The 288,358-nt window shown below is 43.9% G+C and overlaps 6 protein-coding genes across 15 annotated transcripts in view; 3 read left to right on the plus strand and 3 right to left on the minus strand.

Moving 5' to 3' along the window:
- Positions 1 to 18,055, plus strand: part of LOC146616747 (toll-like receptor 5) — a 19,401-nt gene extending 1,346 nt beyond the window's left edge. Inside the window, exons 2-5 of the mRNA XM_085372763.1 lie at positions 368 to 427; positions 10,286 to 12,560; positions 14,055 to 14,143; positions 14,819 to 18,055. Of these exons, the coding sequence (XP_085228889.1) occupies positions 380 to 427; positions 10,286 to 12,560; positions 14,055 to 14,143; positions 14,819 to 15,064 (2,658 nt within the window). The 5' untranslated portion in view covers positions 368 to 379 and the 3' untranslated portion in view covers positions 15,065 to 18,055. The remainder of the gene's footprint in view (positions 1 to 367; positions 428 to 10,285; positions 12,561 to 14,054; positions 14,144 to 14,818) is intronic.
- A 6,443-nt stretch (positions 18,056 to 24,498) lies between these two features.
- disp1 (dispatched homolog 1 (Drosophila)) lies at positions 24,499 to 144,752 on the minus strand. 5 transcript variants are annotated; one of them, XM_085373173.1, is made up of 12 exons: positions 144,617 to 144,752; positions 139,109 to 139,176; positions 99,861 to 99,938; positions 51,195 to 51,828; positions 36,347 to 36,376; positions 35,884 to 36,007; positions 34,272 to 34,399; positions 30,357 to 30,451; positions 30,035 to 30,132; positions 28,355 to 29,944; positions 26,834 to 27,097; positions 24,499 to 26,748 (listed from the first exon to the last, which is right to left on the minus strand). In XM_085373173.1, the coding sequence occupies exons 4-12, from the start codon at positions 51,785 to 51,787 to the stop codon at positions 24,955 to 24,957; spliced, it is 4,716 nt and encodes a 1,571-aa protein (XP_085229299.1). In that variant the 5' UTR covers positions 51,788 to 51,828; positions 99,861 to 99,938; positions 139,109 to 139,176; positions 144,617 to 144,752; the 3' UTR covers positions 24,499 to 24,954. The 5 variants fall into 5 exon arrangements, with proteins under 5 accessions (XP_085229299.1, XP_085229300.1, XP_085229303.1 ...); XM_085373174.1 differs by having other exon boundaries at positions 142,340 to 144,752; XM_085373177.1 differs by lacking the exon at positions 51,195 to 51,828.
- A 13,127-nt stretch (positions 144,753 to 157,879) lies between these two features.
- Positions 157,880 to 185,282, plus strand: hmbox1b (homeobox containing 1 b). 5 transcript variants are annotated; one of them, XM_085371951.1, is made up of 10 exons: positions 157,880 to 158,045; positions 159,896 to 160,588; positions 168,317 to 168,402; positions 172,210 to 172,320; positions 174,986 to 175,139; positions 175,351 to 175,433; positions 175,808 to 175,903; positions 177,190 to 177,284; positions 180,755 to 180,838; positions 182,603 to 185,282. In XM_085371951.1, the coding sequence occupies exons 2-10, from the start codon at positions 159,909 to 159,911 to the stop codon at positions 182,744 to 182,746; spliced, it is 1,533 nt and encodes a 510-aa protein (XP_085228077.1). In that variant the 5' UTR covers positions 157,880 to 158,045; positions 159,896 to 159,908; the 3' UTR covers positions 182,747 to 185,282. The 5 variants fall into 5 exon arrangements, with proteins under 5 accessions (XP_085228077.1, XP_085228076.1, XP_085228078.1 ...); XM_085371950.1 differs by having other exon boundaries at positions 159,899 to 160,588; XM_085371952.1 differs by having other exon boundaries at positions 159,899 to 160,588; positions 177,193 to 177,284.
- Positions 185,283 to 192,125: 6,843 nt separating this feature from the next.
- LOC146616750 (kinesin-like protein KIF13B) lies at positions 192,126 to 223,489 on the minus strand. The gene is made up of 43 exons (XM_085373341.1): positions 223,333 to 223,489; positions 223,123 to 223,218; positions 222,797 to 222,879; positions 221,875 to 221,968; positions 217,508 to 217,520; positions 217,374 to 217,434; positions 217,014 to 217,106; positions 216,006 to 216,186; positions 215,791 to 215,878; positions 215,556 to 215,690; positions 214,831 to 214,943; positions 214,146 to 214,257; positions 213,617 to 213,829; positions 213,413 to 213,523; positions 212,524 to 212,658; positions 212,236 to 212,366; positions 211,565 to 211,651; positions 211,235 to 211,416; positions 210,522 to 210,735; positions 210,264 to 210,426; positions 209,901 to 210,047; positions 208,981 to 209,130; positions 208,687 to 208,815; positions 207,315 to 207,488; positions 207,073 to 207,230; positions 206,445 to 206,577; positions 206,230 to 206,373; positions 206,119 to 206,148; positions 205,898 to 205,997; positions 204,726 to 204,852; positions 204,177 to 204,232; positions 203,977 to 204,095; positions 203,676 to 203,852; positions 203,501 to 203,593; positions 201,875 to 202,027; positions 201,085 to 201,162; positions 200,849 to 200,905; positions 199,853 to 199,949; positions 199,583 to 199,698; positions 196,599 to 196,673; positions 195,785 to 195,850; positions 193,797 to 195,111; positions 192,126 to 193,664 (listed from the first exon to the last, which is right to left on the minus strand). The coding sequence occupies exons 3-43, from the start codon at positions 222,864 to 222,866 to the stop codon at positions 193,411 to 193,413; spliced, it is 6,144 nt and encodes a 2,047-aa protein (XP_085229467.1). The 5' UTR covers positions 222,867 to 222,879; positions 223,123 to 223,218; positions 223,333 to 223,489; the 3' UTR covers positions 192,126 to 193,410.
- Positions 223,490 to 223,755: 266 nt separating this feature from the next.
- Positions 223,756 to 250,298, plus strand: elp3 (elongator acetyltransferase complex subunit 3). The gene is made up of 15 exons (XM_085372764.1): positions 223,756 to 223,897; positions 224,211 to 224,310; positions 225,301 to 225,439; positions 225,766 to 225,836; positions 226,060 to 226,123; positions 226,988 to 227,056; positions 227,578 to 227,732; positions 233,037 to 233,198; positions 233,516 to 233,642; positions 244,397 to 244,590; positions 245,511 to 245,601; positions 248,412 to 248,477; positions 248,566 to 248,793; positions 248,944 to 249,025; positions 249,500 to 250,298. The coding sequence occupies exons 1-15, from the start codon at positions 223,876 to 223,878 to the stop codon at positions 249,589 to 249,591; spliced, it is 1,662 nt and encodes a 553-aa protein (XP_085228890.1). The 5' UTR covers positions 223,756 to 223,875; the 3' UTR covers positions 249,592 to 250,298.
- Positions 250,299 to 258,253: 7,955 nt separating this feature from the next.
- Positions 258,254 to 265,986, minus strand: LOC146616752 (serine/threonine-protein kinase pdik1l-B). 2 transcript variants are annotated; one of them, XM_085372291.1, is made up of 4 exons: positions 265,863 to 265,986; positions 264,766 to 265,527; positions 263,063 to 263,288; positions 258,254 to 258,602 (listed from the first exon to the last, which is right to left on the minus strand). In XM_085372291.1, the coding sequence occupies exons 2-4, from the start codon at positions 265,501 to 265,503 to the stop codon at positions 258,358 to 258,360; spliced, it is 1,209 nt and encodes a 402-aa protein (XP_085228417.1). In that variant the 5' UTR covers positions 265,504 to 265,527; positions 265,863 to 265,986; the 3' UTR covers positions 258,254 to 258,357. The 2 variants fall into 2 exon arrangements, with proteins under 2 accessions (XP_085228417.1, XP_085228416.1); XM_085372290.1 differs by lacking the exon at positions 265,863 to 265,986 and adding an exon at positions 265,650 to 265,796.
- Between the last annotated feature and the right edge of the window lie 22,372 nt (positions 265,987 to 288,358).

Raw genomic sequence — 288,358 nt, forward strand, 5'->3', positions numbered from 1 at the left:
GGCAACTTTTGGACTGAATTGAGACAGAAAAAAACTAAAACTAAAGGTTTAAACATTTGACAGGCACAAACGTTAATATAATGAACTTATATCGGGAGTGGCAGGTGTAGCACCAGGATCAATCACTGCAATATGACACATTCTGCTGTCCGGTCCATATTAGCTCAGGCAAACACGCCAGCTAGTCAAAGGAGCTTTGTAGTCCGAGTTGACATCAGATATGAATTGCTGTGTTAAACACTTGTGCGAGTGAACCATCAACCTGCGTGTTTATGTTCTCACTTTATTGAATATTTCACATATTTGTTCAGCTACAACAATGAAACACGATTACCTAATCAAAGCTTTGCTGTTTGTGTCTGTACAGATTGAGGACAGAATGTGGATGTTGGTCCTTCAGTTGATTTGCACTGGTTTGTGCCTAAAGGTACGTTTATAATACTGACTTCATTCAGCTGATTGGTTTCAAACATAACAGGACCACAGAATATAATGACTAATCTCAAATCCATTCATCTATTAAGTTAGTCGTTTTGGATTTTTTAAGCAGTCTTCAGGAACAGTTCTCCAGGCTTCTTGAATGACATTCAAAACTTTTCTTTGGATGTTTCTTCTTTTGTTCTCTTCTCTGACAAGATCATCCCACATTGCTTCAACAATGTTGAGGTCTGAGCTCTGGGGAGGTCAACCATGACTGATGGTGTTCTGCTGTGTTTTTCTATCCATGTATGCTTTTCTGCATTGGCACTAGCAGTGTGTTTGGGATAACTGTCATGCAGAAAATGGACACCGTTCACTATCCAAATTCATGGTGGGTCTAAAATCTGACCTTTCCACTGAGACCATTTCTGATGAGGCTTCAGTGAACAGTAGATGGGTCAACTGAAGGCTCAGATGCATGTCTCAGGTTCTGTCAGGTCATTGTGGGAATTTTGAAGTGGGATTTCTTCTTTTCCCCTTCATTTGTCAAGTTTGTGCAGGACACACTGTCAACCATGATGGGAAAATAATATTTTTTTGCTAGTCAAACCTGTTACTTTGGCATTTTTGGTGCATTTAACTTCAGAAATTGGAACAAATGATGTGTTTGCTACAGGTTGCTGGTATAAAAGTGCCTAAAATACAATTTCAAATGGGTTCTTTGCTAAATAGAGAAGACACATGTTCAGCCCTTGGGTTAGGCACCTTTTTGTCTTTAGGCCAGTGTTAAGTGGCGTTACAAATGACAAAAACAAACATGTAAAGGTGTAAGTATCATACTGAAAATGAGTGAAACAGTAGCCAGAGAAACACTATCAGACTTTCAGAGGGCCTGGATAACTGTTGCTGAAGACCAGGTAAGTCTGCTTCCATGGAAGTAGGGCTGCCACGATTAGTTGACTATCAAAATCGTCGACGACTAATTTAATAGTCGATGCGTCGTTTGAAGCTTTGTAAGATCCCAAAAGACGCAGGAATAAGTAGCAGGATTTAAGAGTGTAATAACGGACTGAAACGGAAGATGGCAGCACTGCATGTACAAGGATGCCAGCTGCCGTTAAACCCCGAAGAAGAAGTAGCTCTGTCCCAGAATAGACCCTGTCACTACCCGATCCGTATCGGAAACCCGATCGGTACCCCGCATGCGCGAAAGGTTTCTACTTCCGGTCGTAGCGTTTTACGATAGTTACAGGTCAGAGTATCTGTTAAGATGTTAAGAATAACAAGTATATCTTAAAATGTTTGCAATAATGAAGCATTTCAGTACAATGTAGACAAAAACGAAAAACAAAAAGATAATTACGGATCAGGACTCTCCGATCCTTACTGCGCATGTGTAAAGTCTGACCGTACAAATCGGGTCTACCCGATCCGTACCGCGCATGTGTAGATGTTTTCTTCTTCTTCTGTTCGTTTAATGGCAGTTTACTCCCCAGTGTACGAGGATACCGCCACCTGTTGACCGACCGAATAAACCCTATTATAAACTGAATTAGCGTCATTACAAACGTGTGTTAAATTTGATTTAGCGATAGTCGAGTGTGTTTATGCTTGTCTGTGAGGAGAGGATTGTTGGAATAGTGATGATGATGTGCGCTATCACTGTCAATTGTCAGTAAACACTTAATCTGGCTGATGAATCTACACGTGAGATATTACAAAGTCTGTATTATTAACTCTGTAATTAGGCGCCATTCTTCTTATTTTACGGCGCTGTTGCTCAATCGGGGGACGCTCTCTGTTGAGGAGAAAAGCATGAATTTCTTTGTAAACGGATTATCCATTGTTTAAATGTCCCGGGCAGTCGAAAAGGAGGCAGAGCTGTTGAGAAATGCTAGGAGCTAACTGGGCGCTAACTGTATCATTCAAATATATTGAATGTCGCAATGTTGGCAAAGAGAGGAAGTGACGTAAGATTTGCACATGCGGGGTACCGATCGGGTTTCCGGTACGGATCGGGTAGTGACAGACCCTGTGCACGAGAAAATGCTAACTTCCTGGTTTGAGACCGGATGTGGGGTAGTACATTTCCAGTAGCTTTACTTTGTGGTCAATCGCTACTGTGAAGATATACTCCATGTGCCAAAACTCGAAAACGGAAAGATCGCGTTAAGTTACAAAGAGCAGAAGGTGGGAACGCTCACCGCTGCTGTGTCATAAAAAATCTAATGATCAATTTTGACGTTTAAAGCGTTTAGCTCGATCAGTTGTTTACATCACTCAACACAAGCAGAACTGCATCACTGCAGCAGAAGACACATCGTCCACATTCAGAAGCACATCTCTGTGTAGTGACTGGTCTTATGATTTAAACAGGCAAATGTTCAGCATTCAAACTACAGGTGACGAATAGTCAAACCAGATGTTTCCCCGTTATGTCGATATCAGCTTGTCAAGTACACACCTACACAGCATGTTAACAAACCGTGAAAAAAGCCACACAAAAAATGAATGATTGCTGGTAACGGTTTCTATACATTAGTATGTACAAAGGGTATGTTGTGACTTACCTTCAAAATTACAGCGGTCCCTCGCTATAACGCGGTTCACCTTTCACCTCGCTGTTTCGCAGATTTTTTAGTGCAAGTTTGCATGCTTATTTTTACGTCACATTGTGTCCTGCGTCCTGATCGCTGCAGACGATCTCCTCCGTGACGTCTCTCCTGTACAGTACAGAATCGCTGCATCGATCGCTAGCAGTGTGACTGCAGTACTGTATGTCCACGAAACGTTTTGCATCGTCAAAAAATAAAATTGGCTACTTGATTTCACCTCTCGCTGGTTGTTTTTAGAACATAACACCCGCGATAAACGAGGGACAGCTGAGAAATATAACATTTGAATCCCTTTTCTCTTTTGCTCTGAGGCACGTGGAAAAAATATCGACAAGTCGATGAACATCATTTACAGATACAGTGGGGCAAAAAAGTATTTAGTCAGCCACCGATTGTGCAAGTTCCCCCACTTAAAATGATGACAGAGGTCAGTAATTTGCACCAGAGGTACACTTCAACTGTGAGAGACAGAATGTGGAAAAAAAATCCATGAATCCACATGGTAGGATTTGTAAAGAATTTATTCCTAAATCAGGGTGGAAAATAAGTATTTGGTTACCTCAAACATGGAAAATCTCTGGCTCTCACAGACCTGTAACGTCTTCTGTAAGAAGCTTTTCTGTCCCCCACTCGTTACCTGTATGAATGGCACCTGTTTGAACTCATCATCTGTATAAAAGACACCTGTCCACAGCCTCAAACAGTCAGACTCCAAACTCCGCCATGACCAAGACCAAAGAGCTTTCGAAGGACACCAGGAAAAGTATTGTAGACCTGCACCAGACTGGGAAGAGTGAATCTACAATAGGCAAGCAGCTTGGTGTGAAAAAATCAACTGTGGGAGCAATCATCAGAAAATGGAAGACATACAAGACCACTGATAATCTCCCTCGATCTGGGGCTCCACGCAAGATCTCATCCCGTGGGGTCAAAATGATCATGAGAACGGTGAGCAAAGATCCCAGAACCACACGGGGGGACCTGGTGAATGACCTGCAGAGAGCTGGGACCAAAGTAACAAAGGTCACCATCAGTAACACACTACAACGGCAGGGGATCAAATCCCGCAGTGCCAGACGTGTTCCGCTGCTGAAGCCAGTGCATGTCCAGGCCCGTCTGAAGTTTGCCAGAGAGCACATGGATGATACAGCAGAGGATTGGGAGAATGTCATGTGGTCAGATGAAACCAAAGTAGAACTTTTTGGTATAAACTCAACTCGTCGTGTTTGGAGGAAGAAGAATACTGAGTTGCATCCCAAGAACACCATACCTACTGTGAAGCATGGGGGTGGAAACATCATGCTATGGGGCTGTTTTTCTGCCAAGGGGACAGGACGACTGATCCGTGTTAAGGACAGAATGAATGGGGCCATGTATCGTGAGATTTTGAGCCAAAACCTCCTTCCATCAGTGAGAACTTTGAAGATGAAACGAGGCTGGGTCTTCCAACATGACAATGATCCAAAACACACCGCCCGGGCAACAAAGGAGTGGCTCCGTAAGAAGCATTTGAAAGTCCTGGAGTGGCCTAGCCAGTCTCCAGACCTCAACCCCATAGAAAATCTGTGGCGGGAGTTGAAAGTCCGTGTTGCTCGGCGACAGCCCCAAAACATCACTGCTCTCGAGAAGATCTGCATGGAGGAATGGGCCAAAATACCAGCTACTGTGTGTGCAAACCTGGTAAAGACCTATAGTAAACGTTTGACCTCTGTTATTGCCAACAAAGGTTATGTTACAAAGTATTGAGTTGTATTTTTGTTATTGACCAAATACTTATTTTCCACCCTGATTTACCAATAAATTCTTTACAAATCCTACCATGTGGATTCATGGATTTTTTTTTTCACATTCTGTCTCTCACAGTTGAAGTGTACCTCTGGTGCAAATTACTGACCTCTGTCATCATTTTAGGTGGGGGAACTTGCACAATCGGTGGCTGACTAAATACTTTTTTGCCCCACTGTATATTGGATAAATGCCCAAGACATCTATAGAAATGTAAATCGCCGCTTGATTCAATCATTTGCTTAACTTGGGGGAGCAGCACAGCAAAGAAGGACTCATCCAGGCTGGAGAAACTGATCAGGAGGGCTAGCTCTGTGGTCGGCATGAAGCTGGACACTCTGGTGACAGTGGCAGAGAAAAGGACATTAAAGAAACTGATGGACATTATGAACAATGCTGGGCATCCTCTGCACACGGCCATTAACAACCAGAAGAGTCTGTTCAGTGACAGGTTGCTTCTCCCAAAGACAAGAACTAACAGACTTAAAAACTCCTTTGTCCCACACGCCATCAGACTGTTTAACTCCTCTCTGGAGGGGAGAGGGAGGGGAAACAGGAGGACAAAGGAGGGAACAACTAAGCTGTAGTGCCTCTTCACCTCACTGTGCAATACCTTTTGTGCAATACTTTTGTAAATAGTCAACGGTGCAATAGACTCAATACTTGAAATGTGCAATTCACTTGTATTTTTATTTTTATTCCTATTTATTCTATTTATCCCCTTCGTATATTTTATTTATATTGTCTCTGTATTTATATATATGTGTGTGTGTGTATAACTCTGTAACTTCTGTCGGTGCTGTGCTTTTTTGGAAATCGAATTTCCCAGAGGAACCCACCCGAGGGATTAATAAAGTTCTATCTAATCTAATCTAATCTAATCTAACTTGGACCGTAAACCAGGCGCGAATAGGACACCGGAAACAAAGCTCCCCACAGGAGTTTCCGCACCGGAAGCAGCATATGCTAACGTGCTCATATCTATTCATAGCATTCATTCATAAAAATGCTGATAAACTCAATTTATTTGAGTTGTCTTAACTTAGAAAAACTAAGTCAGCTGGAAGTTTTGCTTCTCAGTGCGGAAGGATGAAAGATGTGGTTTGAAAATGCCACATCGCTACCGTCCTCCTCCCTAGCACGGATCAGTCCGCATGTTCATGGTGCATTTGTTATGGAATATGTTGAGCAAACCTGGAGAAGCTTCAGCTCAAGATATTATTGTTGTCATTGCTGTGGATCTTTGCCTGATACACTGACTTGGTGAGTAAATGTTTACTCTTATTCAGCTGTTAGTGTGGGGGGTATTTTCAATCCATACCCATAACTAACTAACTAACTAACTAATTATATATATATCATGTTTAACATGACTAGCAAAAGACTGCAAGGTTGAAAACGATATGCCGGCAGTTAGCTGTGCTCGTGGACTCTATCGAGCCTTGACCTCCCGGTCAGCTATCGCGCTTGGTGGATAACAGAGCTCTCCGAAAACGTGGAAGCACTTTTGCAAATATGTGATATTTTTATAAATTAAGTAGATATTTGAGCTTTACACAGCTACATTCTCGCCTGAAAATATCTTAAAAGGTTATTTTGTGACCCAGAAAGGGTAATCTGGGGAAAAGGAGGATCGCATTTGTCGGCCACAGTTGTCGGAGTCTGTGCGTACTTGTAAGCGCTGCAATGGCGGAGGAGCACGGCTAAAAAACAACTTTTTCTGGGTCACAAAATAGACTTTTAAGATATTTTCAGGCGAGAATGTAGCTGTGTAAAGTTCAAGTATCTGCTCGATTTATCAAGACATCACATATTTGCAAAAATGCTCAGACGTTTTCGGAGACGTCCATTTGTTTTTTTTTTCATACTTTGTGGCAGCTTTTGAACATCTGTGGCATCTATTAATGTCAAATCTAGCCTTTGTTTAACAACATAAGCAAACTGCTACTGGAACTTTAACATTATGCACTCCATACTGTACAGTAATGCCACTGTTTTGCACATGTCTCACTCTGTATATTTTATTTTATATATTTTATATATTTTATTTATTGTTTACTCTATTTAATTTGTAAAACATGTGTACACACACACACACACACACACACACACACACACACACACACACACACACGTAGAAAAATATTTAGTATACACATCCAGAAATGCATATACTATTATATATTGTACATATATTTATTAGTTTCAGATGTAGCCATTCTTGTATTTTGCTTGTTTACATTATTGTATTTTGCACAACTCTGTTGCTTGTGAAGCTCGCACACAAGAATTTCACTCACATGTGCTGTACCAATGTACCTGCACATGTGATGTGACAATAAAAAGTGATTTGATTTGCTTTTATATTTAACCACTTTTCTGTTTTATTACATTTTAAATAATAATAATAACAATAGTATTTGTTTTGTTAAAAATGTGTTTAAAAACAAGTTTTGTTGTGAAAGCTATAATCCAGATTAGTGGCCTGTTAAATGGTTAACATCTAGGTTGGCTTTATACTTGAGAATAAAGTAATACAGCTTTTCCTTCTAAAGAATTAAGTTAAATTCCACAGTTGAATCATAAGAAACATTATGTTACCGGTACATATAAACAGTGTTGGGTAAGTTACTTTAAATTAGTAACTTAGTTACATTACTAGTTACTTCTATCAAAAGTAACTCAGTTACTTCAAGTTACTCGTTACTTTCAAAGTAACTAGTTACTAGGGAAAGTAACTTTGGTTTTACTCAGAATTCTCTTGTTAATGTGTTGCTTCCATAACTTTGCCAGTCTTCTAGCTTGCTTACTTGCCACAGTGCACTGTGCCACCTACCAAAGGAAAAGATAATGTGCATATTTCCACGAGAGAAATCCCACGCCTGGGCCGTCGTTGACCGCCGCCATGATTCTAGCCTACGTCACAGCATCATGTGCGCCTTTTACATCCAACACAAAAACTGCAGTCGTGGTGCTTTCGATTGTACTCAGAACTCGGAAATTCTGCCTTCTGAATAGGAAGATGTAGGTAACACCAGACTGCAGATGAGCTGCATACAGGGCTGGACAGGGACAGAAAATCGTCCCGGGCATTTTGACTACAGACCGGCCGCCATTATAGGAAAAATCATAAAGCCTTTGAATGAAAACAAACACTGTTGTGACAGTGATGTACGCTGTTCTGATGGTATATATGCATCAATCTATCAATCGTTTGTTGTAAGATTCAGATAATTATTTATTAAAAGTGAGACATTTTAAATGATAATAAGAAAGAAAAGTATTTCTTTGTGCCCCCCTCTCCCTGTTAATGCCCTACCTGCCCCCCTGGCAACACTTTGCTAGACCCGCCCCTGCACAGTTACCAGCTGTCAGCTGCTTAGAAAAGGATCCTGGTGTTATTTGTCTCTCAGAAACAGTTCATAACTTCAGCTCATCCATGTCACCTAAAAGGTAAACCTGTTTCTCCATCACCTGTTCAGCTCTGATGATTCAGTAAGGACATCTCCTGGTTTCATCTTCATGTTTCCCTCTCACCAGATATACAAACCATATCATGACCAGCAGCTTTACAGCTGTGGCTCCAGCAAACATCAGCTGATACTAGAAATTAATATGAAATAAATTATAACAACAGCTGATCAAGCTTAAACGTGCTGCTGTTGTTTAGCGCGACATCCGCTGGTTTCCTCTTTCTGGCGCAAAGTGGGCGATAAACAAACAAGAGAGACGATCAGCTGATCATTGATCAGTTTCATGATTGAAGTAGAAACAGGAGAGAGAGGGGAGAGAATGAGAGAAGAAGAGGCAGCTGTGCAGCAAAGACACAGAATAACTCCAGCTTTGTGTCTTTTTCATTGTAGCTGAATTACGGGACAAACTGTTCCTTTTCACCTCAATAATAAGAAACGCGTAATATTTTCTCTGAATACCAGACGGGACGGTTGGCAACTCTAATAACTTATGAACAAAATAAAGTTCAACATCAGTAACATCATAGCACCACCCAGCTGTATAGAAACTCCGTCATGCTAGCTAGCACGGTGTACGGAAAAAGTCAGAATAACGAAAATAAACTCCACCTAAACTTGGTTTATATCTGACCCAGAGAGACTGCAGGTCATAACTTCTTACCTGGAGTTCAGTTCACACTTGGACCGGTGGTCGCCTCGGGTCTCTCTTCCTTCTGCGTCCCCTTTCCTTCCTCCACCTGCTGCCTCCACCACTTGCTAATGTTACTGAATCTGTGGAAGCTCCGCGATAGCCACCACACACGAAGTAACAAGTAACGAGCCTATCTAAATCCCAGTAACGACTAATGCGTTCCTGGTTTTGGCATAATAACTAGTTACCGTGCTCATTACCACAGTAATAACGTAGTTACTGTAACGCGTTACTTAAATCAGAGACGGCACTTGTGACAGAACAACAAATATTTTATTTTGATTATATAAGTAAGTACAAAACAAAGTTGTGGTAGGCCTAAACTTATTTTCAGAATAATTACATCTGAGACTTTGTTTCATTGTAAGATTATAACAGTGATGGCAATATAATTGTTTGTTGTTCAGCAGAACAGTGTCCAGTATGTTGGCTGTTATACTTTGTTGTGTTTGAAAATAAAAGTTGGGCTGATTTTAACATCATTACAAAAAGTGTTGCCAATTATTTTTAGTCATATTCAGGTTACCACACAGTTTTTTCATTTAGTTGAACTTGAAATGTTTGTCAGTAGGTAAACAATTAGTATTGTACAGTCAGAAATATCAAGTTATTCTTAATACTGCAGACTTGCGATGAATAAGTTGTCCTAACAGTCATCTTAAGTAAGCTTTACTTAGTTTTTTTGAGGCAACGAGTTTGCATATTTTTTTGAGTTCTGGAAACTACATAGGTATTTACTCTGTACTCTAAGTGAATAAGTTGCCTTAACTTAGTCATCTTAAGTAAAACTTTACTCTATTTTTTTGAGGCAACGAATTTACTTATTTTGAGTTCTGTGAACTAATTACATTTTACAGTGTGTTATATTTTAGGTAGCAAAGAGCAGACGGCTGAGTTTATTAAACTTCACCTAAACAATCTGTAGATTTCATTAAAATTTAATAAACTATCATCTTATCTTTATTTTTAGCTTTAAACACTTGAAGCTGCAAGCTAATGATAGTTATATAAGAGCAGATGCTGATGGTGCAATAAGCTGTACGTTTTACGTCCAATGGATGATGATCTGATTAGTCGATTAATCGCAAAAATAATCGGTGACTAGTCGACAATCCAAATAATCGGTTGTGGCAGCCCTACATGGAAGTTATACATAAAGACATTTGGGGGGGCTTTTGGGGGGGCTACTAATCATGAAAATGAAGCTTTGACTTTGATTTTTTTTTCTTACTAAATAATTTCACATGTAATTTTGCTGACTTCATCGCTTGATTTTTGTTATGTAACCCTCCCATCTGCAGGTAACAGTATCCTACCAAACATGCCGTTTGAGGGGACAAAGAGCCTGGTGTGGCTTTCAGAACCACTACTGGGTTCCTGCTCTGCCCCACAACATCACCCACCTCTATCTGCAGAGTAACCACATCAGTGAGATTAACAGCACCTCGCTCAGAGACTTTAAGGAGTTGCAAGTATTAAATCTTGAAAGTCAGGATCAAACACTCGTCATATGGAACAACGCTTTCCTCGGGCAGAGAAAGTTAACAGAATTGATGCTCGGCTCTAATCTGGGCCTCAAACTGCAGCCGAGGGCATTTGCAGGACTGTTCAATTTACAAAACCTGTCTTTGTATTATTGTAGTCTGACAGACTCCATACTATCAGAAAGCTATCTGGAACCACTTTTGTCCTTGGAAGTCCTTGATCTCTCGTTCAACAACATAACGAGACTGCGGCCAGGTCCATTCTTTTCAAGATTCAGAAAGTTCACGCAGCTGAAACTCAAACTAAATAAGATCGAAAACATATGTGAAGAAGATCTTGTAAGTTTCAGGGGTAAAAGGTTTGAGCTCCTGAACTTGGACTCCAACAAGTTATTCCACAATGATGAATGGGGAAACTGTGGGAACCCTTTCAAAGAGCTAGCCTTCGATGTTCTCGATTTAACCTCCAGTGGACTAAATGTGAACGAAACAAGGCAGTTTTTCAAAGCATTAGAAGGGACTCCGATTTCTCATCTTAAATACTCTGGAATCTTGGGCAAAGGGTTTTCACATGAGAACTTCCCAGATCCAGATAAAAACACATTTGAAGGCCTGAAAAACAGTGCAGTGAAAAGTTTGGATGTCTCTAACAACCGCATATTTGCTTTGCAGAGTGCCGTGTTCAGTCATCTAAGAGATGCAAAGAAGATCGATATTTCACTAAACAGAATCAATCAGATTAACAGAAATGCTTTTGATGGTCTTCAGGATCATTTACTAATACTCAACTTGTCATCCAACCTTTTAGGACAAATACATTCTCACACATTCACCAATCTGAGAGAACTTAGGATATTGGACTTGTCCCAAAACCACATTGGTGTTTTGGGATACAAAGCATTCAGCGGTCTCCCTAACTTACAGTATTTAGATCTGGCATCAAACTCACTGCGAGAACTGGGTTTTCCTACATCACTACCAAATTTAGAATATCTGTTTTTGAGAGATAATAAGTTGAAATCTCGCAATGGAATTGATGACTTGGCCATGAACAGTATCCATGTCGATATTTCAGAAAATAGATTAACAAATATGGAGGATGTATTTTTCATTTTAACTTATTTCCCGAGACTTCGGGTTTTATTCTATGGTGACAACATCATCAAGTGGTGCAAACGAAACTATGTGTTTGAACCTCTTAATAACAGTTTGAAAGTGCTAGATCTTCATGATAGTTCCCTGCAGATAATTTGGGCACAGGGGCAGTGCCTCGACTTGTTTGACCATCTTGAAAATCTGATCGGTTTAAATATAAGCCTTAATTCACTCACGACCCTCCCAAATGGGATCTTCAGGGGTCTCAGCTCAATCATAGAGATGGACCTTTCGTACAATGCCTTGACCTTTTTGCAGCCAGATGTTTTTCCCATCAGCCTGAAATGGCTCCATATTTCAAACAACTTCCTAGCCTCCCCCGACCCTATGACATTTCAGTCTCTCAGCATTCTCAGTCTGTCAGCAACTCGCTTTCACTGTGACTGCAATCTGGGGAACTTCCTGGAGTGGCTGAACACGACTAATGTCACGTTTTTGAGCCCAATTGAAGACTTAAGATGCGAGTTTCCAGCTGCTTTCCAGGGCCTTCCTCTGCTGAATTACTCCACAATCATCGAACCATGTGAGACGGATCCCGAACAGGCAGTCCAAGGTCTAAAGTTTGCTGTCTTCCTTTTCTCTGCCTCACTCATCATTATTGTCCTTCTTACTGGAATCATTTACGCTCGTCTCCGAGGACAAATATTCATCATCTACAAAAAGATCATCAGCAGGGTTCTCAAGGGCCCCAAACTGATGCCTCTTGTGGATGAGATGAGGTATGATGCGTTTATCTGTTTTAGCAACAGGGACTACCGGTGGGTGGAGGCTGCTTTACTAAAGAAGCTGGATAACCAGTTTTCAGAAGAGAATCTTTTTCACTGTTGTTTCGAGGCCCGAGACTTCCTGCCAGGTGAGGATCACCTTTCAAACATCAGAGATGCCATCTGGAGCAGCAGGAAGACTTTGTGCATTGTCTCTAAGGATTTCCTTAAAGGTACTGGACTCTGATTAAGATGCTTTGCTATGCCCTTAAATAGGCCGTTACAGCAGGAAAACCCTGCAACGGGGTAGGGAACGTTGGTCCTCGAGGGCCGGTGTCCTGCAGGATTTAGAGCTCACCCTGGGTCTCCACACCTGAATCAAATGATTAGTTCATTACCAGGCCTCTGGAGAACTTCAAGACATGTTGAGGAGATAGTTTAACATTTAAATCAGCTGTGTTGGATCAAGGACACATCTAAAACCTGCAGGAAGCCTGGAGTTCCCTACCCCTACCCCCCAACAATGTAGCTGAATTAAAACAGTTCTAGAAAAAAAGAGTGGGACAAAATTCCCCCACAGCCGTGTAAAAAATAGTCTCATTGCTAATTATCACAAATGCTTGACTGCAGCCAAAGGTGGTACAACCAATTATTAGATTTAGGGGCAGACACTTTTTCTGCATAGAGCCAGGCAGGTTTGGATAGGTTTTTAAAAGATTTTAGCTTTAACAAATGAAATTATTTAAAAACTGCATTTCTGTATTTGCTCGGTTAACCTTTCTCTTATATAAAAATATGTGTCACCTAAAACATAAGTGTAATAATTAAATGGACTTCCCGATTCAAATCGAATTTCGTTTGACTAAAGCGATATCGACTCATTAAATCCTGAATCAATTTTTAAATATAAATGCATTTTGCCAGAAACGCCAGAAGCTCAAGTTAAAGCTTCTCAAAACAATTTAAACATCTGCCAAACAGTTAAAAATGCAAATGATTAAAGAGCAGGTAAACGGGAAAAGGTGTAAAGCACAAAGCGCAGATTTCCCCCGTTCACCCGCCATCCACCCACCCATATGTGGACACGCCGCCAAAAGGCGGTGTCTCACAGATTCTGAAGCTGCAGGTTTCGTCATGAAGTCCCTCTTATTCTGCAGTTTTGCTTCCAGTGTATTGATAAATGATCATAATTATAGTATTTCTGACTGTCTGAGTCAAAAAATGAGTGAAATAATGAATGAAACAGAATCTGGGATTGAATCGAATCAGTTATAGAAATCAGTGACGATGCCCAGCCATACTGGTTTAACATGAAGGATGCTCGGGAAAGATGGAGGTAGGCAATCTGCTACGGCGAGCCCTGAGAGGATCAGCAGAAAGAATGATTATTAATGCTAAGCTAACCATCTATTGTAATGTATACATGGCTGACGTTGTACTGATGGTAAGCTAACCACCTAGTCATTGTAACTCATGTTGTAAACAAATAGAAATGGAATCAGCACTGCTGTCTCTTCTTCCTGTATATAAAACAACAGACGTGTTGCATTTAATTTAAACTGCTAGCATGCTTAGTAGTGCCATAGCTAATAAGGCTTTTATTTTCACTTTCTTCATTACAGTAAAATAATTGCATGTGGGTTAAATACTTCCTTATTTTAAAAAAATGTAAGTTCATTAGATCATTTAAACATGAGCAAAATTACCACAGTAGTTTCTCTTTGCAGATGGCTGGTGCTTGGAAGCGTTTACTTTAGCCCAAGGCCGGATGCTGGAGGAACTGACGAATGTCTTAATTATGTTGGTGGTAGGGAAGGTGAGTATGAGCTGTTAACATAACAACAGCAATAATATATTATCCACTAAGTGTTTGTATGTTTTTATCGTGTAAAAAAGCGTTATTGTAATAGCTGAGTTAGTTTTGGTCACCTGTAAAATCTATTCAGTGTTCACTAAGCTGTAGCTCTAATTTCCAACGTGTTGAAATACAATATATTTTTTGCAACTAAATGATGATTTATATCACTGAGTGTGTAAATCAGTGCGAGCTGCCACGCTCACATATAAAGGTTATGTGACCAGTTTTCAATGTAAAATATAAATTACAGCAGATTTAAATAGTAACCAAAGTCATGCTTTAGGTCTGAGAACTGTGTGTGGCAACAGGTTAGCAGATAACTGAAAGTCCTGTACAAACCTGGTAGGTGTCGGACTGCATGCAGATTTCAATTAACCTCGCCTCTGCCAGTGCGCCCCATGGCGGCTTTGGCTACAGTGTAGCATCACCAGTGTGTGAATGGGTGGATGACTGAACGTGTAAAGCGCTTTGGAGTCCTCAGGGACCAAGTAAAGCGCTATACAAATACAGGCCATTTACCACTTTTTTTTTTTTGCTTTCCACAAAGCAGAAAACTGGTGATGTTGATTCTTACTGAATTCATCCCAAACATGTTTCAGTTTTTGACTTAAAACTCCTACATTGCATCCAAAGGTGGCTCACTACCAGCTGATGAAGTGCAATGCAGTCAGAGCTTTTGTCCAGAGGAAAGAGTACCTCACTTGGCCAGAGGACCCTCAGGATATGGAGTGGTTTTATGAACGTCTCATCTCAGATATACTCAAAGACAGTAAGGTGAAAAAGCTCAAAGAGGACAAGCCTGAGCCCGGGGGGCCTGAAGTTCAGCCGGAGAGCCACGACGGGATTAATGCCGAGAACATAAAAGAAACTTCCATGTGAACTTTGTTTCTGCTGCTGTTTAGGAAGCCTACTGTCCTGTGAAAATGAAAACTGGTGGCTTTGTAAAACGCAGCAACAGATTCAGCAGACCTTGTGATGCAAAGAGAAGTCCAAGAATGCCTAAACAATGGTACAGTTCTTGGATTTAGAGCAGGTGCATCCATACCAAACATAAAGCCCATGGCTGGAATCAGCCCGGCAAAGACTCCAAGCTGACCCACTTGATTGCTTTGCAATTTATTAAGGAAGGCATAGACTTTGGACCTTTAACTTTTTCTCTACGTTTTACAACTTTTCCTGCTAATAAAAGGCCTAAAAGACTCAAAGTAATGGAAAAACTTTTACAGCTTGTACAAATAAATTTGTATTTCAGTGATTCCTGAGATTAGGGACAAAACGGGTTTTAATTTTCTAAAATATATTTTTTGATTTTTCAAAAACATATTTACATACAATTGTTACACAAAGTTTTGGCTGTCTAGCTGATATATATATATATTTCCAGTCCTGTGGTCTCAGCCTCAGATACTCAACTAATCAAAGTGATGTCATGACAAAAATGAATGACCAACAAGACATTTTTTTTCTCCTTCATTTCTGTCACACAAAGCTGTATGAAACGTTTCTCGCGGTTAGTATCATGGTTGCTAGGCAACCTGAACAGCGCGACGCAGGCTAGACCGTCCCATTTCACAAGCCTCTCACTTCCGCACTTCTCGTACTTATAGTACGCACCGTACGTAGGACGCGTAGTGTGCGTACTTCAAGCGTGCAGACCCTGAATTGGGACACAGCCAGCCTGTTTGGTTTGATTCGTGGTCCAAGATGGCGCCGCGCTCCCACAATGCATTGCGGTGTGACGTCAACTCCAAAGCCCTATAGAATATGCTTACTTATTTAACCACTAGATGGCGAGCCATCTCTTCTTTTGCCTTTCTCATGCCTTCATTGAGTGACCAGCAGTTATTAGCACCGTGGGTGTTGAGATGTCACCACATCAACCCATCTTTCAATGGATGTGTCCTGTAGAAAGGCTGTTTAGGTTCAGCGGTGACTACAGATCATCTCTAAGCACTCGGGGTTTGTTGGACCGCAAGTTCGGAGCTGATCTTAAGAGGTCAGCCAGTTTCCTTTCATTTAGGCCATGTGCCTGAAAACAGGAAGCTACTGAGCAGAGGAAAGCTTCCGCCCCGGCTGCCTGCATCCTCCCAGCTTTTATGAGCCAGCTGTTCTGGACATTAGGGCCAGTCTGCTGGCTCCTGCTGCTTATTCACTGTGAACAGTCCATTAATCTGAACACAGTGCAGCATTAACATCTATTCATCACGGAGCTCTTTTTATTTCCTGATATTCTTTGTAAATGTTTTTTGGGGGGTACCAATGATGTTTCTGTTTTGTGCCCCCAAAAGAAGTTAATTTGAAAGACGAGGGAACCAAAGACTGTTTATTTTATTTCGTTTAAGAAAAATCATTTTGAACATTTTGACATGGAGTCAAAGTTCATGCAAACGGACACACTGCATGTCAGCACAAAGCCTTTGGGCACCACTGGTTGTTAAAATGACTCTTGAGCTTCAGTGAGAACAGCTGATTTTTCATCTGTTCAACATATAATACAACATAACATATAATAAGATATGTAGCCACCCGCTAATGCTCACTTGGCTTTTTTTTTTTGCCTGTCCTGTTTAATAATATTATTATTAATAATAATAATAATGCAGTTTATTTGAAAGCGCCTTTCAGAACACTCAAGGACACTGTACACAGTGGAATAATAAAAGCAACATAAAAGGAAGCATTTTACACAATCATAAAAGCATAAGACATGAAACAAATTTAAAATAGCAGAGTGGAGAGGTTATGTGGGATAAGCTATTTTGAACAAGTGAGTTTTGAGTTGGGACTTAAAGAGAGAGAAGGAAGAGATATTTCTCTTCCATGGGGAGTTTGGATCTTTAGCCATCAGAATTGTTGTCTGAAGGCTAAGAACGATGCCTAGCAGATTACTTTAACAAGTGGATCATCATGGCCTTGCCATATTAGTCCAGTTGATTGACCTTTATTATAATTATGTATTTATTTCATTTTATTTTCAGTTGTTACAGACGGGACAGACATGATGTGGGACAGGACAGGGAGACAGAAAGAATGAATGAAAGAGGGAGAGAAAGAAAAACAGAGGGGAAAAGAGATGGTGAGAAGGGGGGGAGAAAAACAAAACACCTGGATCACCTGTCGAGAGAAGAAAGAAAACAAATTAAAACAAACAAAAAAGAGCAACATAATAAATACAACACCATCACAATAAACTAGCTAACAGTAAATAACAGTATTTACTAAATATTAAATGTTATTGTGCAGCACGCAAGATCGACAGCACACAATGTGCTTTGAGGTAGCAGCCAAGAAAGGTGAAGTTTGTGTCAGTGAGCACCCGTGTGCACACCTGTGTGGATCGGCACACTTTTATTCAAAAGGTTTCTCCATGTAACGATGTGCTAGCGAGTGTGGGGAGCCATAGCTCCGTCCCCCAGGGTATGAAGCAGGTATGGACTTGACATCATTTTTAGGTACACTTTATTAGGTGCAGTTGTTTAGCTACTCATGAAAAACAAATCTAATTAGTAAATCACATCGTTTAGACATGGTCTAAGCAACCAGTTGAAGTTCAAAACTGAGCACATGGGGATGAAAGGTGATTTAAATGACTCAGATGGGCCGCATCAGAACTCTTGGTGTTACTGTAACTGTGCTAAGAAGGATTAAGATCATTCTGAAAGGGTCCAACCTGATACTAGCAGGGTGTAACTAATTAAGGCTCACTGTCAGTCTGGACAGCGCTCAGCCACAAAGCACTTCAGTGTTTGTTGACACCAAAGTTGTTATAGTTTTGTATTTTTTAATTATTCATTATTTTGATTTCATTTTTGTTTGGTTTGGTTTTTATTTTTCTTTAAATTCAGTTTAGTTTCAATCTCCAGAGTGACTTTGTTATTTTCAGTTAAGAAATGATTATTGGAAATGTCTTTATTAATTATTATTGTATGAAGGACATATATAGAAGGCAAGATTGAGAAAAATCAGTGCATGCTTTTGTAATAAAACACAGAACCCTTTAAAAGCCGGTGATTCAGTCTCAAATACATCCATCGTAGCCTCACAAGGCAAGTTCTGATAGATTTTTACCATTTTCAGCTCTTTTTTTTCCACAGGTCTAGTTTTTATTTTTTATTGATTAATCAAATTAAAATGCTTTTTCACATTTAGTTTTAGTCGATTGTAAGCCTGTCACTTTGTTTCAGCCTCATGGTGGCACTGTGGAAAGCTAGGTAATCCACAAAGGCATTAACTCTTTACTCACTAATTTTTATTCGCTGATAATTGTGTGAGACTTTGACATATCGCAAAAGTCTGAAAAGATTCTACAAGGTGACCGTTACAGGGATGTTCAGTACTATTTACAGCCACTTCAGTCCACTGACTCTGTGAATGCTGGGATGGGCATACTTCCCTCAGAAGTGCTGATGTTTTTCCTTTTGTGTGAGGATGACTCGCATAGATGTCAGCAGTGATACTGATTGCAGAGGTCTGGACAGAAATATGTCAGTCAGAGGTGAAATATCATCCTGAGCTAATGAAGATGCTGTGTACTCTCACAGGAAATTCATGGATCACATGTGAGAAAAGAGCAGTTATGTAATGTAGTAATAAGAAGCCAAACCTGGAGGAGAGGAGGACGGCAGCAAAGAGGAAGAAGCTGGATATAAGAAAGTGTTTTTCAAAGAAACCTGCAAGCCAAGTTCACTCATATAATGCGTCATAATAACGTTACAGGCTATGCTAGGCTTTGGCCCACATCAGTCTAAAACTGTATGTAACTATGAATAACGTGTTTGGGAAACTACCTGCACAGCAGGCAGCACTGTTAGTTCTCTCAGTCTCAGAGCAGCGTTTCTAATTTTGATTGAAGCTGTCAGAGAAAACTGCAGCTTTGAGCAGCCATGATATTAGTTTACAGAGGCTGTTAGAATTATATGTCTAACATTAAAATGTTGGTGACACAATAATTTCATCCTAACGGCACTGACGTATTCATAGGGTTAATCTTTGAGACAAAATATCACGAGGTCGTCATGATTTTGCAAATATTCCACCTGGTAGTGCAGTTTGCACAAATTGTTTTAAAAATGCATTCACACTACAAACATTACTGACGAGTCAAGATCTGCACAAAGTGACAGAAACACTGAAGCAGCTGCACATTTTATTCTTATTGTCATGTTTGTCCTGTTTGTCAGGTGAAGAACCAACACAAAGCTCAGAGAGCAATGGTGACTCAAGATCACAGGTGAAACTGGATGATGACCTGGTGGTTTGTGACTGTATTTGAAGCACATGTGTGACTGCATGTATGTGGAGTGTCTCACTGTTATTCATCAGGTGACAGAGGCAGCTCTGCCATGTTGTAGCTCAGAGGTGAAGAGGCGAGCTCACAGGTGACTGACTGATGGTTTGGTGCTATAGATTAACTAGTATTTATTATCATGACAATTGTCAGGCTGCTTTTAGTCATCCCAGTATCCTCAGTTGAGGCTGAAAGTAGCTTCAGTGCTCTCAGAAAACATGGCTAAGGTAGACAATGACTCAAATGAGATTAAACAATGCTGCTGTATGTCCACCAGGACAGACTGGACAGTATAGATGTAAAACCAATATGCCAGCAGTTTATCTCAGTTAACGAGAGGAGAAGGCATGTGTTTGGCTGCTTCACATAGTGGACATTGAGTTGTTGTGTGAGACACCAGTAGTATTAATGTCTGTTGCTGTAACAGTAGCTCATGCTTAGAATAGAAAATCCCAGCTCACTGATCTGATCGGGGCGATAGTGTGGCTAAAATGTTGCATAACGTTGCTGAGAGATCTTTTACTTTGTGGTAATCTTAGATGGACATAAAGCACCAGGTCATTCAGTGTTCCCTTAGTGCTAATGTATCAGAGATGTTGTTGTAACTGAAGTAATGTTGTTAAGTCCTTGAACTCATATTCGTTTACTGTCATGACTGTATTTCAGGGCTGGACTGGCCATCGGGCATACCGGGCATTTGCCCGGTGGGCCGCTCATGATATTTCGTTTTTATGGGCCAATGAGGTTTTCTTCCTTTTCTTTTTTTAACGGTATAAATGAACAGTGGTGGATTGGCCAGTTGGTCATGATCAACTCTGGGCTGGACCAATTACAGCCGAGGAGGTCAAACTTTAAAGTTAAGGTGAAAAGGAACGCGATTTGTCCCGTACTACTTCAGCTAGAAAGTTGCTAATTCTATCATGAAACTGATCAATGATCAGCTGATCGGCTTTTCTCTCTGCGCCAGAAAGAGGAAACCAGCGGAGGTCACATTAAACAACAGCAGCACGTTTAAGCTTGATCAGCTGTTGTTAGCATTTATTTAATATTAATTTCTAGTATCAGCTGATGTTTGCTGGAGCCACAGCTGTAAAGCTGCTGGTCATGATATCGGTTTGGATATGTGGTGAGAGGGACACATGAAGATGAAACCAGGAGATGTCCTTATGTAACCAGTGTGATTCTGCGTTGTGTCTCTCCCACAGGGGAATTGTAGAAAAGGGGAGAGGCAAAAGGGGTACTTTGTATTTATAGGGTTGCACCAAAGAAGAAGAAGAAAAGAATGAGGAGGGGCTCTAACTGATAATGAACATAACTACAGGCTTGGAGGTCCTAAAAGTCAGGTATAAAAGGAACAGTTTGGGGGTTTAGAACACATTTTGTGTAATTATAACAATGTGATTTATGACCCTGTTACATTCACCCTCCCAAGAATTACACAAAATCCTAAAGAGTACACAAAAAAAATAAAATAAAATGTATAAATACACCCACAACAACAGATACAGTGGCCTCAAACATATTCACATCACATATACAATGAATTAGATCAGCAACATAGCTTCTCCAAGGAGGATAAGAGACCTGAGACCCGCTCGGCGCCTAGCAAGATCCCAGGACACACTATAGACAAAATGAGGTGCCATTTACACCACACAAAACAGGCCATAATATCTATGGGCGTCACCATCAGATAATTATTTTTTAAAAGTGAGACATTTTAAATGAGAATAAGAAAGAAAAGTATTTCTTTGTGCCCCCTCCCCCTGTTAATGCCCTACCTGCCCCCCTGGCAAAACTTTGCTAGAGCCGTCCCTGCACAGTTACCAGCTGTCAGCTGCTTAGAAAAGGATCCTGGTGTTATTTGTCTCTCAGAAACAGTTCATAACTTCAACTCATTCATGTCACCTAAAAGGTAAACCTGTTTCTCCATCACAGCTCTGATGATCCAGTAAGGACATCTCCTGGTTTCATCTTCATGTTTCCCTCTCACCACATATCCAAACCGACATCATGACCAGCAGCTTTACAGCTGTGGCTCCAGCAAACATCAGCTGATACTAGAAACTAATATTAAATAAATTATAACAACAGCTGATCAAGCTTAAACGTGCTGCTGTTGTTTAGCGCGACATCTGCTGGTTTCCTCTTTCTGGCACAAAGTGGGCGATAAACAAGAGAGACGATCAGCTGATCATTGATCAGTTTCATGATTGAAGTAGAAACAGGAGAGGGAGGGGAGAGAATGAGAGAAGAAGAGGCAGCTGTGCAGCGTAACGACAGAATAACTCCAGCTTTGTGTCTTTTTCATTGTAGCTGAAGTCCGGGACAAACTGTTCCTTTTCACCTCAACACGAAACGCGTAATATTTTCTCTGAATACCAGACGATTAAGTTTTTTACGGGATGGTTGGCAGCTACTAACTAACCTTATGATTAAAATAAAGTTCACTATCAGTAACATCATACCACTCACCCAGATGTATAGAAACTCCGTCATGCTAGCTAGTACCCAGTACGAGTTATTGTAACTGACTGTAAAACGTCAGCACAACGAAAATAAACTCCACCTAAACTTGGTTTATATCTGACCCAGATAGACTGCAGCTCATAACTTCTTACCTGAAGTTCAGTTCACCTGACACTCGCACCAGCGGCTGCCTCGGGGCTCTCCTACTGCCTCCCCTTTCTCTCATCCACCTGCTGGAGGCTCCACCATAGCCACCAACAAACAACTGAGTTATTTTTACACATTGGCCAGCATCTGGCCAATCCACCACCTTTCATTGTTTATACCTGTTAAGAAATAGAGAGATATTTTTAATGTGTATCTGCTCATTAGATTGTTTTATGTACTTTAATCATTTAAAAAAAACAAACCCATCGTCCCATAAAAATGAAAAATCACCATCGGCCAGCTATGCCTGCAGATTACACTTAGAAGATTCTGCCTAGAAGGGGGGATGTAATAAACCCCTCTACACAGCCTTAGCTAATATTTGACCTGCATTTAAACAAACAGAATTACAGGGATGCTCACACAAGCCTGAGGAGCGAGCCTCAGAGGGATGTGGGCTCACTGCAGGGACTGAGCTGTGGAGGAGAGAAACCACAGCCGTGGGGATCAGACACCTGAAGGAACACGAGCTGAGCTGTACGTGCCAAAATAGGATCTTTCCAGCAACACAGAACCATCACACAAAAGCTGTGGGTGGTTTTACTTGTGTAATGCACTTTAGAGCGCTTGTTTGTATGTGCGAGCTTGTTTCAGGGATGAGAGGAAAAAAGAAGCGAAAGCACGGCGGTATTTTTCCTGCCCGCCATGACGCTGCTGAGTGTGGCTGGTGGAGGGACGTGTTTTTGAATTAGGAGGATTTGGACATCAGCGTTTTGATATGAAGCTTTGTCAATGAGCCAAGACTGTGGTGGAAACACCACATGATGAGTTTATCATAATTCCACAGAAGCGCCACTTTTTTAATCACAAGGTGGCGGAAACACGTGTCTGACACTCAAAATAAAGCCTTTTAGGCTCTTTTGAAGAATAACGGCAGTCATAACAAATATTGACTTTCAAGCCCAGTAGAATTGTTCAAACTCTTTTCGCACCATATAGCTGGTTTCAGTAAATCGCTGCACCCATTTGTCATTTTCCTATCAAGACACAAAGACACGAGGGGTGGCTTGAGACTTTTGCACAGTACTGTATATAAAAGTCATGTATGGAAGTTTTTTCTACTATTGCCGAAGTATCATATCAGTGAATTTGCAAAGTGTTTAACTATCCTTCCCCCTTCAGCTTACTCGCCACGATTCATTTATTCTTTGGTAATACAAAAGCTACTGGTTGGCTAATGCGTGCTCTATATTAGATGAGTGAAACCACTGCTGATGGCAGCAGGGCTCCTTTTTGGTGTTTGTGTGCCAAAGTGATCTCTCCTGTAATTACAAGCCCTGAGGTGTAGCCCACCGCCTTCTTCTTCATCGGGTTCAATGATGTCATGTAATGAATTTTCCCAAGATGAAAGATTTCTTTAAAAAAATGAAATAAAAATAAATAAATCTATATTTTTTACCAGTGCATGTTATTCTGAATCTTAGAAAAGCTGTAAGTGGACCCGTGTGAGAAAGCACACACCTACAAGCAATAAAATCAGATGGTTATTCTTGTGTAAATCACGTGTACATGTGCAGTTTAAATCCTGTGACCTCGAGCCGTGTAACAGAGCGCACCGAAGGCGCCAGCAGTCGAGACGATGAAACAGGTGCACACGTCACGACTCCTGATTGTGTGTCTGTCTGTCTCTGTGTGTTAATGTGTCTGTGTGCGTGCGTCTGTCTGTGTGTGTGTCTGTTAATGTGTGTCTCTGTCTGTGTGTGTTAATGTGTGTCTCTGTCTGTGTGTCCGTGTGTGTCTGTGTTAATGTGTGTCTCTGTCTGTGTGTCTTAATGTGTGCGTCTGTCTGTGTGTGTGTCTGTTAATGTGTGTCTGTGTCTGTCTGTGTGTTAATGTGTGTGTCTGTTAATGTCTGTAAATGTGTGTCTCTGTTAATGTGTCTGTCTGTGTGTGTTAATGTGTGTCTCTGTGTCTGTCTGTGTGTGCGTCTCTGTGTGTGTGTGTGTCCGTGTGTGTCTGTTAATGTGTGTCTCTGTCTGTGTGTGTTAATGTGTGTCTCTGTCTGTGTGTCTGTGTCTTAATGTGTGTGTCTGTCTGTGTGTGTGTCTGTTAATGTGTGTCTGTGTCTGTGTGTGTCTGTGTGTTAATGTGTGTGTGTCTGTTAATGTCTGTAAATGTGTGTCTCTGTCTGTGTGTGTTAATGTGTGTCTCTGTCTGTGTGTCTGTGTCTTAATGTGTGTGTCTGTCTGTGTGTGTGTCTGTTAATGTGTGTCTGTGTGTGTCTGTGTGTTAATGTGTGTGTGTCTGTTAATGTCTGTAAATGTGTGTCTCTGTCTGTGTGTGTGTGTGTGTGTGTCTGTTAATGTCTGTAAATACACACAACAGCAGGACAATGTTTTTGTTTCTTAAAAACGACACTTTAATCACACAGTACAGCTTTTATCTGAGGCATGTGGCAACAAGAGTACACTGGGAAGTTAACACGGACTCCAGCACATACAAAGAAGTGATAGACATAAAGCAACAGAGGCGGCGCGATTTCATGCCGGTGCGACTGGCTGCTACGTATTTAACACACGACTTAAAAACATTTGTTGGCGACGCCAGTTTGAAAAGTAAAAAAAACGACCATTCGCGTCCCACAGTGATGATGCAGCTTCATCAGTAGTGTTTGTTTCACTGTTAAAAAAACAACAATCACATCTGAAACGCTGGTGAGTACAAAAAGAAAACTGTAAACTGAATACATGTAGTGAGTCCGTGCTTCATGAAACACACCGAGGCACTTGGTCAACACATCCCACACCTTGTACGATTGCACAACATTTCTTGGACTTTTGGTTTGTGATACTGACTTCACTTATTGTCAGCATGAGCTTTCAGAAGAGGGATTAGTGGTGCTTATTGCAATAGGAGGCACGCTGGCTTCGCTTTTTGGCACGTCTGACGCTGAATTGCATTTCACTTTCAACGTCCTGTTAAAACAGTTGAGTTTCTTTGGAGAGGCAGAGGCCGCCCGCTCTCTTTTTGAGTTCCGCTTGCATGTCTTAACGATCTCTTCCCGTGTGACGGGAATACTGTCAGGTTTGTCCTGGTTGCCAGGGACTTCACAAACATCCATGTGCATTGCTGTTTCAGTTCTTGTGGTGGGTGTGTGGTTATCACCACGATAACGGCTGGTGTCCGTTGCACATTCATGGCAGCTTTTGTGTAAGGAGCCTGCAGAGGGGGAGGGGCTTTGAGGCTGTGCTGTGGTGCTGATATTTTGGCTACTGTCAGGTAATGACATTTCATGCCTATGAACTACGACTTCTCCAGCAGTCTCAGAATCAGAGCCAGGTCCTGGTCCTGGATCCGGGCCAGCGTCCTGCTTTGGGCTTGTGAATCTCTGGTCTCCTACTGAGGCCGCCTGCAGGGCCGCAGTATGAACACAGTGCTTCCTGAAGTGACAGGTGTGGGGAGCTCCTTGCCTGGGGGTCACCAATCTCCCCTGTGAGCAGTGGTGGAAATGAGTGAGTGGACAGTGGAAGTAGTGCATACAGCACTCCACGTGTGTGTAGACTGGGTCCAGGTTTGTTGGTAAAAGGGTCGCGTTTTGTTTGCTGAGGGGGCTTCCTGAGAGGGGGAAGAGCTGAGAGGTTGGAGGGCAGGAGCGAGAATCCGGCGCACAGGAATGTGGGTTCCACTGCTGAAGCAGATGAGGATCCCCACATGTGCAGTTGGTGTTTTGCGAGTACTGGCACCTGCACGGTGTGCTCAGCGTGGCTACGTGCCCATTCTCAGATCCTCTTTCACCGGCTTCTGTGTTCGAGTAATGAATGTTTGAAAAAGGAGCAGCGTGGTGGTGAGGAGGAATTCTGTTATAAAGCTGAGTGCTGGAATCATGCCCTTCGTGCAGTTTATCCTCAGTTTTTTGACTGGATGCTAAAGGCTCCAGCTCATAATGTTCCACCTCACCGCCCTTGCAGTCCAGCTGGTATTTCGCCAGACCAGAACTCTTCCCCTGGGGCGAGGGGCTGCTGGATGTGGTTTCGGTGAAGGACTGACACTGCAGTTTTTTGGGCAGCGGTATCTGGCCACAGGTGCCCTGGGGCCCCAGGCAGCGGCACATGCACTGAAAAAAGAAGGTGGCAAAGGCCCAGCTGATGCACATGATCAGCATCATGAACATGCCCAGCTGCGTGTAGGCCAGGACAGTTGACGGCATCATCATTGCGCCGGCAACAAAGGTGGTTAGTGCTGCCATTGCAATAGCAGAACCCATCCGACTGAGGGAAAATATCACCTTTCCCTCACGGTCCGGCTCTGGGGCAAGTCGGTAGGCCACGCCGTAGTGGACAGCAAAGTCCACGGACAGTCCGACCGCCACTGAAATGGTCACAGACTCCAAGACATTGAGCTCCCAGCCCAGAAGCACCAGAGAGCCCACTGTGACAAATATGGTCCCTGCAATGGACAGGATGGCATACAGGCTGATGATGAAATTCCAGGTGGTCAGGAGCATGACGCTGAAAGCAACAGCCACTGACAGCGCCATAGCAATCAGAGTCCCATCTGACAGGCTGTCCTGGAGGTCATAAAACTCCAGGTTGCTCACAAACCAGCCATAGCTGAGGCCTGCTGGGGCATAGCGAAGCTCCTCCTCGATCCAGGCATCCACCTAAAACAGAAAGACATTGCTAACATTATAAAATATCTTGTTTCACCAGTGGAGATGTGTCCAGGTGATGCTGGGCTGTGCATACCTCACGGTAGAACTGGTACATCTTCTCATAGGCCAATGTGAAGAGGAAGGTGCTCTGGAACTCTAAAACAATGGCTCTGATGGTGTCGTTGATGTCAAATCGAGGTCCAGGGGTCTTGCTGTCAAGGTGGTAGTTAGTACTTCGATCCAGCTCCATGATGGCTCTTTTGATACACAACTCAAAGACATCCTGTTTGTATGGGAAGATGGACTGACTGCAGCAAGGGTAGACAGAGGCCTCGTCGCAGTCCTGGTTCTCCATCCACTGTTAAAAACAGAAGAGGTAAACCAGAATCGGTCGGGTTGCTTTCTGAAACTTTATGGCTTAATTCATTTATGGCCAATGTCTAAAAGGACTGCAACTGAAAAATGAAAAACTTCCATCCACACGGATGTCTTGAAATAGCCTGTGTAACGAATTCTAAGAGAAGGACTGAAGAATGTGACCTGTATGCTCACTCCTCACCAGCACTCTTCTCTGTGCTCATCATAAACAGTGCTAACAGTTCTCTGTGAAGGTTCTCAGTCATCCAGGTCATCGTAGTCTAAGGAGCTTGGAAAGAAAAACGTCTGGACTTGTTTAAGTTGTTTGAAGACGTTTTGCTTCTCATCCGAGAAGCTTCTTCAGTTCTAAGGGTGAAATGGTGGAGAGTCCCAGATTTAAACCCAGTGGAAGTATCTCCCCAAAGAGGGACAAAGGGACCCCCTGATGATCCTCTACGTTTTGTCCTTTTGTCCCTCTTTGGGGGGGATACTCCCACTAGGTTTAAATCTGGGACTTAAACAAGTCCAGATGCTTTTCTTTCCAAGCTCCTTTTCAAAGTGATCGCTAGCGATACAGCTTTGTTAGCATAGCATAAACACAGTGAAGCTGGAGGATGAACGCTAACTTTTTTCCACTTGATAAAAGTTAACATGAGGGTTCCCGATGGTTAGAGACAAATACAGTCGCATGGCAGGATGCTGTAAACGGACCAAACTTCAGTCAGGAGAACAACTGAGATAATCCATCCACAATATGAGGTTAGTCATTCATATACTGCTGCATTGGCTGTAGTTACACCGTAAGGTTTAAAAACTGAGCTTTGAAATGAACAGTGGTAATAAAAACCGAGCGAGGCCAACAGTGATCACTGACTGTTTTTAGGGGCTCGTTCAGGATACAAAGCATTAAAGCATGTTAAAAACACAACAGCCTTAATAAACGCAGAGTAGTTTGGACCTGGAAGCAGCGTTCACGCGTCATCACTTAAAGACCAGATAACAAGTCATTTTTCTATATAGCAGATAAGCTAATGCTAGCCGACTGTAAGAAAGTTTAATCTGATGAAGTCAATCAGTTCAAGTGAGAATTTAACAAACGGCAGGAGAACACCAACATCAGAAATGTGTTCAACTCTTAGAGTAATCGTTTTGGTTTTGGAGATCAATTGTGGTTTAATAACTTTATTTTTTTATTGATAAAAAGGTTCTTGAGTTTTGAGTTTGCTCCCTATATCACTATTACACATGCAGTACTGACCTGTTTGAACGTCTCGATGAAGCAGCTGGTGAAGTCCTGCTCTTCGGACTGAAAGACGAAGCTCTGGTTTCTCATTTTCTGGCAGAAGTTGAGGATCCAGACCTGAGATGCTGGACTGGCAATGTTGAAACTGCTATCCAGCATCAGCTTTCCTTTGTTTTTGGGGTTCAGGGGATCACCATTATCCACAGGGGTCACCCCCCAGATGATGGTAATGGGCATGTGGAGGTCCTCGCCATGATGGACTCTCTCAAACATGAAAAGCTTTTTGTACTCTGCATCATAGCGCTCAAATGGGTGAGAAGATCTGAAGACCTGAAACTCTGCCAGCTCCAAGGAGGGGAGCTTCATCTTTGGGTTTACACAAACCACATAGGCCCCACCCACGGTCATGGCAAGAAACCAGAAGAGCCAGAGGTAGCGGAGCTTGATGACGATACAGGGCAGCACCTTCTCAAAGAATATCCTCGACACCTCCGAAAATGTGAAGAGGCATTTGTTGGCCTTTTGGCAAAGACCGGCCCAGAACATCTGCGTGCAACAACCTGTCTGCTGGTGCTGAGGCTTAGTGCAGAGGAACATGTTCGGCAGGTAGCGTTCATGTAGCACCACCACGGCGGGCAGCCATGTCACCATTAAAATATAGTTGACCAATATGGCAGTGCCAGCGTAGACTCCAAAGCAGCGAATGGCAGTGATGTTGCTGACATAGTTGGCATAAAAAGCAGCAGCAGTGGTGAAGCTGGTGACAAACATAGAGAGGGCCGCGTGTTGAAGGGTCACGCCGACCGTCTCTGCCAGCTCAGCGTGAGGCTTATCGAACTTAGTGTAGTTCCACACGTCACAAAGCACAAAGGCGTCATCTGCACCGATACCTACCAGGATGATGAGGGCTGTGAGGTTCATGAAGGGGAAGAACTCAAAGTCGAAAACCATTCGGTAGAGAAAGTATGACACAATCAGCGAGCTGATGATGGCTATTATTGTCATGAGTGTGATGAAAACTGACCGCGTGTACACACACATGACCAGCAGGACTATCACTATGGCTATGGCAGGATACACCGTGTCTGTGAGGAGGTAGTCCTGAAAGAGGTCGTGTTTAATGCCAAACTCGATCCCTGTGACCGTGGTGATGCCGTCGGAGGCGTTCCAGTTCTCGAAATTGTCCAGGTAAATGTTCATCATAGACTCGCCTTTCTCCGTGGGGGAAAAGAGCATGCTGTACTTGAGCACAGGCGGAGGATACTCCAGGCTCTTGGGACTCAGGAAGTCTTTGTCTACCAGAAAGTGAAAGATCTGGTAGATGGCGTTGTATTTTGTACACTTGCGGGGCACACTGGCACACTTTAGCTGGTCTTTCCGCCGCAGGGTCATGTCCCAGCAGTCGGGTCCCAGAGTGCCGTTATGATAGTATTTGGCACACGAGCGCAGGATCTTGAGTGTGTGCGATACGTCTCGTTCTGTAATCTTCTGGCAGGATGACCTGTTGTTGAGGACAGCGATGTAGTTACCTAGCGTCCAGCTGGGGCAGCAGGAGTCAGCATTGGTGCGCTGACAAAGATTCCAGTAGTCCCGGTGGGAACGCACCTAAGGACGGAAAGAATGAATAAATAAGCGAAAACAAGCAGAAGTGTAACAGAAAAACATATTCACACGACTTGAATGATGCCAGCATACTCTTGCGTTGTCCAGATTGCACATGGATTTGATGGCCTGAATACTCCACAGGTTCTTCCCTTCAGCTGACGAGAACACCACTCTAGAATAACTGTCACCTGCAGAAAGGATGGCATAGCCAAGTAGGAGAGCAAGTTTCCCCATTTTATACAAGACAAAAAATTATTTGACCATCTGGCAAAGATCCTGTTCACGTCCATCAGCCACAGTAAAAAGCACAACTATCCTGCTCATCCTTATATAAAGCCATAAATCTGTCTGGGAGCTGTGTGGAATGTGGACTAGTATAATTCTTCCTGTTCTCCATTGTCCTGAATCTTACCTGGCACATCACAGAAGAACTCTTTACTGAAGTCCCACTCAGCTTGCCGTTTGTCTCTGTCAAAGTGGTCTTTGGGCCGCCTGGGCTCTTGGTGACTGGAAAACAGTAGAAGGAGAATAAGCAAACATCTGAAGCACTGAACTAAGGTGCTGAACAGGATGTGAATTTTACACAAAATACCTTGATTTCACTGGGAAGTGCTAGACCATTCTGTGTAATCTATAAAGCTTTGCGTGATTCATAGCTCATAGTATTATAAAATCATCAGCCCTTGGTTAAGTTTCCTTCCCCACCCCTTTGAACCAGATATGTGATTGGCTACTCTTCACAAACAGAAGCTTTGCACAGCGGGAGGGCAGCGTTTCTGCACTTTCAGCCAGAGTTGGGCATGAAATCACCTTTGTCATCAGAAAGAATCAAGAGTAGGAAAAAACAGACCCCCCCCCAAAACAAACTATCTGACTGTGTTTAGACCAGTCCGAGTTGTATGATCATCCACCACTGTAACAGTATACACTCAGTGGCCACCTTATTTGACACACCTTTGTGACTGGAAATTTGTATTAACAAGCAATCAATCACATGGCTGCAGCTCAGTGCATTAAGGCTTGTAGACTTGGAGAAGATGGTGATCATGGGATGAAACCAGATTTTGCAGAAGGCCATATGCAAATGATTTCATTTTGTTTCTTGAAAGAAACACTTCAAATTTAGCAAAATGCCTAAAAAACAAAAACAAACAAACAAAACAAATGATTCATTCAAGAAATTTCAGTTTCAGATCACAATAACAACATCTAAAGTATCCTGTCCTTCTTATGTTATCCTGAAACACACATTGACATTTTGTTTGAGGCTGCTGTTGTTGTAAAACTAACTGTATTTCATAGAGTTAATTCCTAACATTCCTATTATTGTTTTACATTGTTTTGTTTTTTTTAAATGGCATTTTTATATTGTTAAGTTTCCTCGGCACACTTTGGGCCACTTAGTGAGCAACAGCCAGAAGAAATATAGTATTTCTGAAGCTAAACGTGGCCCCAACCTGATACTAGCTAAATGTAACTAACAAAATGACCAGTGAGTCTATAATAACATAGCTAGCTAACATTACAGTTGAACTATTGGGAATACCATTTCTGTTAAGTTCTGTCAGAGCAGATAGCTCCTTCTGAACAATGAGAGCAAAAATGTGTCATTTGGTACTTAAATGTGTTCAATGACTGACAGAAAATGAGGAAAAGCTCTAAAAATATTTGTAGCACAAATGTGCTGCAAATATAATAATCAGTCAGTACCAAGTTGAAAACGATCCAGAAAGAATTCTTATTCATGACTTCATGAATCAAACAGATGCTGCTGTGTCAGAAAAGGCAGCAGTCATCGCAGCTCCCTACAAGAAATCAGATAAATGACTTTCTGCAGTACAGCGAGGTACTGCTGTCATTATTCTAATAATCATAATGGTAACTCTGACTGAGCAGGGCACCCGGGGGGAGACGTGCAGATCAGTTTTTTAAATGAGCCACATTTTTAGGAGGAAAAGAGGAAGGCAGGGTAATCAGGCGGCTGTCAGAGAGAGAGAGTGACAGACGGAGGGGATGAGCCAGGGGAGCTCGCTGACAGAAGCAGGAGCCACTTTCTGATAAGCACACAATTACATGAAGACAGACACGCGGCGCAAGACAGACAAAGGCGTCCACAGAGGGAGACGGAGAGAACAGACTTTATCTAATCAGCAGAACAGAGCTGTTTTAGAGGCTCTAATCTTAGCTACATGTTTCTACACAGCATCTGCTCATAAAAAATTTAAAATTAAATCTGAATCAAAGACGGTCTACTGATTTTTAATCACGCTAAAGTGACATGCCTGTGAATATGGTGATATGCATCAAATAAGCAAAACTGAGCAACAGTAAAATTTAAGAAAGCAGATATCTGCAGTCTGATGTGTGCACGAAGACCTGAAAGAGAGAGACATGCAAAGACTTGTTCTTGATTAGTGAGCAGACTCTGGCTGACGGGAGGCAGAGGCTGACCTCGTGGATGGACAAACCTCGACTATTCCCTCTCTTCTTTCAGGAGGAGATTCAGACAGGTCTGTCAACAGTATCCTTCAACTCTACCTCTGACCCCCACGCCTTTAACTCTCGCTCCCCTGTGACCTCTCTTCTTGGCTGATAGCGGAAGCCAACGACATGAGTGCCAAACAAAGACACTATATAATGTCTTTGTTCAACCAGTAACAGTTTAATAATGTTCTCTACACTGTCACTTCAGTTTTACAGGCTCAAAAGTAATTAAACGTTTAATAATGTCTAAGAAAATTATGTAAATTTATTTGATTTAAAGATTTTTATTTTGGACCACTTGCTTTAAATGTTTCATATTTATAGTGTCCACCAGGTGGCACTAATTTTTACCACTGAAAGCAACATTTTACACTTTTTACCTTTTCCTGCAAGTTTGCCTAGTTACTCACACAATAAGTGGGTCTCACTATTGATGATTGATATTGGACAATGGTGTGTGTGTGTGTGTGTGCGTGTGTTTGTTTTTTCTGGGATTTGATACCCTGTCTATAAATATAGAGCTGTGTATAAAAATCTTTCTACATCGTAATTCTTGTTCCCGTTCAGCATGCTGTCCTGCAGTGGTATATGATGTTAAAAGAAAGAAAGCGCGTGTGTGTTTGTGTGTCTGTGTCTGTGTGTGCGTTTGTGTGTGTGTTTCACTTTCAAGTCTTCTCTCTTAGAAAGCCACACTCTGTGTTTAAACTAAGGCCGTGATAATAAACACTGATAGCTTTTCAGTGCTTCAAAGACACTGAAAACAAAATAGGGCTCTTTGGTTGTGGCTCAGGTAGTTTATGGTGGAGCAGTTACTTTGAAGAGGGCAACACTTTACAGCACACAGGAGGCTCTGGGAATGATCTTTTAGGGGGAACGAGGAGGTAGAAACAGAGCGGTCTCCAACTCTGACCCATCTGAAGATGAGAGTGGAGGGGAGATGGATGAAGAAGCAGCAGGATAGACTTTTCCATTTCCATATTCTGGTCTCCCACAAAGACCAGAATATGGTCTGCAATGCTCTGCTATGTTCCAGCAGCCAGAGGTCTGATCCCTTGATCTACACACTATGGAGGAAATCCTGCAGCTAATTGTGGCCGTGGCAAACATGACAAAGAGACCCTCAATGGCAAAATGTGGACACAGAAAACTCAGATGTGCAGGGCAGTGCTGCTGCAGTTTACCTGGAGGTGACGTGGACAGAATCCTGCACTGCTGAGGCAAAAAGAAGTAAAAGGTCTGACTGGAAAACTATAACTAATGTCTGAGGAGGAAGCCAGAAAAGCTCGTATGATGCAGCAGGGACCTGCTGTCAAAGTTTACTGAGGTAGGCTGCTGCTCGTCCATGCAGGGCTCGAAAAGTCAAAACCATAATCTTAAAGTGAACACTGAAGTCGATGGGACACAACGATGTGACAATGAGAGTACTAAAGACTCAATGAGAAGACTCGCAGGTGCATTAAACTTGTAGGTGTTCGAAGGAGATTTTACACAGACAAGTGAACAAAAAACTGTTGTGTGTATTTCAGAGTTTGCTGCCCATGTAATCAATCGACAGACTGCACATTTTAGCGTGGACTAAGGGTTACGACAAATATTTAACATGTGAATGTGAGATTTGTCCTCCTGCAGCGACACTTGTGCAACAAATCTTTGTTTTCTTCTGCTAAAGCAAACATCTGCAGATGAACCCACCGATGAGAGGTTTAATGTCAATCGCCTTTCAGACGGCTTGATGAGCAGACAGAGAAACTCTACAGCCTTTGGGAAAAAAAAGCTGCTAAACCGGCTCTCGCATGTTCCTGCACGGAGCTTCAGAAAGCATCTCAGATGAGTGTAAACTCACATTTTGGCCTGCTCATCTGCATATTTGAATGGATAATTGGCCAGTGTGGCTTTATAGCCCGTGTTCTTCACCATATTGTTCCATGTGACTAGTCGCTGGCCAATGGCTGTTCCCCGTGGCTCGAAGCCCTTGTAGGAAAAAAAGATACCAGAAATAAAACAGCAGAAATTGACATGATTATGCTTGTAGAAATGTATTGTATTAAGGCAAACTGATCATTTTATTATCACACAGTTCTCATCACGCTCAGCCAATACAGGACGTTTAAGCCCGACACACATTTTTAGCGATTTAAAAATCAAATATATTCACTGATATTCCCCCAAAATCAAACCCTCAACTATTTAATCAAAATATGTATGGAAATTTAGAAATTATTAGAAATAACATGAATAACAGTCAAATTCATGTTTGCTTTCTTGGTACTCCTGTTATGTTTGAGTTTAGTTTGCTTTGGCAAACTAAACTCAAACATAACAGGACAACATAGAACCGATCAGCCTGCATGAGTGCGTCTCTATGTACAACATGAGTACCGCATTTTTCAGACCATAAGGCGCACAGGATTATAAGGCGCATTAAGCGAAACAAAACAGTCAGATAAGTCAAACTTTCCTCAACTCATTCTTCTTGCTTCCTCCACTTCCCTACCATTGATTCATTAATGTTGAATTCTCTATCAGCTGCTCTATTCCCATGTTGTTGCAGTATATGAATCACTAACCTCGTATTGTGGATGGATTATCTCAGTTGTTCTCCTGACTGAAGTTTGGTCCGTTTACAGCATCCTGCCATGCGATTGCATTTGTCTCTAACCATCAGGAACCCTCACGTTAACTTTTATCGAGTGGGAAAAAAAGTTGGCGTTCATCCTCCAGCTTCACTGTGTTTATGCTAAAATAGCTGTATTGCTAGCGGTCACGTAGCACATCATTATATACCAGCTAGTCCAACTTCAGTAACCCTACAAACGTCACTGCTGTTTAGTTTCCTGTCTTCAGTTATGTTGGAAGTGGTGGCAGAGCTGTATGTTTGAATGCTTCAGAAATCTCTCAGTCAGAACATGCAATATCGTGTTTAGGTGGAAACTAGCGAGCTAACTTCCTGCTAACTTCTAACTCTGTTAAATGTAATAAATCCTGTTTTCATGGATGCCTGGATGTTAAACTTAATTGTTACACCTGGTAAAGCAGCAACGCTGATCACTTTAGTAAAGATGAAAGAATTTTGACAGTTTTTAACTCTCGGTGATGCCGCAGTGATCGTTTGACTTTGGGACCTGAAGCGGACGGAGTTTAGGACCCAGATTACTCCGCAAGGCTCCTGACTACGGCATCCGTAATGCTCCAACAATCCATCAAGCGGTGCGGCTTCGTAGCTTACCAAAGTTATACTGAAGCATTTATGACAGATTTTTGAGCGCCGTGCACCACATAAAATTGGTTTGAGGTCAATAAGCACAACCAGAATTCATACATAAGGGGCACTGTCAATTGCTGAGAAAATTAAAGGATTTTAAGTGTGCCTTATAGTGCGGAAAATACAGTACTACACACTGAAAAGAGGACGGCTACCGTCATCTACAAAGGCGACCAATGAGTAGTGTACTCACGAGCAGTGGGTCAGAGAAATCCGGCAGGTCAGGCACAAGTATGCCCACCAGGGCACAGATCACAATAAGCACCGTGCACACACCCAGCACCACCACTGGCCAATCAGCTATTAGCTCAGCATAGCTGTGAAAAAGACACATAAAAGTTGATGACAAGACGTCCTTTGACAGTTGATTTCAAACAGCATGTGCCTCTGATTACATACAGAGTAGGAGAAACAAGAAAAAGCACTCACTGAGGGAACAAACGGAGAAAACGAAAACATGTCTTGTCTTTAAGAGTTAGATTTTACTGTAGGTTAATGGATAAATGAGGACATCCAAGTTGCTAGTTACTGCAGGATAAGTGAATCAATAAGTCGTGACTCACTACTGAGGAATGATGGCTCCAGTAGAGCTCTGATGGATGGATGACAGAAATAAAGAAAGGAGGAGAAGTTTGAGCGTTTCTGGCAGGTCTTACCTTCTGGGAAATCGAAAAGGCATCGAAGGGCTGAAAACCAAAGAGAGGGAGATAAATCAGGTTTATATTTTGAAGTCAAAGCAACAACCAATCAAAAACATATTGGAGGAGACTTGAGAAAGAGTGGACATCTTTTCTCCATCATGTGCTGCTTATCTTTTTCCAGCAGGAGCGCGCAGCGTGGATATTGGACCGCTGAAGACATTAAAGCTGACATGGCTGTCAAAACCACTTTGTGCTGAACGTCTCATAATTCTCTGCTCCTTTTTCAAACTTTGTTCTGATTTGACAGACAAGCTTACAGGGATTTTCTTTCTAATATACACGAGCCACACGCCGAAATCTAACGACTCAAGCGAGGTACCAGCATCTAAACTGCAGGCCGACGCCGACCTGAGAACTTGTGCTGGGCTCAAAATGATCCTGAATTTCTGGCTGATCCTGACACAAACGGATGTCAGCGTGAAGCTAAATAAAGCCTCAAATGTTCCTGATAACTGCTAAACAGCATTTTTTAAATTTCATTGAAGCCAAGTGAAGCCTAGTGTGCCATGTGCTCGATAAATCAGCACTCCAACACACACCAGGCCCTCGCCGATAATCCGGAAGTCTCGGATTACAACTTGCACTTCCACACAAAGACATGTTATCACATTGTGAAATCAGGCTTCCTGTTGGTGGCTGACCCAAACACGCCCACAGACACATACTTCAGCTGCTCGGGATCTATCTGGAATTCTCGTCAGCTCCTTTTGGGAGCAGTGGGGGGAGCGTCCGGTATGCCGGAGAAGCAACAAACGCGCTGGGTGGAAGGGAAGAGGAAGTGGCAGAATCAGATACGACCACCTGATCACAGTGGGGCTACAGGAGATTAATGATCAAGGCTAAAGGGGTTCACGGGAGACAGACACATGTCTGTGTGGAGAAAACACACGGAACAGCCAGAGTTGGAGATTTTAGCTTCCCAAAAAACCTAAACTGAAGCTTCGCAGTTAAAAAAGATGCAGGGTTGGGTTTGTTTTTTTTTGGGATGAACATACACAGCTGAGTGAATAAAAACGGGCAAACAGAACAAAGTCTGAACACTCAATAAATAAATGAATCACATGACATAAACAAGTAAACTGATACAGGTAAACGTCACGTTATCAGAGCTGGTTTCAGCTGATATTTACCATGGCTGACACTTGCAGATGTCGATATTCAATAAGAAGAAGAAACCGATATTACCCAAAGACACTAGGGGTGCAACGATACTCGTATCGATATTGAACCGTTCGATACAGTGCTTTCGGTTCGGTACGCATATGTATCGAACAATACAATATTTTTAATTTATTTGATCAACTTTCCTTCTGACGATGCTGTCTGTGTTGAGCGCTCAGTGGATCTGCGCTCGACAGTGCAGCCTAGGCTGCACTGTCGAGCGCAGATCCACTGAGCCCAGCGCAAGCTAGCGAGACAGAAGTTAAGCTCATTGCAACATGGCAAATTGAACCTCCCCCACCCTCATTCAGATCTGGCGTTTGGAACTATTTTGGTTTTCATGTGACGTATGACCCTGAAGGTAAGCGCGTCATGGACTAAAGTAAAACAGTATGTTGGATGTGCCACGCAATGCTCAATTACATGGTGGGAGCTAGTGTGTTAGCGCAGTTAGCTCGTTAACGTGTTGGCCGTCCAGCCCCATGCACGGGGAGATCCGCGGTAGCTCGTTAACGGAGATTTGCCGTGTTGTGGCGTTAACGTCATTTCAGATTAACGCTGACAGCACTAGTGGGAACACAACGAATATGACTGCACATTTACTCCGACATCATCCTAGTGCAAAGACAAGTGGAAGCAGACAAAACAACAAGCACGCATGCTACAAACTTTAGCCGAGTCATTTAGACAGCCGTTAGCACAGGATTCTCCTTATGGGGACCTGATATGTTTAATATGCTGCTGAGAGTATAGCCCAGAAGAAGCGTATAGTATAGCTTTTATTTTGAAAGAGCCATTTCTCTGTAATAAACTCTTTTCCAAAGATGAGAGATTTCTCCATCAGATGGTTATTTTTTTATTACTTTGTTTCAGCAACATTCAATTTAAAAACTGTACTTTTGAGTTAAAATATATATTTAGAATTTTAATAAATGACAAATTAAAAAAGCATGAACATTTTTTTGTATCGAAAAAATATCGAACTGTGACACCAAAGTATCGAACCGAACCGTGAATTTTGTGTATCGTTGCACCCCTAAAAGACATGAAAATCAGTCGTTTTAAAAGAGCTGTTTATTGCACACTGATGCCAAATGAAGGCACATTCAGGCACAAGTTAAAATGATGACAAGTCGAGAGGAGATCAGGACCGTGACTACATCAATGAGCAGAGTCCTTATTGGAGGCCAGAGGGACTGGATTACCCATTCTGCCAGAAAAGTCTCTGGAAAGATCAATGCACGGCTTTAACCTGAAGCTTAAAGGATTGTAAATACATTTTTAGTGCATCATAGATTCACATCTTTACTGGAAGTTAAGTGGCCCTACTTTACTTCTCTAATGGTACAAAGAAACAGGAAGTGAGTTCTGAGGTAACCTTCTTGTGCAGCTAATCAAGTTGACAACACTCTGATTTTAGCGACATGGCCCCATGATCCAAGCAGGGTGTCTGTCCCCCCATCAAAGTCAGATAAGTCATAATGGGAACCACAAATGAACTCGCGGGACAGGTGAGGAATTTTACTCCACAGGGTTGTAAGGAGGTTGTAAATCCCCTTTAAAGCCCCACTGGGCCTTTTTATATGGCAGCCAAATGTCAAGTGGCACAAGCTGAGAGCACAGTTTGCCAACACAGGTATGCACAGACACAAACAGGCCATCACTCACGCTCGTCTGGGGAAAGAAATGTTACAATGCAGTGTTGTGCTCCAATGCTCCGGGCTCCCTGCAAACAGCACCACACAGAGCCCACAGCATCGAGCCGGCCTCTACACTCCTCAAATCCCAAACGGATCGAGCACGGATGAGTTGGAAGAGGTCCAATCCAGCAAGGCCTCACCGGATCTACTGCCTGTGTCACAATAGTGTTAACCAGGAAAAGTCCACTCACAGATGGACCTGAGTGTTTTCATAGCATTAAGCCATTTGAAGCAATGGCTTTAAATTAGCTCCTTTTAATTGATCAAATTAAAATGTGTTTTCCTCCCTTTGCTCTTCGCTCTCGTATATTAGACTTTTTCCCCTTCAGCTTTCAAAGTGACCTCTAACCCGGTTTAAACCAGCAGTACCTAATGAAAGACACGTTTCCCCAGCCCTTCTTTGAACACGCAGCCGAGGGAAAACTCTGTATTGCTAATGTAATTCATTTCACTGGGCGCCGTCTCTTGGCTTTCCATGTATGGACTTGAACTGGAGACCCCAGGACACAGATATGGCCCAAGATGGAGGAGTCGAGCTATCGGAAACACTTGGAGCAGATTCATAAAAGCGCTGTCAGGCTGTCTGTTTGTCTACTTAATGGACTATTTTGAATTTTGGCCTGCAACGCTCCAATCTGAATTCATTTCAGCCAATTGGAAAGCTGCACAGCATACTTGGATGCTTTTAAAGAAGACAAGAGATGATGGATTCTTGATCTATGCAGTTCACAGCAATAATTTATGCCATTGTTATAAAACTGAAACTGGCAAGCTGGGGTCAACATGATCTCAAGAACTGCAATCTGTAAAATGAACAAAAACCACCTAAATCCTTGACCTGCCACATCAGGCTTCCTCCACGACTCTCTGGTCCCTCCTGACCATGCCGCCTTCCCTTTCTTCCTTTGCTTGCTGCCTGCTCTCTTATTTTCCTTTTCCCTCTCCTCCGCCCGTGTAACCTTTCACTGTTATTCTATTTACCAGAGGGAGAGTGTTTCTGGATCACTGGGCTAATTAATAAGGTAAACACAGACGGCCCGCCGCTCACTCAGCACGGCGCTGACAGAGAAGCAGCTGGGGACCGAGAGACGGCTTTCTACACACCACGGCTCTGGCTCATCCCAGACGGAAGCAGACAATCGCGCGAGGAGGAGCATGGCGAAATCTTTTGGGGTTCGTCCAAAACGGAGATCTTGGAGCGCACTGTAACAGATGTGAGGCGATTGCTGGTTTTAAGCTCTAAGGGCCACGTTGTGCACTGCTGTTGTTGACATTTGTGCTCAAACTCGCTGCACTTCACAACTGGACAGGAACTAGCAAAATAATAAGTAAAGGGGTTAAGAGTTCAGAGGCAGAGGACGGAGTTAACTGTCAACAGACGGGTAGCTAAATATTTCACAAACATGGCCTTTAAGTCGGCGCAGGAACAATTAGTGTCAGCCATCAGGCTGCTGGGCCCGCCCTGCCCTGATTAGTGCCTCGCTGGAACGCTGCACTCAATTAGAGGCTCGATCTAGCCGTGAAATAGGCCCCGGCTACCAGTGCTCCTACTCAAATGACATCATGAGACTAGCTGGGCAGAAAAATACCACACTGTGCCCGATAACTCAGCCTAAAGAAGAATACTGTGTCAAGCCTTGGATTACATTAACACAACTGTAAACAGATACGAGGCTCAGAGGGCGTAAGGAATGGAAACTTTGTGACAGATAAATAATTGTAATGAGTGGAAATCAGTGCTTTAAGTCAGCCTGTATTTATATGCAAACACTAAAGTTCAGCTTTTAGAAAGCTCGGAAATGAGCGCGTGTGGAAATTAGCCCAGCAGTGTTGCAGTAAACAGATAATAAAATCCAAGACTGTAAACACTTGTAAAGCCATTACTCACATACATCAGAGAAATACCAAACAAGAGCAGCCAACTGTGTGCTATAAAGTGGACACATTGCTTTTACGTCTGCAAAGACAGACCGATAAGAAAGCAAGGAGAAAAAAAGGCATCAGTTAGCATCAGTGGTAACAAAGTGATTCATTGGGCATCATGTTTCTAACAGGCCTCCAATAAACACAGAAACAGGCCTGGGCTGTTTAAACTAAGTTTAGACTGAGGTCAGTCGGGGACACCTCGTCTCATCATCGCATGGTGGAAACGCAACCAGGCATGATGGGAGGAAAAAGTGCAGCAACCACAGGACAAGTGCCGTTATGGACTCACTTGGATGTAACAATAATAATAATAATAATAATAATAATAATAAATACTTTATTGATCCCCGTGGGGAAATTGCTCTCTGCATCTAACCCATTCACTGAGTGAAGCAGTAATAAGAGTGTCAGTAAAAAAAATAAATAAATAAAAAAAATTAAAAAAAGATGGAAGAAACATCCTTCAACCATGTCGAAGGGTTTTATCCACCAGAGGGCGCTCTATGATACCTGTGGCCCGTTGGCAGCACACGTCTGGAAGCATTGCTGTGGATTTGGCACATCCACAACAGCCAGCTGAGCATAACAGAGTTAGACAAAGCATCAACGAGTAGGTAAATATGTAAACAAATGTTTTGGAAAATCTGTTTATGATTTGAGTCACTGAAACAATAACAGAGCAAAAAAGATGTATGAGCCAATGAGGGTGGGCGATACAGCCTAAAGACCACACTGCGATATTCCAAGAAATTTGAAATAATATTTGTGATGATACAGTTGAAAATATAACAATTTATTGATGCGTTTGGTTTGCAGGCAGCAGGATTTTGCGGCACATTTTCCATTCTTCATTTTCCAGGCAATCATTTCAACACTGACACATCAGACTGTAATTCACTCTTTCCCCAACGCAGTGTGTATTCCTGCACGGAATAAAATAGTCCCAGTAAGAGGTTTTGCGTATAAGCCAACTAATAATCACACTGGGAATTTGAGCAAAAATTATTTAGTCAAGTAAATAAATGAAAAAAAAAGCATTTTAATCCTAACTGATTGATCCTTTTGTGTCAGGGAACCGTTCAAATGTTCTTGACATAAAGTTGTTTTAGCACAGAGGCTCTGAATATTTATCCAGAGAAAAACCTGATGTGACACATAACAGGTGGCGTGGCTAACACGCTGAAATCGCTTGATGGAACCAGTTTGCACTGTCATTTTAAAAAGCCAAATATGCAGTATTCACTCGGTATTCAAAATATGAACAGACTGGGCGCTGCTGTAGTTCACCTGGTTGAGCAGGTGAGCTTTTTACCAACAGCTACTGCAGGTGCCTGGGCTGCAGCAGCATAACGGTGTTAGCGGTGAGTAGATGCCAGTGGTCATGGTGGAGTAGTTAGTGCCAGACATTTCTGAAAGCTGCACTTTAAAAACACCTACATAACTTTTCATGTTTTTTTCAGTGGTTTCTGGTCGTGTGGGTAATGGGTTTAACTGTTGCCCTCTTACTGATTCTGATCCTGAGGACTTGAAGCAGACGTCCGTGTTCACATCTGCATGTGTGGATGCAGGATGACTGCTTCCACTGGTGAGCGTGGCCTTTTCTGGCTGCACCTGCCATTCCCTTGAATTCCTGGAGGTGAAATACTGGCGCACAAAAATTCCAAGCATACATGTGGGATTTAAGCACCGTGGCTGTAGTTAAGCTGTCAGTCAGTGCGACGTCTTTACTGTGGCTGCTCCTCGCCTCATTCTTATCACTTTAACCTCACACCCGGAGATGCACGCAGGCCTGTCTGTTGCACAGAGCTTCATATCCTACATCATTACTGTCATTCGTATTCTTTCTAATAAAAAGCAGAACCTGTCAATAGCTGGAGGGCAGTGCCAGGAGGAATCTGACAGTTTGAATCCACAAGTCCTTCCCAACCTGCCAACTTTACACCGCTCAGTTGTCTGCAGCTGAGAGGGTCTGTGTGGTCAGTGAGACCAGCAGGCTTTCCTATTAGTCCTCCAGAGGTGGAACCAATGCTTCCCACCAGCAACTGCTGATCCTCCAGCTTCTTACCACAGGCATCTGTTGAGTATGGCTTCCTGAATGAGTAGGCTGTGGGGGGGTGCAAACATGAGGAATGAAAATTATAATGAATCTTTATCAAAACACTTTGTCGCTGTGCAGCTAGATGAACTACAGATCTAGTCCTTTCAAAGAAAATCCTGAAGCCTCTCATTCACAGTGAGGAGAAGCTTTTTAAGGCAAACACGAGTCATTAATCTGCTGTCGTTTAATAGAAAGGCTGGTACAAACCAAGAACCTTAACAGGAAAGAGAGGACAGGCAAAGGCAATACAGTTCAGCATCTTATTTTACTATGGCTGCTGATGTAAAGACTCAAATCTGACTGCAGCATCGATACCTGGCAGCACGGCTAGTTTACTACACTGGTTTTCCAAGTAATTAAAGACACATTACAAGGGACAGATTATGGTTTTCCTTATTTTATGTGCACACTTTTTAAGATGCAAACATTTAAAATGAGATAAATGTAAAAGTAATCAAAGAATGGCTCATGCTCTACATTTGGATCCATCAGCTGCAGCCAGTAAGAACAAAACAAACTGAAAACAAAGTGAAGTGAGGAGGAGGAGGAGGAGGGGGACCACGGCTCAGAGGAAGACGATTCAGAATGATGCAGACCTGGAGGTTGGAGAAACAGGCCCACCTTAATGACCCATGTGAATCACTCTGACATTGAATCTTACCTATGCCGATTCCTCCACTGCCCCTGAGATGTGATCTTATGCTGCCTCAGACACCGCCTGGAGCTTTGCTTTGACCTTCTTTGATCTCATTCATTAACAGACAAGGTAGTGAAAGAAAAAAGGGCGATGTCGAGATTTTTTTTTTGTGGAGGTTCATTTTTCACTCTACACTGCTCTCCCTCTTCCATCATTACCTCACCGCAACATCAGTCTAGTTTCCCCTGTGCTTTTGTCGCCATCCTTTTGTGTCCCGGGCCGTCTGAGGACGCGGTAGCTCCAGGGTCGCCATTTGTTTGAGTGCCTCCTCTCAAGCATTCCTGTCTCCATCAATCACTCTTCTCGCTTCATCATTTCCTAACCGTTGTCTGGTAGGGTTTTTTTTTTTTGTTTTGTTTTTTTGGGGGGGGGGGGGTTTGCTCTTCTGGAGCTTTGCTGCGATATCTCGTGTTGCTGGGAAGTGCAACGTGGCAAACAAGTGCTCTAGTTGTGTTCATTAGCTCTGTTTTACATTGGTCAAAGATGACACTTGGAAACGTAATAAGTCAAATTCTGTTCCTTGAGCTCCTTCACACAGAGACACTGTGCTTTTGCGAGTGTGCATTCACATTAGGAGAGTGTTGCGACGCGGGGAGGGAGTCTGGAAAATTCCAAGCAAAAGTTCAAAAATGCAGGAGAGGAAACATGTGCAAGAAACGGGCTGTTCATCTCCACATGGGTGTTGCCTGTTTCAAACACACTTTATTATGAAGGAAAAACAAGAGTAAATCAACACATCTGGTATGTATATTTGCACACGGTATACTCTCCTTTTGGTGTAAATGTAAAATGGCCTGCATTTGTATAGCGCTTTACTTAGCCCCTATGGACCCCAAAGTGCTTTACACTACATTCAGACACACACACACACACACACACACACTAGCCACAGCTGCCCTGGGGCGCACTGGCAGAGGCGAGGGGTATACATGTATAATGTATACCGAGGTATAAATGTATACATAGATATTTGTGTGGGTGTGAGAGCGACAACAACATCAGGAAGAAGGAACACGAGAAGCTTAAGAAATATCAAGAGCTGAGAGAGGATATGGTGAAGGTAACAGTGGTTGCCGTGGTAACAGCAACACCAGAGCTTATGACCCCCGAGCTGGAGACAGGCTCTGGAATGACATCCTAGATGTCTGTCCTGCTCCCAGAGCCTGAAGACAAAGACCTAAATACAAGGTTTTGAATGATAATGGATTTGCTTTTTCTAATGTCACACGTGCGTCTGTCCGGTATATGATGTCCAATTTGTCTTTGATTTTATTGATTAGCATTCAAATATCTCAATGAATACAGAACAAAGATCTACCACAAAGCAAGAAAGCAGGAGACAAGGCTAATCAAAAGGTATTGGCTGAAGCCTTTGCTTATTATGCCAACTCTTCATTTGTCAGTCTTTGTTCGTTCAAATCTTCAAAGCAGTCCCATATTTAATCAAACCTGTATCTTCCCATTTCTCAAATCGACTATCAGTTTTATTTGGGATGAATTCAGGGTTGTAGGATCTCCACCTTATCAGTCTTTCCCTGGTTTGGTTTTCTCCAAGATGTTTGTAGCGGTCCAGTCCAGGGCTTGGATCATGAAGCTGTGTGGTTCTGACGCTTATATTCACCTACTGTAGGTGAATATGAGCTGATATTTGGCATTCCAGCTCCTTCCATTGTGCTGTGCAGGCCCAGTTACATATAGGTCTACCAAGGTTTTGATTTGTGCTGCCCTAAAGTAGTCTAATGTTTGGCAGGGGAAGACCTCACAATGTCACACATCCACGTTACATGCAGTGAAATTGGACCCCTGTGTGATTAGCTACGTGATAGCTCTAGGCCGCGTTGATATTGTTTGAAATAATATAAATTATTCATATATAATTTGTAACCTGACACATTGTCAGACATGAAGTGCTAGAAAAGATCATTCAGGCTGTTGCAAATATGTTTAATATTTCACCTGCAAATATGGCCTCTACCTTCGAGTGGGAAGGTCTGCTATGCTTTCCTTTAGGCGAGCTAAGACTGTCCATGACGTTCAGCAGTTCGTTAAAATAGGTTTGCATTTATGACCCCCTCCTGCTATTGGATGAAGAGCTAGAACCTTATGGTCCTACCATAACAGCATCTTGGTTTGTTGTGTGTGTGTGTGTGTGTGTGTGTGTGTGTGTGTGTGTGTGTGTGTGTGTGTGTGTGTGTGTGTGTGTGTGTGTGTGTGTGTGTGTGTGTGTGTGGTCGTCATTATACTAACATCTGCAGTAGGGCTGGGCCATATCATACCAGTATAATGTTGGGCATCGATAGGAAAATGAAATATTGCGATAGAATATGGGTAAAACGCGCGTGCACAGCACCTTTGTTTTCATACGCACATGGCAGAAAAAGCATGGCGGCGACGGAGAATGAGAAGGGCGACAACAGATCGTTGAATGAAACAGATGAACCTGAACTGGTTTGTAAAAATGCTGCAGCTTCACTGGTGTGGAACTGGTTTAGCTTTCGCCCGTCAGATACACAACAAAGCACTATTTTTGGTAGCGCATGCTAGCGGGCCGTCGTTATTACCGTGTTGTTTGGAAAATACGGCGCACTTAAAATCAGACAGTGTCCCTTATAATCCCGTGTGCCTTATGTATGAACTCTGGTTGTGTTTACTGACCTCGAGACGATTTTATGTACACGGTGCTCGAAAATCTGTCAGATGTTTCAGTACGACTTTGCTAAGCTACGAAGCCGCACCTCCGCTTGATGGATTGTCGGAGCATTACGGCTATCGTAGGCGGAGCCTCGCAGAGTGATACATGCTGTGCAAGGTAACTTTGTGTAACTTTAATGCACATAAAAAACAGCTGCTTGTTTAAGTGAAAATACATAGATGGTTTTTTTGCACTAATAAAATTGTGGAGTTGTAAAGTATTTTGTCTTGTGTCAATTATATCGTCAGTTATATCGTTATCGCAAGTTTTCAAATGTATATCGTGATAAATATTTTTGGTCATATCGGCCTGCTCTGCACTGAGGTTTACTGTGTACAGTCCTGATATGTCACACATGTATCCTGGGATAAGCTTGTAGCTCCGCTGCAGTACAGAGAGGATTAGACACACAGGATGCCCGGAAATCTCCCCCATCCATCACAGAGCTTTCAGAAACGCCCCAGGAGCCACAAAATGTACACACATGCCAAGCAATCGTCTCATTTGAAATGGGTGTATCATGTACCATGGGCTAATAACTTAATATTGAGTGAATAAAACAAAGCCAAAAACAGCCAAAATAGTTACAACTGCACGATCCAGCTTCTTAGTTCTTGCACATTAAGGTTGAGGGTAAAAGGCTTATGTGAAGACTGAATAAAAAGGCTGACACACAGTGTTCAAACACAAAAACAGGATACATTCCCACAAACGCGCCTTATTTGGTGAGGCAGCTGACAAAGCTCGGGAACAGGCACCACAAAGGCCTTACAAACACTTGTTCTTCTTGATAATGTGCTAATCCTCATCAAGCTGACACCCTGAAATACCAAGAAAATGGATCACTTTCAAACAGACCTTTGCTGGTTGAGGCTTGCAGCTGTCTGACAGAAAAACACAGGAAGAGGGAAAAATGTGGAGAGTGATAAATTGCCAATACTGCAAAGAAATAAAAGCTGGACAGAGACGTTTGTTCCACTGAAGATAACTGATTGATAAATCAGCTGATAAAGCTCCAAAATGACACCCGATGAACTGGTCTGCACTTCACGGTCATGTTTTCATGGCGTTTTCCCAGGTGTCATAGCAACCAAACCACCTGCAGTATACAAATACCACAAAATTCAAACTCGCTCCAGATTATAAAAGCTGACCTTTTCCGAGGCGGCGTCAGAGGGAGAGCGAGAGAGACAGACGCGGGAATTTTTGCAGTCCTACCAGGCACGGAGCTCAGCCAAACCTGCGGTTGCCGTAAACAACAGGAGCGGTTGAGAAAGGAGTCGGTAAAGAAGGGAGCGGCACTTGGAGCACAAGAGGAGAGAGGTGAAATATTCAGAGTGACCCTGGATGCTTGAGCTGTTTCGGCTGCTGTTGTTGGGTCATGGATGCAGAAGCAGCTTAGCTGGACCTCAGGTGCCCTGAAGCTACACGACCATTCTCCCTCATGATGACGGTTTCACTGCAGAGCGAGAACAGCACTGCACTGTAGTGTTGGCCCAAGTGTCCCAGCTTTGATTGGCAGCAATTATAACCTCAAAGATGATTGGTAGCTGCTCTGAAGGACCAGCAGAACGTGCTGCAGGTGCAGCGCTGGTGTGACTGTGCCGAGCTCAGAGAAGCTCCACCAGCTGCAGCCTCCTCCTACACATACCTATGGAGACTTTTAGAAAACTGGAGCAGCTGGTTGGATTCTGGTCACTAAGGCTACATTCACACTGCAGGCGAAAGCTCATCCAATCCGACTTTTCTGACCCTATGCGACCCATATCCGATCATGGTGTGACAGTGTGAACGGCACAAATCCGATCGGGGTCACTTTCGTATGTGGTGCTGAATCCGATACATATCTGTAGAGCTACTACTCTGGTGTTACTTCGTCATCTATTGGCCGACTGGTTCAAAATGCTGCAGCACACATCCCCTATACTCGCCTCAGTTTTCAAATTGATTTTAAGATCTTGACACTTGTTTGTAAAACATTGCATGGACTAGCTCCTATATATACATCTTTCTGATCTTTTAAATTTGTATACTCCGGCGAGATGTTTGAGGTCTGCGGACCAAATGCTTCTAGTTGTCCCCAGGTCCAGATTAAAACAGAGGAGATCGGGCTTTTGCTGCAAACTGTGGAATAAACTGCCTTTACATATCAGGACCTCTCCAACACTGGATACTTTTAAAACTCATTTAAAGACCCATTTTTACTCTTTGCCTTTTAATTCTGTATGAGTCTGTCATTATTTTATTCTTATTATTTTCTTATCTTTTATTTTACTTTTAAATTTTATCAGATTCTTTTATCGTACAGTACTTTTAAAAACAACAACTGTTGACCAAAGTGCTATATAAATACAACTGACTTCTCGACTGCTGTATCTTACAGAAAGTCCCTTAAACCTGTCAGCAGGCCTGGTCCTGACTGGGAAAGCCATTCCCAAGGACGCCGTGCTACTGCTCGATCTTAATTAAACCACACAAAGTGGCTACATAGCTAATCTTACAGCGCAGACACAAACATGCTCCTAATGCTTCTAACGGACCCAAACTGCTGCTGAGCTGTGCTTGGACCTCTCCAAAGATTTGGTTGAATCCATGCACGAACAAAAAAAAAACAAAGGCTTTTGATCGTTTTCAAAATAGAAACATTAGAAAAGAAAGCACGGGCTAATCTCACAACATGGATTCATGTTTTGTGAAGCCGTGAACAGGGGCAGAAAAATCCCCTGTTTTGAAACAGACGTAAAAAGATTCCCCGAAGCGCTGACGTTACAACTCTGTGTGAGACGCGAGTGTGCTGTGACCTCAGAGGCTAATCTGGCAGATCAAAACGATATCTGACACCATCTTGTCTGACTGCGTGCCTCCAAATGATCAAACGTATTGGGAGAAGACTTCTACACAACTACAACTGAACTCCAGCAGTACCAGAGAAAGAGGAGACAAATGCTTAAGGTTGTTGTTAGCGTCTGGGTTCAGGACAAAACGGCACAACTGAGACAGGTATATCATTTCCTGTGTGTAATCACACACACACACACACACACACCCACCCCCAGGGTCTGTAATTCAAAGATTTGGGGGGGGGGGGGGGGGGGGGGGGGCAAGAAAGAAGACATAGTGAGAGAAACAGTAACAGAAAGCACAGAGGACAGAACCACAGAGGCCAGCAGATGCATCTAAACGCCTGCAACACAATCAGTGTTTTGCTTTCCTGTGCCCACCCAGGGTCTAGTGTGTGTACCCACTGAGGCTACACAAACCTCATCTTTCAACGCCACCCACAACGTCTCTCTTTTTGTAATGAAACTTATGAGCGGGGGATGTGACTTTATTTGAGTGAGGAAAATTCCACGTTGAGAAGTAAAGAGAAGTAAAGAGAATCCCCACAGCGACCTGCAACCGTGGAAAGGGAGCCGACATGAGTAAATAATTCAGCAAAAATTCACCTCTTGCCCGCCCTGGTCTGCTGGGTTGGTAAATATAGGATTATGCAAATGAGCACACGGGGCATTGAATGGTTCCAGTTTCACATGTGGGATAGGCCTGCAGTGTAGGAGTAAAAGGGAAAGAGCCAACTCGCTAAATATGGATCAGCTGAGGAAGGAGCTGCCAACAAATGTAAAAATCCTGCTTCAAATGGAGAAGGCACACTCCCGGCACAGGGAGTCCACATGTCCATGGCGGGTTAAGGAAAAACCTGAGAACTTCCCGTCTTATCTTTGCTTGAAACATTTTGATACGACAAATCTGAAGAGTCCAGCAAACCAAAAAACACACGTAAACCAACTTTGCAACCCAAAAACGTCAAATATGAACCCTAATCTGAGCGACTGGTCGTCATCCATCGGCTGTAAAGGGACGTACGCCAAAGAGGAAAACTCAAGCACAGACTGAGCCCTCAGGAGAACACTTAAAATTATAGTCCATTTATATTAATGATGGACATGACGAGTCCCCAACATCCATAACCACTTTGTGTTGCATTCCAGTCTGAGAGATCTGGCATGTAGCACAGGGGCACAGGCGGGGGGGGGGGCTCAAAAACTGTGAGACCTTCAGACTAACAGTGTGTTTGGAGTCAACAAACAAGGACGAGGGCAGGAAACAGCAACGTGTGCGTGGCCAGCACAGGCAACACACAAAGCGGCACTAGTTGATCATTTAAGCCTCTTTTCCATTAGGATCGACTCAGCACAGTTTCTTTTACACTCGATGAGTCACGGGAGCGTCTTGTTCACAAAAATTAAAGCTGCCAGCTTTGAAACCCGGCAACAAAAACACTGCCGTGGTCCCGAGTGTGACGGAGAGACACAGACCGAGCAGCAGATATATTCCCGCCTCGGCGTCCACATTTTTTGTAGCGTTCGTGTCGCATATTAACTATGTCGCGGGATGCTCGGACATGTTGCTATGACGATAAGCACCCACACTGGATTGTAACGGAAAGCCGGTCGATCCGAGTAGGTATTCGTGGAAAAGGGGCCGGACTAAGGTTTTGGAAAAATGAGGGGGGAAAGAAGAAAAACTACCTGATCCCTGGTGCTTGTGTCTGGCTCTGAAGGTGTTCCTGCCAGCGCTGCTGATGGTGGTGGTGAAGAGAATGAGGGTGAGGGTACGTGCAGGCAGAGAGGCAGCACGGGCAGGATGAACCGGTCCCTGGGTGGGGAACAGAGCCGGGACCTGGACTCTGGAAGAGCGGGCACTCCTGCCGGCCACAAGGGCAGCACACAGCGGAGGGGAAGTGACAGTGCTGGCAGCAGAGCGCAGCAGAGGAAGAGGACGGGGGCACAGCGGAGGGAAGGTGGCTTCTGACGGCGACGGCAGGAGAAGAAGAGGCGGCCGATGCTGGGGGAAGACTCCTCAGGGAACCATTCTGTTTGGGCACGCCACCGTTCTGGCTCGCTCTGTTCACTCGCTGAATAGTGTGTGGCTGCTGCTGCAGCTTTGATGCTGCGTCTTCATCTCCTCCTGCTGTCAGACAGTCACTAGCAGGGTCGCATGTGAGAGGGTCCTGGCCATTGCTGACTGCTGTCCTGATGTTTGAAGGTGCGTGTCCGCTGAGAGGATGCTGCCCACCGTTGCTGAGGGCCAGAGGGTCGCCAATTCCATCGCTCAGGGCCATCGTCCTCTCCCAGCGGGCCGGTCACGGACACCGTCACTCCTCTGCAGAGGGAGATGGTACATTTTAGTGGTCATTCTCTCACTTACCACAATTTACTATTAGTTTTTCTCATTTCGATTCTAGCATTGCAACGTGCATTCAGAATGTGATGCAGTTGTTACAACTGTCGGTGTCACTGCAGCAGCATACACACTGATGAGCCTTTAAAGGAGTCCTTTAATGTTTCTCTTTATCGTTGTCTTATCAGTCTACTAAATATGGAGATACAAGGGACAGTCTCTTTCCCACGAAGAGCTGGGGTGGGGCAAAAGGCTGATAAGGTATCGTGATAAGTTACTAATACACTCAGGCCAAACAGCAATATTGTTGTGAAGTGGTGGAGAGCTTTTTCACAAACTCAGATTTGTCTGAGCATTTCATTTTTTCAAACACATTTTCCCTGATTGAGGTGGGAATGCACTCACCAGCTGTTTGCCAGCAAATACTGACTGACCCTTCAGCTGCCCTCACCTTTAATCCAACGGCTGCCCTTCCCCGAACCCTGGTCCTACTGGAGGTTTCTTCCTGTTACAAGGGAGCTCATCCCATATGGGCCAGCTGGGATCATCTTTGCATCGCCTCCGTCAGTGCGGCCCAGGGCGGGCGTGGCTACAATGTAGCTGCCGTCACCAGTGTGTGAATGGGTGGATGACTGAACGTGCAAAGCGCTTTGGGGTCCTTAGGGACTAAGTCAAAGCGCTATACAAATACAGGCCATTTACCATTTTGCTAAATAAATCAGCTTAAATTAGAGCAAACTGCCGCTACATAAACAAATGGAAGCAAACAGCTGCGCACCAACTAAAACTGCACCTACACCACACAACTGTCCCAATTTTGACTTGACCGTGCTCCGTTAATCCCCCGACAGCTCTGACTGCAATCAGGCTTTCAACGATATAACTGAAGTTATATTTTAACATCTGCATGTCCGTGTCATGCTGCTGCTTCCACCCGCTATTAGAAACTTGAGGCAGGTCCGTCCCAAAGTTGGGGAGAGCGGGGAAAAACAAAAACGCTGCTTCTTCTGTGTAATCCAGAGAAAACCGAAGTGTAAACAAGACAAGTTGGAGTTATGTGACTGATTATTTCTTGGCGAGCGACAGTGAGTTTTTGGAGTCTTGTCCTCACAGTGAGTCCAAGCAGAGACGAGCGGCTCCACAAAGTCACGGATCCTCGTCTGTAAATAATCCACAACACAAAGCACGGACTCATTCTTACACTTGGATGTTTGGACAGAAAATAAATGAGAATAAACACGTAAATGAGCTGCTGGAGGCACCGTCTGCTAATTTTTTCAGTCTTTGGATGGAACCAGGATCTTCTCCCATTTCTGATTTCGTCCGTCTGCAGTTTGACAGACATGTTTATCCTGATCTTTTCATTTCAAAGTCAAATTCTGTTAGGGTCATCTGTTTATCTAGTCTAAAACAAAAGCCTTGTTTGTTTATTTATTTATTCATCAGAGTCTCCTAAAAACTCCAAACTACCAGTCCTGAGAAAGTAAGGAGAAAATCCTTTTCCATTCACAGCGAGGGGCCCCAGAGAGGGCCGAAGAAAAACGGCACATTCAGCAAAAATAACACACTAATGACATTACACATGCAAAAACATTTAGATTTAAAACATGCAGACTTTTCAACTTTACTGAATTAGCCATTTCAACTGTGATTGGTCAACACGTACAACATTTGTTGTGCGGTGTCCACTTTGGCACACTTAAGGAAAAGCGTGATTTTGCTGGAATGTGAACCGACCGAGCTCCCTGAAAGCACGTCACGCACTCTGGATAAGACCGAAGCAAGAAAAAACAGACGCCGTTCTGCCCTTATACAGCTCTACAAGTTCAGTTTTACATGTTTGGGTACTTCATGGCACAACTCACTCTTTCTTTCATTAAAGGGATCATTTTTCAAAGCCTTTACGTCATAAACTGCATCGGTTTTTACTGAGGTTTACTTCCCCAGGAGATCATGTGAGATTAACTCGTCTCTTCTCCTCTTTCCCCAGGCTCTGGCATGTAGCACCTTGCCCCTCTCTCCTTCAGTATATATGACTAACCCCACTGTTACTGGTACTTTGATGATACAGGCACAAATAAGCGACATTTCAAGTCTTTTTAACCACTCCTTACAGGTGGTGAGATATCCGCGGAGCTCCTCGGGATAACCATAATATCTTCGCAGCCAGAGTGGGCTTATATTTGATTGAAGCCAGTGCAGATGTTTTCCAATGATGCAGCTATGCAAAGACCTCACCCTTTAGCACTGCCTTAAAGTTCACCTACCAGTGGCACAAGCTGGTACCTTGACTAAAGGTCAGTACTTTTTACAGAGTCTGCAATCACTGATCAGTCTAACTCTTCTTAGTCTGCTCTCATAGGCAACAATCATAAGGTAGCAGAACGGCGTCATTCTGCAGTGAACAAATTCAAATCAAATCAAATTCAAATTTTATTTGTCACGTACACAGTCATACACAGTACGATATGTAGTGAAATGCTTGGACAACTGCTCGTGACCTAAAGAAAAAAAGGAAAAGGCTATGAATAAGATAGGAAATAAATATGAAAAATTAAAAAGGGTAAATTTAACTAGGAAGGAATAAAATATAAATTAAGGTTAAAAATGAAATAACTGTACAACACAAATTAGAATGAAGGGTAAATTTAACTGGGAAGAATAAGATAAAGATAAATAACTATGAGTAACTATAGTAATATGTAACTATGAGTGATATGTAACTAGCATGTAAAGGATCTGAAGGGTCATTTTACTCATAACCAGCGACACAAGTCGCTCCCCGATGGCCTCGGCGTTCAGTCAGAAGCTATATGCAACTATTTAAGACGGTTGATGGAAATATTACAAATTCAAGTCCCACCATGACGACACACAGAGCACGCTCACCAGTGCAGTGTTTGACAAGCTCAGGGTGGAAGGAGGATCACTGCACATGGGTGTCATATGTTACAGAGTGAGCATAATGTTGCCTTCAGTAAATCTTTCAGCTTGTCATTGTGAGATTGTAGGAACGACTGTGGCTGTGAACTCATCAGGAAAGTGTCCGAGTCATAAATCAGGCAACAAAGATGTTTGACGGTTTTTGTCCCACATACTTCCATTTTTGGACCATAATCACTTTTTTTAAAAATTATTTTTCACTTTGCCAGTAAAGATGCTCATAGCTCAATTACTCGCTCCAGGTTCTACACAGTGCTCCAAATTAATGTGCAAATTGTGTTTAAGTGTCATAAAGATTAAATAAGTTGTTTTTCAATTAAACCCTTGGATGGAATTGTGTCTCACGACTCTTTGTATCACTGAAATCAGTCTCGGATACCTGTGTTCATTAGTTTGCCAGGTGAGCCCAATTAAAGGAAAAACTACTAAAGGAGGATGTTCCACATTATTAAGCAAACCACCATTTTCAAGCAACATAGGAATGAGAAATGATCTCTGCTGCTGAAAAGCGTGAAATAGTTGAATGTCTTGGACACGTAATGAAAACCTTAGATATTTCATGAAAACTTAAGTGTGATCACCATAATGTTAAGAGATTTGTGGCTGAGTCACAGCACACACAGGTTCGTGCAGATAAAGGCACAATGATGAAGGTTTCTGCCAGAGAAACCTGAGAGCAGCTGCTAAAAGACCATCATAAAGCAGCAAACACATATTTGAAGCTGCTGGTGACTCCGGAGCCCTGCGAACATCAAAGTGTAGGATCCTCCAGAGACTTGTGTGGTCCCCACTTTTCCCTGACCTCAATCCTACTGAGAACCTTTGGAGGATCCTCAAGCAAAAAAAAAAAAAAAAAAAAAAAAAAAAAAAACTGAGGGTGGGAGGCAGTTCACATCCAAACAGCAGCTCTGGGAGGCTATTCTGACATCCTGCAAACACATTTCCAAAAACCTACAAGTTCCATGGATGCAAGAATTGTAAAACTGCTATCAAATAAGGGTCCTGTGTTAATGTGTAACTTGACCTGTTAAGATGTTTTTGATTGAAATAGCTTGATTTCAGTGAAATTGATCTACTAATGCTGCAAATTCAACAAATGACCATTTTCAATTCTCTACGACCTATAAAATGTTTTGAAACTCTGTGTGCGTAATAATTAGGAACAAAGCATGTTAAGTTTTTTTATTTTTGAAAACCGCTGATTTCACTGGGAGTTTTGTTCAGTAACAGTGGGATTGTACTCTAATGGTTGATGACTCAAATTATGCCGACTGTCATTTGAATCGACTATTTAGGAAAAACAGAGAAAAATATCATTTGCATAATAATTTTGAACGAGGTGTAGTTTTAGAACACTTTTCACCAAGGACGACCGCTGTGGGAGTATGTTCTGTATTTAATACAGTTAAATCCACAAATCATGAGAAAGTATACTCTTTCATTTTGTTTCATAAATAAAAAGAGCTCCCGTGGAGGTAGTCGTGCAGATCTAAGAGAACTAGTACACACCTGTGCGGTAAACCTGAAGACAGATGGGTTTTCTCTGAAAACTTCACCTGTGAAATATTTGGCAGACTAAACTAATTTTCTAATTGTGCGCCTTGAGTTTTACCTCAACCTGAACCTTTCATGGAAGGTTCAGGATTTCATTTCACTCCAACGGTGATTTCCCCCCCACCCCCCAAAAAAGGATGTCCTCACATCTGAGCAACAAGTCATCCATCACAGTAGCCTGTTTTTCCCATCCGACACGCACGCTCTGTGTGTGTGTGTGTCTGTGTGTGTCATCTCGACATGAGCAAGTGGCGAAACATGAGCACGGCAGCCCCCCCCGAGGTCAGGGGTGGCTGAGGAAGGATGAGGTTAGAAAAGGAGAGAAGAGAGCTGGGGGATGGCCAGATGAAGTCATTAGTCTGAGGCTACGTCCACACTGGCCCGGATAGATTTGAAAACGGCGTTTACGTCTGAAAACGCTCCGCGTCCCCACTAGCGTTTTCAGTTGTTTTCACAGAGTTGTGCGTTCACATTGAAACGGCCCAAAACGCTAACGTACCAGTCCTGCGCATGCGCAAAATCGAGTGAGAATTAAAGAATTTGAAGAAAAGCTATCTGGAGCACGTACAGACTGATATGAATCTTTTTTTTTAGGGCTGTCAAAATTGAGAGCAATCAAAACAAACAAACAAACTGCTGTATAATGCACTCCGCTCTTTGTTTAATTGGTCACATGACTGCATCACGTGACTAACATGCGTCATCGTTTTAGAAACTGTGCGTTTTCGCTGTCCACACTGCGACGTGGCCGGTTCCGTTTTGAAATGTATTCGTTTTTCCTTGGGGAAAGCGCCGTCTCAGGCTACGTCCACATGTACACGGGCATTTTTGAAAACGGAGATTTTCCGTTTTCGTTTAAAAAAAAAAAATAAAAAAATCCCGTCCACACGTAAAAGTCAGAAACGATGGAAAACACTGCTATAGAACATGCCAAAGCAGCAGGTGGCGCTATATTCCTATCCGTGTAGAAATGTTGGCCAATCAGAAGTCTACAGGGAGTGCAGAATTATTAGGCAAGTTGTATTTTTGAGGAATAATGTTATTATTGAACAACAACCATGTTCTCAATGAACCCAAAAAACTCATTAATATCAAAGCTGAATGTTGTTGGAAGTAGTTTTTAGTTTGAGCTATTTTAGGGGGATATCTGTGTGTGCAGGTGACTATTACTGTGCATAATTATTAGGCAACTTAACAAAAAAACAAATATATACCCATTTCAATTATTTATTTTTACCAGTGACACCAATATAACATCTCCACATTCACAAATATACATTTCTGACATTCAAAAACAAAACAAAAACAAATCAGCGACCAATATAGCCACCTTTCTTTGCAAGGACCCTCAAAAGCCTGCCATCCATGGATTCTGTCAGTGTTTTGATCTGTTCACCATCAACATTGCGTGCAGCAGCAACCACAGCCTCCCAGACACTGTTCAGAGAGGTGTACTGTTTTCCCTCCTTGTAAATCTCACATTTGATGATGGACCACAGGTTCTCAATGGGGTTCAGATCAGGTGAACAAGGAGGCCATGTCATTAGTTTTTCTTCTTTTATACCCTTTCTTGCCAGCCACGCTGTGGAGTACTTGGACGCGTGTGATGGAGCATTGTCCTGCATGAAAATCATGTTTTTCTTGAAGGATGCAGACTTCTTCCTGTACCACTGCTTGAAGAAGGTGTCTTCCAGAAACTGGCAGTAGGACTGGGAGTTGAGCTTGACTCCATCCTCAACCCGAAAAGGCCCCACAAGCTCATCTTTGATGATACCAGCCCAAACCAGTACTCCACCTCCACCTTGCTGGCGTCTGAGTGGGACTGGAGCTCTCTGCCCTTTACCAATCCAGCCACGGGCCCATCCATCTGGCCCATCAAGACTCACTCTCATTTCATCAGTCCATAAAACCTTAGAAAAACCAGTCTTGAGATATTTCTTGGCCCAGTCTTGACGTTTCAGCTTGTGTGTCTTGTTCAGTGGTGGTCGTCTTTCAGCCTTTCTTACCTTGGCCATGTCTCTGAGTATTGCACACCTTGTGCTTTTGGGCACTCCAGTGATGTTGCAGCTCTGAAATATGGCCAAACTGGTGGCAAGTGGCATCTTGGCAGCTGCACGCTTGACTTTTCTCAGTTCATGGGCAGTTATTTTGCGCCTTGGTTTTTCCACACGCTTCTTGCGACCCTGTTGACTATTTTGAATGAAACGCTTGATTGTTCGATGATCACGCTTCAGAAGCTTTGCAATTTTGAGACTGCTGCATCCCTCTGCAAGATATCTCACTATTTTTGACTTTTCTGAGCCTGTCAAGTCCTTCTTTTGACCCATTTTGCCAAAGGAAAGGACGTTGCCTAATAATTATGCACACCTGATATAGGGTGTTGATGTCATTAGACCACACCCCTTCTCATTACAGAGATGCACATCACCTAATATGCTTAATTGGTAGTAGGCTTTCCAGCCTATACAGCTTGGAGTAAGACAACATGTATGAAGAGGATGATGTGGACAAAATGCTCATTTGCCTAATAATTCTGCACTCCCTGTAGAAGCCTCGGTGGGAAATAGTAAACAAAGCTGGGGCATAGAAGCAGAACCAAGTGATATGTGTGGAGGGACAGTAACTGTGTGTGTATGTAAGCATTTAAACACTGCAGAGAGTACAAGTAACAGTATTGTAGAAATTCATTTCACCGAAACAATAACCTGGCGCACAGTGTGACGTCAAAAAAGGCGCACAACTTTGACGCTGCGTTTTCTCCGTTTTTCACATCCACGCGTAAACGCAAAAACAGTTTTCGAAAATATCCACCCTGGCAGGCATTTTTATAAATCTCTGTATTCAGTGACCGAAAACGCCGTTTACGTGTGGACAGAAGGTGCAAACGCATAGAAAAATTTGCGTTTTCAAAAATACCCGGGTATGTGTGGACGTAGCCTCAGTGTGGACGAGAGGCCAAAACGGAGAGAAAATGATGAGTGGACGTGGCCTGGGACTCCCACAGCTGTCAAAGAGCCTGGAACGGCTGAGGAAGGGCCGGTGTTCTGAGAAACCACCCTACTCTGACAAAACGTCCTACCCGTATTATAATTTGACAGTGACTTGCGACTAAACGTAACCCTACCCCTACCCATAACCTTAAGAAGTATTACAGATGGGTGAGAGAAAAAGAAGTTAATTCGGCGTTGGTTTTGTGCGCATGCGGCGCAGAAACATTGGGTAGGATGTTTTTCATGTAGGATGGATTCCCAGAACTGGACTGGGAGCAGCAGGGTTTGAAGGACGTTGCCTGAAAGCAGTGGCGTGTCCAGCGGGGTGGCCTGGGGGGGCACAGGCCACCCCCCTAACCAGACTGGCCACCCCAGGTGCCACCCCGAAGCTAAAACAATAAAATTTAATGAAATATCAAATGTACGATTATGGTTTCACAGTGAAGCTCAGATGTCCGAGGGTAAGTGAATGCAGCACCGGCTTCTGCACTATGCGCATCATGTTAGCAAAGGTAGAAGAGCCACGCAGGAAAGACGGCACCACAGAAAACATTTTTTCAGCCAAAGATTAACAAGTTAACATAGCTGGACTAGCCATCGGACATTTGCACAGTGGGCTGATGACTTATTAATTTATTTATTTTTTTGTAACGGCATGAACAATGAGAGGTGGTGGATTGGCCAGATGCTGGAAGATTTGTAAAAATAACTCAGTTGTTTGGTGGTGGCTATGGAGGAGCTTCCACAGAGGCAACAGGTGGATGAGGGAAGGGGAGGCAGTAGGAGAGCCCCGAGGCAGCCACCAGTCCGAGTGTCAGGTGAACTGAACTTCAGGTAAGAAGTTATGAGCTGCAGTCTATCTGGGTCAGATATAAACCACGTTTAGGTGGAGTTTATTTTCGTTGTGCTGACTTTTTACCCTCAGTTGCAATAACTCATACTGCGTTCTAGCCAGTTTGACGGAGTTTTTATACAGCTGGGTGGGTGCTATGATGTTACTGATAGTGAACTTTATTTTATTCATAAGGTTAGTTAGTAGAGTTGCCAACGGCTCCTTAAAAAAATGGAATGGTCCGTCATTCAGAGAAAATATTACACGTTTCGTATTGAGCTGAGAAGAGACGCAGTTTGTCCCGGACTTTCGCTATAATGAAAAAAAGACACAAAGCTGGAGTTATTCTGTCGTAACGCTGCACAGCTGCCTCTTCTTCTCTCATTCTCTCCCCCTCCCTCTCCTGTTGCTACTTCAATCATGAAACTGATCAATGATCAGCTGATTGTCTCTCTTGTTTATCGCCCACTTTGCGCCAGAAAGAGGAAACCAGCGGATGTCGTGCTAAACAACAGCAGCACGTTTAAGCTTGATCAGCTGTTGTTAGAATTTATTTAATATTAATTTCTAGTATCAGCTGATGTTTGCTGGAGCCACAGCTGTAAAGCTGCTGGTCATGATGTCGGTTTGGATATTAAGATGGCGCCGGTGAGGTCGGCTGCCGTCACGACTGCTCCGACCACTTTTTCTTTGTCTTTGTTTTTTAAGTTAGTTTTCAGCGTTTCTAAATCGGCAAAATCATCACCATTGGGTACATTAGGTATGACAGTGACACTCTTGTTTCTATTGGTATACAGTGTACTCACAATTCGAAGTTTTTAACTCCGGATCCGAGCTGGCCGAGTGAGATCTCGAGGGAGAACAAAGGGAAGCGGCGGCGGCCTAGAGGGAAGCGAGCCGGCGTCAGGAACAGGCTGAGAGCTCGTGCACACCGCACACCTCTGCCTAGCATCCTGCTCGCCAACGTCCAGTCACTGGAGAACAAGCTTGACGACCTCAGGGCCAGGATAAAGTTCCAGAGAGACATTCGGGACTGCAATCTCCTCTGCTTCACCGAGACATGGCTGAACCCAGCGGTGCCGGACCACGCCATCCAGCCGGCCGAGTTCTTCTCGGTTCACCGCATGGACAGGACACGGGACTCGGGGAAGTCAAGGGGAGGCGGCGTGTGTTTAATGGTGAACAACAACTGGTGCAACAGTGCGAACGTTGTTCCTCTCACACGCTCCTGCACACCAAATCTGGAACTACTGTCCATCATGTGTCGTCCTTTTTATCTACCTCGGGAATTTACATCGGTCATTGTAAGTGCCGTTTATATTCCACCACAAGCGGACACGGTCACCGCCTTATGCGAGCTGCATGAGGCACTCACACAGCACCAGACACAACACCGGGACGCTGCGCTTATTGTGACGGGGGACTTTAATAGCGCCAACCTCAAACGCGCAGCGCCGAACTTTTATCAACACATCACCTGCCCCACCAGGGGTGAAAGGACACTGGACCACTGCTACACTACGGTCAAGGACGGCTACAAGGCACAATCCCGCCCCCCGTTTGGCAAATCTGATCACGCCGCCATCTTCCTCATGCCAAAATACAAACAAAGGCTGAAACAGGAAGTTCCGGTTCAGAGGAAGGTCGCGCGCTGGACGGATCAATCGGTGGCCGCGTTACAGGACGCACTCGATGACGCAGACTGGGGCATGTTCAGAAACAGCTCCGACGATGACGTCAACGTGTTTACGGAAGCGGTTGTGGGATTCATCGGGAAACTAGCGGATGATACCGTGGAGACAAAGACTATCACAACGTTTCCCAACCAGAAGCCGTGGGTGGATAAAACCATCCGCCACGCTCTGAGATCCCGCACCGCTGCCTACAACACGGGACTCACGACGGGGGACATGGACCCGTACAAAGCCGCGTCATATAACGTGCGGAGGGCGGTGAAAGAGGCGAAGCAGCGCTACGGGAGGAAACTAGAGTCACAACTCCAACAGAGTGACTCTAGGAGCCTGTGGCGGGGACTAAGGACAATAACGGACTATAAAGCACCAACAACCGGTATGACGAACGCGGCCGTGACTCTGGCAGACGAGCTGAACACTTTCTATGCTCGCTTCGAGGCTGCAGCTAAGGTCTCCAACAATGCTAGTGTTAGCGGCGCTAACGGCTGCAGACAGGAAGATACTGCCAGCACCGGAAACGTGCTCGTCATCTCCGAGCATGAAGTAAGGAGAGCCTTCAAGAGAGTGAACACCAGGAAAGCAGCAGGACCAGACGGCATCCCAGGTCGTATCCTCAGAGACTGCGCATACCAGCTAGCTCCTGTGTTCACTGAGATATTCAACATCTCTTTATCTCAGTCGGTGATCCCCACATGCTTCAAAGAGTCCATCATTGTTCCTGTCCCGAAGAAACCCCACCCTGCTTCTCTCAATGACTATCGCCCTGTAGCCCTCACCTCAGTAGTGATGAAGTGCTTTGAACGCCTGGTCAGAGACTTCATCATTTCTTCACTACCAGACACACTGGACCCACTACAGTTTGCTTACCGTCCAAATCGTTCCACAGACGATGCCATCTCTCATCTCCTCCACACATCACTCACTCACTTGGACACTAGAAGGGGGAATTATGTTAAAATGCTCTTCATAGACTACAGCTCTGCATTTAACACCATAATTCCCTCCACACTCACCACCAAGCTGGAGCATCTGGGACTCAGCTCATCTATGTGTCAGTGGATCTCCAACTTCCTAACTGGCAGACCACAGGCAGTAAGGATGGGCGGACATGTCTCAGCCTCCACCACTCTCAGCACTGGAGCCCCCCAGGGGTGTGTTCTGAGCCCCCTGCTGTACTCTTTGTACACATATGACTGTGTGGCCACTACCAGCTCCACCACCATCATCAAGTTTGCTGACGACACCGTCGTGGTGGGCCTGATCTCTGATAACAACGAGACGGCCTACCTGAAGGAGATTAGGAATCTGGAGAACTGGTGCCAGAGGAACAACCTCCTTCTAAACGTCAGTAAGACAAAGGAGCTGATAGTGGACTTCAGCACTAAGCAGGAGAGGAACTACCAGACCCCCGTCATCAACGAGTGCCCAGTGGAGAGAGTGGACAGCTTCAAATACCTCGGAGTTCACATCACGCAGGACCTGTCATGGTCCTGTCACATCAACACCGTGGTGAAAAAGGCCCGACAGCGTCTCTACCACCTCAGACGCTTGAGAGACTTCCAACTGCCCTCCAAGGTGCTCAGGAACTTTTACTCGTGCACCATAGAGAGCATCCTGGCGGGAAACATCTTAACCTGGTTCGGGAACAGCACCATGCAGGACAGACGAGCTCTACAGAGGGTTGTGCGGTCAGCTGAGCGCACCATCCGCTCCGAGCTCCCTGACCTGCACTCAATCTACAGCAGGCGGTGCTGGACCAAGGCCAGGAAGATCGTGAAGGACCTCAGCCATCCCAACAACAGACTGTTCTCTCTGTTGAGGTCAGGAAAGCGATTCCGCTCCCTGAAGACCAACACAGAGAGACTGAGGAGGAGCTTCTTCCCGCAGGCGATACGGTCTCTCAATCACACCACCACACAGTACTGACCCACACATACAGTTCTTACACACACACTGGACTTTCTGGACTTTGGTTTTGCACAACACTGGTCACTATATTCTTCATTTCCGGTTAATACTTGTACAGCTGCTGTTATTGTGTATATATTTATTTAGATTTAGATTTCTTCATACATTCTTATATAGTTCTATATTGTGTATTGTGTATTTTGTTGTACAGTTATTTTATTTTCAACTTTAATTTATATATTTATCTTTATCTTATTCTTCCCAGTTAAATTTACCCTTCATTCTAATTTGTGTTGTACAGTTATTTCATTTTTAACCTTAATTTATATTCTATTCCTTCCTAGTTAAATTTACCCTTTTTAATTTTTCATATTTATTTCCTATCTTATTCATAGCCTTTTCCTTTTTTGTTTTCTTTAGGTCACGAGCAGTTGTCCAAGCATTTCACTACATATCGTACTGTGTATGACTGTGTACGTGACAAATAAAATTTGAACTTTTGAATTTGAGAGGGAAACATGAGGATGAAACCAGGAGATGTCCTTACTGAATCATCAGAGCTGAACAGGTGATGGAGAAACAGGTTTACCTTTTAGGTGACATGAATGAGTTGAAGTTATGACCTGTTTCTGAGAGACAAATAACACCAGGATCCTTTTTTATGTAGCTGACAGCTGGTAACTGTGCAGGGGCGGATCTAGCAAAGTGTTGCCAGGGGGCCAGGTAGGGCATTAACAGGGAGAGGGGGGCACAAAGACATACTTTTCTTTCTTATTATCATTTCAAATATTTAGCTTTTATTAAATAATTATCTGAATCTTGCGAACAAAGTTTTTATCTGATGTAAAATGTATAGAAATCATACATATACCAACAAGACTTCTCACAGTTTGTGAGAAGATTATCTTTTTTTAATAGGCATTGGTTTTGCATTGGCTAATTTGCCAATTGTATGTTAAAATGTTCGTATTTTAATATTAAAAAATGTTTTTGCCCAAAACATATGTGCACTACATGTCAGTAAAAATACTATGCAGATATTGCTGTCCTTGACTGCTGAATAAACACTAACTGATTGTATCTCTTGTACTTTATCAACGCAGTATCTAAAAACTTTGCACCGTAGTGGTTAAAATCTCATTCTAATAAGAGTTAAAAGCGCATTCGGTTATTAGGTTTATAGGATTATTGAATTATAGTTAACGGTTGGTAGAATTGTTTTTAACATTATCTGACAATTACATCTGCCACCCTTCTCCAAATCTGTGCCCCTACCTGCCCCCCCCAACAAAAATTTTCTAGACACGCCACTGCCTGAAAGTCGATGAGCTTTTGCTCAAACTGCAGACACAAGCTGGGCCTCGCATCTCTCTTCAAAATAAAAGCTGACGGCTTGAACAACTACAACTCTTCTCACTCCACCTATTTCATGAAGGAACGTCTGCTGCTATTTATCAAGTGTACCGAGAAGGATTTCAGCAGATTTGATTTCATGGAAAAAATAAAATAAATAAATAAAAATAAATAAAATGCTGATAATATTGATTACATGGTTACAGTCGGTTTCTCATTACGTAAAGTTTTTGTTTTTACAGAAACAGAAACTTCTTCTATATGGCTGAAAGCACACGACAGTACGTGGCTCCAATTTCCCAGATTTCTTGCACGATCGTCCGGCTCAGGTGGAAATAATCTGACAGGCTCTGAATGTCTATGAGAAGGAAGTGTGAAATACAGTGACCCCGAATCCTAAACCATCACTCCTACTTAATCCGACATGTCAAACTCCGTCTAGACTCTGAACGATGAAGTGCCATTTCCCTTCATTCTCCTATAAAAAGCGGCAGCTTTACTTGTGCCAGCAGGGATAAAGCTACGCTGTTCTCCTCAAAGCCCGAAAGGCTTCAGTAAGAAAAATATGTCCCCTAAAAAAAGATTCACTGCGCAAGCAGCTTGGAGTAACGCAAGCGATGACGAGGTGCCTCGTCTTCTTCTGCTGCCGTCTTTCATGTCAGCTTTATGATTACGGGGTGTGAGAGAAGGAGAACCTAAGGCGACAGGCATCTAACGGCACCACTAGGCAAGGCATCCTGCATCCCTTTAATTAAAGCTAATAGGCAGCAATTACCAGGAATCAGTCAAGAGACGGTTAATACCAACACTGCCTCTAATAATAATTAGAACATCAACAGCAGGCATTCAGTTCGTGCTGGTGCACACATGCCTCGCACCGCTCCAGGATTAGCCGGGCTTTAAAAGAAAACACAACTAGATGGGAGTAGCTCGCCATGTCATGTCTGTGTCATGTTTATGCCCTCATTACAATTTATATGCTCACTAGAAATATGGCATCATGTTACCCTCTAAAAAATGTGACTGCATCAAAAGGTTAAAATTGAGTGTTTACATGAAACGCTCCAAATCTGCCCCAGATTGTTATGAGTCTGTACACGGTTACTGATACAGTTTAAATGTGCATGTTTACGGTGCTCACATGAGTGTAATCCAGCCTAAATCAGATACGGAGTAATGAATGGAGTCTCCGTCCAAATGTGAGTGAACGGTGAACGCGCTTATATTCAGTGCGGCTGCTCTTTATGGGTAAATCATGACGATATTAACCTTATACGCGGTAAGTAGATCAAACTGCAGTTACATGAGTGGGACAACAATGAGAAAGCTCGCGCCAGAGCTGTTAATCACCTTTTGAGGGCTAAAGCTTAAATGCACGCTGCTGGCCAGAGGAGACGGATCAGTCTACTTACAAACAACACGGCAGATCGATTCCCCCAAACTGGAGCGCCGTGAGCTGTCCACTGGAGGAAGGGGGAAGTGATTTTGGGCTTCGTCTAACTGCGCTTCCAGCCAAACCACTTGGATAGACACACTGACGCTCGTGGACCCAAACAGCACACAGCTCTCTTACACGCACCGCGGCTCACACTCGCACACTTTCTCCTCAGAAAGGTCTCGGAAGTCCGGTGAAACTGTGAGCACTGTGAGCAGTGCTGCAGTCAACAACTGTGTGCAGGCCCCGTGGTACCTACCGTGCTCGGTGTCTCCCGGTGCTTTCGCTTATTATCGCCGGTGGAATCCACAGCACGCGACGCAGCGTAACCCCAAACAGAGGCAAAAATAATAATGGCAACAAAACACAAACGAACCAGCTCCGGTAAAGTTAGAACATCCACAAGAGCCCGGAAACAAACCGTACAACCGGGGAGGGAAAAAATAAAGCAGCAACAAGTCTAGAGGACAGCGGAGTGTTTATCGTGGGAGTGTGTCCTGAGAAACACCCACCCACACGAGCTCCAGCTATCTGCTCTCCAGAGGCAGGAGGCGGTGGGCTGGGACTAAACCGGGCAGCACTGATAGGACGGTCACACCGTCCGCTTTAACCCGCTCACTGCCACACGCCACAGCGGTGGCACGCGCATATATAATAAGAATAACAATAACTTTATCCTATGCTACATCCTGAGGGAAATTCTTTTGTCATGCACATGCTCAAAGCAGCAGGAGAGCCAGAGGAACAGATGAATATTAGTGTACAGTAATATACAGTAAGATAGTTATTTGATACTATGCCTTGCACTAACGAAGTAATATTTATAACTATATCCTGGAGAATAAATAACTTAACTATCAGTGCAGGCGATTCTAGGAAGTGACATAGTATTGTGCAATAGAATAAAGGGAGTAGCAGCGTATAATGGGGGGATGAAACAAATATTCAATAAGGTACTGTTGGGTAATATTGCACGGTCTGAAAGGGAACAGAATAACATTGGTAATAGTCTCAGGAAAATCACCTACAGAGTGAGGAGTGTATATAAATCCCCCTCTCGCCCCTGCGAGCGGTTCATCCTTCAAGCTCGGGTCCTCTACCAGAGGCCTGGGAGCTTGAGGGTCCTGCGCAGTATCTTAGCTGTTCCCAGGACTGCGCTCTTCTGGACAGAGATCTCCGATGTTATTCCCGGGATCTGCTGGAGCCACTCGCCTAGCTTGGGAGTCACCGCACCTAGTGCTCCGATTACCACGGGGACCACCGTTACCTTCACCTCCACATCCTCTCGAGCTCTTCTCTGAGCCCTTGGTATTTCTCCAGCTTCTCGTGTTCCTTCTTCCTGATATTGCTGTCATTCGGAACCGCTACATCGATCACTACGGCCGCCTTCTTCTGTTTGTCTACCACCACTATGTCCGGTTGGTTAGCCACCACCATTTGTCCGTCTGTATCTGGAAGTCCCACAGGATCTTAGCTCGGTCATTCTCCACCACCCTTGGGGGCGTGTCCCATTTTGACCTCGGGACTTCCAGGTTATACTCGGCACAGATGTTCCTGTACACTATGCCGGCCACTTGGTTATGGCGTTCCATGTATGCCTTGCCTGCTAGCATCTTGCACCCTGCTGTTATGTGCTGGATTGTCTCTGGGGCATCTTTACACAGCCTGCACCTGGGGTCTTGCCTGGTGTGATAGACCCCAGCCTCTATGGATCTTGTGCTCAGAGCTTGTTCTTGTGCTGCCATGATTAGTGCCTCTGTGCCGTCTTTCAGTCCAGCTTTGTCCAGCCACTGGTAGGATTTCTGGATATCAGCCACCTCCCCCATCTCCCGGTGGTACATACCGTGCAGGGGCCTGTGCTTCCATAATGGTTCCTCCTCTTTCTTGGGTTTTCGTATTTGTGAATGTTCGTTGTCTCATCCTGGATCGTGGTGCTCACACTCACCAGTCCCCGGCCTCCTTCCTTCACTTAGCGTACAGCCTCAGTGTGCTGGACTTGGGGTGAAACCCTCCGTGCATGGTCAGGAGCTTCTATCGCCTCCTTTGGCCAGCTTATTATCCCAGCAGGGTACCTGATCACGGCCAGGGCGTAGGTGTTGATGGCCCGGATCTTGTTCTTCCCATTCAGCTGACTCCTCAGGACTTGCCTGACCCTCTGCAGGTACTTGGTGGTTGCAGCTTTTCTAGTGACTACACTTCTCCAGTCCGAACAACATCCCGATGTCATCGCTGTATATCCTGGTGGTGTGGATCAGTGAATCGATGTCTCGTTCAGTCTTGGCATACAGCTTGATGTCATCCATGTACAGGAGGTGGCTGACAGCTGCTCCGTTCTGTAGTCTGTATCTGTAGCCAGTCTGGTCACTGACCTCACTGAGGGGTTCAGGCCTATGCAGAGCAGCAGTGGGCACAGAGCATCTCCTCGGTAGATCCCGCACTTGATGGTGACTTGTGCTATGGGCTTGAATGTGGCCCAGTGTTGTCTGCAACATCCCCATTGAGTTCCTGATGAAGGCTCTTAGGGTCCTGTTGATCTTGTATAGCTCCAGGATCAAGGTGTGGGGCATTGAGTCATAGGCCTTCTTGTAATCAATCCAGGCAGTGCACAGGTTGGTCAGTCAGTCTGGTCTTGCAGTCTCGGCTGACTGTTTGGTCAACCAGAGGCTGGTGTTTTGCGCCTCTGGTATTCTTACACACACACACACACACACACGTATATTATATATACACATAATACATTTAACACAACTTGGTGGGCTATTCACAAAACTTAAGAGAATAGAAACATCCTAATATTGATACCAATACTATCAGTAGTAGGGATGGGTATCGTTTAGGTTTAATCCGATACCGGTGCCAAACCGGTACTTTTGAAACTGTGCCGGTGCTTAAAGAATGGAGAACACAAAATTGGTCCAAAAACCTCTCATGTTCAGCTGTTTTTTTTGTAAAAAGATAACAATGTTAGCCTTTTCTGCAGCTATGGGGCATATATGGTATCACTCTTGGCTGGAAGCAGTGCTTAAACAATGGAAAAAACACAAACTTTGTCCAAAAACCTCTCATGTTTAACTGTTTTCCACTTTTTCTTTGGTCATTTTAGCCTTTTTGGCCAGGGTGAAGGGAGTATCTACCATCAAACAAGAAGACAGCCGCATGTAGCTACGATGGTGTTTGCTAGTTCACCTTACATGCATTAATGTAATAACGTGGTTAGCCTACTCAACGTAAATTATAATGGCACCTGGATACCGGTACCCATCCCTGATCAGTAGTATTTGGATCAATCCGCTGCCCACGTGTTCTCCCTGTGTGTGTGTGTGTGTGTGTGTGTGTGTGTGTGTGTGTGTCAGTGCCAGTTCATTGTCTGGCTTCCTCCCACAGTCCAAAGACAGGCATGCTAAGAGGACTGTTTGCTCCTAAACTGGCCACAGGAGTGAACGCTCGTCTGTCAGTACACCTTAGCCCTGCAGTAGACTGCCAACCTGTGCGGGGGTGTACCCAACCTTTCCGTCCATGACAGCCTGAGAGACTGTATACGTGGACAAAATTGGTTAACCTACCTGTAAGTCATTAAGTCAGCTCCCAAATCACCCCCAGCACACACCGCTGTTCATTACCAAAACAGACTGCACCAAGCGTACTCGGCACTTTAAGCGTCTTCTGCCTACAAACAGCTATGTGGCCATTTTTTAAAAAAAGTCAGAATTTACCTTGAACTCCTTGAACCAGAGTCCTCATTAGGATGGTCATACTCTCAGTGCTTGATTCAAATGAAGAGGTTATTTATCCAGCTGAGTCAAGATCTGTGTGAAAGTGTGATATCAAGTGGCCAAAGGAGGCTGTCAGCAGCCGCCCTTACACAGACCGTAAACGGCCTATAATTATCTGAAATTCTACCACATAATTCCTTAATAAGGCTGCACCCATTCTTAATGCATCAGATTACGTAAATTACACATTACTGTTCTGATGTGCTAGCAGCTCTTCTGGCTTTACTAAAGTATCTACTTTAAAGATCTCTCCCTCCTCCACATCCACGCTACCAAACCTCTGGGCTCACCAAATCAATACACTACTTCATGACAGTTTGAGAATATATACAACAGCTACCCCGTGCACACGAAGGATCTTGTGAGTCACTCTGAAAAAGAATTAGTTGCAAAAAGCATGATTTTACATGTTACAGAACTCATTTCTGTCCATACAGGTCATAACATTGTTGTACATTCTGTTCCTCTTGCTGGCACGTTGAAATAAAACGTGTAGTTTACTCTTATACAGCAAAAAAAGAATGAAACGATCAATGAAACATGCTCCGTACGAGGCCGCTTTTTATTTAAAACCCAGGTTTTTTCGGAGATTAATCACGATGGTCAGCGCCATCTTTCACCTTCTATTTGTGGTCTCCAGTTTGAGAAATGCTTTGTGCTCATGATCTGGAGAAAGTTCTGGAAATGCTTTCATGTTTGCTCGCAGGAAGCTGATTCTTCTCAGCGGGGGAGATGGTTTATCGCAGGGGATGCTGGGAAGCCAGAGGGTCGTACCTGGCTTTAATTTCAGCTGTCCGACAGGATTAGGCCACAGTTCATATACTGAGCTGTAATTATGTGCAGTAGTGATGTGCTGGTTCACAGCTGGCCCCGGGGCCAGACAGGACCTAAGCCTTCAAGGCTTTGGAGTCATCATCTAATAACAACTGTGCACTAACTCATTGTTCATTGTCATGCACTGCACCCTTTCTTTTGTGAAAAGGAGCCTCGCTGTTGCCTGATCAAGTCCAAAATGATTGAAGCAGAAGACTTCCTCTAACAGCACGATCGGTTCAGATTCTACTAAGACCAACATTAATAAAAATGTGGAGTAGAAACATGGTAAAGTCCCAGTTTGGGTTTTCTTTCCCAGCCGACATCAAAGGCTGCTTTGGGGACGGAGGCCCCGGTGTGGCCCCTGAGCACACTGCACACAACTCACTGATTTCAACAGGTTTAGAGGACGGGAGGGGAAAAGGGGGTGGGAGAGAAAGAGAAGGACGCGATGTTTCCAAACCATTTAAGGCTGTGACGTGACAATATTTAAATTCACTGTTTCCCAAGCACTAATTACAAACGTGGGGGTCAGAATGACTATCATTTCCCTCCCGTTGTGGATCTGAAAGCAAGTACGACAACGAGCAGCCCACACGGCAAACTCGTCGTCTCTGCCCGGAAACCTCAAACAGCTGCAATAAAGAAAAAACACGGGAGAAGAAGAAAGCCTCTGTGCCAGGCCCATAAATTAAAACATGATCCAACTCGTGACAAAAAAAACAAAACATTAAGAGTAGAGCAGGGCGATATAACCGAAAATATTTATCACGATATACGTTTGAAAACTTGTGATAACGATATAACTGACGATATAATTGACACGAGACAAAATACTTTACAACTCCACAATTTTTTTAGTGAAAAAAACCCATCACTGTATTTTCACTTAAACAAGCAGCTGTTTTTTGCATTAAAGTTATATAAAATGTAACAGTGCAAACTCCTCGCTGACAGTTTAACCAAAAGGCATTTCCAGTGGAAACTGGCCGACACATCCTCAGCATAACCATGTATAACATCCACAAAACTTAAAAAGAGGTTATACACACACAATACGGTAACATTATGTTGAAGCACAGTACGTATCACTCCGCGAGGCTCCGCCTACGATAGCCGTAACGCTCCCACAATCCATCAAGCGGTGCAACTTCGTAGCTTAGCAAAGTCGTACTGAAACATTTGACAGATTTTCGAGCGCCGTGCACATAAAATCGTTTCGAGGTCAGTAAACACAACCAGAGTTCATACATAAGGCACACGGGATTATAAGGGGCTCTGCCTGATTTTAAGTGTGCCGTACTTTCCAAACAATACGGTAATAACGACGGCCCACTAGCATGCGCTACCAAAAATAGTGCTTTGTTGTGTATCTGACGGACGAAAGCTAAACCAGTTCCACACCAGTGAAGCTGCAGCATTTTTACAAACCAGTTCAGATTCATCTGTTTCATTCAACGATCCGCTTTCGCTCTTCCCCTTCTCCGTCGCCGCCATGCTTTTTTCGCCACGTGCGTATGAAAACAAAGGCGCTGCGCATGCGCGTTTTACCCATATTCTATCGCCATATTTCATTTTCTTGTCGTTGCCCAACATTACACCGGTATTACCGTGAACAGTATGATATGGCCCAGCCCTAATTAAGAGCGATCTAACAGCAGAGCATGCTGGTCATTATGAGGTTTGTCATACACGCAGGAGGGGGCAGGTAATCCTAGAAGTTCACTGCAGCTACCTACGGTGGCGACAATGTCTGGCTGACGGGGGAGAGGATGAGAGAAAGGCAAAGAAATATTGAGAAGCGCTGGAGTGACGATAACAGCATGAAGAAAAACAAACTAAAAAAGAGTGACTGACTGGACAACTAAAATTGGGGGGGCATAAAGTCTGAAGGACCCGGAAACACAATCCCTCCAACACCCCGGCTGTGTGGATCTCCCACCCGATGGACAGCGAGGGTCCAGTGAGCCCTGATTGGCTGTAGTCCAGCTGACACCTTCACATTTAGAGACAAGAGCCTTTCTTCTCCGCTATCCACGGCTCAACATTTTACAAAACAAACCTCAATTGTGCGCTCGTGACGAGCCACATGTCGCACATATGTGCACTGGGCTTGTTGCAAGGACACAGCCTCTGGCAAATTGCTGTACTCATCCTTTGTAACGCTTCCAAATAAAGGCGCCACTGCAGCTTTATGTGTATATGCAAAGTTAGCTGCCTGATGGCTCAGTCACACTACGGTTAAAATGGGATGAAACTGGAAAAATTGGTGGTTTAATGGTGACTGATTGCAAATAGGCGACCACCTTCAATCTCAAGGAGATGTGGGGTGGGACAAGAAGCTACTTAGCTAGCAGTGCTAGTTATAACACATTTATCATTTTCTTTGATATACAGCGCACGGTTAAAAGAAAATAAAACACACAAGAGTAAAAAACTGAAGGAAGAGTTTGGCAGAGCACTAATGTCCACATTACTCCCAGAGGTGCCAACCGGTAACTCTGGTGTGAATGACATCACGTCCATGTTTGAGCTGTACTGATTGGCTGGTGTGAAACTGAAAGGCAGGAAAAGCTGCTGATTGTGGTATAATTTTTTTTAAAACTATTTGAGAAAATAAATCATCCCTTCGATCAGTTCAGCATTTAAAGACCGCTTGGCACGGACACAGCCTCAGGGCTGGACCAAAAACCAAACCCAGCCTTTGGGAGGTATCGCCCAGCAGTAAAGAAAAGATCTGATTAAAAAAGGACAAAAACTTTATTAAACAGATTTAGTTAGAAACAGGCCAATTATTTCTCTTTAATGCAGGAAAATATGCACCACTTAATCCGAGCTTTCTCGATACAGCTGATTTTCCTGAGGAGCTCTGGAGCAGCCTTTGTCCTTCCCTGGCTTTTTTCTTTTGATGCTCCTTTCCACCTCTCTGTCAATAAACTGTCAATAAACTACAAAGTCCCTGAGAAATGTCCCAGTCTGGGAAAAGAGACACTTTAGTCCAAACTCCTCTCTGTTGTTGATCAGAGAGCGAGCAGCCGGGATGGCTGGGACAGAGAAAAGAAGGGAAAGCATGCAAACGGCAGGTTCTTATAAAAGGAGAGAGAAGAAGCAGCAGAGAAACAAGAACCCGGCAAATTAGGAGCGTCTGCGAAACACAACAGAGGAAGCAAAGAGGGCTTCGTTTAGGAGGACAGAACCATCGTCTGATCTCAGAAACAAATACAGAAATAAAGAAAAAGGGAAAGTCGGAGCACGGCTAGAGGCAGAAAGGGCAGCTAGCAGAAAAGAGATGCACAGACACACACAGACAGACACGCACGCACGGTAACACACATATATGCATGTACGCACACACGCATGCATGCACACACACACACACAAAGGGCTGTGTAGGAGGAATTTGGTGGACAGATGTTTGTGTCTGAATTAATGGAGGACAGTTCCCCTTTGAGTAGAACAAAGTTTGTGTTTGCTCATCAGGAGGACAACAGCCTTTGAAAGACTGCCCAAACACACGCACACACGCAGCTTCTATCTGTGTGTGTGTGTGTGTGTGTGTGTGTGTGTCTGTGCGTGTGTGTCTGTGTGTCTGTGTGTGTGTGTGTGTGTCTGTGTCTCTGTGTCTGTGTCTGTGTGTCTGTGTCTGTGTGTCTGTGTGTGTGTGTGTCTGTGTGTGTGTCTGTGTGTGTCTGTGTGTGTGTCTCTGTGTGTGTCTGTGTCTGTGTGTGTCTGTGTGTGTGTGTGTGTCTGTGTGTCTGTGTGTGTGTCTGTGTCTGTGTGTGTCTGTGTGTCTGTGTGTGTGTGTGTGTGTGTCTGTCTGTGTGTGTGTGTGTGTCTGTGTCTGTGTGTGTCTGTGTGTGTGTGTGTGTCTGTGTGTGTGTCTGTGTGTGTGAGAGAGAGTCTCTCCATTTGAAAACTTCCAGTAATATTAGAGAGTTCATAGAAAAATACAGCAGAGCCGACCAATCACAGCTCTGAAGTCTCAGGGTGATGTTTGTGTAGCAGCAGTTTGTGACGGGCCTTCATGCCAGCTTCTTTCCAGCATCTTAATCCAAGACTGTAACAGAGACATATACTCTCCATAGAACAACACTGTTCAAACAAACAGTGACAGAAACTAAAGAATAAAAACTACAGTGACAGAAGAGAATCAATTGTAAAGACTAAACAGAAAATAGACGACTACAGTAACTCCATCATCATTTCATCTTCATTCCTTATGCTTAAAAGCTCACGTGACTGATGTTAATGTGCTGATCTATTGACTGTAAACGTGTAGTTTAAAACACTGCTCAAAATCATATCTAGTAATAATTCAGCTTTTAGCGTATGATTTATAGGCAGGTCATTGTTTACCAGCATAGATGGATGTAAATAACAATCACAAACAAAGCTCATAATGACATGAACCCTACCAACCATCAGATCCTAACGTACACGTCCCTATTGCATTTCTGATGGTTCCAAATTGCTGAGACATTTTTAATTCATAACATAAGTTACATGGTTTGTAAAATACAGTAAAATAACAGTGCTTTTAAAAGAACGGCGAGGACGACGTCGGAGCATTTTAACACGGACAGGCCTAAAGACAGAAACAGCGATCAAACTGTGATCACATCCATGTGTCACATTTCTTCAGGGGCCTCTGAGGGCGGGACATTGGACGGCCTTGCAGAGGAAAAAGAGGACAAAAAAAAAAAAGCCCTGACAATTTTTTTGCACTGTTGCAAAAGCAGGAGGTGGTGTGAGATCACATCCTGCTGTTATAAACCTTTTGGCAGAGGTGAAGGTGTGGGGACGTGAAAAATGAAACAAGCTGTGAGAAAGGAGGGTGGAAATGCTTCAGTGGGAGAGAAGTGGAAGAAAGAGGTGTCACCGAGGTGTCACCGCTGGTCGCGGCTGAAAGGCAGAGACAACCTGGAAACCTGTTGATGACATCAACAGCTGTGCTGTGCTCTGAGAAGCTTCATGCCGCCCTCCTTATCTCAAACAGCTGAGCTGAATAAACGAGCTACACTCCACAGAACATCTATAACACGCCCGTGTTTCTCCCACACTGGTTTCCATCAAGTGTTCACATCTGCCCCGCTGTAGTTTTGTTTGCGTCTGACTGGGAGCTTATCCAGCAAGGACTGCCACAGAACATATTTCTGGTAGCAACAGTCTGTTTTCCTGTTATTTGTCCCAGATGCAACCACCGCAAATATGCAGACTTCTGAATGTGTCATTGCAAGAGCTCACTCTGCTCACCCTGCCTGAAAAGGGGCATCGGTCTTTGCACACAGCAATTATTAACATGTTTTTGAAAAATGTTCATTATTAATTCTTTCGATTTTCGTAAACATGTTTATTTTCATCCTTCTGTCACTGCTATGTTACCTTCTCCATCCTCTTCAGCTTGTTTAATGTGCATCGCCTTCAAACCCCAAGCAGAGGAGTCAGAACCCCAAATACATTTTTAAAAGTATTTAATAAATGTGATGCTAATAAATATTTATAAGATTAAGGCAGCACGGTGGCACGGTGGTGAGCACTGTTGCCGCACAGCAAGAAGGTCCTGAGTTCAATTCCACCATCAGGCTGGGGTCTTTCTGTGTGGAGTTTGCATGTTCTCCCCGTGTTTGCGTGGGTTCTCTCCGGGTACTCCGGCTTCCTCCCACCGTCCAAAGACATGCAGCTTGTGGGGATAAGTTAATTGGATAATCCAAATTGTCACTAGCTGTGAATGTGCGAATGAATGTGAGTGCGAATGGTTGTCTGTCCCTGTGTGTTGGCCCTGCGACAGACTGGCGACCTGTCCAGGGTGTACCCCGCCTCTCGCCCTATGACAGCTGGGATAGGCTCCAGCGCCCCCCGCGACCCCGAAAAGGCTAAGCGGAAGCGGATGGATCTCTTTATAGTTGTTACGGAATATATATTCTTAGTGCTTATTTTTTTAATATATTGTTTTATGTATTTTAATAATAAAGGCCTCTATGAAGCAAAGCCAGCTGTGAGAGAGAACGAGGTCAGAGGGTGATAGGTCGCCTTAGCAACAGCTTAAGTTAGGGGACGTTTAAGAAAAAGGAAGTTTAGTGCAGAGCTGCAGAGGCAATATTAAGAACAGGAAACCAGAACTAGGTCTCTCACACACACACACACACACACACACACACACACACACACACACGAGGAGTTGTTTTGATCGAAGCTGTGTGTGACGTATAAGAGAACTATATACACGCGTTTAGCTTGTAATGCTTTTAGACCGGTGGGTGCTTGCTAGTGTCCGCAGCTCTGCTTTTCCGGAAATGAAGAATAAAGATGATTTTGAGCTTTGACCACACCGAGTTGGGTTTTCTCTGTTCAATACTGGGATAAAAGAATCGGGTGTAATATAGTCCTGCTAATCGTGGTAAGCTATTTTTGTGTAAAAGCATGTTGAGGCAACGTTAGCTTGGCTTTGGAAGTGAATCAGAAAAAAGTCGTCTTCATAAAGTCGGAGTTCAGATTTTCTTATAAACTATAAAATGAAAAAGTGAGGGAACATTTAAAACAACCAACTGTTCAAACACAGTCGGCTAGTAAGAAAGCAACACAGCTATACTGTGCAACATGCTGTGAGCAACAAACAAAAACCGCTTCCTGCCGTGCTCGGCTTTGGCACAGTGTGTCCCACACTGCAATTTGTTGAGCTACACAGAGGACACTTTAGTTTTTATGGCCTTGTCCCTTTCATACAGCAGCGGGAGGAACGCTCTGCTGTGAGAACACGCCCCTGGCACGTCACCGCGGTGCCTGAAACAAAGATCCTGGTGCCAAAGCAAACGAAGTGACTTCATCCTGTGTCATCCAACTGAAGGACAAGGGAGCGCTTGGAGGGCCCTCTGAGGTTTGAGGGCTGTGCAGAGCTGGGTAGGAGAGAGCCGAAGTGGACACAGTTCTGGCTCAGATAGTGCTGTGTGCAGAATCACAATCAGAGGACTTTGCATGCATGCTCACACACGTTGTCCTCTTCACATCCTTCTCATTACCTGTCTCCTCATTTGTCTCGCAGCTTCTTTTTCCATGACCTGAGTCAACAGGACCAAACAAAGACGCCGTGTGTGAAGCAGCTGTAAGACAGCTGATTGATGATTTGATGTATTTTACGTTTCTCTTTCTCAAATGACATTTCAGTAAATCTTGATTTAGCTGATCTAACTTAATATTTAAAGGTATTTAATGGTGTGAGTGTATTTTTTAAGCACTCTAGGCTGATTGTTTTCAGTTCACTGGACTGTACCACTGAGGGCGGGAAGCGGGGGGTAATTTTGTCATAGTTTTTTTTAAATCTCAACAAATCGTAACCGTTTAAATTGATGTTACTGATTCTTGTCTTTAATATGAATTTGACAAACTCAACACTCCAGGAGCCATTGATGTAAGAACCTGTACAGATACACTGCACACAACACAAATGTCCAAAGTAAAGTGCTTTAAAAAAGACGCTCACACACTAAAGACAAAGAAAGATTTTTAGTTGTGCTCGCACAGCTGCTGCCAGATACGTTTAAAGACAAGCACCCAGGGCAAAGGTGGGTCTAATTTACAGCTGCAGTGTTTAAATGCTGACTAAAGAATTCGATGAACGCACTACATGGACCACACGCCTACAAAGCTGCAAGGTTTGTGAATGCATGTGTCATCTTAGATTTCTGTTAAATAAACAAAGAACACCTCTGATCTGCTCATCTGTACAAGAGTCACTACAGCAGATAGCTTCTAGTGCTGGGCCATATCATACAGTAATACCGGTGTAATGTTGGGCAACGATAAGAAAATGAAATATGGCGATAGAATATGGGTAAAACGCACATGCGCAGTGCCTTTATTTTCATACGCACACGGCAGAAAAAGCATGGCGGCGACGGAGAAGGGGAAGAGCGAAAGCAGATCGTTGACTGAAATGGATGAAGTAAGTGAAAATAAAATAAACAATAAAAGGTGAATCAAATGGACCATTGAGGCAAGGCTGGGATGGTCAGTTTGGTAAAGTAAATCTGTTGGGCATCTTTCTTTGTCTTTAGACAACAATTCTGATGCAAAAGAGCCAAACGGGACAGGCAACAAAAAAAATAAATTTAACTGTGAGTAATACGTTATGAAGCTTTAATCGCACTCAGGAACAAATAAAACACTGAAACAAACCAAACATTAACATTTAGAAGTGATCTAAGTGACTTATATATCATGTTTAACCTCAGTAGTGAAATCTCTATTAATAAAAATAGTGTACATGTACATACGTGTACATACCTTAATAAAAACAAGCAGGTGAGATGTTAGAACGCTTTTATTTTTATTGTAGTGGACACTCAATACAATAGACAGCTGCTGGGGTTTGTTTAACCTGAGTAGCAAAAAGACCGCGGGGGGGTTGGAAACGATGTGCCGGGAGTCCGCTGTTCTCGCCGGCTCTAATGATCCTCGACCTCGCTGTCTGCTATGGCAGCGGTCCCCAATTTTGTTATCGTTTTTATCGTTTACTCGGTTTTCCTGGGTCTTTTCACGTGTGTTATGAATAAATCTTCTTTTTTTCGGTACCGGTACTAGTTTTATTTTGTTGTATTTATCCGCGACACCTTAAAGGCCGGTCCGTGAAAATATTGTCGGGCATAAACCGGTCCGTGGCGCAAAAAAGGTTGGAGACCGCTGTGGTATGGAGCTGGCGGGTCACAGACGTCTCCGAAAACGTCGGAGCGCGTTTGGAAATATATGACATCTTGATAAATCGAGCAGATATTTGAAGTTCACACAGCTACATTCTCGCTTGAAAATAACTTAAAAGTTTATTTTGTGACCCAGAAAGAGTAATATTTAAAAGTTTTTAGCCCCACTCGTCCGCCATTGCCGCATTTGAGTTTTGGACGAAATGCATTCTGGGATATTTAGCTGTACTAAGTCCACACAAGTCACCACCGATGCATGCTTGGTAAAACGGGCGGAGCGAGAACACATCCGGGACTTTTTCGCGTTCTCGGCTTGATGCGTACTTCGAATTGGAACAGTACTTGGTCTCCGACTGATGACGTGTCACGAGTACACGAGAACGCAAGTACGCACAAGTACGCATATTGAGAAAGGGCCTTTGTTGCCCGAGAGCACTTCAGCAGAGTAGATCTGCAGTCAGGACTGCTGTCGTGGCTGGGAAGTGGCTGCAGGTTGCTGCCCAAGTTCCTGGTTCTTGGCCACGACACACACCCTGGGTTGCAGGGTGTTCTCCAACAGTCACTTAAGGCTGACACTAAAAGTGACACCCATGTTAAAGTTTCCAAAGGCAAAGCCTGGTGGGAAAAAAGAAAAACTAATTGTGCCTTAATTTTGCCTAATAGCTCACAAAAATGGATTAAAGCTTAGAGAAAGGGGCGTGGCCACACTGTTGTCAGTTTCACCTCCCAACCTGGCCCGTGCCGTCACTCCCTCAATATCTGATAACCTGCTGACCAGAACATCCAAACGTCAGAGCAGGCTCAGTCTGCTACTGATGAACTTTACACTCATTACTCTGGTTCACCTGTGGCTCCAAAAATGTCCAAAAAGCCACAGTGGAGTCCAAAAACATGAATCTGTGATTTTGTAGTTGCTACATCTATCTTTTAAGGCCATTCCCAGTGGGTGGGGTGTCACCCCCATCAAGGCTGACTGCACTCTCCAAAAGAAAGGCAGGAATTCTTTCATGGTTGGACTGTGAACCGTCTCTCTCAGGGCCATTCATTTATCCTGTCTGTGAGCCTCTCACATACGGGAGTGTGTGCACGTGTGTGTGTATGTGTGCACGCGTGTGTGTGTGTGTGTGTGTGCGCGTGTGTGTGTGTGCGCACGTGTGTGTGTGTGTGTCAGGTCAGGTGTTGAGTGTCCAAGTGAGTACCAGCAGAGCGTAATAGAGACGGGCTGGGAAAGCAGCAGGTCTGACACCAGTGGGCTCCATGATAAATGAGAGCTTTGACAAATGGACCTTAATCCCATACATGCACTACTGCTTCTTTCGTGTGCAGTGTAACACAGTGACTGCAGTGCTGCAAGAGTGCATGATTTAAAAAAAGAAAAGCGCCCATGCCTTACTGTTCGAGACGCTTGTGATCAGAGATTGATGTTAAAAGACAAGCGTGCACTGAAACAATAACGGTGCCCTGTTTCTGCTCTCGACAGCCGCTCTGCAGCCGCTCACCTCGACGGGCACAAACAAGCTCTGATACAGCACCAAATGGTGAAGAAAGCCTACAGGTGTGTGTGTACCTGTCCCTCAGCCCCGTGCTGCTCCCACAGCAGACGCGAGCCGTGGGACACATGAGGGTATGTTTATCTTTGCTGGACATGTAGGCGCATACTCATTGGACCGAGGGCCTGTTTGCAATTTTTACACCCCCCACCCCCTTCTTTCCTATGTGAGAAAACAAGTTGTTATTATTATGACTCAAATGGTGGATACACCTTTTTGGCACAGGGAAGCGGGGCAGCACGGAGGAACAGTAATGCTCAAAAAATGAAAATAAGTGGAAAGTTGTCCAGTTTCTTTTTGCCAACGCTGACTTTATTAGCTGTCTGTATGTGTCCATAAATATTTATAAACAGTGTAAAACTGCAGGCAAGGCGGGGCCCTGAAAATGGGGGCCCAGTTTTGCCCTGGCATTAATCTTTGAGTCATTAACATTGAGGGGGAAATTATTAGTGACAGGCTTAAGGAAATACATCATGCTTCAGGGTCAGTGGGGCTCCCCAAAGGCATAATAAAGGGAGGAGAGGTACACCAGTGATACCTGGAGCCTCTAGCTCTGCAAGCGCTCGAGTTGAGTGTATAGTTAAACTGAAATGAGCCTTTTGTTTGGTTAAAAAAAGCAGACAGGCAATATAACAAGTTTCTAACAGGGAAAGGTCCTGTATTAGGACGCAGCTGTGACAGTGTGGTATAATATACCCAGTGGACTGTGTCTGCACTTTGGGAAAAACAAATAATACTGTAGTTCCAAACTTGTTTCATTTTTTCCTAATTTTGTGCCAGTTCACAACACAAAGGCACAATAATAGAAAGAAACAACATGTACAACCCTACAGTACTACAGACAAAGCATCAATGCTGGACTAGGACCCCATACTGGGACTAACATGCATCTTCATCGTGGTCGTATTTAGTCTTCTTTCCATTGCAGACAATAAAGTGTTTTCTTACTGAGTCTGAGGATAATTGTTAAAGGCACTGAACTTAAAGTCGGGTCCTTATTCTATACTACCCTCTCCAGCAGAAGCATTGATTTTATTTCAGTTTATCGGAAGCTTCACTTGTGTTTACAGTGTTGACTGAAGCGAACGAGTCTCTTACTGTAAAAATATAAAACTGCTGTATGACGTTACAGTACAATACTGTCAGCTGTTGGGTTGTCATGCTGTGATCTCCAACAGCTGATTACCATGAAAATCCATTGCAAATTAATGATTTGAATATTTATATTCAATCAAGTCTTTGTGCTGCAGAAACACAATCACTGAAGTAACGACGACTGTTGAAAATGAAACAGTGTTGTTGAACCTAATATCCTGCGTCTTTACAGCTAATTGGTCCAATGTAGAATAAACTGGAGTCCAACAATCCACAGATTTATAAAACATAAAATATCAAGTCAAGATTAGCACCAAGAAAAGCCTTAAAAACAAAGTGTCTCATAAACTTGCAGCTCTCTGGCAGGCAGCAGCCTGGTCTTTGCCAACCATTCATACTCGACCATTTCACACCATATCTGACATGTTAGTGTTTCATTATGGACATCTGCCAAGAACAATTTTACTGGGCCAATTAACAAGCCTACAGAGAGCCGCGGCGTGCAGGCAGGCGAGCGGAGTTGATGATTTGATTTACTCGTTGCCTTTGTGAAATGTGCCGATTCACCGCTTTGATGAGTTTTCTGTCACGCAGCATCACATCGGCACATGCCAGAAATGCCAGAAAGCATCACTCAGCGAAACTCTTCAGCAAGCTTCCACATGTGGAGGAGCATTTTGTCCTCCCCCTATATACTCAAACGCCACCATTAAGCACTCAAAAGTCCAACGTGGCCAACGTGTCCTCCTGCACCATCCGAGGTTTTTTCCTTTTTTTACATTAGCAAAACACAATGTAGCAACCAAGCACACCCAGCACCCCTATACAGAGCTGCGAGGAAAGCTTAACTGCTCATATTGAACATGTGGGGAAGCACCTGCTCGCAATCCACTCTGTTACTCACTCAAGCAGGTGTTTCCTTAATCATATATTACGTGACACGGCTGTGCAGAATATTTCAGCGCAGCTGCACGCATGCTCCTGAACACCGCTTTGTAAATGCACATCAAGTTCTACCTGCAACATGACGTGTCCCTGCAGCCGTCTGTTCTTTTCTTACTGCTCTTTTACCCCCTCCTCTACACCGCACAGCCAAACTATTGGCTATCTGTGTCACCGGCTTCAGGCCGTTTACGTCGCTTGGAGCCTGATGGTGCACGGGAACAGAGACCGCCTTCAGCACCGTTTTGTTTTCTCACACCTCCCACCAACATGTAGCTATTAATTGTGATGTAGTGCCCTGGAGTTTAATCTTAATGAGCAGAGATGGAAACAACACGAGGCTCAGGAGAAAAAGACAATGACTTCAAATCGTTTTTAACAACACATTAAATAACCGTTTGCGTACAGTGGCACCATCAGCGGAACAAGTTGGCATTTAGCCTAAAACATGGCGGTGCGGCCTCAGCTGCAGGCTTTCAGTCTTGGTAAGAAACTCATTAAGAAGAAGTAAAAACACCCTCCCACATATATGATGCTGTGCATCACTTTCCAGCCAATGGTTGGAAATCTCCTCACATAGAGCAGGTAACCCTCTGGTATATTTACTGCATTGTTGGCAATTAACAGTTGTCTTTATTCCCACTGCTTCAGTTTCTCCTGTCAAAGTTGAGGTAAATTTAACTCAGACCTGCACAATAAGCAGTTAACTTTAGCTGCATGAATTATGGCAGTGAGTGGGTGTTTTTGACCATGTTGCAGGAGCAACAGCCCATCGTCAGCACCCACTTACAGCCACCCACAGCTCAGAACAGGGCGGACGCTTCTTTGTGATGAGAGAAATTACATTTTTTACAACGACAAGCTGGTCACCAAATAGCTGAGTGTGCAACAAACAGATAGCACACAAGAGCAAAGTGCACCAAAGTTGATTTGAAAATGACAGCCAGCTGCGGGGTTGCAGACCTGGTCCCAATATTTGAAATCAACCATTTCGAATGGCAACAGCATCACAAGCTCGATGCACAGTCGCAATAATCTGGTCTCTAACCACAGCTTGACAGAGTAATGGAGCCACACTGGTGATCCAGAGACACTCGCAGCTGTAACAGTTACAGATTTATGCACTGAAACCTTTTACAGCTTTTGCTGACTTTATCTGGGCTTCAGCTGAAAAACACTGAGCATATCTGAGCTTTTAGGGAAGAACACGGCTGTGTTTGATGCGAGTGTTTGGCCCATGACGAATATTATTTGCTTCCTTTTGTCTTTGGTTCGACACTTCTTGGTAACAAAATTGAGAAACAGAGAGGAGCTCTATACCAACCTCTGTTATTAACTAATGGTTAGTACAGAAAGACAAAACAGAACAAGAGTAGTTTGAGTGAGGCCTTCACTAAAACATCCTTCATGTAAAAACTGAACATAAGTCGAGTTTAGTTGGAGTTCTTAGACAAACTCCACAGTTTTCAAAGATTTGAGTCTGACAGTTGGTCCAGAATAGCCGGACGTTCCTGCGACAGAACAACGTGCAGAGTGTTTATTGGCAAACCAGAGTCTTGTGCTTCCTGAAGCCCATCTTTAAGCCTCGACTGACATCAGGTGATCCGTCAGCCTTGCGTGAGCTCTGCTCAGAGCGTCTTTCTCCTCTGAGCTGGCCATTGTTGTGGGGGCTGATAAATATTTACTCTTCCCAGCTTGGCAGGGAAAGGGGGTGGGGGTGGTGTGTGTGTGTGGGGGGGGGTCCCATTGTGGCAGAGGGGTCAGAAGCTGACACGACAGTGGGATCCTTCCTTCCCTACTGGCACCTACACTCTCAATACACTGAGCTGTGAGCTGGGACAGATCCACTGCCACTAATCGATTGTGCTGGGGACGTCAGGACAATACAGCAAAGAGGATCCACAACAGGACACAACGCAGAGTGAAAGGAAAGAAGCATCAGTAACTAATTACTGATTACTTCCCCAAAAAAGTAATCCTGTTACTTTACTGATTACTTATTTTCAAAAGTAATTAATTACCTAGTTACTTTTTAAAAACACGATTTACAACCTGAAGAGGTGATAAAGTGATAGATCTTTCAGCCAATTCTACTTTTTCTGCATAATCCATCATACAAAATGTAATCAAATAGAAAAGTCTCTTTTTAAAACTTGTTTTATTAGTTTTAATCTTTTAACTTTATGCATCAAGCAAAAATTTAATTATCTGCAACATTCTCTGACTGAAAGAAATTAGTTTAACATTTAAAGCTATTTTCTGCACATTCCAGCTCATAAAATAAAATATTTTTGTGTTTACACTCAGTCTTTCAAATAGATGCAAGTAAAACACAGCAGAAAATAAATAAAGTCAAAGACTCAGCGGTCCTGTTGCTCTGTTTTCACCTGTAAAGCAGGAGTGGGGCAGGCGGAGGTTTACCCTGGTGCAGGTGTGCCGCGGTCAGTGGAAGAATCCGCGAGTTTCTCTGTGAGTTTCCCATTACGTCGTAGCTACTCGGTGCTTGCTCTGAAGTTTAGGGGTTTTTTTCACTGTAAAAAGAAGTTTTCTTCCCACGCACAGCGGACACTAATGTTTTTGTCACTTTTTATGGAATCAAACTCAAAGTAAGGTCAGTACTTCCACGCTTTAAACGCTGCACGCTCATACTCTCTCTGCACTCGATATATGATCCACTGTTGATCTGCACACAGCTGTTGTCTCTAACGTCGCACTCGCTTACGTCACTGTCATGAGACATTCTCGCAAAAAATCACGGTTTTAGTAACGCAGTAACGCAGCGTTCCTACGGGAAAGTAACGGTAATCTAATTACCGTTTTTGCAATAGTAATCCCTTACTTTACTCGTTACTTGAAAAAAGTAATCAGATTACAGTAACGCGTTACAAGTAACACGTTACTGCCCATCTCTGAACTCGAGGCTTCAAAACATGATGTCACAGTGGCTACATCCATCTTTTACACCAGGGGCAGCACAACTAAAATGCCTATACATCCGTCCTGAACCTGAAGCATTTGGGATTTTTGGGAACACAAATATCAAGAAACATCCATCAATATACAGATATTGATACAGATACAGTCTACGTTCTTCAGTATGTTTCGTCTCTGAAGCTGGACACTAGATGGAGAGCTTGACGATCCTGTCACACCGCACTGGGACAAGTACATATGTAAGCATGTATTAAATGTGTGCTACACAACCATTACTCTCTATGCAGACATTTGGCAGGATCCAACATCTGGTACAACTCCACCTGCATTGGTGATTTCATCCGCATCATTAAATTCCCATCTAGTAAGTATATTGTATGTTTTTCCTTTAACAACCTCATGAGATGAGGCCAGATAGGTTATGCCTCACATTTTTCATATTATTGCAGGAAATGCTCAGATATGCGAGTAATACAGTAACATGATTTCATCAGGATCCTTTTCAGAAGTGAATGTACATGTAACATCTGATGCTTTAAACACGGATCCAGCAGAAACAATAAATGCACATATTCTAAGGATTTATTTGTCTGATCGTAACAGGAATAAAAGACACTCTTGACGGCTTCCTTGTTTACAAGGGGTCACTACAGTAGCTCGCATTCTGGCAGATGTTGTAAGTCGGATGCTTATCCTGACACAAGCCCAAAGGAAATCTGCGTCTCGTCTCAGGATCGAACCGGGGGATCTTGTTAGCCAACTGTGTAAATCACAAGCCCACTAGGACTATTGAGCTTAAACGGTTCCAAATATCTGGAAAAACTGAACTGAGAACTTTCAAAGCATCTACTATTGATCACCAACCAAGACTCTATCAGAACCATCCAACATGTTTCAATATTAGCAGTTTCTCACACACATCTCTTTTCCTCTCAGATGTGGCTTCATTACACAGAGAAAGGTTAATCGTAAATCAAACTCAGCATATTTCAGGAAAAATCATATTCTGGCTGGAGAGCTGCCTCCAGCTGAGCTTGTGCACTGATGTCATTTTACTACACCTGCATCTTGTTATTGCAACAAGTGCTGTTTTTCTAACGTGTCCCTAACAATCACATCAAGAAACACAACAGATTATTAAAATCAACAAATCATAAAGTGTAACGAAGACATCATCCCGAGCCATCGCAGCTGAAGCCTCTAATGAAGCCGACAGCGAGCGACTGGCTGCCAACGTGAGGCCGTCAGGCATGAACTGGCTGCCAGCGGCAGGCACACTGTAGCCCAGACAAACATCCCCAAACCATTCATTAGGCTAATGAAGCCCGGTGGATCACCCGAGGCCTCGGATGACGAAGCAGCAGTCGTTTACAACTCTCCACGATCAAAGTTAAGAAAGCTCTGTTTTGTGTGTTGGCTGAGGGAGGCACAATGAGTTGGCTGCCAGGCTCAGCCCAAACGTACAGTCAGCCTAGTAATCAAGGGTTCCCATGCACGAGACAGTCAACACAGCTGCTCGTGCAGAGCGGGGAGGGTGGATCTGTCGTTGGTTACTGGAAGACTGAGTGAGCAAGCTAAGAAACATTAGTCCAAAGCACGAAAGGATTTTAACGTCATCTCTAGACACCTTTCTTTGGGTTGTACGTGTCTAGTGTTTGGCATTCAGACAAAACCAATGGAAAGTGGTGATGAATGGAATCATTGTTTTGGTGAACTTTGCATGAGCGTTAAAGGTCCAGGTTTTCTTGCTAGCTTTTAAGGATGGATGGCAACAGTCCCCAAAACATCGCTCACATTAAAAATAAAAATAGCAGTAACCAAATGAACCATCAGAGACACGCATGCCATGTTGAGACCATTCGGTTGGGTTACAGACTAAACTAAAGGATCATCAGTTATTACCCACACGTCACAGTGTAACATACAAAACAATGAAAACACGGCTAACTGACTTACATTATTGGGCCAGCTTTAACACACTGCTTTCAGCGGTGCAACAGTATTTCATTTAAGAAAGCGAGATGGAGATAATGGTAAATGGCCTGTATTTATATAGCGCTTTACTAGTCCCTAAGGACCCCAAAGCGCTTAACATATCCAGTCATCCACACATTCACACACTGGTGATGGCAGCTACGTTGTAGCCACAGCCACCCTGGGGCGCACTGACAGAGGCGAGGCTGCCGGACACTGGCGCCACCGGGCCCTCTGACCACCACCAGTAGGCAACGGGTGAAGCGTCTTGCCCAAGGACACGACGACCGAGACTGTCCGAGCCGGGGCTCGAACCGGCAACCTTCCAATTACAAGGCAAACTCCCAACTCTTGAGCCACGATCGCCCATAATGGTGTTAAATATACTTCACTAAAATTACAATCAATTTCTTTCCACAAGTCAAAATTTAAACAGTACAGGCTCTAAAATGTACTCCAAGTAAGAGAGGAAAAAGTTGCTCCTTGAAGGACGACAATAAAATAATATCAGGATACAAGAATACAATGTTTGTTTTCACTTTAAGTGATAACGCTGAATCAAAAGTAACAAGCCTGTATTAAAAACAGCAGAAAGTACAGAAGTTTGTGTAAATAAGAAGTTGTCAGAAAAATAAATAATAAAGTACAGATTATAGTGTGAGGTGTGAAACTGGGTGTGGGTCACAATCAGCCAGAGTTTCGGGTGAGTTCATTGTGAAACCTGGCCCCACCTTATCATGTGAATTCCTGAGGTCAGATGGCCCAGGATGTGAGTGGGCATTAAGGCGTCTGGGAAGGATCTCAAAACTGGATTATAGATGGCAGAGAGTTGGTGTCGTAAACCCCGCCTCTGTTCAAAGATGGTCGCTCACAGTGGACATAGATGCTTCTTTCACTCCTCTTTCAAACCATCTGTCCTCTCTGTCCAAAATGTGAACGTTGGCATCCTCGAAAGAGTGACCTTTGACCTTTAGATGCAGATGGACTGCTGAGTCTTGTCCTGTGGAGGTGGCTCTTCTGTGTTGTGCCATGCGCTTGTGAAGTGGCTGTTTGGTCTCTCCGATGTAGAGGTCTGAGCATTCCTCGCTGCACTGTACAGCATACACCACATTGTTAAGTTTGTGTTTTGGCGTTTTGTCTTTCGGGTGAACCAGTTTCTGTCTGAGCGTGTTGCTGGGTCTGAAATACACTGGGATGTCGTGCTTGGAGAAAACTCTCCTGAGTTTCTCTGATACACCGGCTACATAGGGGATGACAATGTTGTTGCGTCTGTCCTTCTTATCCTCCCTCGCTGGTGTCTGGTCTTCTTTTCTCTGCCTCTTTGCTGACTTTAAGAACGCCCATTTAGGATAGCCGCAGGTTTTGAGTGTTTCCTTTACATGTGTGTGTTCCTTCTTTTTCCCTTCATGCTTAGAGGGAACATGTTCTGCCCGGTGGTGTAGGGTCCTGATTACTCCAAGTTTGTGTTCCAGAGGGTGATGGGAGTCAAAGAGGAGGTACTGGTCCGTGTGTGTGGGCTTCCGGTAAACTTCAATGTTGAGGTTGCCGTTCTCTTCAATGTGCACAGCGCAGTCCAGGAAAGGCAAACAGTTGTCCTTTGTGTCTTCCCTGGTGAACTTGATGTTTTTATCCACAGCGTTAATGTGCGCAGTGAAGGATTCCACTTCTTGTGTCTTGATTTTGACCCAGGTGTCGTCCACATATCTGTACCAGTGGCTGGGTACTCTTCCTTTGAAAGACCCAAGAGCCTTCCTTTCCACTTCCTCCATGTAAAGGTTGCTACAATAGGTGACACGGGGGAGCCCATGGCACAGCCATGTTTTTGTCTGTAAAAGCCTTCGTTGTACTTGAAATATTTAGTGGTGAGGCAGAGGTCTAACAGTGTGCAGATCTGATCGGGTGTGAAGTTGGTCCTGTCCTCCAAGGAGCTGTCTTCTTGTAGTCGTTTTCTGACAGTAATCTTGGTAATAAATCTTGAATAATAGCTCATTAACCTTTAGCTTAAACTTTAAGTTAAAAGAAATAACAGAAATGAGAGTGCACATGCACATAGCTCTACAAAGGCAGAATATCATCTGTTGCATTAGCAAAATAACTGAGCTACAATGGCAGTCTATTTTTGTTTCGAAGACATTTTTTCTTGTGCTAAGCACGATCTTTTGTTACGACCGTGTATTACTACCAAAGCTGGCCACATATGTTTCTGCACGCTGTAGCTCATGCAGTAGATTTAATACTATATTAACAAGAGAGGATATCTGTAAATTGCTTTGGTGTGGAAACTCTGACATTAGCTCCGGTTCTCAGTCTGATGAAGCTGTAGCCTCCCACAGATATGACCGGGTTGGCGGGTGGATGATTTCCGGGCTTGGCGCAGGGTTGGTGGTGGAGGATTAAGTGGGTGTCATGATTCGGCTGTGTGGCAGGCAGGAGAGGACCCAAACGCAAACTCACGGAGACAAAACATAAGCTAAAAGCTAAACATAAAGTATACCAGGAACCACGGGGAGAATCACACACAGCATGAGGGAGACTACGACACTGACAAAGAGAAACACAGAGCTTAAATACACAGAGGGATAACGAGGGAATGAGACACAGAAGGAGAGCACAGCTGGGAGTAATCAGGCTGGACGAGACAGACGCAAAACTAGAAACACTCACATGAGACACGGACCTTCAAAGTAAAACAGGAAACACAATGACTGAATTCTAAAACACGCAAACTTAACAGCAACTGGAGAGACAGAACATAGGAACCTGAAACATGGTACAACACATCACAGTGGACATAACATGGAACACAGGGAAGCCATATAACAAAGCCAAAGAGCTAAACCTAAGATAACCATAACAGACCTAGGGAAACAAGAAACAGTACATCAAAGGACTCAAAACATAAACCATAATATAAAAGCACAGGATCTCTTCCAAATAAATAGGAAACATAATGAGACGCAGACATGACAACCAGAACTTGACAAGGTAAGACACAGACATGAAACACACGAAGAGCAGGGGAGACTTAACATGGGTTGGAAACACGAGGGGGAACTAATAAGCAAATGAACAGGAGGCCTAATGAGCTTAACATACTATAAACATCAAGATGAACTAAAACTCAAAACACTGGGTCCTAAGACCCAGGATCGTGACAGAGGGATTTATACTTTTGCATTAAATGTGCACCATAGGTATGCTGTAATAGCAAACCTTTCAGAAATCCCACTCTTTAACCTCCTAAGACCTGAACTCTTCCACAGCAGCATTTTTAATTTCTCTTTGATTTTTGGGCTGATTGGGACCTGATGAATGTAAAAACAAAGAACTACCAGATTTATTTTTTTTTACCTGATTTATTATTTTTTTTGCCTGTCCCATTTGGTTCTTTAGCCGTCAGAATTGTTGTCTGAAGACCAACAAGGAGACCCGATGGATTTATTTTGCCAAATGGATCATCGTGGCATTGCCGTATTGGTCCATTTGATCGACCTTTGTTTTTATTATTTATTTTATTTTATTTTCAGTTGTTACAGATGGGACAGACATGAGTGAGGGATAGGAAAGGGAGAGAGAAAGAGGAAGGAAAATTTAAACAGAAGGGGAGAGGGACAGTGAGAGAGGGAAAAAAAATCTCCTGGATCACCTGTGGAGAGAGAAATAGAAAACAAGCAAAAAAAAAAAAAACCAAAGCAACATACTAAACACAACAGCATCGCATTAATCTAGCTGAGTGTAAACAGCAGTAAATACTAAATATTGAATGTTGTTGTGCAGCACGCAGGACAGACAGCGCACAATGTGCTTTGAAGTAGCAGCCAAGAAAGGTGTAGTTTAAGTCTACGAACAGTGAACACCCGTGTGCACACCTGTGTGGATCAGCGCGCTTGTATTCAAAAGGTTTCCCCATGTAATGGTCTGCAAGAGGATGTAGAGAGCCATAGCCCCGCCCCCCAGGGCATGAAGCAGGCATGGAGGAGATCCAGGCTCCAGACATCCAGAGGCCCCAGAGTGCGAGAGCCCAAGGAGGACCGCCGGAGGGGCATCCGTGCCACCCTCCTGGGAAGGGCTAAGGATCCCCAGACGAGGCGTCACCCAGTAGCCACCGAGCAGAAGCTAGAGGGGGCTGCACCGGCATGCCCGCCGACTCTGCCGGCAGCCAGCTGTGCCAGAGTGAACCGAGCCGCAGGCCCAGAGGCCGGAGGCCTGAGGGTCCCCCGCACCCCGGAGGAGGCCTGACCGAGCAACAGGCGCCAGGCCCGCCAAGTAGCCACCGGGAGTGAGCTGATTTTTGTTTCTAACAAAATGAGAGCCACATATGAGGACATTCGTTTAAAATTTCAATAGAACAGTAGCAGCATAATGTCCTCGTAAGTAGACATCAGGCCCTTGTAGAGCAAAAGTGAGTATTTCAGAATCAGAATCGTGTTTATTGGCCAGGTATATGCACAGACACATACAAGGAAGTTGGTTCCGGTAGATGGTGACTCTCAAGCACAGCAATGTAAATCACACACACGTGTCTATATATACACACACATTACACATGCATACACATACATACACAAAGCTGTGTAAACCAACTATATATAACCAATCTAAACTTATATACATAGAATACAGGATGACAGAAATGAAATGAGGTGGAATGAATACTACAGGATGTACATAAGGTGCAGTTGCAGTCGGGCAGTGGAAGCAGTGTGACAATTTGGTCTAAATAACCCCAAATGTGATGTCCACATATGTGGACGCCAGGGGCCCGTTCTTCATACGTCGCTTACTACATCCAAGATCAAATGACACATCCGAGACCAAATCATCGCGCTAACCGTGAGCTCGCTAATCCGGTTCTCCGAACACACCTGTTGTTGACGATTAGTACAGCTGGATGAAGTAATGTGAGATCACTGGGTGGCTTAACAGGGGCTACGCATCGATAGTAGAAACATTGATCGGCAACCCTCTGATTGGTCGGCGAAAATGTCGAAGGAGAGCGCTCGGTATTTTTCGGCAGCAGAGCAAGAACTCTTGAGTGAGGGATTTCAGGAGTTTCAGAGTTTAATTAAAACGCAAGGGAACACTGCAAAGGCTGCAAAAGCAAGGAGAGAGGGCTGGCAGAAAGTTGCTGACAAATTAAACTCGTAAGTAATTTAATAATAACAATAATAATGGAGTGGATTTATATAGCGCTTTTCAAGGCACCCAAAGCGCTTTACAATGCCACTATTCATTCACTCTCACATTCACACACTGGTGGAGGCAGCTACGGTTGTAGCCACAGCTGCCCTGGGGCAGACTGACAGAAGCCAGGCTGCCATATCGCGCCATCGGCCCCTCTGGCCAACACCAGTAGGCGGTAGGGTAGATTTATCATATCACACCATATTATCCAATATTATATTACATTATATTATATTATAATATGTTATATTATATCCCCTTTCACATTAGAGCCACAACAGGACCCACTAGAACATGGGAACAAGTAAAAGTGAAATATAAGAATATCCTACAGAATGGTAATATTTATCACTTATATTGCTTTTAGTCTCTTGGAAAGAGACCCTGGAATACTCTGTTAGTTTGTTCATAACAGCAACCAAGAAAAGGGCAGAGCAAAAAAAGACAGGTGGTGGTCCTGCACCCCCTCGTCAACAAGTTGGTTAAGTAAATAATATCCTCACGGGAAAATCGATATCTCTCAATGAGCACACTGTCGCGCTGAGCTAAAGGATCCTGTCTGTCCCGCAATATACGCTGAATCCTGAAAACTCTCCTTATCAATCTTGCACCTTCCGCAATGGGCTGCTCGCGTAAACGGACAGGACATGGCTGCAACAGGCTTCCCAAATCCACCTTCGCTTTTATAGCCGTGGTCTCTCATCCTGATTACACGAAGTAATTTACTATTACTACTCTGAAATATGAATTACATCTGTAATAATCACATACATGTAATAGAATGATTAATAGTACATTTCCCTTTTTTAGGGAATGACCTGTATGTATCTGTGTGAAACCAATAAAAGGATCAAGTGCTGCATTATCTTTAGTTACATTGATGTTATTTATTTATGGTGAAACAGTGGTGGAATATCGCTGTTGCTTTCGTATAAATGAAGCGGACATACCTGCGTGGCCGCGATCTAATCCTGTTTACATAAAGTAAACCTGCTCCCCAGCAGGTTTACGCTTACGGCTCTGTTGCTATGACAGCAAGTCCCGGATGAGCTTCGGGGAACCGAACGATCCAGGATCACGCGAAATCGTCAACAATCAAATCCAGCTAACTTACTTAGCGAGGTACAAAGAACGGGCCCCAGGTCCTGGGAGGTTAAGTTGACATGCACCTCCCTAAAAAAAACAAAAAAAACCCAAACTAACTACATGTTTCAGCACTGCAGCCAAAAGCTGATTGATCAATTCATTATTTCCTGTTCTGCATTTCTGGCTGTTGCTTCTATTACAATTTTCAGAAGCGAATAGAAGACAAAAGACCAACTTGAAGACAGGAAGTCCACTGCCGAAGGTGTAGAGCAACACAAGTCCACCATGCACAGGTACAATTACTAGCAATGGGGTCAGCCACTTGCACAGGCTCTACGTAATTCAAACTGAATCAAAGCTTTACTGATGGCATCAGAACCAATGATGGCTTTTTAATCTGCTGTCAGGGCTACGTCATGCTGGTGATGGACATTTTGCACTTTGCTGAATGAGCACCAGTTCATTAGGCGGTCTCTTATAAACAGCACCATCAGCCACACTAGCCGTGTGTCTCGGTTTGCACAGCTCTTCCAATCTGTGTGTACGCCTAGTGTGTTCACAGCAATGTACAAAGCAGCTCAACACGGCAGCACAGCTAGCATTTTGGAGGTGTGACTACAGATCCATGTGGACAGGTAACACTGGTTAATATACTGGTAGAAGTACAAATGCTGTGTTTTACTGTGTTTGCAACACAGACTGAGTGTAAAAGAAAAATGTGCAAACTCAGAGATGCGTGCGTGCGAGAGATTTCCTGCGTATAAAAGGCTGCACTGCTCCCTGAGCTTAGACTTACATGTCAACATGAAGTCATACATTGGACAGTGAGTAAACAGATACAGTTGATCCTGTCTATACCGTTTTTCTCGGTGGGACTGGTCATACCCCACCACACAGAGATATGACCACAAATCATTGCAAATGTTTTGAAATAAAAATTAAGCTTCATTTGCACATCAGCGCAGCCAGAAAGACATTTAAAAAATATCAAAAAATGAGAGACATGTTTTTTCCATGAATCCATCATAGGGGTGTATGGGGGCACTGTGAGCCACGGATAAACAGCTTGTACCTCACTCACTGACCCAGTTGTAGCGCGGTGAAGAACAAACATCCTCCCCTTCAACTAGAAGCTTGTCTGAACTCGCCATACAGAGGCGGGGGGAAATGAAGAGGTCCAGCAATAGCTGCGTCACAGAGCAGTTCTTCCCTCCGTGCACGTTTTCCTTATTAGACTGCTCGTGATTACAGGACACTGATGAAAGGCTCCCGACTTTTCCCATTCTGATTGTTGGTTAGTTAGAGGCTTTTAAATGGTTGCTGACATGACGTCATGCAGTAAAGCTGAAATTAGGACCTCATGAACAAAAAACACTGCACTTGAATTGGAAAAAAGCCCTGATTAAACACCAGCTTACAGTTTTGTTGTGGACGTTGTTATCATTACCTTCCAAAAAGCAGTTACAGACAGAAGAGCAGTTACTGATCCAACAGCACCCTTAGACAAGTCGAAGTGCCAAAAACAACCGCCCCCGGTGGCCACATGAGGCCGACTGCAAACACCGGTCAATCCTCCAACTCCCGTGTTAAACACTAAACATGTTTATAGGCAGCTACAAATAACAGTGTGGTTTATATCACTAACTTCCCTCTTCATCAGCTTCTTCATCAGCTGTACACGGCTGATAAAACAACAGGAAAACAACTTGTAATATACAGAGACACATAAAGTCTGTAGAACTGTATCCATGGTTTAATATTAACACCTGTGAGAACAATCGTGTGGTTGTAATGTAATTAAATATATTGTTATAATATCCGTGTGTGCGTGTTATTCATTAATAATAAAGTTCTATTAACCATTCAAGAGTATATTTATCATAATAAAGTTATCGTGATGACATTTTTCCATCATTACCCAGCCTCAGTCTACCAGCGTGACTCCCTATCTCATTATTTCAATTCTGATTCACTCGGAAGCATTTTAATGGAACTACAGAACAAATATTACTAATTACTAATGTGCTTATTTGAACTGTTTTATTTTCAGTGTGAGGAAGTCTTGAGACAGCCCTTACTGCTCTACATTTTGGGTGCCATACCCTTTTCTCATTTTTAAAGTGATCCCGAGCAACAGTTCTGCAGGATTTTCTCTGGAAACCGGCAGCTTTTTCACTCACCCATGGTCCAGTCCAGACCGTTTTCAGAGGAATGTGGGGTTTTCTTTTTGTTGGTTTAGCCATTTAACACAGACCTATGAATCACCCAGACATAAAAACTACATCTAACTCATGTCTAAACACAACACTGTAGATTCTTCAGTTTAATCTACGAAAGGTGGAAGGGAGGCTGCAACACACAGGTTTGTTGGAGCGATTAAAAGGAGGAAAGTCAGCACAGACTGAGAGCTCTACAGCCCTCTGTAAAACATGGTGGGGGCGTTTCGGTCAGAGGTGTTGGCAAGTTCAAAAACACTAATGTCATTATGAATGCATAAAAGTACCATCAGATTTTAACACTACAAATCATCTAGAAAGTATCTGATTGACCCATGGCTTCATTTTTTGATATACTGTAACAATGACCCCAAACACACTGCGTGCAGTAAGAGCACGCCTGGACAGAAAACAAGCACACAGTGCAGACCTCGACATTACTGAAGCAGAGCAGGATCGTCCTGACAGAGAACCGAACAAAAGCAGCCGAACAAAGACGAGCGTTGAATGTCCTGAAGAGGAGAAGACAGCTATTCCTGAAGATAACTTCCCACGTGAGAAGCAGAGTTCAGGCTGTGTTAAAGATGATTGTACCTAGGGGTGGGGGGGTGGGGGAAAAATCGATACTGTGTAGTATCGTGATATTTTGTATCGATGCAGGGACAGCAGAAATCGATATTTTGTTACAAAAAGGTTTTTGTGCTCTGACTTCAGAGCATGTTGATCCTTTTTCTGAGCAAGAATCCTGACATCCCTTCACTGTCCAAATGTGTTTAACTGTTTTTGGCAGCAATAAACATGACAGTTTACTTATTTTAATTTAAGACATGTTTTATTTTAATTACGTTTAAAACTTTTTTATTTAATGTAAAATTATATTTTGTTTTAATTTACTTTCAAATTCTTCAGTTGCTGAAGGGGCTGCATAGTTTTCATAAATAGCTATAATTGTACCAGATGGTTGCATTCAGTTAAGCTGGACTAGACTGTAATACAAACCGTTCAGTTTGTCAACAATAAAACTGAAATGAGAGAAAGACTGAGTGCGAGACTTTGATTTTAGATAAAATGAATATTGATAAAGTTTACCTTTATGGACAGAATCTGAATATCGCAAAATATTAAAAAAAAATTGCAATAATATCGTATCGTGCGTTAAGTATTGTGATAACATCGTATCGTGGGATGTATGGTGATTCCCACCTCTAATTGTACCAAATATTGACTTCCGAGCTCAGGTTTTTGCCTTACATGTATCTACATTCAATATAGTGCCACACCCGTTCCTGTCTTCTTAAGCTATAGTTTTGCACACATCTCTGTTTCACACCTCCATATTTTGTCTCCTTTTATATCTTCAGTTCTATTCCTGTTGTATATATTAATCAGCATCTGTGGGTGGACAGCAAAGAAAGGATTTCATTGCACAGAGAAATGCCCTTTTTCTCTTGTGACACATGACACTTTGGATCTTTGAATCTTAGTAAAACATGTTGAAGAAAAAACACAAACTGATGGATAAAACATATTACAGGTCATATACAAAGAGTTAGTGTATTACAAAAAGGGAAACAACTGTTAGTGCAATGGGTGAACGCAATATCACGATGGTCAGGGCATGTACAATACTGGGGTTTGTGCAATATAATTGATGTGTTTCTGTTATTGTTATCTATACTGTCCTCTGTGTCCACTCTCCTTGTCATTGTTTGTTATAGTATAATGTGATCACTGTTTTTGTCCTTGTCACATGACCTGTAAAGAGTGTCTCTGTATGTTTTTACTAACTTGTGTTTAACACCAACCTGCCAGAGGGTCTGCAGATGGAAATTAGCCCAAGGCTATAATCTGGCATATTTACATTTGTTAAAATGTTCATTAATATGTATTGCCCCTCTTTCTAAAAAATAAATAAATAAATAAATATGTGTGATGCACCCACACAGCTCAGTTCAGCCTGCCAGCCTTAGCTAATAGCTCTGCCTCTTGGCAGGAAATATCAAAATACAGACGATAATGAACATCACATTAGCCGAGTTAATAAAGCAACACGTGGCAAAGGGAGCACTGTGCAGACTGATCATCACATTCATTTTGGGTTTAAACTAGGGCTGCACGATTAATCGTTAGAAAATCGCGATCTCGATTCATACTTATGTGCGATCTCATTTCCAAATGACAACGATTCAAAAAAAAAAAAAAAAAAAAAAAAAGACGACGACGTCCCGGCATTTTGATCCGGGACGTAATCTGCATGACAACAAGCGCTCACTCTTCCTGCTCAACGAATGACGAGGACGGAGCCTTATACCACGTGATACAGAAGCTGTGCCGTGTGATGCTAAAATTAGCAGGAAAAAACAACGGAGAGCACGTCAGGGATGACGAGAAAGTGACAGGAGAAAATCCGTCCGGGTCAACCACCCAAACACCAATAACGGGAACCTTATTCAGCGCTTCCCTGTACACGTCGAACTCCCGCAGGCACAAAGAAATTACGGAGGCTATCACTTATCACCTGACCAAAGATATGGCTCCCATCAACACTGTGCAAAACGAGGGATTTAGGAAAATGATCAACACCCTAGACAAACGCTACACAGTGCCGTCCCGCAACTATTTTTCTATTGTTGCACTACCTGCTCTGTACACGCAGCGTCGAGCAACGGTGGAGACGGAATTTCAAGCAGTACAACATTTTGCGGCAACAACAAAACGTGAGACATTTGTTGTTTTATGTTTATTTATTGTTTTTATGTTCAGTCTCAACTGTTACGAAGTTGATGTGCAGTTAATAAGTGCAATAAATATTTATACTGGAAAAGAGAATCGTGAGAGAATCGTGATCTCAATTCTAAGCCAAAAAATCTTGATTCTCATTTTATGCAAAATCGTGCAGCCCTAGTTTAAACCACACTCAGTTACTGAATGAAGGAAATGTACAACAGGACGTCCCTCAGAACTAGTTTGATGTTAACTTTATGGTGTGCAGCTTTGCACAGTAAATACACAATCTACAGTTAAACGCAGAGCTACATGCCTTACCTGCAAGATGACAATGCACCGTGCTCTGCATTTGTTTATGCGGTCACACTCTCAAAGCCCCCAGAGACACCGGTCAATCTGTGGACACACAGACAAGATTGCTCTGAAACACAGTACAAAACAAAATGAAAAGAATCGGCTCCTTTGGAAAGAAACGACTCCACTGAGTTAAAGATCAGCAGCAAGTGCTATCCATCTATGCCTTAAATAGGAAAGACTGCTGGTGCCAATTTTCCTTGAAAATCACTGCTGGAAATAAGCTTGTAAAGGAATCCACGGAAGAATTTTTTTTTTTTTTTAAGTGTAAGACAATAAAAGAGAGTCTGGTAAAAAAAATAAATTAAAACACAGAGACCGAAATAGGCAAAATCTACAAGTCTGTTCCTTCCCCTCGACCTCGAAGCTGAGAGGTCACACCACTCGCGGGTCTGTTAATAAGGTCTGCAAAGGTCACTTTATTGTGAAGATTAGGCCCACTGACAGAAAAATGCAGCTTCATACTGCAGAGATTTTAGGTGATGATTTAACAGGTACAGAGAAGATTAGACAAGAAGGCCGGCTAGCAGGAAGCAGGACAGGAAGGCATTATCCTGCCCCGTGACGCCGGTCCTGGGAGGTTAGCAGGTAGCCTAGAAACAAGGTCATGATATGACCTTGAGTATGTGCAAGGGCTCAGCAGAACAGAAGGCCATTCAAAGGCAGCATATGGTTCACATCAGCAGTTCCTAAGGTGTGTGTCGATAGAGAGAAGATGAAGACAGTGGTCGCCACAGAAGGGGTTAAATATGGACGGACGAGCTGACAGGGTTTGTTGCAGGTAGACAACTCTCCAGCAATCTCCGCCGTCTGTTCAATGTAGTATATACTGCTGAAGATAACATTATGCCAGAGATTGTGATATCCTTAGATGCCCACAAAGCCTTTGATCGAATAGAGTATTACTATCTATTTACGGCCCTCGAAAGATTCGGCTTTGGTCCAACATTTTGCTCATGGATTAAAATAATTTATTCGAGCCCCCAGGCTATGGTGAGAACGAATAATATCGTATCTGAACCCTTCTCTCTATTCCGGGGAACAAGACAGGGGTGCCCTTTGTCACCCCTGCTCTTTGATGTGGCAATTGAACCCCTTGCGATGATGCTGAGACAGGTTGCTGAATTGGTAGGGATACAAAGGGGGACACAAAACCATAGGCTGTCCTTGTATGCTGACGATCTCCTCCTTTTTCTGTCAAACCCTGCCACTAGTATCCCGGTGGCCCTTGGTATTATCAAAGATTTTGGGAGGGTGTCGGGCTATAAAATTAATTTAGACAAAAGTGTTCTTTTCCCCATTAATAAACAGGCGAGGAAACTTTCTTTCCGGGCCTATCCCTTTGCAATACATAAGGATAGATTCGCATATTTAGGTGTTAATGTAACTAGTAAGTATAAAGATTTACTGGACTATAACTTTAAAGTTGCACTGGACAAAGCGAAATTAGATATGGAAAGGTGGGCGTCGCTCCCCTTATCATTAGCAGGGAAGGTAAATTCTGTTAAAATGATTATACTGCCGCGGCTCCTCTATTTATTTCAGACGATACCGATTTTCATTCCTAAATCATTTTTTAAGGAATTGAACAAATGTACGTCTGCCTTTATTTGGAAAAAAACTGTCCCCAGGATAAGACGGGAGTTTCTTGAGAGACAGAAAGAAGAGGGAGGTCTGGCTCTGCCGAACTATATGCACTACTATTTTGCTGCTAATATACATAAGTTGTTATTTTGGGTCAAAGAGTTGGATGAGGATGAAACCCCAATATGGGTTCATATGGAAAGGTATGTCTCTAGTCCAGTGTCCCTGCGCTCCCTGGTCTGCGCTCCTCTACCCTTGAGCAAACATCTTTACACAAACAACCCGGTGGTATCTCATTCTCTGAAAATTTGGACTCAATTCAGATCACATTTTAAAAACAGAACCGCCCTCCTGTCTGCTCCCATCTATGGAAATCACTTGTTTCCCCCAGCCCTCGGGGGAACAGCCTTTAGGGAATGGCATAGAGCTGGGGTGGAATGTGTCAAACATCTTTTTAAAAATGGTACTTTTATGTCTGCTGCTCAACTGGAAAAGGACTATGGAATCTCCTCCAAGACTAATTACTTTAGATATTTCCAGGTTCGGGACTTTGTGAAAAAGTCATTCAGCCCCTCCCTCGAGCTTCCACAAAGCGGATGGATAGACGAGTTGATGGACACAGATCCGACTGCTAAGGGGACAATCTCCACGCTATATACACATATTCAGAATGTGGCTTCCCCCTCCCTGGACAATGTAAGACGGAAATGGGAGGAAGAATTGGGGCTGGACATTTCAGAGGTTGACTGGGGGGGGGCTGTAGATCTAGTACACTCTGCTTCTATATGTGTGAGACACGGATTGATACAGTTCAAGGTGTTGCACAGACTGCATTTGTCAAGGGAGAAACTGGCAAGAATGTACCAGGGGGCCGATCCGACCTGCCCCAGATGTAAACAGGTACCAGCCAACTTATGCCACATGTTCTGGTCTTGTTCCAGGCTGAAAGACTTTTGGGCTAACATCTTTAGAACATTCTCATTCATTTCTAATAAGGATATGGAACCAATGCCTCTGACAGCCATCTTTGGTGTGGCACCGAGGGAAACTCAACTAACAGCCTCTCAGAGGAAGGCAATAGCATTCGCCTCATTGCTGGCTAGGAGATTGATTCTACTTAACTGGATAAAGGCAACACCGCCATCCCATAAACGCTGGGTGGAGGAGGTGATGGCACACCTCAAATTAGAACATCTCAGATTTACTATACAGGGCAACACCAAGAAATTCTTTAAGGTCTGGCAGCCTTTCATTTCCTATTTTGAAGATGAGTTTCCTTCCACTCCATAACTGGCAACCCCCCCCCCCCCCCTTTTTTTTTTTTTTTCCCTTTTCTTTTCTTCCTCTGTCTGGGTATAGTTTTGTCTTACACTGTGCGGTAGGACTTGAGTTCGAGCTTTTCTGTATGAATGATATGCTTTCTGAAAACTCAATAAAAACACTTTGATTATTAAATATGGACGGACGAGGAAGCTTTTAGTCCGTTTTGAGCAACGGGCTCGGGTTAGACGGACCCATTTATCCCAACATAACAGCTCAAAGTTTCTCCCCACACTCCAACACTGGAGGGGTAGCATTTACCCCCTCACACTGAGAGCAGTCTTTAAAAGAAAACTCTTTTCTACCTCAAAGCTTCGGAAAGGCCCAAAGACAATCAAAGCATCGATTCTTCTCAATAAAGAACATCCTTCCTGTTTTTGTCATTTAAATACAGATATGAAGACGCTTCACTGCAAATGTTAAAAATCAAAATCACGAGGTTCAGTTTGTAAAAATTCTGCCCTTTGTCATCACGCTGTTGCCTTTTCCCCTGTTGCTTACTGTGATCATGTGACAGCCTGTTGGTGTGGAAAGAGCTCAGACATGCAAGTATCTCACAGGCAATTCCCATCAACCCCAGGTCGCCGCTAGGCCTTCGCCAAGCATGCATACACCAATTAATCCGATGGCTCGAGTCACAGTCAACTTTCATTTCCAAAGAAGTCGCTCGAATCCAAGGGAGGGATCTCCCTCCCAGTACCTCGCAGTTTCTCCAAAATATCAAGTGTAACGCGGTTAAAGGACCAGGGCGCCTGACTGCAGCTTCATAGACAATGAGCTATCAGAATTAGTTTAGACTATGGAGCCTGAGTGTGTGAATAAAACACAGGAAACCAAAGTAGAGCTCAAAAATATATATATTATGTTTGTTTTGAGAAATGTATAGACAGATGTACAAAAAATAAAAAATATGCATATATATCACAAACAAAAATAATGTTGACAATACAAAACAGCTTATTAGGTTCCAAAAGGAGGTGGGATGAGGTGTGGTCCAGTATGAGATTTAGTTTAGTTCCATGGACCTGTGATAGGTCATGTGTCAACAGTTTAATTCAGTCCATAGGTTTACGATTCCTACCGCAACGTAGCGGTGGTCGGGTGGCTCGCCATCCCGCGCTGATCAGGGCTGATCGCGGGAGAAAAGAAAAAAAAAAAAAAAACCTGACCTAGACAAGGTCAAAAACATAAATTATCATTCACAGAAGAAAATGAAACAGCATTCTACTGCTGTGACAAAATACATAAATCCATAAATAACCAAGACAAGTAATTAATGCCATGTTGCATACAACAATTAATAAACCATCATCTCTTATAATGAATGAATTTCATTCAAAATACTACTATAGAAAAACATTCTCATGGGTCCCATCAAAGTATATCAGCAATAAAGCTAATAAACATTATCCAAAGTTAATCACATATATTTACAAAACTCATTTAATCACAGGTGTTGCGCAACAGATTCAATAATCTCAGTGGAATTTAACTCAATGCAAAATCAGAGTCAGAGGGCGCTGCTCTTGCAGCGACCAGCAGGTTGTCTCTGTCTGTCAGTGTTTTAACTTATTTTATTTCATTTTTTTATTCCTTTATCTTATTTTTTTGCCTGAGGAAATCCTATAGCATCGGCTTGTGCTTTGTGGAACTTCTTTTAATGAAGATGGGTTTTTTATTTCGCATGGTTTTATTAGCGTCTTCAAGCAACTTAAAGAAGTCCAGATGCTTTTCTTTGCAAGCTCCTTTGACTACGATGACCTGGATGACTGAGAACCTTCACAGACATTTTGTACCTAGTGCTATTATCATGGTTAATAACACTAAACCATAAGGGTTGTTGCCATTGCACATTGCACTTTTTGATGAAAAATCTAGGTTGTTCTATCAGGCTTTTATTATATTATCTTGGTGAGTGTATGTGATGTGTTGGTTGTCTGTTTGCTTGTTTGTACGGACACACTGCAAATCAATTTCCCGTTAGGGACAATAAAGTTACCATTGACCAATCTCATAGGCCGTTTTGGCATTTCATCAGAAAAGTAACAAAAAACATCCAAAATGGACAAAACTACGAAAATCAAATCACTCGTTCAACTCTAGGTACGTTAAGTCAACATTCGGCCATAATGGAATAAACAAAAACAACAATATTCAATAAATAAAACTAGTAATTGCACTTACTGTCGCTAGCCTAGCATTAGCTTACCGGTGTTTTAGGATTTGCGATGGCGGCTCCGCATTTTCATTAATTGTGACAAAACAAAACAAACAAACAGCTCACCGTTGAGTCGATTGTGAGGTGGTGTAAAGATGAATGAATCGGCCGGGTTATTGCACGCTGTCAACTGGTCTGTAGTGTAAAATTTGTCGATATTTGACAAGTACGCCAACCACAGGGACAACAGCAGCCAGAGGAGCAGGGACATGCAGCTGATTGACCCGGAACTTATACAGGGTTCAGTCCCGCCACAATAAAGGGACTGGCGGAAGTGGGGTCAGAAGTTACCGTGGTTACACAAGGCAGAGGCACCCTTCCAATGCAGGGGTTCGTCAAAAAAACTGAGTCACAGCTTCACAGGAACTAAATGGGACAACTCCCAAAATTCCTACCTTTTCGCAATTGTGAAAATGTTCCCTTTGAACTGCTGAAGACACTGTGTTGATTCAGTGGCAGGATCCTTCCCCCTAAGTCGCTATTTGCTTTAGCGGCGATGACACAAGGGGAGGAATTTGAGCAATGTGTGAGCATCGTAGACTCCTTTCCTCTGAGTGAAAACCATCTCCAGACAGACAAGTCGGCACTCAAGACGTGCTCAAACTAGGACTGCTCACTAATTCTGGTCACCACCTAAAACTGAACTCAAAGCCCTTTATACATGCCTCATTCACACATTCATACAAGCACTTTGCTTCCTATCCAACATTCACACACCAATGAAGGCATCAGGAGCAATTCAGGATTCGATATCTCGCTAAATGTTACCCAAGGATGCTTTGGCAGGTACACTGCCCTCTCCCCTCCACTTTATTTAGAATATAAGACAAAAATAATCAGGCCCCATCTTATCTCAATGACCTTGTAGTACCATATCACCCTATTAGAGCACTTCGCTCTCGCTCTGCAGGCCTACTTGTTGTTCCTAGAGTATTTAAAAGTAGAATGGGAGGCAGAGCCTTCAGTTTTCAGGCCCCTCTTCTGTGGAACCAGCTTCCAGTTTGGATTCAGGAGACAGACACTATCTCTACTTTCAAGATTAGGCTTCAAACTTTCCTTTTTGCTAAAGCATATAGTTAGTGCTGGACCAGGTGACCCTGGATCCTCCCTTAGTTATGCTGCAATAGACGTAGGCTGCCGGGGATTCCCATGATGCATTGAGTTTTTCCTTTCCAGTCACCTTTCTCACTCACTATGTATTAACAGACCTCTCTGCATTGAATCATATCTGTTATTAACCTCTGTCTCTCTTCCACAGCATGTCTTTATCCTGTCTTCCTTCTCTCACCCCAACCAATCACAGCAGGTCTGGCAACAGGGATTACTACACCATAGCCCGATCCAACCTGAAGAGAGGCATCAGAGAGGCAAAGGGGGACTATAGGAGGAGGATTGAGGACCATCTGAAGAGTAATACCAGCCGGCAGGTGTGGCAAGGCATCCAGCACCTAACCAACTATAAGATCAATCTCGGAGCTACGGACGGTGACCTGGAGCTGGCAGAGGAGCTGAATATCTTCTTCGCCCGCTTTGAGACCAGGGTACCGGAGGTATTGGAGCCACAGCAGCAACACGCCACCCATAGCAGCACCACCCTCACCCTGGAAGAGCACGAGGTGAGGCGCATGCTGCAGGCTGTTAACCCGAGGAAGGCGGCGGGTCCTGATGGTGTGCCAGGTCGAATATTGTGCAGAACAGCTGGCTGGGATCTTCACCAGGATCTTCAACAAATCCCTCGCACAGGCGACTGTCCCACTCTGCCTGAAGTCCTCCACCATAGTCCCCTTGCCTAAGAAGCCCCACATCACCGGCCTGAATGACTACAGACCGGTGGCACTCACCCCAGTGGTAATGAAATGCTTTGAGAAGCTGGTCCGCAGACACATCACAGCAGCCCTGCCCCGCAGCCTGGATCCACACCAGTTTGCCTACAGAGCAAACCGATCCACGGAAGACGCTGTAGCCACAGCACTCCATGCTGCATTAACTCACCTGGAAGAGCATGGTAGCTATGTGCGGATGCTCTTCGTGGATTACTGCTCAGCTTTTAACACCATCCTTCCACACAAACTGGTGGCCAAGCTACAAGACCTGGGGCTTCCATACAGCACCTGCATGTGGATCAATAGCTTCCTCTCGGGCCGTAGACAGAGAGTCAGAGTTGGCCATCACACATCCTCAGCCCTGAGTCTCAGCACTGGCTCACCCCAGGGCTGTGTGCTCAGTCCACTGCTCTACTCTCTCTACACACACGACTGCACTCCTCGCCACCACAGCAACATCTTTGTGAAATTTGCAGATGACACCACAGTGGTGGGGCTCATTTCCAAGGGAGACGAGTCTACGTACAGAGACGAGGTGGAGCAGCTGACGTCATGGTGTAAGGCCAATAACCTCCTCCTCAACACTTCAAAAACCAAAGAACTCATAATAGACTTCAGAAGGAAAAAGGCAGAGATCCAACCACTATTCATAAATGGGGACTGTGTAGAAAGGGTGGCAAGCTTCCGCTTCCTGGGAGTCAATATAGAGGAGAACCTTTCCTGGAGTGTGAACACCTCCGAGCTGCTGAAAAAGGCCCAACAGAGACTGTACTTCCTGAGAATTCTCAGGAGGAATAACATCACACAGAGACTGCTGGTGTCCTTCTACAGAGCCACCATTGAGAGTGTTCTAACTTACTGCATATGCATCTGGTACACTAGCTGCACAGGGGCTCAGAGGAAAGCACTCCAAGGGATCATTAACACCGCCCAAAAGATCACTGGCTGCCCTCTCCCCACACTGGAAGTTCTACACAATGCCCACTGTTTTAAAAAGGCCCAAAACATCATAAAAGACACCTCACATCCTGGCCACTCCCTGTTCGAACTGTTGCCCTCAGGCAGACGGTACAGGGCAATCAGAGCAAGGACTAATAGACTCAAACACAGCTGTTATCCAACTGCAATAACACATCTGAATACTACAAAAAAATGTCCATCACGCCACTCTTGTGTTAATCTATGCACGGTCTGAAGCATGTGTGTGGGAATGTATGTGAATGTTTTACTGTTATATCTTATTAGTATTTTAAGTATTCTATCTATTTTATTTATTGAATTTTATTGTTTTATTTATATTTTGATATTGCTAGGGATGATGCAATGATCGGGGACCATTCTTCATTTCGTTGTTCTCGTGACAATGACAATAAAGTTTCTGATAAAGTCTGATAAAGATGGCCCCGCCCCTCCCTGAGCCTGGTTCTGTTGGAGGTTTCTTCCTGTTAAAAGGGAGTTTTTCCTTCCCACTGTCGCCAAAGTGCTTGCTCATAGGGGTCGTATGGTTGCTGGGTTTTTCCTCTGTATCTATTATTGTAAGGTCTACTGTACAATATAAAGCGCCTTGAGGCGGCTGTTGTTGTGATTTGGTGCTATATAAATAAAATTTAATTGAAAATTAATTATTTCACATTGATCAGCTTTAAAGAAAGGGATAGATCCACACTCACAGGCTGCTTTCTAACCATTTAGTCATAATTTTTATTCACAATCACTTTGGGCCCAAAAAGGATGAATGCTGATCTTCGTGAGCGGTGCTTAACCACAGGCTACAAGTTGGACTGAACTTGTTCTGGAGGAACTCGTCTAGAGTACACCTGGCTCTTTCTTTACACAGATGATGTAAATGAGTAAGAGGATTCCAGCAAGCTTACTGGGTTATTTGGCACAAATGAAGGTTTTAAGTTTTAAGTTGTCCCGTCAGTGTGCTGCTTTCAAGCATAAAATGAAGAGCATGAAATGCTCGAGTACACTCTCTTCTCTGTGCGATGGGACAGACTCAAACCCGAGCAGCCTTTCTGAAAATGTCGCCTTCTCACAATAAGGATCAATGCAACAATTGGCACTTTGCAATTTTCACTCAGTCTCTCTTTCTCTTTGGCTGATGTTTTCCACGGGCAGGTCAATAAGTAGACTTTGCAGGGACACTCTGTTTCACAACTACTCCAAAGTCAAGGAAGAGAGAAGCGCGGCAGGCTGTGCAAGCAGATTAGTAATTTCTGCAGCTTATGGATGCCAGCCAAGAAGCATCTAGCCTCTCTCCACTTGTGCCTTTTTTCAGCTGTTCGATCCATGCTTCATATGGAAATTACTTCTGAAAGTCACACAGGGCACCACACGGGACCAGGAATCTTTTAAATGGCAACAACATTAAAAGAAGAAGAAATGATTAAGTCTGAATCAAATGACATGCGGATATCAACATGGGAGATCTCCAGCGATGAAAGCAGCGGTGGAGAGCGAGACAGGAAAGGGAAGAGCGAGACCAAAACAGGCTATGGTGATGAAACACGTTCAGTGAACACATGATGGGGGGGGGGGGTTAGTCTGAACCAACGAGTTCTGGAACAAATTCAGCCTTTAGTTTTAATCCCATCACCAAGTTTAAAAGCCAACCTTTACACGCTCTGAATACTTTGACCAGCGTGCTAGGGGTAAGAGCCACAGATGAATACCCACCTGTATTGTATTGCAAAGTACAACAACAATAAAGCCCTTCTGATTCCGATTCTGACATGTACAGGCAAGCACGTACTCACCCACAGACACACCTGCCACCACACTGTGGGTGGAACATTTATTCTAACACAGATAAACAGCAAGCTGGGATTCAGAGATCACAAAAGTGCCATTTCTATCAAAAGCGTGTGCTCGAGGAGAGACAAAGAAACAGATTCCTTTTAACTGGGTAAAAGTTACCCAGTTCATACCTTTGTTTTCATACTGCACAACTTTCATGACATTTTCTGAACTTTTCATTTATGCATAAGGTGCCAGATTACGGTATCAGTGAGAGGGAACGGTCACGCTCAGCTCGCCGTATACACTGATCAGGTATAACATTTTGAGCACTGATAGGTCACATAAATAACACTAGTTATCTCTTCATCATGGCACCTGTTAGTGGGTGGGATATATTTGAGACCAAGTCAATATTTTTGTCCTCAAAGTTGACGTGTTGGGTTAGGTTTAGGTGTTGGAAGCAGGAAAAATGGGGAAACATGAGGGTTTAAGTGACTTTGACAGGCAGACGAGCTTTAAATGGGTAACATGCGGTATGTTTTTTAAGGGTAACCTTATCTTTTAACCTCTGGCAGTTCACCACTTTTACCTTTGTACCCTTTTAAGCTATTCATTCGTCTGAATGACTTGAATTGCAATAAATAACTGGAAAAATTGGGGTGTGGTAAATCTTTTGACCACTAGTGTGTATTATTATACGGACTTTGCCTCTTTGGATTTTTAGTTCTTTCAAATGTGACAGAACGAGACTGCAGATAAAAGTGGCAGAAATGAGTTTTCTCTGAATGGCGGATGGGCTCTCCAGCACAGGGCGAGGAGTTCAGCCATTCAACAGAGGCTTCACATTGAACGGAGCCAGCTGAGGCAGTAGCCTCCTGGGTAAAGGTGTTCAGGAAGAGGCCTGCGAGTAGACCCAGGACCCACTGGAGACATCATCTCTCTCGACTGTCCTTTTAACGCCTCAGTGTTTCCTGGATAAGCTGAAACTTTCAAACAATGTGCATCATGTGCGAGGGGCCGATGGCGCGATATGGCAGCCTCGCTTCTGTCAGTCTGCCCCAGGGCAGCTGTGGCTACAACCGTAGCTGCCTCCACCAGTGTATGAATGTGAGAGTGAATGAATAGTGGCATTGTAAAGCGCTTTGGGTGCCTTGAAAAGCGCTGTATAAATCCAATCCATTATTATTATTATTATCATTCATAATGCACCACACTTTTCAGCTGCAATCTATTTGTTTTTCAAATGTTAATTTGTGATATTTTAATAATACATGAACATATTTTTGATATTTCCTGCCATGTTTCCATATTTTTAACATCAGTTTTCTTCGTGAATATAGTGGAGTCCATGCCTCGACGTGAGGAGACCAACATAACATGACACAGGTGGCCATAATGTTATGACTGATTGGTGTATCAATGCCCACAGACTCCTGTGTTAAGATGGATAACTTCTGACACGATACAAAAAAAATAGCTTTGCCTCTATGTAGAGCTGGGCGATAGAACGATAACGATATGTATCGCGATATAACTTTTACTCGATAGAAAAATTTAACTATCGCGATAGACCTCGCCGCTCTTGTCCTCTTGAAAAAAAGAAAAAAAAAAAAAAAAAAAGGTCAGCCAATCCAAATTAAGTAGCGCAGAGCCGAACCAATCACAGCCGCAGCGTCACGTCGCGTGACTTGTTACGTACAGCACAAGTGCCAAGCTGCACGTGTGTTTGTTTGGGAAGCAGCCAGCGGGTAATGGAGGAAATGAGTGTGCCGACTAGAAAAATCAACCGAGCGTGACCGAAGAGAAAACAGATGATGGTTCCAATGCCGGAGAGATTGTCGAACGGAAGAGCCATAGAAGTTCCGTAGTGTGAAGGTATTTCGGTTATTTCAAGTCTGACAAATAACAGAGTAGCGTGCACTGTAAATTGTGCCAAAAGCAAGTCTGGAAATACAATAAACTGGTGCATGCGCTACGTACACACGTACCCGGGTATTTTTGAAAACGCAGATTTTTCTATGCGTTTGCACCTTTCGTCCACACGTAAACGGCGTTTTTGGTCACTGAAAACGAAGATTTTTGAAAACTCCGTTTTTGCATTTACGTGTGGACCAGAAAAACTGAGAAAACGCAGCGTCAAAGGTGTGCGCATTTTTTGACGTCACACTGTGCGCCACGTTATTGTTTCGGTGAAATGAATTTCTACAATACTGTTACTGTTAATTCTACTCTGCAGTGTTTAAATGCTTACATATACACACAGTTACTGTCCCTCCACACATACGACTCGGTTCTGCTTCTATGCCCCAGCTTTGTTTACTTTTTCCCACCGAGGCTTCTAGACTTCTGATTGGCCAACATTTCTGCACGGTTAGGAATCTAGCGCCACCTGCTGCTTTGGCATGTTCATAGCAGCGTTTTCCTTCATTTCTGCCTTTATGTGTGGACGGGATTATTTTTTAAAACGAAAACGGAAAATCTCCGTTTTCAAAAATACCCGTGTACGTGTGGACGTAGCCTCAGTCTCTGACTGGAAGCGCTAATTCGTCATTCGGCTTTTGTCAGACTAAAGTAACTGTTACAACTGTTTGAAAAGCTCAGCTATACAACAAGGAGAGATTGAGAATTTCCTTTTAGTTCTCAGTTTATTTGATATTGACAAAAGTTAGTCAGTTTTGTCTGTTCTTCTGTAAAACAAACTAAGATTTATTTTTAGAATTAATATTTTGGTTCTAAGTGGAATTGACAATTTAGTCTGTTTCGTTTGTTCTATTTTGAAACTTAAACGCTTTAGCGGCTGCCTTTTGTGTAGTTTGCAATATTTGCCTTTATTTATCTGAAAAAGTCTCATGTTCCTTAAGTACATCTACCCTGTTGAACTTATGGGAAATAAATATTTAAATAAAAACAAGCTGCTGATTATTTCACATTTTACTTGTGAGCAACGGCACATTTAAATCTTACAAATATAGTTATTTGGCTTATATCGTGATAGATATCGTTATCGCCTGAAATGAAAAAAACATATCGTGATATGAAAAAATCTTATATCGCCCAGCTCTACCTCTATGGATGGTTTACGGTCCATCACAGATGAGAGGGGTAAATTCTTATAGCTGGATGCTGTACTGAGGGATTCTGTGAGACCTCGTCCACTTCTCTGAGTCATTACAATGAACATCTTCTCCGATGTTTGTGCTCTCCGTGCCTTTTAGAATTAGAAGTAATGAGTTGATATGTCTCCGCCACAGAAAGTAGAGCTGCTGTCAGCTGTCAGGGTTAAAGCCCGTATCAAACTACGCTAACGGTTTCTGCATAAACACAGCTTTTACTTTATCTCCATCACGTGACACAAACCACCAAGGACGAGTGCAGCTGAAGACTTTCCTTCATGCTTAAACTTGTCGAACAGGTGCTCCAATAAAAGGACCCTTGTTGGCTTTACATCAGTTTTGCATCACGATTACAGTAACAAGCGCCGATGCCGTGAACGCCAGGAAAACATCTGAGTTCACCATCTCTGTATCAGCCCCGTCTCGCAGCTGCTCGCTGTGTGTAAGAACGGTTCGAGCTTCATGTTAGACTGGCCTGTAGCATCTTCATGTTTACAGGAAAAAACCCATAAAAACAGAGCTGGCTCATGAAAACAGGAAGAACAAGTATATTTTAGCATTTCTGATGTACTGTATAGGTGCAGTCCTTACTGGGTTAACTGGGACATCGTCACTGACTTGAAAGCCCCAGCAACTCACCAAATAACTGTCCTGACATACTTCTTATTGGCCCCACGAAACCCAGCTTATCTTATGGTTTATTGTTATCATATTGGTGCCGGCTGAAATGGCTTTGGTTGGTCAGAACACTTTTTCTATGAGGATAATGAAGCCAACAGTGTTGTGCCTGAAAGTGCTGATATACCCGCGGGCAGCAGCATGCTCTCAACAGTCAGGCAGACAGAAACAGCCCTCTGATGTCACATGAGTAAAGGAGATGTGCTTCTTGTTTATATGTTTCTGCAGTGAAATGATGGATGGGTGAAAGAACAGGCCGGAGAATGCGACGTTGCAGCCGTGCAGCTGTTCCTGTGTGCCTTCGCACTATTACTGTTTGTGTTCCCAGGATGGATGAACAATGCGCTTCCAGGTCAGTCTCTAACTTGCCCTCTCATTACCGAAGGTCATCCTGTTGGAAACACAGCTCTGACCTGTCATGGCAAAGGTTACTCTCGGAAAATGGGGACTGGGGGAAAAATGGGGGGAGGGTAAAAGTGAAGGCAGGAGAAGGGAAGCGGAGAAAGAATTTGCTCACCTTGACTTCTTGGGAGCGGTTCATCCAAGTTTTATCTGGATTTATTTGGCATTTCTTGAGGCCAACAACAACAATGTGATTTCAATTCTCCCAAAAAGCCCCTTTTAAGATCTTCTTCTGTTACAGCCCCCCCCCCCCCCGTATCAAGGCTTCTCAGTGCTCGGCATTTGGCACAGGCTGGGGGTGAATGCCTATAGATGGCATTGCTCTTAGATCCCAGCGAGCTCATTAGCTCTGACCCGCTGTTGTGCTCACTCAAACCAGACCGACGACGTGATCGGGGGGAAATTCAAGGGGGGGGGGGGCATTGGAGCCTAAAAACACTTCCTGTAGTTAAGCCTGGAAGCAAAACAGAGCAGCTCCACAGATGATGTTGAGAAAACAAGTGATACCAAAGAGTGCTGAGATGCTGTCAGTGCAATGTAATCGAGACTTACGATTATGTACAGGAGACATGAACACGGTGGGGCGGGCTGTTTGCTGGAGGGTTTCAACATCTGGATCTTGTATTACACGCCTCTGCAGTTTTGTTTTTTTGACAGCCTTCCTCTCAGCTAAGCAACGACCCTGCTCCCCGTCCATCCACAGGGCTCATCCTCTAATTTTTATCCTTCTCCTTCAGGCCCATGTGAAAAATCCCAATTATCAGAAACATGAGAAGTACAAACGGTTGGACGTGAACTTGGAATATGCTTTAAAAAGAAGGGGAAAAAGCCGCCCTTAACAAGGGCCTTGCCGAAATGTGATTGAATGCGTCAGCAGGTCGTAAAAGGCCCCCTCAAGATCGATGTAATTATGAAAGCTTTATGTGGAGGACTTTCCAGACACGGGAATGACCAGCAACAGGATGAGGAGGAGGGTGCTGCCAGCATTATGTTCCACCAACAGAGCCCCAGTAAGTGAAGAACAAGCAGCTGCCTACCATCAGCAGCTGGAATAGAAGGGGAGGGGGAGGAAAGACGGCATGAAGAAAAGAGGCTTGTAACACCTGCAGCAGGGTGCCACCAAATTTCCCTAGGTTTGTCCGGCCTCTCCGCAATGCACTCTATAAATCCCTGTGATTAGCTACTGTAGCCGGGCTAAGGGCCACTTAAATCAACCCCACAGGGGAAGTTGTAGTGACCTCCCACCTTTGTGATTTAGGCCTAAGTGATTATTAGAAAAACAAAGCCAGCACTGATTCTGTAACCGGAGAGGATGGGAGGAGGAAGGGTGTGATGGAGGTGTATGGGAAGAAGAAGTGCGCGTGATAGTGCGCTACAATAATAAGCAATTATTTGACAGATTCAGGAGAATCGGGAGAAATAACTGCTTGTTATTAAGCTATTAAGCAATGCTGAACCTACAGTCGATTATGCTCCAGCTTTCTGGGAAGGCCAAACAGCAAAACACGACACAGATGTGAATACAGGAGCTAAGCCAGCCAGTTTATGTAGGTAGTGTGGAAAGTGATATAGTTTGTGGAGTCCAAATACTAAATCAGCACATTATCAAGTTTTAAATTGGGTGTAAATCACACTCAACACGTTGGTGTCACAGAATTCCACAACATTAACCTGAAGCGGTTAACAAACGAGAACGTGCTCGACCCAAACGGCATCGAGTCCAGAAATCACAGTTAGGCCACCGAGTGAAGCAGCAAGTCTGCAGAGGTCTGTAAACCTGCTGGGATGGCACAGGTCAGGCAGGATCACTGCTGCTGACAGCTGACAGAGGCCAGACACAAGTGCACCCAAATGGGACAGAGAGTAAACTGCATTTCTGCACAGTAAAAACAAAACAACATGACCAACAGACGCCTGTGAAGAATATTTTGCAATAATTCCTAGATCTGGTGATACCGGTGTAATGTTGGGCAACGATAAGAAAATGAAATATGGCGATAGAATATGGGTAAAATGCGCATGCACAGTGCCTTTGTTTTTGTACGCACATGGCATTTTTCGGAGAACGAGAAGAGCGAAAGCAGATCGTTGAATGAAACAGATGAACCTGAACTGGTTTGTAAAAATGCTGCAGCTTCACTGGTGTGGAACTGGTTTAGCTTTCGTCCGTCAGATACACAACAAAGCACTATTTTTGGTAGCGCATGCTAGCGGGCCGTCGTTATTACCGTGTTGTTTGGAAAATACGGCACACTTAAAATCAATCCTTTGATTTTCCTGAAAGTCGACAGAGCCCCTTATAATCCCGTGCGCCTTATGTATGAACTCTGGTTGTGTTTACTGACCTCGAAACAATTTTATGTACACGGCGCTCGAAAATCTGTCAAATGTTTCAGTACGACTTTGCTAAGCTACGAAGCCGCACTGCTTGATGGATTGTCGGAGCATTACGGCTATTGTAGGCGGAGCCTCGCGGAGTGATACGTACTGTGCTTCAACATAATGTTACCGTATTGTGTGTGTATGACCTCTTTTTAAGTTTTGTGGATGTTATACATGGTTATGCTGAGGATGTGTCGGCCAGTTTCCACTGGAAATGCCTTTTGGTTAAACTGTCAGCGAGGAATTTGCACTGTTACATTTTATATAACTTTAATGCAAAAAACAGCTGCTTGTTTAAGTGAAAATACATTGTTGGGTTTTTTTCCACGAATAAAGTTGAGGAGTTGTAAAGTATTTTGTCTCGTGTCAATTATATCGTCAGTTATATCGTTATCGCAAATTTTCGAATTTATATCGTGATAAATATTTTTGGTCATATCGCCCTGCTCTAGATCTGTGTATATATGAGGAGACAGAGATATGGCAGAACAGTCTGTGCAACACGTCACTGTGTCTTCATCACAGTTTTTTAAAGTGGGAGTTTTAGTGCATCCAGGCAACACGGAAAGCAAAGCAGATCACTTTTTGGCCATTTGGGTGCATGGCTCCTATAAGGGTCTTTTACAAAATGCATTTAAGGTCTCGAGTAATAGCACATCTATCATATTTATTGTCAATCAGTGGCAATATGACAGCAAATGCAGGCGTAACTAGAAGGAAACTCAAAGTGCCGACACTGCCAAGGCCGATGCGTACTCAGCAGTTTTAGAGAAAGTAATCCAGATGCATCCAAATTTGATGGGCCCTTCCTGTCCACGTGCTGCACCACTTCACGATTAATAAAATTCTGAGTGGTAGTTTTCCAAAAACACACAAAACAGCACTAACTAAGCAGAAAAAGGACAACACCAGATATTGCTCACAGAATATGAAGCGGTTCAGTAACAAGTGGAAAAGATGCTTCTGTGAAAATTCAACTCCAGAGCAGTACAGCAGCAGAGCAAGATTCAAGGTTAACAATATACACAGTATACAGCGTACCGAAATGTGTTGTTTTTGAGTCCTTCGGTGAGTAAATTAAAGCTAGTCAAACTAAAGCTGAGACAATAGAGTAACAGAGTGATAAAATGGTCAGATTTAATACTGAAAAGAATATCATTCATTATATTTTTGGACTATCTAAAGTTGCAATCTTTTTGCTTTTATTACATTAGAAACAAAGTATCTTTAGGTTTCAGATTCTGAAACATTACACCAGTTTTCTGACATTCAGCAAAAATGAATGAGCCTATAGATGAACTGATAAAAAGGGAATAATCGTAGTATAAACTGGCTAAACCACATTACGGTGCTAATGTTAGCCACACTGAGCATTTTCTTCAACATTTAGGACATTAAGGGCTAGGGATACCGCTGTCTTCTTCCACACAAAATTGCTGGATGACCTGTAAACAATAGCTGCTGTAACAGCCGTTGACATGTCAGTGAGCTGAACTGAATCCTAGTTAATAATGTTACCCTCTTTCAAAACTTAAAACGTAGTTTCTTACTCGCAGTAGCTTTTTTCACAAGGAGCTCAGCTCCTTGTTGAAGACTCAATACTGCCCACTGGTGGCATGTGTGTGCACTGCGCTACATTAGGCAAGGCAAGGCAAATTTATTTGTATAGCACAATTCAACAACAAGGTGATTCAAAGTGCTTCACAGAGACATTAGAAACAAAAACAAATAAAAAGCATGATTTAAAATTGAATAAAACAAGCAAACAAACAAACTAACTAAACACACACATTTCACACCTGTTCGCGCGATCTGAACCCTTATCGTAAGGGGAGCTACCAGTCCTTCTGTGGACGAGCTACTTTCTATTTTAAATTCCCTGAATTTAAAATACTCTCTAGACCCAGTCTAGACCCAGCTGGGGAGCTACCCAGAGCTCTAAACCCACTTAACAAACAAACAAAACAAACAAACCAGTATATAAAATCAAAACAGATAAAATCAGAAATAGATAAGATCAGTAGTTAGTGTAAGTTTTGAAATTTAAGCTTAAAAGTGTGGATTTGGTGCTTTATTCAAATGCAGCTGAGAACAGGTGAGTCTTCAACCTGGATTTAAATAAACTGAGTGTTTCAGCTGATCTGAGGCTTTCTGGGAGTTTGTTCCAGATATAAGGAGCATAAAAGCTGAATGCAGCTTCTCCGTGTCTGGTTCTGACTCTGGGAACTGATAAAAGACCGGATCCAGATGACCTGAGGGATCTGGAAGGTTCATACTGGGTCAGGAGGTCATTGATGTATTTTGGTCCTAAACCATTCAGAGCTTTATAGGCCAGCATCAGAACTTTAAAGTCTATCCTCTGACGGACAGGCAGCCAGTGTAAAGACCTCAGAGCTGGACTGATGTGGTCCACTTTTTTGGTCTTAGTGAGGACTCGAGCAGCAGAGTTCTGAATGAGCTGTAGTTGTCTGACTGATTTTTTAGGTAGACCTGTAAAGATGCTGTTACAGTAATCAAGCCTACTAAAGATGAATGCATGGACTAGTTTTTCCAGGTCCTGTTGAGACATCAGATCTTTTATCCTTGATATATTCTTGAGGTGATAGTAAGCTGACTTTGTTATTGTCTTAATGTGTTTTTCTAAGTTTAGGTCTGCATCCATCACTACACCCAAATTTCTCGCCTGGTTTGTGGTTTTTAGGTGTATAGATTGAAGTTCTCTGGTGACCTGTAATCGTTTTTCTTTGGCGCCAAAGACTATTACTTCAGTTTTGTTTTTGTTTAGCTGGAGAAAATTGTGGCACAACCAGTCATTAATTTCCTCAATGCATTTACCAAGAGCCTGTACAGGGCCTCGGGCTCCTGGTGACATTGTGATATATATTTGTGTGTCATCTGCATAGCTGTGATAGTTTATTTTGTTGTTGTTTATAATCTGTGCCAGTGGGAGCATGTAGATGTTAAACAGAAGGGGTCCCAAGATGGAACCTTGGGGAACTCCACATGTGATACTTGTCTGCTCAGATGTGAAGTTACCTATTGATACAAAGTATTTCCTGTTTTCTACGTATGTTTTGAACCAGTTTAGTACAGTTCCTGAAAGACCTGCCCAGTTCTCCAGTCGTTTGAGTAATATGTTGTGGTCAACTGTATCAAATGCTGCACTGAGATCCAGTAAAACTAGGACTGACATTTTTCCACTGTCTGTATTCAGACATATGTCATTAAACACTTTGGTCAGAGCGGTTTCAGTGCTGTGGTTCTGTCTAAAACCTGACTGGAAGGCATCGTAGCAATTATTCTGTTTAAGAAGTAACTGAGCTGTTGAGAAACTGCTTTTTCAATGATCTTACTTAAAAATGGGAGATTTGAGATCGGCCTGTAGTTTTTCATTTGTGTCTTGTCAAGATTGTCCTTTTTCAGTATAGGTTTGATTACAGCAGTTTTTAGTGATTCTGGAAACACACCTGATAATAAAGAAAAGTTGGCGATCTGTAACAGGTCTGACTCTAAAGTCTTTGAGACCTTTTTGAAAAAACTTGTTGGCAGGACATCTAAACAGCAAGAGGAGGAGTTCAGTTGACCTAAGATGTCCTCCAGGTCTTTGCTGTTAATAGGGTCAAACTGTTTCATGGTGTTTAAACAGTTTTTTGGTGGACACAGTACATATCCTGGATCTGCTGTTGATGTACCAACTGCTTGTCTAATTTTTTGGATTTTTTCTGTGAAGAATTTGGCAAAGTCATTGCAGGCCATGGTCGAATGAAGTTCAGCTGCCACTGACACAGGAGGGTTTGTTAGCCTGTCAACTGTAGAAAATAAGACCCGAGCATTATGGCTGTTTTTAGTGATGATGTCAGAGAAGTAGGACCTCCTTGCATTCCTCAGTTGTAAATTATAATTGTGAAGTTTCTCTTTATAGATGTCATAATGAACCTGGAGGTTTGTTTTTCTCCATCTGCGCTCAGCTTTCCTACACTCTCTTTTTTCATTTTTCACCAGTGTGGAGTTTCTCCATGAAGACTTTTTCCTTCCAGAGATAACCTTCACCTTAATGGGAGCAATAGTGTCCATTACATTTAACATGTTAGCATTGAAGCTATTGACGAGCTCATTGACTGACCCTCTGGGCAGGTCAGGTGTTAATGGGAAGACCTGGTTAAAGATCTCACTACTGTGTTCAGTTATACACCGTTTTGTGATCACTGCTGTTGATATATTTGTGTGGGCTGAGATTTTACTTTCAAAGAAAACACAGTAATGATCAGATAAGCCCACATCAGACACAGTAATGTTTGAAATGCTCAGGCTCTTGGAGATCAGTAGGTCGAGAGTGTGTCCTCTATTATGTGTGGCCTCTGTTACATGCTGAGTCAGCCCAAAGTTGCCCAGAGTGTTACTCAGGTCTTTAGTCCCTTTGTCCTGAGGGTTGTCCACATGGATGTTAAAATCCCCAGCAATAATTACACAGTCAAAATCAACACAGATCACAGACAGCAGTTCACTGAGGTCATTAAAAAAGTCTGTGCAGTATTTGGGAGGCCTGTAAACATTAAGAAACACAACTTTGGATGGGGCCTTCAGCTGTAAAGCCACATATTCAAAAGACTGAAAACTTCCAGGAGATAGCTGCTTACATTGAAATGATTCATTAAATAAGACAGCGACCCCTCCTCCTCTCCTGCTCACCCTGGCCTCACTGATAAAACTGTAGTTAGGAGGGGTCGTCTCGATGAGAACAGCTCCACTGTTACTTTGGTCCAACCAAGTTTCAGTTAAAAACATAAAATCAAGGCTGTGCTCAGTGATTAAATCATTAATTAAAAATGTTTTCCCAGCTAAAGATCTAACGTTTAATAAAGCCAACTTAAGTGTTTTAGAGGCATTACATGTCTGTCGAAACATAAACAATCCTCAAAGGTTCAGAATCCAAGTCACTGCTAATTACTGGCAGTCCTCAGCATCATTCAGCTGTATCCATGGTGACAGTGGGGAGGAAAAACTCCCTCCTAACAAAAAGTAACCAAAAGTGCCTTACTCTAAAAGGACAGAAGAAGAAGTGGAAACTATGAGAAAAAGATACAAGGCTCTTACATCCTACAGCCACCCAATACAAATCATGCAGTGCAAACCACAGAGTCCAAGTCGTGGGGGCTTAAGAGCTGCCAACACTCGAGTGAGCGGCATTAGTAAACCTTCAGCTTCCACAGCTGCCAGCCTGAAGCTGACCAGGAGAACGCTGAACCACTCAGAGCTTCACTGCATCCACAGGACGATGAGCCTTAGTGAAACACTAGTTAACACTTAGTGAAACACAGAAGCTGCCAATAGGTTGCCAAGGAACGAGGAAATGCAAGCGAAATGTTCCTGCAGTTCAGTTAAGCTGACATGTATGGTGTGCATACTGTATGTACATCCATGCCTGTGTGTATGCATATACCGTATGCACAATATGTGATTGTTTGCATGCAGGTGTGTCTATATAACAGCTCGGCATGCAGCGCAATAAACATGCTTTTCGTCAGCTTTCATCCACATGGAAGACGGGAAACTCTCTGGCTGAGAAAGACAAATATCTGAGTCTTCAGTAGTGGGCTGCATAAGCAAAACATAATGTTTTACGCCTGTGTTTGCTTTAAGTTCAACACAATTCAACTCTGATTTTTGGTTTTAAACAATGAAAATCTGCAATGACTGTCGCTATCTAAAGCTAGCCCTAACAGCTAACAAAGAGCAGAAAACGGGAGTGCGTTCAGAAACAAGCAAGAAAGAGCGTGGGTGAGAAGGAAATGCACAGATGGATATATGAAGGAGAGAGGCACTGAGATACAAAGAGAAGGAGGGCGTCAGGTTAACCCAGCCTGCTGGGCGGGAGCTCTGCACACAGCCTTTTATTCAAGTTTATGGATGAAGCGAAGCTAAGCTAATGTCTTTGTCATGTCAAACAAAAGTAATGGATGGAGCTCACCCTCTGCTGTAGCCTTCCTCCATCAATTTCTCCACCCTTCCACCCGTTTCTGTGATCTGATCCCTACAACAGACCCTCCAGGGCTAGAAGCTCGGGCCCAGGCCTTTCTCGCTGCCTGGGAGCACCTTCCCACCATCAGAAACCCTCTCTGGTCTGTGTCACTAATGAAGTCTCTCTCAGTTGTTCTGTGGCAAGAAAGCAGATGGAACTCTGGGACGATATAAAACACGACAAAGAGAAAATAAAAGGGACCGATATCTGATCGGTGCACCCTTTCTACACCACCACCTCATCGTTGCATGTTTATGATACATTTCAGCTTTACCACAAACTGAGGTCAGCTGTTGGGAATTTATGGTGACATAATGTCCTGTCATAGACTCAGACTGAGATTAGCTAAAGAAGAAGCTCGCACTACCGTAAATTGAAAGCATAATCACTGTCAAACTGAGCTGATGTGAGACCAGTGAAATTAAATTAGACCTCAGTCTCACAGGCCTAGAGACCGGTCAGTGACCTGCTCTAGGACTGAGCAGCTCCCTCTGCAGCTGGATCCTTAGCTTCCTGTCTGACAGACGCCAAGTGGTCAGACTGGGCAGCATCACCTCATCCCCCATCACACTGAACACTGGTGCTCCACAGGGGTGTGTACTGAGCCCTCTCCTGTACTCACTCTACACCTACGACTGCACAGCCACTAACAGCTCCAACATCATTGTGAAGTTTGCGGACGACACTACAGTGGTGGGTCTTATCACCAACGGTGATGAGACGGCTTACAGGGAGGAGGTCAGCGCCCTGACCCACTGGTGTCAAGACAACCATCTCACCCTCAACGTCGCAAAGACAAAGGAGTTGATAGTGGACTTCCGGAGGTGCAGAGAAGTACACACCCCCATCACCATCAACGGCGCTGCTGTGGAGAGAGTGAGCAGCTTCCGGTTCCTTGGTGTACATCTGGCTGAGGATCTTACGTGGTCAGTACACACAAACAAAACAGTGAAGAAGGCCCAGCAGCGCCTCTTCTTTCTCAGGAGACTGAAAAGATTCGGCATGAGCCCCCGCATCCTCAGGACCTTCTATCACTGTGCCATTGAGAGCATCCTCACTGGATGCATCACCACCTGGTATGGCAACAGCACCGCCTACAACTGCAAAGCTCTCCAGCGAGTAGTGCGGTGCTCTGAACGGATAATTGGAGGTGAGCTTCCCTCCCTCCAAGACATCTACAGGAAGCGGTGCCTGAGGAAAGCGGGGAGGATCATCAAGGACTCCAGTCACCCCAGCCATAAACTGTTCAGACTGCTTCCATCAGGAAGGAGGTTCTGCAGCATCCGGTCCCGTACCAGCAGACTGAGAGACAGCTTCTTCCATCAGGCCATCAGACTGCTGAACACGTCATAGACACCTCAGCTTCACTACTGGAACTTCAACATTATGCACTCCATACTGTATATAAATGCCACTTGTTTTGCACATATTCAACTCTGTATATTTTATATATTTTATTATTATTATTTTTTTTTTTTTTTTTTTACTATTTAATTTGTAAAAATGTATATACACACACACACACACACACACACACACACACACAGGAAAATATTTAGTATACACATCCAGAAATGCATACACTATTATATATTGTACATATATTTATTAGTTTCAGGTTGGCCATTCTTGTATTTTGCTCGTTTGTGTTGTTGTGTTTGCACATCTCTGTTGCTTGTGGGGCTCGCACACAAGAATTTCACTCGCATGTGCTGTGCCAGTGTGCCTGCACATGTGATGTGACAATAAAAGTGATTTGATTTGATTTGATTGCTTGTAATCAGCGGTCACTAAAGACAAATGGCTGATGATTGGTCAGCATCCATTTATTTGGATCCGAAAAAAAAAAAACCCAAACAGAAAAATCAAACTTGGTGTGCAAAAAAGTAAATTGTGCAAGTTCCTCCAGCACAATCAGTGCGAGTCCGAAAAATATTTTTAACAAGCAAAGTAACTGTACAGACTCTGTATGTCTGCTGTATAAAGACCTGAAGACACAACTTTTACTTTGAAGATCTTGGCATCTTCTCTGCAACTGCGAGTGAACAAAGTAATCACAACAGGATTCAGTCAGTGACAACCAGCAACCACTTTCCAACTAGTTAGGGCAAAAAATGTCTCCCTGAAGTCCCCGACTGGTCTTTAGCATCACAGATGGACGGCCTGGCTGCACTTCCTCCCACGGTACAACAATGAAGCCAAAATTTCCCATTTGTGGGAGTTGCTGTGTTGCACTTTTGCAGCCAGAGTCTGCGGGACTTGAGTGGGGACGTCACAGTCCCGCCCACACACCCGTTGGTCGTGTGACCCCAGTCCCATCTGGGTTTATGGCATGTACTGCAGGCAGACACCAGGGGGCGATAGAGACTTTTTGCAGCGCTGTTAGGCTGTCTATGTTTTCTACAGTCATTGGTGTTTAGGTTTGTTTGTCTGAGGCCTTGGGTGAACAGCTTCATTTTCTCTTTGAATAATTAGTGTCCACTGACCAAAACACGTCCAAGTGGTACACAGAGTATAAGTCAGTCTCTCTGGAGCAAACTACACAGTAGGTTTAAAATTTATTTATTTATTTATTTGTTTTAAATTGGAGTAGCACCTGTAGGGCGCGGGCTACCAAAAATGGTAGGCTAGTTAGCATGAGGTTTTTTTTCTTTATTTATTTTTTAAATATAAAACCAGCCTGAAATGGGAACTGCTAAGCTAAGCAGTTGTGCTATTCTGAACATCTTGGGGGCATTAATGGTAAAGTTCACCCCTGAGAATGATCATTTCTGGAGAAGTGGTGCAGGAAGCTTGTGGTGCCAGTTTCTTTATAGCACATCATGACGGCCAACAGTTTTCCAGCTAAAGCAGTGCCGTGAAACAGCCATCAGGGCAACAGCACAATCCACAATGTAAGCCAGTGACAAAAAAGCCAGATGAGGAAAGTGTTTGTCCGTCAGGATTAGGGCTGAACGATATATCGCATTTGCGATAATATCGCGACATGATCAAGTGCAATTTTCTAACCGCAAAGGCTGCGATTATACTCTGGACATGTCCAAATTCATGGGCTGCATCCTCCTGAGGCCGCATTTGTAGACCGATTACGTCACAGCGACGCGCCGAAGGCTGTCCAAATTACTACCATATCCCAGAATTCATAGCGCGGCCCAGCCAAACTCCAGTTTCCAACAATGGCGGCCGCTACTAAGTTTTAAAATTACTCATACTAATCTTTCTGGGTCACAAAATAAACTTTTAACATATTTTCAGGCGAGAAAGTAGTTGTGTAAACATCAAATATCTGCTCGGTTTATCAAGATATCCCATATTTGCAAAAGTGCTTCGACGTTTTCAGAGGCGTCTGCTACCCACCAGCTCGACAGCTAGCCGGGAGCTCGAGGGTTACTGATGCGGCCGAGAACGGCACAACTCCCGGCACATCATTTTCAGATCACCGCGGAGTTTCGCTGCTCGGGTTAAACGTAATATATAAGTCACTTAGACAACCTAAAAATGTTATTGTTGGGCTTTTTTCAGTGTTTTGTTTGTTCGTGAGTAAATCGGTTTGGCTGAGATTAAAGTTATTAGATTAGATAAAATAAAACTTTATTAATCCCCCGGGTGGGTTCCTCCTTGGTTTTCACACAGCTGACTAAACGTCAAACAGAAAACTTATTAAACAGAAGTATGAGACAGTCGAGAATTTACACCAGTGTCTGGTTATATTTTAGATAGCAAGAAGCAGACGGCCGAGTTTATTAAACTCCACCGAGACAGCGGTGACGCTAATCAGAACTAGACCGTCCAATTTCACGCCTTTAAATTTTAAAGGCGTGTTTGTGTGTGCGTTTATACAATTGCTATTATGTTTGCACTTTATGTGTAATGTTACTGACTGCAGAGATCAGTAAGATGTGTGTATTTTTTATTTATTAGTTTTATTTATTTAATATTATTTTTTAATTGAATGACTGTCTAGTAGTTCACAGATGTCGAAAAACTGAGTGTGGTAAAGCCACTGATTTTGTTTATGTATATTTCTGCAATCTGCACATTGTACTGACTTTCATTTTAATGTTTACACCAGGGTTCCTTGTCAGCACTTTATGCTCAGATGTTTGTAAGCTAAAAATAAACTATTGTGTATGTTCAAATATACTGTTGTGATTGAAGAAGTTAAATAAAAATGTCAGTCATCAATTCATGCATCACCTCATGTCATCATAACAGAGGTCTGTCTTCCAGGAAAGAACAGTTTAAAATTAATGTAATATAGTATTGGCCATACTATATGATGTATTGCTTGTCTTTGTTTAATAATACAGAAGACAAAGACCTTAAAAAATAATCGCATATCGCATCGCAATCGCAATATTGGGGCAAAAAATCGCAATTAGATTATTTTCCATAATCGTTCAGCCCTAGTCAGGATCTGAATAAGTTCTCCGTCTGTGATCATTAAGTCCAGTTTTCCACTTGCGCTGCTTCTCAGCTTGGCCTCAGGGCACAACAAGTCTCCATTATGGGTCTCTATAGGGTCCAGCCAAAGATTCAGTCAAATAAAGTCGATACTGTGTGACGAGGTTGAGTAATGACAAAGGTTTCATAAAGGTGGTCAGCTGGGAACTGACAAAAATGACAATTTGAGTTTTGCAGTTTGGGAAAACATCGAAGTGCGAGTTGTAATGGTACAAGCCACACCCCTCACATCCCGATTTTTTAAACAAGTCCTTCTTTGCATATCGGGAAACAAAGCTGTTCACACAGAACGGCTGATGGATTAGTCGCACACTGTTTTCCACCTGCAGTGGCTATCTCTGCGGTTAGTTGGGAGGTGAACTGTATCTACTGATCATGGCACAGTCACCTGTTAGTAATGATTAAGTTGAGCATTGGAGGAATGTGGCCTTGTGCTGTCCTTGGGCTTACAGGGAGTTCATAAGGTGGCATAATGTGTGAGGGGCAACTGTGTGCTAACCTTTTATCAGCTTAACTCTGGAGTTAAGTTCTTATCGACTGTGAGACATATCCCTAACCGCAAAACCCACAGCAACAAAATTCAAGGCTTTTAGAGTCTTGGCAGTGGGACACAAAGAAAGGTTTGCATGTCACCATCTCATTATGGAGGACGTCTGGGGAGGTCAATCCTGGTTCTTAGTATTCAGATAGGAGTGATTTAAATAAACATTTCATTCATGTTAATCGCCAAACATGAATGATGTGGAGACGGCTGAGTAAAGAAACGTCTATTATAAGGACTGCAGTGGATCGGCCGAGTAATGGAATTACTTTAGCCCTTTTGAGACATTTGGACATTGGCTGGCTTCTGTAATCAGACACCATTCTGTCATCGGGACGTAGGTCACCTTCAATCTAAAACACTGGCAGCCGATGGCAGCTATTAGTAATCAAGGAAATATGTCAGGTAATAATGACTGAATGGACAAAGAATGGTTAGGATGTCAGAGCATGGAGCTGAAGCACTGGAAAGGATGAAAGATGCAGTGACCCAATATCAGGTGTGGGGGAAATACATAAATAATCGATACAGCATAGCGATATTTAATTATCATTTGTAGAAACAAAAAACATATACACATACCTGAAGTGAGAGAGACTTTTGCATCATCTATTTTAATGTAAAAAGTTTATTACTCAGCATAAATATGAAACATCGAAACCGAATAAATAAAAAGTATTCCAATTGGAATCCTGACCTTGACCTCAATGAAAAGCTCCAGTGTGATATGGACATGGCTGTTCCATCGAAACAGAAGATGGGGTAAGGTCTGAAACCAGGTAAAAAGTCTGAACGCGATCAGAAGACAAAGACGAAGCACGTAAAGCTTCTGAGGCCCGTTCTTGGAATCTGCAACAGGCAGGAAAGACCTCCCCTCTTCAAACACCATGATCCTCTCCTCAACATGTTCTGATGTTAGCCTAGCACAGACCACCTGACTCCTGATGAGTAAGAGCACAGGCTGCGAGATACGCAACAAAAGGCCTCATGAGAGAAACATGAGCGTGACGCTGTGTTTTCTCTACAACCTGTCCATTTAGTACCACTTTCAACTCAGTTTACCATTCAGGCCCCAGTGAAACCAGTTCAGAGGTAACTAAGCCCAACACTGGGAGGCATATGAGCCAAATATGATTCGACAAGGCCCAGAACTCCAGGGTCAGGCCACGGCAAGGAACACGGGAGAGGAGGCCTGGTTGCTCCCTCAGCCGTCAACGTTCTCCAGTTTGTGCAACAAATCCTAATGAGGCCTCTCTCTGTGGGGGAACCGAGGTCCTGTCTGTGGGGATTTGTCTGATGAGCTACGCAACCAAGGAAAGATGTAGTGAAGAAACATCTCTCTCTTACATGCACACTCACAAAATGAAAGACTGATGAGGTGAGGTAAGAGAAATGACTTTGTGCAGGCCAAAGAATGGCAACAGATTAAGAATGGGTCCAGTAAAAGAATGAAAATACTCACAAACAACATATGTGGTTTAACGTCATCAGGAAAACACGAGATGACTCAGTACCCCCTGTAAGGTATTAATTGAATTCTATTCTCTTCATACAGCACCAAATCACAACAACAGTCGCCTCAAGGCGCTTTATATTGCAAGGTAAAGACCCAACAATCGGATGACTCTGTATAAGCAAGCGCTTAGGGACAGTGGGAAGGAAAAACTCCCTTTTAACAGGAAGAAACCTCCAGCAGAACCAGGCTCAGGGCGAGGCGGGGCCATCTGCCACGACCGGTTAGACAAGAATGTGTAACCTGCGAAAGATTTTTTGAAAGAGTTTTGATAAACTCAAATAAAAAGTGTCTGTTTAAAGTCCCAGTGAGGGATCCACCTGATTCTGATTTAGAAAGCTGGACCGGGTATCAGTGCCAACCTGCTCATTTCAGTTTGTGTTTACTGAGCATCAGTAGCACCAGACTAGCTGCTAGCTGCAAAGCTAACAGCAGAAGCTCAGAGGTTGGAATTTCTCACCTGCAGCTTTTCAAACAGCTTCTCGCTTAACTGCAAACTTAAACAAACAGGGATGACCCAGTCCAGCTTTTTCCATTTCTGATCCAATACAGTGTCTGTAGGTATCGGGCAGTGCGGATCTCACACCAGTTTCAGATTAATTATCCCTGACTGTGGGGAAGTGACTGGGAATCATTCCTTCATGTGTAAAGACACAATAACTGTTGGTATTTATTAGTGATACGATACATTAAACAGGCCCAGGATAAACAAAGAGAAAAAATAAATGCTGCTTTTATTTGCACTGGTCTTGTTTTGCTTCCAAGTAAGGGGCTGCAGTAGCTTCTTTCTTCCTCCTCTCACAGCCTGAAATACATGTTTATCGTGGTCCTCCTGACATTTAACACCTTGTTAAGGAGATGGACAGTAAAGTCGTTGTTGAATGCACTTTGTTCCACTTTATTTCATATTCATGAGGTTTTGGTAAAACCTGACTTTGCCTTATAAATAAAAGAATGATTCCCGGTGTGCGTTCCTAATTCTGGGAACACTGGCCTTGTATCAGAAAATAAAATGCCAACCTGGCCTTTCTGGTTCAAATCATCACATTTTTACAATATTTTGTGTTTGAGGGTTTTTTTTAATGCATCTGTCCCAAATTACAGCTGCTGATTCATAACGATGATGAGCAATGTTCTTTCTAATGTTTCATGTGTCTGAGCGAACACACAAACTCCCTGAGCGTCCCTTGGACCACTGTGAGCAACATCAGACGTGTGCACTGTGGTCACGCCAGCATTGAATCCATCCAAGTTACATGTTTATTAAAATAATCAAATCACAGCATTTATGTTAGACGACTTTTAATTAACTGATTTAGCCCACTTACAATGAAAATCAAACAAAATCTTGTCCATGACCTGTAGCATGTTAACACTATTGGAAGGAAAAATAACTTCAACTCCAATTTTGAAAACACAACTTCATTTTTTTTATAAAAGCTCTGACTTGTATTCTGAGTCTGAGTCTGTGATCTGGGAGAGAGTCTGTAACTCTGTCTGCAAAATACAGCATATAATGACCAATGCTGGGCAGTTAATTATATAGTTACTTCTTCAAAAAAGTAACTATATAATTAAAATAAAGTAACGAGTTTTGCAAACAACAAAGTTTTTTGCAGCTGTTTACCTAAAAATGCAGCCACGGTGTTTTTTAAATAAACATTTCAAACTATTTACAGAACAATCAGCTGTTCTGCATCAAATCTGATGCCACACAGATTATTTGTGTCACTCCAAAAATAATTTCTGTCCACTATGAGATGAAGGAGAACAACAGCCTGATACCTGCAGGCCTGACAGCAGCAGATGTATCACTGCTGTAACACCTGTGACATTCAGCAGTCGCCTCATTGTTCTCACTACACTACACACTAACTACACAATATTTGTGCTAAACGTAGAAAATCTCTCACACCTCAAAACACGCCATCACAACTTCCCCCTCCCTAAACAACTAAATGCCATGTTGCCTTTATCATTTTTTGATTGGTCCACATGGTACATTTTTCCACCAATAGGAAAGGCTGGGGGGGGTTTGGTGTTGTTTTTGCTCACAGGCGGAGAGTGCTTTTCTTATAAAACGCCGTTTTTACCGTTTCTTCCCGCAATAAATATAAACAACGACAGTATTCAGGAAGAAAACCAAACATTGCAGATATTTTTATCATAACTCTGGTTTTACGTGGCCGATCAACACAATTTACAAACTGGTATAAAGTCCACACTTTGTCCGTCAGTTGTTCCGTCTGTCCTGCTCACATCTCCAATGGTTGTGCACGTTGTCATTAACGTGGCTTCACTCCACATCAGCCGCTTTGCTCGCTAAAACACCGGTGTCGGCACATAAGGACGCTGTCATAGCCTGTCAACGACATTGATTAGCTGCATATATACGAATGTGAATCGCATATTGGCTGGACTGTGGGATAAGGTGGCATCGTTCTAATCCCACACAATCCCAGCAGCCAGTCACTCACTGACTAACACTGCAAAACAGAATTGTTAAAGTTTTAATTTTAAATTCAATTCAGGTTAGATTTTTTTTGTGCACAAAGCAGATTTTCTGTGCGCAGAGACGTGCCAGCAGTGCGCAATTGCGCACGCGCGCAGCTTAGAGGGAACATTGATGATAAGACTCAGGCTTTTATCTACAGGGTGGGCCATTTATATGGATACACCGTAATAAAATGGGAATGGTTGTAGGGGTGGGCGATATAAAGAATATACGATAGAAGCGATATAAATTTGGCCAACGATAGAGATTTTGACTATACTGCTCTATCGCGATAGCGCATGTTAGTGATGGGCAGATGAAGCCTCATGAAGCACTGAAGCTTTTCATCCAATTGGTTCACCCCAACGCGAAGCTTCTTGAAGCTTCATTTGCTCTAGCAGGACACCTACTGGACGTAAAAATATTAGTTGGCATGAATTTGAAGAGTGTGGCATTTTGCACACAGCCTGTAAATGTCAACAACAAAAGGAGTGTGTAAAACATCTATATTGTAGTGATGGCAGTATACTGTGTATAGTTATGCTGGCAGTATGGAAAATGATTATTTGCGGCAAAGTTCGAACCGCTTCCTGAACCAGTCACGTGGTACAGCCGGGCAGCGAGGCTTCGGACATCATCATTTTCAGCTCCTCCCATAAATGAAGCAAGCCTCAATACGCGCTTCGCGGAAACGCCCTCTCCATTACTCGACACACGCTTCGAAGCCTCGATACAGAACGTCACATCACTAGCGCATGTTGATGATGTCATCAAGCTGCGCCTGTTTTGGTCGAAAGCATCGCAGCGGCTAAAACCATTATCATCTGCAAAATATGCCGACAGTCATAGCAAAGAGATGAAGCACTGTTGAAATATGGGGAAAGCCAAAAACTGCGCTTCCTCCACTTCCCTAACAATGTTGAATTAATGTTGTAACTTAATGTTGAATTCTCTGGCAGCTGCTCTGTTCCCATGTTGTTGCAGTATATTAATGACTAACCTCGTATTGTGGATGAATAATCTCAGTTGTTCTCCTGACTGAGGTTTGGCCCGTGTACAGCATCCTGCTATGCGATTGCATTTGTCCCTGACCACCAGAATCCCTCACGTTAACTTTTATCAAGTGGAAAAAAAAGTTGACGTTCATCCTCCAGCTTCACTGTGCTAATGTTATGCTAACATAGCTGTGTTGCTAGCAATCACGTAGCACATCATTATATACCAGGTAGTCCAACTTCAGTAACCCTGCAAACGCCACTGCTGTTTAGTTTTCTGTCTTTATTTATGTCGGAAGTGACAGCAGAGCTGTACGTTTGAATTAGTTTCAGAAATCTCTCAGTCAGAACATGGTATGAAATGTTTAGGTGGAAACTAGCGAGCTAACTTCTTGCTAACTTCTAACTCTGTTAAATTTAATAACTTCTGTTTTCATGGATGCCTGGATGTTAAACTTAATTGTTACACAAGATAAAGCAGCAACGCTGATTATTTAATTAAAGATTAAAGAATTTAGACCGTTTTTAACTCTCAGTGTTCGTTTGACTTTGGGACCTGAAGGGGACGGAGTTTTGGACCCAGATTACTCCGCGAAGCTCCTCCCTACGGCAGCCGTAATGCTCTGACAATCCATCAAACAGTGCCGCTTACAAAGCTGTACTAAAACATTTTTAACAGATTTCTGCCCAAATTGGTTCGAGGTCAGTAAGCACGACCAGAATTCATACATAAGGCCCACTCTCGATTTTTGAGAATATTAAAGGATTTTAAGTGTGGAAAATACGTTATACAGAAGAAAAGAATATATCGTGATATATATCGTTACCGCACATGCTTCAAATTATATCGCGATATGAATTTTAGGCCATATCGCCCAGCCCTAAATGGTTGGTGACATTAAAGTCCTGTTTGTGGCACATTAGTAATATGTGAGGGGGCAAACTCCTCAAGATGGGTGGTGACCATGGTGGCCATTTAGAAGTCGGCCATCTTGGATACAACTTTTGTTTTTCAATAGGAAGAGGGCCATGTGACACATCAAACTTATTGGTAATGTCACAAGAACAACAATGGTGTGCTTGGTTTCAACGTAACTTTATCCTTGTTGAGATGCTGCAGTAGCTGGAGTTTGTAAGGGTGCCATTTGTGAGTAGCTAATATCCGCCGAAGGGATGTTGAACTAATGCCACTCTCCAGTGACATGCGGCGAGTGCTACGCTGTGGGCTCTTGCTGAATGAAGCTAGGACAGCCACTGATGTTTCTTCATTACTGACAGTTTTCTTGCGTCCACATTTTGGCAAATCCAACACTGAACCAGTTTCACCAAACTTAGCAAGCAGTTTGCTAACTGTAGCATGGGAGATGGGTGGTCTCGTAGGGTGTCTTGCATTGAAATCTGCTGCAATGACCCGGTTACTGCGTTCACCAGATATCAACACAATTTCGCTCCTCACATGTTAACCTCTTCGACATGTCAATGGCTGTGAACAAAGAGAAACTTGTAAATAACTCGTGACAGAATAAATTTACGTTGAAACCAAGCACACCATTGTTTTTCTTGTGACATTACCAATAAGTTTGATGTGTCACATGGCCCTCTTCCTATTGAAAAACAAAAGTTGTATCCAAGATGGCCGAATTCTAAATGGCCACCATGGTCACCGCCCATCTGGAGGAGTTTGCCCCCTCACATATACTAATGTGCCACAAACAGGACTTTAATATCACCAACCATTCCCATGTTATTACGGGGTATCCATATAAATGGCCGACCTTGCATAATGAGACACTCAGATTTCAACGTGCAAAAACAAAAAAGTTCTAAACTGGATAAAACTTAAAAAAAAAAAAAAACAAAAAAAACACTAAAACATCTTAAAAATATTTGACATAAAAGCTAAAATTATGACAACAATCTCTGGACCATGTCAGAGAACCTCTCTGAGTTATCACCACTTGAAAACACTAGAATTTTGTTCTATGTGGATGAGTGAATACTAATGTTTCTGTTTTTGCACTACACTTTTTGTGAGCACAAATTTCATGTTACAAAGAATCCAACATGCTTTATTTCACAGGATTGTTAAATATAAGTACACAACATTGAGAAATGACCACAAGCTGTCTTTTGAAAAAAAAAATTCTTTTATTAATGTGTGCTCAAATATGGGGCTTTTTTTCCTCTATATTTTAACTGGCCAATTATCAGACATTTTTAATGCATCTGTCCCAAATCCCAGATCCTAATCCATGATGATAGTAAGAACGGCCAGTGAGAACCTCAGGCTTTTATCTTTAATGGGCTTTGAGCTAGTCATGTTCAAACATGGCCTCAGATTTCACCAGTTTAAACGTGATATACATCTTGGAAGAGAACTCTCTCTTCTCTGCCAGCTAACTGCTTAAAACGACATGACGAAGAGCTGAAAGAGCTCAGGGAAAAGTGACCCATTTTCAAGAAGATACTTTTGTTCTTGAACAAATGTTGTAATCTTTTCTCTGTATGTAATATTGTAGGGTCTACCTTACCTTATTGTGATTTGGCGCTGTATAAATAAAACTTTATTGAATTATTTAGAGGTACTTGCCCATGTGAGCCCATGTGACTATGGAGTAGTGCTACAATATACTGTACAAATGTCCATGTGGGGTTGATATTCCTGAAAACTCAACACAGACCTTACTGACGAATGTGAGCAGGATGGAAAAGGCTGATGCTCAAAGACATTCCCATGTGATCTGTGTATGGGGAGGGGGCTCACTCCACGTGAACCACATGACTTCATCCGTCTTGTCGGTGCCCCTTCCTGTTTGTAGCAAACCTCAGTTTAAAAAGAAGAAGACAGACTGCCGTCCACTGCAGTGATGCACTCTGTCCACTGCAGTCAGACTTTTTTTCCTGCACTTAAACGGGTCAAATAAAGTAGTGGCGCAAATGTGCAGCACCTGTTCCTGTCGCCATCCGTCAGTATGTCAAATATAAAAACAGTGACAGCTGTGCTGCTGGCAGTGATACGGCGATGCTCTGGGCTGATGCACAAGACTGAGACAAGACTCTTTTCTCTTTTTGAAGAGCGCTTCTTTCCACACAGGGCTTTCTCCGGGTCAAATAGCTTAAAGCTGAGTGCAGTGGCCAGAGCCTGTAATATTTCACATATGCTTTTCGAGGCGCACTAGGCGCTATCGATCGCTTTAATCTAAAGCCCGGGAACGAGAAAGAAAAGGGACCATCAGGCAGCCTGCTTTCAATTACGAGCTCCATAAAGACACGCAGACAGGAGCTGATGTGATGGATGGTGGGAGAGGCAGTGATAGCATCTGCTGAGGCGCGAGTAACCCTAACAGGAAAAAGAAAACTTTCATTCACTGCTGCTAAATGAATATTAACTAACTTCTAAAAGTGGGCTGTCATTCACTCAAGCATTAAAATACACGTTATCAAATGAGCAGAAACAACAGGAAACTGCGCAGACTTTAACCTTAACTTCATGTGGACCAATAGAATTACAAAGGCCCGTTCTGAGGCAGGAAAAACGGCGCTATGTTACAGCTGTAGCAATGTGCCATCTTATCCAGCCCAGCCAACCAGAGAGGGGGAAGAAATAGACCTACACCAATCCTTCTGGATTTCCACTTTTTTATGATGTGCAAATTAAAATATCCCGTACAAGTAGATTCCAACCCTAACCCGAGTCATTCATGTCCTGAGGAGATGAAAGCGGATGGTTAGGCAGCTGCAGCCTGCACGCTGAATTACTGAATAACAAAGAATGCGTGAGCGAGCATGGAGGAAGCGGGCAGATCATTGCAGCAGCAGCCATCAGACGGGTGCTGTTTAAAGAAAAAGTCATTTATCCAGACAGTACGAGACAAAACAAAATCACCCGATCAGACGCCACACAGACGTTTTCCTACAGCACTCTCCATCTTCTGCGTCTCAAGACAAACGACACAAGGTGACGAACCCTTTGAAAACACGGACGTCGCAACAGCTTTCATCATTCACTGCTTTTGGCATCTCCATTAAAAGCTCGGGCACGTCCGTCCTCGGTTTAACCAGAGGACAGAATTTAAACAGAACAGATGCAGTCTGTTTAAATTTCATGCCGACATCTCATGTCTTGTGAAATCCAATTTTACTGCAGCAGACATTATAAGATCGATGTAAACGATAAATCGTTTGCAGGTTTCAGATTTCGTAAAATTGTGTTGACATAAAAATTCAAAGGTAATAAAGTATTACAGCGTGTCAGCATTAGCGTGTACGAAGGTGACTTTAGTGTTTAACCTAAGAAGAATTTGTAGCTGAACCTTTACAGCACTATAATGTGTGCATCGTACACACTCACAGGCCATTTTGTTAGGTACACCTGTTCACATGCAAGATGTGGCTGCTTAGCACCAAGCAGACCAAACCAACCTCCTGAACACAGTTTAGATATTTCACTGTTGTTAGAGACCAAAACAGCGTGAATATTGGACCAACGATGTAATGCCTACTAACATGACACAGAATCAAGGGTGTCAAACATAAGGCCCAGGGACCAAAGACAATGCCGCCCACTGGATGGCTTTGGGAAACGTGAAAGCGTGCATCAGAGGTTAAACAATTAAATGACAGAAACGTTCCCGTTTCCAGTAATGCAGAACTTTGCAGTGGGGGGTGTTGGAGGTTATTTTTTGGGTGGGTGGGGTTTAGAATGGGTCCACAGTTTAAGTATTTAAGGCTTTGTTGCTGGTTTTCCAGGAACGTCCTCAAATATAGTTCATGCTGCCCCTGTGTAGCCAAAACAAAGCCCACTAGTGAATCGTGCAGAACCGTCCGTCTGATCTTTGGCTTGGATTTCATCCTCAGTGAAAGCAAAATACTGATCTGAGATAAATCCAGATCCATGTCTTTGACAGCCAAGATAGCAGAAGGCTTTTCCTCCTGAGAAACAGAACAACCACTCTGTCTGTTGGACATCTTCAGTGGATCAAACCAGCCTGCCTGTCAGCACCAGGACACACAAATCCACACTGTGCAGTAATCTGAAGTCTCTACAAGGCCAGATGAGAGATCAGGCGCGCTGGTGCCACATGGTTCCTTGAGATCCACTAGCGTCTCCATCATTCAGCTCAACATCAAAGAAGCCAGCGCCTTGCTTTTGAATTATTGGCAGCAAGTGTGCAGTCATGCCTTCGGTGGCATCCGGCTCCCAGCCCGATTAACCCCTGTGCCACGCCAAGGAGGAAAAGCAGAGGATACGGCCCACAGCAAGGCAAGATAAATTACAATGCCAACAACTGCACATCAGCAACGACGCTAAAGGTCACGCGTTTGTCATCAGCACATTTGACGGCTCAATCAGCTGCAGCTTCAGTCCAAGGCAAGTAAAAGGCAAGGCCGAGCAGGTTTAACCTCGGCCACATTATCTGTATAATGTCATGATACAGAGATGAACCCACCTCCAACCACCTGTCTTCCCTTATCCATCTCGTATCCATGTTTCCCTCTACACAGACATGCACAGGGTTAGCTATAGCGGTGGCCGTCCGTGCACGCCGTCCTTTTTCTGCTTATAACATTCGGGGGTCGTGTTGTGCTGAAGCCTGTTCCTGCTGCCACAGGCTGACAGGACAGCCAGTTTACACAAATGTAATTTAGCAGCTGATTAAAATGTGTCTCATTTCAGGGGTTTTTGTCCAAGATCAGATTATCGGAGCGTCCCTCTACATCAGTCCTAGTTTCTCGTGCGGCCCTTGGGGAAATGAATTGCCCACGCCTGCTCTAAAGGAAATAAAGCAGTTTACAAGGAACACAAAGGCTTCAGTGCTCTTTGTAAAGACAGTCTTCTTACTTGGGATTACATTTTTTCCCCCCCATCTATGGATTAATGCAGCTCTACCATTTATTCTTTCGCCTGTTTGTGCATTACCTCTCTTTCCCATTTCTCCCCTTAACTAAATGCCTGGAAAAATTCCAGCACATCATCAGCAGACGGACAAAAGATAATTCAGTCCAGCCTGTGAGATGACACATGGGATTCATTCTGAGGCAATGAAGATGAACGCCGGCGTTGTGTGCAGAAGGTAAGGGCAGTGAACAGAGAAAAGGAAAACAAAGGAACACTGATAACATTACATATGCTGACGCAGAACACGGCTATTCTGTTAACTGATACTGGCAAAAGACAAAAGAGGAAGTAGTCTATTGATTGCCACATAAAGATCAAGACCACACGAGACAACAGAGGCAAATGTTTCCAACATGGACAAAAAATAATATGCTGATACGGTGACACAAAGATAGCACAAAGACATAAAGGTTGGCACAGAAAAGCTACGGGGAAAAAGTGAGATAGCGAGCAGCTGTTACAGCCAGCTGTCCTGACCAGTTGCTCTTAAGGGTGGGAGGCCAGGATGGAGGGATTCAGAGACATTAAGGAAAGACGGGGGGATATAAGAAGCAGACGGAGATGCTGATGGCTGACAGGGAAGGAGGAAAGTGGAAAACGCTCAGAAAGAAAGGATAAGAGTGTTCACCTAGAAGCAAGATTTTGGAGCAGGAAAAACTTGGAAAACTCTTCTGTGACTTTTTAAATGGCAAAAAGAAGAGAAAGCTGTAAAATCCAACAGAATTGATCCATAAGCTCCGCCCACTTCAAATTCAGATATCTTCTGTAAGCGTCACAGAAACACAACAAACACAAAACCAAAGAAAGTGTTGTTTACAGCCTTCAATCTCAGCAGGACATCACACACAAACCTTACAGAGGAATAACAAGCTGAAGAGTGACCCCTAGTGGCATTTTCTCCACCGTGCAAGACGACAATTCAAATACAGGCAAGTTAGTCACGTGATGTGTGAATCCTTAAAATTAGAGCCCGTGTGTGTGTTCTTTGAATATTAGACTGTTCAGTGGTATGTGTAGGTACTTACTGTAACCTCTCAGGATGAGCACTCTGTGTGTTTCCTTTGCTTTCCTGATCACAAAGAGACGAGCTCACCTAACGGAGAGAAACAATGACAACCTGATTAAAAGAAGAGTACAGAGCATCCACAACTCTTTACTTCAAAGAAACCACATTCCCGTAGAGTAACTTTGCACGACTCACAGTTCAAATAAGTTATTGTAGATTAATAATAATCTACAAGCTGGGCCTCGGTAATAGCCAATTAGTTCATCCACTGTCTGCAAAAATGCTGCAAAACTGACTGAACAGGGCTGTAAAGAGCAAATGGGCCAAAGCATCCTGCAAAGGCAAGCCAAGCGTTTCTCAAGGCAAACATGCATTATACAAGGCTGCAACTGCTAAACTCTTAATGCATTACTTAAACCCACTGAATCACATATGACTGCTGTGTTGGTGCACAAACATCACAAAATAAATGAAATATTCCACTTGTCTGATCTGAGATAACAAGAGTCCACATCACTAGTGTCCATTTTCAAAGACAGCTCTCATAACCTTCATACTAGCTGTGCACATGACTGCCAATCCAATTATCCACCAGCGAGGACATTTGTCATAATGTTGGCTGACATGAGCTCTTTCAGTGGGTGGAACAGTGGTTAACACGGCTGCCTCACAGCAAGAAGGTCCTGGAGATCTGGCTTCCTGCCACAGTCCAAAGATTCATCCTCAGCCTATGACAGCTGGGATATCATCCAGACCCCGGCCACCCTGAATCGGATAAGAGGATGGATGAACTCTTTTACTTTTTGTGCCCTCGTCAGACAATCCGTGCAGACGTCGGCATACCTGCTGATTTTTCCTTCGATTGTTCCTGTCTGTGGATGTGGACTGTGCCACGGGCAATGGAATTCAAGCAGACTTCACAGGAGTTTAACAGGAGTGACTATTCAGCCATTGTTCCTGTGTAACCAGGGCTTTGAGCTTCTCTCTGACCCGTCTACCCCCATGTTACACTGTCAGCTGCTGTCTCTGTACGCCTATTTAGATCGAGCAATGGTTCCTAACCGAACACAAAAGATCTTTGACTCACTTCCCTCTTGTGTTTGTAAAAAGTATTTGGCTCAAGAGCTCTTGGTCACGTTCATATGACGTTGAGAAGCTATAAAACAAGGATTAGCTCACTAATGCTCGTACGAAAAACACTTTCACTGCAAACTGTTGATAGAGAGCTGGCCAACCAGTGCATTTACACACACGGCATTGAAAACCTGCTTTCATAAATAAAAAAGGGGAAAGGGGGGATAGCTTATCATCTCAAATATTTCTGTTTTCTGCCACTAAGCCTAGACGAACGAGGACTTACTGGGTAAGCCGCACATTAAAACTCAACGTACACATCATATTTATCTACATAACACTGACACACTGTCATTGTTATGTAGATGCTCTTTCCTACTTGAAATTAACATTCATGACAGGCTCATCTCAAAATTCAGGCATTTTCAAAGCCCCATAGCTATGTGCCAGGTTGGTTTAGAAAGGTGAGGGGGAGCTTTTCAAGGTGGCACAAAATGTACTGTTTTCATTCAGGTTCAAGGAGTTTATACATTTCTTCCTTTTAAATGAGTGTATTTGATTAATTGATAAATTAGCCACAATCTCTGAGACTTTACAAACTTAATCTTTAAGTTGTACATTTTCTCATTAATATTTCCCTATTTTTCATATTTGCAGCATTATACAGATAAAGGAAAATAACAAGCTGAGGTAGACAGTAACATGGATTTCACTCAAAAGTCTACTTATTACTAGAGATGGCACGATACCACTTTTTTATGTCCAATACCGATATCATAAATTTGGATATCTGCCGATACCGATATGAATCCGATATAGTGTTTTTTAATCAACAAAACTGTTTTTTAAATATCTTGCTGCATTTTGTATAAGTTCATACTCAAGTTTAAAACAACAACTACACTAAAGCTATTCTGTTATACCTGTATGTAAAAAAAAATATTTCATAGTTCAGCAATACTGATCAATCTAATAAACTCAAACCTGCACCATCCTCCCTATTCTGGTATTTTAAAGAGTACTTAGCGTAAATATTAAGCAACCTAACTAATAGGGTTCCAACTCCCAGCAACAACAAAAATAAATAAATAAAAAATAGGGAACCACCCCTCACGCTCCACCTCATGATGCTTAATCGACGTAATCAACCTTAATTTGATGCAGTGTGGAAAAAAAAAATGCACAGAAATCAATTATTTTTCAATATATTAAAATATTAAATAGATTCAACATCTTTCTTCAACAAAATTGCAGACTGCACAGATGGTACCTTCCCAAAGTAAAAAGTACTATAGCTTACTAGGGTATATATATTAGACTTAATAGTTACTATATACTATATCCCACCCACTCCATGACATGTTGGTCAGTCACAGGAGCACGTTCAGTGAGAGACTGAGATTACCGAAAAGCACCACTGAACGACACAGGAAATCATTCCTGCCTGTGGCCATCTCCCTGTACAACGCATCCACTTAACACACTGTTTGCTGCTACAGCTACACATGTTTCTTTTCCAACTATTTATTTATAAGTGACTTATGTATGTATGTATGTATATATATGTATATATTGTACTATTCTTAGTTAGCGTATTGTGTGTCTTGTCTTAATGTTGGTTTAAAATGGAGCACTGTAACAAAAAATAATTTCCCCCAGGGATCAATAAAGTATTCTGATTCTGATTCTGATATACAGTAATGGACTTCTATTCATTTTACATCAAATTAAAACTTTGGGTGTCAGATAATTATTTATTAAAAGCTCAACATTTTAAATGAGAATAAGAAAGAAAAGTATGTCTTTGTGCCCCCTTTTCCCTGTTCATGCCCTATCGGCCCCCCTGGCTAAACTTTGCTAGATCCGCCCCTGCACAGTTACGTCAGCTACGTAGAAAAAGATCCTCGAGTAGAAAGTAATATTAAATAAATTCTAACAACAGCTTATCAAGCTTAAACGTGCTGCTGTTGTTCAGCCGCTGGTTTCCTCTTTCTGGTGCAAAGTGGGCCAAAAACAAACAAGAGAGACGGACTCCCGACAGAAAAGCCGATCAGCTGATCATTAAGCAGTTTCATGATTGAAGTAGCAGCAGGAGAGGGAGAGAGGCAGTCGCTCCATATATCGTTTGGTAAGCTTAACATGCGAATGCTTTACAAACATTCAGAGATGAACTTACACACTTGCTTTCTTCTCTCTGGGATAACTTCCTCGGAGATGAAATGCCGGTTTGGTAGCGAAGCTCCAAATGCTCAACCAGACCACCGACAGGTCTCGCACGCCACAGCCGCTCTATCACGTGAGCACACTGCTGCGACGTGCTACGGTTATGAGGCGAGTTACGCCATGTCGCAAGTTTTGTGAGGTGCTTGTTTGATATTTAATGGATCGAATTACATTTTTTATTTTTCTCCGATATCCGATCCAGTAATTTAGGTCAGTATCGGCCCGATACCGATGCGTAATATCGGATCGGTCCATCTCTACTTATTACATTTTTCCATATTTTTCTTTCATGTTTCTCGTGGTTGGTCAAATTAAGAATCTTCAAAATTTCAAATGATGCGCTCAGATTTTGTGCTAAATTTATGCTCACTTTCAGACTGTTGTTTCTACTCTTATCTCTGTGTGATGTCAGTGGGAGCAGATATCCCTACTATGGTCACTCACACAGGCATAAGGCAGCTGCTGTTCAAACCTTTTGTTTGCAGCCCAGCATCATAAAGCTGGCTCCAATCAAAAGGAGCTAAAATTACTTTTTTCAGATGGCTCAGGCAGAGCTGCGCCACGTATTTGATTTGAAGACTTTTTTACACCACATGGCTGTACTGACGTAACCTCCCAAAGGATCTGTGTCTCCATCTTTCATCAAATGTTTAAACCAGAGGAGCTTAAAGCAGGTGCAATGACAGAAAATGCACTTCATTTCCCAGCCATACACTGCATACTTAGTGGCCACTTCATGAATTACACACCGCTAGTACCAAGTTGGACTGCCTTTAAGCTTAATTCATTGCAGCAAAGAGTCAGCATCACAGGTTCTGGTCCACACTGACACAACAGCATCATACGGATTGCAGCAGATCTGTCAGCTGCACATATGTGACGAGAATCTCCTTTTCCACCAAAGTTCTAAAGGTGCTCTATTGGATTGAGATCTGGTGACTGTGGAATTGGAGTACAGTGAAGTGTGAGATGGTTTGTGACATGAAACATTATCGTGCTGCAGGCAGCTACTGAAAGATGGGCATATTGTGCTCATAAAGGGATGGAGGTGTGACTGATATCCCCATGCTGGGATTGCTCCAGGAGCAACATAGTCAGGGCTGGCCCAGGTTCAGAGTTGCAAGTGATCAGTCACGTTGTTATGTCACAGGGGCTAAGGTTAGGTTTTGGTGTGATGGTGTTTCCACCTAGCCTAGCAAAACTATGACATCACTATGTCTGTGAAGGTTCTCAGTCATCCAGGTCATGACATCACTATAATGTGATTGGTCACTTGCAATGTTGAATCTGGACCAACAATAATTATGATGTTCCGGAAACAACGTCAGGTCTCACTTGATGGACAAACTCGGGCAGGCTGTGGTTTCAAAACGATGCTGGACTGGTCCAAACTGTTCCCAGCAGCCCACGTGACACAAACAAACAAAGCCACTTAAATCACTCTTCCTCCACACTTTGATAATCAGTCTGAACTTCAGCAGGTCGTGTTGATCATGCCTACATCCCTAAATGCAATGACCTGGTCTCATGTGATTGGATGACATATTTGCCTTAATGTGCTTTTGAACAGATGTACCTAATGAAGTGGCAGGTAGGCATAAACAGTCTATAAATGCAGGAAAAGCACAGTTCCTACTCTGTTGAGGAGGTGTTCAAATAAATAAAGCATCATCAGTTTCAGTCTGCCAGCACAGCTCCTGGAACAACACAGCAAACACGGTGACCGTGTCCACGGTCCTCCGTGAAATGGAAAATACACCTGTGCTTGTACAGCTCGGCTTTGCAGACCAGCACACTAATAACAACCAGGTACACAAACACCTTGAACACGTTTCACTCCTGCTTCTTCCCCAACAGCTGAAACTAACACCCCGTTTCAAATTTAAAGGGGCGGGCGGACCTGTCCGCGTGCACATTAACAGCCAAATGTGACGTTATCAGCCTCGGCCTCGGCCAAATCACAGCTGACCCCGCGAGCTAGCGTTAACCACAATGAAGCCCAAAGCGTGAACAGCTCGCTTGGAGACCGGCTCTGTCGTCACCCGAGAGCTACGAACCCCACACAGCCTCCCCCGAAACAAACACAGCGCAGCGCGGGTGCTTGCCCCTCGGCAGGCGAGTTAAGTTCGCGTTAGCTGACTGACGCTGCTAGCCAGCTAACCTCGCTGACCAAAACAGCTGGCTAAACAACAGCGGCTGCTCTGTGTTTCTCTCCCAGCCCCATACTCACTCGAGCACCCGCACGGTGTGAAGGCAAGACACGGGGCTAGTGCTAACGGCCGACCGGAGAAGTATTCCCGGGTTTCTACTTTAGTTCCTGCGGATGCTGATGTATCCGATCTCCATGCATCAAACCATGTTGGGTGGGCAGCTGCGCACTGAGTTCTTGTTTGTACTATCAGGAGGTTTCTGGGAGGAAATGTAGGAAACTTCGAAGGGCACTAGGAGGCGACTATGTACCTCAGCCTCCTATCTCCTCGAAGTATTTTATTTGAGCAAAAGTAGTTTTTCAGATATCAGTGTTTGTCCTTCTGTTGGGAGCTCAAACAAAACCGTTCAGAAGCAGTGAACTGAAAATGTCTCGAATAAAAGCGATCAGACAGAAGCGTTCACTTCACTCTGGACTCAAGCAAAGAAGCATGCTGACTCAGCAGGGACAGCGTTTAATGACAAAAGTAACAGAAAGCAAGAACGCGTCATTCCATCACATTCTAGTTTTTGCTAAGCCTGGTGGCTGATTTTGTTCTACATGTACAAACACATGCTTTGACAACAACAGATGCACACATGGTACCAACTGGTGGCATAAATATTCATCAGGACGTGCAGTTTTTTCAACACATTTAAAGCTATCTCCAAAAGTTGATTCTGTTCATCTGGACCTAGCGTTGAACAGAATCAACTTTTGGAGATTTACTTAGCTGGATGATTGAGCATGCATCAAAACATTTAAAGCTAAATTACAGAAGCATCAGCAGGCTGGAAGATGCCATCGTTATAGGTCATTTATAGGTTAGAAAAGATGAAGTCTTACCTTTTTGAAGCCAAGAGCACTGAGCTCTTCACTGCTGGACACTGTATGCTGTTGCCTAGTAAATTGTTGTTCCTATAGTAAAACATATGTTCCTTTCTGTCTTTTGGTAAATTAGTGGGAACCCTGATTTACCAAATGAGCTTCATGTTGCATCCGGTTCCTAGTTTCAAGGCTTGAAAAGAGCAATGGGAAAGTGTTTCCTGATATCAGCAAAATGCAAATATCACGCTTAGTCTACTGCACTGTAAAGATAGATAGATAGATAGACAGACAGACAGACAGATAGATAGATAGATAGATAGATAGATAGATTAGGGGTGCAACGATACACAAAATTCACGGTTCGGTTTGATACTTTGGTGTCACGGTTCGATATTTTTTTCGATACAAAAAATGTTCATGCTTTTTTAATTTGTTGTTTATTAAGATTATAAATATATATTTTAACTCAAACGTACAGCTTTTAAATTTAATGTTGCTGAAACAACAAAGGGATAAAATAATAAATCTATCTGACTGAGAAATCACTCATCTTTAGAAAAGAGAGTTTATTACAGAGAAATGGCTCTTTCCAAAATAAAAGGTATACTATACGCTTCTTCTGGGCTATATTCTCAGCAGCATATTAAACATATCAGCAATAAAGCTGCCATTTTCAGTTAACCTCCCATGTTGTGTTTCCTGCGTTTGGGTCCTACATCTTGCCTGCCACAGAGCCAAACTGTGACACTAACAACAAATTGGGGAACAAATACCAAAAGAACTGTCTCAGTTAATGAGGACATCAGTAACGATACACTTGTAAGCTTTCAGCCCATACCCACATGTTTTACCATCTGTACTGAATCAGGTGGAAGCCAAGAATCATTACCGGTGGAGGAAACTGGCGAAAATCAAAGTACCGTTAATAAACACAAGCTTTCCTCTGCTGTACATCAGGGTCACCTTGTAATATAATTTGGATGCTTCGACTTGAGTACAGTTAGAATTGCTTGATCAGCTGACACCTGTTCGCACCGTGCTTCAGAGTAGTGTCGTCCTCATAACAATGTCATGTTAGGTCAGATCATTAGGTTGGACTTTTTATTTTACCACACAGTGAGATAGAGGGACTCTCACGCAGCTGCAGCAGTCACTAAAGAACTTGTATTACATAAGTACATACTGTATGTAGTATAGATAAGCCTTTTCACTCAGAGAAACAGACTGCATTCCTGCAAGAATCCTGAGCTTTCAGGGTGGCATGGTGGTGCAGTGGCTAGCACTGTAACCGTCACAGCAAGACTGTTGGTGGGTCAAGCCCGCTGGCTGTACTGTGTGGCGTTTTCATGTTGTCCCCGTTCTGTGTGCTCCTGCCTCTTCCCACAGTCCAAAAATCATACATATGTGTGATTCTTACTCTGAATCTGAATAAGTACGCGGGACCACTGTGTGCGGTAAGACCATCTCTTTTACTTCCTGTATTACCATCTCCCGGCATGCATTGCCAGTGTGTAACACGTAATTACACCAAACAATGAACACATACTGCCCATACAACAAATGTACCAGAGACAATTATGAATACACCACACATATTAGGCTAATTTGTGACAATATGTGTGACTGTTGGAGGGAATGGTTGTCTGGCTCTGTTTAGCCCTGCGATAGACTGCCGACCTGCCCAGGATGTACTCTGCCTATTGTTCAATCACATCAGGTAAGGGCTCCAGCTACTACATAACGCTGAATTGGATAAGCAGTAATGAAAATGGATGATGACTTTAGATATGCAGTTTTTATGTCCCAGTAACTATTAAAATTGGATTTCAATATACTTCAAAACCCATCTCCATAGAGACTGTGTCAGCTTCCAAAAAGACAAAAAACAAACTAAAAACCAGCAACAAACGACTTAAACATAAACAATTACAAAGAAAGAACAATACAGTATCCACATCTGAACCAAAGAGTAAAACAGTGAAATCTGGATTATTAAATATTAGGTCTCTCTCCTCCAAGTCTCTGTTAGTACATGACTTAATAATTGATCAACAAATTGATTTACTCTGCCTTACAGAAACCTGGTTGCAACAGGATGATTATGTTAGTTTAAATGAATCAACACCCCCGAGTCATTCTAACTACCAGAAATCTCGAAGCACAGGCCGAGGGGGAGGTGTGGCAGCAATTTTTCACACCAGCCTATTAATTAATGAAAGACCCAGACAGACTTTTAATTCATTTGAAAGCCTGATGCTTAACATTGTCCACCCCAGCTGTAAAACTCAGAAACCAGTCTTACTTGTTATCATCTATCGTCCACCTGGGCCTTACACAGAGTTTCTGTCTGATTTCTCAGACTTTATATCTAATTTAGTTCTGAGCTCAGATAAAATAATTATTGTGGGTGATTTTAACATCCATGTAGATGCTAAAAATGACAGCCTCAACATGGCATTTAATCTGTTATTAGACTCAATTGGCTTCTCTCAAAATGTAAAAGAACCCACCCACCACTTTAATCACACTCTAGATCTTGTTTTAACATATGGCATAGAAACTGAACATTTAACAGTGTTTCCTGAAAACCCTCTCCTGTCTGATCATTTCCTGATAACATTTACATTTACAATAATTGATTACACAGCGGTGGAGAGTAGACTTTATCAAAGTAGATGTCTTTCTGAAAGCGCTGTAACTAAGTTTAAGAATATAATCCACCCACTGTTATCATCTTCAATGCCCTGTACCAACACAGAGCAGAGCAGCTATCTGAACGCTACCCCAACAGAGGTCGATCATCTTGTTAATAATTTCACCTCCTCACTACGTACGACTCTGGATACTGTAGCTCCAGTGAAAACTAAGGTCTCTAATCAGAAGTACCTGACTCCGTGGTATAATTCTCAAACACGTACCCTAAAGCAGATGACTCGTAATCTGGAGAGGAAATGGCGTGTCACAAATTTAGAGGATCATCATTTAGCCTGGAGAAATAGTTTGCTGCTTTATAAGAAAGCCCTTTGCAAAGCCAGAACATCTTACTATTCATCACTGATTGAAGAAAATAAGAACAACCCCAGGTTTCTCTTCAGCTCTGTAGCCAGGCTGACAAACAGTCAGAGCTCTGTTGAGCCAACCATCCCTTTAACGTTAACTAGTAATGACTTCATGAACTTCTTCACAAATAAAATTTTTATCATTAGAGAAAAAATTACCAGTAATCATCCCATAGATGTAATATTATCTACAGCTACTCTTAGTACCATCGATGTTAAGTTAGACTCTTTTTCTCCAATTGATCTTTCTGAGTTAACTTCAATAATTACTTCCTCCAAACCATCAACGTGTCTTTTAGACCCCATTCCTACAAAACTGCTCAAAGAAGTCCTCCCATTAATTAATTCTTCGATCTTAAATATGATCAACCTATCTCTAATGATCGGCTATGTACCACAGGCCTTCAAGCTGGCTGTAGTTAAACCTTTACTCAAAAAGCATCTCTAGACCCAGCAGTCTTAGCTAATTATAGGCCAATCTCCAACCTTCCTTTCAGATCAAAAATCCTTGAAAGAGTAGTTGTCAAACAGCTAACAGATCATCTGCAGAGGTTTATTTGAAGAGTTTCAGTCAGGTTTCAGAGCTCATCACAGCACAGAAACAGCTTTAGTGAAGGTTACAAATGATCTTCTTATGGCCTCTGACAGTGGACTCATCTCTGTGCTTGTCCTGCTAGACCTCAGTGCAGCGTTCGATACTGTCGACCATAATATCCTATTAGAGCGATTAGAACATGCTGTAGGTATTACAGGTACTGTGCTGCAGTGGTTTGTATCATATCTATCTAATAGACTCCAGTTTGTGCATGTAAATGGAGAGTCCTCTTCACACACTGAGGTTAATTATGGAGTTCCACAGGGTTCAGTGCTAGGACCAATTCTGTTTACATTATACATGCTTCCCTTAGGCAGCATCATTAGAAGACATAGCATACATTTACACTGCTATGCTGATGACACCCAGCTCTATCTGTCCATGAAGCCAGATAACACACACCAATGAGTTAAACTGCAGGAATGTCTTAAAGACATAAAGACCTGGATGGCCGCTAACTTTCTGCTTCTTAATTCAGATAAAACTGAGGTTATTGTACTCGGCCCTGAAAATCTTAGAAATATGGTATCTAACCAGATTCTTACTCTGGATGGCATTACCTTGGCCTCCAGTAACGCTGTGAGGAACCTTGGAGTCATTTTTGACCAGGACATGTCCTTCAACGCACATATTAAACAAATATGTAAGACTGCTTTCTTCCATTTGTGCAACATCTCTAAAGTTAGAAATATCCTGTCTCAGAGTGATGCTGAAAAACTAGTTCATGCATTTATTACTTCCAGGCTGGACTACTGTAATTCATTATTATCAGGAAGTCCTAAAAACTCCCTGAAAAGCCTTCAGCTGATCCAAAATGCTGCAGCAAGAGTCCTGACAGGGACTAGAAAGAGAGAGCAGATTTCTCCTGTTTTGGCTTCCTGTTAAATCCAGAATTCAAAATCCTGCTCCTCACATACAAGGTCTTAAATAATCAGGCCCCATCTTATCTCAATGACCTTGTAGTACCATATCACCCTATTAGAGCACTTCGCTCTCGCTCTGCAGGCCTACTTGTTGTTCCTAGAGTATTTAAAAGTAGAATGGGAGGCAGAGCCTTCAGTTTTCAGGCCCCTCTTCTGTGGAACCAGCTTCCAGTTTGGATTCAGGAGACAGACACTATCTCTACTTTCAAGATTAGGCTTCAAACTTTCCTTTTTGCTAAAGCATATAGTTAGGGGTGGAGCAGGTGACCCTGAATCCTCCCTTAGTTATGCTGCAACAGCACCGCCTACAACTGCAAAGCTCTCCAGCGAGTAGTGCGGTGCTCTGAACGGATAATTGGAGGTGAGCTTCCCTCCCTCCAAGACATCTACAGGAAGCGGTGCCTGAGGAAAGCGGGGAGGATCATCAAGGACTCCAGTCACCCCAGCCATAAACTGTTCAGACTACTTCCATCAGGAAGGAGGTTCTGCAGCATCCGGTCCCGAACCAGCAGACTGAGAGACAGCTTTTTCCATCAGGCCATCAGACTGCTGAACACTTCATAGACACCTCAGCTTCACTACTGGAACTTTAACATTATGCACTCCATACTGTACAGTAACGCCACTGTTTTGCACATGTCTCACTCTGTATATTTTATTTTATATATTTTATTTATTGTTTACTCTATTTAATTTGTAAAATATGTGTACACACACACACACACACGTAGAAAAATATTTAGTATACACATCCAGAAATGCATATACTATTATATATTGTACATATATTTATTAGTTTCAGATGTAGCCATTCTTGTATTTTGCTTGTTTACATTATTGTATTTTGCACAACTCTGTTGCTTGTGAAGCTCGCACACAAGAATTTCACTCACATGTGCTGTACCAATGTACCTGCACATGTGATGTGACAATAAAAGTGATTTGATTTGATTTGATTTGCAATAGACGTAGGCTGCCGGGTGGATTCCCATGATGCATTGAGTTTTTCCTTTCCAGTCACCTTTCTCGCTCACTATGTATTAACAGACCTCTCTGCATTGAATCATATCTGTTATTAATCTCTGTCTCTCTTCCACAGCATGTCTTTATCCTGTCTTCCTTCTCTCACCCCAACCAATCACAGCAGATGGCCCCGCCCCTCCCTGAGCCTGGTTCTGCCGGAGGTTTCTTCCTGTTAAAAGGGAGTTTTTCCTTCCCACTGTCGCCAAAGTGCTTGCTCATAGGGGGTCATATGATTGTTGGGTTTTTCTCTGTATCTATGAAGCGCCTTGAGGCGACTTTTGTTGTGATTTGGCGCTATATAAATAAAATTGAATTGAATTGAATTCAAAATAAGATACTCAAATACGCTCCCTGACACCTTTAAAACGGTGAGAACTAAACAGCTTGTGTCAGACAGCCGGGGGACTCCATCAAGCCCCAGTATGATATAAATAAGGATTATTTTGAACTTTTGAATCATGCAAAGCTACTCTAGAGTTCAAAACTTAAAAAAAAAAGGAGCATCATAGATCTCACTTAAAGCAGTATTTCAACTTTTTGTTACAGCTCACATCAGTGGACTCATTATCATAAGACACGTTTAATACATTTAAAAATAAAATACACAATGACAACTACAAACTGACTCCTTCCTCAAGCTATTTTTGGACAGTACACTGAAAAAAATATGTTGTTGGATTTACTTAATTCAATGGTGGACATTTGTTGCACACAGATGTTTTGCTTTGGCAGCAACTTAAACAATTGAGTTAAATTAACACAATTTATTCATGTTCAATAAACCTGTGCAATTTGTGTTGATAAAATGTGACTTAAACATGTTTTGATGAAGTAATTTGAGCTCTTGAAATATTTTAATCCTTCACAATTTTCTCACTTTATCCCAACACCATTCAATAACTTTTACCCAATACTACTTGGTCACTTAAATACTACATGTTATCTTAAAATTACATTTTGCTATTATATTCTAGTATCAAATACACAATTTTCAAATGGAGGCCTTATAACAGATTGTATTGTTCTCTTCCAAGATGGTTGCTGGCATCCACCAGTAACCTTTCAAAACAAAATGTCTAATTTCACTGCATTGACAGTAGGTAAAGAATTAAACTGACATTACTCCACTACTGAATCTACATAAATCAACAGTTAAATAATGTCAGTTCTTCCGTGTTCTCTGGAATCAATCACAGCAAAGAAATTAGACTCTTTCTTTTGAAAAATGTTGGGAAAGAACAATACAAAACATTCTATTTAAGGCCTCTGACGTCAAGATTCAGTTAAACAACAATTATAACTAAACAATTTGAGGTAATGTTAGTTTCCATTAACATTAAATTAGGTTACTGAATTGGCAAACACCTTCCTATTAACACTACCCATTTTACCCCAATAACTAAAGAAATTAGCACTTGCAGGTCAAAACCTTTATTCAAGAGATGCAAAAATAACATTGATACAGTGACTGTCAAAAATTACGGCACTGATCATACTGTGACATCTTGGTTCAAAACAGCAAGCTTAGAAATATTCAACGTTCCTTACTTCAACTGAATGAAACTGAAAATACCATTTCACACGGCCCATATGGGATATTTAGACTGCATAACTGTTCATGCTACATCTCTTCACTAGTAAAAGAAAGAAAAAATACAAAGAGAAATTTAAAAATGCTGCCAAACAGACAGAGAACTTGTACAGAGCAAAAGGAAAAACAAACAACAACAACAACAAAAAAACGGCTCGTCCTCATGGCAGTTGCAGTGTATATAAAAATGAACCCTGCGATCTGTTCCTGGAATTGAGCTTCAAAAATGCAGCAGAACAAGTGTGAGATTTAAATGTCTTCTCACCTAGAGCTGGTCACCTCACATGCATAACAGTGAGCTTCGTTGCAGGAGCAGTTTTGTCTTAGTTGTGAGCTTTTCTTGAGAGCTGAGTTGCTTCCAACTCCATTACCACCCTTTGAATCACCTCAAAAGTGTAGCAGAGTTGTGATGGGTAACTCATATTGAAGGAATAAAAAAGGTCCAAACAGCATGGCTACTGCAAAGGTCACGTTATCCAGATCTTGAAGAACTACTATACCCTCGATGATGATGCCAACGTCAGAAAAGTCATTGCCTGGTGCATCCTCTGGAGACAGATGTTCATTGTGGTTTTCTCAATCTGTGCAGTGGCCTCAGTCAAGTCCTGGTTAAACACAAAACATTTCTTTAAGATTCCTTTTTAAACTCATCTCTTTTGAATCTACCAGTTCTAATGTTAGAGTAATTTAAACCAATGCAAGCAACATAGTAAATAGCTATAGCCAAAGAGTGGCCTGCCATGCTGCCATTCATGGTCTAACAGAGTTTCTAAGAGAGGGTGAAAAACATAATTTCAAATGCTTTACATTAGTTTTTGTTAGAAAGACACCGGCCCATCAGAAATCCAGGTTTTGTCACTCAGAAGATGTTAGAATTTAGACTTTCAGCCCCACAATTTGGTTAGCTGTTGGTCTTTTTTTTTTTCAAACAAAAGCTAATGTAAATATTGGTGGGATTTTCCTTTGTTCATTAGAATGACAAATTTAAAGTTTTTTCACACTGATGTGACCCCTAATACAGGGGTGGGGCCTCAAGGGCCGGCGGCTGAGTTCACTACCAGGCCTCATGTGAACTTCAAATTATTAAAGAGGACTACTGGTCCTAACTGGTCCAATGAGGATCAAGTGGATAACTAAATGCATTTTAAAATGTTGCAAAGCCACAATCTACTCATAAAACACTCACCATGAACTCCTGCACCAAGATGTTGCAATTGTCTTTCACACAGATGCGGAGCACTTTGATGAGACTCCCTTTGAGCATTAATGTCATCCTAAAGTATTATAACAAAGAAAACAGAGATTTGTGAACTTTTCAGTAGCACAGAAGAAAATGATCCCAGACCAAAACTTAAACCAGTCAACATGCAACACCAGCATCTACAAAGCAATATCAAAAGTTCCTGTTTGACATCAACTTTATGGATATATAGTTTCCAGAACATTTATTTTTTTAAAAAGATCAATTTTTCTCAGTGGGCCAGTAAATGCATGACGAAAATTATGGCATCCTTTCGGTGGAATCAGTACTCACAGGTAATAGTTGACTGTTTCAATGGATGCAGCATAAAAATCTTTTACTGACCTAATGCAATACATATACACTTTGTAGTTAAAGAATTTTAAAGTTCTTACTGTCATCATGGCAGCTACATCCTTTAGCTTTGTGCCCTGTTCCCCCGATCACTTTGCAAACACTTTCAGCAGACTGTCAGAGAGAAACTCAGCTCCGTCAGAAACCTTGACTGTAAAGGCATGGTTGGGATGCACTGGAATGCTGCATTTCATCTGAAATGACATAAAATTATTTTGAAATAACAGCAGGCACTGTGCTTGGTTAATAATCAGTAATGTTTTGTTGAATAAAAACTGTGTTTCCAGATCTTATGGGATTAAAAAAATCCAAAGATGTTTATTTCTGATTTGCAACCCAAGAACCCACAAGTTACAACCTCATTTTAGTTCAAGTGTGCATTAATGTGAGTCCAGTAATCACCTTTCTGACAATACATACAGGTATAAGTTAAACCTATGGCAGATTTTGGATTTCTCAGTTGTATTAATAGGGTGGTCTATTTGAGTATGCATGCACCTAATAATTATAAAAAACCTATTATAATTAAGTTACAGAAACCTTAAGCGAAAATAGAATATACTTTCTTACCATAACACCTTGAACCCACAATCCATCAGCTGACTCCTGGTGAAATGCAGAATAGATGTGGTCTCTCAATGTGCATCAACAAAAACAAAAACAAAAACAAAAGGACAGCAGGTGAGGGCAGGAGGGGTAGGGATGTAAGCTAGCATAATGCCGCTGATGATATTAGCTAAAGCTGTTCAATGTCCAAAATCTCACTAACACCACGGTGCAGTAAATACACAATGTAACTGAAGAGTCAGTTGACAAATCTATTCACACAGAAAACCAAATTATGTTATGAGTGCCTCGTAATTAGGTTTAATGTGATATTACGGCTCTTGTGCCAAAGACAAATTCAAATGAAAAAGCGCCAATTCTTTGATAACAGATAAAACAGCAAATAAGCTAACGGCTCTTTTTTAGCATGTTACATGGCGGCACTTTAGACGTTTAACTACATTTGGCTGAAATATGGTAAATATTAATTCAAAAAATCAAGACATACCAAAAAACGTAGAGTTGGCTGCTCGACTTGACTGAGATGGATGCATTTTTTAAACCACGATCCAAAGCCCGCGAGATGAAATCACGCGTGGTTTCACGAGATTTAACGTTGCTATCTTATTGACTTACTTCACCTGAACATGATATAAACAATTTAATACACCCTTTCTGCATATCATGTAGTTTTTACACTATATAGTTACATTTATCTTTAAAACATGAGGCAATTGTGTTAAATACATGCAAGATGCTTACATAAATCCAAGAGATGGCCAGTCCCTTTTTTTCAGTGTAGTTGTCACATGGGGGCAGTGTGACTACCAGACTGTACAGGAAATTGCACAGATTCTGCAAAGCAGCATTTTCACTGCCATCTCTGCGGTTCTCCGTCTGTAGTGAAGCAGTAGTGCTCCCATATAGCTTGCTGTAAATATGCCAAGCACCTTACATGAGTCTGTTATGCATTATTCATGAACGGTAGGTCATAGACAACCGCTTTAACTGCATTAGTATTCATCCTGTTCTATTGTGCAGCACAAAGGCTTCAAACAGCACAGACTATACTTAACGCCTCCACTGTGGCAGATCAAGTTTGACTGTCTTGCTCAGAAGCACTCGTTTGTCTCGTTCCCAGCGTGACCACTTGGATCAAACTGTGCGTGAGCAGATTATCATATATGGACCTTTAGCTGATACAAATGGTGCTCTTCTGCATCTTTGTTTGACGCAGTCTAATGAATTTCTCTGATTAAAACTCAGAGAATGAAAAATGTAAGTGCATCTACTCTGCTGAGGCAAAGCAGGTGCACGCTGAGAAGAAGAAACCCCCCCAAACTATATTAATGGTTAACTTAAATGAGTTGTATTTTTCAGACAAAGTGTCTAAGTGATGCACATGTCAGGTTAAACACCTGGATCCAATCCCCCTCCAGAATTAAGCAGCTTTAAATGTCCCTTTATTGCTAATCTTTAACCATGAACAGCTCGTTAGCATTCAGTTTGAATAAATTCTGTAATTTATCAATTTTGGATCAATTCTGTTGAGGAAAATTATTCAAAAGCACCTCTAAACTATATACTTAATGCAGTTTTGAGATTACACTCACCAGCCACTTTATTAGGCACATCTTTTCAACTCCTCATCCATGCAAATATTGAATCAGCCAATCAGATTGCATCAGCTCAAAGCATTTAGGGGCTGTAGACATGATCAAGACGACCTGCTGAAGTTCAGACCAAGTATCAGAATTAGGAACAAAGGTGACTTTAAGGGACTTTAAACACGGTGTAGTAGATGATCCTAGATGGGCTGTGGGGTTTACAGAGAATGACTGCAGCTCTCTGGGTGAGAATGTTTTGTTGATGTCCAAGGTCATAGAAGAATGGACAGCCTGCCTTGAGCCAGTAGAAAAGCAACAGTAACTGAAATAATCAGTTGTTACAGCAAAGACATGCAGAAGAGCATCTCTGAACATGCAACACATGTTGAACCTTGGAGCTGATGGGCTACAGCAGCAGAAGACCCCACCGAGTGCCACTCCTGTCAGGAACAGGAAACTGAGGTCCACACCGCTTCTCCGATATTGGACAACACAAGATTGTCCAATTGATGAAACTCTACTGCGACCTTCAGATGGTATTTTCAGAAAATGATATAAACAACATGAAAGGATGGAAGCATTCAGCTTTGTATCAACGGCTCAGGATGGTGTGGGGATGTTTTCACTTTGGACCCCTCAGTACCAGTTGAGCATCAACTGCCACCTGGTATTGCTGCGGACCATCCCTCTATGACCACAGTGTACCCATCTGCATTTCTTACAGTTTAAGTCCAAAGCAGCATTTCTTTATCATCTAAAAAACAAACTGAGGTGTACTGCTTTAATCTTTTTCTTATATTCAAACATCCCAGAGTTTACATGCGTGGTTGGCCAACTTCGCACTCACAGAAAGAGTCTCACTGGTCCACCTCACTTCAGATCGACGCTGGCTGTTATGTGTCCTACAATGTAAAATCAGTTTGACATCCTTGAAGCAGATTCCTGTTTTGCGCCGCTCTGCGTTGTTCCTGTTCTTTTCTATTCTGTATTCCACATTTCATATAATCTTGATTATTGAGCCTGTGCTCCAACCAAAGCTGTTTAATTGGCTGCTCTTCTAATCCGTCTCCTTGGGTCTGATTACTGGCACCAACTTAATTAGGGGGTTTTCCACTTCATTTAAAGACTAAGTGGCCTTTACCTTTTCTTTAATAGAGTAACAAGTAGGGGCCCCTGTATGGTCACACTGCAACTGAATTCGTGTGAGGTGTACAGAAACGTGTCGCAGCGGTAATGCGGTTAGATGTGCAGCCGGCTGGTGGCTGCCCGGTTGGCCGGTGAGGTGGCACGGGTCGCCTGGTGCAGCTGCTGCGGGGTTAGGGAGAGCAGCCGCTGTGGCCACATTAAAAACTGCATCACTGTTTTTTGTGACAACTGTAGATCAGCGAGCCATCAGCTCCCCCTCTCCCTCGTTTCAGGGATTTGTAGTCCTTAGCGTAGGGAACGCCGCCGCGTGTTGGAGGCCTTTGCGGGAGTGAAACTACAGTTCCCTCAGAGCTGCTCGGAGGTGTTAGTTGTCAATATGGCTGTTGTCAGACAGACAAAGCAGAGAGGCAAATAATTCGCCTCTGATTAGAAATCCTTGGAAAAGGGTCGGACAGGGCACTGTTCCCAGCTGCTTCATTGCTCGGCTGCAGTAAACGACACCGCGCCGCTTTGCTTCCGTTACAAAGTTAAATGGTTAAGTGGACGATTTGAACCCGAGGTAAGTCCTGTTACTCGGCTCTCTCGACACAGAAAGTGATGTTATTAATATCAAACGCTCGCTAGCCAGCGACGGCGGCTAACGTCAGCTAGTATCGGCGTTGGCACGGCTAGCGTTGTATGCTAATCATCGCACGAGCCCACGGCGACCCGCGTAGCCCACCTCAGGTGGCTAATCGCCCTCCGCGATGCCAGGGGGCTGTTGTCAGTGTGGATTCAGCCTCGGGGGGCAGTGAAGAAAACGAGAGCAATCCTCGAGTGTTACGGAGGGCTCGCCGTGCTGGGTAATTTTGACGTTTAGTCAGGGCGGTTTGTCCGTGTGCCGCACGGAGCGCTCGCTAACGTTAGCTTTCGGGCAAAGGGCGTGAAAGCTGGCATCAGCAGCGCTTCGCCTGCAGCGGTGAAAGGCGCGACGGATCTGTGCTCTCACTGCGGGCCAGCAAAACAAAAACACATGGAGGGGGAAGAGATGCCGCCAACTGCGGGGCGAAGCGCTTTAAGACTGGAAGCGTTTAGAAAGCTGCGCTGTCAGACAATCTAGAGTTTGTGTTTAACGACACCGTGGCTGTGTTTTTATTTTGTTGTAGTTTTGCTGTTGGCATGACAAACACTCTCCGAGTTCGTGAACTTAGCTGCGCTGTTATCAGGGGACATCCAAGCCCGATAGGAATGCAGACAGCTCCATCTTTAGCTGCTTTAGTTACGTGCAGGGTGAACTTGCCTTCTGGGTGAATGGGTAACTTACCCACTTGATCACAGTGGGCATGAATTCAAATGTTCTTGTTTGTTTGCAGCACACATTTTTCTTTCACTTGCATGTTTAAGCTCACTAATCCAAATCCAGCGGTCTTCTGTTGTGTGCAGCCCGTCTTTCTGGGGTGTGACAGATTTTGACTCTGCTTGGTAATGATTTACAGCATTAGCAGCTCACCTTCTAAACACCAAGGACTAGTTAATGTTCACCTGTCAGCGCTGCAGAAATAATGTGCTCAGACCCAAAATGACCCTTTACTGCACGTGTCTGAAGGCCTGGTAATGGTTTATGTGCCAGTGTCCCCCCATTATTTATGATAACTTCAAATGCACTCAGAAGTCATTTATGTTTCCTCCCCCCTCCGCTCTGTCCTCCGCACAGTTTGGAGAAAGACAGATGTAGAAAAATGCCAGTGACCCCTTTTAAACCGTTTATCATATCGGCACAGGTCGGGCTGGCACAGAAGATGGAAAATCTGCCGCAGTCTGATTCCAGTTGCATTGATTTTGAGCACAGCAAATTGCTCGTGAAAAACATACAGCGTGGGTGGTGCGCAGAGCCGAGGATGTATTGTGGCTCTTAAAGAACGACAGACAGAATGTTAAGATAGCATCAGCTGTCAAGGTGACTCTGGCACTCTGTGCGTGTTGCCTGCTGCTTCCCAAAAATAGCTGATTTTTATGCCCTGCCCCTCCCCTCGCCTTTTTTTCTTTCACACTTCTGTCTCTCGCTCTTGTCTTCCTTTTCTTCTCCGCTGCCTCTTTATATTTTCTTCCTGCAGTTTTTTATTCCCCTCCCTTCCCACCCGTTTTATGCCTACTTTATCCCTCTAACTCTCCTCCGCTACCTTTATCCTCCTTCCCCATCTGTGACTGCGTTCCTTTTCACTCTTTGCTACTTAATCCTCTCATTTCCTCTGTCATCCACCATCCCCTCCACTGCCTGACTTGCTCCTCCTTTCCTTTCCTTCTCCACTTACTTTTCTAAGGATTCCTTCCTACTTTCCTCAACTTGCCCCGTCTGCATTTCCTGTTTCCTTTCCTCGGCTTGTGTTCCTCTTGTGTTTCTCAGCTTGTCTGTATTGTGTCTCATCTCAGCAGCAGCAGCAGGATGTCTGAGTTCAGCGAGGAGCCGCGCTTCACTATTGAGCAGATAGATCTGCTGCAGCGGCTGCGTCGCACCGGCATGACCAAGCAGGAGATCCTGCATGCGCTCGACACTCTGGACCGGCTGGACCGGGAGCACGGCGACAAGTTTGGCCGCCGCACCTCTTCCTCCTCCTCCTCCTCGTCCTCCTACGGCGTAGGCGGGGCCAACAGCTGCACCAACAACTCTGCCTCTAATACTACTACTACCACGTCATTCAACAATAACAACACTGCCTCGGCAACCACCACCTCTTCAGCGTCATGCAATGGCGGCGGCATCAACAGTGGCGGTGAGGGTGGAGCCGCCGATCACGCCGCCGCTGCTGCCTCTTCAACGACCTCCAAAATCTCCACAGCCACGCAGACGCAGTTCAACAGCGCCGGGGGGCTCTCGCTGTCTCCCAGCAACAGCTACGACACGTCCCCGCCTCCAGGGCCGCCGCCGCCCTCTGCCATCCTGCCGTCCCCGGTCTCGCTGGTGGCCCTGACACAGAACGGCCGCGACAGTCTAGCTGCCACCCCCAACGGAAAACTGTCTCCGCCACGATATCCGGTGAACAGCGCTGCAGCGACGCGAGCGTTCGGGTTTGAATCTACAGAGGAAGATCTGGATATCGATGATAAGGTGGAGGAGCTGATGAGGTGAGAATGACCAGAGAAACTTTGTCGAGTCTGTTTGTAGAACTGGGAAGAATAATGCACTGCACAAAAACGTCACCAGAGGGCAGTATGTAGTAGTACCAGGCTGCTGAGCTCAGTAAGCTGTGAAAGATGGTGACGGGGAATAATACTGCGGGGTGTAAATGGTTCTTATATAGCGCTCGTCCGAGCACTCAAAGCGCTTTATACAGCTAATTCATTCACCTGTTCACCCAATCACACGCTTAAGTATCTAACATTCATACACATTCACACTCCGATGGACGCATCGGAGAGCAACATGGGGTTAGTATCTTGCCCAAGGATATTTGGCATGCAGCAGCCTGGGATCGAACCACCGACCTTCTTAGTGGCTGATCCGCTCTGCCACCTGAGCTACAGCCACCCCACACTTACTGCTAGTGAGTCACTGCTAGGATGGTGAAACTTCAAGCGGCTAGTCTGAAATAATCATCGACACGCCTCAGTCTAGTGTGGCGCTGTCCACAGTCACAGTACTTTCACAGAAAACACACGGACGACACTGAAACTGTTTCTACAACTCGATGCCTGTTTTCCTGTTGTTTTGTTCTTAAAGGTTGCAGCCGTCACTAGGTTGGGGGATTGCTTTTTATCACCAGTAAAGCTGGTAAGGTGAGGGCTAATTAGCAGGAACTTCAGTTGAAGCTTCATTGTGTGCAGCTGCTGCTAGAACTATACATGAAGCTGTAGATATCTCATGTTCATTTGTGTTCATGACCTGGGGGCTCTAAATGTAATATCCATGCTGTTGCATTTAGCTTCATGTTGCATAAAATGTCTTTGGGAAGCCTGTCTGTAGGTGATGTTACTGAACAGTGATGAAATGATTCTTGCTTCACAGCAAGAAGGCACTAGCAAAAAGTTACGGGCAGATTTAGATAAAAACCTTTGGAGGTGATTGTGATTTGGATCCAAATTTGTGTGAGAGGAACAAGATTGGACACTGAAGAAAGTATTGCAAACGTATCTGGATGCAAGTGCCCAGCTCGATGCACGTGGAGGGAATTTTCTGGCTTGGCTGATCGATACACCTCGAAGTCTGAAACAGCAGCAAGTGCAAGGTTGGTTCATCTTCTCAGGGAGTCATTTGTGATCTTCATTCTGAGGTTTATCCCACTTTGTCACTTGACTTTTACCAGTGGGACGTCGGGATGTGCGCACCGATGAGCTCATTAGTGAGCTCGTAGTGTTACTGATTGATCAAAGCTTTAGGAATCTATTTAGCTTGTTTATTTGTACAAAGCTCATTTGAGTGAACACACAGCAATTCAGCAGTGGGTTTAAAGCTGCCTGGGTCCTTCCTGTGGAGAGTCTGCATGTGTGGCTGCTCTGGTTTCCTCCTGCAGCCCAGAGTTAATTGGTAATTCTAAAATTGGCCGTAGGTGTGGACTTGCGATGGAGAGAGCGTGTAAGTGTATAGATTGGAGCCCTGTGCGAGTGTGGCTTGTTTGAATGGTCAGGACGACAACAAAAGCACTGTGGAGACGACTGTCCATAAAGCTTGAGGGCTTTTCCCCTTTAACTTTCTTTACCTCTTATATCATATTGTGATGATGATGCCCACTTGAGGGGAAATCAGGGGCTCTACAGTATGGATGTAACATGCAGCTAACAAAAAGTTGAATTTCACTCTCAAAAGCTTATTTTAGCAACATGTGGTAGCAAGGTGCTGTCGATTCCTGAGACACCCAAACATAACAGTTACTCTGAGGTGTCAGAGTTGTCCACACTCCACTATAACACGTGTTATACACAATTTAAAAAAACCTTGGTTTCTCTTAGAAGGATGTTTTCTGCTGATAGATGGAGGTAACTTCCCACAGTGGGGAGCTGTGCCTCGTTTGGCCCACAGGTGTGGGAGGGTTGTCTGTAATGGCACAAATAAGAGGGTAAAACAGGGTTAAGGGCACGGTTTCACAGTAATGGGCTCATCCAGTGACGTGTGTAAGGAGTTTCATTCATATAGACAAACGCGTCATTTTCTCCAGTTTGTGTTGTAGACTTTTGCAGTCACAGCGTCCTCAATCTGACTGTGCGGCTGCACCCGTTCCTGCGTGGTGGCCTTTCTGCCAGCGGCGCTTTAAGGCGGCATTAGAGCAGGGCGATATGACCGAAAATATTTATCACGATATACATTCGAAAATTTGTGATAACGATAAAACTGACGATATAATTGACACGAGGCAAAATACTTTACAACTCCTCAACTTTATTAGTGCAAAAGACCCAACAAAGTATTTTCACTTAAACAAGCAGCTGTTTTTTGCATTAAAGTTATATAAAATGTAACAGTGCAAATTCCTCGCTGACAGTTTAACCAAAAGGCATTTCCAGTGGAAACTGGCCGACACATCCTCAGCATAACCATGTATAACATCCACAAAACTTAAAAAGAGGTCATACACACACAATACGGTAACATTATGTTGAAGCACAGCACGTATCACTCCGCGAGGCTCCGCCTACGATAGCCGTAATGCTCCGACAATCCATCAAGCGGTGCGGCTTCGTAGCTTAGCAAAGTCGTACTGAAACATTTGACAGATTTTCGAGCACCGTGTACATAAAATCGTTTCCTGAAACACAACCAGAGTTCATACATAAGGCGCACGGGATTATAAGGGGCTCTGTCAACTTTCAGAAAAATCAAAGGATGATTTTAAGTGCGCCATATTTTCCAAACAACACGGTAATAACGACGGCCCGCTAGCATGCGCTACCAAAAATAGTGCTTTGTTGTGTATCTGACGGACGAAAGCTAAACCAGTTCCACACCAGTGAAGCTGCAGCATTTTTACAAACCAGTTCAGGTTCATCTGTTTCATTCAACGATCTGCTTTCGCTCTTCTCGTTCTGCGTCGCCGCCATGTGCGTATGTAAACCTAGGCGCTGCGCACGCGCGTTTTACCCATATTTCATTTTCTTATCGTTGCCCAACATTACATTACCGTGAACGGTATGATATAGCCCCGCCCTAGGCGGCATTCATCTAAAGCCACGAGTTTGTCTGGGATGATGGCCAGGTGCTAAACGGCCGTAAGCGTGGACTCCTAAAGCTCTTTGGCAGCCTCGTGCCAGTAAGCAGTCTGAGAGTTGAGTTTGTGGTCTTGGCAGTCATTTTCACACATCTCCACACCTGATTGTGCACACTAGTGTGTTTCCTAGTTTGTCTTCAGCTCTATTTTTGTATTGAGCTCTATATTTGTCAGTGACCAAGTCAGTTCATCGTCTGTTTATCTTCTTTACTAAAGTAATAACTGACCTGGAGGGGTTGAAGATGGCGTTCTTTTTTTTAAGGTCGTATGTGTGTGAAAGCGTCTCTTTTACACTGTGTCGACTGTTTGCACGTCGCTGCTCGCTTCACTGAAAAGATGAAATGACAGGGAGAAACAGGTTGCTTTGAGCGGATCTCACAGTGAAGGAAAGTAGAAGTATATGGAGACGAGGCATTCACTGCCAGGACTGGTGCTTCCTGTGTCCTTGCATCGTTCCCTCCTCGGTGTGCGCTCCTCACCGCGGTCGACACATAAACAGACTTTTATTCTGCGCTGATGTTAGCCGGGAAATAAATCAAATGATTTTTTTATTGATAAGGATAGAAGGCCAGTGAGGTGCAGAGCCTTTTCTCCTTTAAGGTTAAAAATAAAAACCCAGGCTGTAGGTTACATATATTCAAACACAAACCCTTTAGAGCCCACCATAGACCCAAGTCTGCCAGAGCTTATCTTTATATTTTTACATGCTGTAGTGCAGGGCTCGCAAAATCGCTAGCCCGACGTCCCGGGGCTAGCGATTTTTCCAGTCGGGCTACCAAGATCTATCTCTGCCCTGCCCGTCGGGCTATCGTAGGAAGGAAAAATATATGTCAATGCTTTTGCATTCTTTCAGAAATGTAGCTGGGTAATTATGTCATTGGCATCGGTGAGCCACTGTCAATATGTGACATATTGAGGTCGCGTTTGAATTTGCGCTTGTTTTTTGCTTTCACTTTGCAATCGCGCGAACTGTGTATAGAGAGCGACAGCACTGATCTGTGAGTGATGATAATTTGTGCACCAATTCCTCTGACATCGTCTTATCAATCGTTAGCTTACTATGCAAACATGACAAGTGAAATCTCCCGCAGCTTAAACATAGCCATAAAAACTGCGGCCTGGGACAGGCTGAATGCATATAACTCCTCATATTTCAAATGCAAAAGAAATATTGTGCTAGCTTATGTGGTTGCAATTCTACCGGCATTTAAAAATAGTTGTGCAAAACGGAGCGTGCACGCTTCGATAGGCCTTGAAGGGTTAAAGCTATCTGGATGTGTCTATGCACTGGAAACTCTGCACACACAAAAAGCCTTGTACACGTGGGTTTCCATGTGCTTCTTGCTTTCTAGGAAAAGAATTCATGTTGAAAGATTTCAAATATCCGTTACCAGAATTAAAAATGTTCTTAAAAAAAAATCTCTTGTTACACAAATTTACCTTCACTTGGAGATTTTAGAAAAATGGAGGTGGAGAGGGCAGAGGCAGCAGTTCATGTGTCTCATCTACTACATCTACTCTTATTTTACAGTTTGTTCATACAAAATGTTTTCATGGTGAAGTCTGAAGTATTTGCGAGCAGCATTATCTAGAAATGTTTTTGAGCCAAATGTCTGATATGATTTCAGGAACCTGGAATTTCAAAAGTGAAGCTAAAGTTTGACACAATCGTCTGAAAAATGGACGGCACAGACAGCAGCTCCTCGTTCTCTCGCATTTGATGCAAAACCGTTTCTGTTTGCATCCGTAACACTAATGATTCTTCATGCTGCACGATCTGTCTCGTGCACCGGAGCTGTTGTATCTGATCTCACTGAGTCAAAGGTGGTTTAGTCTGAAGGCTGAGCGTTTTGCTTACACAGATTACGTTTTCATACCACGTTCAGTATGAGCATGCACCACTGTAACAGCACAGCTACAGACCAGTAGTCCTTGGACGAATCCTGGACGTTATACGCTTGTCTCACAGAGATGCAGCATATAGACCGTTACACATGTACTAAGAAGCGTGTTGGACGGGGCTGTGACGTGTGGATGGGCCCAGGCACCGTGGGCCCTTCTATTTCTGGGGTTTTTCACGTGACGTCACCCTGTTGACAAAGTCTGTCGCTCACAGACTGACAGACACACCTGCCGACGTACTCCAGATCTGTTCGGGGACCCATTTTGTGATCATCTCACACACACAGTGAAAGCAGCAGCAGCAGCGTCATCACGACTGCTGCATGTGCCCTACATTATCTGGCAGTGCTGTTCGTTCCAGCACAGAGGAAGTGGAAATGTTTTAGCTGCATCACATACACCAAAGTTGTTGTCCTCCTCGTTAATCCCCAGCATTTCAAAGGCTGCCCTGGGAAACAGGAGCCAGTCATATTTGGACTTTTTACTTTTTCTGAGCCAAGCCATCTCTGCATCTTTCCCCAGCTTGAATATGAGAGTGCTGCGCTTGTCTTCATGCAGCCTAGCCTGCCGGGGTTAACGCAGACCGTGAAACTTTGCAGTTTAGTCCCATCTAAATGACCTCCCTGACTCGGGCATTTGCTCTGCTGTCGTGAAACTTGCCTTTCCAGCTCCCGTCACTTTGACATCTGACTTGAGGAAATGTTTTGCTGTAGCAGCGCGCCCGTCTGCAGTTCAGCTGCGACACAAATGCAGATCTGTTGCCAGATTCTTACTATGAAGATGGGGACTAAAGAGATCCGGTTTTAAGATAAGATAACCTTTATTAGTCCCACACGTTTAATACCGGATAAAGAGACGGCAGCGTTCTGGTCTCTCCTTAGGAGCAGAGCACGTGATGGATGAGAGTTTTGGCTCGTCCCCTGCGTCGCCCACAAAGACGTGCATCCTGTGAGGCTTCAGAGCAACCCGAGCCAGCACAGAGGCACTTTTGTCGGGACGATGCACATCGTCAGAAAAGGGAACCGCTCGAGTTCAAGCTGATCTCCTGTAAGAGGGAAGAGAGAACAAGCTTTGTGTTGTGCACCTCTGGAAACATTACATGAAACTGCATTTAGTAACATTCAGCTTGGTTAGGTTTTGAGAGCAGAGGCTCAGAAGTTTTTCAGGCCCATTGACAGGTAAAGTGTTCATAATCTATTAAAGTGTGCGTGTTAGCGCCTCGTCTCTTCCTCCTCTAAGCACTTCACACATGCGCTGTCTCCTCCTACTGCTGTGCTGTCCCGCTGCCTTCAGCTGCCCTGTGTGAACTGTACGAGTAAGAATAGGCTCCGTCGTCAGCGACCGGCCCGCTGCTCACTCGCGCTGCCTCTGCATTAGATTACGCGTCCTTTTTAGAACGACCGAGAAGTTAAGTAGCGTTCAAAAGCCCTCGTCTGCTGCAGGGCTCTCCAGCTTCTCGCTCGGCAGGGCTGCGGGGGCGTGACACGAGGTCTCAGCCTGTCCGCGGTCCACGGTGCCCTTTCCCTTTTTTCTCACTTTCAAAGTGCACACTTGCTTCTCTGCAGGAGTTTGGCCTTTGAGTTGGCACCCAAAACATCCCCCCCTCTCCTCCCCAGTCTCGTAGCTTGTACAGCAGCTCGTGCTACATTGATTCACTGGTGTCGATACAAGCAGCGTTTTTTTCTTCAGGCTCTAATTTTAGCCCGCGCCGTGAGAGGCTGGCGTGGATGATATTGATGCTGGATGTCAAAGAGTCGTGACGCATTTTCATTTCACAAATATGCCAAACAGAGTGCTTAGGACTTTGATGCGATTTCCATTTTGACTGTGTGAGCCTGGGATAGCGGCTGGTTCAAAGGCTGCTGTGATTGGGGGGCGGGGGGCAGGGAGGGCGCCTGCTGGAAACGCTGTCGTGTAAAAAACCTGAATGCACTGTCAGATTCAGACACGTGTTCAGTCTGTGCTAGACGGGAATGAAGCTGAGACAGAGTGTGCGTGCGTGCGTGCGTGCATGTGCGTGCGTGCGCATGTGCGCGCGTGTGCATGCGCGTGCATGTGCGTGCGTGCGTGCGTGTGTGTGTGTGTGTGTGTGGGAGGGGAATGGGCTTGATGCCAGAAAGCAGGGTGGGTACACTGTGACTGCACATCCTGCGTTCCTGCGAGTCTCTGCATGCTTTATATATATTTATTTTCCTGCTGCTGTGAAGTCAGATAGCGGACACATGCCCTTTTTAAATGCATTTTGAAAATATAGATTACTGGATTGCGGCTCGGCTCTCAGAGCCGCTGCCTTCATGTTCGTCTGAAATGCAATGCTGATTACGTGGGAGCTATAAAAGAGGGGGAAGCCACGGTACATGCTGTCGACGTGCAGGCCAGAGCAAAGAGGAGCTGCGGTTTCGTAGGTTGGCCTTGAATAGGTGCAATAAAGAAACGCATCGAATCATCATGAACGTGTTATTGTGCAGAAAACCAGACGAATGGCTTTTTCCAAATGAGAATGAATTGGTGACAAAAGCATTAAACATGTATGCATTTGCCCTTTTAAGCTGGGTAATTATGCAGCAGGTTGCCTGTGTAATGGCACAACAATGAAAGCTGTAATTCACTTCATATATTTTTTACAGCTGTCTAGCAGCCAGACGTTGCCCCAGCTTCCCAAATGTGTAATAATGAAGCTGTTTTCTTTGCATTTCTGCCACCTGTGTCGAGCTGCAGGTTATGAAGATCTCTGTGTGCTCTGTGTTTGCAGGAGGGACAGCAGTCTGGTGAAAGAGGAGATCAAAGCCTTCCTGGGGAACAGGAGGATCTCTCAGGCAGTGGTGGCACAAGTTACCGGTTAGTAGCTGACACGCTCAGCCACGTCACTCGCATCAGCCGTTTCCTGTTGCCATGCCACGTTCGCTCCTCCTCACTTTTGACATTGGCGTTTGAGGAACTTTGTGTTATTGTGAAAAACTTGTGTCCTGACCCCGAAGACATCGTAGACTTGGGCTGCCCCCTAAACACTGACAAAGCGCCTGATTTCACGCATCTGTCAGTGGACCTTTTTTGTGTGTCTGCATCATCTCACACATAACAACACAAGATCATTTTTGCACGTCGAGCTGTTTCTCACAGATTGGCGGGGTGTTCTTGAATTCATTATGAAGCGAGTCTGTTCGTCGGTTTCTTCTTTGAAAGTTGATACGCTTCCTCTCATCCTCCACATGAACTGAACGTCTTGTTCAGCAGTCGTTGTCCTGAGTTCAGTGCATGAACCAGATTTGCACCTGCTGCAGGATCTCAGTGGTGACCCTGCAGTGCTGCTGCTGCTGTGCAGTGGAGCTGGAGTCTGAGCGCAGCATCAGAAGCTTGTGGATCCTGAGCCTGCACACAGCTGTTTAGCTGCAGCTGGAAGGAGAGCGAGGGCCTTTTCACACCCATGGTTTGGTTTCTCCTTACACAGGAAAATGTTTGTGAACTCATCAACACGTGAGAATATTTAGTCCTCTTATTGGCCAGATGTGCCTGAGAAACAAAGTGAATATAGGAGGAAGGTGTTCTGGGTTGGTGGAGAACATGGAGAATTTTACATTAATTTCATGGCTGCGAGCCAGAACTTTGCACGCCCACCCTTTGGCATCCCAAAATGCAAAGGATACAAGACTACGGGAAGGAACTTAAATTTCCACCTCAGATCGAGGTCGCATCACGTTCACACTACAAATAAAAAGTTCATTCTGCGGTTCCGGTCGTGGTTCCTACCACACGACCGGAACCGCAGCTGGATCGTGGGTTTGCCAAAACACTCGGCCGACACTGAAGCGCAGCACAGGAGTGTGTAAACTGACCGGGGCAGTGTTTGCATGCCCACGGACCAAATTACTAAAGGCCCAGTGTCACAGGCCTAGTTTGTTTTAAATATTTTTATTACTTTTTCAACAACATTCAAAGGTAGTTTCCCATAATATGCTGTTGTAATAGAAACCCTTTTCCCCCACCCTCACCTCCCGCTCTGCTCTCTTCCGACCAAAGAAAAAAAAAAAAACAAAAAAACAAGCTCAAATGAAATATATATACAATTGTACCATATGTGGCATTTATACATAATTCAAGAGAAAAAGAAAAAAAAAGGGAAAGAAGAAAATATAATCAATAGGAACAAACAAAAATAGCATGCACAATGCTAACAATTTCCTCCTACTCCACTCTCCTACATAAGTTGTTCTATATTTACTACTTTTAAAAAATGTTTAAATGGCTTCCAAATTTCATCAAAATATATTAACTTATTTTTCAGAAAGTACGTAATCCTTTCCATTTCCATACACTGTGTCAAGGAGTTTATCCAAGCGCCAATAGCAGGAGGAACTGATGTTTTCCAATTTATTGCAATCATACGTTTTGCCTGTAATGTACAGTAATCCATAAACTTAATTTGATAGGTTGTTAATTTAATATTTTTAGGATACACTTGTAGTAGCATCATTTCTACGTCTAAAGTGATCTTTTTATTTAAAATTTGGTTTATTTTGTTCATCACCTCCTGCCAAAAGGCACAAACAATTCTACATTCCCATATACAATGAAAAAATGTTCCACGGGCTTCTCCACATTTAAAACATGTATCTGGTATTCTATTATTATATTTATTCAGTTTCACCGGTGTTACATATGTTTGCATAATCCAATTGTATTGTAATAATTTTAAATTACTATTAATCGATTGTTTTTGTGCTTTTAAGCAAATTAACTTCCATGTCTCCTCAGAAATATTGATATTTAGGTCCTTTCTCCAAGCTTCCAACTTAGAAACTGATGTTTCTGAAGAGGCAGAAACAATCCAATTATAAAATGTTGAAATTAAGCCTTTATTACCACCTTTTTTCACCATAAACTCCTCTAGCTTACTTAATTGGGGAAAATTAAGGGATTTATTTTGCATAGATGAAATAAAACTTCTAATTTGTAAATACTTAAAAAAGTGTTTTTGGGGGATTTGAAATTTTGAGACTAAATCCTCAAATGAGACCATTACTCCATCACAAAACAGATCACCCACTTTCTTAACACCTTTTACTGCCCAATCCTGAAACCCTGCATCCAACTTTCCTGGTACAAATAAGGCATTTCCCCAGATGGGGCTAAACTGAGAGAGATTGTTCTTAATATTCATCATTTCTTTTATTGTAAACCAGACTTCAATCATGTTTTGAACTATAGGATTATTTGTTTCTTTCTTTAACTGTTTGGATTTCGCAGAATATAAGTACAAATTTAATGGCATTTTAAGAGCATTTGCTTCCATCCCCACCCATGACGGGGTATTTTGGGATGAAAAATAAAATCTTATTGTCCTTAATTGAATAGCCAAATAGTACCAGTAAAAGTTGGGGCATTTCAACCCCCCTGTATCAAAGGGAAGGTACAACAAAGACAAACGAATACGTGGCTGCTTCTTGTTCCAGATAAACTCTCTGATTAGTGATGTTAATTTAGTAAATAATCCAGCAGGAGGAGCCAGTGGGACATTTTGAAACATATACAACAGTCTAGGTAATACATTCATTTTAAGAACACTTATCCTTCCAATAATAGATAGTGGTAGACTTATCCAACGCTCCAAATCTTTGGAAATTTTCTGTAGTATTATATTATAGTTAAGTACCACCACATCTTTTAATGAAGGAACTATTTTAATACCTAGATAGATGAATTCAGAGTTAACAGTAAAGCCAGATATATTCTGACTTACATTTTGAATGTACCCTTGATTAAGTAACATTAATGACGATTTTGTTACATTAACTTTATACCCTGAGAAAACCCCAAACTGATCTAATAAATCCTTTACAGCGGGCACAGAATTTTTTAATTGCTTTAAAAATATTATGATATCATCAGCAAATAAAGCAATTCTATCACAGGCCTAGTTTGAGATCAGTTTGCATTGAAGACACGCGGGTGCCTGTGTTCACTAACTAAAAGCTGAGCAGTAGTAAAACTTGCAAACGGGAAACAGAACTTTTGCACCACATGTTTCACAACACGTGGTGCAAAAGGCGCCGCACAAAGGGTTTTAAAATCACGTTTGTCCCCAAAAACAGCATGACGCTTCATATTGAGCAGAGGCAGCTGAAGGCCAGTCGGTGCTCTGACATGAGGCGAGCTGAGGCTGTACGGGCGAAGCTTGGGCCAGTTGTTCTCAGGTCAGGTTTAAGGTGGAGTGCAAAGAAAGGCTGCTTTGTTACCAACAAGTCACCTGTATAATTCTGAACTCTGTATTACAGTTGACCCGTAGAAGAACACCCCTGTGCTGTTGCACACATTGTGGGTTTGTTGTTTTTGTTTTTCTGCAGGTATTAAAGTCACACAAAGGAATGTAACTAACATTACTCAATAACCAAACAGGTGCTGCAAAATAAGGCCAGAAACCGTGGCATTTAAAAAGTCGTACAGCTCAAACTCAGACCCAGCTTCCAGCAGCGTTTGACTGATAAGTGATGGAGGAAGACAGAAAGTCTGAACTTATGTGAGAGGAAACGCCGTGTGGTCCTTTTCCTATTCTGCTCTGTGTCTGTTGAACTCTTCCAGTGCTTGTCTACACTTTGTGCTCTGTGCAAAAACCACTGTGATGTAATTTGATGTGTGGCTGCTTTCCAGGCATCAGTCAGAGCAGGATCTCCCATTGGCTGCTGCAGCACGGCTCCGACCTGAGCGAGCAGAAGAAGAGGGCTTTCTACCGCTGGTACACGCTGGAGAAAACCACACCAGGTACATCTGGCTTGATTAACTGGCACAATATGTTTTGGCGCTTTGCCCTCATTCGACAGTTGGCAGTTGAGAGTACGTGATAGTGGGGGAAGGCGTGACCCTGCAGTTTGTGTGTGTCGCTCAGTGGAAGCAAATCGGAGACGATCTCCCCTCCGTATAAGATCTGCTAGTCACATGCTTTGAATCTTTTGCGCCAACCGAATCTCGAAAACGTCCGTCTTAGCGATGCACACGTACACGAATAGCACATTTGACTGCGGCTGTTGCTTAGCAGCACACTGTCTTGTTAATTTGTCATTTCTGCAGCAGTTATGAAGGATCAAAGCAAACGGAAAGGCTGTTTCACCTCCACCGAGGTAAGAAACGAGGAGAGCAGAGTAGAGTCAGCACAAACACAGCCTAAGTTGATGAGAGTCGGGGAGGAGCAGCCGACTAGGAAATGAATAAATAATTGTTTTGTCCTGAGCATCCTTCACTCAGAAGGCAGCAGAGCGGCAAAGCAGAATGAAGATGGAAGAAGAAACCTCGCAGTGAGCTCCGCACCAGTGTGGATGCCCCGTCGTCGCCTTCCACGTGACATCGCTGCATTGTTACAAGCCGTTCGGTCATTGCACTGGAGATCGGTTCACCGCCACCACTCTAGTCTGAGGTCTCCATTTGGCTTTGATTGGTGGGACAAGGTGGGAGGGGCCAAAGTTTTCTGTTGCTGATGAAGCCATAGTGTCAATCTTGGTGAGAAGTCTCGAGGTGCACCTTTCCTGTTTAAAACTTAAAGACCATTGAACAAGAACAAATCTCTTTACTGAAAACAGGGGTCTCAAACTCGCGGCCTGGGGGCCACTTGTGGCCCACGTCACCCCTACTTGCTCACTGTGTACACTTCTGTCTGCGTATACGAACACGGTGGGAGCAGAAGTGCTGCTACGTGGGTTACTTTGGTCGTTCGATGAAAGGCTTCACTTAGTTCAAATCTGCGCTCACGTTTGTTTGTTTTACAATATTTGAAGTTTAAAAACACAAACACTGCTTTCTGTTTGTTTTGCAGTAGAACAGCAGAGTGGCCCTCAGCTTGTTTACGTTTGACAACCTCGTTTAAAGTGTTGAAAAAACAGTTTCGTGTTTGGCCTCGTGGCTTTAAGCAGAGCTACAAATTAGCTTGGGTTCCCACAGTTGTTGCCAGTGCTAATGGGAACAAAAGGTATGTGTATTTATGTGGACAAATGTCTCCCAGCATATGTCCCAGTTAATTGTTTTCTTCAAAGCTTGTTTCATGAGTCGGTCCCAACAGCAAAGACGTAAAGATAGCAGCAGAGTTTGCCTCTCTGAGCTCAGCATGGAGGCAAAGAAAACTCGCTGCCTCCACTGTTAAATGTTGCTGTGATAATAAAGTAGTGAACATCTTCTGGTATTTGCAGAAATGTTAAATGTTAACAAAAACAGTTTGAAAACTCGGAGGTGCTCTAAGAAAAGTGGAAGAAGAGCTCCAACAAGAAGGGACTACAGGAAGTGACCCGGTGATCAACTAGGAAAGTAAGAATCTGCATCCAACTCGAGTAACTTGTAGCTGTGTAGCATCAGATTCAAGGTAGGACTGCAGTACGAGAGGCATGAAGGTTTCCTGTGTCGTCCTAACTGATGACTCTGTCACTTCTTCCATATTACAGTGTTTTGATCACTATATTATGGAATCTACTCACTTAGAGCTCAGCGGCAGTTAAAGATGTGACTTTATTGTGTTAGATAAAGAAATGTTGGAACCAATGACGTTTGTTTTAGAGAAATGTGGCTGTCAGCAGAACGACAACGGTAGAAATCTAGAAATCACTACTACACCAAAAATGTTTCCAAATTATGTAAAGATTTAGGATTTACCTCTTAGCTCTTGACCTTCAGTGAGGTCATCTTAAATTATCCAGGTGTTTGACTGTCACGATGTCTTGGATTGGAAGCCTGTTGTAACGGCGACTAACTGTCCCAAACTGAAGAGAAAAAAACTATTTGTTGTTATCAAGTAACTTTGGGTTTGCTGCTGTGTGCACGGTCATCCTGACTCCACACTGTAAAGGGTTAACAGGCGAAACGAGAGGCCGGCGCGTCCTTCAGATCCGGCGTGTGTTTTCTGTACCGCCCTATAGCCAGGCAGCAGACGTCCCACGCCCTGTTCTCTGCAGCATGTTCCTCGGTGGAGCCCCGCCAACACCATCAGCTCTGGAAACTGCTCCAAGCTATTTATGGCCAGACTGAGCCCGACCGAGCCCAGCACCCCCCCACGCACGCACCTGCGTCGCTGCTGCAGAGAAAACTGACTCCTCGTTCACGGCTTTCTGATAAACCGGCACCGGCCAGGTGATCCGGTTCGGCCTTGTTAAATGTCCGAGCTTTCAGTGTAACGTGGCGAGGTTTACAAGAGAGCTCGCTCGGTTTCTTTTCTGCTGCGATCGTTACCTGAGCTGACGCGAGTTTGGTGTCAGCATAACTCGTGAGATTACCAAAAGACGATGTCGCTTGGTTTTTCACGAAGGACTCGGGGCTCTGGCTGCCAGAGCGACCACGGTCCTCGCGCCATCACATCTCTGCGCTGCTGTTCTGTCCTTCTGTCACTTGTGCTTCCAAACCACAGCGACACCTGCAGACTTGTTGACTCTGAGTAATCCTCCTGCTGCAGGTGCCACTCTGAACATGCGACCAGCTCCGTTACCTCTGGAGGAAATGGAGTGGAGGCAAACCCCGCCCCCCCTCACCACCGCCCCCGGCACCTTCCGCCTGCGTCGGGGAAGCCGCTTCACTTGGAGAAAAGAGTGCCTGGCTGTGATGGAGAGGTGAGGTCCAGAGGAAGTGTGCAGAGATGATAGATGGTAGGAGCGCTTCATAACGTCGCTCTTATTTCCTCCAGGAGTCAAACGGTGCAGCCAGCAAAGCCTCGCACGCACTCAGCTGCACCGCGTGCACGACAAACAGCAGCCGCTCCAGTTTGTTGACATCGTCCTTGTGAAATTAATTTAATCACTGTGGCTCTTGTGCTATTTATAGCTACTTCAACGACAACCAGTATCCAGATGAGGCCAAAAGGGAGGAGATAGCAAACGCCTGCAATGCTGTTATCCAGAAACCAGGTAAACCAGCAGGTGCACGAAGCTGCACACGTGTTGTTAACTGTAATGAGTGATGGCTTTGTTTGCTGGCTACAGAACTGCGTCTGCGTGGTGCAGATATTGAAGCAGCTGTGAAACGCATCGTGTGAAATCTGTGCTCAGATTGACACAAACAGTCACTTGGACTTGAGGACGGCGTGACGTTATGAATGTGCTCGTTTTGAGCCGTAATTCATAATTATGACAACATTTGACACAAATGTCTTAAAGCATAAAATGACAACATCAAGACAAGTCGTATCCAAACGTGGCCACACTCGGAGTATTCTTCTTCTTCCTCATCCCAAATAAAAGGTTTCAAATATGGTGATGCTGTGTTTGTATGTTTCCTCCAGGGAAGAAGCTGTCTGATCTGGAGAGGGTCACTTCTCTGAAAGTTTACAACTGGTTTGCCAATCGTCGCAAAGAGATCAAGAGACGTGCCAACATTGGTAATGTAGCTCTGTTTAAATTACAAACTGTTAATGAAATGTGTGTTACTGTGTCCCTGCCATGACCTCTGCAGGGGGCTGGCAGTGAGGAGGACGGCTGTAGCTCGGAGGACTTTCAAACTGCTCCAGCCAAACTCGGGTTCTTTAGATATGCCGGCAGTAGAAACATTTTTTTATCAGTGCGTTTATTTATTCTTTCAGATGTTTGAGCTTTTTCACATTTTGTCAGAAGCATTTTAATCAGTGATGCGAGATTTTAGTAGTATGGTTTCTTTAGTGAAGCTTTGGATGAGCCTCCTGCTCATTGGGGTTTCCGCTCTAATCCGGTCTGGACTTTGGTCACTGCAGCTTGACTTTATTTCCTCACTCTTCTGTCATTGGCTAGGTTCGCTGACGTCCCTGGGGTCGCCGTGTGACCCAGCGTGGGTCGAGCTTTGGCTGTCGGACTGATGATGGGCAGCAGCAGTTGCTTCTTTCCTGATTGGCATTGTGTCGCCTGAATGCTCCAGACTTGCAAACTGACAACACTTGTGCTTTTATAGATGTGCTCACACTGCTGTTGATCAGCACCTGGCTGCTGCTTACCGTCCTCGTTACGATGGAGGCAGTAAGGCTGCACTCGCACGCTGCTTCTGCTTTGGGGCTTAGTGTGCAGTTCTGTGGTTGATTTCCATTATGACCTTATATGTAAAACCTTGGAATTAGAAGACGGCGTGTTTCCTTCTTAGCGTGACGGCAGATGTTCAACAGTGTAACGGTGAATTCGATCTGTCACATATTTGTCAGCCACTTGTAATCTGTTAAAACTTTGTGTCTGGGCCTTCGCTTGCTGTTGCAACTATAATAAATACAGGTTAAAGAGGTAGGGATGTTGGTTGCATTAAAGTATACGTAGAAATACAGTTTATAAGTAAGGTGTAATGTCCATGGGTGTTGGCAGTGCAGTTATCCTCCAATCAGGGTGGAGGTAGGGCATGTCTGACAGCCTGTGGGTAAAAAGTCTGTTCGTCCTCGTCTTGATCTTAAGACTCTTCGTCTTAAGTTGTCTCAGCCAAATATTTGCAGTATTACTTCACTGCTTTCAGCTGTTTACTTCATCCTTACAGCAGCCTTTTACTGACTACTTTCAGACAGGTTCTTTTACTTTGGAGCATCGTTTCTTTCAGATGTATCGGGGCTTCTGTACAACCTCTCGTTGTGTCGCTGGCTTACAGTCACTGCTCTCATGTTTTGTAGTATTGTCAGTGATGCATCATAAGTCTAACGAGCCATCCTCTTTCTCCAAGAAGCCACAATCCTGGAGAGCCACGGGATAGACGTCCAGAGTCCAGGGGGACACTCCAACAGCGACGACATCGACGGGAACGACTTCTCGGAGCAGGTAGTGCAGAATGAACATGTGATCGTACTGAGAAAAGACGGAGCAGCTTTCTGTCTTCCAGCTTTGTTTTCATAATTGATCAACAACAAGCACGAAGCTGCGAGCTTCTCTTGTTAGTGAGCTGTGATCTTTTCTTTTACATGCTGCTCATTTCAGATTTGTTGACTGTTCTGTCTAATTGGTCTCTGTCTCGTTAGTGTTAATAATCCCAACACGCAGCTTGCAGTGCACCCTGAATATACAAAGCACTTCAAGTTCTGTGCATGATTGAAACTTGAAAGGCGTCAGTGAGCAAATGTTTGTGCCCTCGTTTTGTCCTGTTACCAATGGAAACATGTCTGCTTTACCTGAACACACCAGCTTACTTATGATTGCTCAACATGCAAATCTCAAGCAACAAGGTTACATTTCAAAATATACGCTGCGGCTCCAGCGTTTTAGAACAGCCCGATTTGTTCAGTAATTTATTGCAGTTGAAGTCATTCGGTCCAGTGAACAGCTTGAACTGGTACAAAGGTAAGTGGTGAAACACCACAGGTTTAAAACAAATGATCCCAAAACTGAAACACAATGTCCGTTTCAGAACGATACAAAAAGACCTTTTTCAGGGAACAACATGGGTTAACTGTTTGAAGCTGCAGTAAAGGAGGTTGATACGGCCTTGAAAGCTGCTGCTCCAACTTTCCTGGATCACTTCAGCCCCTCTGCCTGTAGTGTTGGAGCACACTGTGGTACCAGACCCTGGACAGCATCAGCTGAGCAGTATTGTACTGCAGAAAGTGTTGGCACAGAAATGGTGAGAAAAAGGGAATTAACCGTGGAAGAGACACAGACCGCCACAGAAAAGTAGGAACGTCACAGTGTGAGCGAGTCCAGTTTCCTTCAGCACTCAGTCACTCAGAAACAAAGTGTGACAGGAAGATGTCTGCAGAGCCAAAGACACGCCTGAGTCAGAGGACAGCAGCCGGTGTGATGGGCGGCTCACTGCATCCTTGAGCAGAACCGTTTTTATCATTTAAGGAATGTTTCTAAACTCGGACTAATGGTGTCCAAAGCTGAACTTGAGATGATTATCCATGCTTTTATTTCTTGACGTTTAGACTCTGTAATGGTCTTTTTACTTGTTTTAATCAGCTTTAAATCATCTTCAGACTGTGCAGAAATATGCAGCACGACTTTTAACAGGCACCAAGCGAAGATCTCATATCACTCCAGTTTTGGCCTCCCTTCACTGGTTGACTGTAAGTTTTAGGTTTTAGTTTTAACCTTTAGGGTCCTACATGGTCAGGCTCCCCAGTACATATCTGCCCTGCTGAAACGCCATTCTGCTTCCTGAGCTCTGAGGTCATCAGATCAGAGACTGTTGGTGGCCCCACGCACTCGATTTAAAACTCGTGGTGATCGGCCTTTCAGCCAGTGCAGCACTCCCACTGGTTTTATTATTTATGTTTTTGATTCTGTTAAAAAGCAGCTGAAGACATTTTTATATCGGCAAGCTTCTAATTAATTGGTTGTATTTTACTGTTTCACATTGTTATTTGTCGTATTTCCATTCTTTTCATCTTCTTTGTTGTAAAGCACTTTGTGATTTTTATCTGCGAGAAGCGCTATATAAATACATTTTACTTACTCACAGCACAGCAGCTTCAGGCACAGAGTCATCGTGGTCATAGTAAGTCTCAGTTTCAGCTGTGAGGAGAGGACGGGCTGCAGCAAGAAAGCCATCAGCAGGACGTCAGAATAAGACAGAGGCTTGGTTCCACAGTGAGTGCCATCACCCGGCTGTTTGCTGATCCAGGGTCGGTGACTCGCACAGAGTGAGAGGCACCCTGAGCAAAACGGCTACCGCAGCATCCTGCAGCACCGTGCAGGACCCTCTGGTGTGGACCCAGTCTGTCAGGAGTTCATCCTACAGCAGGATAATGACCCAAACATCAGTCCAAGAACTACCTCAGGAAAACAGAACAAGATGGTGAGCTTGAAAACATGGAGTGTGCAGCACAGTCTCCAGACTGAAACCCCACCGAGCTGGTTTGAACTGGACAGAAGAGCGAAAGCAACGCAGCCTACAGGGTCCACATTCACGGGAACTTCTGCTACAGATATGGGAGAAGATTTGATTTCTGTTGTAGCCAGAATGCGACGGCTGTTCAGCTGTTATATCTGCCAAAGGAGACACTTTGGTCTATAAACTGATTCCATGATTTCTTTAACTCCAATCGTTTCTGTCAGAGTGCAATGAGACATTCAACTGCAGGATTTTCACAATAAAAGGCTGGAAAAGTCGGAGTTCTAAAACGTTTGACCGGTAGTGTGAATGTGTTTCTCCTGTGAGTAGGGATGGGTATCGATAAGATTTTCACGATTCCGATTCCATTTTCGATTCTGTTTAACGATTCGATTCTTTATCGATTCTTTTTACAAAGGAGAACACTAAGGTTGATTAGCTCAGAACTTTGTTTTATATCTTCTCTTTGAACAAGACAGACATTTAGGAGTAACATGGCCTTACAAACCCAACAGTGAGATCTTAAGAGATCCAGCCTACGGCTCTTCAATGGGGTGTCACAGGGTCCCCAGGAAAAACATTGTTATTGCTACAGAAGAATATTTATTATTATTTTACATTTACAAAGTATAACATAAATTATTCTGTAGCAATTACACAACAGTAATGTCCCTGCCTACAATTACACACATTCACTTACTGAAAATCATCTGCTGTGGCAAACGGCTGCAAGCCTTTGACCACAAACTGAGTCTCTGCTCGGTGACGTTCGTCTATCCTGGCTGAAAGGAGACGCTGCCGGCAGACTGCAGCGAGAGCTGCCAGCATCTGAGCCAGACTCTGTCTCATCATGGTCACTAAATGCACAGTAATGGCAGGTTTGTAATAAGGCAGATCGCGCTAACATAATATGCACTGTTGTTGATTATTTACCTGCCGCATTAACGGGAGAGGACGTGCAAACGTTACCGCTGCTGCTGGGTTGAGATTCACGAGTCGAGCGGAATTAAAAACACGACATTCATTTAAGGTCATCGCGTGTTTGTGAGCAAATGCTTTTGCATATTCGTAGTGTTTCCTCCCTTAAATGAAATATCTACTTTGCAAGTATTGCAAGTTGCCCTGTTGTCATCCGTTCTTGTAAAGTATAACCAAAGTTTTGAGCGTTTGAGCCGCCGTGTTTCCTGCCAGGTAAATGACGCTCCGCAACGTGGCGACGTCATTCGGGGCGACTGGAATCGATAAGGGAATCGTTTGCAAACATGGCAAACGATCCCAAGGAATTGAAACAGTGGGAACCGGTTCTCAACAAGAACCGGGTTTCGATACCCATCCCTACCTGTGAAGCACCGCTTGCTGTAACAGTGAAAGAGAAGAAGTCATTGTGCAGATTTTACAGTGCTTCTCGCTCTTCAGATGACCTGCTAGCTAACGCAGTAACTCTTTGTTGGAATACCTCCAGGCCTGTGACCTCCCCTATTTTGACAAAAGACCTCTCAGCCGACCTTTTGGCCTTTATCGCCTGGAGCCCACCTCGCCCACACAGGTATCCCACACACAGCAACACGCTGAGACGCTGATGTTTGTTACCATAGATTAGTGGATTGGATTTGGATTGAGTGAATCATCAGCCTTTGTCACGAGTTTCCCTTTTGTGTACCTTTGTGTGTGCGTGTGCAGCACAGCTGTAAATGAGGCCAAAGCAGAGCCACATTTGCATCAGACTGAGGTTAAAGAGGTCCCTCCATGTCCACAGTGCTCTCTCACATTTCTGATGAATATAGTAATCAGATTTCATGTCACTGAAAAGTTGATGACTTGCTCGATGTCACTGATTTTCAGGCTCTTGTCACGCCAGCGTGTTCTTAACATCCAAACGAAGCTTTTGCAGTAGACGTGGTTCATCGTCTGACTGCAGCTGCGCTGTTTTACACTCTTCAAACGTCCGTGTATCAGCCCTGCATTAACCTGACGTGAAAACATGAACATTTATTGTTGAAGCTTTGAAATAAAAATTTTTTTACAGTTAAACCTTTAATGGTCAACAGCAGCAGTCTAAATCACAGACCCCTCTGAAATCACAGTGACTGGTTTGACCGAGAAACACAAACTACAATCGATTAGTATTGATTGATTATTGTATTGAGCCGAATTGTTTTCACGTAATACACACAGCAGAATCCTTGAATGAAGCTGACGGTGATATTAATGTGGGGATCTTCTCTGGATCAGCACGTTGCTGAGTGACAGAAGGATGAGGTGTTGTAGACGATCCCTGCGTGTGATCAACCACATTAAACAAACCGTGAATTTGAATCCAGCTCTCAGCGTAGTTCACTGCACTGGCTTCGTGTCCATTTACACGGGCATCTGCCTTCAGAGAGTGAAGGATCGTGGGTCCCAGCACAGACATGATTGCATGAAGTCCTTCCAAACAAAAGCAAACATTTAGCCCGACAGGGGCGACGCTGTGCATCAGTAGCTGAGTGGTTGAACAGTGGGCTTGGACGAGTTCACCACAAAGGGGAAAGGTTAAAACAGCAGCATGAGAAGCACAGACAGCAGCTGCAGCGTTGCCCTGTTTCACTTTGCTCATGCACAAACTCTTCGTCTTGGATCCTCAGCAGGGGCCGAGCTGAAGAGGCAACAACAGCCCTAACACGAAAGAGGAGCCCACAGAGCAGGTGTGGTCTAACAGTGCACAGCTGCAGCTGCACGTGATGATGACGTGCAAAGGGTAGCACAGGACCTGGGTGGTCCCTGGTATGGGTGGGGGTGTGGCTGACAAAGCTAAAGTGTCACAGTTACCAGGAAATGAAGGGTTTCTGTCCACTAAAATGAAAGCTGGGGCTTAGTGAGCTGTGGATCAGTGCTGTAGTGTGCTGAGGGGGGGACACGTGGGGTCAAATGCATGCAGTTTCTGTCATAGTTCAGTTTTGTGCACACTAACTCAAATTGGCAAAGCTGTGAGTGCAGTGTGTTGCTGTTAGCGTGACCGTGTGGAGACTCTAGACTCTCTGTAGTCAGTGTCAGGCTGCAGACATGAACGTTACCTCCTAACTGGGGATGGGCACCTCAAGCAAAAACACCAGGCTTTCCTCAGAGAGCCACTACTGTCACCTTGTGGTAGAAGTATCCCATTACATGCTTTACTTACTTACATACTTTTTTTTTTTTTTTGTCTTTTTAAATGATTTCCTTTAACATGTCAAAAGCACGTGTTCTTTCCTTACCTCTGATGTAGAGACATTCTGTTTCCTGTCATGACCTTTGTCCTTGATGTTCCTCCCAATGCTCCTCCCTCTCCCAGGACGACAGCGCAGCGCACAGCGAGCACCAGGACCCCATCTCTCTGGCTGTGGAGATGGCTGCCGTCAACCACACCATCCTGGCCCTGTCCAGAACCGGAGGGGGGCCCAACGACATCAAGACGGAGTCCCTGGAGGACGAATGAACTGCACAGGACCTGGGATGGAGGAAGGGGACGAGAGAAGGGAGTGTAATAGATGGAGTTGGGGGACTGAAAAGAGACCAAAGTAATGCTACTTAGTAAAGCTTCATCATCTGCTCCTCAGCCAGCCCCTTACCAACTCTCCCTTCTCTCCTGGCCTCCCCCTTCCTCTTCCCTCCTCAGAGTAATCCTTGTCAACAGTAATTACCCCCAACCCCGCTCCACCTTACTCCATATATTGACACAGCTGGCAGAAATGGGTGACTGTAGGCCCTGTGATCTCTGTGGAAATGAGCCACAGAAGAAAAGGCGGCTCCCGCAAACCCCTCTAAACGGCGGCTCTTGTCCGGGAGTGTGAACTCTCTCTTCCCCTCAGTACAGGATACCTCTTCTTTCCTTACCTCGTCCTTGCTCCCCTTCTACTTCCCTCTCCAGCCTGGTCGTCTGAGCCGATCCTCAGTCTATCTCACCTCAACGTCAACCTCAGAAAAGTAATGTGTACTGTATATATATTATATACATGTTTTATACATATATATGTATATACATATATATGTATATGGTTCTCAGTCTCACTCACCTCATGGTGTGCTACCTATCTACCTACTTACCTGACCCTCAGATTCACCTTATCATTGTGCAATTCATCAGAAGAGCAACCTCTAGCCTAACATCTCGGGAAAAACGGAAGTCAGTCAGCAAAAATGATATCAGAGCTGCGCTGACACTCTTCTCCTCTGTCCATTCCTCAGTAGAATAAATGGCTTTCGGTTTCCTTGCAGTAGAGCTGCTAGGTTGGATAGAAACGTATCTGAACTTTCTGTAGTAGCCTTACGTTCACGCAGACAGACGTTGTTTTTTGCAAGCAGGTTTTCATACAACAGGGATGGGGACTGTGAATCACTGCACTACGAAACATGTTCAGCACACACTGACGATGGCAAACGGTATCAAGGTTTCTATCCAACAGCAGCAGCAGTGATTCGAGGTTCCTTACTTGCTCTTCCTCTGGTTCTAGGCCAAACAGCAACTGGACGTAGTCATTTCTGCTCCCTGTGACACTATTGTTAAGTACTAAAGACTATGAGGATCAAGCTGCGGTCAATGTGATAATCGAGCAAACTTTGTAAGCTATCTAATAAGACGAGTTATGCTTTGTTTGAAACATCATCCATGCCAAAGGAAAAGAGAGACGCTAAGCTAATACTGATCTGAAAACAGTGTTAAAGTCCATCCAAAGTTATTTATACCAACTCCTTTGGCCTACGCAGGTTTATTTCTTGACTCAGTATAGGCATGACACTACAGCAGGTCTGTGTCAGTAAAGGTAAGTTTTAGCAACCAGGCATACAATGATAAAATACCCTGAAGCTTTTTACTACTTCTGTGACGCTGCCTCGTTATAATAGTAATGTGCTTTTTCTAATATCAGAGAGGTCAAATTAGATCAAGTCCACAGTGAAAATGGTTACAAATATCAGAAACATGTTCGAGGCTTCTTTCATCTCTGTAGCCTCAGACAAAAACTTGCCATTTCAAAGGGAATCAGAGTCACCGACTACTAAAGAGGTGATTTTTCCTTTTTTTGCCCTGATGGAAGGATCTCCAAAACCATCTCTTACTGAATATCACTATGTTGTGAGGTGGGTTGTTCTTATTCAGTGCTGGGGGACTCGACTGTTTATTTTCTGTATTATTTTGTTTGAAGCAGTTATTTCTATATGCCAGATATGTCCTAGCACAAAGTGGAGCTAGAAGCTAGGTTTGCTCAGCTTAGCCACAGGACAGAAGCATCAAGGCCAGCTTTGTCTAACGGGAACAAACCAAATGTCTAAAGTTTATTCTTGAACATGTGACTTGCGGCTTTTCTCTGTGGCTACTTGTGGATCCTTTAACTCAGGCTTGAATTAACTGAAAACTAGCGTTAGCATTGACTGTTAGCTTAAAACACAATAATTTTTCTATTTATTTTATTTTTTTTACGTTTTTTCGTGATTTATGTGTTTTAATCAGTAAAAAAAAAAACGTCAACCAAGTGCACATTTTTCCCTTTTGTAAAAAGCCTGACTTTCTGCTCAGCTAAGTTAAGCTAGCTTCTAGCATTAGCTCCGTACAGTCGTGACAACAATTTTTTAATTACATTCCCCACGAAGTCAGAGTCCCTGCATTAGCGATGGTTTTGGAGAAAGAAAAGAATATTCTACGAAGCGGGATTAAACTAAACAGTCTGCCAGAAATTTAATGCCGGTCCTCAAGTTTGTGATAGTTTGATTTGGCTGTTGGTGATCATGCACCAAATAAGCTCACAGGTTTAATACTGCGGTTAATGTCTGGTTCCTGCTTGTACACCAACTTCCAGTCCTCAGCTGTAGTCTAGTAAAGCTTGATTTAATTGTACTGCTTCAGTAAGTTCAAAGCTGCAATACAGTGGCTCTCAACTGGGACCTGTGTTTGAAAAAGAAAGAGCTCTCAGCTAAAAACAGTATGTATTTATACTCATTTTTATGGTATTGTACAAAAACAAATGTTTTGAAATGAATCATGCTTTTTTTTTCTAATTATTTTTCTCTTTTTTAAAATTCTCATTATTTGACTGTTTTGCTCATCCCTTATTTGACTGAACAGCAGTCTTCCCGTTTGTATTGGACATAGTAAGCTACTTTATGAAAAATAAACCATGATGCACCTTAATGAAAATTAGTATTAACTAAAATTAGTATTTAACTAAGTATTGATGTTAACTAAACTTTACATGTAACCTTTAACAAAAAGTCCAATTTCCAATATATGATGGGGAAAGAAGAGAAATTCAAGTAGAGCTGCTTCATTCTAAACTAAAGCCCCAGTATGTGCCAGTCTCTTTGGTAAATAGCACCACACCAAACTCCCTGGTAAAATCTCCAGTTTCTGATTTGAACCAGCGCACGTGTAAACCGTGCACCCGTTTTTGACTCGGACAGATTGAAGCATTCATTGAACTGAGAGCGTGTCTCTTTAAACTACTTGAAATGATCACTTTTTTTTTCCTTCTAAAGAGTTTGGGGGGGGAGTTTGGCGTGATGTTCCCCTACAAAACATGCTGCGTATTAGAACTGGTGAAATTAGCATGCATTCAGAGATTATTCCCACTATGAGACACTTTTAAATGAACTGCCTTTGACTTTGAGAGATGCCGTGGCCCAGTTAGCAAGTACAAGTTTTAATCCGCTAGTATTTTTGCATGAACATTGAAGCTTGACAGAAAAGTTCATGGGGTGGATGAAAGAACCCTCAGGTGCTCACAAAGTAGATTGTGCTATTTTTCTTTTTTTTTCCAGAAGAAAACTGGAACCCACCTCGAGCGTGACACGGGCACTTCCCCACTCGCTGTCATGCATACTCAGTGGAAGTGCTTGCTTTGAAGGGGCGTCCTCTCTTGTGGTTGTCAGGGTCAACATGCCTACGTGTCCTTGTGTGTCCCCTAGTGCAACACCATCCACTTCATCCCAGTATAGCTCAGAAAAAGAGGACTGAATGCTGTTGTATCAATCTCAAATCTAGTTATGTTCAAAATTACTGTATTGCCCATTTCAGAATTTAGTGCCTTTTTTGGACAGTAGACTGTTCTGTAATTAAGATGTAGTATATATACATTTTTTGTACAGTTTCTTTGTTCATTTTTTTAACTTGTGTTTATTTTAGTATGATATATATATATACATAAATATAATGTACAAGAGAATAAAGCTATATCAATGAGAATGTGTGTTTATGGTCTTGCTGGCTGCATGTATGCAGATCTATACACAGATACAAAGTACACGAATCAAAGCAAGCTTTTAATAATTATCTGAGTCTTACAACCAAAGTTTTCATCTGATGTAAAATGTATAGAAATCATACATATACCAACAAGACAGCGTGCATCACTGTCACAACAGCGTTTGCATTCAAAGGCTTTATGGGGGGCCGGTCTCTCGTCAAAATGCCCGGGCCGATTCTTTGCTCCAGTCCAGCCCTGGGCACGACACGCAGTGAGTTAATCTGAGAAGGTGCATTAAAAAATAAATGGCCGGGCCAGCGGTGCACATCGCAAATTAACTCGCATACACACATTAGTTGTGCCGTTTCGTAATGACGGTATCTTAGCTAACAACCCCAACTACCAGATTCAACTTGTAATTGGCTAAAAACAACAGAGGGACGTTGCTAGCTGGCAGTTTTTTCGAGCGATGTTGAAATTTCCACATTCAGACACTTCAAATGCTTCAGCAGCTGTCCGCTCAGCGCAGCATCAGCACCGCGGAAATACACGGATACATCCGAAGACTCGAGACTGATCAAACCAGAAAGCTTTAATGAGCAGCTGGTTTGCCTCGCATTAACTGGTATTAACTCAGCCAGTTAATCGAAATGCAGCTGACTGAACTGAAAAGCTCGACTCTGTGGGGGTCAAAGTTTGCAGAACTACGAACACAGCTGGAATCCACAGCTGTGCGTGTTCATGGAACTGCATGTTCACCTGCTGGACATCACTACCTGACAGGTTTAACTGTCTTCAGAACATTGCAGAGGCCTTACTGACAGTGTTTGGCTCTACATGTCTGTGTGAGCAGGTTTTCTCTCACATGAGTCCTCAGGTAGCCTCTGAATGCTGGACACTGGGAGACCTGTGTCTCTGAGTGGGAGACCAGAGATCACATTAGCATGTATGTCTCTGTATTAACAAACATGCCATAATGGCTTAGTTTATTTTTCTTATCATTGTTGTGAGGAGACCATAAATAGCATTTGTATTTTCTGTTGTACAGTTCATTTGCTGTTATGGATAAAAAGTCTTTTTTTGTTTCAAAATAGCTGATAAGTATTCGCTGATAGCTGCCAACATCTGCGAACAAATATAACTTTATAAAGTTGTTCTATATAGTGTGTAACTGTTATTATAGAGCATTAATAAATTTATTGCTAATGCATCATATGGCACACTGACTCCTGAGGAAAATTTAGATTGTTTTCATATATGACAGGTCACATAAAGGTTTGGTGAGTCCAAGCTTAAGTATATATTCCAAACAATAAAACCTTATTTAATGCAAATGTTGTGAATAAACTTGAAATTATGGATTTTAACCTCTGAAGACCTGAACTCTTTCATGGCATGCATTTTGATTTCTCTTTACTATTTGGGCTTTATACTGTTGATAGAACACTGTAAAGTCACAATTGAATAATGATATGCAGAACTCTTTATTTGGTGTCTGAACACTGCAGCATTTTTCCTGAGTACGAAAACAAAATGAGAAACAACAGCTGAGCCCCTTTAAGCAATATGGCTCATTTGAAAGAGCAAAATTTAGTATTGTGGTCTAGACAACCCAAAATGTGATGTCCCCATATGTGGACGCCAGGTCCTAGGAGGTTAAAATTGTATTTCCATGTAAGTCCATATGGTGAACAATAAAAGCATTCCTCCATTGTGGCTCGCTGTGATGGACAAGACGGTCACCTCTGTGCACGTCTGGGTCAGGGAATGGGTCTTGACTCATTTGTTCTTATTCGCTGAACATCAGCTCAGAGTTGTTGGTGCAAGTATTGAACATGACTTTCGGTAAGCCTCAAACCAGCTCTGACAAACTGACTGATGCAAAGTTTTGACTGTACCTTACAGTGTAGGGACGGAGTATCGCGGACCTCAACTGGGACAGAAGAAGGCAAACTTTGACCAATGCCTCAATCCCACTGACACACCTTTCATAGAGTAAGCAGAGTCTTGGGATGAGGGAGATGACTCGGCCATCACTGGCGCTAAGGTTGCTGAGGTAGTTAAAAAAAGAGTTTGGTGAACCTCCAAGTCTGAGGCCGTAGTTCTCAGCTATGTTCTCAGGAAAATGTTTTTTTTATCATAACCTTAATGACTGCAACACAGCAAAGGACATTACTAATGCAAACTGATTACACTGAACCTTAATCACCCTTTTATCAGTTAGTATAACAGACCTGGAATAGCTCTTACTACGACCGCCATGGAGACACTTCCAGGTCATGGGGTGGCTGTAGCTCAGGTGGCAGAGCAGGTCAGCCACTAATCAGAAGGTCGGTGGTTCGATCCCAGGCTACCTCCTGGCTGCATGCCAAATATCCTTGGGCAAGATACTAACCCCGTGTTGCCTACTGGTGGTGGTCAGAGGGCCCGGTGGCACCTGTGTCCAGCAGCCTCGCCTCTGTCAGTGCGCCACAGGGCAGCTGTGGCTACAATGTAGCTTGCTATCGCCAGTGTGTGTGTGGATGGGTGAATGACTGAATGTAGTGTAAAGCGCTTTGGGGTCCTATGGACTAGCAAAGCGCTATACAAATGCAGGCCATTTACCATTTCTTTCAGTTAGGAACCTTCCTAAGGAAAAAAGACTATTGGGATGCAGCCAATGACTTTTTAGACCCTTAACTTCTCCTTGCAGAGCTTCAAGGGATCTTCCAGGATGGTGAGGATATTTTCGGCAGACTTAAATTGGTCATCAGGCAGCGATTTCATACATTGATGTCTAATGTGGAACTTGATCTGCACTGGCGTGAGTTGGCTTCACAGCATAAGTTAGCGTGACGCTTGTAAGAAGTAAACCACCTTTGTGGTACAGAAAACCCAGGATCAACCCTGAAGTTATCTGGGTAAGTCATAAATCCTGTTTCATTGGCCTCTACACTATGAAGATAGACTTTAAGCTTATCCGGGTAACTTCAGGGTGCGTTTTATTTTACAATCACTGTAATTTATTTATACAAGTATAGAAACATTAGTATTTCTATATGCTTCTGTTACCGGCACCAGACCTAGGGGAATCTGGACCGGCAGCAAGCGGCACACAGGCTAGAGAGCACTGCGTAGCCAGATATGAGCAAACTGTGGATTAATAGAGAGGACACCCTAGTTAGCGTCTTGCTCAGGCCGGAGCTCATTTATTTCTGCAACATATACACAATAGAAATGCATTCTTTCCATAAAATAACAGAGTTCACAAACAAAAATAAAGTTACAAAAAGTTTCTCTCAAAAGCAAAATAAATACAAACTAATTCAAAATGACTTTACATACAACTTAAACAAAACACTCGCGGCTAAAGCAGAACAACATACCAAAATAACCCATAATTCACACAACCTTTCCCCACATTCGCGCCAAATACGCTATTACTTTTGAACATGGCGTCCCCTGAACGCAACACAACAGACTGCAAACGTTGGCTGTGCCCCAATTCAGGGTCTGCACGCTTGAAGTACGCATTTTAAGTGCGATTACGTCACCGCCACGCGACGACGGCTGTTCCAATTCGAAGTGTGCTTCAAATGCGCCGTCGATTTCCCCAAATCCGGTTGTTCAGTCTGACGTCACTAGCCGTGTCTGGACCTAAACTCCGCTGCAGGTCCATATATCAAACGATCACTATGGCATTACTGAGAGTTGAAAAACTGTCTAAAGTCTTTCATCTTTAATAAAATGATCAGCGTTCTGCTCTACCAGGTGTAACAATTGAGTTTAACATCCAGGTATCCATGAAAACGGAATTTATGACATTTAACGGAGTTAGAAGTTAGCAGGGAGTTAGCTCGCTAGCTTCTATCTAAATACAATATAGCATGTCCTGACTGCGGGGTTTTGGAAACAAATTAAAACGTACAGCTCTGTTATCACTTCCAGCATAAATGAAGACAGAAAACTAAACAGCAGTGACGTTTGTAGGGTTACTGAAGTTGGGCTAGCTGGTATATAATGATGTGCTACGTGACCGCTAGCGACACAGCTATGTTAGCATAATATAAACAAGCTAACTTTTTTCCACTCGATAAAAGTTAACGTGAGTGTTCTCGGTGGTCAGGAACAAATGTAATCGCATGGCAGGATGCTGTAAAAGGACCAAACTTCAGCCAGGAGAACAACTGAGATAATCCATCCACAATACGAGGTTAGTCATTCATATACTGCAGCATGGGCTGGGCTGTAGTTACATCCTAAGGTTTTAAAAACTGAGCTTAAATAAATGATTAGCGGTAATAAAAGCCGAGGGAGGTCAACAGTGATCACTGACTGTTTTAGGAGCTTTTTGAGATTAAATAGAAGAAAATACATAACATTAAACATGTTAACAACACAAAGGCCAAATAATTTCCCCCAGGGATCAATAAAGTATTCTGATTCTGATTAAACGCAGACTACTTTAGACCCGGAAGTAGGATTCGTCGCGTCATCACTGAACAACCGGATACCAAGCGTGGTCCCATACATCCCACAATGCAGGCTGCCACTGAGCTCTGCCCAGGGGCGTTTCTGGGATTTTTTTAATGGGGGGGCTAACAATCAGAAATAACTGTTGAAAACGACCTTGGAAGACGTTTATATATTCATGAGCATTTTTACATTCATAGAACAATGACCATATTATTGTTTTCCTAAAAAAATGATAGTGAGGATTTATTCATTTAACAGTATTTATTTGTAAGAAACACTGCATATTGTATTATATACAAGAACCAACACATTTTCATTTAGAAATCAAAGTATATATATTCATTTAAAAGAAAAGGAAATGGTAGGTTTTTGTTTTTCTTTAAACATCAGAATGGCTGGTGTGGTTTTGTTAGCTTATTTAGGATGGAGGTGATCATTTTTGGGACTATTTTCTGTAATTCCACTGATACCAGAACATGTTGTGCACTCTCCCAGTTCTTGCACAGGTCCTTTTGGAGGTTTTTCACTGTGCATTCATGCTACAGCGCTGATGTTTCAAAGCACTCAAACAAAGGCTCAGTCTAGGTGCAAATTTCTGTCTCCAGTGTACTTGTCATATTAAAGAATCACATAGAAACATAAATGCTTATATTTGCTCACAGAAAAATATAATTAGTATAAAATAAACCCAGGGTCAAACTGAAGGTTTCTAGAAGTTACCGAGAAGCTAAAAGTCCTGCTTCATATTGCAGAGGCCTATACTACAACATCCCAGGCTCCTGTTTCCAGGGTAACCCTCTGATGTTTACTAGCAGATTTTTTGTCAGTCAGCAGTATCCTGCCATGTCGTTGCTTCAGTCGGAATTTAAGAGAAGTTACCAAATGTCATTCAAGCGTTAGGAGCTGATGTGTTGTTGCGCTGCAGGGTTTGGCCCAGAACCTGCTGAAGAGAACATCTGAGCGGAGCTCCGTCAGCGGATGTGGGATCGCCTTTGAAGTAGTTTCTAACATCCCAGGAGGAAGTACCAGGACATCATGTTAGTGTTCAGGAAGGAAGGAAAAGACATTTGGAAACCAGCAACCATGAATTTCACTGAGACATGTCCACAAATGAAAACAGATGTGATTACAACATCTGTGCAGGAACAGCTGGTCACTGCTTTCCAAATATCAGCGCTTCTCACCTCAGACTTACAGTCTGTGTGGACAGAAGGAGGACAGAGGACCGGTGGATGAGGTCGTGGAGTGGTCTGGGAGAAATCACCCGGTGGTTAAAGAAAGAAAAAGTATGAATAGCATGAAACGGAGGAGCTAAGCTAGACCAAAGGTTTTGCAGAGACACTCTTTTTGTTCTCTTGAAAAATAGATAAAGATGGTGCTGAAAGATGCTCAAACTTTATTTTTCCTTCTCTAAAGTTAGCTTAAAAAAAATAAAATGATAAAAAAAAAAAAATTATGTAATCTCTTTTACCAGGACATCGTCGTAAAAGATTTTCTAATCTCAAAAAATGAGTACATAATGTACCAGAGAATAAAGCTGTAACTAACACACTCACACACTCACACACACACACACACACACACAAATTAAATTGATTTATTATCACTTATAAAAAGTTGATCTTTAAACAAACATTCAAGCTTGATCATTTTAAATGCAAATGTATAAAACACATTTCTGCACAAAAACTAACACAACATTAAAACCAACACAATCCTCACCAAACATCAGACTGCAGCACATACAGGGAAAGTCACAAGTAACGTTCTCAAACACCCTCACGTGAAACTAATGCAGATTCCTGCATTTGCTTGACAGGAAGAGGAAAATATAGATTTATAACTGTTGCAAAATTCCAGCAGTAGCATTTTTGACGAGTGCAATGATTTTAACCAGCAGAATCACATCAGAATAGTGTAGGAATCTTTATTCCTACACAGTGCGGTGGGACGTGTCCAAGGCATTTTTCCAAAGGCTTTATTCAAAGCATTTCAAGGCACAAGACTAATAGCACACCATATAGTCATACATTACAAAACACACATCTGGATGTCTGCACTCATATTTGTTTATCTTTGGAACTGCACGAGAAAGAAATCGGCTAGCCTTTTTTTTTGGGGGGGGGGCATTTTTGGTATGCACAGTAAAAAGGAAACTGTGCCTCCTGTGAATCCGTCTGTAGCGTACTTCATGTGTACCCTCGCTTCCTTACACAATTATCTAAAAGCATTCACATTTTCAGATAAAACATCCAATGTCTGCCAAGTACGTCACACAGGAATGGAGTCCTGTAACAGGAAAAGCCAAAAATCATCCTCCAGACACGAGAGCGTGGAGTGACTCATCCAAACTTACTGTCAAACCTCCAGTAAATCGGTCTAAAGTACGCCAGACACCACTGTGCCAGTAGGCTTAAGCTTTTGTCCCATATGGGCAGTGATGTGCTGGGGATGCCCAGCAATGAGCCATTTAAGTGTTCCACGACTTGCGGTTCTCCCCCCTGCCGCGACCGGTTGATCCGGTTCCACCTTCGCCTTTGGCCAGAGCTGTAAGGGCTGCCAGGTTTGGGCTGGACCCCGACAGATGGGCACTACGGCGTTTTTGTTGCTGCTGGCGATGGCGTTTGGGATCGCCACGGGTTACTCTGTCAGGTCTTACCAACACGCCGTAACCAGGGTTGCAGTGGAAGTAGTGCTTACCAGCCACTGACCCATCGTTCTTTCCTGAAAGAAAGAGGAAAATACATGAATCGTAAAAATTTAAAAAAGCAATAATGAGGCTTTAATTGGCAGTGCATACATGTTCATGAAGAATGAGAACGATCAGATTTGGTGTTGGGTCTAATCTAAACCTACCTGCTGGTACTTCAAGTTCCACTCCAACCCAAGTCCCCTCTGCAAAATCTGTGGGTCCCAAATATCGCACCGTACCACTCTTATTAGCCCCCACACTCACAAACTCGCCCTCTTTCAACCACTCGGGAAGAACAGCAGAAGCAGCTGTATCTCCATCCTCTGTGTCAGAGATGATTTCCAGACTTTCCTTCGGCACTGAAAGGTTGGGTCCTGTCCCACAACTTGAGGGTTGGTTCACCAGTGTGGGGGTATCATGCTCCTCCTCACTCAGAATCTGCAGAAATGACTTGAGGTCTGAAGACTTCACTTTCTGGATCTTGAAGGGGTTAGCTACTGAGGGACCTGATTTGGGAGAAGAAATGGGGCCTTTGGCAGGTTTGACAGAAGCTGCTGGCTGCTGAACCTCACTGGTGGCTGAGGATGAGGGTAGGAAGGAGGCACCATTTGTTTCTGGAACATCAGAAGTTGACTGTTGCTTGGATGAAGCTTGAGCAGCCAGGTCTACAGGCGGTCCTGGATCAGGACTTGAGGCTTGGATCAGGCTTGGAGAAGGATCTTGAATAAAGTCTGAAGCCGTCTGATCTTGTGTGCGCTGCTGGGGTTGCAGGACGGTTGATTCCAAACGCCTCGCTCCTTCTTGAGCAGATCGTTGTGTCTCATTAGAAAACACCAGTTCACATTCTACTTTGTTTGTGGCAGCCACCTCGAGATCTTCTCTTGAAGGAGTCTTTGGTTCACTGTGGTCTACATGGCGCACTTCTGTCTGCTTGGTCCCATTGTTTTGTGCCACCTCTGAATGATCTCGTTGCTCTGATCCACGGTCCTGTTTTTGTTCGGTCTGGTCTGGCAATTCTGCTTCTGCAGCTGGATCAGATTTTTCGGCCTCCTTTAACTGGTCTGATAGGAACCGATTTGGTTCTTGTTGACTCGGCATAACATCTGGTTCAGATGGCTCCTGCTCCATACTCTCTGCATCTGCTTTCTGTCTCAAACTCAGTAATTCCTGAGGCCCTGATTGGTCTAAAATAAGAGTGTCCGATTGTGTGGTGTCAGAGAAAGGAGAGAACTTCTGTGTCACAACATTTTCCTCCTCGTGCTCATCGAGCACAGTTTCAAAGCCATCCCTGCTACCATATGACGAAGGCAAGTCCCAGCTCAGCGTGTAGACTTCTGACAGCGTTACTGTAGATATGCTTGTTGACATATATCCACTGGAAGCCTCGCTCACTGGACTGGTGGTGGAGTCTTCAGTTTCTGGGATGATTGGAGGTGGAAGAGGCACAGATCTGGGGATTTCTGTTTCATCAATGGGGACCTGGGGGCAAACCATAGAAACGTGGTTTTAGCCAAAGAGCGTCTTTTTGCCAGTTTCCAAAAATGGAATTGCCACAAATTCATTTCCAATTTCTGATCATAACCACCCTAGTGCCAGCTCCTGGTTAGTCCAGCCTCAAGATGAATGTTTTTCACCATTTCTGAGGATCTGACTGAAAAACCTACCTGTCAATCACAAGGCCAACCTGCCCTCAGTTTTTAAACATGGAAGCTACATCATTGTCATTCTACAGTCTTTGTACTTGGAGCCAGGTTCAGTTGGATACTTGGAGCAGCAGAAATGTTTGAATAACAATGACCAGCAGATGTTGCTGGTATTAAACATGAATGTATTCCATATAATCACAGTCCTGTTATCGTGCACAGGATGGTCAGGTGAACTTGTCGTGTTTTCAAAGTAACACAAACGTCTAAAAATATTAAAGTGAAGAATCTAAAAAGACAAACAGCGCTGCCAGAAGCCGTGCAGGCTTTTTATAACTTCATCCAACGTTTTTGTACCACGGCATTTACAGCCGATGACGAACGATGGGCGAGTTTCGGTTGACACAGACGGCATTACTGAATACACTCCACTCCGATCAGTTTCTATGTTTGGAAGAACAGATCTACACAATGTGTTAACACCATGCGGGCGGGGCTGGAGGACTCACCGCCTGCCGCTGTTTGCTCATGTCCTCTTCAACGCTGGCCGACTGCACCACGATGCGCGGCAGACTCTGCGACGGGGTCGGAATTAAAAAAGCAAAGTTAATGTGACTTCAGATAAAACATCTCAAAGCTGCTAAATTAGCACTGAAGGCTTTTCAAGCTGATTTCAAGATGCAATCAGGGGCCAATCAGCTCTGTCCGCTTCAAACCTGAAGATTAACAGAAGTCTGTTCATGCCACACTGCATGATGTGGTGATTAGCTGCTGTGGGAGCATCAGAGAGACAGAAGGACAGAAACAAGCAGAGAGAAAACTGAACCTGTGATGGTAACAATGAGGCTGAACACCGACCTGCTACGCCCTCTCTGGTACTAACATTAGGCCAGCTGACCGTCTGCTGCAGCTGCAGATGATTCTTCATAATTATGAAAGATGTGCAATCAGATTCGTATGTTCACGTGACGAAAGGAATCAGATATTTATTTCGATAACAGCGTTTCGAGATGTTGACACGAGATGCAGACAGTGTAATAAAAACATTGGTTCATTAGACTCGTAATCATGACAAACTAGTCAAACAATCAGTATAATTGCACCTTAATTATAATTGCACCCATCATCATTGATCCCTGCTCAGGATTCAAAACTCGTCATCCGTCAACTGATTAAGCACGAAGAAAACAAAAACCCATCTTGATCTTTAAAAGATGCGTGTGCTTAGCAGACAGGATTTTAATCATGACGACTGAGTTCATGCAGAAAGGAAGCTGCTCGATTTAGGACACAAGGAGCTTTGAGAGCAGAACGACGACCTACGTGGTCCGCAGGTCTGACGTCAGAAAGTAGGTCAAACAGGTCTATCCTACCCCTCGCGTGCTCGGGAAAATAAACCTGCAGGTCAACACAACACATCAGGTGCACAACAAATGCTGCCTCTGCTTTACTGGTTATTGAAATCAAAGCACAACAAGCACCCGTCTGTGTTAACCGCAATCTCCACGTGTCCGTGTTCTCGACAGCCGTTCATCTGAAGCACGGCAAGCCCAGGAGGTGCTGAGGAGTAAACGTTTAGTTGAGGTTGTTGTTGCTGGCTGCTGTGCAGCATCAGTGAGAGGAGCTAATCACCAGGAGGCTAAAGTCACAGTTCAGCCATGTGAGCGCACACTCCTCTTTGGAAATAAATGCGCACCAGCTTTGGCACCTTTGCTGACGGTGGGCTGGCTTCACTGCATATCGTCCGTTTCAGGAAAATGCTGGAAGGTGTGTATTTAACCGAATCAAAGAAACGTGATGTCCTATGGTTTGCAGCACACAGTTTACTTGGAATTGTGCTTCATTTAACACAGCATAATGTGCGTCGACTAACTGCTGAAAGCTGCGAGTCAAAGTTGTGTCCTGGAACTCTTCATCCAGTCGTCACCCTGAGCGTTTAGAGCCAGGCTGCCAGATGCACATAAATCCTTTTAGTTTCAGGTTTTTAGCCACGTGGCTGCACAGTGCAGCAGTGCAAACTGACACTTGTGTATTTTACTTTTCTTTTGTTGTTGCTGTTGTCATCTTTCAGGTATTGATGTGATGTGTGGTAGATCAATGTTCCAAATGTAGCATTAAAACCTCTGCATTTAAGCATCAGCAACAACAACGTGTGTATTTACAGCACCTTCAGTAAACCTCCAACAGGTCCGAGTGTGATCGTACAGCCGTAACACAGACCGAATAATTCCCGCGCTCCCTCTGAGACGATCGTTTCATCCGGAGAGCGTAAACTTCCTGATTTAACAAACGATGACTCAAACGTTCTACTCGCAGCAGTTCAACATTTCAGTAGTTGGTGCTGGAAGTGCTGATCAATCTCACGGACAACCACAATTTTAGCCAATAGTACTTATCATCTAGACCAGTGGTCCCCAAACCCCGGCCTGGTACTGGTTTTTATTTTGTTGTATTTATCTGCGACACTTTAAAGGCCGGTCTGTGAAAATATTGTCGGACATAAACAGACCGGCCTTTAAAGTGTCGCAGATAAATACATCAAAATAAAAAACAGTACCGGTACCAAAAAGGAGATTTGTTGATAACACACGGGAAACACCCAGGGAAACCGAGTTAACGATAAAAACCCTGAAAACCATAACTTTCACGGCCGAGCCTGGACTCTCACGGAGCAGTACTGGGCCGGGGTTTGGGGACCGCTGATCTGGTCTACGGATGTCTGCTGTCTAACAGGACAAACTCCATTTCTTTATATGAAAGAAATCTTTAGAAAAAAAGAGTGAGTCATAGTTAATGAAACTTTCATGCAGACTTAATAAATTAGTTTTGTTGGTTTTATAACATCAGTCACTTCTAAGGTCCAGAGATGTGCAAGTATCGAAAGTACAAAGTACAGCAGTATTCAAACCCAATGACAGCTCTACAATTCATGTAGAGCCCCAAACACATTCGTACGGGCCGTGATCATCGACCAAATTACCCTTTGGCAGCCCGCTATTATTTGCGTCACTCCAAGCTTTTGTTTTGTGTTGACCGTTGTAAACATCTGTGGCAGGAAGATGCTAATTAAAGCAATATTCTCAACAACAAGCACAGCGAGGCCTGCTGGGTTTCCTTTCCAACATTCCCCTGATTAGCTACTCTCCACAGCTCAAGGGCCAATCAGCCAAATGAGACGCTGGAGTGTTTGGCTGCTATGAAAAAAGCTGCATGATTGCAGAAGAGCAGATGCTGCGCAGGTTGAAGGAGCAACGTGTCAGGATAAAGTTCAGCAGCTCGTAATTACCCCTGGTCTACGCACAGTAAGCGCCTGAAGCAGACGTGCTCACGAACATCAGTCGGTGGGGACAGCTCAGCCATTCAGTCTTGTTCTGACTCAGACACAAGACTCGAGTACTTTAGAGTTATTGGCTGAAAACGGAAGCACGTTCATTACCAGCTGCCTTGTTCACTACAGTGCATCGCTTTGATTTGCCCGTTTCTTATGACAGATGCTCTTCCTGACATCGCCCGAAGGATGTGTGGTTTACACGCTCGTCTGCCTTCACATGGCAGACGAGTGTGTAAACCACTACACTCCATTTTATTAGCAGCTGAAAAAAGATGCGGCCATCATGGCGCCACGTGTTGGTTCATGAACCGCCGTCTCTCGGGTAGTGGAGTACTACACTAACAGCTGGTGCCAGCTGGCCGATTAGCCTGTCCAGAAATGCACACCACACGCTCAGCTGGTAATTAGTGCCACCATAGTAAGTAATACGAGGATTTCACTAATTAGATTTGTCACATAATTTCTTTCACAATGTTCCGAAAAGCATCAAGTCCAGTGTTTTGAATTAGGTTTGTGAGCCTGTGAGGTTACAGGATGATAATAATAATCGTCGCTGTCCTAACCGTTCCCTAAACAGGAGACATGTTAGCAGCTACCTGAAAGGTGATGGCAGCTGTGTCTCTATCGGGCTGTAGTAATGTTGGCCATTTTAATATGGACGTCGGCGGGATTTACTCCGTTTTGCCAAAACTAAACACTCTGCAAACCATCCAAAGCTTTTATTCACAACATGCTTTTCTTCGTAATCTTAAAACAACGAGGCAAAAGGTGCACTTACATCATCTGCCTCATATTTCTGTTTCCACAGACATTAGCTCTGTTTCTATGGCAACAGAAGAACTCAGACTGTTGATGAGGAGATGGCGTGTTCAGATTCAGGTAGCAGCGACGCATACGAACTTTAAATCCCTGATAAGGATGCAGGTCGAAGACAAGCTTTAATGCAGAGCACAATAAACAGACCGAATGAGCCTACCTGCTGATGGACAGCTGTCTGGTCTCTGCCCTCTTTCCCACCAGGAAGCAGCGACTTCAGTAGCCTGGGTACGGCCTTCACTAAAGGGAGAGAAGAAGCAGTGAAGCCTGAATGCTCTGCAGAAGAAGGAAGAGGAGATGGAGAAGGGGGGCAGAGAAAAACCAAACAAACCAAACCATTTTTGAGAATAAGTTTGCCCCAGACTAAAGCATCAGATGCACAGCTGATGACATCAAAGGTCACACAGAGGGTGTTTTTAAATAGCTGTACCCGTCTCTGCGTTCAGATTCTGGGACAAGGAGCTGGGAAGGGTGCGTCTGGAAGGAGGAGGCGGCGCCACAGAGAGGTCGTGATGACTGTCCCAGGCCTGCAGACACGATGAAGAGCACTTCAGTCTTTGTGGGAGCAACATCCAATGGCTGCCAAACACAGCTGCAACACAGCTCCATCCCTTCATTCACTGCGTTAAGCTACATCTTCTATTGATACACCGAGTTTTAGGAATTTCAACCATTTTTAGTTTATTTTTGTTACCATTTGTCCACAGTGTTTAAGTCATACGTCATTCAGCGAGGTTACACAGATTACTTGTACAGGGCTGGGTTTAAGTCCTGAATCGATTTAAGTATAAATGTATTTTGGCAGAAACGGCAGAATCTCCGATTAAAGCTCACAAAACTGTTTCATTAACTGCCAAACAGCTAAAACAGCAAGTAAACAGGAAAAGATGTAAGCGGAGCACGCGAACACGCCGTCGGTGCTGAGAGCCGACTCAGAGTCTGAGCTGCAGGTTTCGTCACTCTGACCAACACTGACTGAACCAGCAGCAAAAGAAGATCCAAACGACGCTTCTCGTTTGATAAACATCGGCATTGATTCTGACTTTTTTGCTTCCACCACGATAAAAATCACACTTGCTGCACAGCTCGCTCTCAGTGCACACATTTACGATCAAATCCGTTTCCTGCGTTATTCGCTTGCTTATGGGTGGCTGTGGCTCAGGTGGCAGAGCAGGTCAGTCACTAATCAGAAGGTCGGTGGTTCATGGTCATTCAAAGCACAATAAGATATCCTCTTCAGGTAAGTGTATTAGTAAAAGCACCTTGGAGACCCATCAGGTTTCACCTTCTGTATGAATCCAGACATGCAAATTAGTATCATCACAAACATGCAGTTAATTAGCAGGAACAACTGGAGTGTAATGAGGTTGTATTTACCTAAGCAGTACAAGCAGTTACCAAAGAGAAGCTGACTTCAGTGTCTCACCTTGAAGTCTTTGAGCTTAAGAGGGGAGGAGCCAAGATCCAGGCTGCTGTCTGACAGCTGGGTCAAAGGTTAAGTGGTTAGAGGTTAGTGAGGCAGATTGATGATGAGACTGGTTGTTGACAAAGGCAATCAAGAAAGAAAACCCAGAGTATAAACCAACCCCAGGTGAGTCGCTGCTGCCAACAGCAGAATAAAGAGACTTAACAACAGCAACAAAGTAAAGTGAGCCTGCTCACCCGCTCGATGTCCGGCGAGCTCAGGCACCGTCTGGCAGCTCTTCCTCTGCCAGCCAGCTGCTCCCTCACAGCCACCTCCTGCACGCACACACGCAGAGACACACACACACACACACGCAGAGACGCAGAGACACACACAGAGACACACACGCGCAGAGACACACACACACACGCGCAGAGACACAGAGACACACACACACACGCGCAGAGACACAGAGACACACACACAGAGACACACACACAGAGACACAGAGACACACACACAGAGACACAGAGACACACACACAGAGACACAGAGACACACACACAGAGACGCAGAGACACACACACGCGCAGAGACACACGCGCAGAGACACACACACACACGCGCAGAGACACACACGCAGAGACACACACGCACACGCGCAGAGACACACACACACGCGCAGAGACACAGAGACACACACACAGAGACACACACACACACACACACACACACACGCACACACGCAGAGACACAGAGACACACACGCGCAGAGACACACACGCGCAGAGACACACACGCGCAGAGACACACACGCGCAGAGACACACACACACACACACACACACACACACACACACACACACACCTGCTGATTGTTTCCTTCGTGGACACAGCGTCTCTGAGTGTTTCCACTGGAGACAAACTGCTTTGTGTTCATTGAATCAACTGGAAATGTTGGGTTTTAGTTGAGCTCGTGATAAATCTCAGTATTAATGTTTTAATATTCAAATCTGCTTCACATCTCAGGTGAACCACATTTCCACACCTGTCTGAGCCGGTCCAGCGTCAGGATGTTCTCCACAGCCAGGACACTGCGGAGGTATTTCTCGATGGCTGCCTCGCTGGCGGCCGACTGCTCGTCCTCTGCGCTGGCGGCCAGCCGGGCCAGCATCTCCCTGTCCTCTGGACCGTGGATGTCCTGTAGTGGGAAATAAGGCAGTATTTATTCAAAGCCAAATAACACTGTGTTCTGTGTGTGAGCAGATCAAACACCTTTATATTAAAAACACGCTGATCTGGTCGCACTCCTGTGGTAGCATCACGCCATGTTGATGTTTACACAAACACCACGCTCTGTTCGAGTCTACAAAAATCGTCATGGTAACGTCCGATGTTGCCTTCTTCTGAATTTGTCACAATCACAAGACTTTCAGAAAACATGACCTCTGAAGCTGAGGTCAAGGTCAGAGATTTGAACCTAGTATCATATCCTATATTAGTATCAGTGTGTAAAACGTACATCTTCACCTCTTCCATAGGTAGATGCTGCTAATCAATACATCTGATTAACTGATCATCAGCAGGTGTGAGCACTTCTATAAAAGCTAGTCTTTTGTCACTTTGCTGGTCTGGAGCTTTCCGGTGTGTTAACTGAGGAGGAAAGACGATCTCAGAGAAGCAACTGTGGCTGCTCATCAATCTGGAAAGGGTTCAAAGGTCACTCCCAAAAACGTTAAAGCGCATCACTCTGCTGCGATAAAAATGAACAGAGCATTGATCCTTCCCAGGAGGAGCAGCTTCACCCAGAGGTTGCAATGTTTAAGTTCATCATGGCACAATTAGGAAAAGCGTGAACATGTGTCGGCTTATTTGGAAAAGTGTCCATGAGAAAGCCTTTTCTCTCCACAGAGAACGTGCCGTCTACTTCTGGAACGCCGGGATTCATTCCTCCATATGTGCGTCGAAATGTTCTTACTCTAAAATGACCACCAGATTCAAGAAATGTACACGCTCACCATTTTTGTTCTCACTGCCATTTAGCTGATCAGGAAGGCCAGCTCTGTTCTGGGATGCACCCTGGACCCAGTGCAGGTGGTGGGAGACAGAAGGACTCTGATGGACAGAGTCTCCCACCCCATGCATGTGAATGTTGCTGCAGAGCTGCTGCAGTGACAGACTGCTGCATCGTCGATGCATGAAGGAGCGTTTCTGCAGGGCCTTCCTCCCTGCAGCTGTCAGACTGCACAATCACAACTGCTCCCAACAATCATAGATGTTCACATCTGCGCTGTAGCAGCTTCTACTGTTATAACTGCACATTACTTACTCAGCTTATATATATACACTAACTTATTGGAAGTTACATGTCTACATTTTAATGCACAATCACACAATCTGCACGTTTCTAATGATTCTAAATATTCTTCACTATTTAAACATCTTTCAGTCTCCTGCTGTCTGCACATCTGTACACTAATCCCAACAACTGTGCTCTGGTAACTGTTGTCCATGATGTAAATATGTAAAAATTGTGTTTTCTGTTCTTTATATGTGTGTTTTGCTGCTGATACAACCAAATTTCCCCTTGTGGGACAATTAAAGTATTATTCTATTCCCCTTTCCTTCCTTCCTGAACACTAATGCAGACGCCAACATGAATCCTGGTACTTACTCCTGGGATGTTAGAAACCACTTCAAAGGTGATCCCACAGCCGCTGACGGAGCTCCGCTGAGACATCCTCTTCAGCAGACTCTGGGCAAAACCCTGCAGCGCAACAACACATCAGCTGATCTCCTCAGGTGCGGGCTGTGAAGCACACCCATCACACCATCTAAGCTACACACACCTGTCTCCCAGTAACACTGACACAGATGCGTTTCCTGAGGACCAGCTGCATGTAGGCCGGATGGCTCAGCTGCACCACCGTGCGCACCGTCAGGTACACCCTCTGGTCAGCGGGCGCCACGCGACTCAGCTGGGGGCACTCGTGGACCGTGGAGTCCCAGGACGCCTCGGCCTTCACCTGGAACGCATTCACAAGGAAATGACCGGCTCAAGATTTCCCTCCATCTGCATCTGGTAGTTTTAATTCTCTCTAAAGCAGGAAGAAGAAACCTGAGGGAAAAGTCATTTTACAGCCTGCTCACCTCTGGATCATAGTGTTTAACAATATGGAGGTCAAAGAAGTCGTCTTCATCTTCCCCACTGAGCAGCGCGTCCTGTCCTCCGGCCAGCGGGGCCGACACACTGGACTGGAAATCGTCGGCTGGAGGGAAAACGCACACGGAGAGGAGCTTCAGCGCTGCTACAAGCACACGTGGTTTTTACCAGGAGAACAACAACATACCACTGAGATCCAGAAACAGGGCAGGAGTGTGTGTTTCCATCCCAGGTACAGGGACCCTGTGGAGAAAGTGACCAGCTGCTAAGGTTTGTTCCTGAGTGAAGGTGGCGACCGCTCTGTGTTTGACACCGCGAGGACCGTGGATCATTCGACGGCTTCTTGTGAAAGCAGTGCAGTTTTTAACAGTACGCTCGATCACTTACAAACATGCTACAAGTAACTATTGGTTGTTGTCATTAACTCAGTAACTGAAATTCAGACTAAAACAGAGAATAAACAGTCGGACATCTTCAAGATCAAAGGGCACAGAAAATAAAGACAGAATGAATGAATTCAACATTAATTTAGAAGCTTTGAAATGTTAGGTAGTAAAATAAAACGACACTGGAGACTGTGGCCTGAGCTTCTGCATGTTCCATCACATTAAAGATAAATTCACTTTCTAAATACAGGAAAGCTTTTTGGAGCAGCTCCACATTTACCAGAAATCTTTTCTTGCTCATTTTCTTCTGTTGTTTAGAAAAGTAAAGAACCCCAATAAAACCCGCCCACCTCTCTACTGGCGCTCCAGGAATGCCGCTGCCAGCGGACGGGACCATGACGGCGTTCCGTTCTTCGGTGAGGGTCAGCCGGCACTCCAACAGCTGCGATTCCCTTTCAACATCATCCTCCGACTTGTCTGTGCGCGTTCGCAGGAAACGAAAGCAGCAGCAGGAAAAACGTCACAAACGCTTAGTGGTAGAAACACCGCTCAGACAGATTTTTATCATTATTTATAGATTCCCTCACTGGTCGTTATATTAGGTACACCCTTCATATTATTGCAAAAACCCCAAACAAACTAATGGGCTGACACACTGCACCAACTGAACATATTTAGAAATGCAAACATGGTGAAGGAGACCTGCAAATGAATGTGCCGTGCTTATTGGCTCATGGTCTGAGGAATCGAGACTTTCCTGATGTGCTGGGTGTTTCCTCACACAGCCATCCCTGGAGTTCAGTGGCAGCTCTCTGGGTGATGGACAGCGACCACCTGTGCCATCCCTCAGTTACTGCTCTCACACGACTTTCAGAAATCATACTCTGACCTTTAAATTCGTCCAGTTTTTTCAGTAGATGCGCCTCACCCTAACCCTCTCCTCATTCTCGACACGCTCACAAAGGTGTCCGTGCCACCCGCCCAGCTGGGTGACGGCAGTACCCCATCAGCCTTTTATGGCTGAGGGGTAAAAACTGCAGCATCTCTGAACGCACATCACATGTAACCTGGATGTGCTACACAGCCACACGGTCGGCTCAGAGGCGTGTCAGGCTGTTGGCACGCACCACATCCTACGGCGAGCATTACTGCTGCGCCCGTCCCTGTAACCATCACACAGCGCCCATCTGCTGATAGATTCTTCCGACGGGTTAATGGTTCACGCCACGAACGTCAGATAATCTGAAACTGGCGTCTGGAACACGACAGCGGAGTTCACCATACTCAGTGACCTCCATGGTAACCAGATCTCTTTGCTCGAGTTGGATGTGCAGCAGACACAAAGAGCAACGGTGTGATGTCATCACGTCAGCATGGACTCAGGTCTGTGAGGAACGTTTCCAGCTTTTGTTGAATATACAACATGTTTGAAGGCGAAACGCCGTCTAACCCGGTACGAGCAAGGTATACCTAATAAAGTGGCCAGCGAGTCCCCTTTCTGCCCTTGTGTTTCCAGCTGTACCTGCTTTACAGACGATCTTCTGCAGCTGTTGGTCCAAATACTCCTGTCTCTGCGTCAGCGTGACCAGCCACTGTTCCCTCATCCTCTCCAGGTCCACCTCCTACACGCACGCACGCACGCACACGCGTGCACACACGCACACACGCACGCACACACGCACACGTGAGACAGACTGAGACCGTGTCCTCGCCATCACACACAGACTGCACGGCGTCTCTTACCTGATAGCTGTCCATTTCTTCATCTGTAACCTAAAATGTAAATTCATGCACATTAACAGTTAAAAGGCTGAAAACTGAAACCGTGCTCAGTCTGAAGAACGGCGTCCTCACCTGTTTTGGATCGTTTTTGGGGAGACGCACCTGTCGGACCTTTACATCTCCAATAGACACAGACAGGATGGAGGCTGCAACGAGTGGCATGGTGCCCGAGTCCGGCACTGGACAAACTTCCACCTGCACTCGCCGAGACTGTCCCTGTTCAGGAAAGAACCGTTACAGACGGCTGGACTCCTTTCTTCATACCTAATCACACACACACACACAACCTGTCTGAGCTGGAAGATTCCTCCTGTCCGGACGTCTTTAGCAGGAACAACTTCTACAGCTGTGAACTCTCCCGCCTCATTCAGCTCCATCACCTTCACCCACAATTCAAGCTGACGGGTCACCTCGCTCCACCTGTGAGAGACCGCACCATCAGTGCACAGCAACAAGCACAGAACATAAGAAAGGTGCTCAAAGGCTGACGCTGCACCAGATCGGTGCATTCTATCTGAAGGCCAGCAGGTGGCGACAGCTGTGGTTGCAAAAGCTCTCCCTGCAGTCAATGAGATGATGACTTCCTGTTCTGACCTCTGTAAACACTTTTCTCCTTCGTATACGTTATGAATCCCTGTGGGTGGGACTCCTCTCTGCATTGAAGCCAATCACTCAGTGAAGCAGTGGGTGCCGGCGCAGGGACGGTACCTTACTCAGGGGGAGCTCAGGGTGGTGGATCTGAACTCACTTAATTTGGCTCATATAAAATAAATATTACATATAAAGTATAAACATATTCCAATAAAATGCCACCATCTGCTCCAATTTTGATGTCTTCTTGTGTTCATGCTTCTCAAATCTCCCTTTTCAGATTACTGAAGTTTATTTGCTGCAGATGCGCTCGTACTGATGCACCTCTCTCTGAGGGATCTGGTCTTGGCTTGGATCACTCCCAGGTCCCACAGTGCCAGATTCCTGCGATGGTTAGCCTGTTTGTGACCGTACACTTCGATGGCCACCGCCCCCTCAGCCAGAAATTCCACAAAATCTTCCGATACCGGCACAGATAATTCCTGAAGATGACACGAGGCACGTTTTCTGTTAGTGACAACTCACCTGCTGATCACAACTTTTACTTAACCACAGAAACGCTCCACCTTGGTGCTGTCAAACACTACAGTACACTGAGGGTCTCTGGAGGCGGACGCCGAGCTGGAAGAGGCCACCTCTGGAGCGGTGAACACCGGCTCCTCCTGCGCCCAGAAGCGATACTGGCAGAAGACAAAGTTGGACAGGTGGCGAGGAAGCCCGGTGGCCTGGAGGATTTTCACCTAGGATGAGCAGAAATGCACCTCAGAGGGAAAAGGACTTTTTCCCACAACGACAAAACACAACCAGAAGGCAGTTAAGCTAAAGTTAAGTCTGTGAAGGTTCTCAGTCATCCAGGTCATCGTAGTCAAAGGAGCTTGCAAAGAAAAGCGTCTGGACTTCTTTAAGTGGAAGACATTTCACCTCTCATCCGAGAAGCTTCTTCAGTTCTAAGGTCAAACAGACAACATTGTCATCCCCATGTATGTATCAGAAAAACTCAGGAGTTTTCTCCAAGCATCCCGGTGCATTTCAGACCCAGCAACACGCTCAGACACAAGCTGGTTCATCACAAAGACAAAACTCCAAAACACAGACTTAACAATGTGGTGTTTGCGGTACAGTGCAGCGAGGAATGCTCAGACCTCTACATCGGAGAGACCAAACAGCCACTTCACAAGCGCATGGCACAACACAGAAGAGCCACCTCCACAGGACAAGACTCAGCAGTCCATCTGCATCTAAAGGTCAAAGGTCACTCTTTCGAGGATGCCAATGTTCACATTTTGGACAGAGAGGACAGATGGTTTGAAAGAGGAGTGAAAGAAGCATCTATGTCCACTGTGAGCGACCATCTTTGAACAGAGGCGGGGTTTACGACACCAACTCTCTGCCATCTATAATCCAGTTTTGAGATCCCTTCCCAGACGCCTTAACGCCCACTCACATCCTGGGCCATCTGACCTCAGGAAATCACATGATAAGGTGGGGCCAGGTTTCACAATGAACTCACCCGAAACTCTGGCTGATTGGGACCCACACCCAGTTTCCCACCTTGGCTCATGTGATTAGAGGATCATCAGGGGTCCTTTTGTCCCTCTGTGGGGGGTCACTCCCACTAGGTTTATATCTGGGACTCTCCACCATTTGACCTTAGAACTGAAGAAGCTTCTCGGATGAAGGTGAAACGTCTTCAAGCAACTTAAGTCCAGACGCTTTTCTTTGCAAGCTCCTTTGACAAGCTAAAGTTAAGTAAACCTGCCGCACTTCACACGAGCGCATCCAGCTCCATCATACGGGGCAGAAACGCTCGCTTTAAGTGGAGACCTACAACAGGCAGGATTATGACTTCGTGTCCTGCATTATGACTAGCAGCGTTTCGGAGGGGCACGCTGGGTTTCTGCAGAGCTGGACCTGTTAAAGAAACTGAAATCCTCTCACCACGCAGCGGAGTCTGCGCTCATGTGGATCTCCATCTGTGCTGCTCAGCTGCTTGTCAGGACCGCCTCCACCTTCCTCTTCACAGCTCTCTGTACCACGCCACACTTCGATGTGAAGCCGACCTGCCACCTGAAACACACACGGGCATTTCAGCACCATCAGCTAGCTGCTAACTGTCCGTTTGGTGCCGTGCAGGTAAGTTCACACTTCTCCAGTTCATCAGAGGGAAAAACATGGCCGCTGTGGCTGAAAACGAGGCGGCGAGATGCCGGCGTAAAGCCAAAACAATCGTACCTCTCCCTTCTGGTTGATGATGGGCACCGCGTACTGCAGTTTGACGTCGTAGAACAAACAGGCCAGGAAGACATTGGCCACACCGATCAGGCTGTGATTCTCTTGCTCATCGAAAAAGGGGTCGGCACGTTTGAAATAGGAGCGCATCACCTCGATCGGGGAAAAAGGAAGCAAGAGTTAGTGAGAACGTATAATCCCTCATCCACCCAAACATCTGCACACAGGTGCACCAATCACAGAGAGAGAAAACCACTCAACATGCAGACTGGACGAACTGCAGATCAAAACACCAACCTGCTCTTACCCCCGTTCTTCTTCTGGGGGAGCTCCTGTTTCATTTCACTCCAACAAACTGAGTGAAAGATTTGCTCCCTTAAGCTGCCTACACCAGGCTTAGCCAACACCTGAGGTGTCCTTCAGGTTTTAGATCTCGCCCTGGGTCAACACACCTGAATCACACCTGATTAGTTCATTCCCAGGCCTCTGGAGAACTTCAGGACATGTTGAGGAGGTCATTCAGCCTTTAAATCAGCCTGTTGGATCAAGGACACCTAAAACCTGCAGGACTGCGGCCCTCGAGGGCTGGAGTTGGACACCACTGGCCTGCGCTGTCACACTGACAGCAGAGCGAGCCGCAGGCTCTAATACTCAGCTTATTGTTACCTTACGAGACGTTCCACTTAGTGGCAGTTACAACTTTAACCTCAATCACAACTTTCATGTAGTCTGCTGTTGCCAGCAAATTCAAAAAACAAAAACAAAACAAACATTTATATTTCTCAGTCTCACATGTTATGTTTTTTTGTTCCCAGCTTTCCCACAAACGCTCTGACTAATGAGCGTTCCTGCTGCGTGGCTTTCATCAGTTTGATGCATGCTGCGTCCTATTTGTGGGCGTTCTAGTTCGTGTCTCCACTCACTGGATTGTCTTCGTCCAGCTCCTTCCACTCCTGGTAGAGCTCCCTCATGTCCACCAGCCTGTTCTCCATCTTCTCCAGAGCCCAGATCTGCTTCCCTTTACCTTTACGCCGCACCTGGATGGCCGGCTCGCTCAGCACTGCATCGCGCTGCGGCGACAGGAAAACCAAAAATGGCTTTAACAAACGTGCCCCTGTCAGCATTTCCATCCTCACAGTCGGCTACGGCTTTACGAGTTCAATCCATGAGGACTGAAACATCATTTCAACACTTTTCCTCATCAAATGTTGCTGTGAAGCCTTTATTGTCACCTTCTCTTTAACAGGTACCACGTTTGTTTTAAAGCAGACGTCACCCTGCTGTACCTTTCTGTTGGCGTCCAGGTTGGCGGCCGGGATCTGCAGAGTGACCAGATACTCTGTCCTTTTGTTGAGCTCCTCAGCAATGAAGCCGGCCTCCTGAGCCAACAGCCTAGCCCGAACGATCTGCTCTTTAAGTCGTCGCAGGCTGCGGGTTATCATGGCCTCTCTGTAACACAAAGACACGATGACAGTCAGCCACGCTGTGCAGAGGCTCCTGGATTTCTTCTTTGGGGACCTATCCGACAGAGAGAACAGCGCCACCTGTCCTCGCTCCAGCGACGCACACGTTTGTTCGAGCCGGCTGACAACACGGCTGCAGTAGCACTGCCTGGGACGCCCGATGGTTTCTCGGGGGTGACTCGCTGGCGGAGCTGCTGCAGCTCCTGTTCATACATCTGCCTCTGGCGCTCCAGAGCACAGCGCTTCTCCTCCTGGTGCTGCTTCTCCAGGGTCTGCAACACTGACTGCAACGGGTCTGCAGGAGGACACGGGGAGGATAATTGAGAAGACACTGATTATTCTGGCTTTCTATTAGAGACACTGTAGGTGTGAGTGTGAGAGTCAGTGGCTGGAAGCATTGCAGACACACAAACGCTGATAAACCTCAAACCAAATCGACCCCACTAACAGATCAAAGCCTGTCAGAACTGCTTTGGCTTCCAGTAAGACAGTGAGGGCACATTACTGTGTCTGACTTTGGCTGTTCTTCACATTATTTATATTTTTACATTCAAACTCTGCATTCACTCCATTTCCCAGCAGCACACCTGCCAAGCTTGAAGTGAGGGTATCAACAAAACGCTTCAAGATTTTTTCTCCTTTTAGGTCAAAAAATAAAAAAGAATTTTTCAAAAAATGAAAAAACAAACATCTTTTATTAGCTCATCTAACAAATGGCTGACCATTGACAATAATGTTACGATTTGAAGGCAACATTTTGAAAAAGCGTTCGCCCCCCCGTTACTCTGACTCACCGTTGCCTTTCATCATGACCTCGGCCTGGGCGAACTCGTAGCCGAAGCTCCTCTCGCTCGACACGTCGCTGCACGCGTCCGGCTCGCCGACCTCCAGACAGTCGCTGCTCGAACGCTTTGTCATCGCGGCATCCTCCTCTTCCTCGCCCCCCTTTTGCACCCTTTGCCTGGGCAGGTTGATCCTGTGCTCGCGTGTTGATTCGCACAGAGGAAAGAGCGAGTCGGACAAAGAGGAAGCGTCGCAGAGTGAAAGAGAAACACTTTGTTACCACATGTAACAAATGTCGGCGTGAGAAATACGACGCCGCAGATCCAGGTTCAAACGCACACCTGAAAAAGTGGTTGTTCCCCCACAGGATCCTGTCGCCATGGTGAAGCTGCACGGGATTCACGACCTCGGTGCCGTTCACGTACGTTCTGCAGAGAAAGCACAAAGCAAACATTTGATGTGCATCTACAGAAACAAATGAACTCTCCCAAAAATATTAAGTATAGTTTTAGGTTGTTGCATCATTATTAGAGCACACGGCTCTGATTCAACTCATAAAAACATTTTATTTTAGTCGGGCTGGTGCATCCTGGTGCTCTACTACAAAGCACATGGAGCAAACCCAGGGCATCTTTTCCTTAGATGGATTCACTCAGTCTGACATCAGCAGTCACACAAATGCAGATTGAACTAAAATCAACGCAGGGTTGCCAAATGTAGGCAGTCCATATCACCGGAGTTTGCTGCATGTGATCAATAACCAACATGGACGGAAACAATAACACTGGAAAAATATGAAGCTATTAAACAGAACACAGCTGCTGTCACCAAAGTGCTTGGTGGCAGCTCCACAGTGCTCGTCATTGCTGCTAACATTTGAGGCACTTTGCAGGAAAGTGTTGTCTGCAGCTGTGAGATTGACCTGCAATCCAATTCAAACTGAACGCAGCTTTGTGAGCATCGCAATGAGCCGGTCTTCTGCAGTATCGTTTGTCACGGGCTAGCTACATACTTAGCATTGCGGTGAGGAGTGAGCACCACGCCGTGGCTCTCTGTGACGTCAATGACACAGTGTTCTGCTTGGATGGCCATCCCACACAGCTGGATGTCCTGTGAGTCGGCTGAACCCACGCGCGAGTGATCCTGGATACAGGACAACGGTCACTTAACAATCTGAATACTAACACAAGCAAAACAGCTGCACCTGAGCACATCTGCTGTTTGTTAATGCAAACATCTAATCAACCAATCAAATGGCAGCAACTCGATGTATTTAGGATGGATGGTGAGTTCTCGGTACTTTTAGGTAGTAGACCAGCAGCTCGTTGAGGGCAGGGTCAGCGTTGAGGTTGACCAGATAGCACTTATCGTCGACCACTCGGATACCAGACGACTGCAGAGAAATGCCCAGGCTCTCCAACTGCCTCTGACGCTCCTGCAGAGAACACACGTCACGTTCAACACAGGAACTAACCGAGCGATTGTTCTGATCTGGAGCTGCTTGATGGAAGAAAAGAGAAGTGGCTGGGATACTAAACAATCTCCATCATGAACAAAACAAAAGACTGATGACATGCGTCTGCTCAATAAATGAATTGATTCTGAGTTCAAAGAGAGTTTTTAAAAATATATTCCTCTGGATAGAGATGGAAAAATAACGTATTCAGCGTGTCCTGAAAACTGAAGCTAAGCTGAAGCGTTGAGCTGCAGTTCCTCTAACGGCCACTTGAGGCTGCAGGTCTACGGGCTGGTACAATGACAGCGTCACCATCACTACCACCACTTATGGATGCTTTCAGTTCATTTCAAACCGCTGCACAGTGGCTGAATGCATTTTTTACCTTATCCATTTGAATACTAGTAACACGTAGAGGTTGGATGCAACCCTCTCCCAGTGAGGTGACAAACAGCTGACTGAAGTTGCTAACCCTCTTAGCTGTGCTGTTGGTGTCTTTTGGCCCAGTTTATAGAATGATGTGACCAACAGCACGGCCGTGTGTGCAGTACTGTCCGTCTCAGCGTTGGTGAAATCCCATAATTTAATTAGTTTGTAGTTTAACAGTGTTTACACCTTCCTGTCAAAGCCTTCGAGCGTTAGCTGATAACTCCAAACACTGAGGATTTAAACGCTATCAGAAAGCCACGGTGACGTGTTTTGTATGCGGTCTTGTGTGTTTGTGTGTTGCTACCTGTGCAATGGCCTCCGTTTTCCTAAGTTTGTCCTCCCAGGTGACCGTCATATCTTGGATCAGTTTCTCCGACTCCTCCAGTCGCTCCTTGAGCTCGGGGGCCTTCATAGACTGAGAGTGACAGCAGCTTCATTAGACTCTGGACGTGTGTGGATTATTACCCATAATTCTCACTGATCAGTCACAGGCTGAACGAGGCCAAACCTCCGCCTCGGTGAGCTGCTCCTTCAGCTTCTCCACTTCCTCTCGTAGCTCGCGGATGATCCTTGCGTTGGGGTCTTCGTTCACCACGGCGTGGTTGACGATGTTCTTGGCCCGGTCGGCGTAACGAAGAGTGGACAGCGTCTCGTCGTAGTTGTCTGCTGCTGGGCTGATAGTGGCCACCATGGCGGTGCGACTGTTCCCTCCGAGGCTGTCCTGCAGGTACGAACATCACCTTAAACTCTGAGCATTACAGTAATATAATTAAGCACAATGACTCATGAGCACGCAGCTGAAATCTAGGATGTTGGGGAAACAACATTTCACACCATTACAATGCTATCTGGAGCCAAATTAAACACCCAAAGCTGGCAAATGGAGCCTTTTTCAAACTGAGCAGAACTAATGAAACAAACAGCAGAGCCTTGAAACGTCACAAAATTAATTCATTTGAGGCAAAAGAAATCCTCCGATGTGAGTTTGCAGTGCGATCTGAGGCTGCATACTTGAAAACAAAGTTCCTTTCTTGTACCTTGAGCAGCCAGGTGAGCACAGAGTCTCTGTAGGGGACAAACTTGCTCTTGTTCTTCCCTGCTCCGTGGTCAGCCAAGGCAGAGATGACTAAACCCAGAGTGCTGAGAGATCTGCAGGGAGGGACAGAGAAAGGGCTTGTGATGCTAAGATTAGAAGTCCACACCTGAACAATCTCAGCTTCAAACGACTGAGTGAAGCACCGACTCAAAGACCGCTCCTGTCGGTTTGTTAGCCGGACGCCGATGCGCTTCTGCAAAACATCTTTAATTGCAGAAACTAAAATATGCTTCCTGTTCAGGGGCGTTCACACTGGTGACCCAATAGCAGGCTACACACATCAGAACTGTTTCAGCACTAGAGATGCTCAGAGATGCAGAGAAACAAGAAGTTTCCAATAACTTCAAACAAACACGGGTGTCTGGAGGCTCTACAGCCGAGGTGGGGAGCTCCAGGCCTCGAGGCCGGTGTACACCCTGGGTCAGCACACCTGATTAGGTCATTACCAGGCCTGTGGAGAACTACACAACATGCTGAGGAGGTCATTTAGCCGTTTAAATCAGCTGTGTTGGCTCATCATCTAAAACCTCGAGGCGGACACTCTGCTCTAGACTGAAGACAAACAGCAGCAGGCAGTAAAACCGTCTCGACTGTCAGTATCACAGCTTTATTTTATGCGCACTCACTTGTTGATGTTGCTGCCTTCTTTGAGCCGCTCCCCTGCAGCTCCAGTCTTCGCTGCCCGCTCGCTTCCAGCCAGATCCACCAGACTCAGCTTGCTCACCTTCTCCCCGCTCGTCTGCAGCAAACACACGGCGCCACACAGGAGCTCATCGAGCTAGAATCTCTCATAGCTTTTGAATGAGAACGACTCAACAGAAGCAGCGATTCACAGACAAAAGACGAATAAAACACATCTGGGTATCGCAAATGTTGACGCCAATTATTATTTTATACCTTTTTTTATAGATGTAACTGAAAAACTGGACACATGATGTGTTTTTGTGACAGAATGCTAACAGCAAAGTGCCAACAGACACCGACAGGTTTGAGTGTTTATACTTCATAGTAGGTCAGTGTTGCTTAACAACACAATAAATAAAGAAATAAATTCCTCCAGATGTTTGCGTCACTCTTCGAGTCCGGTCCTGGTACCTGACCGCTGTCAAAGAAAGTCAAATATGAAAACACGAGGGCTGGCTCAAGACTTTTGCACAGTGCGATGCAGGTCTGGCTGGTCGACTAACATCAATGTGAGGATCAGCTGCTTCTCAGTGTTGCATGTTGGGACTTTGAATAAGACGAAACGAGTCCCCTTGAGTTCGGACACATTTCATTAACACTCGAGCCAATAACTGAAAAATAATCAGCTGCACAGAGAGACGGCGTGCACATGCGAGCGTGTCCTTACCCCAGACCGCAGGTCCATGAGCGTGTGCGTGAGGATGATGTTGAACACGGCGTGCGACCTGCTGCTCTCCTCATTCATGTTTGTGGCCGCCACCGTGCGAGACTTATTTCCCTCTGACATCAGAGACTCGATGTCCTGTTGAACACCAACAAACACACGCGCCGTCTGCAGCCACCGTTATTACTTCCTGGTCCTCGGAAACCCGATGCGATAAAGAAAGAAACAGCTGGTTTACCTCGTAGCTGGTCACAGCCAGACGGGAGAGACCGTCCACGTAAGGCCCCAAAACTTTGTGCTCTCTGACTCTCAGCGCTTGTCGGCTTCTGCAGAAATAAGGAGACGGTCACAGCTTTGAGTCCTTCAGCTGCCTGGACTTGTTCAGGGACCCTGAATGTTTCATGTTATTCCAACATCCCAGCAGAATGACGAGCGAGGCTCTCAGCATCTCACCCCTTCGGGTCGAGCAGGTCTCGGACCTTCTCGTTGTAAATCTCCATGTAGGACACCTCCACAGTGAAGCTCTCCCCTTCACGGGCCTCCTTCTCAGTCCTGCTGAACAGCGAGCTGCAGAGTCGAGGGATAAGACCGGGCTGCTCTGACGAGCCCATCATGGTGTACGACTTCCCAGAACCTGAAGATAAACGATCCAGACGCCAGTGAGAGACAGAACGAATCACTGATCATTTAACACAGAGCGCTGCAGCTAATGCTTGTATCCAGGATCATAACAAACTTAATTCATTTAGGAAAATTCAGCTGGAATAAAAGAAGCTGCCAAACTAGAGTCAGGTGAGAGCGCTTCATGTCTGACGAGAGTGTGAGGGTCTCAAACAGCATCCCATGTTATTCATTTGTAATCACGAAGAGGGGACTGCTGGGCCAGGCTTATGTTGCACCCTGCAGCTGTTTGACAGACGAGGCTTATGGGAGCTGTGGGCAGGGAGGGGCTGACCTGCCCGAACCTGCATCTGCCCATCAATCAAAAGTTAATCTACTTGTTTCGGTTCAGCAGATGGAAAAATGGCAAAGAAGATGGCGTCCTGACAATATCAGCCACGGCATCATTACTTCATCACGTATGAAGTCGAAGACACCAAGTGCTGCTTCTGCTTAAACAGGCAGAGCGTGCCGTGATAGTAAGATGGACTGTGCCAGCTCTTTCCTCCAGAGCCAATATGTGCAGCGCGACAACAGATCAGTACCCACGTGGGTCAGGAAACACTCAGCATTCAGACAGAAACAGTGTGAAACAGCTTACTGCGCTGTGGAGCACAGAAACAACGTTTTGCAGTGACTGTGACCCAAACTACTGAGAACTAAAAGTCACAAACAGTCAAATCCTGACTCGCTTCATTCAAACCTGACGTAGGAGGACAAATGGAAACATGTGATGCTGCGGTAGGATGTGCAGTTCCTCTTATCGTTACTCATTTGAAAGTTGTTGTTCTGAAATGTTACCCGTCTGCCCGTAAGCAAAGATGCAGGCGTTGTAGCCCATGAAGGCATTGTCCAGCAGACTCTCCCCGAGGCACTGGAACACCACGTCCTGACCTGCACACAAAACTCAGACTAACTGCTGGAATCAGACACAAACGAAGCTGATGAGCTACAAACTTTTAACACGAACGAGACGACAGGAAGAATAATTTCGCTGTTTTCAGACTGAGCCACAACCAGTGTGACGCAGTGTGTAACCCCTTCATCCCAGCCCCCCCACGGCCGCTTTCTCAGCTCCATAAATAGCTCAGCGCATCAGGAAACACTGTCAGGAGACACGTTTGAACAGACTGACATGAACCTCTGTGAAAATGTACCAACCTGCAAACTTGTCTTTCTGAGAGTCGTCCATAGACCAGAAACAGTAGTCGTACGCAAAGACCTGCAGAAAACATGCGACACACGTCTGTAATGTGCACACCATAAATGTGTGATTAATAACTCATCATATTTACCTTGGGCTGATTCCTGGAGACAGAAAAGAAGAAATAATATTGTTACTGATATTTAAACTTATTTGTCATATTTCTCAGTAAAATCTTTGACCACAAACACACACGTGCACACGCACACATGAACTGACCTCGTTCGAACCTTTGGTCGCGTTTAATAAACATCCACTGAGTGTGTATGCACGGATGTGTGTTACAGAGAAACACAAGAGTCTACTTTAAAAGCTTGTTTTTCCTGCAACCAAGTGCTAAAAAACACAAAATCGGTTTCTATCTGCTTCCTGTTATTGTCTTACTAGAAACAGGCTGACAGCATCTTTGAATGGGTTTGTGCTCCAGGCTGTGAAACATTCAGGCTGATGTCAGTTGAAGAGCTTCCATACTGGCTTTTCCACTTGTGCTGTTTTTCTGAGGAAGCAGAAAAGCAGCAGGACTGAAGGAAACTTGAGGCTTTCCTGTCTGCAGCCGGATGGAAGACGGCTGTGCAGATCTCCAAGAAGAGGAAGTTCGGTGCAGATGGTATCTTCAAGGCTGAGCTCAATGAGCTCCACGCTGGGGAGCTGCTGAGCACTCTGGGGCAGAGGCGGGTGTGTGGACGGTCAGCTGAACGAACAGGATGCGGTGGGCTTTAAGGCAAAGCTCAAGCTACATCAGGACTCCGGCTCAGACGTGACGCTGCCCCCATCTGCCAGACACGCGAGCTCAAATACAACAACCACCAAACTGCTCACTGCACTCAAAACCAAAGCGTGAGCGTCATATTCCAGGGAGCACAAGTGCCCCCACACAGGAGGAAGCAAAAGCCAATCATATAACAGCACAATCAAACTAACCCTGTACAAGCAAAACAACGCAAACACTGACAACACACAAGTCTGACATGCAATAATATGGCAGCATTTTCAGCCACACTGAGTCACTAAAAGTAAAGGTTTCGCACTCTCACTCACTCACACACACACACACACACGAAACAAGGCCTCCCTGTGTGAGACTGGGCTGGTCCATGAAAGAGCAGCCTTTAGTCCCGCTCTCCTGGGACGGTGAGGACATTCCTGAGATAACTGGAATCACTAAAGCAGGACGACGGTAGGTCAGCAAGTCTGTGATCAACAAAGTCTGGCTTTATACAACCAGTGATTTACAAATCAAAAAAATGGAGACGTCATAGTGAAGACATAAAATTAAATGTTATCATGAAGTTTGATATTTTAAAATCCATCCCAGGGCATTTTCTTATATATTAAATGTTCTCTTAGAGCATCCGAGGAAATTCATGAAAATAACTGTTGGAGTCCTGAACTCTTCCACAGCAGCATTTTTCATTTCTCTTTGATATTTGGGCTGATTGGCACCTGATGAACGTAAAAACAAAGAAATCACCAGGTTTTTTTTTTACCTAATTTGTGTTTCTAAGAAAAATCAGAGCCATATGAGGATATCAATTTAAAATTTCGATAGAACAGTAGCAGCATAATGTCCTCGTAAGTGGATATCAGGCCTTTGAAGAGCAAGACTTAGTATTTTGGTCTAAATAACCCAAAATGTGACGTCCACATATGTGGACGGAGGTCCTAGGAGGGTAAAGCAGGAACAGGGCTTCATTAATCTGACAGGCCCTGCTGGGCTGCAGCCTCCCATGGTGCTGGGACATATTAACACCCCCTGAAGCAGCTGAACCATCAGGCAGTGAGCTGACTAAGCACAAACTTTACAGAAGAGGCCGTCCTCTTCACAGCAGACAGGGGAACTGCAGTACTACAGACACAGATGCCTTCTGCTTTCCACTTTGGCTGAACACGAAATGCACACAAAACAATCGGCACACAGAACCGTCTGTTAGAGACGCTGATAGCAAAACACCTGCAAGTGGCTAATATGATCAAATCAGCCGATGACGTCGGTCTGCCGCTATTATCGCCTAACGTCTACACCCTCTTTATTATGAATTCATATTATGATCCTGCTGTGTAATGATGGTAGCATGTGTTCCCTCCTACAGGAGCTGACCAATCATGATCAACCTTTGCATGAACACCCTGTGAGTGCAAACATCTGAGTTATACAGATATTTTATACAAATCCAACAATCGTGTGCATTTGTACATTTGACAGTGCGATTAAGCACCAGGCTGAACGTCAGGTTGTGCGTCACAATCCAACGTATTATAGCGTCACACTGCAATGACTGCAGCGTTTGTAACGTCCCATTGAGACAGCAGTGGTAGGACTGGAGACCAGCTTGTGCCACAGAGGCCAAAAAAGCAGTTTAACTCCAGTCGGCAGGAAGGTTTTGGAGAAGTCGGCGACACGTGAGAAGATTATGTGAAATGCTAAAGCTTCGTAAAGACCAAATTTACCGACTGGATAAATTAGGTCACGCCTTCCATTAGGAAGAATAAAATTCTCTTCTATAGTAACAACACTGCTGATTCTTGTTAGTTTGTTAATGTAAAATCGAACTATCATGAGTTACAGATGAGTTTACCACCTCCACCGTTCCCGTCTGACCTCCGTGCTGGTCTGGGACCATCTGTGCCGCACTGAGCCTGTAAAACGTGTTCATACCGAGCCCCAAATGGGGAAACGCAGCGCCGCTGAAGCGTGTCAGGACAGAAGAAACACAGATACACACGCATGAAAAAATGCAAAGAATCACAGTGAAATATGAGACTCGAACCTCCTTACAAAGGCAGTGATTCATTTAGTCCATGTTTGCCCTAAGGCACAGTTACATGCTGAACAGGGAACCTGAACGAGGGCCAGGACCTCCAGGGAACATCTCCCTGCACCACTCAGTATCTGGCTCACTGCAACACGAGGAGGAGGATCGGCCATCAAAACAAATACAGCTTTGTGTGTGCACAGCAACGCGCTGCACCAGTGTGACATCATAAACGCGACTGGTGTTACAGAAAACTCCGACACCATTTCCCTTTGCTTCTTCCTGCTCCTTCAAATGTGTGTCAAACTACCTGAGCAGGGCTGAGCCGGGACACACGCCCTTTGTAAAGAGTAACGATGCAGAAGAGCCAGAGGGAGATTTCCACGGAGGGTGGGTGGAGTTCTAGATTTGAGCCCTTTTCCAAACAACTGGGCGCCAACCTGAAAAGCTGGTTAGATTCTCTCCAAACTCACCTGACGGTAACTAAATGAGTGAATCTGTGATACAGTCAGTCCTGCTATTGTACACATATTACAGCACACTCACAGCCAGGAATCTCACTGAACTGTCTGCACTTGTCCAATGCAAATAGCTGCTCATAAAAAGGAGAGATAGTCATTAAAATGTTGCAGCGATGAGGAGAAGAGTGTTGCTGTGTAAGGCAGAGGGCCTGATGATGTCATGGTCTTACCCTGATAGCATGATATCAGGATATCGTTGCTTGTGGCGCAAAAAAGTTGCAGCTACCGCAGTGGCTTTGTGACCCCACAGAGGTCACGCACAGAGGTCAGTGTAAGACATGTAGGTGGCTGTATCGGTGAGTGCATGTGATTTTGGTCATCACACTGACACATTACAACTTCTGCTTCTACAAACCAACCAATAGAAATGCAGCATGAAAGACCAAGTATCACAGGTGAAGAGTCAATGTGACCGAGAAGCTGAAAACCTGGTACGGCAGCCTTTCAACCATCTCACGTCATGGAACCACGTCCACGATGCTGTGTCAATACTCACGGAAACAGGAAACGGTTTACAGAGCTTGTAGACCCCCTGCTCACCACTTTTGCACTGGCCTCACATTTCTGACCTGGAAGCTGTGTGTATGGTGCTGATTCACTGAGACAATGTCTGTCTTGGTAAATACTTATCCAACAAAGGACCAGACGCAAGCCTAAATCTCTGAATGTTCTTCAGCGGCTATCATGACAGCGACATCGCACGGTAGGAAGTAGCAAAGGAATTGCAGCTCTGAATCATAGCCAAAGATTTAGTAGCTATCATCAGTCTACAGAAAAACCAGAGTTTATTAGATCCATGCTGCAAAGTTCAATTTAACACGTTCTGAAGCACACCTATGGTCAAGCTCCAGGTCATGCTCCAGCCACCAACACCGGTGCACGTCTGAAACACAGCTAAACAAGCTGTGGCGTGCTGCTTAACTAAAGTTTACTTTGTCAAGTGTGATGTCATCAGATTGATGATCCGCAGCAACGTGACTCAAGCCGACACGTCTGCTCAACAATGTTTCCTGACAAAGAAACTGATTGGCTAACCAGGGAGGCTCCACTGTGGACAGGATCAAAGCAGGAGTAGATGTTGTGGTGAAAGTGGAACAAAGGAGAAAAACGAAACCACAAAGTGTCTGAAATTTAAACAGGTTGGCTTCAAACTCACGACTACTTTCTTCCATGTAACAGCTTACCGGGGGTCTGCTGTGTTCATACTAGTGACGGCTGGATGCAGGACTGTCTGGTTCCCATCAATCTCCACCACACATTTGGTTTTCAGGTCTTTTTCTGGATAGTGGAGAAAAACAACATGTGATTTTTGGACTAAAAAAAACAAAGTGAAATGTTCAAAAACAATCTGCAGTCTTCATAATGCACCGTTTAAAAGCAGCAGCTCATATACTGGGTGTCATAACTTTCCCTAAAAGTGACTGAGTCACTCTGCAGAGTAACAGGTGGCATGCATGCATGCATGCCTGTGTGTCCTTAAGCTTCAAACAGGCCAACAAAGGGAGGCAGGAAAGAGGTTTTATTGAGGCTGATTCATCCAGGCCTGCACAAACACTACGACCAGTTTACAACTCCCTGTGCAGACACTAAGGAAAACCAGGCTCACACCTTCTCTTCCTCATTCCTACCTGCACTGGAAGGATTTTAAGGCGGAGACAGAGCAGCAACTTCCTGTCAGAGTAGGTGTTAGGGCATATGAGTCACAAGGTTGTATTTTATCTTTTAAAATACTTTATCAGCTTTCATTTGAGGGTCTTAATCAGAAAGTGATAGCTACACTTAAAAGTTCAAAGGTTGCTGCTGCAGTTAGCTGACACTCCAGTCCAGCTCAGCTGTTGTCAGAAGTAACAGGCCAGTGACAGTGCACAAAACACGTCTCTGCCATATTTGAAGCTTAAATTTAAAGACATAAGAAGTGCGTGTATACTTCAGAGCTTGAGGAGAAACCGAACCCTGCACCGAGCCTTACTGTTTACCAAAAGTTGAACGAGAGCAAACACGGACTCAGATATGGGTGAAGTGCAGGGCCGATACTTCCCTTTGAAGGTGGACGGTTGCCTTTAAAAGGCTTCACTGAAACCAGCGAGTGCAGCCGTTTGTACTCACCTCTCCTGTTCATTGGCCGCACACGAACAGCCACCTTTACATTGGAGTCACTGACACTGTTGTCATCCATGGTGGCACCTGACCTGCGTCACATGAATTAAAAAACAAACAAACCCCAAAACACCCGTGAAATGACTTGGCGTGTACGTAATATCACACATTGTGAGATAACACTTATTTATCCGAGTGACACCTGAACACAGCGATTAAACTGCGTTCATTTTCGAAATCACTTTAACTCCAGTCAGTGACTGGTGAAGTCTGCCGTGAGAAGATAAGGCAAAGAAAAGAAATAAACCCTCCATAGTTCAGAGTAGCAAACTAACCGTGTGTGCAGTGGTTTGCCCGTCCGACTCCCTCCTCTCCTCTCAGGCACCTTCAAGTAGTGACACACAGCAGCTAGCCGGACACGCTAATGAGGGCTGCATGACAGCAGCAAACAGGATTAAATACTTCCACATTTACCGCCGACAAAAGTAACCGGCACTAGTACACAGCACCGTGGAAAGCCCCGTTAAGGTCTAAGAAACACTTACGATGGTCCAGGGTTCACAACCACAGCTCCTCCACCTGTTGCATTTCCTGAAGACTTCCCGCAGGAATCAGTCAAGCCATGTCAGCTCGCGGCTAAAGGGATTTGCTGCGAGACTTAAGTCGGAGAGCTTCCAAGTCCGTCAGCTGCTCCGCGCACACGCGGACCGTCGCTATGAGACGGAATGGAGCGCCGCTCTGTGGTCGCACCTGTCGTAGAGTCTGCGCGTCTCCTTCCAGCTGCGCTTATTCGGCACATGTTGGGATGTTTTAGCGAAACAGCCCTACTCGCTGTTAAATAAGCCAAACCTGGCGTTGTTTTACTCATGAACAGATTTACGCGTCAATAAATGACAGGTTAAACACTGCGAAAGTGTGTTTACGTTATTTTGCGACAGCCGCTATCCCCGCACGACAGGTGCCGTGTTCGGTCGCAACGTGGAGTAGTTTACTGTTACCCCAGAGTGCTGTCGGGCTTTAAAGACAGATGAAGCACTTTTAACAGACCTCCTTTCGTAAATAATTGGACTAGGTGACTAACGAAGGAAATGGGGAAGCCAAAGAAAAAGAGTGAGTGTGTGGCAAAGCGTTTAAAACATCGCAAACTGCTTTCTAAAGTGCTGAGGGTGATTGTAGCTTAAAGCTAATGCTAACGGCAGGTCCCATAAGATGATGACAGAAGCTGCATAACTCGGCAGAGAAGAGTTCAGCAACTTTTCTCGTTTTCATAGAGATCCGTTACACCGCATATTGGACCGTGATTCACTCCGTAAAGCTGCATTCGACAATTTGGACTCCTGCACATTATAAAGCTGTTTAAATAACCTGCGAATAAATCTTCTCACTGTAATGACAGTAATCTCACTATGCTGCTCTTGGTCAGGTGACCTGAGCCGAGCCGAGCTGATGATGATGACCATTGCCGATGTCATCAAGCAGCTGGTTGAAGCCCACGAGAAGGGAAAAGACATCAATCTTAACAAGTAAGTAATCAACGATACAGTAGACATACAGCGTGTGCAACAATAGTCTGTAACCAAAACAGCAATGAACTGGTCCCACTAACTGTCTACCCTCCATGTCACAAAAGATTAGAAATTGGTATCAGCTGCAGGAAACAGTCATGTGATTACTGTGTAGATTACATAGGCTGCATATTACAATAATTAAGAATCTAGTATAGATGGTAGATCTCCCCCCCCCCTTATTTTATACTTTATTGTACTTTATTGAGCCCCGTGGGGAAATTGCTCTCTGCATTTAACCCATTCACTCAGTGAAGCAGTGGGCAGCCATTGGGCGCCCGGGGAGCAGTGTGTAGGGACGGTACCTTGCTCAGGGATACCTCAGGGTAGCTGTTAAGGGGAATCGAACCCCCGACCTTCCGATCATGGGGCAACCACTCTACCTACTGAGCTATCCCTGCCCCTTATGTTTAAGACGTGGGTCTTTCTCTGGGCCTGTGGTCATCTAAGTGCTGCAGTCCTGTAGTCTGGGCCAATGATGTTGTTGTTATTCATGCAAACTTCACAACCAAACATCTGGTGTGTGTGCCTTAGTGCACTTGGCATGGGTGACTTGTACATCTGTGAAGAGCCCCTCAATGCATTGAGGGGCTCCAAAACCTCCAACGATTTATGGAGGTTTTGAAGGAATCAATGCTGTCATCCAGATGTCAAGCAAGACAACGCTAGACCACAATGTGCAAAAGACATTAGCACATTATTGAATAATTAATATGACAAAGGAGCAGCTGAAACACATCGAGGAACAACGAGAAACCTCTTCCTGTCAACACCAGAGCCGTTGATCTCCTCAGTGGGAAACATGCGCCTATTCCAACTTTTTTAAAAAGCTTTTTGTGCCATAAAACCAAAATAAGTTTGCATTAAAGAACAATTTTAATTAGTTTTTTGTACAATTTTCAGTTCTAGGTGAGTTTTAAGCGAGTTGCATTTTGTGTTTTCAAACAGAGTTAAGACTCAGGCCTCAGCTAAATATGGACTTGAAGCTCAGCCCCGACTGGTGGATATCATCGCAGCTGTTCCACCGCAGTACCGTCGAGTGCTGGTGCCCAAACTAAAGGCCAAACCTATCCGCACTGCCAGCGGGGTACGTTGTGTTTATTCTGCCGTCCATGTCTCTGTCCTGCAGTCTGATATTTCAGGTTAAGGTTCAGTAAGGCTGAAATAAAATGCACTAAGTGGCTTGTTGAGTAATAGTTTGGAGTCACATGTTAGCAGATGTGTGTGTGTTTATGTCTGGTATAGGATGAGTACAGCATACAACACTGATGGGGTTTAATCCTTCAGCTCAGCTTTAGATGGACAGTGAAGATTGGAAATGCATGAACGTTCAGACTATATGGAAATTATATCTCTCACAATACCTAACCCCCAAAATGGGAGCAGATTTAATAACTTGTGTTTTTACTGCAGATTGCAGTCGTAGCTGTGATGTGTAAACCTCATCGATGTCCTCACATCAGCTTTACAGGCAACATCTGTGTGTAAGTTTTGCTTTTTGATGAGAGAAAATCTGTGAGGACATATTTCATCTTTGAGCTGCTTCAGCATGAGCAGTATCAGTGCTGTGTAAGTATATTTAGTGGTCATACTGTGGTACACAGAACAAACCCTAAAGCCAGGTAGATGTAAAAGCTTTGACATGTTTGAGCTTGAAGTGCTGACAGGAGTTTATTAATAATCAGTTTTTTGTTTTCACTCTGGCAGCTACTGTCCCGGGGGACCGGACTCTGACTTTGAGTACTCCACACAGTCTTACACTGGCTACGAGGTGAAGCACCTTGATTTTCATCTACTGTGTATGCCTGCTCGGAAGGTTTGAAGCCTGATAAAGTAAATAAGTTGTCTCCACAACCCAAACTGGGAGCTGTTTCCACAGCAGCCTCTGCGTCCCATTCTACTTTCAGAAACTCTCAAATCCACAAATAAGCAGTCAGAGAGCAACGTGCTCGTCAGAATAAAATGTTATTGCGAGGTCTTTACTGCCTGATCATCCAGGACTTTGTGAGGACAAAGACTTAAAAATGAATTCTGGATTTATCCTGGAGCCGGTTTAGAAAAGCTACGGACAAAATCGAATCGTGGCAGTGCTCTCGCTGTGTTTGTGTAGAGACCAGCATTTATACGCATGTGCCTCGACACACACGTGTAGCTACATTTCTAGGGAAGTTCACATCACGTTATGATGTCGTGTTTGAGAATTGTCTTTGTTTGTGACTTCCCTACAGTGAAGAACCCAGAGGTATAAATCCGTTATAATAACTACAGTAATTCAGCCTAGAAGTAACAGTTACATGAAGTGGTCCTTCAGCATGAGGCAGGATGTTTGCAGAGATATTGTGCAGGTGAACAAGAGCATTCCTCCGAAACGGTTTAACATTCAGCTCAATGGACACGCTCTGTTCAGCAATGACTCCCAGGTTCCTCACAGTGTTACTGGAGGCCACAGTGATGCCATCCACATACATCAAGTTTGTATATTTTGTGCATTGATACTTTGAGCCATGTTTTTTAATTTAACCCATAAAACGGGTTTGTAAGGTTCTTAGCACAGAACCCTGTGGAACACATGTCTGTCTTTTGTATGTAAGCAAACGTTAAACGTCCTTCCTGCTTCTCTCCTTCTTTCTGACAGCCGACTTCCATGAGAGCCATCCGAGCTCGTTACGACCCCTACCTGCAGACCAGACATCGAGTGGAGCAGGTCGGTGATTTTCTACGGTGTACTTTTTAAAAATTGACATTGTTTTGATTATTCGTGTTATTTTGGCTTTTCCTGAAATTACAGAAGCAGGAAGCACCTTAATCAGGTGTTTCGATTGAAGTGTGTCTCTTTATGTGGTCTCTAGATGAGCCATTTCCACAAATCAGCCGGTGATAATATATTTAGGTGCTGTAATGAGTGTCGAGGCTTTCACTGACCCTAATTATGCCATTATTTAAATTTATGGGCCCATTAGTGCTTCGCAGCAGAGCAAAGTCAGTCATTGGAACAGTTCATGTGGATCTTTTTTTAAACTGGACACAGTTTTTGTTTTTTCCATGGAGCTTTGCCTGTGGGGGGTCCGGTTTATGTGCACTAGCTGTTTAAAGTTTAATTACAGTTAATTTTTTGAGGGAACAAAATGATCGTTCTGCTGAATAATGGTGCATTGCTGCACTTAGCTGAAGATGCAGATAAGTCCATTGCTTTAATGGTACCCAACCCTCGGGTGTGATTTGCAGCTGAAGCAGCTGGGCCACAGCGTCGACAAAGTGGAGTTCATCGTGATGGGCGGGACCTTCATGGCTCTGCCTGAGGACTACAGAGACTACTTCATCAGAAACCTTCACGACGCCCTGTCAGGACACACCTCTAACAACGTGGCTGAGGCTGTCAGGTATTTAATGAACTCCAGCGTTGAGCCTGGCAGGGGTCTGTGTCTCACAATAAGAGCAGAACACATAGTAGGATCTCTCTTGATAACAAGGATGTTAAAACGGTCACGTATGCTAGAACTACTGAGAATAACAACGGTAGCATGTTTGGACCCTTCCATGCTAGTAAATGCCTGCTTTTGTGTGAAAAGGCACGTGAGAACATCTCCAATGACATAATGTCGGAGTTAAAGGTTGGATTTCATGCTGGTTTCAAAAAGCTCGCAGCGAGTGATGCAGAGATTGTGAAGCGGCTGACGTCTTTGGGATGTGTCGATTCCTGCAGTGATTATTAGACAGAGGTTTTTCCTGTAGGCAGCAGGGCCTGTTTGCACGTTTCCCTGACGGCCACTCGCCCCTGCAGCCTCTGGTCTCAGCTGCAGTGTTTTTACCATCGGATTTTCAGAAAATGTGTAAAGGTTGTAACCACAAGAGGGAGCTACTTCACCATTTTCAGTATTTCCCTGAACTCACTGAGCTCTTCTCGCCTTCTGATCATCTCATTTTACTCTGACTGTCCATTTGCATGTTAACATCAAACTATTACCTGAGTCTTACCTGCAATCTTCTAACAGATTTTCTGTCACCCGTTGTTTTGTTTGACCTCTTCTGTATATTTTGGTGGTGATCTGAAACGTAACTTTTACATTTGGATTATTACTCGATAAGCCAGTTTTTTTAGTGCCTTGTGTCATGTGGCGCACCTCGGCCTTTTCTCCCCGTTTCCTGTGTCTCTCTCAGGGCTACTGTACTGTAACCCTGAGAGATGGCGGGAGAGAAGAGACGGTCTCTTCCGCTGAGACCATTTATGTTGAGGCAACAGTAGGTGGATCAGCTGATTGCCCAGACGCAGCTCTCTCTTCTGACCAAAGTGTGGACACAGATTTTCATTTAATGGTTTTTCTTTATTTTCATGATTATTTACTTTGTAGATTCTCTCGATTGAAACAAAAAAGTGTGAAATAACCCAAAACATGTTTTATATTTTAGATTCTTTAAAACAGCCCCCTTTGCTGTGATTACTGCTCTTCGATGAGCTTCATGAAATGCTTTTCCTTAGTCGTGGTTTCGTAGCAGCTGTTTGACCATAAAGGCCTGATTCACACAGTCTCCTCTGAACATGTAGAGATGTGTCTGCTGCCGGAGCTCTGTGTGGCATCTATCTGATCTGAGCTGCTGCTAACCTGCGCTTTCTGAGGCTGGTGACTCGGATGAATTTATCCTCAGCGGCAGAGGGACTCTTGGGCTTCCTTTCCATAAACATGTGAGCCAGTTTGGTCGTAGCGCTTAATGGTTTTTGTGACTGCACACATTCAAGGTTTTAGCAAGAAACTCCACAAATGATCCCTGACAGGCACACCTGTGAAACCATCTCAGGTTTGCAGCCCTGCCAAAACAAGCAAAGGGCGGCAGCTTAGAGGAATATGAAAGATAAAACATATTTAGAGTTATTTAACCTTTTTTTTTTATTTGCCTCCAAAGATCTGGTTTCATATATTTGATGTCTTCAGTTTGTACAATGTAGGAAGCAGGGTTTTAATAGTTTTACAATTTTCATTAGTTTTTATTTTTATTTAGTTTTGACTTCAGATTTTCAATTTTATACCAGTTTTAATTAGTTTTTACCAATTGTTTGGTGAAAATCCTTAGTTTCAGTTTAGTTTTGATTCGTTTCAGTTATAGTTTTAGTTGTTTGCAATAATTAAGTGCAACAAAATCCCAGTTTCATCACATCAGTCATGCTCTTCTGCTCATCCTTGGGTATGTTGCTATTCCAGCTACCAGACCCTGCACAGGTCGCCTGTCTGTCGCAGGGCGAACACGCAGAGACAGACAACTCACATTCCCACCTATGGGTTCTTTAAATAAATAAAGGCAGATGAACAACCATTGATACCAGGCAACTATAAAATGTATATCTTGGCCCCAATGAGACTATTAACTCTTGCAGCACCGTGTGTTCGTAATTTTGGTTCAAGTGAATTGATAAACTCTTTGAAGGCAATTGACTCACAGTTGTGTAGATGTCCCCGTCCTGTTGTCTCGGGATGCATCACGCTGCCTTGCCTGGGGTTAGCTTCTGTTTCTGGGGATGAGGGTTGAGTGTGCTCCCTTCTCAAGGTAAGCTAGGTTAGCCTTCTTGTGTGAGCTTTTCAAGTGCACTTTAAGGTTTGTGGGATTTTTTTCCCTTTAGAAATGTCCCTCATAATTTGTCTCTTTCCACTACAAGACACTTGCTTTATCCAAAACAGTCATATTCAAAGTAATCCCAAATTGGACTCTGGCGCTTTCTCCTGACATGATTCTGCGCGTGGACGGAGCAGCAACACAGACGACTCGACTAACGTGCTGCCACCTGCTGGCACAATGAGACACAGCAAGAAAAAAATCTGGAAACTAAACTTCATTTTCACCCTTGACACGCACACATCAATGAAAACTAAACACATTTTTGCTATAAATTCAGTTAATTTTAGTTAGTTTTGTGAACACTCATTACTGTTTTAGTTAGTTTTCCTTTTTTTGTTTTTATTTTTATTTTTTATTTCCGTTAATGAAAATGTTTTTCACTTCTAGTTTTCGTTAACGACAATAACCTTGGTAGGAAGTAGTAAAACCATTAAATGAGAAGGTGTGTCCAAACCTGTGACTGCTGCTGTACATCATCAGGTCTGTTTCCTCAGAGGCTGTGCTGCACACCATGCTGGTGATTCTTTGGGAATCGCTGTTTGTGTGTCACCAAACGTGTTAACCTTCATTACATGTTTATATAATCAGCTGAAAAATAAAAATGAAGCCAGTGCAGCATGAGTGTAATACTGGGACTCCCAGCATCCCCTGCTTGTGCCATGCAGTAATAAAGTAGCGTGCCTGATTCCACTCTGCTTTAGTTCAGTCACCACCAGACTTCCTGAAAGAAGTAAAAAGACGTTGATGAGGAATCCACACATTAAACTGTTGAATGAGTTCATTCAGGATTCGGGTGAAAGGAATAATCGAGGTCACTCTGACGAGTCCTCTGCTTTTACTCCCATCGATTTCTCACTCGGCCACTTGTGGCCAGTTTTGAATGAAATTGTCCCGCAGCTGCTCAGTGTGGATGAGTAGAAACACCAAGATGATTGGAGAAGATTCAGAGTCAGGTTTATAGAGACGATTGGACCAAATAATGGGTTTGTCTGCGGCCAGCCGCATCAGCCTGTTTGTGTGCAGGAGCTATTTGCTTTCCTAAAGTCCGATTAGGCCCGAGAGGCTAGTTTGTGCGATTGCGTGTCTCTTCTGATGTATGTCCCGTGTGTGTACACGAGTGTGTTTGCGGGAAGTGTGTGAAAGTGTGCCTGAATCCTCCCTGCACTTCTAACAGCATGCTTTGTTAAGATGCTAGGATTACGGTAATTGCAGTGGCTGCGTCTGCAGGAAACACTCGGTTTTGCTGCCCTTATCTCTCTGTGTGTGTGTGTGTGTGTGTGTGTGTGTGTGTGTGTGTGTGTGTTTGAAAGAAGTCGTGTGCATTTGATGTCTCTGCTTCTCACTCTGCTCCTGATCAGATCGCAGCAGTGAGATACCTCGAGATAATCGCCCGAGATAATAGACTTTTTATTGATTCATCTCACACAATCTGATCATTCTCTCTGGAGCATAAACTCTTGTAATTGGTGTAAATCAGCCAGCAGACTGTAAAAGATGGACGTTTATTGCCAGCAGATACAGTCTGAAGGAATATGAGCCGGTGTGAAGGCAGCTAATCGTCATCAGAGCAGCTGGAGCGGAGAGAATGACACCTGGCCAGTGTCACGAGAAGAGGTGTGTGTGTGTGTGTGTCTGTGTGTGTGTGTGTGTGTGTGTGTGTGTGTGTGTGTGTGTGTGTGTGTGTGTGTGTGATTTCGATCAGTCACTCAGATAAGTCTGGAAGCATCACTGGACTCGATGTTGTTTCTGTCTCGAGATTTGTAGAAGACGAGTGACCGCGCTGCGTCACATGTTGCTCTGTTCTCCATCTCAGGCGTCCTTGTTGTTTATTGCTTTATTAGTCAGCCTGTGTCACGTGGCATGCAGGGACACTTAGTGAGCAGTGTGGCCTACTGTTAATATTTAATGGGTTAGCTTTTATGATCATACTGCACGTTGTTCCAAATATTACTGACATGGAAAAGATGCAGAGTGCAGAGCGGACTAAAGGTGGTCGTACCAAATATTCACTTTGAAGATCATTAAACTTGTGCAAACTGTTTCTGCCTCATGTCCTGTACTTTCATGATTTCAATAAATCACTGCACCTCAGAAAGAAATGAGGGGCGACTCGAGCACTGAAAATCATAAAGAAATAGAGATTATAAAGAATTCGAACAAAGGGTCTGATTGAATATGTGATTCAGAGACAAATTGTTTAAAGGGACGAGCCAGTCGGGACTTTCTAAAGTTTCTGCTTTTCTTTATCAAGTGTGTGATTTTTGTTTGATGCCAAGACCGTTGACAGACTTCACTTAATATGAACAAGATGCTATCAGGTTCAGTCAGATTTGAAATGGAAGAAGTCTCAGCAGGACAGTTTAGATTTCACTGAAAGTGTTTGTCTTTGCAGAAAGATTAGACTCACGGACTTTGGCAGAGTTGCAGAGAGATCTGAATCCAAGTTTATAAGCTGGGATTGTTTGTAATAAAGCAGATTTTTATCTGGACGAACCACAAGCTTCATTTGAGATGTTACCCGGCCAATGGCTGCTCTGACTCATGCACTGCTCCCGCGTCTCCTGCCTCTTATAACCCAGAGAGCCTCAAAATGTATTGTAATTATGTCAGAAGTTGGCAGATGTATTTGTTGAATCCATTTGAAATGGTGTTAGAGACAGCTTCAAAGAAAACGCTTGAATCCAGCAGGACAAACACATCTCTTAATAAGTAGATCCAGATCATACCCAGTAAAGTGTCAGTGACTTGCAAACAAAACACTTGTTAATGTCTCATTTAGCATTTCCCCCTGTCATGCATTTTTTTTATTGGATTAATCAGTGTGTCTTTAATGTGAGGTTAGTGTTAACTGTCGGGATAATGAGCCGAGCAAACTCGCAGCCTGTAAATTGATGTTGCTAAATGGTCCCAGTAATATGTTTCCTTCATATGGAGCAACTCAAACATTTAGACTCTGTGAGACTAAATAGTGAAATTAAAAAGACATTATCACACAGACATGAAAGCGATATTTTAAAAACACCCAATGAGCAGAAACGACATCAGCACAAGTAACTGGGAATGTTTTTCTCCTGCAGGTACTCGGAGCGCAGTAATACCAAATGCGTGGGGATCACTATCGAGACGCGGCCCGACTACTGCCTGAAGCGGCACCTCAGCGACATGCTGGGCTACGGATGCACCCGGCTGGAGATAGGAGTCCAGAGCGTCTATGAAGACGTGGCCCGCGACACCAACAGGTCCGTGGGTAGAAGTCATGTGACAGCAGGGCGGGGATGGCTCAGTAGGTGGAGTGGCGGCCCCATGATCGGAAGGTCAGGGGTTCGAATCCACTGAACGGCTACCCTGAGGTACCCCTGAGCGAGGTACCGTCCCTACACACTGCTCCCCGGGCGCTGCTTAGTGGCTGCCCACTGCTTCACTGAGTGAATGGGTCGAATGCAGAGAGAGTAATTTCCCCACGGGGATCAATAAAGTATACATTATTATTATTATTATTGATGGGGTTGCAGCCTGCAGGCTTTAACAGCTACTCTCTGCTTGTGTGTTTGTGCAGAGGCCACACGGTGCGAGCTGTGTGCGAGTCTTTCCACCTGGCAAAGGATGCCGGCTTCAAAGTGGTCGCCCACATGATGCCAGACCTGCCGAACGTGGGCATGGAGAGGGATGTGGAGCAGTTCATTGTGAGCTTTTTTCTTTCTCTTTAGCGCAGTTTTACCGCTAATCTGAGCTGAAGGTGAGAACGGATACGAGGAACGAGTGAGGGTTGGTAGGTTATCGGTATTACTTTGTCAATAAGAGGGAACCGCTTCCACCGGGGCGAGTGGACTTGGTTTTGGAGGTTAAATGATGGCAGCCTTTTGCTTGTACAGTGCTGTGAATCCCTGTCTTCTGCATATACAGGAAATGTTGTGAGTCCTTACAGTAATCGCATTACTTTTGAGGCCTCGTTGGTGGCCTCCCTGGAAAATTCTGGTCGCTAAGGAAAAATGTGCATTCAGCGAGCAGCTGGTTGGTGGTTGCTGGAGGTCAGCAGCTGTGCTGGGTGCTGTCAGGCTGAATAAGAAGGTGCTGCACCAAAAGTGTCCTCTCGACCGCTTTGGTCACCAGCAGATCGCCACGGTTTGGATGGAAGGTGCCGACCGCTCTGCAAACACTCACTAACGAAACATCAAATGATGGTGAAACTCAAAAAAGTGAGACACAAACTTCAAATTAAAAGTTGTGCCTTCCTGCTCAAACAACACGTTTCAAAGACGCAGCTTTTAATCAGTCAATCAATCAATCAAAGCTTTATTCGTCACATGCAGGTTGCCCTGCAGTGAAATGGGACCCCCCGCCCCGACCTTACACATATAGCACAGACATTACATGGGGATACAGGTTGGAGATTGGTAGCATTAGAGAAAAAAACATTGAAATGTACACTACAGTGGGAAAGTACAAGAGGGAAAAAAGAGACCCCTACTCATGCTGTGCTTCCATAGTAGGACAGCATGAGAACAGGAAACAAAAAACTCCTCTGCACAAAAAGCACATAAATGTCCACAGCACAACTTTGTGAAGACATGACAAGCCACAGGGGTGGGTGGGGGGTGAGGAGTAATCCAAAGCAAACACAGCAGCCGCCCTGCACAGCGCTACCATTCCAGCGCGGCACACAGCCCGCCGTGTTCCCTCGCAGGAAACAAGCATCGAAGGCGTTGGAAAGGGAGGGGGGATGAGTGCGTGCTTATCAGTGTAAGTGTGTGTGTGTGCGTGTCCATAGTTCAGCTGAGACAGTGTCCTTCGCCCTGCCAGGCTAAGTAAACAGTCCTCCAGCCAACCCAGGTGTCCTTGCATGGGATGGGAAGGAACAGACTCAACACAGTCGCTATCAGGGAGTTTTTTGTTCGGCTCCAGCCCGAACAGTGAGAGCTCTCTGCCCGTGCTAACGAGCGTCCAGCTGCAGACCGCCACGTAGTGATGTGTCGGTCGCGAACGAACCGCCTCTTAGAGCCGGCTCTTTGAAGTGAATGCGCGAGCCTCTTTCTCTCGCACTTTTTTCCGCTTCACTCCGCACGTGACCCTTGTGCTTGAGGAGCAGAGGGGGGAGGGGCGACTTCCTGTGTAATTTGCATAATTTTGAATCATTATGCTTTAAATTTTACTTCTGTGATCCTCGTCTTCTTTTTTTTAAACAAAAAAGTAGTCACTGGTCACTTGATTATTTTGGACCTCAGCGTTGGCCAGGATCGAATCCCTGATTGGATATTTTTATGGATTTCCTTCATAAGAAAAGTTGTAAGCGGACAGAAGTGTGTCGACATGTTCTTGAGAAACAAAATGATTAAAAGCTCCAGACTAAAAATAGCATGTTTGGTCGATCATCAGGTTTATTGTTTGAGGAAAAAGTAGTCAGACCTTCCCTCTTCTGCATGGCAGCAGCGTGCGTCACCTCACAGTGCGATAGTACCAAATATGTCCCACGTGTAGCGTCTCAAAATAGACCCGGAGAAGACGGCGACAGTCACTCACAGTTGATGGAAGTCTTGTCAGATGCCACTCAACGACGGGCTCAGTTTGCTGCTGTGATTGGAAACATGGCTGAATGCGCAGAATCAGACGGGCTGCCTTCCCAGAGCGCCAAACTGTAGGACGTAAATGACGACTCGGTTTGAAGCTGCGTGCGCTCTGAGCTCATTCCACTTGTTTTGAAATCAGGTGATGAAAATGCAATGAAGGAAAAGAGCAGATATGACTAATCGGTGCAGGTGATATGACAGTGGCTGTGTAAGAACCAGCAGTGATATTGATTTCCCCTCTCGTACCTGATAATTAAACCGTGTTTGTGTTTCGTTTTTAAGCTGCTGCGTCTGATACGTGGCTCGCTTTGAAGGAGAATCTGATACAGAGATGAAAAGACCCCAAACCGCCGTGTTGCTCTGAGATTAGCTGTAACCTGCTTTCACACTCAGCTCAAAGTGAAGACATGTTTGAAAAAGATGTTTTAATCTCAGATACTTAAGTTTAAAATGTCAGAGTTTGTAGAAGCCTTGGCTAACAGCACAGCGTGATGTGGGCAGTTTGTTTGGTTCTCACAGGTCCAGTGGCTTTATTGTCTTTCCAGCCACATGCAGTAGGGGTGGGCGATATAAACGATATACGATAGAAACGATATAAATTTGGCCAACGATAGAGATTTTGACTATACCGCTCTAGCGATAGCGCATGTTGATGATGTCATCAAGCTGCGCCTGTTTTGGTCGAAAGCATCGCAGCGGCTACAACCATTATCGTCTGCAAAATATGCCGACAGTCACAGCAAAGAGATGAAGCACTGTTGAAATATGGGGAAAGCCAAAAACTGCGCTTCCTCCACTTCCCTAACATTGATTCATTAATGTTGAATTCTCTGGCAGCTGTTCTGTTCTCATGTTGTTGCAGTATATTAATGACTAACCTCGTATTGTGGATGAATAACCTCAGTTGTTCTCCTGACTGAAGTTTGGTCCGTGTACAGCATCCTGCTATGCGATTGCATTTGTCCCTGACCACCAGAATCCCTCACGTTAACTTTTATCCAGTGGGAAAAAAGTTGGCGTTCATCCTCCAGCTTCACTGTGCTAATGTTATGCTAACATAGCTGTGTCGCTAGCAATCACGTAGCACAACATTATATACCAGGTAGGGGTGGGGGAAAAATCGATACTGTGTAGTATCGTGATATTTTGTATCGATGCAGGGACAGCAGAAATCGATATTTTGTTACAAAAAAAGGTTTTTGTGCTCTGACTTCAGAGCATGTTGATCCTTTTTCTGAGCAAGAGTCCTGACATCCCTTCACTGTCCAAATGTGTTTAACTGTTTTTGGCAGCAATAAACATGACAGTTTACTTATTTTAATTTAAGACATGTTTTATTTTAATTACGTTTAAAACTTTTTTATTTAATGTAAAATTATATTTTGTTTTAATTTACTTTCAAATTCTTCAGTTGCTGAATGGGCTGCATAGTTTTCATAAATAGCTGTAATTGTACCAGATGGTTGCATTCAGTTAAGCTGGACTAGACTGTAATACAAACCGTTCAGTTTGTCAACGATAAAACTGAAATGAGAGAAAGACTGAGTGTGAGACTTTGATATTAGATAAAATGAATATTGATAACGTTTACCTTTATGGACAGAATCTGAATATCGCAAAATATTTAAAAAATTGCAATAATATCGTATCGTGGGATGTATGGTGATTCCCACCTCTACCAGGTAGTCCAACTTCAGTAACCCTGCAAACGCCACTGCTGTTTAGTTTTCTGTCTTCATTTATGTTGGAAGTGGTAGCAGAGCTGTACGTTTGAATTAGTTTCAAAAATCTCTCAGTCAGAACATGGTATGAAATGTTTAGGTGGAAACTAGCGAGCTAACTTCCTTCTAACTTGTCTGTGAAGGTTCTCAGTCATCCAGGTCATCGTAGTCAAAGGAGCTTGCAAAGAAAAGCGTCTGGACTTCTTTAAGTTGCTTGAAGACGTTTCACCTTCATCCGAGAAGCTTCTTCAGTTCTAAGGTCAAATGGTGGAGAGTCCCAGATATAAACCTAGTGGGAGTTTCCCCCCACAGAGGGACAAAAGGACCCCCTGATGATCCTCTAATCGCCTGAGCCAAGGTGTGAAACTGGGTGTGGGTCCCAATCAGCCAGAGTTTCGGGTGAGTTCATTGTGAAACCTGGCCCCACCTTATCATGTGATTTCCTGAGGTCAGATGGCCCAGGATGTGAGTGGGCGTTAAGGCGTCTGGGAAGGATCTCAAAACTGGATTATAGATGGCAGAGAGTTGGTGTCGTAAGCCCCGCCTCTGTTCAAAGATGGTCGCTCACAGTGGACATAGATGCGTCTTTCACTCCTCTTTCAAACCATCTGTCCTCTCTGTCCAAAATGTGAACATTGGCATCCTCAAAGAGTGACCTTTGACCTTTAGATGCAGATGGACTGCTGAGTCTTGTCCTGTGGAGGTGGCTCTTCTGTGTTGTGCCATGCGCTTGTGAAGTGGCTGTTTGGTCTCTCCGATGTAGAGGTCTGAGCATTCCTCGCTGCACTGTACAGCAAACACCACATTAAGTCTGTGTTACTTGCAGCAACAACTCCACCTCATTGTGAGTCCATTTAAAAACTCGGTGCTTTTCCTCCACATTTTGCTGCAACGTTTCAAAGAGCCGGAAAGCAAATAAACAGCAGACAGAAATGAGGCAGGTCGAATCTTCTTGCGTTTCACGCATGCGCAGGACTGGAACGTGAGCGTTTTCGACCGTTTCAATGTGGACGCACAACTCTGTGAAAACGACTGAAAACGCTAGTGTGGACGCGGAGCGTTTTCAAATCTATCCGGGCCAGTGTGGACGTAGCCTCCAGTCACTGAGCAGCTCCCACCCCTGATGAGCCTGTGTGAGCACTGAGCGGCTCGTTCAACAGACTTTTACAGGAAGGAGGTCACTCTTACCAGCAGCTGTCAGACGGCTGGACGTCCTGCTCATCGGCTTCTTTGTTCACTGTACGTTTCACCAGAATCACTCCCCCAACACACACACACACACACACACACACACACACGTGTACATATTTCTGTACATATGAACTTCAGTTGTGTGTATAGGACTACTTTGTGTCTTCCTTCTATAGTTTATATTCCCCCTTCTGTAACAGCTGTGTAACACCCAAATTTCTCAACGGTGGGATAATAAAGGTTTATTCTATTCTATTCTATTCTAGTCTATTCTATTCTAGAACAGCTCTGGCAGCAATAACTGGAAGTAGTCATGTTTTGGTCTCTGATATCTCGCTGGGGGACATGTGTCCCACTTTTCTTCACAGAAGTTCTGCTTTTATTGTGAAGGTGTGAGGAGTTCATTGGCAGATGCTACAATCCTCACCTTCATACAGGGAGGACTTTATTTCAAACATAATTATATGGCAAGTGTCTGTGAGCGGAGCGACTCATGAGAGCAGAGTAGGACTTCTCTCTGAGCAGAATAAGGAAGGTGTGCAGCCGTGAGAGCGTCTCCAGTCTGGTGCACGTCAGCTGTGGACTTCTTTCAAAGCAAACCTCGCGTACATGTGTGTTCACTGAAGCCGTCGTGCCCGTGAATGTGACTCACATTGTACCGTGGAGGGCGGGACTGTGACAGGAAGCTGTATCTGTTTCCCCTTCCCTGCAGCATTTCCTCTGTCGCTCGTCCTCTCTGTCGTCTGTGTTTCTCCCAGACAGCCCAGAGTATTTTCTCTCTCGCGTCTCCTTTTCTCCTCCGTTGTCTCTCACTTGATCTCTTTCTTCTCTCTCCTCTCCAGTTGTAACGTTCCTCTCGTCTCCTCCAGCAGTCACACCGGCTTCCTCTCTGCCTCTTTTATCACACTGACACTTACATTATACAACTTGTGTGTGACTCCCCTTTGTTCCTCCTCATCATATCTAATCTTCCATGACACCTGTCATGCCAGTGAGTGGAGCGTAAAAAATATGAATTTTCACTCCAGGATCCAAACTAAGCTTTTCAGGATCCTTTTCCATAAAAATCCGAGCTAAAGCTCTTACTGACGGAGCATCCAGGAACAGCCGGTTTGAAGGACGGGAAGAAGAAATGATCAGAAAAGGTGGGGGAAATGGAGAAGAGAGGAGTGCCTAGATTTGCATTAAGATGTTTCACTTTAGTTTGCTTAATAACCTCTGGAGTAGCACACTGTGGAGTACTTCCTTTGTAATAGCAGGTCCTTATTTTATGTCTTCACCACATTTTGTGCCAGTAACAGAAGAACATTTCAAAAAGGCTGAGCAAACGTTTCCATATCAATCACAACATCAGTACAGACTGTACATCATGCAGAGCTCGAAAAGAAGATGAGTGGGCTTCTTTAAGTTTGTTAGGTTGTTAAAGCTCTCGTTCAAGAGGCTTCTTCAGTCCCAGGTGTTTAAATAGGAAGCGGTCGACCCCCTCGAGGGTTTAAACACCGGGAGCTCGTTCAGGTTCTTGACACTACGTGACCAGACAGACGGGGATCAGCGGCTGTCTGTCTGCTAAACTCATGTAAAGAAATATTAACGTGGCTGTTAGCAGTTCTGTAAGATTTTAAAAACATCTTGTAATTCAATAAACTGAAGCACCAGATTTATGCCAACGACTTAAAGCAATTGTTTTCTGAATGATTTTGTTGGTCTCTCACATTTTTGTCATGCACGAGCCAACTGGGGCCACGCTTTATCCATCGACCTCACGTTTGACTCTACAGGGTGGGCCGTTTGTATGCATCCACCGTAATAACATGTGAATGGTTGGTGATATTAAAGTCCTGTTTGTGGCACATCAGTACAGGGAGTGCAGAATTATTAGGCAAGTTGTATTTTTGAGGAATAATGTTATTATTGAACAACAACCATGTTCTCAATGAACCCAAAAAACTCATTAATATCAAAGCTGAATGTTGTTGGAAGTAGTTTTTAGTTTGTTTTTAGTTTTAGCTATTTTAGGGGGATATCTGTGTGTGCAGGTGACTATTACTGTGCATAATTATTAGGCAACTTAACAAAAAACAAATATATACCCATTTCAATGATTTATTTTTACCAGTGACACCAATATAACATCTCCACATTCACAAATATACATTTCTGACATTCAAAAACAAAACAAAAACAAATCAGCGACCAATATAGCCACCTTTCTTTGCAAGGACACTCAAAAGCCTGCCATCCATGGATTCTGTCAGTGTTTTGATCTGTTCACCATCAACATTGCGTGCAGCAGCAACCACAGCCTCCCAGACACTGTTCAGAGAGGTGTACTGTTTTCCCTCCTTGTAAATCTCACATTTGATGATGGACCACAGGTTCTCAATGGGGTTCAGATCAGGTGAACAAGGAGGCCATGTCATTAGTTCTTCTTCTTTTATACCCTTTCTTACAGCCACGCTGTGGAGTACTTGGACGCGTGTGATGGAGCATTGTCCTGCATGAAAATCATGTTTTTCTTGAAGGATGCAGACTTCTTCCTGTACCACTGCTTGAAGAAGGTGTCTTCCAGAAACTGGCAGTAGGACTGGGAGTTGAGCTTGACTCCATCCTCAACCCGAAAAGGCCCCACAAGCTCATCTTTGATGATACCAGCCCAAACCAGTACTCCACCTCCACCTTGCTGGCGTCTGAGTGGGACTGGAGCTCTCTGCCCTTTACCAATCCAGCCACGGGCCCATCCATCTGGCCCATCAAGACTCACTCTCATTTCATCAGTCCATAAAACCTTAGAAAAACCAGTCTTGAGATATTTCTTGGCCCAGTCTTGACGTTTCAGCTTGTGTGTCTTGTTCAGTGGTGGTCGTCTTTCAGCCTTTCTTACCTTGGCCATGTCTCTGAGTATTGCACACCTTGTGCTTTTGGGCACTCCAGTGATGTTGCAGCTCTGAAATATGGCCAAACTGGTGGCAAGTGGCATCTTGGCAGCTGCACGCTTGACTTTTCTCAGTTCATGGGCAGTTATTTGGCGCCTTGGTTTTTCCACACGCTTCTTGCGACCCTGTTGACTATTTTGAATGAAACGCTTGATTGTTCGATGATCACGCTTCAGAAGCTTTGCAATTTTGAGACTGCTGCATCCCTCTGCAAGATATCTCACTATTTTTGACTTTTCTGAGCCTGTCAAGTCCTTCTTTTGACCCATTTTGCCAAAGGAAAGGACGTTGCCTAATAATTATGCACACCTGATATAGGGTGTTGATGTCATTAGACCACACCCCTTCTCATTACAGAGATGCACATCACCTAATATTCTTAATTGGTAGTAGGCTTTCGAGCTTATACAGCTTGGAGTAAGACAACATGCATGAAGAGGATGATGTGGACAAAATACTCATTTGCCTAATAATTCTGCACTCCCTGTATATGTGAGGGAGCAAACTCCTCCAGATGGGCGGTGACCATGGTGGCCATGTAGAAGTCGGCCATCTTGGATACAACTTTTGTTTTTCAATAGGAAGAGGACCATGTGACACATCAAACTTATTGGTAATGTCACAAGAAAAACAATGGTGTGCTTGGTTTCAACGTAACTTTATTCTGTCATGAGTTATTTACAAGTTTCTGACCACTTATAAAATGTGTTCAATGTGCTGCCCATTGTGTTGGATTGTCAATGCAACCCTCTTCTCCCACTCTTCACACACTGATAGCAACACCGCAGGAGAAATGCCAGCACAGCCATCCAGTATCTGTAGTTTCAGGTGCTGCACATCTCGTATCTTCACACCATAGACAATTGCCTTTAGATGACCCCAAAGATAAAAGTCTAAGGGGGTCAGATCGGGAGACCTTGGGGACCATTCAACTGGCCCACGACGACCAATCCACTTTCTTCCAGGAAAGTGTTCATCTAGGAATGCTCGGACCTGCACCCATAATGTGGTGGTGCACCATCTTGCTGGAAAAACTCAGGGAACGTGCCAGCTTCAGCGCATAAAGAGGGAAACACATCATCATGTAGCAATTTCAAATATCCAGAGGCCTTGAGGTTTCCATTGATGAAGAATGGACCCACTGTCGTTGTTCCCCATATACCACACCAAACCATCACTTTTGTTGTTCCAACAGTCTTGGAGGGATCCATCCACTGTGGGTTAGTGTCAGGCCAATAGCGGTGATTTTGTTTGTTAACACCATTCACATAAAAGTTTGCCTCATCACTGAACAAAATCTTCTGCGTGAACTGAGGGTCCTGTTCCAGTTTTTGTTTTGCCCATTCTGCAAATTCTGTGGCCGATCTGGGTCATCCTCGTTGAGATGCTGCAGCAGCTGGAGTTTGTATGGGTGCCATTTGTGAGTAGCTAATATCCGCCGAAGGGATGTTGGACTAATGCCACTCTCCAGTGACATGCGGCGAGTGCTACGCTGTGGGCTCTTGCTGAATGAAGCTAGGACAGCCACTGATGTTTCTTCATTACTGACAGTTTTCTTGCGTCCACATTTTGGCAAATCCAACACTGAACCAGTTTCACCAAACTTAGCAAGCAGTTTGCTAACTGTAGCATGGGAGATGGGTGGTCTCGTAGGGTGTCTTGCATTGAAATCTGCTGCAATGACCCGGTTACTGCGTTCACCAGATATCAACACAATTTCGCTCCTCACATGTTAACCTCTTCGACATGTCAATGGCTGTGAACAAAGAGAAACTTGTAAATAACTCATGACAGAATAAAGTTACGTTGAAACCAAGCACACCATTGTTGTTCTTGTGACATTACCAATAAGTTTGATGTGTCACATGGCCCTCTTCCTATTGAAAAAAACTAAAGACAATGGCCGACTTCTACATGGCCACCATGGTCACCACCCATCTGGAGGAGTTTGCCCCCTCACATATACTAATGTGCCACAAACAGGACTTTAATATCACCAACCATTCCCATGTTATTGCGGGGTATCCATATAAATGACCCACCCTGTATATCACTGGTTTACAGACAGCTGCTAATAATAGTTTGATTGAGGTCCTCTGTTTGCGAGCATTCGGAGGCGGGGGCTCCTCATTGTCTTTGGTCGAGATGAATGCAAACGCAAATCAGTCATGCTTCCTGTTATCTGTGGCTGCTGCCTATTATAATGGGCCCGCTGCTGTCTGCAGCATCCCAGACCAGTTTAAATCTGCAAAGGGCAGCAACAGGAGAACTTTGCACTTCACGCTCGTTCTGATAAAGAAATTCGATTACAACTTCCTCCCAGCCTGAGCTCCTCCCTCACTTATCTCCTGTGTACAGATGCTCCTGTTCTCAGGGAGGCATCCTAACGAGGTTCTTCTCTACCAACCAACAGAAGCTGTGAATTTACAGTCCAAACCAGTAGCAGGTGCATACTCGCCGCCCCCAGTCCCAGGTCTCCTTCTTTTGGTATCGAAGCGTTGTTATTTGTCGGATCGGCTCCCCCTCCTCCCTCACCTCCCTCCCTTCAGCTGCACTGCAGGGCCGTGTGGGACATGTCCTCGTGTGATTATGAGCTGTGACGAGAGAGGGGGAGATTATGAGATACCGATAATGCGGCCTATTTTGGAGAATGCGCCTCCACTCCAGATTTTCACGGTCCTGATCATGATAGCGTGCGCAGAGGGGAGGAGCATGACTGGAAATCACACTGACTCCTCTTACTGCGCAGACCCAGACATTTCTTTCCTCCCACTGAATAACTGAGTGTCAGTGGATGCTGCTTCTAGCCGATCTCGTTGCCTCTGCAGAGGCCCGTTTTTCTTGACCCGTGTGGAAAAGTCACATAAATGAAGTCAGCTCCTCCTTTTCTCTCTGACCCCGTTTCATCAGTTTCAAGAAGCTCAAACAAACTCTCTGCTTCATTCCAGAAATAAAACTTTGATGCAAATGTGAATTGTTCTCTGTTAAGCGGTGAGTTTAAAGTGCAACATGAATCTGCTTGTTCCAGGAGTTTTTTGAAAATCCAGCTTTCAGGCCAGATGGACTGAAACTGTACCCCACCCTGGTCATCCGAGGCACGGGTCTGTACGAGCTGTGGAAGACCGGCCGGTACAAGAGCTACACGCCCAGCGCTCTGGTGGATCTCGTGGCTCGGATTCTGGCGCTGGTGCCGCCCTGGACCCGAGTGTACCGAGTGCAAAGGTGAGTGGATACGCTTGATGGTACGTGAGCTGCGTGCACGATTCTCAATAATTCCAGCACATGGCTAAAGCCAGGTCATGCTTCAGAGCTGCATCTGTAGGGTGATGAAGTTTAACAAACTCTGTTATCAGGAGAAAGCCTCAAAGATGCAGTCAGTAACTGTTTGAGGTTATTTCATAGAACAAAGATGCTAAACTCATAAATATGCATGTACAGCTTCCAACAGGTCGATGTGTTTGAATGAATGTAATAAAAATGCACAGAGGCAGCGGTTTGTGGAGGAAGTGACTCACATATGGGGCTCACCCAGCACTGACACACACACACACACACACACACACACACACACCGGGAAAAAGAACGGTGGCCAGTTTTTCAGGTAACTTTGTGCTAAAAACATCAAAATACTGCAAAATATTCAGTGGATTGTATTTTATTATATTATTTTATTTTATTCCTTAAATATATTAAATATCCTCGTGTGTGCAAAATGTCTTTTTTGGGCCATAACTGAGTACAATCCAAATGTAATATAAAAAACTCATTTGTCTTTTTACAGCCACCACAGCGACGATTATTACAGTAGAATCTGCAGATGTTTTATACGTCTAATAGGAATTAATTTGAGGTGTGACTTATGCAAAGCTACAGGAATGGAATGCAAGAATAAAAATGTGGAGATGAAGCTGAGATGAACGGTTCCTACAGGAACCCCAAAGTGTTTTTGTTTGGGCGGGGTCAGGTTAACTGGTGACTCTAAATTTCCCTCAGGTGTGAATGTGAGCGTGAAGCATGACAGCAGAGCTGCTTCTGTATAAAAAAGAAATTCTGTTAGTGCAGAAAACCACGAGTGCAGTACTGTACCAAAGATGTGGAGCGCCTCTGCTGTTCAGTCATTTCTTGTATCATCCGCCCATCAGGGACATCCCCATGCCGCTGGTGAGCTCTGGTGTGGAGCACGGCAACCTGAGAGAGCTGGCACTGGCCAGGATGAAGGACATGGGCACTGAGGTGAGACTATAAGGCCTGACATGCTGTGCGTCAGCTTATTTTAAGGGAGGAAGCTAACGGTGTTTTCCAGCTGGGATTTGATCCGACAAAAGGGGAGAACAGTTGAACTCGAGTGGCGACAAGTGCCAACGTGCAAATGCTGACTGTGAGAGTAATTTTCCCGCTGTAGCTGTTGTGGGTAAGATGACAGATTAAAACGCCACACAGGTGTAGCTGAGGACTGCTGGAGCACAGAATTGCGTACCCTCCCGCCCAGCCGACCTCCTTCAGCATTTATTGAATTTATGCTGGAAAGTAGATTAGAACGTGGGTACGAGCCCAGCCAAGCTGAAAACACCAGGCTGGGCTGCACATGCGAGAGTCAGCAGCTGCAGAGCGTCGTTTAACCCTAGAACACTATCGCTGGGTGATTTACACCCGAGAAAATACATTTACATGATTTCTCACCCCTGCAGCTGTTTGCGTGTCGAGGAGCCTGTGCCTTCACCAGGGAAGTCTCAAATGTCCCAGGAATGGGTGGACCAAAGACCAGCTTTCCAGAGTCATTATTTTGTTTTAGGAGTTTTATTTTTCATTTTGTTAGACATGGCACAGTTGAAAGTAAAAGAAGACCACTCTAATTTGTCATGTGTTGTCATATTTTGATATATTCGATTACTTTTCATTGGTTATATTATATCGGGTAAAAATCACCCGGCATTAGTGATCGTGTTACTATTTATAGCGATAGTGTTCTAGGGTTAAAGAGACTGGATTTAAAAAGCAGCCGTTATCAGACAGCGAGAGCCGAGCTGAAACGCCACCACAGAAAGAGCTCTGCGTTGCTCTTCCCAAAAACACCAACTACCCTCACGCCTGTCTGGCTGAGCTCCACACACGGCTACGAACCAGAATCACGCTGCGTCGATCTCACACGCAGCTCTGCGCTGTTATGCTGATGTTGTGATGCCAAATTATTCAAACTTGACCTCCTTCTCTTGTTGACGCTGCAAACTTTTCCAGCCGGTTTGCAGAAAGCTGCTCCTCTTTGTTTACCTCAACTCTTTCCCTGTTTTAAACACAACTAATGCTGTGATGAAGTCTGTAGTTCAGGCTTTAAACCGCCGTGAGCACTCGAGGGCAGAACAGCTGAATGAATGTGGCCTTCGAGTGAGGAGGTGGAGCTCAAACGACTCGTGTCAGACGGGATGAATACGAATTAGTTTGAGCTGGGAGTCACGCGCAGCGACTCTACAGGTGAGGTACTTATTCCCGAGAGGTCACCGTAGCAGATGGACGTGCACATTTGATTTTAGGAAAGATGATAGCTCCCCTTTACCCGGGCTTGGAGCCAGTGCTTCCTGATACTGGACTCGAGTCTCCTCCTGGCCTCGACCCGGGGATGCGTCGTGTTCGCCGCTGCAACGCTGAGCTCCTCTAGAATCCAAGGATAAAACTTTGAGGCTGGAAATGAGCAGAAATGGTCCCCTTTAAGACACAGCTGGCCATCCTTGAAACAGAAAGCTTTAAAGTTCGAATCCGTAAGATTTCAGGCCTGGTTCATTTGGAGACACAGCGGTTGCCGTGGTAACAGCAAGTGCCCTTTATCTGTGCTTAGACAGCTGCTGAGAGCAGAGGAGGGACCGGTGCCAACGAGGCTCCAGTTTGATCTTAGGCATTGCTGTGGTCTGAATTCGTGTTGCACACGCCGACAGAGCTCCTCACATTACAGCAGGGACACGCCTCGGCTAACCAGCTGATCACCATTTACACAGATAAACAGTCGAGCCCCCCCACACCCCCAGATCCCTAATGGGGCTCCATACTGTCATCAGTGACTTACGACCGTCTAACACGGTAACACCTCCAGCAACAGCTCGCTGACGTGTTGCGTCTTTCTGAAAACGTTTCACCTGTGGCTTGAGCCGTGGCTTAGATCTGCATAGGAGCAGGTAACACCGCAGCCCACAGTCACACTTCCTGTCTATCGTTTTGTGACTGTGTGCAGTTAGACTGCAGGTCCAGACGTGGAGCCACATTTAACTTGTGAGAAATCTGAGATGATAAAAGTCTGTTTTATATTAGAGGTGGGAATCACCATACATCCCACGATACGATATTATCACAATACTTAATGCACGATACGATATTATTGCAATTTTTAAAAATATTTTGCGATATTCAGATTCTGTCCATAAAGGTAAACTTTATCAATATTAATTTTATCTAATATCAAAGTCTCGCACTCAGTCTTTCTCTCATTTCAGTTTTATTGTTGACAAACTGAACGGTTTGTATTACAGTCTAGTCCAGCTTAACTGAATGCAACCATCTGGTACAATTACAGCTATTTATGAAAACTATGCAGCCCATTCAGCAACTGAAGAACTTGAAAGTAAATTAAAACAAAATATGATTTTACATTAAATAAAAAAGTTTTAAACGTAATTAAAATAAAACATGTCTTAAATTAAAATAAGTAAACTGTCATGTTTATTGCTGCCAAAAACAGTTAAACACATTTGGACAGTGAAGGGATGTCAGGACTCTTGCTCAGAAAAAGGATCAACATGCTCTGAAGTCAGAGCACAGAAACCTTTTTGTAACAAAATATCGATTTCTGCTGTCCCTGCATCGATACAAAATATCACGATACTACACAGTATCGATTTTTCCCCCACCCCTATTTTATATATAAGCTGCATGTGCAGGAGCATTATACTGATGAGCTGTAACAGCTGTGAGGTGATTGGACTTTCTAATTCGTCTCTGTGTGTGTGTGTGTGTGTGTGTGTGTGTGTGTGTGTGTGTGTGTGTGTGCGCGCCTGCAGTGTCGTGACGTCAGAACCCGGGAAGTAGGCATCCAAGAGATCCACCACAAAGTCCGACCTTACCAGGTAACCGACGCCCTCACTCGCAGCGTGAGACGGGCCGAGGAGACGTTGTGGTTTCCTGATGCTCCCTAACACAGATGTCTGTGTGCAGGTGGAGCTGATACGGAGAGACTATGTGGCCAACAGCGGCTGGGAGACCTTTCTCTCCTATGAAGACCCTGAGCAGGACATCCTGATCGGTCTGTTGCGGCTGCGCCGCTGCTCTCCACAGTCCTTCCGCCCGGAGCTCAAAGGAGGCGTGTCCATTGTCCGTGAGCTGCACGTGTATGGCAGCGTGGTCCCTGTGAGCAGCCGAGACCCGAGCAAGTTCCAGCATCAGGTGGCTTACACTTTCACACACATGCACACACAACAACAGATATGCCCGTGACGGTTTCGCTCCGAGCCTCTCCGAGTTTTTCTCCACACCGGCCGAACCTCAGAAGCTCTGAATGTTTTCAAACCAATTGTATTTGTGTTGCGTGTGCAGGGGTTTGGCATGATGCTGATGGAGGAGGCTGAAAGAATCGCCAGGGATGAGCACGGCTCCTGCAAACTGGCTGTTATATCAGGTGAGTCGATGCAGACGATGTGAACTGTTCTGACACAGAAAAAACAAACACTTTAGTTTGTAAAAGTAGACAATCTTTAGTAACTGTAACCACGGAGACCACAGTGAAAGGAGGAAAAATCTTTACCCTTCACCAGAAATTTGATGCTTTTAATCTGAAGGAGCAGAGGAGAAGTGTTTTTGAAGATGTGGCCGAGACTGAATTGTACACTGTAATAACTGACTACTTATTTTTTTAAGTGCTGGTTTACACATTCACCTAACAACAGAAGGATCCCTGGTTTGATCCCGGGATGAGACTTTGCCAAATCAAACAGGGGGCCCGCCCGGTGTGCTGAGGCCTCGTGAACAACACAGATTTATCTGTGACGAGCCAATAATGTCACTGCGTGTGTCAGACTGAGAGATTATCAGGAGCCGGTGATGTGAATGTTTGGGTCCTGTGACACTGAGAACGCTGTGATTCATCCTGCAGGTGTAGGAACAAGGAACTACTACAGGAAGATGGGCTACGAGCTGGAGGGACCGTATATGGTGAAGGACCTGTACCGGCCGGGAGCGGACTGAAACGGACTTTATTTATCAAAACAGCACTCTGGGACGCGAATATTAATGTGATGGTGTTCTGCAGTATCGGAGGCGGTGCTGGTCGGCTTGTTTTATCTGGAGCACACAGAGGCCGCCGCTGCTCCATTTCTTCTGTTTTTTAAAGATAAGGAGACGTACGAGAGGATGTAAGGAATTAGGGAACGCTATCTAGGGTGAAGCCAGCCTTGTGTTTTGAGTTCAAATTAAGATTCTTTAAACGTACAGTGTCCTCATATGGGCGCCTTTTATTTAAAGTTGCGCATTTCCGAGTCTCCCCCTTTTTCTGTAAACACGGGTCCCGGTCGCACCGCTCAGACTCTTTCACAACAAGCAGCACTGATTCACTTTGACGTGGAACAAGAGCCAACCTGCCGAGGCATTTTTAATTCCACTCCAATGATCCGTGCGCGCAGCGGAGAAAAATCGGCATATCTGGGTATCCGTGAAATAACCGTTTGCCTGGGATGGAATGAGACGCCTGCATCACGGTTCCAGTTAATCATGTTTATGTTGCAATCACATAGAAACCCATTACGAGGGGAGCGTTCATTAACGGACGGCGGCGGATGAACAAACAGTGGAAAGCGTCCTCGCCGGGCAGCTGTTGTTTTGATTTGTAGGGCAGGAAATTGAATATTAGCGTTACATAAAAGCGTCTCAGTTAATCCTGTTTCTTGTGTTTTCTGTCATGCCTTCTTGTCTTTTTCTGGAACAATAAAGTATATTTCAGTAACTGCTTGTGAGATTTTGAGTTGTTGTTGCAGGGAGACCTTTGAGGCGTTAAAACTAAACCACAGAAAGGTGGAAAGCTTCCAGGGGTAAAGGTCACATCCTATCAGAGCCTCTGATAATGTGATCCTCATCGCCGGGGGTTGGTAGCAGACCCGCGCCGAGAGCTCATTTGACAAATCCTTTCCGGTCAAATCTCGTACCTGTCCTGGCTGCTGTTTTAAACCACAGTCACAGGAAAGCGTTTGTCATCAAACATAGCGATAAAGGGGGCTCACATGGAAACCTCTGCCTCGTGTAGGATTCGACCGCACGGGCGACTGGAGCTGAACGGATGCGGCCGCTGTGTCGTGACTGCGCTGTGTGTGTTGCAGTCCTGACGCAGTGAGGTACACGCCACACTCGGGCTTTTCTCTCCACGCTTGTTCACTCCTTCTATCAGCTGTGAAATCTGAAAGGACTCCTCGTCCCCCACCCGCGCCGCCACACTGTGCGGAGTCGGGTCTCATCTTCTCTGCGACACGAGCCGAGGTGCAGCAGGCTGAAGGTTACAGAACTGCCCACTAACATTACCACAGTGAGAGATGAGAAAGGCATCGAGCTGTGGTGAGCTTCAAACCGTTTTAGATGGATGTGAAGCTGTTTAAACTCTCGCAGTGGAAAAATAACGACAGAAGCAGGCCGGTAATCCTGTTTTCAGACTGAGAGTGAAAATATGATTTGAAGTGAGGAAATATTTAAACGTTTTGTCTCAGCTGAGCTCCCGACGCAGAAGAGTCAGGTGCTGTATTTAAACGATGAAGAGTCCTGTATGATCCAAACGCAGAAGTTATCACGTCCTCTGAGAACCTGAGGCATGAATTTAACTTTAATACAAAACTTTTTTTCTCATTTCTGAATCTGAGTTATGTAAAAAAAAAAAGTTTAAGTACCAAACGCTCGTGTTTATAAAAAGGATCCTTCACGTTGGTCCAGGATCAACATCGTGTTGTCTGAGCATCAGTTAGCATTAGCCAAGACTTTGCTACTTAAACATTATCACAAGCAAACCAACACGAGCATCGTAAATGATAAAAGAATAATATAAAAGAAAATGAATAAAGAAAACAACGTTATGGTTACAGAAACAAAACGAACATGTCTGATTGGCTGGATCGGGACCAACGCTGTTATGATGATGCACCAACACACACCAGATACACCTCCGCCCTCCAACTAGTCGCAGTAGACACCTGCTGCTCCCTGAGCTTTATCAGAGCTTGCTTCCTATCAAAGGGGAGTTCTTTCTCCCCACAGTTGCTCACAGTGAATTGTCTAATTGTTGAGGTTCTCTCTCACATTCTGCAGGGTCTATGCATTATGCATTACCCTGAGGTGAATATGATCGTGAACTGGTGAATGAATTGAAGTTGAATCACAATGTGGTAATCTATTTACATCCCATTCACGAGTTCACATTGTAGGAGAGAAGAAAGCGAAATCTCAGCAGAGAACTGGAAACCAGCTTGAGCTCACTCTGCCGAACCACAAAGTCTCATCAAAATTCATCAAGTGTTTCCAGTCAGAATGACTCAAATATTCGACCAAAAGTTAATTCTGAGTTTAAAAAACAAACAAATATGCAATAATTCAAATAATTCATCCTCAGCAGTGAATCAAAATGACTCGGATGACCACATTTTTATGGCGCTGATATTTACAGCTCAGACTTGAGTGTCTCAACAAAAGCTTAGCTCAACCACATGTTCACGTTCTGCTGTTAGCATTTAGCTCAAAGCCCCGTGTTTCCCACGTTTTTATTTAAACCTTAATTTGTGGGAAAAAATATAACTAAGAGATTTTTTTTAGTCAAACAAGTTTTTCCAGATTTATGCTTTTAACTTTAACACTCACAGTACAATGAAAGAGTTAGTGCGCCTGTAATGTTTCTTCCAGCCCACACTTGCTGTAAGTTGATCCCTTCCTAATGCAATTCCAATTTTGAGTAATGGGGGATAAGAGCCTTTGGCAAGTACAAGTTAGCCAAATCAAGTTGGCGTCGTCTAAAGATAGTCTAGCACGAAATTCCCTCCTAATGTTACTGTCATTCAGTAAAGACATATGAGGGAATGAAAGATAACATCTAACATCTGCTGAAACTTCATCGGTTAACATTGAGACGCAGTGGGCTATAAATATGAGCTGGAGATTATGGTTCCCATCTGTAATATTGAACTTCTAATTGTTTCTGTACACTCTGGCTCGTGTACGTGAAAAGTGACACAACATGAGTAATTTTGCTTTTGTACAACACTTGACTGGATTTGAAACGAAGGATCTGGTAGCTGCTCACAGAACTCTGAGTGTGTGGTCCAAAGTGGACTTTAGGAGGGACCAGATTTGGTGCATTTGCAAAAAGAACAACTAAAGGAATCCTTTAGAGCAGGGGTCGGCAATCCTGGGCACGCGTGCCGAAGGGTTAACTGATGGCACGTCCATAGCTGGACTGGCCATCGGGCATTTGCCCGGTGGGCCGATGGTGATTTTTCGTTTTTATGGGCCGATGATCTTATTATTATTTATTTTGTAGTAACGGTATAAACAATGAAAGGTGGTGGATTGGCCAGATGCTGGAAGATTTGTAAAAATATGTCTGTGAAGGTTCTCAGTCATCCAGGTCATCGTAGTCAAAGGAGCTTGCAAAGAAAAGCGTCTGGACTTCTTTAAGTTACTTGAAGACGTTTCACCTTCATCCGAGAAGCTTCTTCAGTTCTAATGTCAAATGGTGGAGAGTCCCAGATATAAACCTAGTGGGAGTAACCCCCCACAGAGGGACAAAAGGACCCCTGATGATCCTCTAATCGCCTGAGCCAAGGTGGGAAACTGGGTGTGGGTCCCAATCAGCCAGAGTTTCAGGTGAGCTCATTGTGAAACCTGGCCCCACCTTATCATGTGAATTCCTGAGGTCAGATGGCCCAGGATGTGACCTTAGAATTTGACCTTAGAACTGAAGAAGCTTCTCGGATGAGAGGTGAAACGTCTTCAAGCAACTTAAAGAAGTCCAGACGCCTTTCTTTGCAAGCTCCTTTGATTTGTAAAAATAACTCAGTTGTTTGGTGGTGGCTATGGTGGAGCTTCCAGCAGGTGGATGAGGGAAAGGCGAGGCAGGAGAAGGAGAGACCTGAGGCAGCCGCCGGTCCGAGTGTCAGGTGAACTGAACTTCAGGTAAGAAGTTATGACCTGCAGTCTCTCTGGGTCAGATATAAACCAAGTTTAGGTGGAGTTTATTTTCGTTGTGCTGACTTTTTCTTCAGCTAGGATGGAAAAAGACACAAAGCTGGATTTATTCTGCGTCATTACGCTGTCAGCGACCTCTTCTTCTCTCATTCTCTCCCCCTCCCTCTCCTGTTTCTACTTCAATCATGAAACTGATCAATGATCAGCTGATCGGCTTTTCTCTCTTGTTTGTTTATCGCCCACTTTGCGCCAGAAAGAGGAAACCAGCGGATGTCGCGCTAAACAACAGCAGCACGTTTAAGCTTGATCAGCTGTTGTTAGAATTTATTTAATATTAATTTCTAGTATCAGCTGATGTTTGCTGGAGCCACAGCTGTAAAGCTGCTGGTCATGATGTCGGTTTGGATATGTGGTGAGAGGGAAACATGAGGATGAAACCAGGAGATGTCCTTACTGAATCATCAGAGCTGAACAGGTGATGGAGAAACAGGTTTACCTTTTAGGTGACATGAATGAGTTGAAGTTATGAACTGTTTCTGAGAGACAAATAACACCAGGATCCTTTTCTATGTAGCTGACAGCTGGTAACTGTGCAGGGGCGGATCTAGCAAAGTGTTGTCAGGGGGGCAGGTAGGGCATTAACAGGGAGAGGGGGGCACAAAGAAATACTTTTCTTTCTTATTCTCATTTAAAATATCTCACTTTTAATAAATAATTATCTGAGTCTTACAACCAAAGTTTTTATCTGATGTAAAATGTATAGAAATCATACATATACCAACAAGACAGCGTGCATCACTGTCACAACAGCGTTTGCATTCAAAGGCTTTATGGGGGGCCGGTCTCTCGTCAAAATGCCCGGGCCGATTCTTTGTCCCAGTCCAGCCCTGGGCACGACACGCAGTGAGTTAATCTGAGAAGGTGCATTAAAAAATAAATGGCCGGGCCAGCGGTGCACATCGCAAATTAACTCGCATACACACATTAGTTGTGCCGTTTCTTAATGACGGTATCTTAGCTAACAACCCCAACTACCAGATTCAACTTGTAATTGGCTAAAAATAACTGAGAGGGACGTTGCTAGCTGGCAGTTTTTTCGAGCGATGTTGAAATTTCCACATTCAGACACTTCAAATGCTTCAGCAGCTGTCCGCTCAGCGCAGCATCAGCACCGCGGAAATACACGGATACATCCGAAGACTCGAGACTGATCAAACCAGAAAGCTTTAATGAGCAGCTGGGTTTGCATCGCATTAACTGGCTGAGTTAATACCAGTTAATGCGACACTAGATGGCACTCATCATCAGAAAGGTTGCTGACCCCTGCTTTAAATAAAAGGCAGGACGGATCCATACTTTTGTTCATGCCAAATTCTGATCCATCATGTGAATAGTAGCGAAATTTGAGACGTGTTCTCAGCAACATTTTCACATATGCTCTGTGTAAACTGCATGTGGACTCAAAGTTAAATGCATTTAGAGATGCGCTTCTGCACTCCGTGGTTCAAACAGAACTTCTGCAGGTTTGCTTAATGACGTCTACATTCCTGAATTTATTGAATTGCTGCCACGTGATTGGCTGATTAGATATGCGTTGGCAAGCAGTTGCACAGGTTTACTCAGTGGCTGGGTTTACTTGATAACGTAGCCGGTGTTTGTGATTCTGTTTTGGGGATTCGTGCAGAAGACATTTAATGTTCCACCTGCACAGGTTCTGTGGTGATGAGCCGGAGCGATCCGTCCTCTACAACCTCTGTGGACAAGCATTCAAAGGTCGTGTTTGTGATGTACTGGCCTCTGTCACAGACAACCTCGCTGAGCGCAGGCGCTGACCGTCACCTCACTAGCTTAAATCGCTACTTTATGGGCTCAAAATGTGGTCATAAATATTTTGTACTTGTAAATCAGTTTCGTATGTGTAAAAAGAATTTGTGCGTGCGTAAAAAAGATTTGTGTGTGGACTTAGTCAAAAAAAACCCTGCAAGTTACAAGTACGAATTTTGACCCTATTTTTCTTCCTTTCATCTGATTGGCCAATGTCATGTCAATCACAAATGTAACAATCCAATCAGAGAGCAGATGGGTTTGGCTGTCGGAGGGGCGCTTTTTTTGAACTGCAGGTCCTTGAAGGGTAATCCAGTTTGAAGCTGGAGGATCTCTATATAAATATCCAATAGCAGCTAGGTCCCCTAACTTTCAGTAGCTGTTGAAAGGAAAAAGTTGTGGTATATCAGTGGTTAGAAATACCGTTATTACTTTAGGATTAGTTTAACACAAAGTCAGGGCTGACCCAGGACCATTGCTGTGAGTCACAGTGCGCAGCATAAAAGTCCTTTCACATCAGAGCAGGATGTGCTGCTAATGCTAACTGCTAACTAAAAGCAAAGGATCCAGAATTTGTTGCTGGCTGCTGGGCTCTGTGGGTTTTTGCAGCAGCTCTACCTGTACTAGATGCACCTGCTCCTTGTCGTTTCTATCTCTGACTTTATGTCCTCTACAAGAGTTTGGTTTTTTTGCTAGTTCTTCAAATGTAAAAACATGTATGCTAATTCATAACGAAGAAAGCTTTGTAATGAAGACTGTCATTTACAAAACACTGCCCGCCCCCACCCTGCGTTCCGCAGCACTGTTGAAAAGGCTGTGGTAGTCCCTATATTAAACACGTAGACCTGTGACACAAAAATCACCAAACTCGGACGACCACAGACTGTTTTCCTTTGTGGTGATGAAGGAAAACGCTGGGTTGGCATGTAAAAGGGCATTTATTTCCTTCAAAGACCTGCAGTTCAAAAAAAGCTGCCTTCCGACGGCCAAACCCATCTGTTCTCTGATTGGATTGTTACATTTGTGATTGACATGACATTGACCAATCAGATGAAAGGAAGAAAAATAGGGCCAAAATTCGTACTTGTAACTTGCAGGGGTTTTTTGGGGCTAAGTCCACACACAAATCTTTTCACAGATACAAAGCTGATTTACAAGTACAAAATATTTATGACCACATTTTGAGCCCATACTACTTCCCTCTAATGTCCGAGTCTCCGTGCGCTCGGTGTAACAGCCTTATTGAGCAAAGAGTTCATTTATTCCACAGGTCAATGTTTGACTTTAACTACACTGCAAGCATGAATTTTACATGAATAAAAATTCCCTTTTCCACTGATTAAAGAGGTTATAAATCCATCTTTATTTAAATTACATGAGATTAACAAGAAATTTAGGACACAGTTGATGTTATAATCGATCTCCATTCATCCACGCATGTGACTGAGACTGATGATCACTAATAAACAGAGTGAACACTGCGTGGATATGATCAGCAACAATCCACATGCCTGGCTTTAATTTCCTGTTCAGGAGGAGACGTTAGCGACCGTCCGTCACAGCGAGCCTTGTGCTGTGCAGCAGATATGACACAAGTTTGAAAATCCTGTAAACAGCTGACGGCGTCACTAACTCAAAGCAAACACGTGAAATGAAGAAGAAATATTTACAAATTACAAACTCAAATATTAATGTTTGAATGCACACAGGCAGGAAAAAAGACGCTAAGTGCCTCAGAGTAAGTAAACTGACGTATACAAAGGTTATATTTCACTAAAACAGAAGAATAAATAGACATTTTGTTCTGAAGATTTGAGGTGAGAACGTTTGAGTGAAACTGAGTATTAAAATCATGTCCACACACACCTTTGTGAAAATATATAACAGCATAAACTGAAACATTACAGCTTAGACACAAAAATAGTATCACAGAGTTATTTCAGCACACACAGCATTATGTAGTCCGACCCACGCTACAGATTTAAGCCTACTACTTTTATGTCCTTTTTTTTTTTTTTTTTTTTTTTTTTTTTTTATAAATGACATCAGAAACAGCAGTATGCGACATTACGTGATGGCAGAGCTTCAGTTCATCCTTTGTCATTTTTTTTTTTTTTTTTTTTTTTTTTAATAAATAGGACAGGGGGAATGAATGAGAGAGAGAGGGGGAGAGAAAGAAAGAAAACCAAAGGGGAGAAGAGACGGTGAGAAGGGGGGGGAAGAGAGACAAAAAGAAAAAAAACTCCTGGGTCACCTGTATGGAGAGAAAAAAAAACAAACAAACAAACAAACAAACAAACAAACAGAGGAGACAGCAAACAACAAAGAGCAACATAATAATAGAGAAAACAAAGCACCATCACAATAAACTAGCTAGTCATAGATATCAGTATTTACTAAGTAATAAACAATATTGTGCAGCACGCAAGATAGACAGCGCACAGTGTGCTTTGAGGCAGCAGCCAAGAAAGCTTTAGTCCGCGTCTGTGAATACCCATGTGTGCATACCTGTGTGGATCAGCATGCTTGCATTCCAAAGGTTTCTCCATGTAATGATCTGCTAGGGAGTGTGGGGGGGCCACAGCCCCGTCCTCCAGGGTGTGAAGCGGGTATGGAGGAGACCAAAACTCCAGACATCCAGAGGCCCCCAGAACACAAGAGACCATGGAAGACCAACAGAGGGGCAGCCGCGCCACTGTTCCAGTAAGAGCTGAGGAGAGTCCCAGATGAGGGCTCGCCCAGCAGCCGCGGAGCAGAAGCCAGGGGGAGTTGCAGTGACGCGCCCGTGAGCTCCGCCGGCCCCCAGCTGTCCTGGGGGCCTTATAGCTCAGTAGAGCCATACCTAGGCTAAATTAATAATAATAATAATAATAATAATAATGTGGAATTAAAAAACCTTTAAACAAACAGGACGAACTGCAGTCTGGGCTCCTTACTGTCGTTCAGCCCATTACAGTCTTTCAAGTGTACTCTGTGTCAGTGGGAGTCCTCTCTCAGAGCGGAGCGCACCCTGGCCCCCAGCTGGTCAGCCGTCGGCCGGGCGTCCGGGTTTGAGGCGAGCATCTCTGAAAGCAGGGCGCACGTGGCAGGGCCGGGAGGGGGCGGCAGCGGGGGCGCTCTCTTAAACTTCGTCGGGATGCACAGCTGGAGCTCTGCATTCTCCCACAGAGCCTCTCCCAGCGGCATCAGCCAGCCTGAGCGTCCCTTGCACACGTAGGCGCCTGAAGGGGAAACGGGGAGGAAGACGGGTAGTATGACACGGCAGAGCGCCTCAGACCTCAGTGACTTTGAGAAGCTGGCGTGGAATATTACCAGGAATTACTAACAGGGTGTGCAAGATGTTCAGAGCACGACGAGACACACTTTATTAATGAGTCATTCATGGACTAATCAGAAACAACATAATTACAATTAAATGACAAGGAAAAACGTGGAACACAAAAGTGTTTAAATTAAATTGACGCTGTGATTTTCTTAGCTCTCATAAATTGCTCTCTTTGTGGAGACTATTTGTGGATGGCTCAGTAAAACTATTTCCCTTCTATGTGTCTGCATGTGGCAGACTGTTAGTATGCATGTGATAAAAAGCTTGTGTGACATTTCTTATGTATGGGTCCTTTACAAAGAAAATGGAGATTCAATAAGAGCTCAGGGCCAGCATTACTCCTTCACAGGAACAATCCATCAAGCATCACATGATGAACTGAGGGCTCTGATTGGCCCTGTGACACAGCATCAAGTGTAATCAGTCTGGCTTAGAGTGCTACGGCGTAAGAGTCGGATCATTATTAGCAAAGATGAGATGACGTTCAGGCACCGGGCCCTACTCCAAGGTTTAGCTAACATGACCCCAAGATGACGGAAACCCGTAAAGGTTCTAGCTCTGACTCCACGGACAGTAATCCTGTCACACGTCAGTTTCCTTGGATGCAAACACTTCCTGCACCTCACTTTAACAATAACTGTTTACATTAAAAAAGATTTAGACACACGGATGGTGAAACGAGTGTTTTCATGTTTAAATGTGTTCACAGACTGTGATTTGGTCACTACATGATGTCAACACTTTGAAAGGTGTTCAGTATATTTCAGCCCGACCTGTCCACAGGTGTCATTACATACAAGTGTATGTGCTTGCTTCTGTAGGCTGAACATGATCCTAACCCATGAGCAGAAAGAACTTCCTGCCTCTGATCTTCAGAATCAAAGTTGAAATATTTGAGCTTCTTTTCTTCCTTTTGCACCAGAAGATTTTGATAAGTGTAATCAAGAAACCATAAGATAAAACTGTGAACTCACTTGAACTGGTCATTCGTCATCATTAGACATAAGACAACTACATTAACTAACAGAAAAATGAGATTAATGGAGGGAAACTAATAAAGCCGCATCACTGAAACACATGTGCTGCAAAAATTTTAAAAAGTCATTTGAAAAGCATCGGTTGGTACTTTAGCTCAACACCAGGTTTTTGAGGTAGTGTGACCAAAATCACAGAGGACCCTAAGGTGACACATTGTTCATAAAAGCCTGAGGTCAACACTGAAGTCTGAGTAACGCTGGCCCGAGTCAGAGCCCAGCAAATCATTGCCTAACCTGACTGAGCAAAACGCCATGAAGGCTTTCCAGGCCTAAAGCACAGGAGGCTGAGTCTGGCTTTTCTGTGATTGGCTCCTCTCCGCTCCCCTGGATCGTTGTGTAAGCATGTGGGCGTGCACATCCTCAGACACGCTAAAGTTAAATAATGGAGCGTTATTTCTACCTTTGAAACACCTTCAGTTGAATCTCTCGGTTTTCTCTTTGTGATAGCTGAGCTGCTAAACTCTACTTTTTTTATTAAAGGGAAAAATGATCCACTCACACGACTCTCCAATTGTAAGCATCTTCTTTCAGCATAAACATCAACGACTCAGGGAAGTTCTCGGGCACTAAACTGGGGGATAATGCTTCACATCGCCCCGCTGCTCGGTCTCCTCTGAGCAGAATCGGGTTTGTGCGAACAAAATGAGACGTCAGTGTTGCAGCCATTTCATTACTCTCTGAGAGCAGAGCAGCGCTCTGTGTTATTGTACGTCGAGACGCTGCACCATCCGACGGCCACGCGGGTTTCTGACGAGACATCAAGAAAAGAAATTAAAATCTCACTGCGGAGCTCCAGCGCATGGCTCGGTGCCCTCCTCTGCTCGAATCGAACTGCCAACAACTTTGGAGACGTTATACTTCCAGTGCCACGGCATCAGAGTTTGATGACAATGCTGACGTACGAGAAGGACAAATTATGTTGTCATACACAAATACCAACTCATCTGCCACTTAGGAAAATATAGGCAATCGTCTTTAAAGCTGTAGCAACAGACTGAGGACTCATTCGTGTAAAACTTGGAACCACCGACTGAGCTGCTGCTGACCACAAAACCTCTCAGATCAGAGATTGTGTTTGACAGAGTTAGTGTGTTCATCTCTTCTCTGGATAATCAGTTTGGCTTCAAACCAAAGCACGGCACTGACATGTGCATATATGCACTCAAGGAAATAGTCAGTTTGTACAGGGCTAAAAATTCATCTGTCCTCGTGTTTCATTGATGCCTCTAAGGCTTTTGATCGAGTGAACCACAGAAAACTTTTTGATAAACTGAAGAGACGGGGAGTTCCTCAATACATGGCGAGGATTCTCTCTTACTGGTACGCTCATCAGAACATGCAGGTTAAATGGGGAAGCAGTATTTCTGCCCCCTTTGGTGTCAGACAGGGTGGGATTTTGTCTCCAATTTTATTTAATCTATATGTTGATGATTTGTCCATACAGCTGAGAGCCTGTAACACTGGGTGTATATTAAGTAAAGCACTGATAAATCATCTCATGTATGCAGATGACCTGGTTGTTTTTAGTCCAAGCAGTGCTGGGTTACAGGATCTTCTCAATGTCTGTACTGAATATGGTGTGCAATATGACATTGAGTACAATGCTGCTAAAAGTGCTGTTTTGATATGTAGAACCAAGCAGGATAAACAGCTAAATTTCCCTTTGTTTAAACTGTCCCAAAAACTCTTGAAGTTCTTAAAAAGGTGAAATACCTCGGTCACTTTATTACTGAGCAAATGAATGATGATGATGACATATACAGACAGCGGTGTAAGCTCTATGTGCAGGCAAATTCAGCTTTTGTTCACTTCCAGTTAAAGTGGCTTTGTTTAAAGCGTATTGCACACGCTATATACTGCCCCCTTGTGGTCATCCTACAAACAATGTAGCATGCAGAAGCTGCATGTTGCATATAATGATGCAATGAGAATCCTTTGCAGGATACCTAGAAGTGGTAGTGCCAGCCAGATGTTTGTAGCTGTGAGTGTTTGGACTTTTAAAGCACTTTTAAGAAAGTTAATGTTCAATTTTAGAGAACGACTGGATGGTTCGAGTAACAGTATAATTTTAGCACTTACAGATCCGACACTGAGTGGTTCCCGTTACTCATCCAGTCTCAGAAAGCACTGGTTAAAGTGTTTGTGTATTTATTGATTTATTTTAAGTAATTGTGTTTTATGTATATTATGGTTTTATATTTTTACAAATGCTTTATATACTTATTTATATACATATATATATTTAGCGGTTTATACCTTGTGTTGTGGGGGGTGGGGGGGAGTTGTGTGTGTGTTTCTTGTCTTGTTTTTATGGACATGAAGTCTGCCAATAAAGATTGAATTGAATTTATTAGCAGCGTCCTCCTGAAATGCGCCAACAACATCGAGAGTAACGTCCTCTCCGCCCCTTAATGCTCTCTTGTCGCTATGGTAACGCATAAACATTTCTTTCAAAATAAGACGCACAACTACGACACGGGAAAGACCCAGGGAAACAGAGTTAATGATAAAAACCCTGAAAACCATCAATTTCACACCCGAGCCTCAACTCTCGCGGCCCGCTACCAAACCGGTCCGTGGGCCGGGGGTTGGGGACCGCTGTGTTAAGTTACGCGTCACACATCCAAATATATGACTTATATTTGATATCGTTTTATATGCTATTATTAGGAGGAGCTGGCAGAAAGAAAGCTGGAGTCTGAAGTTTGTACATTTTTTTACGAATCATGCAGTCAAAGTCAAATCAAAGTTTGCTAACCTTTCCACAAAATATCGTTTTTAAAAGTGCTTTTATTTCTCCTGAAAGTTACACTGTCACCACTTTGCTGTTGTGGGATTCAGAGATCTCAGTTTATTTCTGAATGCTGCATCTCCCTCTTATTATGGCTCTTACTGAGTGGAGTGGGCAGCAGTCACTGCAGAGAACCAGCGATCATTAAAACTTTCTCAGGTCTGGAGCAAAGATGAGAGAATGGACGAACACGCAGATTTCTCAAATTCTTAATAAGATGGAAGGCTGAATTACATAATGTCAGCTTGTATTAAAATACAAGGTACTATAATCCACATCAGCATTGCATAAATCATCATTCATCTTTTTGCTATTTAGATCTATGATCGTACCATCCATGCTTGATAAATGAATGATGTATAGCAGCTGACATTTTTAATATGTGCCACTTAATTAAGGCAAACTGGATTCAGCGCGATGCATCATCACCAGGCTGACCGCACACTCAACCTTTCCCACCTTCCTGCGAGTGCGCCAAATAGTGAGGCAGAGGCTTATGGTGACGTCTTCTCTCAGCGAGACGCTTACCCAGTTGTTCCTGAGTCGTCCCTTCTTCCAGAAAGGTGATTCTCTCCAGGACCGCCCAAAACATCACGCCCAGAGAGAATATGTCTGCCTGGGCCGTGTAGGTCAGCCCGCCCCACACCTCTGGAGCCATGTAGAAGTCCGAACCACAGGTGGAGGAGAAGTGCTGTCTGGTCAGGCCGCCATCCACGGAGCCCTCACTCATTTTGCTCAGACCAAAATCTGCCACCTCGGGGTTAAAGAAGAAAAAGAAAAACCAGCACGCCTTCGGTTAGCTTAAAGCTTGGGTTTAGTCTCATCAATGTGCCACCAATAGTTTTAGAACAGGGGTAGGCAACTCCAGGCCTCGAGGGCCAGTGTCCTGCAGGCTTTAGATCTCACCCTGGGTTAACACACCTGAATCAAATGATTAGTTCATTACCAGGCCTCTGGAGAACTTCAGAAATGCTGAGGAGTCGTTTAGCCCTTTAAATCAGCTGTGATGGATCAAGGAAACATCTAAAACCTGCAGGACACCGGCCCTCGAGGCCTGGAGTTGCCTACCCCTGGTTTTAGAAGGACAGTAAAAAGCGCTGTCCTTTACTTTTAATATCTGGCTTAGAACAAAAAAGAAAAGGAAAGAAAAGCTGGCACACAAAGTTTTTTTTCCTACTAGCCAACTGGTAGAAAATTAATCAACCATTGGGAAGATGGGAAACATACATATGCTATGATCATTTATATCAGGGTCCCTAATCCCAGTCCACGAGGGCCGGTGTCCCTGCAGGTTTTAGATGTGTGTCCTTGATCCATCACAGCTGATTTAAATGGATAAATAACCATCTTGAAGTTCTCCAGACGCCTGGTAATGAACTAATCATGTGATTCAGGTGTGTTGACCCAGGGTGAGATCTAAAACCTGCAGGGACACCGGCCCTCGTGGATTGGGGACCCCTGATTTATATTATATCGTGACACGCTACTCTAATCTGACTTTGTATTCTATACAGTGACACTTTTATTTGGTGCTTGATCGAACAATGTGTGGGATGAGTAAAAATATTTGTAAGCACCAAAGAGATGTTGGCAGTCACAGTGGCCAAAGTTTCATCAAGACTCATCCACGCATCTAAGATGATTTACAAAGATACGTAAGGTCTGATCATTACAGAATGATGAGTCAATGTTGGTAGAGTGCTCTTTACATGTGAGGACATCACTTTTGGCTGGACATGCTTCATGACTTTCTGATGTTCTGTAGAGATGTAAGTGGCAGATCAACAAACAATGAAAGCAACCTGTAGCTGCATCTTAATTTAGAGTTTCATTTGTTCCACATATAAAGATAAAAACTCACCAGATAATCTGGCTTGTTTGGGTTTACATGGATTTACACGAACACTTGATCTGTGATTTGACTTTCAGTAGAATCTCACTTCCTGGCTGCACTGCTGTGCCATAAATATTTTCCCTCTGCTTTGTATATAATGTGTTCATTGCTTAGCTATAAAGAGGTCAGTAGAGCAATTTTGTTTCCAATTGTTTTCTTCATATTTTACTTTCTTATGTTAATTGCGTCTCAAGCAGACTGCTGCTGTGAAAAGCAAACACCCCCTCAGAGAGCAGAACTATTAAGCACTAATGTGCCTTCAAATTTGAACAGTGTGACTTTTCAAACAAAGCTTGACGCCACTTGATCTGAGATAAACACCGTCACATCTGCCCACCTTGACGACGGGGCCTTTTGGTGTCACACACACCAGCACATTGTCAGGTTTCAGGTCCCGGTGGGTGATTCCCAGGCTATGTAGGAAGGCCACGGCGCTGCACAGCTGTTGCACCACGCTGTGGTTACGCTGAGCATCTGGGGGCCTGGAGAGCAGGTACTGATTCAAGTCTCCTCCATCACAGTACTCCATCACGAGCCATAGGGCCAAGCAGCGCAGCGGCGCAGTCTGCTCTTCCTCCCTCGGGGCCGGTCTCTTCCTGACTCTGCTCTGAGGCCTTTGAGGGGTTGTGGAATCAGATGCATTTGATTCATCCTTGTTATGGAGATGAGCTCTGGCCTGCACAGTGTTAGTCCTGTCCTGCAGTCTGAAGCCAGAGTTTGTCCTCCTGGTGTTAGACTGAGGATTGGTCCTTTCCTGACTTTGCTTTGCTGTGACCACACTTCCTTTGAGCACGCTCTCAACCAGACGCAGGGGCAGTTTCCCTGGTTTTAAGGTCTTCAGGCTCCTGGACCCCGTCTGCAGGAGGCAGCTGTGCAGTGCAATGACATTGACGTGGTTCCTGGCTGTGGTTCTCATGGCCCACAGCTCTTGCAAGTAGAGTTCAATACACTCTGGGTTGCTGCAGGGCAGCCGCTTAATAGCCACCTTCTGTCCAGTTTTGGCCATACGGCCCTCAAACACCACGCCGTAACTGCCTCGTCCCACCTCCCTCTCTAAGGTGTAGAGCTCCTCCATCTCTCCCGGAAGCTGCTGTGTCTCCTGACAAACACAGATTAATGTTATACAATTAATATATATACACACCGTAAACAGCGCTTTAATATAGTAAGCAAGCGTTACATTTATCCATATCGTAGCTTATGACAGGAGAAAATACTAACCTCAAGTTGACGTTCAGGTTCGTAACGAGTCAACATAATAAATCTTAAAATAAAGCTTAACTGAAGAACAATCATGAACCGTATATTACAGACAATAACGCTTCCGACTGACCGTATGAAGGTGGTAACCGACGGCGCGTTTAACATGGCGCAGTCTGTGGTTTAAAAGGGCATCGAAACACGAAGCTCTTCCTACTTTGATTTCCGACTTACCCGGAACACTTCAGCTTCTTTTATGAGCGACGGAACGCCTTGAATCCTCCGTTTATTCAACTGGAGGCACTTTACACGAAACCATGTTCAACAAATACGAGTTTCTTTGTTGTTGTTTATGACACACACAGGAAACGCAGACGAAAACGTCACAAACTTCCGTGTCTAAGTTTCGGAACATCCCGCTCTGCCTATACACGCATCGTCATTGGCTAAGAAACCTCAGTACCGCGTTGTGATTGGTTGAGCGCCAAGTCCGAGACGTGTAATGTGATTCGAATTGTCCGAGCCCCGCCCACGTTGGAGTTCAGACAGGGAATTTGTTACGTCAAAAACGGACACCATTATTTAGGTAAATAATGAAAACGAAGGCCCAGATGGAGCTTTTATTTGAACGAACAACAAAAGAATTTGTCTGTGTAAACGCAAAAAAATTCGGTTAGCAGTTACAAATAGCTCATTTAAATACGGTTCTGGTGTTCTTTGTGTTTGATCCAACAAAATCTGTAAACAGCAAACAAAGTCAGTGTGGGTAGAACTTATCAGTATCAGTGTGGCAAAGTCGCATGCACAGAACTCACAAATGGACAAATGCACCATTTCAAAATGTTGTTGGGCATCGTTTAATGACTGAATCTCAATCTTTGAGAATGTCGAGAAGCTCGTCGGACGGTCTGCGGCTGCATTTCAGAAGCAACTTTAAAATAAATGAAATGCTGTTTTAGTCTGAAAATCGTTTCAGCCTCAAAGATTCACATGAACTCCAAAATCCCAAGTGTGACAGAGGTTATGTGACCGATTACAACATGGCATAAGTCATCATCACACAGGGTGTTGTCTAAAGCTTTATGCAGGTATGTTTTATTTAAACAGCAATCGCTAACATACACTAAACGTTTCCTGTGCAAAAGAATGACGTTCTGACAGCTGCTGCCCACAGAGTCACAGAATAAGAAAGATATCGATTTATTCTGAGTGAATAATAAATCAGATGTTATTAATGTCTATGCTCTGAGTCTGATTAGTAAATGATTGAGTAGAGGTAAAATGAATTCCCTCTGAGCTTTCAGAGGAACTTCATGAGTGAAGAAATGAAGCCAGCAGTCAGTCAGCTGCTTCTGGTGCAACAGGAAGGAAGGAGTCAGACAAACCTCAAAGTTTACTGAAGAAAACCATTCAGCATTCCAGGTCAGGCTTACAGAGTCTCTTACCCTGGTAACTGTTTGGTAACTGACTGGAGCTCTTTCTGAACCAGAAAACCCAGAGTTTCCCTCCTTCCAGGATGAGCTAACTTCACTAAACCTGCTTCCTGGAATGAGGCCCTGCATATGTCCCAAAGGTTAAGCCCGGGTTTCCTGTAATACAAACGTGGTTTGTTTCTTATGGTAGTTCGTGCTGCGAGCCCAGCCCACCCTAGACCAGGTTATGCTATTGATTAGAAATCAGCAGTTATAAAGTCACAACTGTATGACTTGTGACTGTATGTTTATATTATTTTAATATTATCAGAGCCTGACTTTTTCTCAGATGGTGATGATAAAATGGTGATTAAAAATCTACAAAGAATAGAAAGAAATGTGCAAATACGAGAGCAGCTTAATGCTGCTGAAAATCATTCATCCTGGGATTTATTACACAGAGCAGTAAAACAAATATTTTAATTTCTGCACATTTTGTTATCGCTGAGTGTGCTCTCATGGCTTCTGTTTATGGTTGGACATTAGAGCCCTGAAACTTAAGTTCTTAAACCAGGGGTGTCATACATAAGGCCTGGGGGCCAGAATGAGCCCAGTGAAGACTCCAATCTGGCCCATTCCACAGCCTTAGAAAATGTGAAGCAGATTTGGAAGTTTTAACTGTATTTTTACAAGTTGCTGTTGATAAAGACTGCCCACTCATTGCCATTCATACTACACCTATGAATTAAATAACAGATAAACAGTTAAATGACAGGAAAGTTGCTGTTTGTTTGCTATTAGTACATCTATAGTAAATTAACAAAAACTATAATTTTATACATTTATTATGTGGGTTTACTGGTCTATGGCCCACCAGTTTAACATCCCCTGAGCCAGGGGTCTGCAACCTTTAGCACCCAAAGAGCCATTTGGAGCCAGTTTCCACGCAAAAGAAAACACTGGGATACTTTTTGACATCTAAAATGAAGATAACACTGTATATATTGTTTTTAACCTTTATGCTTTGTGTGAACAACTAAGGTGTGTTTCTTATGAAATCCATGAAGTGCTACAGAGAAAATTACATTTTATTTATGTAATTAACACATTTTGATCTCTTAAAGAAATATAGCAAAAGGAAAGCTGAACTAAAATGACCCAGCAAACAAAACCTGCTGTGAGCCGCCCCCCTCATATCGCCTTTGGGCTTTTGGAGCCTTGACCTGACTTTTAAAAAAAATAATTGGAAAAAAGCTCGATGCTGCTGAAAAAAAAAAAAAGAAAAATAGATATTTGCAAAATTCTGCCTAAATATGTATTTTACCTGGTTAATGGGTGTGGCGGGGCGTGGTCTGCAGCGCCGCTGCAGGGGAGGCGGACGCACCTGAGCGGCACCCGCAATCACGCCTCGCCGCCTTAACGTCTGTGCTCTCTCTGCTGTTGTTGGTATGTGTCGGGCTGTGAGCTGCAAAGCTACAGCCGGCTGTGTGCGCACAGCAACCGTGTGTGAAAAGTGGTCAATAAAGAGATGCTGAAAAGCCTGTTCATGCAAACATCGTCGGGTCTGCCGTGATATGTTTACAACGGGACTTCTGCTCCTGAACCTCTGCGCACAGCGTCTGCAGGTCGGGGCTGTACGAAGTCACTTCATCGTTACAGGACTGTAAGCTGTCGTCTGTGAGGCGTGAGCGTGTTTGTTTTTAACACAGTTCACGGTGGAGCTGCTGACATAATGTGGATCCGAAGATCCATAACTGGCTTACCTGGGGTTGAAAGTCTCGATAAATGAGGCAGAGGTGCACCGGCTTCCGCGAGTGTGACGCTTATTTTGAGCGATGAAAAAAAAAAAAATAGAATATAATTTTATTTTTATATTTATTTAGGCCCTATCACAATAATCTTCCAATTTAGAAGTACAAGTTAAAAAAAAAAAGAACATACATAATCAAATTACACTTCAGCTAAATACTTCTAAGTTATCTTCCCAAACCACGCGGAGCCGCACTATGAGGACTAAAGAGCCGCTTGTTGCCGACCCCTGCCCTGAACAGGTACTCTTTGTGTTTAGTAGCAATGTGAAGGAGACTTTGCAGCAGATTAGAGGATAACAGCATTTACGCATTTTCTGCATCACCAAGTCAATACAAGCATATTCCTGTGACCATGTCATGTACCAGTTGTGCTTAATTCATTGGTTTTAGTAAGACAAACCTTAACAACTTGCACTTTTAAAACAAATTCCCCCAGCAGAGAATCTGCAACGCACTTACATAAATTACAGAATTCTGATTAAGCTAGCTGTGTTTAGGATCTCCAAGTTCCCATTGCGATGTCACCAGTTAAAACAAGAGTCACTTTTGTGAGACAGAAAACTGATTTTAAGCTTGAGTAAGTCGTTGCTTCTTTGTACACCGCAGGTGTCTCGCTTTGAGCTTAACTTCCTGTCTCATTTATTGTACTGATTAGTTTCAGCTGTGTTCCTTTGCCCTCCTGTTTCCAGTGTCTACTGTTTCGTAGGTTTCCATCACAATGACTGCGTTTTCCTAGATGTGCCATCCGGTACTTTGGCTCTCTCTGGGACTATTTTGGGTTTCTGCTGTTTTTCCCTTCTACGTTTTGATACGTTGCCAGCTTGCATCTGCATTTACTATGACAGAAACCTTTTCCCTCTTAGTGCTTTTAATTGCTCAGAGAGAGAATGAAAAGTAAAGCCTGACCGGAAGTGTTTTGCACCTATTTGTCAGTCCTTGCTTTTCAGTACCGAAAGGCATTTTGTTAAAAAAATACAAACGTGATGGAAGTGCTGAGAATACATTACTAAAGAGAGGAATCTGAATAGTCTATTAGGACAGTTTTGTAATCAACCTATTTAATTTGCCCAAAAAACAACAAAAGTGCCCCAAAAGTACCAAACTTCCCTTTTTGCTGCAGTTCCATTTAATCACAAAAGAGCCTGTGAACAAAACACACACCTATACACTCTTGTAGAGTGAGTGGGTGCTACATCAGTATCGACTGTTTTTGGCGGAGGCATGGCAACTGTGGTGATGACAGATAACAGCAGGTGTGTGTGTGCATTTTGTTCTTTGGGGAGAATATAATAGGAAGCATAGTGATTCACTGCAATGAAGCACACAGTGAAAGAAAAGAGCAGCTCAGAAGTGCATGTGTATGCGATCCATAGCTTTTATCAGTGATGCCAATCATGAATACTCTTCATAACTTGAGCAAGTTGGAGTGAGTCACACTTCACTTCTGCCCTTTATTCTATTGTCATATGACTTGTTTTGTTACATAGCTGGATGAAGACACCGTACAGGGCGTGCTGAATCCACACAAAGCATCATGAATTCAATTTCCCAGCACATTCAATAATGCCAGGCATCCCCAAAAAGGTACTAATGAGTCTAATAAGAATTATAGTTTTAATCACCTCTGCTTTCACTCTAATGGAATTTCTGTGGGGGCTTTGCTTGCTAATTAAGCAGTCCACCAACCAGAGGGGCAAGAGTAATTATTTCCTTGATTGAGGTCAAAACCCTTGAATTTAATCCCGAGGTCTATCCCGAGCTTCCCCACATGAAGAGTAAACATCGGTAAACATCTTCTCAGCTTCCCGTACTCAATTTCACAGCCGTCACTCTGACAAATAATGGTTTCCCTCCTCCGTAAGCCAGCCTTTCATTGAAACGTCTGCCATCATCCTCATGTCTTTATTGCGTAAAGAAAATGTCTTTCTACTGGCACTGGGCTGATTGCATATAGTGGCCGTGAGGAAAGAACACTTGCTTGGTTTCAAATACTCCTTTTGTAGCTGTGCAGGACTGAAACAAAGTGATCTGGATGGAGTTATGCAATGAGATAAATACAGACAAACAAATGAAATATGTCCTCGTGAATGCTTACGCCCCGAAATAAAAGTTTTCTGAGGATTTGGTGGTTGACACTGCACATTTTTCCTGAGCTGAGATGTAATTCTTCTTCCGCACAAAATTACGATGGCTTTTGGGGTGGAAATGCAATTCTTTTCCAGGCAAAAATTCATTTTCCGGCCTGCTGTTAATAACAATCAGTTGTGCCTTGACAGGTGAAAACCTCGAGTTGCCATAAACCACCCCAGAGTTCCCCCCTCCTTTGGTTTCACATCATTGAGTTTCATTGCAAAGGAGGACGGTAAAACACCTCCGCTGGATGAGATGAAAAAGGAAGGAGGAGCTTGACTTGAGATGAACGAGCCATACATCGGTCAGCTCTGGCCACAGCTATCAGTGACGAAGCCAGACATTTTTGACAGGGGTGTCCAGGTGGAGACCATTATTTGTACTGGGGTGACAACGAGGTCATTTCTTTTTCCTCAAATTGCTGTAGGTCAAAGTATTTTGGTTCAGACACGTGAAGCGTGGTACAGCCAAAAACTGCAGGTCCTCTAACGGCCACCTGAGGCTGGCTCCAAAAGTGTGTATTTGTAGACTTTGACCTTTCACCCTGGTGGGTGAAATGTTTCTCAGTGCTTCATGAAGTATGCTCACGCCACATTTTCTTTGTGCTTTTAGTGACTTTGGCCTGTGGTGGCCTTGGTTCTGTCTGTGAGTCTTTTGGGAGTTATTAACGCCATCTGCCCTTTTTAACACCGAATATTTCCCTCGGTGTTCGAAGAAGTCATCTGAACGTGCTCTTGTGCAGGAATTGAAAGTGAATGTTTGTCCTAATGAAAACAAATGCATTTTATGTGAACATTTATAAGCTCGGGTTGGGAGGTGATGATGATGTTTTGTTATTTTAAAAAAACAAAGTGTATTTATTTTGGCTGCGAACGACAACCTTCGGGAATAGAAGAATTATTGGACGTGGTTTCCTGGCACAGAGCTCACTATAATCCACAAACATCAGTAGGTTTGAGGTCAGGGCTTAAGGAAAACCATTCCAGAAGCTTCGTTTATGCCTGCTTTATCCAGGCCATATCCAGTTTTGATGTGTGTTTGCGATCGCTGTCCTGTAGGAACAACTGTGTCTTCAGTTGTCTAGCTGGTGACTTGAGGTGAAGATTTTGGAGATTGTGCTCCTTCTTCATTATTCCAACCATCCTGTGCAGTGTACCAGCACCACTGACAGCAAACCAGCTGCAGAGCATGATGCTACCACCTCCATGCCTGACAGTTGGTAGCGTGTTCTTATGTTCGAAAGCCTCGAAACATACTTATTGTCATTGTGGCCAAATTGATTAATATTTGCTTGTGTGACTATAAAGCTTTTCTCAGGAAGGTCTTTGTCTTGTTCGTGTGGGCAGCTGTAAATGTCAGTCAAGCTTGAAGGTGTCAGTTCTGGAGCAGTGGCTTCTTCATGGCCAGCTCATTCCCTGGTGGTGTAAAACTTGATGTTAGTTTTTCCAGCAGTTTCCGGTGGATGGTGAGCCCTCGACTCTGTGTGGGGGGGTCAACAGTAAAAAGTAATTAAAGATGCTGTACAATCATTGTGGAAAAAGAACAGTGCAAAGAAAACATTAAAAGCCCCAAATTATCACCACATTCATGCCCATGATGAGTGCATGTGGACATCAATCAATCAATATCTCATTGCAACTCATCATAAAACAACCAACTGTTATTGCACTAATCACTCCCATATACTGTATTATACTGTACTGTATATAGCTTCAATGCTAAGCTATGGCTGTTTCCACACCAATAACCAATTTCTAAGGAGGGTTATTTATGTTCCTAATCCTTGTTGTTTAATAAGTGATAAAATTGGTTTCTTTCAGTACTGGAGCTGACTTGGCTCTACTCCAAATCAGAAATACTGCATACATCACATCATCTGAGGAAATAATAGTATGTACAAATTAATAATTTATTTTGTAGACAATGTGAATAAAAAAAGAGCTTCAAAAAGCACAGCAGTGTACATGAGAGGACAAACACACCGCGTAAGATGAAATCCTATATCGCTTCATTTTACTGGCTTCAAATTTCCAAATCAAAATCAATACATAGAAAAGACTTCTAAGGTTTTAATGTGATGTGGTGCCAAGCTTGGCCTTCTTTGTCATCAAGGTAATCGCTGCTTCTTGGCCACCACAGGAGGCGTTTATGTGCACTGAACAGCTGGTGGATCACAACGATATCAATGACAGACAGACCCTGCAAAAGGCTGCTTGCTCTTCCAGGCTCCTTATCTCAGTCTAACCCAGGGCTCTGTCTATAGACCCAATTCATCCATCACTATCAGACCTCACACAGGTTCAGAGTCAGCCTTCACATTTTCAAAGGAAGCTGAGGCTAAGAGCAGCTCAACGTGAAAGGAAGTTCAGGTGTTGAACTTCAGAAAAAGAAGAAAAAAGTCATTTTCTTCAATGAAATGTATTTATAGACAAAATTATTGTGTTCATAATCAGCTGCTACTGAACTCTAACATTTGGCCCCACTATTTAAAACAGCCCTGGGAATTTGTCTTACCAGTAGAAAACATAACATATAACCAGAATGAAGCACTAACAGTTACAGGATGGATTAACCTACCTGACTTTGGTGGCCCCTCCTCTGTCCATCAAAAGTCAGAGTTGGTGAAATATCTCAACAGCAATTTGATGGATTATCACAAAATATGCTTTGCACATTCATCATGGCCAGGTGATCACTGCTGTGAGAGTGGAACGTCCCATTATTTACTCTTTGCTAAAGACCGACGTTGAGCCTGAACCTAAGTAATAATAATAATAACGGATTGCATTTATACAGCGCTTTTTGAGACCCTCAAAGCGCTTTACAATGCCACTATTCATTCACTCTCACATTCACACACTGGTGGAGGCAGCTACACAGCTGGGGCAGACAGAAGTGAGGCTGCCATATCGGCCCCTCTGGCCTAAGTGCATTCAACAAGATGACTTTCATTACGGAGTAAACACAAACTCACAAAGTGATGCCTCACACAGGATATACATATATCTCATATTATTTCAGTTGATTTAGCCTGCACACAGTCTGTGCACATCTGCAAGCCACTTTGTAACCCACCTCTGCCCCAGCTCCTCCCACCTCCTGGGGTCTTGCTGGTGCTTCCCGTGCCTATACATCTGCCCATGGATGGGAGAGGAGAACCAAGAACACCTACACATTACTGCAAATGGAAACGTGAGTCTAGGAGCGGTCCTGTGTGAACCACAGTATTGATCCTGAGAATATATCCATCCTATCTTGTCTATAGCTAGCATAGCGATTAGCGATTATTGTTATTATTACATCTTCTTGGCGCACAGTTTCCTGTCACTCTCTTTGAAGGCAGGGACTCAGACATGATTCAGTAACTTTCTATCCGACACCAGGATCAGATCAAAATTGGTTTGCTAGGCAAACATTTGCAAAACAAATGTCATTGTAATTTGCCACAGCTAAATGTCTTTATGTTAAACCATTACATGGTAAACATTATCAGCATTTCATGCACAGCATCACATTATTAGAATTCCCACTGGAACCATCTTCTTCTTCTTCTTCTTGGAAGTTAATATTTACTTCAAACCACCATTTTCTTTTTTCAAATTACAGTGTGTGGGTCAGTTTAATGGGAGAGTAACTTAAACCTGTCACACCACACCCACCCAGTGGAGCTCCATGGACAATTTTAGTACAGCCAGTCACCTCTGGCCACATCGTCTGCTTCAGATCAGCCACAATATTGAATTTTCCCAGTTTCAGTCTTTTTATGTCATTGTTCTTCTTTCTGTCGACATCATTATCACCTTATCAAAACACACGACATAAATTAAAAGAGAAAAAAGAAAGCTCTCAGCACCGTGGGACAAACCTTCAACCCCCTGCTCCAGCCCCAAATATCTGCCATGACTCATACCTGTCTCTAGGCCCTGATTGGCTGCACGCTCTGCCTGTCGACTGCCTTACCCTGGTCATTGTTCCATAAAATAATATACTGTTCAAGGCCCCACTGCCACCAACAAAAGGCTTGTTATGTTACTCTTTTCCAGCTTAAACAACTTTATCGACCTGTGACCTTCTCCCTCCATCCGTGACGCTGCTTTTCTAAGTCATAGTCAAAAAATCATCCAAAGTGCCGTCGTCTCCCTGACCTCGGCAGGAAGCTGGTGTCGAGGCCGTGGGCTTTATGGACACCTTAGATATGGAGCTTCTGGATAAATCTTATGATGATGCATATTTTTAGAGCCTCATCAGTTGGCTCGATGAAGATGAAATTGGTGTCGTAGGCAATACCTCCTGCGTCAGCGCGGGCCAACCGTTTGTGTGTATGGCTGGGGGTTTGTGCGTAACTGAATGGGGGAATCCACCCCTTTCTCTAGCTCTCTACGGTGATGCGAGTGGTGATATACAGGAGAAGGGAGGGAGGTGAGGGGGAACTGGAGGGCTGAGCCAGGAGGGAAGGGGTGTGCCATTATAAGAAGCCTCAGAGGAGGCATGCACTCAGTTGTTGAAACCCCGAGCCTAAGGATACGAGCTGAGCCACCCAAACTCTGCAGTAGCCACAGAAGGCAAAGACTGTGAGAAACATCTTCACACATCCAGGTAAGCAAGCGCTCGAATGTGACTTTATTTATGCGAGTCTACCTGTGTAGAGAGATTGTGTTGTTGGACTTCCTGGATTATTTAAAGGAGACAATAGTTAATTAGGAAAGGACTTGTTGTGTGTCCCATGCATTGTGCATTAATCCTGGGGGAATATTGTTGTTTAAGGCAACCACCGTCAGGATTCACCTCCTACATCTGCCTTTTCCTTTCTACTTTGTCTCTCTTTGGCTCTGTGGTTTTGATTTTGACTTAAGAGGTAATCCTGTAAATAATCCTCCTTCACCTGAAGCAATCTTTTCCATTACCCAGTTTGTGTCCCCACGGCTCTAAAGGTAGCACAGTTATCATCAGCAGTAAAGACACCACACCTGATTACTACTTAATTAACCAGAGAGAGAGAGAGAGTCCCAGATCGTGTGGAGAAAGCACTTAGTCACTCAGCAGCTTTTGGGCTGACGTGATTTTAACCTAACACAGCTAACAATGCAGAAGTGGTCAAATCAACACAGATGACTGAGATGGAGAAGAAATCAATAAACAATTTTTCCTGTTTTTTTGTGTTTTTAAAAAAAAGAGAAAACAGCACCAGCAGGTTAGTTTGATCTGACTGAATAAAACATTAATATTAAGAAGCTGTTTTTCACTTTCAAACCGTGCTACAGAAAAACCTCCAGAAAATCCGCTGAAAGCGCGTGATAATGATGATTCTAATGATAATGGTAATGAATGTGCATAATCTTTGGCCATTATCAGTAAAGACGATCCTCGCAGAGACAGGAAGAAAATGGGTGGTTAATGTGCCATTCCCAGATAAATGTGTGCACACGAGGGGGATGTTTGATGACAGATGGCTACAGGACAGAGGCGCTGTTTTAACTGTTTTAGAGGTATATCAGTGCCACTGAACTAATAGGTGGAATGACCCCCCCGTCTCAGTGTATTGGTGTTTAAAGATCATGCGTGAAAGTAATCCCATTTCTAAACCTGACTCCATGTTACTTTAGATCTGAAACAGGTTAAATCTATAACTCGTTTTATTGCCAAAGCATGTCACGATTTCATTTGCAATTTCTTTTATTTTTTTATTTTTTTTTTATTTTTTATTTTTATTTTTTTTCTTTTTGGCCTGTCCCGTTTGGCTCTTTTGCATCAGAATTGTTGTCTAAAGGCAAAGAAAGATGCCCAACGGATTTACTTTACCAAACTGACCATCCCAGCCTTGCCGTAATGGTCCATTTGATTCACCTTTTATTGTTTATTTTATTTTCACTTACTGAATACGGGACAGACTTGACTGGAGGAAAGAGAAACAGCTGAGAAGAGGGACGGGGGAGAAGGGCAAAAACCAAAAACCAACAGAATGGGCAGAAAAAAAATGCATATATCAATCACCTGGATCACCTGCTGAGAAAGAAAAAAGAAAGCAAGCAGAAGAGAACAAGAGTAATAGAATAAACAACATCACAATGATATATGGGAATATGACAGTAAATACTAAATATTAAACATTATTGTGCAGCACATAAGATCAACAGAACACAGTGTGCTTTGAGGTAGGAGCCAAAAAGGGTGTAGTTTGTGGGTGTGATCACCCGTGTGTACACCTGTGAGCATGGACGCGCTTGTTTTTTGTTTTTTTTAAAGGTTCCTTCATGTAATAATCTGCTAGAGGGTGTGGGGGGGCCACAGCCCCGTCCTCCAGGGCATGAAGCAGGTATGGAGGAGATCAAAACTCCAGACATCCAGAGGCCCCCAGAACACAAGAGACCAAGGAAGACCAACAGAGGGGCAGCCGCGCCACTGTCCCAGAAAGAGCTGAGGAGAGTCCCAGATGAGGGCTCACTCAGCAGCCGCGGAGCAGAAGCCAGGGGGAGTTGCAGTGACGCGCCCGTGAGCTCCGCCGGCAGCCAGCCGTGCCTGAGTGACCGAGCCCCAGGCCGAGAGGCCGGGGGCACCCCACCTCCGAAGTGGCCCGAGCGAGCCCCAGGCTCCAGGCCCCGATAAGCGGCCGCCAAGGAGTGAGCCGGTGTGTACCTGGACGCCCATCCCCGGACACAAAGAACCACCAACGCACCGATGTCTGAGGGAGTCCGCCACTGGCATGGGAAGTGGTGGTAGGGGGAGATAGGCCTCCAAACCTTGGAGGGCCTGAGATGTCCCCAGAGAGGTGGCGCCTGACACCCAACCTGACATATAGACACAGACATACAGGCACACACAGATACAAACATCCATTCCCACCCTCATGCTCTCATATGCACTCACTCCACACTCAACCAACGTGGAGACAGACATAAAGAGACGTTGTACACACGATCACACTCCCCAAGCGTACTCTACAAACCGGGTCTAGGTGCCCCCGCCCCTGGAGGGGGGAACTGCACCCAGACCCAGGTGGTGTTTCCCTTTTCCCTGCGGTGGGGGGAGGCAGACCGCCCCGACTCCGCAGCAGCAGGAAGGCTCCACACTCCAGACCGCAGTCGGACGGCCAACTCCTCCTCCTAGCCCCCCCGCTCCAGCAGGTCGCAGAGAATGGGGGTGAGAGAAGACTCCAAACCTCCCTCCACCCGCTCATTGTAATGTTGATGCATGTGTGTTCTAAGGTGCATTTAAAACCCAGGAGGGCATGGAGCTACCTGCCAGAGAGCAGCAGGTAAGCGCATGGTCCCTCCTGCTAGCCCTCAATGTCTACGTGTATTTAAAATTGAGAGGTGGGCAACGATGCCAGGGGTGGGGTGTACACCCTGATGGTAATTTGGACTCCGTGATTGTGCCCACCCCCAAGATCCTATATGTATGTGTAATGAGAGTGTGAGTAATGTGAATGTCTAAGTTGTGGGATAAAATTGAGGCAGAGGCAGCCAGAAGGGGACAGAGGGGGGGGGTAGCCTCCTCTGCACCCTGGTGACATACCCCTACTCCAAGGCCCTGCATGTGTGGGTGGTTGTGGTGGAGCGGGAAGAGGGAGGCAGCTGGAGATGGGGAGGGAAGGAAGGGAGGGGCAAGTGACCCCTCCCTGGGGCCAGCTCCCCCGCTGACCCCAGTAGGCACCCCCATACTCCGCGACCCGCCAGGGAAAGGGGGCCCAGGCCCATCCAGACCGGGCCCAGTGCAGCAGCGCCGCCCGGCCCCACAGAGCCCGGGACAGTCCACCCAACCCCACCACAGAGAAAACTGCACCCACCCCACCATCCACTCATCTTCCAGACTACATAAGACAATAAACACCCAGGCTGAGATCTTCCTCCACCTCTCCTGTATCTCCCCCTCCTGCAGAGAGAGCTCCTGAGGAGAGGAAAGCTCCTGCAAGATGTGACAATCTCCCCCACCAGTTGAAGAGCCCCCCAGGTGGCTCGACGCACCGGCGGCACCCTGCTCCAGGGCTGGGCCCCCATGCACCCACCCGCCCACAACCCCGGCAACACACCAACCAGGACCCAAGCCCCCGAGGCCCGGTCCGGGTCCCAGCCCAGAGACGGAGCGCCCCCAGAACCTCACGCCCATCCCGGACCCACCCAGGGGCAGCCAGGCTACCAGGTCAGTAACCCACGTCCGTCAGCACAGACCCTCCCCTAGCCCCGCTGCACGCAGCCGCGAGGAAACAGTCACCTGAGAGCCAACAGAGCCCCTAACCGGACACGACCGCTACCCCGGGTTGAGCCCCCCAAGGAAGATGCCTCCGGGGAACCCCCCGACGCCCTAAGCCTGTCCCTACCCCCACACCAATCACAACAGTGAAGGCGGGACCAAACTATGACCCCCCACCCCCACTAGGTGATGGAGCTGATCAAAGGAGCCCAGAGCAATTGATCTGATGTGGTGGCAGAGGCTGTATCAAGACTAATGTAATCTAATAGATAATTTCTATATTGGTTAGAATTAAGATTATTTTTATTTTTCCAGTTCATGAGGACTGTTTTCTTGGCTATGCATAGGGCAGTGAAGATCATATGGGCGATATTCTTTTCTGAAGTGACATTATCTAAGCTGCCCAACAAACACACTAAGGGGGAAGTTGGAATGTTACATTTCAGACACTTCGATAAGTCTTCACATATCTCGCGCCAAAACTTCTGAACTGGTGGACAGAACCAAAGAGCGTGGATATAATTGTCCGGTGAATTGGTTTGGCAGTGTGAGCAGTTGTTGGTAGACGTAAAGCCCATCTTGAACATCCGATGACCTGTATAGTGCACTCTATGTAATATTTTGTATTGAATTAATTGAAGACTGGGATTTCTAATTAGATGAAAGGTTTTTAAGCAAATCTGAGACCAGAAGTTTAGGTCTAAGTTAACTGATAAATCCGCTTCCCATTTTGCAATAGGAAGTGATATTGATTCATCTGTTTTAGAAAGCATTCTGTATATTTTGGATAGTAATTTGGGGGGTTTAAGAGTAAGAAATTGAACCACACTTGGTGGTGTTTGTAGTTCAACTTGACCCGGTTTAAATTTCTTTTTTACTATGGATTTAATTTGTTGATATTCTAAAAATCTTTTCTTGTTGATCCCATATTGTGTAACTAGTCCGTCAAATGAATATACTGTTCAAGGCCCCACTGCCACCAACAAAAGGCTTGTTATGTTACTCTTTTCCAGCTTAAACAACTTTATCGACCTGTGACCTTCTCCCTCCATCCGTGACGCTGCTTTTCTAAGTCATAGTCAAAAAATCATCCAAAGTGCCGTCGTCTCCCTGACCTCGGCAGGAAGCTGGTGTCGAGGCCGTGGGCTTTATGGACACCTTAGATATGGAGCTTCTGGATAAATCTTATGATGATGCATATTTTTAGAGCCTCATCAGTTGGCTCGATGAAGATGAAATTGGTGTCGTAGGCAATACCTCCTGCGTCAGCGCGGGCCAACCGTTTGTGTGTATGGCTGGGGGTTTGTGCGTAACTGAATGGGGGAATCCACCCCTTTCTCTAGCTCTCTACGGTGATGCGAGTGGTGATATACAGGAGAAGGGAGGGAGGTGAGGGGGAACTGGAGGGCTGAGCCAGGAGGGAAGGGGTGTGCCATTATAAGAAGCCTCAGAGGAGGCATGCACTCAGTTGTTGAAACCCCGAGCCTAAGGATACGAGCTGAGCCACCCAAACTCTGCAGTAGCCACAGAAGGCAAAGACTGTGAGAAACATCTTCACACATCCAGGTAAGGAAGCGCTCGAATGTGACTTTATTTATGCGAGTCTACCTGTGTAGAGAGATTGTGTTGTTGGACTTCCTGGATTATTTAAAGGAGACAATAGTTAATTAGGAAAGGACTTGTTGTGTGTCCCATGCATTGTGCATTAATCCTGGGGGAATATTGTTGTTTAAGGCAACCACCGTCAGGATTCACCTCCTACATCTGCCTTTTCCTTTCTACTTTGTCTCTCTTTGGCTCTGTGGTTTTGATTTTGACTTAAGAGGTAATCCTGTAAATAATCCTCCTTCACCTGAAGCAATCTTTTCCATTACCCAGTTTGTGTCCCCACGGCTCTAAAGGTAGCACAGTTATCATCAGCAGTAAAGACACCACACCTGATTACTACTTAATTAACCAGAGAGAGAGAGAGAGTCCCAGATCGTGTGGAGAAAGCACTTAGTCACTCAGCAGCTTTTGGGCTGACGTGATTTTAACCTAACACAGCTAACAATGCAGAAGTGGTCAAATCAACACAGATGACTGAGATGGAGAAGAAATCAATAAACAATTTTTCCTGTTTTTTTGTGTTTTTAAAAAAAAGAGAAAACAGCACCAGCAGGTTAGTTTGATCTGACTGAATAAAACATTAATATTAAGAAGCTGTTTTTCACTTTCAAACCGTGCTACAGAAAAACCTCCAGAAAATCCGCTGAAAGCGCGTGATAATGATGATTCTAATGATAATGGTAATGAATGTGCATAATCTTTGGCCATTATCAGTAAAGACGATCCTCGCAGAGACAGGAAGAAAATGGGTGGTTAATGTGCCATTCCCAGATAAATGTGTGCACACGAGGGGGATGTTTGATGACAGATGGCTACAGGACAGAGGCGCTGTTTTAACTGTTTTAGAGGTATATCAGTGCCACTGAACTAATAGGTGGAATGACCCCCCCGTCTCAGTGTATTGGTGTTTAAAGATCATGCGTGAAAGTAATCCCATTTCTAAACCTGACTCCATGTTACTTTAGATCTGAAACAGGTTAAATCTATAACTCGTTTTATTGCCAAAGCATGTCACGATTTCATTTGCAATTTCTTTTATTTTTGTAAAGAAGCAAAAAAGAAAAAAGGATCTGCTGCCAGTGCGTTACGAGCATCCTGCCTGTAATCATCTGAAACTGCTTTTAGGATTTCTGCTGCCTACGCTAAAGATTGAACCGATTAAAGCGTTTACAGGCTTTTTAGAGCCTCTCTGTAAATATTCATTAAGATTTCTTGCTGTTTATTCATATATATGCATATTAATGGGGGTCTGTTTTGTAAAACAGCAGGTTTACGTGTTATCTGTTGCCCCCGCGCTGCTACACGTACAGCTATTTTGCAGTTCAACACTTCTTTTTTCTGTTTCCTCACTTGGATAAAGTAAGGAGCTTGTGTGGCCGTGCTAGATTGCTTTCCCTGGGTCCATGTCCAATGGATTCGCACAGGTGTCAACGCAGCTTAACAGCGACCAGATCAATGATGACACAATGTCAGCTGCATAACACTCTGCAGAATTTCAGCTGTACAGCCAGAGCCAGTGGGGAATTAATACTGCAGAACTGAGCGCATCATTAAGGGCGTAATGTCCCTTTTGTGTGAAAACCTTTCATTTTTCTCCAATATTCTTTGTGGATTCACACATTCGATGTTTTCAATGAATGTTTGAGGCACATTCTTTCATTTTGGGGTCGCATCAAACTAAATAACCTGTACAGGTTTGGGGAATGTCATGGGAGCGTCCAGGTTTCCCTCCGTCTCCCACACATCCAATCCCGGCCCCAGCCTCAGCCGATGTATGTGCACTACGCTCTGCTCTGCACTGGCGTAATATTCTTTCCAGGCTTTTAATGCACCTTGATCAGGGGTGTGATTTTTTTCCCCCACTGTGAAGGACATAAGCGACGCAGAGAGTGATTGCTGAAGAGATGTCACCCACGTGAGCGTTTAGCCCCAGGTACAAATCTATTTCCAATTAAAAGAAAGCTGCTTGAGCCACTGATGGAAACAGTAGCAATGATAAGCTCAGCTGATCTGATGGTGGGAAAGAAACCAGTAATGGATGTGAGGGGTGCAACGTTTCCCCACTTAATATTTGGGAGAATTTCAGTGAGACTGTTGTAGAGAGAGAACTGCACCTCCTCGATCGGTGTGCTCTGCAGTCTGCATTCGATAAGGTTTCCTAAAGAACAGAAGCAACGAGAGATAACATCGTGTTGTTTTCCAGCAGCAGGAGTTCTGATTCTTCCAGCAGATGTGAGGAAGCAGAGATTAAGACAAAGAGAATTTCAAAGATAAAACCAAATCTGGAGTGGCGTGTCATCACGCCGTTCCTCACAGGATCGAACCCTTCAAACCCTTACCCTGTGGGTGCAGCGTGGAGGAGTGGCGTCACACCCCCACCCACTCCCTCCTCAAGCTCTTGATATGTGACATCATCACAGTACAGCCATAGGTGTAAATTACAGGAGGTGGGGTCGTCTTCATCACTGTATTATTGCATACAGCGCTGGATTATCTTAAATGTGCATTAAGAGCACTTGTGTTATTAGTATTTATGATAAAACTAAGACTATAATGATTGTAGCACATGGGTGTGTGCATGTTTGTGTTTTCCATCAATCCTGATGAAACCTTACATAAACCTTGGTTAGGGCACCGTGAGCGCTCACATCCATGTGACAGACGTAAATATTTGATATAAATCCGATAATCGTCTAATCGGTGACTTTACAAATGTGGACGTTTGTTGAAGTTGAGTGTGTGCGTGCTACATTCGTTACACAACATATTGTAACAGTCGATGCAAATTTGTAATCTGAGTGTCTGATGATCAAATAACCAGCTACAAAAATGCTTAAAGTCTGGAAAATATGATGAGAACAATATGAGGATAACAGCGACAGTATGAATATTAAATCTGATTTTAATTTTAACATATTCTTCATTTTGCATATTTATATTGGTGACAATATGGTATCTAACAAATGTATTATGTAATCACAATCAGTGTTTTTCTGGCCAGTTTACCTGCATATAGATCCTGGCCTAACACCAAAGCAGCATGTAGGGCTTTGCTAGTAATAATAAAAATTGACAGAAATACTAAAAAATACACTAAAACAACAGAAATACAATCTCACCTTCATGAAAGCCTTTTTTGATTATAAACCAAACATGTATGAAGAGTTTTAAATGCCGGCGCCAGTAAACCTGACAGTTCTGCATGAAGTTACACAGCCCTGCGCTCACATGTTTGAGGTACCCGATAATAACTTCACTGATTAGACATAAACACTGTGCCCAGAATAACCATTATAGAGAGCACTGCTTACTGGACAATGAAAAGAAACCATCACAATACAACTTCACTAAAAACCCGAATGTGATTATGATGAGAAAGCGAGTTTTTACATGATGTTTTTGTGATGCTGTGTTTAATGTGAGCGTCCTGACACACACCTGTTGTCGCCTCCTCTCTCCTGTTGCCCTCCTCTTTGTCCATCTGCCTCCTTTCATAACACACTACTGTATCCTGCCAGTTATATCACTCCGGGATGATAAAAAATTGCCCGTGTAATAAAAGATTCAAGACCAACAGAGGGATTTTTTCCACAGCTGACATCGTTCATTCTGAATCAGTTTTAAACTTCTTGGGGAATTTCTCACGGCTCTTATCGGCCGGTTCTCACTTCCTGTCCTCTCACCCCTTCCTACAAATGTCCCTGCCTACTCTTGACCTCTTTACGTTCCCCGTAACCAGTCAATTTGTTTATCTGTGTCACAATAACATTTCTTAAATGGTGCAATGGGCCAGGTAATAGTTCCAATCCTGAAATCTGCTGCAGCCGTGGCAGAAAGTCCAAATCGGATTAAGAGCATTCTCTCAGATTAGTCGTTTTAGGATCTGCCGGGGCACAACTGCAAGCGCAGCTCCTGCTGCTCCTGCAGGTCCTGCTGGTCTGAACGGTGCGCTGAGTCACCCACGGTTTATCTGTGGCCGCACAGGCTGGATTTCCACGGCTGATGATCCAGCAGCTGTGTGTGTGTCTGTGTGTGTGTAGGGAGCCATATGTGGTGTGTATTTCAGTGGTGTTGCACTGCACTCAGAAAAAAAAGGTGCCAACTGGAACCAAAAGTGGTTCTTTAGACTGATGCCATAGAAGAACCTTTTTTGGTGCCACAAAGAACCTTTCAAACAATGGTTCTTTGAAGAACCATTTCTTTCAGTGGTTCATTGAAGAACCTTTAAAGGTGCCCCAAACAACCATCAAGAAATGGTTCTTTGGGGCACCTTTAATGGTTTTTTTAAAAATGGTTCTTTAAAGAACCATTTTTAAAAAGGTCCTTCAAATGGTTCTTTAAAAGAACCATTTGAAGGACCTTTTTAAAAATGGTTCTTTAAAAAAAACATTTTAAATCTTTCAAAATAAAATGCATCATAAATTGAATTTGAGTAGGGCAAAATAAACACGAGCACAGCATAGACATATATTAATGGTTTATTGTCATTCTGTAGTTACAAAAAGGCATTTTAACCCTCAGCACAACATCACTACTAATACATGTCACATTAGTGTTTTAAACAGTAATATATATATATTTTTAATAGTCCGTGAGTTTTTTCCCCCGAAAGTCAAGGCCCGCCGCTCGCGCACTCTGTCTGCGCATGCGCATCCCAACGACTGACCCCCTCCGTCCGCTCCCGGGAGGTTATAGTATGACGTGTTCTGACGTCACTCTCTCTCCCTGTCATTTATTTGGCTCGAAACACACATTAACAAATTGCTCAGTGATGAACAACTACTCAGATCATTTACCTAAGCTGTGCTTTGTCAAAACGAAGTGTGTGTTCATTACACTGACATTCTGTTCTGCAATTGTTATTTACTTGTATTTTATAATTTGACTTTACATACTGCTGGGTGGTTTGTAAAGTTTACAATAACTAGTATTATCATTATGCTATATTTTAAAAAATATATAATAATCTCAAAAGTAATGCCTTGGAGTAGAAAATAGTAATGCTTTATTAAAATTAAAACTAAAGTACAGTATTTGAATGTGTGTATTGTGTCTACTGTTTGTTAACTCACCATATTCATAATGGGTTTGCGGGGTTAGGTGTGTGTGTGTGTGGGGGGGGGGGGGGGGGTTAGGGTCTTTAGGCTTTCCCCCCCACCCCTGCCACCAGTATATTTTTAAGCAAATATTTCTAACTTTTATTTGAATATTCAGTTTCCTACCATCTTCTCTTAAAGGGTAATTGCCAGGTATCCCGCCCTCTCCCTTCGCACACACATGCACACAAAGAAAACACACAGTATAATTCACAGCCTCGTTATAGTGAGTAAATATTTATGCCATTTACACCATCAAACTTAGATTGCTAAGGATGAAGAACCTTTTGTTCTTTAAAGAACCATTTGTAATAGCTGAAGAACCATCCACAAAATAAAAAGGTTCTTTGACGTATGATGGTTCTTTAAAGAACCATGAAGACATCTGAAGAACCATTTAAGAACCATAATTTTTCTGAGTGTGTGTGTCTGTGTGTGTGTAGGGAGCCATATGTGGTGTGTATTTCAGTGGTGTTGCACTGTGTGTGGCACTAACTGACTTTGTGATTTTGAAATTTGTTTTTGTGATTTTTAGACAGAACAACTATCGAGTGAAGTCACAGAATATTCTTTAACCATGAAGGTCAATAAGAATTTATTTTTACTAGCGTTGGAATTTTAAATGGGGACATGATTGATCATAATGCAGGGAAGGCTAACAGCCCTTTGCAGTAGTATTAACAGTGTTAAAATGGGGGAGTTATGTTCATATCCTCCTCCATCGTTTTATTCTTGGACTCTTCTAGAACAGGTGTTCATGATTCATATTTAAATATAATCCGTATTTACATTGTACTGGACCACAGTGAGTGCATCCACTGTCTAACACAAGCACTTGTAGCTTCTCTGACGCTCTCTTCTGATTGGCTGCCCCTCTCTGTGCGAGATGGCCAGATCCACTCATAACTAGAACTAGTAGAGTGACCAAAACTAGACTAACTACTGACAGAAAAACCCTTAAAAAGGATATTTTAACTAAAGAATCTGAGATTAAATACAATTGTGGAGGGAATGTTTTCGTTTTTGACTCTTTCTGTCAGCACGAGCAGATTCACAATGAACATTAAAACCAAACGCTTTCTGTTGAAGATAAGAAGTAAACTGAAAGGAACAGCGGTGAAACTAAACTAATAGGCTGGAAAAAGCAATCTATGATAACTTTGCTCTCGAGGTTTTATCTACTGTTTCGTGTATAATCACATTAACACAACCAAGGTTCAGGACGCTTCGTGTTTTTGATCTAATCTGAAATACGGAAACACGTCCTGGAAGTACAGACTAGGAAAAGTGCAGCGAGTAGTTTGTAGTTATTAAACTCCAAAAACATGATGTCATATTGTAAGAGGAAGCTAATGAAGTTCAATTCAGCATTTGTATTTTTCAGGCACTTTTGTAAACACGGTTTATTTTTACAATCAGAAAAATGTCATTGAGGTGACAACAGTCTGTTTCCTGTCTCACTTGACCACAGAAACAAGTCCCACGTTCTCACAGTGGGACTTCACCATGCAGACGTGTGGCTTTCATGCGCTCAGGGGTTGAGATTTGCATTAATGCCTTCACCTTGCTACAAAGGAGGTGAGTGGCAGTCAGTTTGTTACCTTCAGACGAGAGACATTTAAAAGAGCCTCTCTTTCCAATCTGTGTATTTTCATTTAACAGATTTACTTTCTATCGAAGTCTTTACCCTCATGACTCTGGATCATCTAGAGCAGCTGAGATGCAACTTTTGGAAAAAAAATATATTGTTGTTCGTGAGCACCGTGAAAGTTTAATTTGTCTTAGCTACAAATGAGTGTGTTTGTGTATTTCCATGAAGAATTCCTTTAAAAGATTGTTTTGTGTGCATTTGTTCACAGGCATCTAAAACGTGTATGAGAATAAGACTTGTGAATCAATATCTTTGTCTTTTCCACACAAAACCACACTGGACTATTATCTCAGATCAACACATTTCCCAGAAGTGACTGGAGAGCGTAAGGTCATAAAACAGTCATAAATCCCAGAATATGAAGAATAAATCTAACACCATTAATGGTCCGTGAGATTTAATAGGCAGAGAAGAAATTTTAATCATCTTCCCCCTTGTAAGTGATCGCATCTTCATGCAATCCATCTTTCATTGCTCCTGGCTCCAGGTTGATCTTAATGACCAGGAGTTAAGATCTCTAACCGGTGGAAAAGGCTGGAAACCTCTGCAATATCTCTGTAGAGATAACACATCAGCTAAAATTCATAAATGTGGGAAAGCAGAGACGTTGGAAGACGAGTGGAAGAAGAAGGAGGCAGCAAAAAGTGGGAAAGTACAGAAGATGCTAAAAAGGGAGAAAGAGGGAAGCTGAGAGCGAGGGACCTCTGGGTTATCTATGCATTAGCAGACTCCATTGTGCTCTTCAGCTTTATGCAGACACCTAATGGATGAGATGGAGTGAGTCAGAGCTTTGTCAGACGAGCATGGAGCTTTTCTTCACATTTGTGACACCGTG

Source organism: Diplotaxodon limnothrissa, linkage group LG15, assembly GCF_057381915.1.
Source record: "Diplotaxodon limnothrissa isolate DT_005_m linkage group LG15, D_limnothrissa_male_GT1.1, whole genome shotgun sequence".
Taxonomy (NCBI): Eukaryota; Metazoa; Chordata; class Actinopteri; order Cichliformes; family Cichlidae; genus Diplotaxodon; species Diplotaxodon limnothrissa.

Coding starts and splice junctions, on each gene's coding strand:
- LOC146616750 (XM_085373341.1), bottom strand. CDS start 222,866: ATGGATGACAACAGTGTCAGTGACTCCAATGTAAAGGTGGCTGTTCGT. Junction 215,879..216,005: donor GACCTGCTCGACCCGAAGGG/GTGAGATGCTGA, acceptor TTATTTCTGCAG/AAGCCGACAAGCGCTGAGAG. Junction 203,853..203,976: donor TTAAACACTATGATCCAGAG/GTGAGCAGGCTG, acceptor AATGCGTTCCAG/GTGAAGGCCGAGGCGTCCTG.
- LOC146616752 (XM_085372290.1), bottom strand. CDS start 265,796: ATGTTAAACGCGCCGTCGGTTACCACCTTCATACGGTCAGTCGGAAGC. Junction 265,528..265,649: donor AACCTGAACGTCAACTTGAG/GTTAGTATTTTC, acceptor TGTGTTTGTCAG/GAGACACAGCAGCTTCCGGG. Junction 263,289..264,765: donor CAAAAGGCCCCGTCGTCAAG/GTGGGCAGATGT, acceptor TTTAACCCCGAG/GTGGCAGATTTTGGTCTGAG.
- elp3 (XM_085372764.1), top strand. CDS start 223,876: ATGGGGAAGCCAAAGAAAAAGA. Junction 223,898..224,210: donor GGGGAAGCCAAAGAAAAAGA/GTGAGTGTGTGG, acceptor GCTCTTGGTCAG/GTGACCTGAGCCGAGCCGAG. Junction 245,602..248,411: donor TGAAGGACATGGGCACTGAG/GTGAGACTATAA, acceptor GCGCGCCTGCAG/TGTCGTGACGTCAGAACCCG.
- disp1 (XM_085373173.1), bottom strand. CDS start 51,787: ATGGCCCTGAGCGATGGAATTGGCGACCCTCTGGCCCTCAGCAACGGT. Junction 36,008..36,346: donor CCTTTTCGATTTCCCAGAAG/GTAAGACCTGCC, acceptor TCTTTTTCACAG/CTATGCTGAGCTAATAGCTG. Junction 34,400..35,883: donor ATTTCTCTGACCCACTGCTC/GTGAGTACACTA, acceptor TTTTCCTACAAG/GGCTTCGAGCCACGGGGAAC.
- hmbox1b (XM_085371951.1), top strand. CDS start 159,909: ATGTCTGAGTTCAGCGAGGAGCCGCGCTTCACTATTGAGCAGATAGAT. Junction 160,589..168,316: donor AAGGTGGAGGAGCTGATGAG/GTGAGAATGACC, acceptor CTGTGTTTGCAG/GAGGGACAGCAGTCTGGTGA. Junction 175,140..175,350: donor TGCCTGGCTGTGATGGAGAG/GTGAGGTCCAGA, acceptor TGCTATTTATAG/CTACTTCAACGACAACCAGT.